Consider the following 270,969-nt stretch of genomic DNA (forward strand, 5'->3'; position numbering starts at 1 on the left):
AATAAATAAATAAATAAATAAATAAATAAATACCACAAGGTCTCCAACACATTATTCTTAAACCACGTGTTGGTACTTTTGATGTCAATTTGGCTAAGCTAAAGCCCGCAGGTATTAGATTAGACCCTAATCAAGATGTGCTACTGTGGGGGCGAGGGAGGGCAGGTTGCAGATGTCATTAAAGTCATTAATGAGTTGACTATAAATAAGGGAGATTATACTGGATAGTCTGGGTGGGCCTGACTCAATCAGCTGGAAGCTCATAAGAGCCTGGCTGAGACTTCCCAGAGAGACAGAGACAGAGACAGAGACAGAGACAGAGACAGAGACAGAGAAGAAAGTCCACCTGTGGACAACAGCTTCGGCTGTGCCCAGCGAGCTCTCCTCTGCCTGTGATCCTCTCTTCCTGATTGCCTGCCCTACAAATGTCGGACTTGCTTAGCCAGCTCCCACAATAGTATAAGCCAATTCCTTGTAATGAATCTTTTAATATATAAATTGGTTCTGTGTCTCTGGTAGAACCATAGCTGACACAACTCACATGGCTTAAATTGAAGAATGTATTAAGGAAATTCAGAGTGCTGGAAGATTCCATCCAAATTTCTCCCAACAGTCAGTCAACAGATACTTTCTGAATGTCTACTGGTGGTAGGCATAAGGCAGTATGCTCTGGAGATGCAACCAAGAACAGAACTGATAGGACTTCTTCTCTAATCTGGGCTTCAGGGTCTGCTCCTCAGTGAGGTGGGTGAATGAGAGAGGCCATGGCTGTAATAGTTTGTGAGGCTTTCTCACATACACCCAGCTCCGTGTGGCAACTTTGGACTACTCAAATCTGGACCAGAAGCTAGCTTAAATAATGGTTTGTTGTGGGTACTAGGGTGGCATGCTTGGAGCTATACAAAAGTATAGGAGGAGGAGGAACAATGAGGAGAACCAGACAACAGTCTTTGCCTTGAGGGCCCTCAGTCTATCACCACGAAAGGTAAAATGCTCATTTATCGCATTGCCAAACACCCTGAGTCATCCACCCGCACAGTGCATTTTCCCTGTGCTTGCTGTTTCTATATATGGCAAAGGGGTGACACTTCCTGATAATGGGTCAGAGCTGCAGAATGTTGGCAAAAGCAAATTCAACCAGGCTAGGAGAAAGGAGTCTTCTCTCTAGATTCATCAGCAGAACCACTGTTCCTGGGCCAGACTGAGAAGCCCAATAAAAGACCTCATTCCTTCTCCAACATCTCCTACCCCTGCCTCAAGGCTTAAGGCTTATTCCATGATGGCAATAACCCAGTGCAGTGCAATCCAACAAACGTTTAATGAGTACTTTCCATGCTACAAGTTCACCTTCTACAGCCTGGTGTCCTGAAATGGTTTTTCTAATCACCATTGGCCTGCAAATAAATTGCTATATTTAGTGGTACCTTTCATGGGTATCCTGTTGACACGGTTTTTTATCTTTTGGATTATTTTCTACTTGATATTCATACCTTCCTCTGGGCTTGGTGAGAACTCTTTCCTGGTTTTACCTCTGCTTCTTCTTAGCCCTCTTTGGAAGAATTTTCTTCTCATCCCAGTCCTCATGATTGTAAAGCAGGTGTGTTCAAGGGCTCTGTATGACTCACCCTATTTTCTGAAGCTATTCTGTCTCAAGAGATGAGCCATACACTGAGATTCTACAATGACATCTCAGGCTTGGACCTCTCTCCTGAGCCCATGTATTCTGTTGATGTGGATGCCTCGGTGTACCACAGCACCATTCTCCAAACTTGCCCTTGCTTCTAATCTGTTGCTGACCATGAAAGCCCTACTTGATGCCATGAACTGTGTCTGCCCAAAAGCCCACGGCAGGAACTCAAGAGGCATTCCAGATTCCCTCTTGCTTACCTTGCACATCCAATTGTATCTGTATCTGAATTTACCAGCTCACTGCAGAATGTCTCCAGTCTCTGCTCCTCCTCCCCTTCCTTAGTCTAGGCCTTACACACAGGGGCAAATGGTCTTCTGATGGTACCTCTGTCTCCATATCTCTGCTTTCTACCATTGTTCTTTCTAAAATGCAAATCCTCTTGTGACACCTTCCTATTTTATGTGTCAGTGGTTTCTTGAAAGCTTTCCTTGACTGTCCCCTTCCCTCCCACACCCACTCTGGGGGGTTCTCCTCTTCTTTGTTCCCACTGCATCCTCTTCTTAACCCCTGTCATGGCACTTAGCACACGTAGCATTTTCTTCTTTGATGAAATATTCCAAACAGAGAGACATGTGCAAAAAAGAATGTAAAAAAAACCCACATCCCCGCCATCCAAGTTGAACAAATCTTGGATGTATTGATTTCAGTGCTTCCTTTTAAAAGAAATTAGCCACGACAAAAATAGCTGAGATCCCTTTGTGACCCACCCTTTGTGGAAGCCACTGCCCATCAAGTTTGGGATTGGTTTTATTGCTTAGCTCTGCACTTGACTATTATCTCCCCAAGAACAGCTTCTCTGTCTTGTTCAACCAGAGGGAAGTAAATAAAAGGACTGAGTGAAAGATTTATTGAACAACTCTATGAATGGATGGATCCACATCTACAACTCCTGGGGACCATTCTTTGTCAAATCTTTGAAAATTTGCCCAATTAACGTGCAATGATTTTAAAAAGTTATCCCTGTTCTCCAGAAGTGTTACTCTTAACCAGGGCTTCTCGACATTGCACACTGAAATCCACAGGAGAGATATCAGAGTACTCATATCCACATCCCGCCCCCAGCAATCCTGATTAATGGGTGAGGTGCCTCCTAGGCATGGATTGTTAAAAGCTTCCAGGTGCTTGTAATGCACAGATGAGGCTGAGAACCGATCCCACCTCCTTCCTGGCATCATTATCACCAGCCTCATCATTACCACCAGCCTCAGCAATTGCTCACACTAACTGTATGATGTTTACGTGCATTATCTTATTTATTCCTTACCACAATCTAAATATTTATATTATCCCCATTTTACAGATGAAGAAAGTGACACTTGGAGGGGTCAAGTCACTTGCCCAAAGTCAGATAGCCCTGGGGCCCTGCTGTTCTCACCAAACCACCAATTTCTGCTACAACCATCGTCCCACCCCTTAATTTGGCTATGGCTCTTACAAAGCCCAGTATTAATAGAATTTCAAATACCCCTAAAGAAAGTCACTGAAGCCTGACACTACCAGTGCTCTCTAAGACCCTGAGCTTTAACTGCGAACCCTGTTTCTTTCTTGAGTCACTTGCTGAAGCTTGCCATAAACTCCTTGCCTGAGCAGCCGCTGGAGACTCAAAAAGGTGGAGTCCTTCCTGCGTTCGCCCGCCACACCCTCTTTGACTACAGGAATTAGTCCTCTCAATTACATTCTTTAGCACTCTGTTCCTCTCTTCCTTATCATACTCGACTGCCTTTTCCATTGTTCCCTGTCCCTTGCTCTCCTTTTCCTGGATCGACATGGTACCATCCCACCAAAAATATGGAAGACTTACAACTCAGATCACACTACTGCCTCTTTATTCTCCCTCTGCTTTTTTTAAGCAAGTGCAGGAGGAAGATATACATCAACATTTACCGCGTATACTGATTTCTTTATGAGCATAATGCACATGCTTAACAATAGTGTTCCGGCAACGGGATTTTATTGTGGGAGAAAACAAATTGCATCATCTTAGAATCATAGAACGTTACAGTTTAAAGGGATCTGGGCGATCACCTAGTCCAGAGGTACTGCAATAACAGAAGTACTACGAATTGAAATCTACAGCCCTGCCTCAGTGGTTAGGCAGTGGATAGTGAGGAAACTAGTGTCCAATTTGGGGAAAATAGTACTTCATGTTGTGCAAGTCTATTGCCTGCAATAATGTAGGAGATCACAAGACTGGAAATCTAAAGCTCCATGGAAGAGGCTGCTATAGACTCAGTGTGGCAAAGTGTCAGAAGAACGAGATGAGCTCAATGATGCCTGGGTGGCTCAGTCGGGGTTAAGCATCTGCCTTGGGCTCAGGTCATGACCAGAGTCCTGGGATCGAGTCCCGAACTGGTCTCCTTTCTCCCTCTGCCTGCCACTCCCCCTGCTTGTGCTCTCTCTCTCTCTGAAAAATAAATAAATAAAATCTTAAAAAAAAAAGAAAAGAAAGAGATGAGCTCAAGAAAGAACTGACTGTTTTACAAGAAGAAAAGAAAAGAGATACATTGCAGAAATTTGAGACCTGATAAATTTAGTCAAGGGACCACTTTATGATTCCTAATGATACTAAGAAAGCATTCGACCCAAAGCAATACAGGGAAAAGAACCAGACTAATGTTGTGGTGCTCAAGAAAATCTTTCTGTTGGACAAAAAGACTCAGGGTAAAGTCCTACAAAAGGAATGACTGTACCACCAAAGTGGACAGCATCGTGAGGCTGAGACACGGAGCGCAGTGGAGGCAAGAAAGCAAGGAAATTAAGATTAAATTGTTTCTCTGAAACAACTTAACAACAACAGCAACAACGAAATGATGGGTATCATTGCTGGCTCATGGAATTGACTGGAAGCAGAAAGAAAAGAAAATTGCTGTTGGTTTGAAAGAGACTATTTGAGACTTAATATTTTGCAAGCAAGAAATGGGCTGAGAAAAGCACACACCTCTCTGGAGAGCATGTTCCCCAACACTCATTTCGTATTTGACCAAGGAAAACAATGAAAAAGGAAGAAATTTCCAGAGATAGAACCAAAGGTCATGTTGAACTCTGGACCCTGTTACTGACCAGAGACTGCTATGTATCTCACAGTCTTCTCTTCTCCAAAAGGGAGTATGTTTTGTGGTCGTCCGTCCCTGTGGCACTCTTGTGTGTTGGGTGTGGGAGAAGGCAGATAACGTCACTTTAGTTCAGGGGTCTCTGGACCACGATGAGCTTCATCCTGCTCTGATGGAGATGCCACATCTAGCACTTCCCCTGAGATCCTGGATGAAGAGCTGGATGCAATGACTACATGGGACTTTATTTTTTTATATAAAGATTTTTGTTTATTTATTTGAGAGAGGGAGTGTGAGAGAGAGAGCACAAGCAGGGGGCAGAGGGAGAAGGAAAAGCAGACTCCCCACTGAGCAGGGCTCCATCCCAGGACCTTGAGATCATAACCTGAGCCGAAGGCAGACACTTAACCGACTGAGCCACCCACGCACCATACATGGGTCTTTAGACAAGCCCCCTCGGAGACAGGTTTGTAGTTTTATGCGTGTTCAAGGGTGGACTGTTGCAGAGACATTTTCCACTCACCAAGTAGGCATTTATGCCTCCAAATGGCAAGCCCTCTTGTGATTACTCAGTCTTGTGGACAGTTCTGGCTATTTTTTAGATAGGCAAGGCAAGGCAAAGACCTTTCCTGACCACCCACTCACTCTCTGCCATCGTGCTCCAGTTATTTTCTCACTCCTTCCCTCAACAGCAACAGTATTTATTGAGCTTCTGCCATGTACCAAACATTTACAGGCACTCGAGAGATGGTGCCCGAGAGACATAAGGTCTCTCATCCTATGGAGGTGACATTCTAGTTGAAGATAACCAAGGGAACAAGAAGGACAAGAAGATCATTTCAGAATGGATAACCGCTACTGAGAAAATACTCGGAGCCTGGTGGTAGAGAGTGAGTGGGCGGTCAGGAAAGATCTCTAGCAGGAGGTGGTGGTGAAGCCAATAACAGGAAGCAACCATGCAGAGATCTGGAGGTGGGGCTTCCAGACAGAGTGAACAGTAGCTGCAAAACTCTGAGGTGGATGAGTTCTTATTGGGTGGACTTGAGTTTTCAGTTCGACAGGAGTCTGGTTTGGCTGGAATGTCATGAATGGAGAACAGAGAGAATGAAGTCAAGAGATAGATAGGGGATCATCCAGGGCCTTTTAGGCCACCACAAGGTGGCTGGATTTTATTTGAAGGGCAATAGGAACCTATGCGATGATTTGAAAGAGAAAAGGTAGAAGATTTGATGGAGACTGACTGCAGGGACCTATAGCAGCAGCCTCAGCGAGAGAGGATGTGGCCTCAAAGGAGGTGGTCGATAATGGGTACATATTAAAGAAACAACCCTTGCAGATGGTTGGCATGGTACAAATGAGAATAAGAGAGAAAGGAACAAAGAACAATGTCTAAGTTTTCAGCTTGAGTTACTGAAAATGAATAGTAGTGGTGCCATTTCCAGAGATGGGAAGGCTTGGAGAAGCCTGGACTGGGGGCCTCAGGGAGGGTGTAATGTTAAGAATTATCCGTTAGAGATGCCATTAGCCATTCACATGACTACAGGAGGGAAGCAGGTGGAGTTTCAGGGCAAGGTTTGGCCTGGAGATATAAATTTGGGGCCCATCAGTTTATAAATGTTATTTAAAGCCATGGAACAGGATGAGATCACTTAGGGAGAGAGTGTAAATACAGAAGAGGTCCCAAGACTGGGGTCTGGGATCCAACATCTATCTAGAGGTCAAGGGGAGGAGGAGCCATTCTTCCAGAATACGGAGACCTTTTTCACTCTAAAGGGCTGTTTGCTTTTTAAAAGATGTCCTAAGACATATAGATTTTCCCACATATCTTAGTCGTAAATGTTACATCAGAGTCTCCTGTGAGTGTTAAGTCACCCATGTCGCTGCGGGGAGGCAGCTGTGGTGGAGTGGAGAATGCGTGCTGCCGGGGGTCAGAAAACCCTGGGAGCTTTCAACCACTTTGCTACTCACTAGTGATGTGATGAGAGTAAGTCACACGTTCTCTGGGCCCCAATTTCCTCTGCCATAACTCGAGAGTAATAATGGCTCCTCGTTGGGTAGCGTCAGAATTAAAGAAGGTAATGGAGGTGAACGTGTTTTACACACTCCATGGCTGTCCTGTCCCTTACAGGGGCCACTAGCCACACGTGGCCGTTTAAATCTAAATTAAATCAAACTAAATATGCAGGTCTTTGAAGACATAAGGAGTAAATACCATGTGGGATCCAGGATTGGATCCCAGAACAGAAAAAAAAGCAGTAGTAGAAAGGCTGGTGAAATCTGAATAAAGCCTGTAGGTTAGTTCACAGTATTGTACCAAGGTTGATTTCTTCACTGTGACAAATGCAATGGGGTTATGTAAGCTGTCAACTTCCCAGGGAAGCTGGGAGGAAGATATAGGAGAACTCTCTGTGCTTGCACCATAAAAAGTGAAAGATAATTCAGTTTCTCAGTCACACAGGCCACACTAGTCAAGCGCCCATTAGTCCCATCAGCAGTGCCAATAGGGATTATTTCCATCATGGCAGAAAGTTGTATTGCCAACAGCATTAAACAAATACATGATTTTACTGGGCAAGGCACTAACCACAGCACCATGCCTTCAGATGATTTCTGTGGGAGAAATTCAAGGATTTGGTGAAAGGATTGAAGGCATATCTAGAAATGAAAGACCTGTCTGCTCTCCCACACTCAAATTACCTGTGTTTTTTAGACTAGCTTCTTTCTCTCCTCCAAGAGATGACAGGGTTCAACCAAATGATCTCTAAAGTGCCTTTTACATCGAACATTCTATGGATCCTAGACAAAGAATACGAGGAGGAAATGGCTCATTATCTCAGTAGCCCATGGAGAAGGTGCTCTTGTGGCAAAATTGAAGTATGTGGGATGGAAGGGAGCAGAATTTCCCTGCCACCCTGGATCTGCCCGGGTGCCTCGTTTTAATGAGGGGACAATGGAGGAGAATAAATAGGAGGTAATTCTTTTTTGATGTTAGAAACATCCTACTTTACTCTTTTTTTTTTTTTCCTCATCACTCTCTGTTTTAAAAAATGAAATAACTCAGGTCCAACTGCATAGGGATTTAGAAAACACTACTGACCAGGGAAGTTAGTGACTATTGATTTCTCTCCTCTTCATACCCCAGTGAGCGGTCAGTAATAATAATCTGCTGTTCTAACGAAGCACTTTTCATCCAAAGACATTTAAGATGAAGCATGACTATTAACCCATTTACTTCACCATGTTCTTTGATAGTAAGATATGGTATTTTCCTATCTGCTATTTATAGAGATGTCACGGTTGAGAGGAAGATAATTTGGTGCCTAAGTAGAATGTACATGCATTCAAAGTTCCTTTCATATTGGATCATCTAGGAATACTGACCAAAATTAATTTTCAGTTTTTTGTCAGATTAACAGATTAAATTCTGACCACTATTTATTTACTTATTTTCCTTGTTCTTCATAAAGGGTACATCAGTTAGGATTCTTGGCTAAAAGCAAAAAAGATTTTTATTTTCTGGCAAATTTAAGCCAAAGGGATTCTTACACCACACATCTCCTGGGAGACTGGCCTTGGGATTCCTTAATTTCCCCAAAGGCAATTGGAACGCCTATAGAAAAGAGCAGCCAGAAAGGAAGGAATGCCCACCACGAAGTTCAACCCATCTATATGTTTTATGCACATTTCGTTACTTTTATAAGCTAAGGTAAGTATAATCTGAATGCATAAGTGTGGAACTTTGATTATTTAAATTACCAGCATACACACTCCACCTGTGTTTGTGTGTGTTCATCAGAAAAGGTACGTGCGGTCATTGATATTCATCATTATCTTGAGTGAAGCAGCAAATAAAGATTCAAGTAAAGGCCCTTAATCTCCAAACACTTTACTTTCAATGGGACAAAACAGAAATACAAACAAAGGAATAGAGATCAGTATGATGTATCATTTGCTTAATAAGTACGGGTTTGATGTGTTAGTACGTCCCGTAACAGAAACTATTGTTCAAACCACAAACTATTAGGTTGAAGAAATGTTAAAGAGGCACTTTCTATCAATAACTTGATAACTAACGATCACTAACCATGGAATATATGTTATTGCTAGCAGGAAGATCATGAGAACTCTGCTGTTCTTCTTGAACGCACTCTTGCACCCTCTATGTCTCTGGAATCCAACTTCTCACCTGTAATTTCATAGCTGATCCTTATAAGCTGGATCTTAAACTTTAAAAGTTTAAAAGAATTCCTTCTGTCCTTATCCTAGCTTTGAAGAGGGTGATATTATTTCTCCTTGTTACAGTATTTGAGTTTACTTTAACAGCATGTTAGGGCAATATCGTTACTTACTCCATATACACCATTGTTAAACAATCGTCTCCGTCACCCCTTAGAAATTTTTAGTTGCATTTGTTAAAAACCAAACTGTCATGAAACTGCATGTTATTTTATCTATCTTTAGATTAACAGTGTCTTCCTAAGAGAAATGCAAACATTTATCACATTTCAGAGGAATGACAGAAAGCAGCCAATGAGACTCCAGAATCGTCACTGAGCATTAAGATGTGTTTCTGAGGGAAGGGTTGCGCAGTTTGTCTTCCACATCCTTTTCTACAGGTGTATCATCCAGAACAGACCCAGGGAGCCATCGATGGTATGAACTCCCTCCCCCAGGAGAAACAAAACCACCCGTGACATTGCTAGTCGAGTTCCATGTTCTGATAACGTAGAGACTGTATCAGGGACATACTAAGCCGAAACAGCCACCTCTCCTGCATTCCAGCATCTTCTACGTCCTTTTAAGAAGTGTGCTTTGGGAAATTACTTGGCATTTTTGACATCGAAGTTTCCTCTGGAGGGCTAACACTGAAAATCTATCAGATAACACCTTGGCAAGGATTGCTGATGGCTCACCCATGTGGGCTCCGCTCCAGGAACCTGGTGAAGTCTGAGAGAGCAGCTCTGAGAAGGGGTGACCGCCATGGAGAACCTGATCCCAGGTCAAGTGAACCTGGCAGCCCTAGGTTGAGTGTCACAGTCAAGAGATAACAGAGACACTGTTGGCAGTCAGGCATAAAGGGTGAGGTGAGAACAGTCAAAAGAGAAAAGTAGGTGGCCAAGAAAGTCAGGGTTAAGACAGAATCAGGTGTAACACTGCTCAAAACTCCTGGTTGCTGGGTACTTTTTACATAGGCTAACTGAGATTCCTCAGGGCTTACAGGAGTAGAGCCTTCCCCCTCCAGGCCCAAGAGAACTTACCCAGGGAAGGCAGAAGGAGAGCACCCATGAGAAAGCAGTAAGATTTAAAAAACATACATACATTTGAGGGCGCCTGGGTAGCTCAGCCGGTTAAGCGTCTGCCTTCAGCTCGGGTCATGATCCCGTGGTCCTGGGATTGAGCCCCACATCGGGCTCCCCGCTCGGCGGGAAGCCTGCTTCTCCCTCTCCCACTCCCCCTGCTTGTATTCCCTCTCTCGCTGTCTCTCTCTGTCAAAATAAATAAATAGTCTTTTAAAAAAACACCAATATGTTCAAAGATTTAAATTTAAGGGGTGCCTGGGTGGCTCAGTCGGTTAAGCGTCTGGCTCAGGTCATGATCTCAGGATCCTGTGATAGAGATCCACATCGAGCTCCCTACTCAGCAGGGAGTCTGCCTCTCCCTCTCCTTCTGCCTCTGCCTCTCCCCCTGCTTGTGCGTGCTCTCTCTTTTTTTTCTTTCTCCCTCTCTCAAATAAATAAATAAATAAAATCTTTTTTAAAAAATTAAAATTTAAGTTTTCTGTGATTTTAACATGGCAGATGAAGGAAAAAAAACCTCATCTGCCATCTGCCTCTTCTTGGCATCAGCTTCTGCCTCTTGAGGTTTTGTAATGAAAGGCTCTGGGTTTGGTTGATCTGGACAAGCCCACCGGTCAAGTTCATTGCTAGCATTAACAATAATAAATGAAACCATCAATTTTGCTACAGAAGCACAAGGGCACTCAGTGCCTGCTATGTGAGGAATATTATCCCTCTGTGAAATAGCTTGGGAAAATAAAAAATGTTATTTTATGTCATACTCATTTAATGTGTACTCGTTTATTTGACTTCAAAATTATTTAAGAGATAAAGGGGCTCATCCTTAATTTTCCTCCAGCATGATGGGGCATTATTAAATAAATCTGAAACAGACAATAAGGATGGAAGACAAGGAGGCAGAATGAAAAGTGAAAAGAGGGAAGTATCGTGGTACACTAAAAACATTTAAAAATTGGTTCCTTAGTACTATCTTAGATGTGCTGATGGTTGATGGGGTCATAATTTTTTTCTCAAACAAAATAAAACAAAAAAAAGCTGAATGTGGATTTATGGAAGCATGGCGAAAAGGAGACAAGATAATACATACTCTCCTTTTGGGGGGAGTCGCTCTCTGCCCCCTGGAGTCCTTTATGCAAATTGAAGATATAAAGAGCATGAAAACCATAGCCCCAACCACCACCAGAGTGGTGTGGGTTTTCTGTAACTTGGGACTTCATTTTGGTTAGAATTTAATATTTTCTTAATCTGGACCGCCTTTTATCTGACATCCTGGAACATTTCCCTGTACCTTCTTTATTATTTCCTTCCCCACTAATGATGTTTCTGGAACTGAAGTCTGCTCTTGAAATGGGTTCTCTTCATTAAGAGAGGGAGCGCTGGGTTTGATTTATATGCAAAACCCTTGGGATGACTTTTGTGCTTAGATGTCAAAGAAATTCTCCATCTCCTTCTAAACCATTAATTTTATCATTATGGAAATAGCTTCCATAATTGATAAAACATTGTCAACTGAGTTTGACAGACTATTAAAACACTTCTGAAGATTTGTAATCTCAAGCTCCTGTCTCTTGGGGCTTGCTTAAAACACGCACACCCATATTTATATTCTCTCTTAAATGTCAATGGAAAAAATCTTCAAGATAAGGTCATTGTAATGCACACAGACAGTGATCAAGAATAATTTCCCTTCTGTCCTGGCCAAGTCATGTTATTATTAATAAAACAGGGTAAGCCATTCATCTTTTCCCACTAGCTGAGAAAGTTAAAGCTCTATCATAAATAGGAAGAGGACCACCCTGTAAAAGGGTGTTGTGAAGTCTGGAGCAACTACTTTTTTAAAAAAAAAATTTTATTTTTTTAAAGATCTTATTTATTTATTTGAGAGACAGAGACAGAGAGAGGGTGTGTGCACAAGCAGGGGTGGGGGAGGGGCAGAGGGAGAGGAAGAAGCAGACTTCTCACTGAGCAGGGAACAGGGAGCCGGCCCGCCGTGGGGCTCATTCCTAGGAGCCCGAGATCACGACCTGAGCTGAAGGCAGACGTTTTTTTCTTTTTTCTTTTTTTTTTTTTTTAAGGGGTCCCTGGAGCATCTACTTCTTTAATTAAACTTTTTTATTCAGAGAGAATTGTAGATTGACATCGGTTTTAAGAACTATTAGAGATCCCATATGCCCTGTACCCAGTTGTCCCCAAGGATAACATCCTGCAAAAGCTATAGGACAATATCTCAACCAGATTATTGACATGGATATTATTCAGATTTCCTGTTTTACTTGCACTCATTTGTGTGCGTATGTGTGTGTGTGAGTTGCATGCAATGTTACCATATGTGCATACTTGTGTATGCACCACCACAGTCTAGAACAGAACAGTTCCAACACTGCAAGCACCCTTCATGTCACTCTTTCATACTCACACCCACCCACCTGCCTTTCCCCTTCCCAATAGGGTGTCTTACTTTTCTCAGAGCCTTTTTGAACTTTTATGCACAATAAAGAGAAACCAAGTTAGTGAAGATCATTTGCCTTCAGTGAAAGCATCTGAGCCTTCAGAAAAAGGTGTCCCCTTGTGATGGGTGCAGCCAGAGCTTGATTTCTAAACATGGGTTTCGCTCCTCACTCACCTACCTGGATAGGCACCTTTGTGCGGGGGCACCTCTCACAAATATACGCTGTGGCTCTGTGTTCAAGGCAACAACAGCTAAAAGAGGCATTCTGTGTTAGTAAGCTTCATTTTTTTTTTTTTTGCAAAATTCCATTTCTAATATTCCATTGAAATGCTGAATTTTCAGATAAATCAAGAAGTCGCTTCCAATCTCCCAATCTCAAGGGTTTCTTGGAAAGTTAAGAGTGAGAGCATCCAATGTGCATGATCAGCTTCTAATTGGGACTAGGATAGTATCACTCTCTGGAATTTTATATTTAGATGAATATGGACCATAAGAATGTCCAAAATTCTTTTTTAAAAAAATATGGAAAGTCAGCTTTAGTTTCTATCCTTTGCTACAAGCTGATTTTACACACACACACACACACACACACACTCCCAGGCTGACACTTCCCATCTGCTACTATAGGCATTTTTGCCAATCTGATATAAAATGCCAGAAAGTAAGTCCTCAAATCCAGCTCAATGGCTCCATAAAATATGGTCTTCTTGTCACCCCTAGTGCTTAAATCATTTGTTGTCAAACTGGGTGGTTTTCAGAGTTGACATTTACTGCTGTTTGCTGCAAAAGAGATTGTAGCCTCGAAGAGAGGTCCAGAAGTGTCATTAAGCACTGCCAACTATGAGAACAAAGGCCCTGGTTAATTTTTTGTGATTTTGTTGCTGCCCTCTGGTTCTTAAGACGGCTGGTTTTTAAATGATGGATTTCCAACAAGAGACACTCATGAGGTGTTTACCCAGTGGTCCCAATGGCCTCGTGCTTACACAGACACTCAAACCCATACAAAGAAATAATAAAAGATCCTCTATCTTCCCTCTCCCTACCCCCCACCTCTCACTCTGTTTCACTTAATTTTTTTCCCAAAGTCTCTAGGTTAGACCCAACATGGGCAGGCCATCTACATATGTGGAATTCATATCAGTAGTGGGAATGAATTTAAAGAAGCTTAATTTAACAAAGATGTATCCAGTGATTTACATGTTTATGGCACTATGATAATTGATAATTGCTTTGGTAGGCACCAGAATCAGTCTCTTCCCTCAAAAGGGAGGAAACTAATATTTATCCAGCATTCCCCCCGAGCCAAGCATTTTGCATTTGCCATTTCATGCTGTTCTCATGGAGACTCTGTGATACTATGGTGCTATGATTTTCTGCATCAGGAAATAGGAGCCCTGTCAGGTTCAGGAGTTTGCCCACGGTCGCACAGCTATTAAGAAGCAAAGCTGAGGGGCGCCTGGGTGGCTCAGTTGGTTAAGCGACTGCCTTCGGCTCAGGTCATGATCCTGGAGTCCCAGGATCGAGTCCCGCATCAGGCTACCTGCTCAGCAGGGAGTCTGCTTCTCCCTTTCCCGCTCCCCCCTCTTGTGCTCTCTCTCTCTCACTCTCTCTCTCAAATAAATAAATAAAATCTTTAAAAAAAAAAAAAAAAGGAAGCAAAGCTGAGATTCAAACCAGGGATACCTGACTCTGAAGTCCATGCTCTTTCCACACGGTCTCCTTTAAGTCCCAAAGAAGGGAATCATAGAAGTATGGAAATATGGAAACGCAAGTGTACATGAAACTGTAGTACAGAGTAAATTATACTAAATTGTGTAAGAAATGTTGAATCAAAGAGTTCCAAAGAAATTCAATATATGTGTGATATGGTCAACACTGATGATTGGCTTTCAATGAAGTGCTCATTGTCTCAGCTGTTGGGAGTACTGATGACAATACAACCTTCAGCTCTCAGAGATTATCCCATCTACAGACAGTCACCCTGTCCAAAGTCATGCCCCTCCCCGAGAAGCCCACATCCTCTCACTGATTAATACGGAAGTAAAAACTTGGCCATCTTGGTTCAACTTGGGATAGCTCTTAAGGACAATTCTGGCTCCAGAGCTCCCCATGTGTTGCTTGACCTGTCGCTGAGCCTTCACGGTGACTCCTGCTGCATCCCTTCCCTTCCAAAGGTGTTAACCCCAAAGACACTCCTTAACAAACATCCTGCCTGCTTAGCTCGGCTCAGAGATTGCTTCCCAGAGAATCCAATCCCTAACAGTTGGGTAGACCAGACAGTTCTTTGCAGGAAACTTGGTGTAGGAAATAGGTCTTCGGTGACAAGTATGATTTCCACAGGACTACCATGTAGAGATTATTGAAAAGGCAATTGTGAGTCTGCTGTGGAAGGTCCCGAGGACTAGATAAGGAGCCTGCACCCAGCTGAGAAAGAGAGAGCCAGGAAGGCTTTGAGCAGAGGCAGGCTGTAACTTAGAAAAATGGCGTGGTCATTTACAAGGACAAATGTTGCAGATGGAGGCAGAAAATGGTGTAGATCATTTCCATGAGCAGAACGTTAGATTTCTGGCAGAAAACTTGGGTTTGAATCCTGGCTCTGTCACTTATTACCTGATAGACTTGTAGAAGTTTCTTAATCCCTCCAAACACAATTTCTTCCTCGGCCAACTAAGATAATATTTGGAGTGGGGAATGGCTGGGAGTTTGCGAAGCACACTCGTACGCATGCAAAAACCAGCCTCTAAATCCCTAAACAGGGGCGCCTGAGTGGCTCAGTCGTTAAGCGTCTGTTTTCAGCTCAGGTCATGATTCCAGGGTCCTGGGATCGAGCCCCGCATCGGGCCCCCTGCTCGGCGGGAAGCCTGCTTCTCCCTCTCCCACTCCCCTTGCTTGCGTTCCCTCTCTTGCTGTGTCTTTCTCTGTCAAATAAATATACAAAATCTTAAAAAAAAAAAAATCCCTAAACAAATCCAAGCTTTAACTGTGAAGATACAGAAGGCTGGCCTAGAGCAGAACCTAGGAAACTACAGCTCTCCACTTTACTCAGGCGGAACGGTTTTGTAAATAAACTGTTACCGGCACACAGCCGGGTCCAGTCATTTAGCTATTGTCTATGGCTGTTTTCAAGCTACAACGGCAGAGATGCGTGGTTGCAACAGAGACCATCTGACCCTGCAAAACCTAAAATATCTACTATCTGGCCCTTTATATACAAAGTTTGCCACCCCTCACCCTGAGTGTCAGAAGTAAAAAAGAAGTGACTGATGTGAAGGACAGGACGGGGTCAAATCTATAAGACCCAGTAACTGCTTGGTCTTAGGAAAAGCAAGCAAAAGGAAGGACCCAGAACCTGGGGGTTTCTAGCCCAGGGCCCAGTGAGAACAGCACTATTATTACACTGAGGACCCCAGGAAGAACTGTTACACCTGATGGCTGGCTGACCGCTGGGCATGCTGAGTTTCAGGTGCTGGCAAAAATGTGCGGCCAGAGAACAGAAAATATGAATCTGGTATTTGGCAAGGGCTTAGAGATGAAATTTTGGCTTTTGGAACAGCATGCATGGACGTGAAAAAATGAGGGAAAATTGGTCATTCTGTAGGCAGTATAATTTTGACTTTAAGCTTCTACTTTTAAATGGGTTAAGCGCCGTCTTGTATTTGAGGAGTTACCCAGAAGACCTAATGCTTAGAACTGGAGAGTTAAAGTAAGGCTTTGCTGACCATTATTCTATTAAGCAGAAAAATGAGAAAAGGGCAGTAAATTTTTACTGTTGCTAGAAAAGAAATATTTCAGAAGCAGGCAAAGACTCCCCTGCATGGCAGACAGTCGACCACGTTCCTGGCCACTCAACGACACTTGAAAACCAGTTTTCTGTCCCAAGCGATGTGTGTCCTGTGAGATAGTAAATGCTTTTCTGCAAATAAAAGGATTTCACGGTTAAACAACTTTGGAGAAAACCAGATTAAAGGAATTTAAAGCTTTCTTTATTCTAAAACTTCTCGGGGTCTTTCATATGTTAATAAGCACCAGGAATCCCCGAGAGGGAAGCACAGTAAGTAACTAAGAAAATTTGTACTTAAAGTAGAAACTTGCCCAGGAGTACAGAGCTATTAAGAAGCAGAGCCAGGAATCAGAGTCAGAAACTGCTTCAGAGCTGGTGGCAATCATGCCTTCCTAATGATGATGGTGATAAGGGATGATGGTGGTGATGGTGGTGGTGAGAAGCATCATTACCGCCAAGTGGTCCCTTTGGTACTTGATAACCCTTGGAAAGCTATGTAATCCTTAGACCAGTGTATCAGCCAGATGGTGACAATACAACACTGCATCAACCCCTCAAATCTCAGTGGCATACAACCATAAACATTTGTTCTATCACGCGCATCTGTAGGTTGGCTGGGGCAACTCTGCTGATCTCATCTGGGTTTGGCTCCAGCCTGCGGGTTCCAACCGGGTCTGCTCTCATCTGTCTGGGATGAGCAGGCTGCCATGGACATAGGCCTCTGGTGGTAGAGACAGAATAGCTCCGTTTGCATCTCCAGATCACATGCCTGCCTGCACCCGAATCAAGGCACGGAGATTTCCCCTCCATCTCTAGTGGGAAGAACTGCAAAGTCACATGCCTGCCTGCACACGAATCAAGGCACAGAGATTTCCCCTCCATCTCTAGTGGGAAGAACTGCAAAGTCACATGGCAAAAGCTGTGGCTATGGAGAAGAGTGAAGAAATGGAACCAATTATTCAATCTCCCATGACCCAGGTATCAAATTCAGCTTGGGAACATATAATAAAAAATTTAGTCTGTTTAAATAATTCACAGAACCCTGGCACCATGAATTCAAGTTCAGGCAATGCACTATGTGAGCATAAACTGTTATTAATCTTATCCTTACTTATTCAGAATCTGCCTAAGCCTGGGCTAAGTAAGGTATACACTCTTGGAATCGCGCTAAGGGTTTACTAAATACACTACAAAATGGTCTAGAAGTCCTTTCGTATTCCCTTTGCCAGGCATCAGAACTGTTCACCTGGCCCCTCTGCTAATGCTTCTCGGGGCCTGCCGTCCAACGTCCTCTCCCAGGCCAGTGGGCTTGAGCCTCAATCCGAGGCTAGGGTCTTGGGAGAACTGCATCTGGCTGGCTTGCGTATTTATGAGTGTCCCTGAGCCTATGAGGACTAGCTAGGCCAAGAGTCCAAAGGGTGGTTGGAGAGAAGAGTGGACAGGAGAAAACTGGCAAAAGGAAGGGAAGAAAGAGGGTGGTCCAAAGGTGGAGCTTCGGAGAAAATGCAGGGAAGGAGAGTGAGCTTTTTGTGAGGGTCTGTGGCCTAATTCTCAAAAAGGGAGGGAACGGGCGCCTGGGTGGCTCCGTCAGTTGAGCACCCGGCTCTTGATTTTGGCTCAGGTCATGATCTCGGGGTGCTGGGATCGAGCCCCGCATCTGGCTCCATGTTCAGCAGGGAGTCTGCTTGTCCCTCTCCCTCTGCACCTCCCCCACCTACCCCAAATAAATAAACAAAATCTTAAAAAAGAAAAAAAAGGGAGGGAAGCTGAAGACCATGTCTCTGAAAGCTGTAAGCTTCTTTGTTGAAGATGATGATGCTTCTGCTGATATTGAAATATGTGACACATGAACGAGAATCTACATGACATATATAAACTTGGAAACCAGTCATAAAACCCCACCCCTGACCTCACCATGCAACTGAAAAACCAGCAACTACTGTTTGTTCCACTATCAGAAAGTTGTGTTCGTCATTCTCTTGCTTTTAAAGGAGATTGTTACGTGCTGTGTGTGCGTTCTCCAACAAACAGGATACGTTACTGAGGTTTTCTCCTTTTTGAGTTTTATAAAAACAGTGTCACGTTGCATGTAATCTCCTGGCATCTTGTCACTACCATGTTCCTGAAATTCTTTTGTGCTTTGGAGTCACTATGGTTCATTCATTTTCACTGCTCCATGATCAACTTTATCAGAAATATATCACAGCCTGTTTATTCATTCTCTTGTTCATAAACATGTTAGGCTGTTCTATTTTTGCTATTATCAACGATTCCATTCCCAGTGAATTCATATGTGTCTCCAGGTACACATTCCATTCCCAGTGAATTCGTATTTGTCTCCCAGGTACACGTGTCCAAAAGTTTCTCTGGGATATGTAATTCAGAGTGGAATTTCTGGTTTATAAGTTTTTCAATTTTTTTTCAATTTAATTCCAAAAAGCTCGTATCCGTTTATAAGCCACTAGCAGGGTATGGGAATTCTTGCTGAACCACATTGTCACCAACACTCACTGTCAGACTTCTACAGTTTTGTCAATTTAGCAGATAGAAAACAAATCACATTTTGTTTTAATTTGTGTTTCCCCGATTAATGTTGAAGTTGAACACTTCTTCACAATTCAATTTACCATGCATGTGTCCCCTTCAGCAAAATGCTTCTTTATTTATTTGCTTATTTTCTTATTTCTGTTAGTTTCTTATTGATTTATTACAGTTCATTAAAAATACTGAATGCTCATCTCTTGCCAATCACTTGAAGTGCAAATACCTTGTCCAACTGTGTGGCTTGTCTTTTTACTTCGTCTATGGTTTTTTTCAATAAACAAAAATTCTCAGCTTTGGAGTAGTCAAATGTATTGAACTTTTCATTGCATCTTCTTTAAAGGATCCATCCCTGCCCAATTTTGTAAAGATATTTTCTTCATTTGTCTCCTAAGAGGCTTCAAGTTTTGCTTTGAACACTTAAATTTTTAACCTACAAGGGATATTTTTTTGGCCTATAGTATGAGGTTAGGATCCCCCCATCCACCTCCTTAGTCATCTGCAAGACCACCTCTTCCAAGAGGCAAGGTTGCCTCGTGGATGTGGGACACTGATGGGCCCTCTGCTCTGTTCCCTTGATCAATATATCTTTCCCTGCACCAAAATTGCATCATTTCTATTACTCTGACTTTAGAAGTCTTGATAACTGGTAGGGTCTCTCTGGTAGGGCTTTCTAGTAAGTAGGTTACAACTAGAATTTTAGAGAGAGAATGAGTTTCAAACATTCTAAGTAAGAAAATAGGAGAAAAGATGTTAAGGATTTAGGCCATTATTTATTTAAAAATACTATCTGTTTTCTAGCTTCAGCTCCTTAAGGCTAGGATTACTATTATTGGAAATGCCTGGTAGTTATTCTAGATGGCATATACATTCCTTTTTCAGGTAAGTGAACTATTGTTTTAAACACAAATAATTCAGATTCCCAAGTGATTCCAATAAAGTTGGTGAAATTTAACTCTACTTTTCTGTTTTTGCTTCAAGGCATCAGCTGAGATACGTTGCAAAAACAATCGACCCTTTCTGCCCCTTTAGAAAATAAAGTCACATTAAAATGTTACTTTTGTGTTTATTCTGAAGTAGCTCTAATGTCAACATGTCTTTGCATTTCTTCAGTGTTTTTTTATACAGGGTTTCATGTTTATAAAGCTAAGACAAGGTGATTGGATGAACTTGAAGTTTTCTGGGTGGGGGCAGGGGTCTTAGGCACTCTGCTATAAATATAAACTCTCTGCTCTCTATGGACCACACATTTTATAACTCACTCTGTAAAAACAGCACAAATCTTTTGAGCAGTTTCCATCCAGTGAATGTTGAATAAATTCTTTTCAATGGTGACATTGACTCCTTAGACTGTTTATTTGGGCTTCTTTGCTGGAGATACAGTTATACAAATTGAACAATCTTTTAAATGTTGTATCCAGGATGTATTGTAAGTCATGTTTATGAATGGAGTTTTATATTCTCTATGAAGGTGCAGAAAGAGAGAGAAGGTAGTACACACAGGACTCGCAGGTCAGTCTAGTACGTGATAGAGCGCAGAAAAGGTAGCCTTGACCTTATTAAATGTGTGCTTACTTAAAGGTATATTTTAAAGAAATCTGAAAATTGGTTTACAAAGAAATACTAAATGTGCAAAAAATTGGCAATATACCCTTAAACATCACCTGCCAGAGAGAACACACTCATGGTTCATGAGCAGGAATCAGTTGGAAAACGGATAGAAATAAGAAAAAGGAAATACAGGCAGCATATATATTCAGGGAGAGAAATTATGTAAATAAAAAGAATAAAGTTGTAACCAATAATCAAAATCCTCTATTTTAACAAATGTAAGCGCTCTAAATGATAGGGAAATGATTTTTCAGTAATTTAGGCTTGAGCAAGAAAACAGTGTGTCTGGATGCCTGGGTGGCTCAGTCGGTTAAGCATCTGCCTTCGGCTCAGGTCATGATGATCCCCGGGTCCTGGGATCCAGCCCCACATCAGGCTCCCTGCTCAAAGGGGAGCCTGCTTCTCCCTCTCCCTCAACCTCTCCCCCTGCTTGTGCTCTTTCTGTCTCTCTCTCTCTTTCAAATGAATAAATAGAATGTTTTTTAAAAAAAGATCTATTATAGGGCGCCTGGGTGGCTCAGTTGGTTAAGCGACTGCTTTCGGCTCAGGTCATGATCCTGGAGTCCCTGGATCGAGTCCCGCATCGGGCTCCCTGCTCTGCAGGGAGTCTGCTTCTCCCTCTGACCCTCCCCCCCCTCATGTGCTCTCTCTCTCTCATTCTCTCTGTCTCAAATAAATAAATAAAATCTTTAAAAAAAAAAAAAAAGATCTATTATAGCTAAAAATTCCAGTATGAGGGACCACTAGCTGAAGTCCTCTAGAGAACAACAACAACAACACAATGTATAAAAAGTGAAAGGACTGAGTTTTCCAGGAAAGAGAGAAGATTGTAAAGTTGGAATTTACTAGGAAACTGAGGTGCTTCTGGAGACCACTGCAGCCTGCTCTTCCCCTGGGGAGGTCGGTGCAGATCCCATGCATCTCCTGTTGTTCCTGATGGACTAAGAAGCAAATTTTCCATGGGAATCCTTAGCTCCCTGTGAGTATCAATGGTCACATGGCAAGTGTACCATTGGAAAATATAAAACCCCCAAAGAAGTCAGAGTTTGGAGCAAAGATGCTTCTCTGTTGCCTCTGGCTCTTTTCCCTACTTGTATGAGGGAAGTGCCTGCCTAAGAAACAAAACTCTGCCTGAGTGTAATACAAGTTCACCAACAGCCTTGCCAGAAGCTGGAAGGGCCTTGAGATGAGGTGTGATTCTTGTGTCATTGGGCCCCCGCACGGACTTCCTTTGGGTGTGTCACACATCTGCAGAGAGAGGCCCACAGGAAAGTTTTATGACCTCTGAGGGAGGAATATGAACTAACCCATCTATACAGTTTGTGTAACTTGTTTTTTGTTTTCCCCCATATATCCCCTTTCCTTCCTTCCTCCTTCCTTTCTTCCTTCCTTCTTTTCTCCTTTCCTACCTTTTCTTCCTTGTTCTTACCCTTTCATTCTCTCATCCTTAACCTGGTGGGAGTGTGTGTGTGTGCTTGGCTGACCTAAATCCTTTTAGCCTTTCAAACCAGGCCTCACCTTGGCTCATGGCACATATAGAATAAACATGATTTTTCCTTTGGACAGTTTTCCTGTTCTGACACTTCAGTATTTGAACAGCCCTCTGGAGCCTATTCTCCATTCTCTATGCTAATGTGGTTCTCATTATCTTCTGGCCAGGTGTCTTCCTATTTTTATTCCCCTGATGGGGCAGTTTTCTTCCCACTTTGTGTATCCAGAGAATGGAGAAGGATATGTTCAGTGTCACCCAGCTGGTTATTTCATTAAATTCTCAGGGCTTGCTTCATATTAGCTGAAGAAAAATATTAACCTTCTGTGGCTGGAATGCAAGCTAGTATAGATTACAGCATATTGGTTGCAGAAATGAAGTGTTCAATGGAAAGAGATTCTAATTGGGAGTCATAAAGCATGATGAGAAACACTTTAGCTGTGTCATTAGTATTGTAATTTATTCATTGATGCCTGGTTTGTTACTGATGCATTCATAGGTCCATATCTGTCCTCCACTCTGAGAATCTGATGTGAAAAACTTCAAATTGTCTTCAGAAAAGCATGGATAACATCAATTTGAAATGGATGGTGTATTAGTTAGGGTAATAAAGGCTAAGCTGCCATAACAACAACAAAAAAAAACCCCACCACTGCCTTGGGAAAAGGAAAGAGAGAAAATAGAAAGCAAATGATTTTGTTTCACAAAAGTGAGATGGAAATTGCTCACCTCACTGCAGCTTACATTCCACTGGCAAAAAAAAAAAAAAAAAAAAAAAACAGCAACAACCCAGAGAGTTATTCCTAACTGCAAAGGATGCTGGAAAATTTCGTTTCCATCTGGGAAGTCATGTTTCCAAGAAGAAAAAGAGGATGAACTTAAAGAGACAAAGAGTGGTCCGTGTCAGGTTCTCTAAATACCAAATTTGAAATCAATTCCCATTATCATTAGCTCTTTAAGGCATGATAGTATAATGGTTAAAGGCTCTAGCTCTGGAAACAGAAAGCCATGAATTCTAATTTGGGCTCTACCACTTACTAGTTGTGTGGCCATAAGCAGGTTACTTAACTTCCTTAAAACCTCAGTTTCCTCAACTGTAAAGTGGGAAAACATAATAAAACTTGTGTTATCAAGTAAAAATTTGAAAAGAATTAAGGAAAGCTTGTGTTAAAGATCATATGAAATCTACAGGTGCTCACATGGTAAGTGTTCAATACATGTTTCCTTGACTTAGTTTCTTGAAAGGAGGAATTGACCTCTTATTAATAATAAGACTTCTTCCAGGCCAATGAGATGTCATCCAAAAAAGAACTCCTTTGTTTCAGCAAAAATGATTTAGTAAGAGTCTACTTCATAGAAGGCACTGAGACAGTTGCTATTAATTTATCAGATAGTTTTGCACCTCGAATGACATGGATGTAGTGATGTCTTTTCTCACTGAATTTGGAGGGATAAATGAGATGTGTTTTCTAAGAGCTTAACTCCCTTTCTAGCATATAGTAAGCACTCAACACTTTATTATATATTATATAAATGTTCTATATATAACATACATATTTAAGGTAAATGCTAAATGTTGTTACAAGTATGCTATGGGAATGCAAAGAAAAAACAATTCTGACCTGGAGGAATGACAAGGTTTTGAGGAGGTGATAATACTTCAGCCGGGTTCTTAAAAATGAGTAGGATTTCAAAAAAAAAATTTTATTTATTTTTCTGAGAAACAGAGGGAGACAGAACACGGCAGGGGGAAGGACAGAGGGAGAAGCAGACTCTCTACTGATCAAGGAATCCGATGTGGGGCTTCATCCCAGGACGCTGGGATCATGACCTGAACTGAAGGTAGATGCTTAACCGACGGAGCCACCCAGGTGCCCTGGATTTTAAAAATTTGAAAAGATTTTAAAAGCTTGTTTTTATCACAGAAAACAATGTAAGTTAAAGTATGAAGCTAGCTATTGTGTGGTGTGTACAAAGACAGAATGTCTAGATCAGAGATTCATGAAATGAGAATGGGGAGAAGTTGTGGAAGAGAGTGTAATGTGAGATCAGATCATGAATGCCACACTTTCAAATTAGAACTTCATACATGAAGCAGTGGGGAGGTTTCTGAGGAGAAGATTTTCATACTCTGAGCTGTCTATTAGAATGACCACCTCTGGTAGCAGCATACATTGTAGATTAGAAGGGAGATAGATGGGTGAAATGAGAACCTGGGAATCTAGATACGTGACTTGCAACAGTCCAGGAAAAGAAGGATAAGGTTTGAATCTGGGCATTATCATTGAGAGTGGAAAGGGAAAAATAGAAAAGAGTCACTGACAGAGGTAAAATCAATAGGTCTTTAAGGCATTCTTACTAAGATAAGGGACAAAGCAAGGATGACCACTGTCTTCTATTCAACATTGTCCTAGAGTCATTAGCCAATGCAATCAGACAAGAGAAATCAATTTGAGGTATAAGAATGGGTAAAAAAGAAGTAAAATGAAGTATAATGATCTCTGTTTGGACATAATATGATAATAATAATAATATGATAATACTAGTAAATCCCCAGAGAATCAGTGGTGAAACAAACTCAAACAATAAAACAATTCAGGAAGGTAGCAGGTTATAAAATTAGCATTAAGTATCAATAGTTTTCATATACACAAACAATGAAAAGTTAGAAGATATAATGGTAGAAAAAACTTCATTTACACTAGCATCAAAAATTAAATAAAAAATAAATTTAATAGTCAAGGTGTAAAACCTATACAGGGAAAATTCTAATAAACTGAAAGACTAAAAAGTAGATTTGAACAAATGGAGAGACATCTTCTGTTCTTGGACAAGATAGCTCAACATTATAAAGATGTGGGGCCCCTGGGTGGCTCAGTCATTAAGCGTCTGCCATTGGCTCAGGTCATGATCTCAGGATCCTGGGATCGAGCCCCGCATCAGGCTCCCTGCTCCACGGGAGGCCTGCTTCTCCCTCTCCCACTCCCCCTGCTTGTATTCCCTCTCTTGCTGTGTCTCTCTCTGTCAAATAAATAAAATCTTTAAAAAAAAAAAGTATAAAGATGTGAATTATCCCTAAGTTAATTTATACATGTAAATGCAATCCCCAGAAAATACCAACAAGCTCTTTTATGGAGTTAAGTTGATACCAATGTTTATATGGAAGAACAAACATGAAGAAATAGCCAGGAAATACTGAAAAAGAGTATTTATGAAGGGGGACTAGCAGATACTAAAACATACTATAAAGTCTCTATAATTAAAACAGTATGGTACTGGCACAGGGCCAGTAGGATAGAGTAGAAAATCCAGAAATAAACTCAAATACATATACAAATTTAGTATATGATAAGGGTGTCATCTGAAACTACCAGAGTAAAGAGCTTTAAAATAAATGATATTGGGCGCTGGGTGGCTCAGTTGTTAAGCGTCTGCCTTTGGCTCAGGTCATGATCCCAGGGTCCTGAGATCGAGCCCCACATCGGGCTCCCTGCTTCACGGGAAACCTGCTTCTCCCTCTCCCACTCCCCCTGCTTGTGTTCCCTCTCCCGCTGTGTCTCTCTCTGTCAAATAAATAAATAAAATCTTTTAAAAAAATAAAAAATAAATAAAATAAAATAAAATAAATGATATTGGACAACTGAATATCTATTTAGAAAAAGATAAAATAAATCCAATATCTCACACTACACAGAAGAATAAACTTCATATAATCTGGGGACATAAAATTAAAAAAATAATAAAGCCATAAAGTACTAGTTTATATGCATGAATTCTTCTGTAGCCTTAACACAGGAAAGTCTTCCTGACAATGGCTCAAACCCCAGAGCTAATCTGAGAAGAGATGGAAAATAAATTTGACTAATAAAAACCAAAAGGTTTTGTATGACAAAAACAAACAAAATACCACTTTAAAAAAACCAAAAGCCTGGGGTGCCTGGGTGGCTCAGTCATTAAGCATCTTCCTTCGGCTCAGGTCATGATCCCAGCATCCTGGGATCGAGCCCCGCATCAGGCTCCTTGCTCAGCAGAAGCCTGCTTCTCCCTCTCCCACTCCACCTGCTTGTGTCTCTCTCTGTCAAATAAATAAATAAAATCTTAAAAAAAAATAAATAAATTTTTAAAAAAAGCCAAAAGCCACCTGACAAACTGGGAGAAAATGTTTGCAACATATACCACAGACAAAGGGCTAATATCCCTAATATATGAAGTAATGTGTAAATTTGTAAATAAAGGTATTGATATCTCACAGTGCATTACAGATGGAATTCATTAATTTTCTTAATACTTTTAAGGTGGGTGGCCATATTATACATGATACTTTCATATGGGAAAAAAGAGGCATCAATACTAGAAGACCAGCCTAAGCCACACAGGAGACTAAAATACCTTTTTTTTTAAAAGATTTTATTTATTCATTTGAGACCCAGAGATACAGAGAGAGAGAGAGAGAGAGAGCATGAGCAGGAGGAGAGACAGAGGGAGAGGGAAGAAGCAAGCTCCCCGCTGAGCCAGGAGCCCAATGTGGGGCTCAATCCCAGGACCCTGGGATCATGACCTGAACTGAAGGCAGACGTTTAACCATCGGAGCCACCAGGCGTCCTGACTAAAGTACTTTCTATCAGCAGCCTCCATCCTTCCCAATGACGCCTCTCCATGTGCACATCCTCCTCACTGGCCACGCGCTCAAACCCCGTATCTTTGTTTCATCTTCCTTACAACAGGAGCAACCTCCCTCTTCTTTCACAACTCCTAGCCACTCCCACCATGCCCCAGAAATCACAGTTCAAATCCCACCCTCTCTAGACAACTCCACAATCACAACCTGTTTATCCACCATGGCATGTTCCTTAAAAGGTTGGTTGCAAATGGATTTATTTATCTTGTGAGAATTTTCATGTATGTCGACACTCATAGCATTTCTTCCCAACTATACTCCTTCCTCCCTGTGGCAGTTTCTAGGAGAAGAAAACTGGAACTAGAAAAACATAAATCTTAGCTGAGTAGGTGGTGGCCTTAAAAGCCACACTTGATCGAACAACCAGTCATTTATTTCTGCTCTTAAACTATGGCGTGTCTGATCATGGCTGAGTGTTACACTGGGATCTAAGTTTTTTGAGGACAGCAGCTTGCCTTCAGGCTGTGGGGGATAGGGATTATAGTTTTGCCAGGGTAGGCTTTTCAGCCCACTAAGTTAATTTCCTGCTGAGCTCCAGTGCAGAGCTTCTGGACATGTGGGGTTTAATCCCAGGCCAGTTCTGAGGATTTAGCTCCAGGGTCAGCTCCTGCCACAAGCTCTTCATTGACCGCTCCTAGGATCCCAAGACAGAGGGAGGTAAAGAGTTCCCTTTCTCTCCTCAGAGCCTCGCCTTACCAGCTTCCTCAGGGATGCCTCCTTAAAAAAAAAAGCTGAGAGGTGCTGTCTCTAGCTCCTCCTTTGAATCTTACATTTTGACATCACTTTGCTCATTGACCAGAGCATTGATTCACACTCCTCATGGAAGAAAACAGCAAAGAAGGAAGACATTGAGTTAGGGCAGCTCTGGACTCTGTCAGAGAGTGGAGTTTTGGGTGTCAACGGTGTTAAATAGTTACAAATTCTGTTTTGTTCAACCCCAAACCCCAAATTTCCTTTTTGGTGTGCATGTGCCATTTTATTAAGTTATTAAGTGATTTAGAAAGTAATTAAGTTATTTAAGAGATTTAAGAATTCATTCCCACTGTAAAATATTCAAGCAAATAGAAATATATATATATATATATGGAGGAAAACAAAATTCATCATTTTTCTGCTATGCTTCCCTCCATCCTGGCCACATTTTCACTTCCTCCCCCAAGCAAAGCAACTATTCCCAACATTTTGGTGTATACCCTTGCAATTCTCTCTCTCAAAATACATTTTGATCAATTTCTCTTTCTTCTTCATTTTACATTAGTGGAATCATACTATACACTAACACACTGTGACTCTTTCTTCACTTAATATTTTGAAAATCTTTCATAGTTCTGCTTAATTTTTTTCTTTTCTTTTTTTCTAAAGAATACTGAGCACTTTAGGGAAGTCCCCAGGGCTCAGACCCACTTCTCTACCCCCAAAGTCTACTCCATTCTTCATTCTTATGAGTGACTGTGTACTATTCTGCAGACTGAATGTACCATGACCACTTTCCGATTTTGCATTTAAGAGTGTTCTCAACTGTTATAGCTGAATGGTGTCCCCTCAAAATTCACATGTTGAAGTTCTAACCCTCAATACCTCAGAATGTGACTCTATTTGGAGAGAGAGATTTTAAAGAGGTCATTAGGGTAAATAAGGTCATTGGAGAGAGTCCTAAACTGGTATGACCAATGTCCTTAAAAGAAGAGATGAGGACACAGAAGAAAGACCATGTAATGATGCACAGAGAAGATCGCCATCTATGAGAAGAGAGGCCCCAGGAAAAGCAAACCCTGCTAACACCTTGATCTTAAACTTCTAGCTTCCAGACCTGTGAAGAAATAAATCACCAAGTCTATGTACTTCGTTATGGCAGAACTAACAAGCTTTTTAAATAGTACACCAACTTTTTGTAGCTACACAGACCACTCTGGGGAAAAGCCTTGTACGTGCACATTTGTGCACATGTGTGAGTGTTTCTTTAGGCTGGATTACTAGAAGAATCTCCAGGTAAAGCATATGATGAATTTTTAATTTTGACAAACACTGTCAAAATGCCTTTCCAGAAGTCTTCATCAGTATTGTTTTCTCCATATTTGCCAATCCTTGACCTATAACTCCAATTTTTACCAATGACGAATAAATTTCGATATTCCATTTAGTCGATTATTAATGAGGCTGTGAATTCTTAAGTTTATTGGCCACTTATAGTACATCTGGTGTGAATTAACTATTTGTTTCCTATGTCCTTATTCTGATAGCTTCTTGACCATTTCTTATTGATTAGTGGGCATGCTTTATAAATTTTTAATATTGATCCTTTATCTATTACATATTATAGAACTATTCTATAATTTTTTTTACAACCTGGAAGGTAGACAATAGCACTGCAAATAGTGAAAGCCAGACCTCAAATATTCTTCAAATGATGAAGTAGAAAACATTTCTTTATATTCTTCCTGCCTCGATCTTCACCATGCCCCCTGTTTACCCTTTGTCTTTTGGCTTCTCTAAAAGGCCCATTGAAAATCCTACATTTAAGATATATGACTACCTTGTCACACAAAATTGGAAAAGCCCAAAGAAAAACCTATGCTCTTCAGCCCTCCAATGGTCATGACTGAGTACCTAGTGAGAATGCTCAAAGTTCCCACTCACTGGGAACCTCTCGGTCCTGTGCTGTTCAGAGCGCCAGCAAGCTAAAGATGGGTAAGACGCAAAGGGCTCACAGTCCAATGTTTGAATCAATCTACTAATGCAAGTTGGTTATATTTTCCCACAGATTCTGCTCAATTTGTTGGCAGTGCTTGGGTAAGCCCAGATAGCACTTAATTGCAAATAATTCTAGAGCTTCTTGGCAGTGCAGAACTACTTGAAATGAGAGAAAAGCAAGTATACTACATGATGAATAATATTGGGACCCAGAGGGCATTGAGAAGATGGAAAAAAGGAGTGGGTTAATTTTGAACCATTTTCAATTTCCATACCAGTCATTACCCACACTAGTGGATTTATTATGTTCTTTTTCTTCCCCTAATAAGAGCTTTATAAAATTCAGCATATCATCAAGCAACCTAATAATTACTGTATTTAGGGGCAAATGTTAGATCCTAGACATAGACCATTTATTATGTTCCATTCCCTAAAGTTTGACTGAATGGTCATTTTTCTGCTTCCTCATTAATAATTATAATAAGTAAACTGCAAGAGAGAAGAGGAAAGAACTCAGCAAATCAAAATATAGAAAACTGGAAAGGTCAGAGCAATAAAGCATTCTGCCATTACTCATACACTGTGTGAGATATTAGAGTTATGATTCTTAATTTTCATGACCAAAATTCTAAAGGGAACAAAAATGGCACCAAATGAATCCATTCAATTAATGGGGAAGTCCAGATGGAAAAAGAGCAAAATAAATAATTCCCTGAATCTGCCTTTTATCAGCTCAAGTCCAAAATTGTAGGCCTCCCTGGAGCCTAAGAATCACAAAACAAAAGCTTAATGTGACCAGTAATTTAAGTGTTTGCTAACCTTTCGTCCTTCAAGCTCTGTGGGACAACCAGAAAAACATTACGTGATGAAGTTGCTCTGGTTGAATGTGCGCTGGGTAATGGCATCAATCTTCAGATATTCCTGATTCAGGATTTGAGACACAGAAACAACTCCACCCCGAAGATTTTTTTTTTTTTTTTTTTTAAGGAAGCTCTTTTGTTTCTTTGGATCACACTCAAGGATTTTCTTGCTAATTTCCCAAAAGCACATGGGTCGTTTACCAAGCTTACCTCTCGCTTTATCATGTTATAGATACCTAAACCGTAACGCAATGCCATTATACGGGAAGGGAATAGTTGTGAGCTACCAAATAATTTTGTGGTTACCCGTTGTTTGGCTTTCGATCTGAAATGCCTTCTGCACAAACAAAAAGGTCTGCTCTGGAAGATTTTGCATTTTATTTATTTATTTATTGCCTTTCTGGGTTCTTCTCTAAACATGGAACCAATAGCTTCGTTCCTATGATGGTTTTCTTTCCCTCCTCTGAAAATCTGGGCACTCCAAGTGGGTGTTTAAAGACACCTTCTAAAAGTATTCCCTAAGGCTAAAGCAGCAAGAACTCACTCTCTGTTTTTGAAAAGTTAGAGCAGTTGGAAACTTTTGAACAAGCACTTAGTGCCAATGCTGCCCTTTATCTCCTCTTTACAGTACATGGGGTTTACATTTTGTGAGCCAGATTCAATCCCAGTGGACCTCTGCTGGAGAACACAGGAAGAAATCTCCCTGCACGTCTGCCGGGAGCATTTGCCGGCCAGAATGCATAAACCATTGAGAATATCTCCCATGAAGTCCCTGAGAGGAAGATAATCTATTCCCCTCCAGGCATCTGGCTGGGGTAGGAGAAACTGGGGAGCCCCACCTCTGGTGATAATAATGGGAGTTACATTTGAAAATCTCTCAAAAGCCCGATCCTGGAATACAGTTTTCTCCTCACAGGTTTTGCGTTTCTCAGAAAGCAGCACGAGGAGAGATGGAGAACCAGAATGTAAATCACGACCTTTAAGAAAACATGTAAATCCAAAGAATGGATAAATATATTCTATTTGCATAGCCTCTCAGAAGACGAGCATTCGCTAGATCAAGACAAACTCGCGTGCCCCAATTTCATAAAGCCTTCTCGAGTTGGCCAAATGAAATCAGCCTCTCCAAGTGACCCTCAACTTTAACACTTCAAAGTGAAGCACAGAGTTACTTTTATTATTACCACAGTATTTGACCACAATCCAGAGAAAGTCAATGAAAACCAGGACCAGAGAGAGTTAATGCTTTCATAGAAACAAAATGTTGTCTGTGGGTTCTGAGTGCCAGCACATGATTAAGGGAAAGATAGGAATAAGGCCTTCTTAAGAGCTGACATTAAAAATTGAAATCCATTCTGTAAAAGACAGGCCTTGTGTATTTTTTAAAGCCCAAAGCCATAGCAGCTGAAGGGTAATAAAAATCACATATAAGAACATTATGGTGGTTAGATTGTTCCCAAGAACCCTTAATTCAAGATTTGGTATATATCTACATAGATTTGGAATATATCTACGTAAAAATTCCACCCAAAGCTAGTAGAACTTTTCCAGTTTCAGAGTGAGGAGAACCAACAATCTGATAGAAAAATAGGCGAGTAATCCGAAAGCACTCGGTTCGCTGGAAATGAAATATAAGTGGGATGCAAATATTTGAAAAGATGCTTGAGCACACTCATAACTAAAGAAAAGCAATTTAGAAAAAATGAATGTTTTCATCTATGAGATTTGTGATAACGAATGAGTTTGGTGACATCAAAGTTAACGAAGTAGGGAAATGGCATACTTCTTTTCTGTGGATGGAAGGTGACATGGCTGTATTTGGAGATATTGTGAGTATAAATAGACCCAATTAGTTTGGCAATATTTATCAGAATTTTAAGATGCATATACCCTCTGCTCCAGCAATTCTACCTCTAGGGGCTTACAAACAGATCTGCTTGCACTCACGTACAAAGACAAGGATGTTCACAGCAGCAAGTTTTTAATAACAGAAAACAACCTACAGAAAACAACCTACATGCTTAGGACTGGCTACATTAAATACGGTGCATCCATTTGCTAGATATAATGAAGCAGATCAACGAAACAAGTACTGACTTGGAAAGATCTTCAACGTATAGCATTGTTTTTTGTTTTCAAATGTGAAAGTACTTGTGTATTTATGTGTAAAAAGAAAGAAAGATGAACATATGTGCCCATGTTTATACACTTGCATGTCATAGAAAATCCTGGGAGGATATATAAGAAATCATTAATAATGGTTGCCCCAAGGAATGAGATTGTAATGTGTGCTTGATTGTATGCCTTTTTGTAAAGTTTGAAATGTTTTATCAAATCATATCTTATCTATCTATATATATGCAAGGAAATATAGATATGCAAGGAATATAGATATTCCTCTGCAAGGAAAAGTGCAGAGATGGTCAGGTGGGTGTGAAGGTGGGATTGTGATCATTAGCATGGTGCTCTTGCTTGAGAGGCTAGAAACAATAAGAGACCCCTGATGGACAGCTCAGACATGGAGGGGTCCTCAAGCGGCCACCAGAGGACAAGCTCAATCATACATACACTATACTCCTGCAAAGTCTTTCATGGGAGAAACTGTCTTAAGCCTCATTTTTTTTTTCTTTTAAACTATAGTCACCATGCTGTATGTCACACCCCCAGAACTTATTTATCTTATAACTGTAAGTTTGCACATTTGGCCACCTTCACCCATTCTGCCCTCTGCCCAACCCCCATCGCTGGCAGACACCAATCTGTTCTGTCTCTCTGAGTCCAGGTTTTTTTTTTAAGATTCCCCATACAAGTGAAATCATACAGTATTTGTCTTTCTTTGTCTGACCTCACTTTTAATTGATGCCCTGGGCCTACAGAAATGATTTCCATGTTTAAGACTGTGTTTAAAGTAGTGGGTATATTGATTCAAAGTAAATGTTTTACCAGATTTTGTTTCTCAGTGAAAGTATTCAACAGATTTTTTTTTTTTTACCAAAGAAATTCTTGTTTTTCAGACAGTATTTCCATGAGCATCAATAAACATTTCAAATGTTTGCTGCCTTTAAATAATTAACTTAATCAAGTTCTAAGAATGCCTACTATGTGTTTAACTTGGAAGTATTTGGCATGAATATTTAATGGAGGGGAACAGACAACCAATAGACAGTGGTGTTACAGGTTTTCATTTTTAAGCAAGCATTGGATGAAATACTGGACTATCATTTTCCATTGAAAATCTGTTGTCAGTGTTATATCAAGAAATAACCCATTCATCCAAATGTCAATCACTGGCCAACTTGGCCATCTATCTTGCATATTCTGCATTTTGAAATATTAAAAATGAAATAAAAGAGCTGAAGAACAGAATAATCACAAACCCATGAAAGAGGAAAGGTACATTTCATATTTGTTCATTAAATTGACAGAGAAAGGAATGAGAAGTGACCACGAAGAGATGCAATATGGGACCATTAAGAGGCTCTTTGGATCCTTGATTTCATGAAAAGGTTTCCCAGGGGGCAACTGAGATGCAGGACAGGAAGTTCATCTGGCTGCAGGTCTGCGGCTCCACTGAAGGTCAGGGTTGAGTCTATGTCTCTCTCCTTTTTCATTACTCAAGCCCGAGCTTCCTTTAGGATGGATGAGGATGTTTCTTCCATTTGGATATAAGTAGGGTGGCCCTCTGACCAGGTTTGCCAGAGCAGGCCCTGGTTTGCTCCTGTAATTTTTAATGTCATACTATCCCCTTTCATGCCCCAAAGTGTCCTCATGTGGATGATAAAGTATATGGTTTCCCTAATATAAGTGGATTAAAGTGGAGAGTGAGGAGACAGGGCCCCTTGGATTATGACTGCTATGCTGAAAACATTTTTAAATCACCTCCTTTAAATAATAAGTCATTGGTGGGATATTAAAAAAAATTATTGACAAAAATCAACTGGATTTCTCTGCAGATACCACTCTATATAGCTCAGAAAAGGGCGATGCATTCTTCTTTGTTATTTACCCAAAATATTTTGTCTGCAGCATGGAAAACACATTGTAGGTATTTATATCTTACCATTTACTCTGTGTAGTAGGTGAACTTCTAAATAAACCCCGCCTCTTGGTATGTATGCTCTTAGATAATCCCCTCCCCTTGACTGCCCTCATAAAATCGCCTCTCCTTGGCTGGACCAAGTGACTTGCTTTTAACCAATAGAATGTGGGAAAGGTGATCGTGGTCACTTTGTGACTAGGTTACAGAAGAGCGTGACTTCCATTCTGCTAGCAGACTTACTATCTTCCTGGTTTGGGTGAAGCAAATTGCACATCAAAGAGGCCCAAGTAGGGGCACCTGGTGGCTCACTTCGTTAAACATCTGCCTTCAGCTCAGGTCAAGATGCTGGAGTACTGGGATCGAGCCCTGCGTCCCACGTCGGACTCCCTGCTAAGCGGGAAGTCTGCTTCTCCCTCTCCCTCTGCCCCTCTCCTTGCTTCTTCTTCTCTCTCTCTCTCTCAAATAAATAAAATCTTTAAAAGTGGGGGGTGCGGGTGCCTGGGTGGCTCAGTCGGTTGAGCGACTGCCTTCGGCTCAGGTCATGATCCTGGAGTCCCGGGATCGAGTCCCGCATCAGGCTCCCTGCTCGGCAGGGAGTCTGCTTCTCCCTCTGACCCTCCTCCCTCTCATGCTCTCTGTTTCTCATTCTCTCTGTCTCAAATAAATAAATAAAATCTTTAAAAAAAATAAAAAAATAAAAATAAATAAAAATAAATAAATAAAAGGGGGGGGTGCAAGGGCAAGGAACTAGGAGATCCTCCAGCCACAACTAACAAGAAACCACAGTCCAAAGTCCAACAACCTTAAGATCTGAATTCTACCAACAACTACATAAATGAGCCTGGAAAGGGGACTCTTCCCCAGGTGAGCTTTCAGATGAGGCTCCAGCCCTGGCTGACACCTTGGCTACAGCCTTGTGAGGAGGCCCTGAAGCAGAGGACCCAGCTAAGCTGTGATGAATCCTGATGCACAGAAACTGTGAGATATTAAGTTATGTAGGCTGCCAAATTTGGGGGGCAAATTGTGACCTACGTAGATCACTATTAGATTCAGTGTGACGCTGGGAAAAACCCCTGACCTCCTCTACACCTCAGTTTTCTTCTCTGCCTGGTGCATAGGAGGGCTGACTAAATGCCTGTGGCCTGAATGAATGGGACACTGAGGTTGGACTAGATAATCCCTAAGATTCCTCTGACTGCAAACAATCCATCAGATTTTGCTGAGAAAGCAACAACTCTTACTGACAGATTTTAAATGCTGCCTGTGCTACTTTTCCTTTGATGCTACATTTTTTTTGGTTATTTTTAAATTGCCTTAAAATTTAATTTGCTTTTAAAAGAGCCTCAAAACAGAGGCCTCTTGTTTGAAAACTCTCCTCACCAACTTTTCTTGTTTTAAAAATATTCTGACCCATGGGTGTCTGTGCAGGCTGGCTGAGGCTCACTGCGTACCCCAATGCTGCCTTTGATGTAAATGCTTATGTGCCCTGCAACTTTCAAGTAGATCCGTGTGGATTTTATGATCGCTGTCTCACCTGGCTCCAGAGTAACACCTGCCTCTCATTTAAGATTCAAGGCGACTGTAGCCTGGCCAGAGGGTTGGACACATTTCATTTCACCTCCCTCTTGAATTCACCGGTGGAACTTTTTTTTTTTTTAAATCTTACAGGTCATTACCAAGACTCTCTGGTACTAAACTACCACCGGTCTGTGCTAACCCTGCTTTCCTGAGGATTAAACTTTGCTTCATTGTGGATAAAAATGGTGTTTTACAGGCTGGAAACAATGTCTTTGATGCTAAAACCGTTCCCATGGGGGACTCTGAAAAACGTTTTGGAGGCAACCTCTCAAAATCTTTACCAAAACTTCTTTTGACATTTAAAACAATCATTTCATTTTATAGGTAGTCACTTAAATGGTGAGAGAAATAGGCTGCCGACCCAGTGCCATCTCATGAATGTATCCATGTGCACATTCCATGCGCACAGCTCGGAAGAGTCAGAGAGAGAAACACCCAGCCTGCAGCCGTCATACTGTACTCCTGCAAAGTCTTTCATAGGAGAAACTCTCTTAAGCCTCACCAAGGGCCCCGGTTCAGCAGAGGGGAGATCAAAGATTCAGACGTGGGGTTTATTTTCTTTTGTTTGTATCTTGGATACTCTGGCTTTATGTGATGAGCCCCTGACCCATCAGATTATTTTTATAGTGGCATTCTACAAAAGGCACTGATTTTGGTTTAAATAAGCAAAGAAAGACATGACTTAGAGATCTCTCCCTCCTTGGATAGAATAGTCGGGGAAACTGAAATTTATTCACGTGACAGAAGATAAGTCCTAACTTCATGTTTTCTAGAGTCATTGATATCTCCTTATTATCTTTTATCTTTTCAGAGAGTTTAAAGGATTTCTCTTACCTCCACTGCGGGATCTTTCTTGTCCTCAAAGCGTGGGTTAATATGTCAGCCACGCACTGTTTCCACAGAAGCCTTGTGAGGGGGCAACTTTGACACTCTTAGAAGTAAGCATACCCAGTGTGGACGCATTAACACTACTATCCTACCCAATGGAAAGAGGTAGGATATTGGGGATATTTTGGTCATGAACAAGCACTTCACTGTCACAATGCCGGTGGTTTCTGGGCAAAAGTCAACTAAGAGAAGCTGTTAGGACGGACAAGTGATTAACACCAAGAACTATGATTTCTGTGAGCTGATTTGTTTGGTGATCATTGTTAGTGTAATTTTAAAAAAAAGAAAAGAAAAGGAATGACCCTGTATGGCATTTCACAGAAGCATGGGGTTTCAAACTGTAAGAAATCAGAGAGTGTAATTCAGGCACCTCATTGTTTGGGTTACAGAAGCCAAGACGATCAACAGTTGAGTGACTGATGCAAGAACTTGTATCTAGTGGAAGATGCATGACTCTGGTTCATAGAGGAGGCTAGTCCAAGGGTGAGTGAATGGTACTGAATCATGTATAAGGAGTTAACGAGCATCCCAGGTTGAAAGACTGCTGAAACATGAAACCTCTAAGTTTACAGTAATAACTATTTAAAAATATATTTGTGGAGAAGCTAGAAAGATGTAGTCTATACGATGTTGGAGGGGGTTCTGGTACCTTGAGCTGTTAGCAGTGGCGGAAATCTCTCTCAGTGCTCTCCTACATCTATCCCACTTAACACATAATAGGAAATCTTCACAGCATCAAAACTAAAACGAAGACTCAAATTATCACCATAACCAGGGAAGACTTTCCACTAACTTACAGAGATCGTGGAGCTGGACTGAAAATAGGAGACCACGGAAGTCCAGAGCTTGTCAGGAATGCAGAACCAACCTGTCAAACCAAAAGAAGGTAGAAATAGGCTCTCCTGCTTCCCATGTGGTCTAATTCTTGGCTCGGAGACTAGGAGATGAGCCAAAACACTAGAAAACGAAAATCACAATAGCAAAAATAAAACTAACAGGGAAATGGCCAAGAGTGAAAATGATGCTTTAGGACAACAAATCACTGAGGTGGAGAAATCTCTTAAAGTATCAGGAGGAAGCACAAAATGAGGAAGCCAAGGAGAGGTGATTGTTCTGGAGGCAAACACAAGACCAACTTACAAAGTGCAGGAAACTCCAGGAAAAGCTGCAATTCAATTGAGACCAAAGATATGACTGAAAAGAAGCTAATACTTGTACACTTACCAATTTTAATAGTTACACTTATTTAGGTTTTAGGTGTATTTAAGCAAATATAAAACAATGAGAAAGAAAGGAAACATGAAATAATCAAAACAGAAAAGAGAAAACAAGGCCAAACGTATCAACTATAACAATAATGACAAATGGTTTCATAAAATCTTTTTCAGAAGACATTATTTTCAAGGTGGGGTTAGGAAATCCAAGTCCAGTTACATGCTGCTAACTCTTGATCTCAGGGTTGTGAGTTTGAGTCCCACATTGGGTATAGAGATGACTTAACAAAATCTTTAAAAAAAAAAAAAAAAGAGACGGGTTTATGTTTATCTTGTGGGTAGTGTCTTGTCAGGGAAGGGGTTTGAGGGAACCTCTGGAATGCTGGTGGTGTTCCATTTCTTGACTTGGGAAAGGTTACACTGGGGTATTCACTGTGGAAAATTCATCAAATTATGCATTCCCATTTTTGTATGTATGTTATACTTCCATATATTTTTTTATTTTAAAAGCAAATTATAGGCATTTTAAAGCAAATATACACTAAAAACAAATAAAACTAAAATGCCATTTTATATTGACAGATTGATCCACCATAAAGGTAATCAGCTGCAAATCTCTATGCCTCAAATCAACGAGTGTTGAATTATATTAAACAAAATATCGGAAAGATAAAACATTTGCCAAAAAAATTTGTCAGGGGATACATTGAGCCTCTACCATGTAGGTGCCCAGTTAGAAACATGTACGTAATAATTGATGATGGTAGGGACAGAATCTACAACTTGAACTTCCTCCTGCTGAAGCTCATTGCACCACTATCACCTCCTTGCTCAGAAAACCTGTAACCTAAAATAGCTCTGTTCCTCATGAGGACTAACCAACTACGTAATGGCAGGTCCAGTACATGGACCTTTTCTAGAGGAGTGTCAATTCATCCTCACCATACAGTACATTTGAGAGGGGAGGCAATGTGGCAGAGATGAGGTTGCATCAGATGGGCCAAAGTGGGATGAGGAGTTTCCTGGGCCGCTGAGGGTACTGATTCCTCCCCAAGACCATCAGTGACCTCGGTCTGTGTGCGCCCACATCATACGTAAAGTGTGTTGCTCTTAGACCTTGATCATCCATCCACTCATGACCAAAAATAACTGAGGGAACACTGGTCCTAAAGAGAGTCTCCGGCTTTTGAATTGGCCCATCCATTACCTAGTGTATGAAACTTGATGGACTCACCACCACTTTCCTGCCATCCATATAGGAAAACTGTGCAGAGGCAAAGAATGTCAGTGCCTACAATTTTATGGGCGTTTGGCCTAATTTCCTTGTGCTGTCTGGGAAAGGAAATCTGGAGGTTTCCACCTATACCAACTCACAACTTTGTTTATTTTCCTTTCAAGTCTGCTTCTGAGGCCAAGACGGTGGGGAGATGAATAGTCCATTTATTGCCCTGGGTTAGGACATCACGGTCTGTCATTGCGCAATGTTTTTTTGACGTGTGAACTTGGATGCTAAAGGAACGCTTGAAGTGGCAGCTGGGGTGGGAGGGAGGGAGGGTGGAGATGACAGACAGCCAGTGGGAATGAGCAGACTCATTTCAAGGTTTCAAGACTGATTTAGAAGACGAGGTGGTCATAGTAGGCTCTAACCTGGTTATCAGCGGGCCACGGCAGTAAGGAAATAAACAGTTCTAGAATAAAATATGTGGAAGATAGCACCAGGATGTATTAAATAAAGTTGACATAATTTAATCAGTTAGGGTTCACCGGTGATCTCCACAGCCAAAGGAGAATTTGTAAATACGTCAGAGAGTCAGAGAAGATGCTAACCAACGACGTCAAGTGGAGTGGAACCATTGTCGTAAAGGATGAATAATGACACCCACCTACCCAGCTGCCATTCTAAGAACACACACACACACACACACACACAGACATGCCAATGCCTTTAGGGGGAAGAGCACCCTTTATTCTTAATCACTTATACATGACTATGAAGGAGTCTTATGGAACCGTTTCACGGAGCACAGTCTGACCAGGAGGCGATGGAGAAAAAGCATAAGGCCCCCCAAGAGAAGGTGGGGCTGTGGGTGGGATTTGGCAGACGAAGATTGGAGACCACTAAAAATGGGCAGTGAAAACTTCTGGGGGAATGAAGACTGATTAACAGTCGCTGTCTTGTCTGGAGCCCAGGATAAAGGAATGTTCTAGCACTTGTATCCTATTTTCCTCTGCAGTGGATGACTAACATCAAGAAGCCAGCCAAGCAGGGACAATTTTTTTCTTGTCAATAGTCCAGAAGCTGTTTTTTCTCCTTAAGTACTGATTAATTCGTGTCTTACGGGCCTGTGACTCCTGGAATTTATCATGTTTCTTTTTTGTTTCAATCGCTAGCAAACTCCAAACTAAATTGAGGATTCACCCTTCCCAAAAGCTTTACAGATCTTCATTTTCATTCATGTGCTTTGGGGACTTGTTTCAAATCTGGTTCTATTTTATGTCCTTACCCCTTTCTCTTTTTTCCTTATCTGTCACACCTATTTTTATTTTGTTATTTTGTATTCTATGTAGATTTCAAACAAACAAACAAACAAACAAACAAACAAACACCTTAAATATTTTGACACAAAGTCCTGGTATAAATAAATGACACCACAGCGACTTTTAATGTGGTCTATAAAACCTTATTTGCCTTGTTGTGTCAGCTTTGTAAAGAAGAACATTTTTAAATAAGATCAACAAATACAGATACAGTGAAATTGGACCTTAAAAGAAGGATTCCAGATTTCTTGTCCTAACTGCTGGTTCACATTCCACCGTAGGTAATGAAAATATTTTAGATCTATGGCCAAGTAAATTCCATTTCATCTTAAGGAGCAAGTAGCATATCAGGGAATTAGCACAAACCCCACCAAAACTAATACATAAAGCTATACATTTTAAATTTCTAAATAGTAAAATAAATTACAACATCTCCCTAACATGTTTATCACATTTTCAGGGCATGTTATATTTCAGAGGGACATAGGTTTTGTTTTTTTTAATCTGTTTATTGTATTTAAGATTGTCTTATGATAAAAGAAATACAAGTTTGTGTTAATGAATGAATGATAAAATAAAGAGCAAGTTTTCATTCTCCTGCCCTCCTTATATTAACCCCCAGAGGTCGCAATTATTAACAATTTGATGTCTTTCCTTTTGCAATTTCCCATGTTCACACACACACACACACACAAATGCATAGACACATGCGTATAAATGTGATGTATACTGCAAAAAGCAGCTTTTAATGTTAAATGGATAAAGTGAACACACCACAGTTTGTTTACCCGTTTGGTGATTTACTTAGTGTTTTCAATGCTTGCTCCCACTTGACTTAACAGCTAAAATAGGAAAACAGACAGTGGCCACGTCAGCCCATTGTTAACACCCAGCACTTTGTAGGCTGTAACTCCACGTTCCATATTGAATCCTAACACATTGGTGGATCTGAATGTACTTGCTGACTATCTCTTTCATCTACAGCAGGAACTTAATGAGAATAAAGATTGGTTGTACTTCACTGATCACATACCAGGGGCTTCCGTCTCCCTGGACAGAACTCTGCACTCACCAACAGGCATCCTGGTGCTTGTTTTGGGTTACTGCCTGAAATTTCAGGGTTAAGTTCAGAAATTCCCATAATGGCCACCAGAGGGCATCAAGCATCCAGAGCATCAACATGGCTGAATCCAGGCAACTGGAAGACTACTGATCGCAGCCAAATGCTTAGCTTCTAGCTTGGAGATCTGTTTCTGCTTCCATTGGCTAGGCTTTTTTTTTTCTTCTTTTTAAATTCCATTAAAATTTTCTAAAGGGCCATGATTGAACCCCGTCCCAAATTACTGAATTTCACAGTGCAGTTTATGTGCTTTACACAATGCTGCGAAATAAATGTTCAGTGAGTTATTGTTATTGTCATTCATATCCCACTGAAAAAAACAGCCAATCCTTGCTGTGATATTCTCCCTAACAAATATATCCTTGCTCAGGTTTTTCCATTTACTATCAGTCCAATGTAGGGTATCACACCATTTCCAAAAGTGCTTCAGCCTAAATTGCATAATTCAAGTATAAATGAGTGCATCTTGCTAAGTGCATTTAAAAATTTTTTATTCTTATTTTTTTTTGTTAAATATGTATTACCTTATAGACCCCCCTCCCCCCAAAAAAAGTATTTTGTGAAATATACACATTGTACATAATTGTTAATCAGAGAATTGGGGGATATGTCCTGGAAAAGGTATATTTCCATAGTTACCACCATCACAAAGGTAGAATTGTGACTGATATTAGGCTTGCTATCACTCAGAAATATTATTCAAGCATGTTCATGCCAAGAACAAACGGATAACTTTCTCTACAAAGTAGTTCACAAAAGCAGCTAAAGGAGTTTGCACTGAATTTCCTTAAATTCACATTAATTCCATTAATTTTACAGGTAAATATACAAAACGTATTTTTATTTAAACAGGAAATAGACTTTCTGATATTTATTTACCAATATTCATAATTAAAAATTCAAAGACAAGAGTAATGAAGGGCATTATGCCATTTGGCCACACGGTGGCGCTACTTCACTGATTTGAGAAATTCTTTAGCAACCTGCTAGAGACAACCCAGTTGAAAACAAGACTATGAATATATGAATTGCCTTCCCTGTATTATTTCAATTTGAATGAGAGAATCCAGTAGAGTTTAGCATTCAGAATTAGTCTCCATAACCTATCTATACAATAAAGCAACACCAAAATACATGAGGAAGTCACTGCTGAAATATGGGATGCTTGTGAAATTATGCATAAAGTTCCATAATATTAACTAATACTATGGACTTTTTTTTTAAGATTTTATTTATTTATTTGACAGAGAGAGGCACAGCGAGAGGGAACACAAGCAGGGGGAGTGGGAGAGGGAGAAGCAGGCTTCCCGCAGAGCAGGGAGCCCAATGTGGGGCTCGATCCCAGGACCCTGGGATCATGACCTGAGCCGAAGGCAGACGCTTAACGACTGAGCCACGCAGGCACCCTAATGCTACGGACTTTAATAGTAATATTTTATAGCTCTCCCTGAATGTACAGGGCATTTGCACTTTCATTATTACATTTGCTTTCCAGATGATCCGGTGAAGCAGGTTAGGTAGCTCCGATCCCCCATTTCACAACTAAGGAAGCTGAGATGCTAAGAAGTTAAGTGGCTGTTCCTAGCAGCCACGGACTGCAGAACCTTCTGCAGCACTGAAGAGTTTTGGGGGGTCCTGATGCCTTACTGATGCCTATGAGAGAGCATAAACCCCACAGACCCTCCACCTAAGCCACTTGGGCACTCTAACTCTAGAGCGCTCCCCACAACTACCCAGGAGAATATGGCTGGACCCTAAGGGTTCCATTTGTCCCCCCTTGGCCAGCACCTCCAAGGTGCTGATCACAAAGAGACCACAGCTTCCACAGTCACAGAAGCCCCAAGGAGCCTGTCTTCCATCCCGGAAATATGAAATGATTTATCATCTGTACCCTCCCTTCAGCCATTCAAGCTAAAATCTGCATCCTGTAGCTAGTCTCTCATGATAGGGGACTGCGGAAAACAAAATACCAACCCCTTATTTCTTATTCATAGAGAAGGCAATGTATAATATGATTATATACGTGATGGATTAGACCCGACAGACAGTACAAAAGGCCAGCTGGAGAACATTAACTAGGGAATGGATTTTTCACTGATAGTCAATGTCTCCTCTAGTCAACAGTGAAGGGAGGTAGGGGTGAGGCAAATTCAGAGAGACACACAAATAACTTTCAAGATCAAACTCTAAAATAAATTCCTCCGTCAGGCAAAGAAAGGCTCACTGTGTGTTTGCTCCACGCTAGGCCCTGGGCCGTGCGCTTTATATACTTCATCTTCTTTGATTACCCTTGTTTTACAGACATGAAAAAAGAGGTTCCAAGAAGTGAAATTCACACCCAAAGTGCTATTCTCGACCACGAGCCGCCTCCCAGCATGCTGCCAGGACACCAGCTGTTCGGGACCAGCCACGGGCTGCTTTCAGCTGCTGACCACTCTGAGCAATGGAGGGCTCCTGAGACTAGATGTGGACTTCAAAGAAGTGAACAAAGCCTAAAGCTTCTTCAGTCCAGGCCCCTGCGAGGTCCAGGAGTCACCGAGTCCCTCCTGAGAGGGGAACGGAGCAAGTCAGGTTACAATCAGAAAGCATTTCCAATTAAGCTTTTCGGTGCATCGCCTAAAGAGATCTTCAGGAGCAATGACCTAAACCTCTAAGTGTCCAGTTATTTGTTGTGATTTGTTTTCTCATTCTCAGTAAATATTCACTTTCATGCCTGATTTTGTCTTTATAATCGTATGCTTTTTTTAAGATTTTATTTATTTATTTGAGAGAGAGAGAATGAGAGACAGAGAGCACGAGAGGGAAGAGGGCAGAGGAGGAAGCAGACCCCCTGCCGAGCAGGGAGCCCGATGCGGGACTCGATCCCGGGACTCCCGGATCATGACCTGAGCCGAAGGCAGTCGCTTAACCAACTGAGCCACCCAGGCGCCCAACTTTTTTTTTTTTTTTTAAAGAGAGTTTCCCCTATTGAATTGCTTCAGGCTTCACAGAGGCAGGACCTGCCCCTACCCGCGCCTTTGTTGTCAAACCTTTTGCCTCTCATCTCCTGCAAGGTTGAAACAATTTCTCCTAAGTCTTCAGGCTGTCAGTCCTTGGCATAGTGCCTGAAACAAAGTTGTCCTGGAAAAGGAGAGAGAAGGAAAGATAAAAGGAACGGAGGAGGGAAGGCAGGAGTTGCGGCGGCGGGGGGAGGAGCAAACGGACAGAACTCTATGTAGAGTTAGTAACTGGCTTAATCCATGGAAGAAGAGTCAGTAGTGATAGGAGCCCGTCTTTAAAAGAAGCGACCTTCTAAAGACACTGGGTCTCTTCTCTTACCAGACTTCCAGCACACGTAGAGAGGCTTCAATACGATATCCAATAATAAGCCAAAGGGTCACATTCCACTGGCACCGTGCGGCTGGAGACAGGATTTAGACTTTGCTCATATGGTATTTTTGACATTTTGCTAACATGAATCATCTGATTATACGAACCACCTATGATCAATCGTATTATTTTGCTTCATCCCTGCTCCTCAGGTTGGAGGGTTTAATATTCCTTAACACTTCAACGGCTTGTTATGGAAGTTTGCAGTCCCTACCTGTCACCTCTGTCAGAGAGTAGCTCCCTCCTCTCATCTTGGGGACCACGTCGAGGGAGCTGTAAGCACAGAAGAGATCCTTGGATCTAATGGTAGGTAATTCGAAGGCCAGGCCAACTTCGCTGGCCCAGACTACTGACTCCACCATCTGTACTGATGATATCCACAAATCCCATCTTGATCATATTGACAAGTTAATACCTACCTAAATAGATATTTTTTCTTTTAGGTAGTATCTATCACCAGAGTGTTGGGGCTCAGGCTCCTGTGAACTTGGGGTCTCAGGGTCAAATCAAGTAAAGTGACAAGAAGCAAAGAAGGTTAAATAGGCTTCAGAAATATAAACAAATACATAGGAGGTTTCCATCTTGTCCATTTCTTTTTATAAAATCTGCATGCACATTTTATTGTTTTAAAACACAAGCTGTTGCTTAAGCCATTCACACTGAGAGGCGAGAAAAGAGAAATTTTGTAAAATGTGGGCAGAGTAAAGGGAGTAGTGGGGTTTCTTCATCTGGTGAATGCTCATATAAAGCAGAAATAAACAAGTGCATATTTATTCTATTAAGCCTATAAATCTTTAGGAAACCCAGCTGCTGCCCATTGCAAGGCTTCTGCAAATTTCCCATTCACAGGATCTGACCTTCCAGGCTTTTTGCTATTTGTTGTGCTTTGGTGATATGGCCTAAAATCAGAACTACTTCAATAGCTCTAGTTTAGAATGAAACGTTTTGGTTATTTGTTTGACCTAATTGCCAAAAAATATTTCTAGCTCCCAGGGCCTTCAGTAAAATTTTACTCTCTGGGAACAGAAAACATCCCTTGCAAAAAGAGTAAATATCAGTCGTGAATTCACCGTCCAAGCTTGGGTGGGTTGATGTTTGAGTGCTGCGTTTTGAGACAATTAAACATATCATTGTGAAGCCCACATGTAGATTTACTTTCTAAAAATGTCCTTCTTGAAGACCAGGTTTACAATCTGTGGAGTAGCTTCCTTTGTCTCCATTCTCTTGGGTTTCCACCTTTTTAAAAAGCTTTATAAGATTACTAATTGCACGGTGTCACCTATTGACAGAAGAAGGCCATTAGAGCCAGCAGTCTCTAGTTCTCTGAGATTTCACTGGGCTTACTAAAGCTCTTAAGATGACAAATACATGCATTTGCAGGGCTACGCCTGTCACATCGGGTTAACTAAATGGTCTGGAGCTGGGTGGGGAGAAGCGACAGGCACTTGCAAAGAAGCACTCTCCACTTGGGAGGAAGGACGTTCTGGGGGAAGTTTTTGAGATCCAACTCGGAAACAGCAACAACAAATCATCCATATTTTTTTCAGCTGAATCGTTTCTAGTTTTCATGTGGCAGCTCTCTTCTGGGCATTCATAAAACGCTTCTTGTCGGATGTTTCTAGTGACAGGATGCTCTATTTAAAATGGAAACAGCTTTGAATTCTCTCCGCAAAGAAGAGGCCCAGTCTGCTGGCAGGAAGGAGCAAGGGGTCACTGGGCGCTGGAATGTGCAGGAGTGGAGCTGCAGGAAGACGGGGCGCGGCTCGGTGGCCAGGCCGGAGGGTCACAATTCCGCTAAAGCCCGAAGCCTCGCTGGTTCTACGAGCCCCGCCCACCTCCCCTGCGGGTCCCCCGCTTGGCTTGCGTCTTAAAAAGCCATTTTATTAGCGCCTTTCCTCCGCGTGCTACGAAAGAAAGTGACCGCTGGGGGGCAGTATGGTGCAAGGCAAGACCTTGTTCAGGCGTTGGGTAGAAGCGGATAAATAAAGTAAAATAGAGGTATTCTCGAGAAGTGTGCTGAGTATGCTTTCCAAGCCCTTTTCGTCACAGCCATACACTCCCCACCCCCCCCGGCTAAAAACAACTGAATGATAAAATACTGTGCTTGTGAATCCACCATTTTTCCCCTCTATTTTAAGGCAAACTGGAAGAAAAATTCAGGTTGAGGAAGCCTGGTCCAGAGTGACTGCAGGTTGTAGATGATTTCCACCAAACAAGGATGTAAGCTAGCCCTGCAGCACTTCAAACCAGACACTCTTCTTGTCGCTATGCAGCCCCTATGTGCAAACCTGTCAGTCTGATTGAACTATGTTAAAGCAGCTACCATCCCTCTTTCGACACCTGCCAGCGCCGGGAGACCCATTTACTGCAAGGCATTGGCCTCAGGACGCCTGAACTTAGGACATCCTCCTTGTCCGCGGCAAAGGTGTCACCAGCTGCCCCTCACCAGACTCCTGGGTCCTCTCCTGACAGAGATGTGGATTCCCTAGCCCCGCCCTTGCAAGTGGCCAGGCAGGGGTCTGGAGCACCAGCTCTGTCTCTAGGCACTCGGGTCTGGGACATCCCTTCCACCACTTACCAGCTGGGTGACCTTAAACCAGTTACTGAGCCTGGGGATGATAATGGCCCTACCTCCTCAGGGTGCTGGGAGAAGCAAATGAGCTAATGTACCTAAAGCCTGGGAGGTCCATAATTGTATTAGGCATTTCCCCTTCTCTCTCTCACACTGTGTGATTCACTCTGTATTTCTTCTCTAAAAGGACTTCACTCAAGGACATGTGCCACATCTGTCATTTTCTCATGCTGTTTAATTTTTTTTTTAATATTTGTTTTGCATGAGTCATTATTCCATTCCTCATCTTATTATTAGCACTTTCGACTACTTTGCCTAGAGACAGTGCAAGGTAGTGATTGCAAAATCTAGACCCAGACTGCCTGAGACTGAACCTCTGTCTGTCCCTTTCTAGACTGCTAAAATTGAAAAAGTTATTCAGCTTCCCTGCACCTCAGTTTTCCCATCTCTAAAATGAGCATGATAACAGTACTCATTTTATAAAGATCAAGTTAATTACTATTGCTAAAGCACCTGGAGCAATGCCTGGCACTGAGTAAGTACTACATGAGATTTAAGTAAATGAAAACAACAGTGATGAGGTTAATACTATTTCCCCAACACCTAAAAACAGGACCCAAATGCACCAGAATAACAAATGAGGGAATGGCTGAGGCTCAACATAGAGCCCAAGCACTCCAAGGTCATCTGTTCTCTGTGGGTAAGCTTGACGGGAGAGCTTCTTTTGCATCTATGAACCAGAGAGCAAGAACTGCGTATATGGTCCAACTCTCTGATTTTACCGGAAGATAACTTGCACACCAAGACAGTCAGTGCTGCAAGGTACAGAGGACCGGGAGCCTGGGCTAGACCCACAGCTCGCTGCCTTTCCCTTCCATTTAGTGAGTTCCATCAGTAACTGCCGTATTGATCTGACATTGTTATTGACCTTCTCCACAACTGGCAATCCAGCTTCTGCACATCCTGAAACAGCATTATGTTTCTTATCCTATGGCCCCCTGAGAATGTTTCACGTCTCAAGAGGCACTAAATTCAAAGTACCTAGAAGACATTAGCTGGGCTTTTTCCTTCTACCAGTGGGTTTTACCTTAAATAGAATACCATTAATATTACCAAAAGAAAAATTAAAAGGAAGCAAAATCAAATCGTGAACACAGAACAACGAGGACGTTACAGAATTTTTCTTGAAAAACCAGCTGTCCTTCAAGCGTCACTCCGATAACACCTCGTAGTTCCCAGATGCATTTTGTACATTGTATTATAACTGTTGGTTTATTTCTCTGTATCTCCATTCTCTGAAATCTTAAGGGTAGGGACAGTCATCATCAGCTCTGTGCTCTGCACCAGGCACAGTGCAAATCTCATAAATATGTGTTGCTGCCTGGGAGAGTGATGCTGACTCGGGCCCCCGGAGGCAGCGTGTCCCAGAGCGTGGCAGGTGGACACCTGCTGTGCCTCAGCAGTTTTTAGGTGGAGAGATGATTTTAGATAGGGCAAGGGCAAGGTATTAAACAAAACATTGATTCATATAATGAGAAAGTTATTCTCCTGTTTCAATTATCCTTCCATCTTTCTGATTCTTCAGAGAGAGGGGTCTCCATGTGGTGCTAATATGTCTTCAACTCCTGTATCTCTCTCTGCCTCCCTGTCTCTTTGTCTCCACCCACTGCCCCCCCCCCAACATCTCTTGGACAAGAAAATAAATCTAAGAATCAGAAAGGTTAGCAGACAAAAATATCTACCTAGAATTTAACACATTGTTCTCATTATATCTATTTATGACCCTCTCTCATTCACAGCAAGTGATAACACCAGCATTCCATTCTGGTGGACCATCCTTGTGGTCGGGCCTGTCCTGCTCAGCAAATATCTTCTGGCCCTCTCCACGGCCACACCCCTTTGCAGTTAGGTGGGCCGTGGGTTTGCTCTTCACCAGCAAACTGAGTAGAAAGAGATGATGCCACTCCCTGGGCTGAAACACTCTTGAGCCCATGTGCAGTCCCTCCTGCCTCTCTCTCCTGCCTCAGTGAGCCTGGATGCCACAGATGGGGAGGAGAGCCTTTCCCTCCACAGTACTAGGTGCAGTAGCTGGGTCTGTAAAGTAAACTGACAACAGGCAGATTAACAGAAGAAAAGGTATGCAAATGTATTAATTTTAAATACCTTGTGTTTGGGGCATTGCAAGAAAAAACATGAATGCCCCCCAATTCACTGAGATTTGAGAGCTTATATACCATCTTAATGGGGGGTGGGGGAAGGGCAATTCAAGGGAGAGTAAATGATTTTTATGAAAGATGAATGGGCCCTTAGAAGAACAGATGGGAGGTGTGACCATTTGTGACCCAGTTTGTCTGGGTGTGGTGTTTTCGCATCCAGTTTCCTCCTCTGTGATTAGAATTAATCCTCCCTGGAAGGATGGGTTAGGGCAGTTGAGTCCTTTTGGAACCTCTCTATTTAGGCAAATAAGGGGAATTCAGAATAAGCCTCTCTTCTCCCTGCCTTTGCTATTTTTCAAGTGCCTTCGACTCAGAATAATCAACATGCCAAAGCGGCACATTGTGGGGTAGGCCGTCCTGAAATTTCTCCACCACACCTGGAGATCGTGGCATTATAAAGCGGAGGGAGCCTGGATGAAGGGCCCTTGTCTAAGAATTTTCTCCAAGGACAGCTGCCCTGGAAGGTCATCGGACTCACATGGGATTTCACATAAATAAAGAACCAACCTTTGCTGTGTTAAGCCGTTGAGATATCAAAGCCCGTCCTATCCTGACTACTACAAGGATTAAAAATTTTTTTTTAATTATAAAAGGAGTGCATTTAAAGAAAATACTGATGACATGATGGTCCAGGATTTTTTTTTTTTTTTTAAAGATTTTATTTATTTATTTGACAGAGAGACACAGTGAGAGAGGGAACACAAGCGGGAGAGTGGGAGAGGGAGAAGCAGGCTTCCCGTGGAGCAGGGAGCTCGACGAGCAGGGCTCGATCCCAGGACCCTGGGATCATGACGTGAGCCGAAGGCAGACGCTTAACAACTGAGCCACCCAGGCGCCCCGATGGTCCAGGATTTAACAGACATTGTGAAAGCGGCACCCAAATGCCTCTTAGTGTTGTGGCATCTTGAAGTTGATCCTCCAGAAGAGTTGCAAGCCTTGGTGCTGTCCTCACTAGGTCCCTGAGAGAGCAGGACCAGGCCGGAGTCAAGTGCAGCCTAGGGCTACAAAACGTAACTGAGGGAAGGAGTGTCAGGCCTCAAGTCCGTGCCTCTTGTCTCCTAGGAACTGGGTTGGATGAACCAACTCTAACCAGTGGACGTAGTATCATTAGGATCATCAGGGGCCGGGAGAAAAGACTTAACATTAGTCTGACAACATGAGTGTGATGTACTCTTCCTTCCTTTTCTTGTAGGAAGCTTGGCTTCCCTAAGCCCTGCTGCTTCACTGGGTTGCAGGTGTGATTCAATGCCATGTCCTTCAAGGCCAAGTTTTCCTTTCCAGTCCCCGTGCTCTGATTTGGACTCAAGTCCAAATTATTTGTTCATTCTCATTATACCAGACATGGAAATGGAGGCACACGTATGTTCATGTTGGGGATGATTTAATACCTTGATCAAATATTATACTGTCTCAAAGTGGGAAACAAGACCCATGGGGTTGATTGCTTCCAAGTAAATTCTCTTCCCTGAAGAAGGGTCTGGGTGGGATGGATCTTAAGACTTAGATATGTCTGGGGGCACCTGAGTGACTCAGTCTGTTAAGAATTTGCCTTCGACTCAGGTCATGGTCCTGGGGTCCTGGGATGGAGCCCTGCATTGGGGTCCCTACTCAGTGGGGAGCCTGCTCCTCCCTCTGCCCCTCCCCCCCTCATGTTCTCTCCCCCGCTTCCCTCTTTGTCAAATAAATAAATAAAATCTTAAAAAAAAAAAGACTTAAATATGTCTAGGGCCCAGTGACAAAGGAGGAAAAATGCAAAACAAGTCTAACTCCAACACTAGTTTAGCTGTTCGCCTTTGAGCAAGTTGCTTTACCTCTCTGCGCCTGTGTTTTCCACGCCCAAAATGGAAGTATTAACAGTTAACCTCTACTCGATAACTAATGCTGTTGTGAAAGCAGATGGTAGGTATGGCAGTGCCGTCCAAATGGCATCAATATCAGCTAATGTGTCTTGAGTTCTCACTACATAGTAGATGCTATACTGAGCCCTCGACCCACTGAGTGACTCAACCTTCAGAGCAGGCAAATGCAGCAACCATTATGTTATCATTCCCTTTCACAGGTGCAAAAACCAAGATTTAGCTGGAAAGAGTGAGTAACCTCCTAGAAGTGACTAAGTCACTCCATTACTAAGTAATGGGACCAGAACTCAAAGTCCAGTGTGCGTGGCCACGGAGCCCTCGGCCATGGCACTTCCTTGCCCCCAGAAAGAACTCTGTGCTAGGGAATGCAAAGTGTAGGTTGCTCTTGACTGCTTGATATGATTCTTGGGACTGTCACACAACCCCGGGTTTTTAATCTCTGTCCAGCCACACAGGGTTAATCGGAATAACTGGAATAGGGTAGGAGTGGACAGGCGGCAGCAAGCGCCACCAGAGTGCACCAGCCTGCTTAGCAACGAGAGAAAACAAGCTGTGCTCTAGAAAGAAGGGAAAGGAGCTTCAGGGGCGGGTGGGAGGAAGGAGGGAAGGAGGGGGAGGAACTGCGTCCTGCCAAATCTGGGAGGGTGTAAGTGGTGACAGGCACCATGGGTGCTGGCACTTGGAAGGAGCAAGAGGATCTTCTGGGGAGGACGTACCCACAGTCAAGTGCTTTCTGCTGAGGCAAGAAAGGCTCTGCCAGGCAGTTCACATCCTCCTGTCTCTTTAGTTCTGTCTCCCCAGCCCTATGGATGCTGGAGGTGATGGTGGGATTTTGAAAGTTTTAAACTTGAATATTAATTCACTTAGCTAATCCGAATACCTTCTCCCTCTTGTTACCTCGTCACTATGCTTACGAAATGTCAGGGCCGGGGCACCTGGGTGACTCAGTTGGTTATGTGTCTGCCTTTGGCTCAGGTTATGATCCCGGGGTCCTGGGATCAAGCCCCACGTCCGGCTCCCTGCTCAGTGGGGAGCTTGCTTCTCCCTCTCCCTCTGCCTGCCACTCTGCCTACTTGTGATCTCTCTCTCTCTGTCAAATAAACAAAATCTTAAAAAAAAAAAATGTCAGGGCCAATTAGGAATACAGAAAATAAAAATACCTGGTCATCTAAGTGCAACCTTAACCGTGGTATAGAGACTGCTCATAGGTGGTGAGTGAAGGTTCCAGCCTTCAAAGGGCCTGGACGGTGCAAGCATGGCCTGTGGATGGGCCACAGAGAGCATGCAGCTCTCCAAAGCCAGTGTCTATTGAGACCCTAAGAGGAGAAAATTCTAGATGATTTAGAAAGTTCTTTTTTTTTTTTAAGATTTTATTTATTTATTTGAAAGAGAGAGAGCGAGAACATGAGCTGGGGAGGGGGGTGGGAGAGGGAGAAGCAGACTCCCCGCTGAGCAGGGACCCCCCCCTCCCCCGACGACACAGGGCTCAATCCCAGGACCCTGGTATCATGACCTGAGCTGAAGGCAGACGCTTAACCGACTGAGCCACCAGGGCTCCCCTAGATGATTAAGGAAGTTCTAATAAAGCTGCGCTCATCCAGGACAAAAAGTATGAGACATATCACATTTCCATCTAAAATCTGTAAGAAGGTAAAATGGGTGCACGTATCCTTCTTTAGCGGGGGTTATTTCTGTTCTGTTATACAATTAGCGAGTACAGAGAAGCTACACCCCCCTCAAATACCTCCATGAAAAAAATTTTTTTTTAAGATTTTATTTATTTATTTGAGAGAGAGAGACACAGTGAGAGAGGGAACACGAGCAGGGGGAGTGGGAGAGGGAGAAGCAGGCTTCCTGCGGAGCAGGGAGCCCGATGTGGGGCTCGATCCCAGGACCCTGGGATCATGACCTGAGCCGAAGGCAGACGCTTAACCGGCTGAGCCACCCAGGCGCCCCAGCCTCCATGAAAATTTTATTACATTTCTAAGGAATCATTGTTAATTTGTTAGGGGTCATTGCGTTAAAAAAGGAGGTATTATGAAGTAGGATAAAATGATATGCTGTCTGGAATATGCCTTAAAATAATTCAACAAAGAATAAAAAAGAAAAAGGAGATGTTGTGAATCATTGATAATTGTTAATCCAAGTGATCAATCTGTGAGGCTTGTACTATTCCTACTATTGTACTGGTCTGGCTATTTTCATATGTGTTTGAAATTTTTCATGAAAAAGAAAATGTATTCATGGAACAGACACCAAAAAACTTGCAAATGTGCTTAGGATGTATTCCTTTGGTTTAAGTAACTTTAAAACATCTGCAAATTCCAACAAAATCTTCATGCCCAAAATCTCTCTGTGCTTTTAACACTTTGTGAAAATTAATCAGAGGACACTGTGATTAAGGTAGGGAATTAGGACAATGACAAATTAAGGAAAGGGTTGTTTTTGGAAGAATAGGCACCAGGAAGCTGAGGTACGTGGAAGTGCAGAAACTATGCTGTGGGTTTGGGGAAAGTTGGTGAGAATGTCTTCTCAAAGGCATACTCTGATGGGAATGACAAATAAAGTATCACAGATGGAAGACCAAGATATCTGGGCACTAGCCTGGTCCTTGCCACTAGCTGGCTGTGTGTTTTTGGACATGGCGTTTGCATATTCATTCATCAAACATCTAAAGCACCGGGGTGGGGGAAAAAGACACAAATGGCACTGTCTGGCCCTGGAGTTGCTTAGCGTTTCTTGGGGAGGATGCTAACTAAAGAAGCTCCATGCAGCATGGTTCGGCAATGAGTGTGCACCGCGGGAAGGCATAATGGAGTTGTTGGGGCTCTAGTGGGATGCTGAGGGGGAAAGAAAAGCTGAGCACAGGTAGAAAGGGGAGATGTGTCTTGCAGAAGGGAAGAATGGCACACGCAAATGTGTGGAGGTGTGCTGCAGATCTTCACAGATCTAACGCTGCTGGAGCATGGGGTGGGGGGAGAGGGGGCGGGGGGCGGCGGTGGGGGGGTGGGGATAGGCTGTTCAGTTCCACTTGACAATTCACTCAACAAATAACTACCTAGCCCCTACCATGTACTGGGCAATGTGCAAGGGATCCGGGAACGGCAGTGAACAAGGTGGAGAGAGTCCCCACCTTGGCAGAAGTCACACTGGTGCAGGCGAAGGAAAAGACAGTAAAGAAGACAAATGAAGACAGTATGAGAACAAGAGGTATAGAGAAGAACTGGAGGCTGGAGGTTGGGAGAAGCCGAGGGAGGCTGGCTGGGGAAGGGGAGGGAGAAGACCCCCCTCCCCCGTTCTGATTTCCACAGACAAAAGGGCTCTGGGCGGATGTTGGAGTTGACCACCTACTAAGTATGCTCGATGCTTGATCACAGGTCTCACCACTGGGTGACATAGCTGTCACCAAGACAAGAAAGACAGGCACATGCCCAGGGCTGCCGTAGCCACCCCTTTGGCCCATGAAGGGCTGCTCCTTCTGCTTGTGGCTGCATCTCTTCCCATGTGTCCCAGCAGCATGGCCCGACTCCATGGAGAAGGACAGACCTCACACCACCTGCTGGAAATCCTTCCCATTTTAAAAGAAACACCTTACCCTAAAAGGCACATTGCAACACAAATTTCGAAGTGGAAGGGTGCCGTTGTGTCCTTTAATTAGCCCAAGAGCCATGTTCTGTTTCCTGGTGCAGGTTGGGCGTGCGACCATTTGTATCCGTTCTGCTCCATCAGGCTAATTTGTTTTCAGATATAAATTAAAGTTGCTGTTCCGAACCCACTGCGCTCTCTTTTCACATTCTGTGTTTAATGAGTTAGCAGGTTTTGGAGATGCAGAGGATACCTCTTTGATTTAATACTCAAGCTAAAAAAGAAAAACTGCCCACTGGAGCACAAAAATAATTAAGCAGTACAATCTAGAGTGGTACATGCGAAAGCCACATGCCTGGGGCAGGTCAAGTGTCTGCTTCTTGATGTGGCGCTTGCCATGACACTTTCGGCATCAAAAAACACTTGGCTACTAGGAACGTCCAGCAAGAATGCCACTGCTCCAGGCCATATCTAGCAGCACTAAAATATCAGGAATCATCCAGAGGTGTCTATAGCCATCTGGGTTGCTTAATGCAGGAGAACGAGCCCCCTCCATTGCTGTAATTGCCCAGGATGGCAGAAAGGCCCCTTTCCCTGACACATCTTTCCACTTCTCCGCCTGGGTGCCACCACCAGTTCCTTTGTCAAGACAATGGCTCTTGACTAGGGATCAGCTGGCCTGGCTACATAATTTGCGGGACCCCATGCAAAAGGAAAACGTGGAGCCCCTGGTCCAAAAAATAGGGAAAAAAGTGCCGTTGTGGAACTAAACCATAGTTTTTTCCTTCTGTTCCAGTCTCTACCTCAACTAGTTACGGTATTTTTTATTTGCTATTTAATGCCATGCCAAGTAAAGAAAACAAAATTTTAAATTGTTAGTATGAATTTTGCAATGCCAATTTTAAAGGCAAATAGAAGTGCATTTAGCTCATCCATGAAATCACCAAAATTACACAATTTGCATTTCATAGCACATACATGCATATGTATTTTGTTCTTACCAGAACGGTTTAAATCCTGCAGAAATAAACTCAGCTTGCTTCTTCTTCTTCTTTTTTTTTACTGGTTTAAGAAAAAGACCCAAATCAATACACCTTTAAAATATCACAAATAAGTCTGAAAAATCATCCAGCATCTTGTTATTTCTGTAGCCGGACAACTTAGATCTTATTCATCAGCCTGCCGAACTGTTCCTTTTTCAGAAACATAGATGCCATCCCCAAATTTTCTGATACCCTTGTTTTTTAACTGTTGTGGCTTGCTGAATCAAAGCATCTGAGTTGGATACAAGTTCAATGCCATTTCCTTCAAGAATTAACTCACCTTTCTGGTCTTGAGATACTGAACAAGTCATACCTGGCCTCATCCAAATGCTGTGGTTGTATTTTTCACCCAAGAAATTTCAGATTTCAGCAAGAGAACCATTCTCCTGAATAACAACGTTGATAACGGAACTTGACAATTCACTTCCGTTGTAACGGAAGCCCAGTGTAACACCCTTGACTACAATTAGTGCAAACAATAGCCAGTTCTTTTCTAGTTCCCACCATTTGTCAACTCGAAGCCTCTTTTTTTTTTTTTTTTTTTTTCCAAGGAGACTGAGTTCTACATTGATGGGATTGACGTCCCCCTGCAGGGTTTCTCTGGGGCCCTTCACAATAACAGTGGGTCCCTTCAGAGTGATGTCAACATTTTCTGGAATGTCGGCAGTCTGATTGCTGAGGATGGTGTTCCTTCTCGCAATAGATGCGGCAAAGAGCTAAACTCAACTTGCTTCTTGATCACACACCTTCTGCCACCAACACTGTCTGCCTTCAACTTACTGAGGAATAAGGAAAGAAAAAGGAACTATGGGCTGGCCTATCTTTCCCTTTCCTTCCACATCATCATCTCCAGGACAAGTGATTCCTAACACAGTTAATAGTAATTTGTCAGTGTTTGTTTCATCATTTTGACAAATGGACCACGGTTGTGTAAGATCTTCACATGAGGGGGAAAAGGGTGAGAGGAGGTAGATGGGCTCTCTCTGCATTATCTTTGCAACTTAGTTGCATATCTAAAATTATCCCCAAATAAAAAGCTTATTAAAAAGAGAAAAGGGGCGCCTGGGTAGCTCAGTTGTTTGGGTATCTATCTGCCTTTGGCTTGGGTCATGATCCCGGGGTCCTAGGATCGAGTCCCGCCTTGGGTTCCCTGCTCAGCAGGGAGTCTGCTTCTCCCTCTCCCTCTGCCCCTCCCCACCGCTTGTCCTCTCTCTCTCAAATACCTAAAACCTTAAAAAAAAAAAAAAAAAGAAAAGAGAAAGTGGTTTTTTTGCATACATCTTGCCAAGAATTGCTAAGATAAAAAGAAATTAAGGCACTCCAGTAGTATTTACCTAACTTGCCAGGTCAGATTCACCTGGGGTGAATCCCTGTACCCGTTTCTAGGAGATTCTGGTTTATTAGATCTGCAGCAGAATTGGACCCAGGACCAGAGTTTTAATAAGCACTCACCCTGAGGAGTTTATCAGACAAGTTTGGGGAAATATTGCTTTGGAGTGCAATGGAATTAGGCTAGCTTTAAGAGTAAGGTAAATTCAAGGCCACATTCCAGCTATGTGACCTTTTTTTATGTACCAGATTTTTTCACTTAACAACTTTTCTACTTGTCCGTTGTGTGGCCTTTGAGGCACTCACCTAACTTCCTAGAAAATTCAGAGTGCTGTAGTCACACTATAGAACCACTGTGACATTTAAATGAGGTAACTGTAAAAAGCCCAGCACAGAGCTTGGCCTGCCTAGGTTTATGTTACAGTTGGCCCAAACACCTTATATTCTGATGTTTTCTCTCCAGAGGAGAACATAAGAGGTTAATAAACTGTGACCATAGTTCTTAAACTAGTTACACCAAGACCCATGACCCTTTTGCAGAATATTATTAATACCTAGGGAATAGGAAATATGATCTCCTCTTTAAGTTTCCCCTTATTTAGATATTGTGCTTGCTCATTCATTTTCTAATAGATAATGGAGAGATATTTGCCCTTCATTGTGCCAAATGAAGAGAGTCCGACTGGACGCTTCCCCAGGCTTCTGCCTGAGGGAAGGTCGCTTGATTGCCTGAACAGAGGCCCCAGGCACAGTTGTGGCATGTGAGCAAAACCCTTCTGTGTGCCCCCTCCTTCCAACCCAGCCACCCCAGTGCAGGCCCCAGAACAGCTGGGACATTGGATGAAATCCTTCCTTTGGCAGAGGACAGGAAGCAGTGTGGGTAAAATATGAACATTGTTTAGCATTGTATTTCATGGTTAATAAAGGGACAGTAAACTTTGGCTGCTTTTTGTCTCTTGATGTCCTGAAACTTCCGTCTCTTTGGGATGGAAAGAATCACCCTTAATTTTGACAAGTCCTAAGATAGGGAGCCACAAATTGCCAGTTTCTTTGTCTCTGATAAAAGTAGTACATTAACATCTTTGTAATGTGTGGGTATATTAGAAAAAAATGTTCAAGGCACCGAGAAGATGAACGTGTAGCAGGCATTGGCCAAGAAGCTAATTAGATTAAAAGGGAATGAAAGGTTGAGGCTTAAGATGCAGGATTAGGTACAAGGTCTTACAGAGAGGACGCAGCCAGGAGTTGGGAGCTGGCCAGAGAGGAAATGGAGGGTCACCCTTTATAAAAGGAGTGGACGTCTCTGGTCTGCTTCTCTCAACGTCTCTGATTCATGGCAAAACGTAGCCTGTCCCCTCGCCTTCCTCCTGTCTGTACCCATGGCTGAAAATGGCAGCCCCAGACCCCAGGGCTCCACCTTCTTGAAGCTCCAGCAAAACCAAACAACTGTCTGATGCTTCAGCTCCTAGAGCAAGATTCTGTTGCGTCCAGCTTGGGTCAGGAGTCAGCCAGCCTCACGGAGTCATGGACAGTAAGCGTGACCCACATTTACAGTCCTTCAGCTGGTGGGGGGAGGGAAGGGAGGAGCAATTCTCCAAGAAAGGGGCTTGGTCTCACAGAGACCCCAAAAGATATTTACTACAGGTGGAAAATGACATGCTGCAAATTCAGAGATTTTTTTTTTAGCCCCTTGGTTATCTATCTATCTATCTATCTATCTATCTATCTATCTATCTATCTTCTTCTATCTATCTCGTCTGTTCAGCAATTCGTCAGTGCTGCATTACGCACTTGGATGTTGGAATCCGGATGAGAAAGGAAATAAAGTGAAGGAAGATAGCAATTTTAGCTTGAAAATTATCTGCAGAATAGTCTACAGATATATCCAGACTGCCATCAATGTTCTTTCTCTCTCCATGTGCTTGACGTTCACATGGGAGAAGAACTACCCAAATCCGACTTGTGGCATGGAGGAGGGCAAAGGCACCTCCCCGCCGCCACCCCCAAGAGTGGCCTTCCAGAGCCCAGCTTTCCGACAAACCACAGACAGGAGACGCTATAAACTGTGCACAGAGGAAGAAAGGCAGGGTGGAAAGGTTAGAAATGAAAAAGGATCTGATAGCAGGAAAGCTGGTTCAAATTAAGGAGACAATGCAAGCCTTGACATTCTTGATGGATGTCAGTGGTTAAGTGCTAGCTGGACCTTCTGCGATTACAACCTCCATTCAAACCCCAGGCCTGGACGGCAACCTGAAACCCAAGGCCATGGGTGGCAGCGAGCATCTGTGGGCCCAGCGTGGATTAGTGCCGTGGCCTTGGGGGACCCTTCCAGGCGGCTGCTTCCTCCCCGTGTACCAGTTACCCCATGCCAGGTGTGTGCTCTGGGGGCAGCGACAATACCAAGTAATTAAGATAAAATGTTCTTGGCTGTGTCTACGGCACATTCTTTTATGACAAGAACAAACGGTTAGTTGATGAACTAATTTTTGGTGGGGAAAACTGCAGCATCTATTATTAAATGAATGCTTGGGATTTTTGTTTGTTTGTTTTTCAATAGCCCCATTATAATTTCAGTTCAGATACTCCAAAGCTCATGTTCCCTAATTTATTATCGCTTGCTGAGGTCCTCTGGGATACAGTAATTGAATTTTACTGGCGTCATTACCATACCCACAAACAAGCGAGTGTTCTGAACTCAATCAGTCGAAGCCTGTTCGCGGGCCCACAGGAGACGTGCCCAGAGCGGATGTCGATCCCAGCCCAGAAAGGCCGCCGTGGGTCCCCGGCCGGGGAGACCGGCTAGTGCTCGGTGCAAACCAGGCTTCCTGCGGTCAGCTCTGCGGGGGCAGGAGGAGCACGGGGGCACTTGAAGGAGAGGAAAGAAAAATATGAGGCTCTAAGGACATTGCCGCCCAAATCACCAGACTGTAATCCTACTGCAGTCAAAACTAGACGGGCTTCTGAGAGGTGGGCTCTACATACTTGGTTGAGAACCAGGAAATTCCGCAGGGAGATGTTAAAATTCCATCTTTAAAAAAACAAACAAGCAAACAAACAAAAAAACCCCCAGATAGCCTACATCCTCTCCTTCTTACATCCCAAACAGGAAAATAAAATCATAATATTAGACGCCCACAGAGATCATCTGAATCTAGTCTCCTCATTTTACTCCAAGCTGAAAGGGGTAAAATGAATTCTTACCTCACTGTGATAGTTAACATCTTTTTAAAAATTCACATTCTTCAAAGATTTACCCTTAAAGACTTAGGGAAACAGTGAGGCAGACTGAAAGGAATACAGCGTGCGTAAAAATGGGCTCAGGCTCATGACTCCCGGGAGCCCCTGGGCAAGTCAATGAACTCTGAGCCTTGATTGCTGCATCTGGAAAATGGGAATAGCCATAGGCTTCTGGGAGGACTGAAGATAATATATGCCAGTATCTAACAAAGCACTTGGCACCCGACCTTAGCTGAATATCATTCTACCTTGGCATTTGTCCAAGAAACAGATAATGTATTTTGACCTATTTTGTACAATGAGGAAGCTAATTGGCTGAAAGGATGGGTTGCTTCTGTAGGAGCTGCACCTCCTCAAATAGTTCCCACCGTATTTGAGAACACAGGGAAGGGAAAAGGCCCCTCTAGTAAGCACACCCATATTTCTGAAGGCATTTAGGCCAAGGACTTTGGGTAATTTTTCTGGGCAACTAAAATTCTCATACCACTGGGAGTTTGCAAAAGCTTTGGGGACTTAGGTCCTCTTTGACCCAGAGATCATATTTCAACTCAGATACTGTCAGTGTCCTCAAAGGGATGACTGTCTTACTAAATGATGAAGGAATCCTACCCCTTCACCCCGCAGGCTCTGCTTTCCCGTGTCTTGATTCTTTGTGAGGAAAAAATTAACTGTTCCCCTGGTTCTTCTCTTGGCTTCATGTCCCTGTCCTGTTTCCTTTAATTAATAGGAAGATACCCCCAGGGTGCCTGGGTGGTGCAGTCTGTTAAGAGTCGGACTCTTGGTTTGGGCTCAGGGTCGTGATCTCAGGATTCTGAGATCGAGCCCCATATCAGGCTCCGCGCTCAGTGGGGAGTCGGCTTAAGACTCCTTCTCCTTCTGGCCCTCCCCTCTGTGCTCTCTCTCTCTCTCAAATAAATAAATAAATCTTTAAAAAAAAAAAAAGATACCCTCCAACTGAATAATTCTGTTATGGGCTGAATAGTGTGTCCTCCCACTCTACAAATTCAGATGTTGAAGCCCTAGCTCCTAATATGACATTATTTGGAAATAGGGTCATTGCAGATATAATTATTGTCAGGCCCCTACTCCAGTGTGACTGGTGTCCTTATAAAAGGGGGAAATTTGGACGCAGACACACTGGGAGAACGTTGCATGAAGATGAAGGCAGAGGTTGGGCCGATGCGTCTGTAAACTAAGGAATGCCAAAGATCTCCAGAAAACCACCAGAACCTAGGAGAGATGCATGGAGCTGACAGAATCAACCCTGACACCTTGACCTTGGACTTCTCGGCTCCAGAACTGTGAGACACTAAATTTCTGTTGTTTGAGCCAATTTGCGGTACGTTGTGGCAACAGCCCAAGCAAACAATAACAACAACCACTTCTTTCTGGAAACAAACCCTCTCTCATCTTATTAACCTTGTCCCAGGACTGCTGTGGACTGAGCACTTGGCCCCCTCCCTCTTGCACCCCCCTCCCCACAACAGCTTCCATGGGGCTCAGCTGCATTATCACCTAAGCAGGCTTGGTGCTCTCTGTGCACTCAGGTCCCAAAGTTTGCCTCTGAACTCCAGTCCAGAAAGCAGTTAGCACCATGCTGGAGGGGGGGCGTGGAGATAGCACCAGCATCATCCAAGGTCACATCCCTCACCTCTGGCCTCATCCTCATCAGATGGCAATCATAGTCTGAGAGATGACAACACAGATTGTCTTTGTTTTTCAGCCTTATTCAGCTCCCTTATAAGGAGAAACTATGCCCCTTGAAGTCTTGCAGATCCGAGTGGCTATTACGAATCCAAGCTCGCAGATGAGAGACTGATGTCATCTTTCCTTTTCCGTATAAACAGAAAAAAGTGGAAAGTGGAAAGAAAATGTAAAAAATGAAACATTCTTGCTCTCTCTCTGTCTCTCTCTCACGCACACACAAACACCACCTATAAACACAAATTCTTTTCCCCTGGATTGTGCCTCCTTTTACGGATGTGTATTCGCAAGAATAGATATATTGGTTTCTGTCCCCTGAGGTAATGATGATAAATATGCCAAGGTCAGTAACTTCATCAGCCATTGAGACCGCTCACCCTGGCAATGGCAGATAATCATTTACCTGGTGGGACTAGTCGCCTTTACTTCAATTCATGCTTCATGGTGTCACTGAAATGTTTCTTATCTCACAAAAACACTTGTCTTATTGTGTCTTTCTGGTACAGAAAGAAATTCATAAATTATTGTTGGGCCTTGGATTTTTCAAAAAGTCTTGGTCATGATTCTGTAGGGCAAGAAGTTACTAAAGAATGGAGACAAGGTAGAAAATAAAGTCACCAGCATATATATAATAATATTCTGTTCCATGTCCTGGAAAGTAAAAATTCAGCTTTTGGTAGACCCAAAAGATATTGTAACTCCTTTTCTAATAGGACTAAGGCTTAATTTAAAAAAGAATTCTACTAGCATTTATTGAGAACCTACTATGGGAAATGCACCATGCTAGATGATAAGACTACCATCATAAGTAATACATAATCTCAGATTTATTCTCAGCAACATGAAATCTATAAATAGTACACAAGGGGAAAAAGAGGTTAAGTTTCCCAAATGTTCACTTTTTGAGAACTGTATTCCTATAATAAAGATAGAAAAAGTGGAGTCCTATCATACTGCCATCTTATATCAGTTTCCCACTGTTGCTATATAAATGTATATTTGGGTAGAATTGTGGCCATTAAATGACTTGCCCCAATACACAGTGTGTATCGCTTATGTGAACAGTGTCTAGCATGTGTGCCTCAGGGGGAAAAGATTGAACAGCTGCCTTGCAGAACTCATCAATAAGCAGGTAGCCAGGGATTCAGCTCTAAGCTAGCCAGGCCCTGTGGAAACACAAAAAGAAATACAAGATGAGGTTCGTGTCCTAAGGGAGCTTGCAAACCAGTGGAAAGAACTGACCCCATGGTGCACAACGGTGACCCATCAGTGTCAAGACAGAGTGAAGTATTTGTGTCTATGAGATGCACTGCCTGCCTCTCATTAAATATTTAAGGACGAATGGATATCGTCCTTAATGTATTACACAGATTGAGAAAAATAGGCCAGGAATAAAGGCCAAACTGCTTAGAGATGGTTTTTAACGCATTACATGGTGGGGGGGGGATATTCTCAAGAACAATCCCTTGATGTTTTATCAGTTGTCATGTGTACACACAAGACAGCAGAGGGTCGGGATCGGCAGATAGCAAGGGCTCCAGAGCTGGCCAGTCTGGCTTCCAATCTAGACTCAAACACCTCCCTGCTCAGGATTCTTGGTCAAAGTACATAACTTCTCTGTAGCTCAGTTTCCTCATCTCTAATGGGAGATAGTAACAGTACCTACCTCGGAGGGTTATTCTGAGGACTGAATGAATTAGTGTGAGGGATGCTCTTAAAATAGGGCCTGACACAAAATACGTGCTTGTAAGAGTCTGTGAAATTAAGTAAATTAAATACTTTATGTCCCCAGTCAAGACTTGAGTCTTCCATGCTCACTCTATGTAACGTCCACTTTAAGTGTTTACATAAATGAGATAATACATATATAAAGCCAAGATAAAAGTCTCAAATACAGCATCTCCCTTCTGTAGGTTGGTCCATGGTGTCAGTTAATAATACCTGCGATGTGGGCAATATGAAAATTCAGTATTCTTATTTTCTCTGTGACAGTGTGCTAGAATTTGTCTATCTAAAATTTTGAGATCTGGTGATTATTATATAGTGTCGGGTTTGCACAACCCTTGCCAGGAGAGAGGCATTATTCCACAAAACACAAATCCTACTCTAGATCATTCCTTGGACTTCTCTTCTGCCAATTTGGTTTCAGATTGAGCATTTGTTTACAGTTTAATGTGTACAATAGAAAGTCATTGCCTTTTATAAGATAAGGTTCTTTCCTAAGCAAATGCACTACAAAGATGTCTAATTGAGAATTCATGATCCCATGATCGGTGATGTTCTCAGGCTGATGTGAAGAGCCCCAAACACAGGCTTTAAAAAGTACACAGTTCTGTGCTCTCCTCCCTTGAACTCTTCCAGACATTATCTAAGTGTAATCCAATTCACAGAGCTATTTGTTACAAAAGGAGCCTCACATTAGTTTTATTTGAAAGGGGTCCCTATTTTTTACACCAGAGAAAAGAGTTAAGTAAAAAGAAAACCTATCACTAGGCGCTAATTTGCATATATATTAACACAAACTCTTACACAAATTTAACTTAAGAACATCTGTCTATGTGTGCAAAATCTCCAAAAAGTCTGTTGAATCAAGAAAACTTCTTACTTATTATGCATAATAAATGGTTGTGAAAACAAATGATTTTAAAAACTAAGGTTAAACATACTATTTGACAGATAGATGTGCATGTGACTTACAAAACTTACAAGGCAAAAAAGCACATAACAGTAACTACCTATTGTTTAAAGATAAAGCAATCAATAAAACTAGACTCAGAGATGACCAAGATGTTGAACCTATTAGAAAGGGACTTTAATTCAATTTAGATTAATATATTAAAAGATGTAGTGGGAAGCTACAGAACAGGCATGAACAGATGCAGAATTTCAACATAGAATTACACATGTTTTTAAAAAGAAGCAAAAGAAATGCTAGGAAAAAGAAAAACATATCAGAGATGAAGAATTCCTTAAAGAGCTAATTAGCAGATGGAACCAGTTGGAAAAAGATCCATAAATATAAAGATAGGTCAATAGAAGTCATCCAAGCTGAATTACGAAGATTTTAAAAGTGTCAAAGAAAAAGAACTATAGAATATCCAAGAGCTGTGTAGGATGATATCAAATGATCTAACATACACATAATTAGATTTTCATTGTATCTCAATAACCCTTACTTAAAAAAAAAAAAAAGAAGAAAATCAAACCAAAGGAAATGGAAAGAGAGAGAAAGAGACAGAGCATAATAACATGACAACTAAATGCAATGCATGATCCTACATTGAACCAGGGGGGTAACAGCTTTTGAAAGGGTATTATTGGGACAGTTGCTATATTTTAAATATGGATTATGGATTAGAGAATAGCATTTTATGGGTGTTAAGTTTTTTTCTTGATAATTGTGCTATGGTTATTTAAGAGAATGTCTTTGTTCTTAGGAAACACAACTGAATATTTAGGGTAAAGAAACATGATGGCTGCAGTTTACTCTCAGATAGTTGAGCGAGAGAATAATGAAGAAAATGGTGCAAAATATTAACAATTAGTAGAGCCGGTTAAAGGGTATACAGAAATTTCCTGAAATAGTCTTGCAATCTTTTTTTAAGTTGAAAATTATGTTATATATATATATTTTTAAAGATTTTTATTTATTTATTTGACAGAGAGAGAGATAGCGAGAGCAGGAACACAAGCAGGGGGAGTGGGAGAGGGAGAAGCAGGCTTCCTGGCGAGTAAGGAGCCCGATGTGGGACTCGATCCCAGGACCCTGGGATCATGACCTGAGCTGAAGGCAGACGCTTAAAGACTGAGCCACCCAGGCGCCCGAAAATTATGTTATATTTTAAAAATTTTTTAGTTATTCCACTTTGGGTTTCTTTCTTTCTTTCTTTCTTTTTTTCCTATCATGACAAATGTACTCTTTAACCCCCATCCCCTATTTCACCCATCCCCCACCCACCCCCTGGTAACCATCAGTGTGTTCTCTATAGTTAAGAATCTGTTTCTTGGTTTGTCTCTCTCTTTCTCTTTCTTTTTTTCTTTGCTCATTTGCCTTGTTCCTTAAATTCCACATATGAGTGAAATCATATGGTATTTCTCTTTCTCTAACTTATTTCACTTAGCATTATAATCATTAGCTCCAGCCATGTTGTTGTAAATGGCAAGGTGTCATTCCTTTTTTTTTATTTTTAAGATTTTACTTATTCATTTGAGACACAGAGATACAGAGAGAGGAGAGAAAGCATGAGCAGGGAGAGAGGCAGAGGGAGAGGGAGAAGCAGGCTCCTCGCTGAGCCAGGAGCCCGATGTGGGGCTCAATCCCAGGATCCTGGGATCATGACCTGAGCGGAAGGCAGATGCTTAACCATCTGAGCCACCCAGGTGCCCCAAGATGTCATTCCTTTTTATGGCTGAGTAATATTCCATTGCACATATATAACATTTTTATCCATTCATCTGTTGATGGATATTTGGGCTCTTTCTGTAGTTTGGCTATTGTTGATAAACATAGGGGTGCATGTATCCCTTGGAATTAGTGTTTTTGTATTTTTTTTTTTTTTTTTGGTAAATACCCAGTAGTGCGATTACTGGATGGGAGGGTAGTTCTCTATTTTTAACTTTCTGAGGAACCTCCATACCGTTTTCCAGAGTGGCTGCCCCAGTTTGCATTCCCACCAACAGTCCAAGAGTGTTCCCCTTTCTCCACATCCTTGCTAACACATTAATTAGTTTTGCTTTGAGTATGTCTGATGATGAGTGATGTTGAGCATCTTCTCATGTGTCTGTTGGCTTTACATAAAATTATAAGTTTTGTTTAAAGAACCAAATAAGAAAGAGAGAATGAGCGATACCGACAAGATATAAGGAAGAACAGCCTAAGTAGAATTAAGCACAAGGCAAAAACAAACAGAAAGCTGTGTGTGCATGGGTTCAGCAATCAAAATAAAATAAATGGCAATCAAAATAAAAATAGGAAAAGTATATGACCCCATGAGGTGTGTGAGGGCAGTAAGAGTACATAAATAAGAACTTCCAAGAAGCAAACTATATTCTCAGAGCAAGCCATGTTTTTCTTTGGCACACAGAAGACTGCCATAGAGTCGAAGAGTATCAGAGAGATTTTCACAGTAAAGGGGAGGGAGAGGCTGACACCTCCTGAAAAATCAGTCCAGAGCTGATGGGGGTCGGGGGTTATACTTGGCCCAGGGTTATACTCAGGCTAGGGATATACTTCGCCATTTCTTCTTTGTGGAGCCCTTCCTGAGAAACCAGGAGTAGTGAGTGGGCACTCCCAAAGAAGAAATAGAAACTGCGCAAATGTAACAAGGGAGCAAAAAACACTGAATAGCTAGAAAATATCAAACTAAAACTGTTAAAAACAAAAAACTCTCTCCCCCACCTTCCCCTTTCATGCACAGGCAGAGCCAACTGCATCAACCATACAGTTGGAATGTTAGGTGTGCTTACCAACTTAAAAGATTGGGCAAGGGCGAAAGTGGGTAATTTATGGCTTTGAGAAAACGGGTGGAGTCACAGGAGGAGGATCTGGGCACGTAAAAAGCACAGTTGATCTTCATTATTTGCAGATTATGTATTTGTGAACTCTCCTACTCACCAATATTTATCTGCAAGCCCAGAATCAATAACCTGCAGTAAGTTCACGGCCATTCGTGGACCCTTGCAGGGCCGTGGAAAATCTGAGTTGCCCATGCATGCCACCAGCTGAGGCTGAAGGAGGCAGTGTGTCACCTTGTTGCAGCTCTCCTCCTGTAAACAAGTGTCCCTTTCATTGTTTAGTGACACATTTCTCACACTTCCTTGCTTTTTGTTGATTTGCTGTTTAAAAGCGCCGTCTAGAGTTCCTCAGTGAAGGATGGCAACGATGCGTCTTAGAAAGTAGGTGTGTGAGGTCAACTCCATTCAGGCAGGAGTTACAGGGCTGTTGGCCCTGAGTACCACGTTAATGAATCAACAGTATCTATTAATTAAGGTGTCTTGAAACAGAAACACTCATCAAATAAAGGTTATGTATTGATAAGTTGATGGAGAAGTGGCCAGATGCTTGCAGGCACCCAAACCAGAATTTCCTCTCAGAGCAATGGTTCAGTGTTTGTTCACTCAGTGTTTGCTGTGGCTTTTATGCAACATAACTTGTGTGAATAAGGAGAATTGACTGTTAGAAGGGAATACATCCAACTCACACTGGTAGTTGGTTTTGAAGACAGAGTAGGGGGTAGGAGCTAAACTTACGAAGCTTTGGTTGGTTGGAGAAAAATGTTATGGATTTAGAGTCAAGAGATGCTGTTGCTTGAAAGGTTGGGGCATGACAATATATTTCTGTCTGGCACCTGATGCCATTTCACAGCCAAATTATAAAGCCACGTTTCTGTGTCAATAAGGAATCACACCACCTGTAGCTTAAAATCTCTCAAACAGATGTAATGATATATTTAGTTATTGTGTCCCAAGATAAAGCAACCAGATGAAGCTACATTTCCCCCTAATTATTTCAGTGATTAATGTAAATATTCCGTCTCCCACGTAAAATGAAAAGAATATTATTTGCCACATGATTGAGAAGGATGAAGTGACCTGAAATCCCTAGGAGGAAAAAAAACATTTACTCATGCAAAGTATCTCTTGAAGTAAACTAAGTCAAAGGACACTTGGGGATGCTATCACTAAGTTAACGGGAAGCAACGTCATTTACACATCCTTAGTTTCAATCCAAAAGATGAAGGAGGTTATGCCAAGAGTTTAATAAACGTAGAAAAGTTTACTCAAATACTAGTATGTTCACCTTTTCTATTTTGAAAAATGAGAGAGAAAAAATAAAATAATGAGAAGGTATTTCAAGAGCTATCCTTCCACATTAAATTACACAAGAGCCTCAATTAACCAGAACAAAGGCAGGGGTCACTGAATCTCATTACCTGGATTTTCTAATTGGTTAGGGCTTAAGCAGAAGTGCCTTGTCCATGGTATTTCTAAAATGTCTCTTACAATTTGTTGCTCTGTGCACAAAATACTGCTACTAATAATACATCTACTATTTATTGAACATCTGCCTTGTAGCTGGTCCTGTCAAATGCTTTTTTCCTCATCTATTCCTCACAATGGCACTCTGCAGTCAGGACTCAGGATTCCCATTTTAACTGATGCAGAAACTGAGGCACAAAGAGATCAGGTTAATAGAATGAATGCAATCCCAGACGACTAAAACGCTTTCATCACTTCCTTAAAATCATACTGAACTTTAATGATGCTGTTTCTCTGAGATGGTGAAGGTGTAACACTGGGTAGAAATCTGTTTTAATCCTGGGTCATGGTCTCAATTTTTAATACATTTCTGGCACGAGAATGCTTCATTGTCACTTATTTCCAAGGCTTAGAAGCAGATTGCAGAGGGGTTAAGCACGAATACCAGGTAATCCAGTGTCTGTTTTAACGGTTTCTTAATAGAGGATAGCTGCCCACATTGGTGAACTTCTGGTGAAAACCAGGTCTTTGCAAATTAGTGAAGGTGTTCTGATCACGTGCCAGTTATTACCCAGTAATAATCTTAACAGGTTGAGCTGAGGGTCTGACCACATTCCAGACTGCTTCAATGCTGCTTTATTTTATGTTATTTTTAAGATTTTTAAAATTTACTTATTTGAGAGAGTGAGCGAGCAAGAGAGAGCACACGAGCAGACGCAGAGGGAGAGGGAGAGGGAGAAGCAGACTTCCCCAACTGAGCAGGGAGTCCGACGCGGGCTCGATCCCAGGACCCCAGAATCATGACCTGAGCCGAAGGCAGATGCTTAACCAACTGAGCCACCCAGGCGTCCCTCAGTGGCGCTTTAAATGAACCATCCTACCTCATACAAAGTTTATTCTTTCTTACTTTAGGAATCTTATCTTTTCATATACTTTGGTAATGGCAAAAATGACCTCCAGTTCAAGATACCTCCTGATTATTGACCATGGGAGTCAAAAGTCCTGATTCCTTGCTGATGCTGGCTGAGACCCAATCATCTCGCTGTCACTGGTATTTTAACAGCATTTTCTTATCATGGCTCACCATCTGCTTTTAGAGTCATCTCGTTGTTTCTTTGGGCATAAACTCTCCTAACTATTTCTGAAAAATAAAGTCTACACTCTCTGGTAGAAATGGCAATTAAAAACCACTGCAAGAGGACAGGCAGACAGACTCGAAGCTCATGTTTCATTGTCGTCAATGGAAACTGCTGTAGAAACCACAGCATATCATTACGAGAGTGTATAGGCTATTTGGAAACTCCAACAATAAAACATCTCCATTAGTAAGTGGGTTTATTGACATAACTGAACATAACAATGTATAACATTCATTCATTTCCCACCGAAAGACTTTCCAGTCGAACTCTTTTTACATAGATTTTCCTGTTTTTCCGTGAAGTATTTTCAGTGATGTTCTGCAGTTGAAAGGGTAGGTGCTGGGAAGCATCAGAGGTCTTTTTCAGACTTTTAGTGGAGCTCAAGATCACACTGCTGTGCAAAAGGACCAGCTAAAAGATGCCATTGCTCTACGAATGAACAAAACTAGGAGCACGAGAGGGGCAAGTAAATAGCCCAAAGGTTTCAAATAAGAGCAGGTAACGACCCCCTCTCCCATGTACTCATATGCTTGGGATCTGACACGGGCTCTGGCAGCAAACTAAGAATGACAGCCTATTTCCTGTGCTTTATTAAGTTTTGGCCCCATAGATAAGACTACCAGAGAAGCAGCTGTACTTTAAGTGGTCTGGACATTTACTCATCTGAACATAAACACAGATCCGTTTGTTTAGAGCCCTGGGTCTCTGCTCAGCTGTTGGGACAAGGGCAGGCTTGGCTCAATGGAGGCCAAACATAAAAGGGAGTACACTGGGGTTGAAGGACCCCCCCAGACTATGATAGATTCCCTGAGTCGTCAGGACCCTCAGGGCTTAACGCCCTAAACAGGAGATTCACTGTTGGCCTTAGCACCATTGTAATAGCTTCTGTGGCACCCCACTGCCAATAACTCCACAACCACGGCGAGCATCACTGTGCAGCCCTGCCCTGTGACTGCTTTTCTAGACCACACACAAAATCATTAATGTAAACCAAAGCACTACATTTAGTGATAAACGTGTACTTCATAAATATCAGGGAACGAAAGTGTCCCAAACAGCTGAAAACAACGGAGCAAATAAAGGAGCCTAATCCTAAATTTAAAACAAAAACATTTAAAAGAAATACTGCAATTATTAACTAAAAGATAAGATTTAATAACATGGTAAAACACGGGGTAGTGGAGAGATTAACTTGCAAAATAAATCATTATTTCACAGTGAGGTTTAAGTACTCCTAACAATCTTCTGGTTTTAGTAGAAACAGACAACCACTGATGTACCCTTTTTCACATTTTTTTCCAATAATTTCTTCCCCCCTCTTTCCTATAGAGTAAGACATTAAGGTGATTGAAGGTTACGCTGTCAATTGACTATCACCTTTTGCTTCCCTCCTATTAGGGAACTGCCTTTATCACTTAACGGTGCAACTCAAGAGAAGCGGGGCACAGCCTGCTGTGTGTGACTGATAAAAACATGAGAAGTACCACATCATATTTATTCCAATCTGGACACAGTGTCAGAGATGCGGTTAAGTGAACTGGGAGGCTGCAGTTCCCTATGTGGTCATCGGTTATGCACACCTTACATTCTTTTACCAAGTCTGGCACTGACATTTCCTTTTCCATATATAGGTTTAGAAAAAATAAAATTAAAAAGCCACAGGAGCAACCCTGACAGAGAAGTCTTGCATGCAGCCTTCTCCTGAGAAAGCAGGTAATCTTAGTTAACCCCAAGGTCAGCCAATGTTCTTGCGGTGTTAATGTTAAAAAGAAAATACTAGTTGAACGGCTCAGCTCAACTAAAACAGTCCTTGAGTTTACTGTCAGTTTGTTAAATGTCCGAGCTCTTCACATTGTTGAAAAAAAATAGCGTCTCTAATTATTTAAACATTAAATTATCCTGAATGTTCTATTAACCAACATGAAAGAGTTCCTTGGCAGGTGTGTTGAACTTTACCACCTGTTTACAGCATCTCCCTTCTTGGCAGAGACCACCAGCCCAGCGCAGTCCAGGTGCCAAGCCTCCTTTGTAATACTAATAAGTTCCTTTTCCCTTAAATAGGACAAAACTCCTCTGTTTCACACTGAACAAACAAAAAGCATTCTGGCCATTCCGGGGACAAAAGCGCCCTTTTCTGCCCCAAAGGGGGCCAGGCTCTTGCGTTGCAACACCACCAAAGCCATATCCATAGCTGTGCCAAGGTCTCCATGTAAGAGAAGGCTTCGCACCTCTGGACTCTACCGTCCGTTTGTCCCCTACTCTTGGCCTTGACCACCAAGTACCACCCATTCACATCATGAGTGGGTACTGGGAATTGGGGGGGCGAGGGCGCCGAACTGGCTTCCCCTTTGGCCTCTCTGGCAAGTGCACAAAAGGGGGAAAGGAGAAGCTCTGGTAAAGTTAGATCTTCCCCTGAGGTGGGCTGAGGGGCTCCACGGAAAGTGGCCGGCTCCTCAAGGCCAATGAGATGGTCTCCACACCCCTGGAGTCCCTGGACCTAGTCAGCGAATCGCTGCAGAAGATGGTCGTCCCGCCTCAAGCTGCCACCTGTACCACCGCCCCCGCTGTCCATGAAGCGGTCGCAGGGGAACTCGATGAGGTCCGCCTCGCTGAGAGCACACACAGTGGTGCGCGGCCGGTGTGACTGGAAGCCAGAGAAGTCCGCAGACACGCCGGTGCCCATGGAGCGCAGGGGACGTCGGGTGGAGTACATGTGTCGAACATGCACAGGGGCCCCAGCCTTCCGCCTAGCCCGCAGCTTCCTCCGCAGCCAGCGGGACGCCCAGGCGGCCAGCGCCAGGAACACCAGCAGCGCGTTGACGGCCAGCAAGACCAAGGTCAGCAGCTGGTAATCGACGCCGCTCCGGCTCCCAGGCTCCGGGAGGGTGACCAGCCCGGCGCAGTGGTCACGGGGGGCCACCGGGCAGACCCGGCCCCCGAGGACGCCCTCCACGCACACCAGGTAGGGGGTGTCTCCGCGCAGCTCGCGCAGCGTGGCCGAGTCGCTGCGCTCCGGCAGGTAGACGAAGCGGTGGAACTTGGGCTGCTGGCCAAAGCGGTCGAAGAGCAGGCGGAAGCGCGCGCCGCCCAGCGCTGGGGGGCTTCGGTACTGGCGCACCGCCCAGCGCACCGAGGCGCTGTCGGCGCCCACCGCCTCCACCGTCAGGTTGCACAGGATGAACTTGTTGAAGTCGCAAGGGTCGGACACCAGCGGCGGCAGGACGACCCCGCCGTCGGACTGGGCGGCGCTTTCGTGCTGCTGCGCGGCCAGGCGCTGCTTCGCCGCCGCGCGCTGCCAGGGGTCGCCAGCGGGCGGTGGCGCAGAGGCGGGCGCGGCCGTCGGGGTGGGCTCTGCGTGGGCGGCGTCTGCCGGAGTCGGAGGTCCCCGCTCGGGCTTCTGGAGCAGGTCCAGGGGGTGTGGCGCCGGACCCTCGGCAGCAGCGGCGGAGGGGTCCGGCTGCTGGAGGCCCGGGCCCCGTCGGCTCAGCCTCAGAGCGCTGCGGTTGCCCAGGAGCTCCCTGGCGGCCGCATCCCAAGCCACCCCGGGCAGAAATCGCTCGCGCTGCTGTGGCTGTGGCTGTGACTGCGGCTGCGGTGGCAGCTCCTCCGAGAGGCCGCCTGCAGGGGGCGCCACCTCCTCCCCGCCGGCTGTGGGTAAGGGCCTCCGCTGACCTTCGGCGGTCGGGGAACCTGAGGCCGAGGGGTCTGCACAAGCCCCGTTCTGCAGCTGCTGGTCATCCAGGTAATCCAGGTACTTGCCCCGCAGGGCCGGAGGGTGGCGACACTGCACGAAGACCGTGAGAAGACGGCCTTGCGAGTGCCAGTCGCCCATCCAGCGCTTCAGGCCCCGCAGACGGCAGTCGCAGGTCCAGCCATTGCCGTCTAGGTCCAGCCGGTAGAGGGCCGGGCTGGCGGCGAAGATGTCCCCGGAGAGGGCGCTGAGCGCGTTGTCGCGCAGGCTGAGCTCGCGCAGCCGGCCCAGGTGGCCAAAGACAGTGGGGTGCAGAGCGGACAGCGCGTTCCCGCTAAGGTCCAGCGCCTCCAGGCTGTGCAGGGGCTCCAGCAGCGCCACGGGCAGCTGGCTCAGCCGATTCTCCTCCAGGCGCAGCTCGCGCAGGGCCTCCAACCCCCAAAAGGCCTCCGGCGCGAGGTGCGTGAGCTGGTTGCCCCTGAGTGAGAGGAGGCCGAGACGCGGCAGGTGCTGGAAGACGCGCGGCCCGAGGTGCTGGAGGCTGTTGGCCGAGAGGATGAGGGTGGAGAGGGAGCGCAGCGGGGCGAAGGTGGCTGCATGGCGTAGGGAGGGCTGCAGCTCGTTGGCAGAGAGGTTAAGGAAGCGCAATTTGCCCAACTGGGCAAAGGCGTTCTTGCCCAGAAAGCGGATCCGGTTGGACTCCAGATGTAGGTAGAGCAAGTTGCCCAAGGGGGCGAAGACCGCGTCCGGCAGCGCCCCCAGGGCGTTCCCGTCCAGCCGCAGCTTGACCAGACTCTCCAGGCCCTCGAAGGAGCCGCGGCTCAGGCGGCCGATCTCGTTCCCGTTGGCGTAGAGGATGCGCAGCTTGCGCAGCGGGGCCAGCGTGCCCGGGACGAGCTCCTGCAGGAGGTTGTTCCCCAGGTAGAGCTCCTCTAGCCGGGAGAGTTTCTCAAAGGTCTTGGGGTGCAGAGAGCGGATCTGGTTGTACTGCAGGTCCAGCCGTCTGAGCTGCCCCAGACGGTGGAAGTCGAAGGCCGTGATGTTGGTTATGAAGTTGCCGCCGAGGCTGTAGGTGAGCACGTCCTGGGGGCTCGGTAGCGAGCTGGTCTTGGGCACGGCGCGGAGCCCCCTGTTGGTGCACAGGAGGTGCTGGGGGTGCTGGCAGTCGCAGCGCTCGGGGCACACGGGCTGGGCCCGCGGCGGGAGCGCGAGGCAGCCGCACACCACGAGCAGGAAGCGCACGGCGCGGGCAGCCTCCATCGCCGCCCGCCCTGGCCCTGCGTGCTGCGGCCGGATCGTCCTCTTGGCCCGCCTGCGCCGTGTCTCCTCTGCATTCCCCTTGGCCCGGCCAGACTCGCTCAATGGCCTCTTTCGGACTCCGCAGCGCGGTCCAGCCCCTCCTCCGCCCTTTGTCCGGTGGCTGGCCCGGGTCTCTGCAGGCGGGCTTCGCCCCGCCAAGTCAGGCGGCTCAGGGCGCCCCGGGAGCTCCGGGTGCTACTTGTTGCATTTCTGCACCAAACTGTTTCTCCGGGTGTGCGTCGGGGGGCGGAGGGAGGGAGCCAGACCTGAGCTTTTTGTTTGCAGCTTGAGTCCGGAGAGCTGGATTCCCTGGCACGGATTCTCCCCGCCGAGCGGATTCCCCGGCTGCAGGCGGGAGCCCTTCCAAGAGCTCCTCGGGGCGCGGCTTGGCTGCTGCGCCCCGGCGGCTCGGCCCCCGCAGCCCGCGCCTCCTGGCTCTCGGTCCCGGACCAGGAGCGCGGCCTCGGTGGAACAGCCGGGGGAGGAGCCGGGGGTGCGCAGGCTGCGTCCGGAAGGGACCCAAGTCTGCGAGTGGCGGGCAAACCAGGCGGAAATTCGTTCTTCCCACACTCTGCCCCCCGGGGATGCAGGCGGAGAAAGAGGAGACGGCGGAGGGAGGACAGACCCCGACAGGGGGAGGAGGAAACGCTAAGTGGCTCCGCGTCTGGTCAGCCCGAGCCCGGGACGCCGAGTGAGAAAAGTAGGGATTAAAAACAGCTGTACCGGTCGGCCCTCGACGCAGGGCTGGGGGCGGGGGTGGATTACCGGGCTAGCAAACGGAATTTGCAGACAGAGACCTTTTTATTTTAGATGAGTACCCCAGTCATTTCGGCGCATTGGGAGCGCGGCTCCTCTTCTTCGTTTTCAAGTCACTTGCTCTTCCAAGTGTCACCCCGCGAGCAGTGCACGCAGCACGGAGGGCGCAAACATCCTGTAAGTTTAGGGCAGCCCGAGGTTGTCTCCAAAGAGCTGTCGGTGGACTACCGTCAGAAGAGGCCAGATCACCCCGAGTGTTGCGTGTTTGGGTTTTTTGACCGGGCTGTACCGGTGGCCGGGGAGAGGCATCGTCCCACGTAGGGATCTGAACTGGGTACTCGCTTGGCCCTGCTGTAGGTAAGAGCCTGGAGAATCCCAGAACTGGTTCTACCACCGCGAAGAAGGTGTCTCTGTCAGATTTTGGTGATTTAGTCCCATTAATCCTCCTCCAGTCTTACAGCCCTTGGGGTAGGCTCTGCACGTGTGCACAGATACAAAATCACCTCCACAGACCCTCTGGTAACTGCTACCTGCGGGCCTCACCGGCTCGATGCCTGGGCTTGCAGGGATCTTCAAAGTCTTGAGGCCCAGAAGTTCTCCGGCCTGGCTTAGTAGGGGAGTCTCACCACTTACCAGTATAGAATGGAGCATTTGTCCCTGGCGCCTTGGAGGGCAGCCCCCCGCTGAGAATGAGGATGGGCAAGGGGTAACTATTTTTTATCATTTGTTTATGCAAACAGTCTTGCTAAAAATAAAGGCCCCTTCCCTCCCCACCCAAAATGTTCAGAAAATGTAATTTTAAGGATCTGCTCTGTGAAAAATTAAAGGAGACATATCCTCACCTCAAGAGGCTGACTATCTAGTGAGGAGGGCAAGTCTTGGAAATGTTAAGTCATCATCTAAGGCAGTAGCTGCTGAGATACAAGGTGAGTTTTAGTAATTCCAGTGTTTGGCAGTGATTGAGTGCCTCATTTAGCGATTTATGTAGGCGGGTGATAGAGACGAGTTCTGAATTTCAGGAAAGATGAGATCCTTGGCTGCATGGTCAAGGAAGACTTATGGGAGAGCAGGTACTGGGGGCTCCAGGGCGATGTGCAGTGAAGAGCTCACCGCCAGTCGAGAGCTCACGGTCAGTCAGCAGTGAAATGCCTATTCTGGGCACAGCGAACAGACCCAAGTTTGCTTGTGATGTGCTTTGAGTTTTCAAATAAAGAAAGTGTGGGAAACCAAGTATCTGCCTTAACAAGATAAAAGGTAGTTTGGTTTTTAGTTCTCGTGGTGAGAAACTTCTGAAACCTTTTTAGTTCTTGACTGCAGTCCTCCTTATGAAGGTACGGCTGCCCCAGAGGGTGAAACCCAGGCTTGCGCGGTGTGGCACAAGCTGGCCTGATCCAGGCCCCAGAGCCTGTTAGGAGGACTTTCAGCTTTTTTGGAGAAAAGAAGGCTAAGAAGCTACTGGCTTTCAAATTGAACCACTGGCTGGATCTACCTGGGATGGAGCTGTGGCAGCATCAGCTTTGAGCCTATGGTGTGAGGACACACAAACGGCCATCAGAGCAGAGCTGAGAGAGGTGTAACATGGAAGAAAGAGGGAGAAGCAGAGATGGGACCCCACCCCTGAGTCTGCAGACAACTTGCAGAGTGCGGACCGCAGGCAACATTCCGTCCGAGGACCTCGGAGAGTTTGTGCTAATCACTCACTGCACTGAGTGTCTTTGCTTTATAGGTGCCCCGAAGGAAGATGTACAAAATCATTAGGCCCCTGCAGATGTTCGGTATTTTTCAATGTTTTGACTGTCGTTGGTATTATTGCCCGGTGTTGAACGTTTCTACCAGTAGCGCTGGCTTGCAGGTAGAAATAACATCATATGTGGTTTATGTCCAAAGACGATGGCTTTTCCATAACATTCCATTTTCTTGAAGTAATCCATCTGCCACATATAGTTAGCCTTGCTTAAAGTAGATACAGTGTGCCATACTTCAAATAAGTATAAACAGCTTTGGATAGGTGTTGCTACCACCCTCAATCCAGTTTCAGTGAGATTAAGACTCTGGGATCCGCAGCTGAAGTGCTAACACGTATGTGTGTGTGCATGCAGATAAATTCTTTCTGAAATAGTGTGATTACGGTGTTTTTAACAAATGCTTACCTTTTTAAAGGCATGTAGCTTGAGGTCCACTTTACAAATGAATGACATTTAAATCCTTCAGAGTACATTAATGTGTATTCTTATGTGCCCCCAATGATCTCTGTTTCTGTAATGCTACACATTCAGGTGTTTTATTTTTAGACCATCTCTCTCTTTCAGGAGCTAAAACAGTATTTTGCTTGAATTCAGCGGTACTTAGAGCCCGCAGCAGTGAAGACCTGTAATAGCAACTCCAAAGCTGCATTTGCTTTGAATGCTGGTGGTCTGGTAGGTAGTATTTATGAGAATCTAGCAAGTGACAAATCCCAGGATGAGCGGTGGGAATGCAGTGGCTGATAGGATTCAGTGCCAGACCCCAGGGTGCAACAGCTCGGTGGGGAGACTGATGGGCAAGGAGTGAGCAATGGCATCACTAGGTGATAAGTGCCGAGGGGTGGAGCTGTGGGAGCCCTGAGGAGGGCAGCTGGCCTGGACTGAGAGCTTGAGGAAGGTTTCCAGAGGAGGGAAGTGCTGGAAGTCTGCAGACAGGGGCAAGAGGGTCCTTTAGGAACCCCCCGATCTTCTGTCTTTGTTGATGAGATCTTTTGACATTTGTATTTTTCAACAGTATCACACAACCTTGCTCATATGATGACTTCCGAATAAATATTCCCTTACTCCCCTTTAAGGATTTCTGCAGGCAGGTGACATAATGGTATTTGCACTGCAACGTCAAAAGGTATCTCTGTTAAAGTAGGTGCTATACAAAGAAAATGTTATCTATCTAGTTCTTGCCCTCTAGAACCTTGGTGTGACAATGGTTTGTGTGGAATATGTGTTGATAGAACATCCAAACCAAGGTATTCACTTAGGTAAGATATGCATAGGCCTTGTGTAGACACTAGATATATAGCATCACTCTTGGACCACGGCTACCTGGACTTGAGAGGGCTTTGTTCCAGTCTTCCTCTGGTTGTGTCCCTCTCCAGAAGAGCAGGATTTCAGGCTTCCAAAGGGATGTGCCCACCCATAGCCCACAGCCCCGCTCTGGCTCAGGGCTCCTACGACCCTGGAGTTTCTTATTCAATTGCCTAAATCTGTGAAGACTTTCATCTGCCTGTCCTCTTGGGGGCTGGTTTTGCCACAGTTGATATATGCCTAGGGCCAAGGGAAGGCCACAAGGCAGCTGTGCAAAAAGAATCTGGAGGTGTGAGCTGAGATTTCCTGTGGTATGCCTGGGAGGCCACTAGGAGACTCCTCGTAATGCAGGAGCCGGAGCTGAGGGAAGGCGCCAGGGACCAGAGATCTCTCACACTCTGACCCTGGGCTCCTCAAATATTAGAGACAGGCCTGTCCGTGGGTAGCATTTTAGGAGGAAAAAGTACATATACTTGGATTTAGGAAGAAAAAGGAGAAACATTACAGGAGTGTGAAGGAAAGCATTTTTTAAAATGTGAATTCTACATTATAACATAGCCTATACTCAATTTTCTATAAATAGCAGTAATTTTTAGTAAAAGCATGGACATTGTTGTCTCCATTTAAATGCCTGTCTCTTTTTTTTGTTGTTAAGATTTTATTTATTTATTTGAGAGAGAATGAGAGACAGAGAGCACGAGAGGGAGGAGGGTCAGAGGGAGAAGCAGACTCCCCGCCGAGCAGGGAGCCCGATGCGGAACTCGATCCCAGGACTCCAGGATCATGACCTGAGCCGAAGGCAGTCGCTTAAACAACTGAGCCACCCAGGCGCCCTAAATGCCTGTCTCTTAACGATGTTATGTCTTTGTTTATGGATGGATCCAGGCTTAATCATGTTCCAGGAGATTCAAGTATTGATTAAGCTTAAATGTACAACTTGGATAATCACACATGGAAATCCAGAAGGGAATGCTGTTTGTGAGAGAAGCAGGAGCTTTGTTGTTTCACTTTTGGAAAGCTTGCCCTTTAAATCTCAAGCGCACCGGGGGATAGTTGCAGAGGTCAGAAGCAGAGGCAAGTTTGGTCTGGTTCCATGACACATATATATGGTGTAAGGTGCTTGGGTGTTCTTGCCCAGGCCTGGAATCTTCTTGGGCTTGCCAGTGCTTTCTTCCCAAGAAACCTGTGGTTCCCTTGAACTTGAACTGCAGAGGCAAGAAAGATTCCAGGCCGTGTCTTCAGTAGCTCCTGGACCTGGTGTGAGTTGGCTGCTCTGGGGCAAAAAGGGTTAGGGGGAGGAGAGCTCAAGCTCCCTGCTGTGGGGAGAGGTGGATCTGCCAAGTCCTGCTGGAGCAGCCTCCTGGAGCTTACTCAGGGCAGCCTGCAGAGAAGGCCCAGCTGTTTCCTCACCCCGGGTGAGCCAACCCAAGATACGCAGTGTGGCCCCTGACACAGATGAAGTAGGAAGCCAAGAGTCCCCGTTGGTCCTTTGGCGTGTTATCAAACCCAGCCCCCAAAACTCTCTTTCTCTGTCTGACTAAGCCTCATCTTACTCCCAGTCTGAGAGTCAAGTTTCTTTGCCTTGGGGATTAGGAACGTGAATAAGAGGACCAGTGGGTTACAGCATATCGGCAGATTCTCCATGTCCCCCCCATAAGCAAATAGGAATGCTGGCAAGGTTTCGGCCTGACTAAATCAGAATCTCTGGGGGCAGAGCCCTGGCATCTGCATTTATAAGCCCATCGGATGATTTTTATATAGACCTAAGTTTGAGAAAACTGATCGACAGTATTTCCAAAACACCTGCTTATGATTGGCTGGGTGTATTGTGCTGATATCAGTAACTGTGCCTGGCACTTATGTGGTGCTGGCTGAGTGCCAGGCGGTGGTGTGAGCCCCCTGCATAAAGTAACTCATTTCTTTCCGCAACTACCTTGTGAGATAGGAACTATTGTCAACCCGTTTTACAGAGGAGGAAACTGAGGAGCTTACTAAAAATACAGGATCCTAGGCCCACCTCCATAGACTGATTCAGAACCTGAATTGAAACTGATTCAGAATAGGGCCTAGGGATCTTTATTTAGCACATTCCCAGGGTGTTTTTGTTTTTGTTTTTGTTTTTGTTTTTGTTTTTGTTTTAGGTATTATCACTGAAGGAGAATTCTGGAGGGCTTATTCAGACCTTTCTGTGTCTCCTCTGCTAGGGGCCCAGGGACAGAAAGACGAGTGAGACCTCTTTCTGTTCCTTCTGAGAGCTCAGCGTGGCTAGGGAGTTAAATGTATATAGCTGATAATCCAGGAAGATGGTGCCATTACAGATAAATATGATGGGCACCATTTGCTGGAGTAGCAATTATGTTTTGAGAGGAAAAGAATAACTGAAACCTTTGTAGAAAATATTCAGCCCACATAATACTGTATGTGTTGAAGGCCATTGACAAGTGACTGCTTCTAACACACTGGATTTTAGGTTCAAGGAACATCCTTATCCGTCCTTACAAAGATGCCTGAGTATTTGAAACTGACATGTAAAAGCAGATTGCTTTTACAATCGCTACAAGAACTCCAGTGAAATGTAGGTGCTTCTGGCAAGTTCAAAAAAAAAAGGAAAGGCGGTTGTTGGCTTGAGTGTAGTAACTTAAGAAATAAGGCAAATCCGCATACTGTTAATGGTTGCAGGATAGCGTTTGTTTTTGTGTAAACTGAAAGTTTATAGTGGTCATACAATGATGTCCTCCCTTAGATAGAAGTCAGTCAGTAGCCTCAGGAAATGCTTTAGGTATAAAAGTGTCTCTTATTCCTAAATATTTGTCATCTCGAGGAACCAGGCCTAGAATTGTATTTTATGGCACAACTTTCCAATATTCTTTTATTTGGGTTTCTTCACACTACAGTAAAAACATTTATTTAGCGATTTATATCCCCACCCAGCTGGAAAGACAACAGCCCTATTTTATTTCACATTTGTGGTACTCAACAGCTGTTGTTGACTTGTCCCAGAGTGTTCACCAAAAAATCTAGAAGAAAAAATTCTTAAATGTTAATAGTTGTTGTCTTTACATGGTGAGAAAATGAATAATTGCTTACATTTTGTTTTTTGGTATTTCCTAAATGATGTACAGTCTTTATGTGTTGCTTTGAAATGAATTAAAAATACCTTTAAAACACAATTTTAAAGAACACATTGAATATCTGGTTTTAAACTCAACATGAGTCTCATGAGGCATGAGGCGAAGACTATTCGTATCCCGGTTGGGAGGAGAGGGTGCTAAGAACTAGAGAAGTTAGCTAACTTCTGGAACGATCCAGCGCTGTAATAATAGAGTGCAGACCACAATCTAAACATTGGCTTCTGCCCTCAGGTTTTTATGGTTGGACCTTGCTAGGCTCCGTGTTGATACACGCCTATAGGTACACCTAATGAAGCCAGTTGAGGGTGATATTCAAAAACTTTGCAGTCGGTTCAGTGAGAGCACTGGCCAGCCAGGACAGACGGATGCCATGCACAACCAGCCCAGAGTGCTGGTGCCCACCAGCTGAAAGTGGACGCGCCTGTACTTGATTCAAGTTTTTGAATGGTGCTTTCGACATCCCTCTTTTTTTTCTTCATAACTCCATTATTACAAACAATCTGCTTAAGGCTTAGGCGCAGTAAAAGCAGTAACCATGAGAAACAACACACAAAGCCTTCCTGGGTCCAGGTTCTTCCAAACTGCAAACTTGCCCGGGGCCTGTTTCTCTGGGCTCCAGTCTTAACAACAGAACATTGGCGAGAGGGCAAAGTCATCAGCCTTTCACAAAACACGAGTTTTGTTTTCAGTTTATAATTCAGAAATTGTCTCGCCCTCTCTTTGGTGGGCCGACAGATATATATTTGAGGGGAATTTAATTCATAAAAACCTTCTCACAACTTGATCTGAATTGTTATAATTAAGAGCTTAAAAATATTTGTAGGGGGGCACTTCTTTTGGAGAGTATCGACTTTAAGGATTAGTAACCCGTCCTATCTATTATCAATGATTTATTACCAAAGCCTATTATCAGTGATTTATTATCAAAGCACACATGTCAAGCCCCTGCTCCCCATCTACCCCAGAGCTGCAGTGTCTCCTTAGTCTAATATCACTGTCTAAGGCCAAAATAAGGGAGGCGATTTCATACCCACACCACTGAAAACCGTAGCTGTATCCTGGCAAGGAGCAGTCTGTCAATCTCAGCAATGAAATAATCTTGGACAGTCAAATAATTGACTATATACAGTGTAAATACCCTCAAAGTGTTTGCAGATTTCATCAAAAGGCCAAATGCTCTTTACATAAGACCAGGAACATGGCAGGAAAGGAAATTAGAGGAAGGGAGCACCCATCCCCTTTTCAGAGTCTCTGTAATTTTCTATATAGATTTGCACTTTGATTATGCTTAGTAGCACCATATGCTGGAGTGGGACGCAAGATCAAAGGTTCCAGCCACAGCACTGGAGCCTTGCTGTAAGCAGGATCAAATATTTCTGTTAGTAGAAAGCTAATGGATGCGTAGGACACTCCTCTAGCTCCCCATGCTTCCCTATTTAATTTCCAAAGTATAATTAATAACACTGCCAGTGTGAATGTGTTGAGCATCTTTTTCATTGTCTGCTTTAATACGCTGCAGGTTGAAAAAGAAAATGATTGTTATCACTTCAAGGTATTTAGAACTAAAGAATTTTCAAAAGCTTCATGTCAATTGTCAAGTTTTATAGTATGTCTGACCTTAAAAATTTGGGGAGTGAGGGGTTGCTGAACACTGCTTTTCTTCGATTGGTAAGAGAACAGATATTTTTCTCATTCTACTTTATGATCAAAATTTTCTACAATGAACATTTGTTTTTGTGGTTAAAAATCTTTGCTGAGAGTGTACATGATACCATATTCAGTCTTGCTTTCCCCATTGCCCTGACATGTCCCTCTTCCTTCCTTTGTTACAAATGGTTTTTCTTATAAACCTTTAAAAAAATCAATCTTGGTAATTGAAATAATTTTGGATCGTCAAACAATGTACTGTATACAATGTAAAAACCCCCAAAACATTTGCAGATGTCATCAAAAAGCAAAACATTTGTCCTAAACTCCCCATGTGATGTGTTTGGTGTGAGCAGAAGACAGAGTCCACTTGCTAGGTCTTTGACCTTGAGCCATGTCAGTCTCTTGGATCAGTGGTTCATTTTCTCATCTATAAAAGGGACAAATCATATTTGCCCAATGCACAAGTTTTGGGAAATGGATGGGAAGGTTCTTGGTGACTACCAGTGTTGTGAAAACAGGATTCTTGCTAACATTTCAACTTCATGCATATCTTGTCTGTGAGAATCTGTGGCCTTCCAGGGCAGGACCATGCCTTATGCACAGCTTTTTGGTGTCCTCTGCAAAATCAACAGGGTCTTTTCTTAAATTGTGAGTCTCTAATAAATATTAAGTCAAGCCAAAAAAGTAAAGAGGAGAAGGGCACATTCCAGGGAACTGTTCTTCTACCCTTCCTTGTAGGTTCTGTTTCTATCTTTTCATGGTTTCCTTGCTGTACTCCCGGCTGCCTGGGCCCAGAGCACCCAGTCTTCAGTGCACACGTTCTCCCCAGTAGCTGTCTGGGCAGGCCTAGATTCTGGGCCAGCTCTGCCATCAGTTAGCTTACACAGTGAATCACTTGACCACTCTGGGCATCATGCTTTGTGGAGTGTGGTCATAATACATCAGCATTTGCCCAGAGGGTTGTTATCATCAGTAGTAGCCCCCGTGAAGGTAAAAGATTATCGGGGGGGAGAAAAAGGAGGAGTTCTGTGGTCAGCGTGGGCCATATGCCATTTCTCAGTCTTGGAGAGTCACAGCATAAGATAGCATGTTCAAGGCTTTAAGAAATCCTGCAGAAAACAAAGGGATGGTGGGGGTGGGGGGTGTGTGTGCAGGTAGGACTGTTAACCTAGTCTGAGACACACTGGATTAAAATGATCACTAAAATCTCTTCCAGCTTTAAACATTAAGGAATCTGTTGCATTTCTTCCATGGAACATTATTCAACATCACTAGAATTTGTTAATGATAAAGTTCTTGAAATATGATGTTCTGTGTTGTGCTTGACTGATCTCAACAACTCATGGTATCTCATTGGTTTAATATTAATCCACAGTGGGCAGGGTAGTATATACTGAAGTTGTCTCCAATCTCTCTCAGTCCCAGAAAACTTGTTTGCTTTGCCCCCACTTTGTCAAACTAGCAAATTATTAGACTTTTCTTTCCATCACAATACAAGTGTTAGAAACCCATAGTTGTAAGCACCGTTTGGCATGTTGAAAGTTCGGGGCAAAATAGCTGTTGATGCTTCAAAAATATTATTTAGCCTCTCTGCTAATGCCACTGTTTCCTGGGAACCTAGCCATTTGGCGAAAATTCTAGTAGTGAGACCCCCAGGCTAATTACTCTGGTATCCTTGGGCGTAAGAACCTGGTTGATAATCAGTGCATGACTCATGTGATCCCCTGAAGTGGTGGAACATAAGTACCAGCTTAACTAAAATTCCCGAAGTGGTTTCCCATCGGAACAGGTGGCCACAAAACCCCTGCCAGAATCATAACCATTACTGACTAGCGTCTACAGGGTGCGTGCGTATCATGTGCCAGGCACAGTTCTAAGCCCTGTCCAAGTATTAAATCATTTACTCCTCCAACAACCCCACGAGGAAAGTCTCCCCTTTCAGAGGGTGCAATGGAGGCAAAGGAAGGTTGAAGGGCTGCACAAGTCACACAGCTAGTTAGTGACAGAGCTGGGACCTGAACTCCAATTTTGTGAAAGTTGTTATTCATACTTCTCACCTGTATCTTTGACCACGGTGTCCTTGTCATCCCTAGAGTCATTTTTTTTTTTTTTTGGATACATAACATTTTCCAGAATATAGCATCTGCCTTTTCATACACATTATTTGAACTATAGCATTTTTAAATATGATTCTGTCAGTGGAAATTTTCCAAGCCACCAATACCTATTAGGGCATACGTTTTCTGCATTCCTGCTGTAGGTGTTTATTCATGATCTTCATAATATTACCACTTACAATATTGCTTCCTGCCTCATCACTATACTTATTTTTAAATGAAGAATAGCCTTTTGTTATTACAGAAGCAATATATGAGCATTGTAGAAATCCAGAAAATACAGATGAGCAACAATAAGAAAATAAACAGCACGTTCCCACTGTGGAGGGTTGCATAGTGGCCCCTCCAAATGTCCTAATCTGCAGAACTTGCAAACATGTTAAGTTACAGGGCAAGGGGAAATTAAGGTTGCAGATGGAATTAAGATTGCTAATCAGGTGACCTTGAGAGAGGAGCTCTGGGTTATTCTGGTGGCCCAATATACCTAGGTCCTAATAAATGGAAGAAGGAGGCAGAAGAGAAGTTCAGAGTGATGTAAGATGAGAAGGGCACAACCTGCTAATGAGGGAGGAAGCTGGAGGAAGTGGCCATGAGCCAAGCAACGCCATCAGCCTCTAGAAGCTAAAAAAAGGGAAATAGATTCTTCCCCAGAACCTCTAAAAAGGAGCACAGACCTGCCAACACCTTGATTTTAGCTCAGTGACACCCATTTGGGCTTCTGACTTAAAGAACTCTGAGATAATACATTTTTATTGTTTTAATCCACAATGTTTTTGGTAATTTGTGTGGCAATAGAAAACTAATATACCCACCAACCAGAGACTATTAAGTGTTAATTTTTTATTACATATATTTCCTTATTTTCATACACATATATGTATTTTTTTACTAGAACAAGATTATAATGTTGTAAACAGTTTGTTTTCCTTTCATAATCTTTCTCTTTCCCTGTCCATAAATTTCCATAGCATCTAATACCTTGATCATATTGAAAATACCTGAATTGTCGCACAACTATTTCCCCAAAGCTAGTTTGTCCAAATCACGTTTTAGATCTGGAGACTGCAGGTGTTTTAAATCTAAAACAGTCCTTTTCTTCATCTGTTAATTTTCCTGCTCAATGTTTGTCTGATCACTTCCTCATGCTGTCACTTAGCCTGCTCGTCTGTCCCCTGTATTTCCTATAAATCAGAAGGTATATCTAAAAGCCTGATCAATTTATGTTGATAAACTTTGTCTAGAATACATTTGGGGTGCCATTGTATGTTTCAGATGGCATTTCTTCAGGAGGCACGTGCCATGTGGTTTTACCATCATTGAAACTCAGACTGTCCTCTGGGTCGTGTGATGGCCACCTGAGCTGGCTGCTAGACAGTGATGTGATTCCCACTGTGACCAGAAAGTATTCAGTATGGAGTTCCTTTAACACCACACAGATGTGTGGTTTCCCCTCAGCCATTCACTGTGTGGCCAGTTCCATTTGACAGCCCTTGCCTGAATTAACATGCGTTAGAAATCGCAAAACGATGATTTTTCTAATGTTATCGTTTCCCCTATGTTTATCAGCTGCCACTCCTTAGTGAAGAAGAGCTTTCCCTAATCAGCTAGATCCATTTGGTTACTCTGAAAAGCATTTTGGACTGGGGCAGCAGGAGAAGTGCTTCTTCCTTGGTCAATTCTCAAAGGGAGGACTTTGTTAATAACAACCTCAGTGATGACCACTGGTTTCTGCCTCTTTTCAAGTAGCATTACGATCCCCAGATTTTCCCAGAATCAGTTTGTTTCTTTCTACAATTTTTCTGTGTGATCATGTTGCCAAATTGATATATGTTTGGGTTTGCTTTTCAATTCTAGGGTTTTTCAGTTGTAAATTTTTTTTAAGAGTTTAACAAAATAGAGTAAATTTATTTCAGCTGAATACCTTAGTTGTAATTTTTTAATGGTAATGCATTTATATAATTCAAAATCAAAATTATATGGGAAAATATTCAGAGGGAAGTCTTATTTCTCCCCCTGTTCCCTCTACCTAGTTTTTCTGTCCTTCTACACATGACCATATTTTATTAGTTCCTTATTTATATGTCCATTCTAGGAGGGTTTTGTTTTTTTTTTTTGCACATACGAATATGTGTATGTGTGTAGATATATAGCCTTATTTTAACCCCTCTTTGTACACATACCCCCCTTGCTTCTTAAATTTTTTTCCCACTTGTATATTCTGGAGATCTCTTTGTATCAGTATCTACAATCCTTTCTCATTCTTTTTCTAAACTTCTTAGAACTCCATTGTGTTGGTGTACTGTAGCTTATTTCAACTAGTTCCCCCTTACTGGATCCTTGCATTCCTTCTAACCTTTTATTATTGCAAACAATACTGCAGGGAATAAAGTTGTACATTTATCTCTTGTACTTGAGCAGATATAAATGTAGGTAGATTCTTAGAATCGGCGTTGCTTTTTCAAAAGGTCATTACATCTATAATTCTCTTTATATTTCTAGATTTTCCTCCAAGGACTCAATACTCTTAACTACTTTGCTAAATTGTTTTTCAAAAGTCTTGGTCTTATCACACAGAGGAGTGAATTTTAAAAAATGAAGACTTAAAAAATACTGACAACACTAAGGTGAGAATATGGAGCAACTAGAACTCTTGTATATCCCTGATGGGAGCATAAAATGATACATTCATTTTGGAGAACTGTTTGGCAATTTATTTATAAAGTTAAACATACATTTATCCCATAGCTCAGAAAGATCACCTCTATGTATTTACCCAAGGGAAATGAAAATATGTTTTTTTTTTTTCAAAAAGACACTAGGAAGAATATTCACAGTAGCTTTATTTCTAATAGCCCTAAACTGGAAACAACCAAAATGTCCAGCAACAGTTAGATAGATAGAGAAACTGTTATATATCTATGCCATGGAATATCACTCAGCCATAAAAAGAGATTACATCTATTGATACATGTAATAAAGTGGATAAATCCCAAAATAATTATGCTGAGGAAAAGAAGCCAGACACAAAAATGTACATATTGTGGCTTCCATTCACATGAAGTTCTAAAACAGACCATGCTAACTTATGGTGATAGGAATTGGAATGGTGGTTGCCTCTGTGAATGGGGGGAATTGGACAGGATTGCAGGGAACTTCCAGGGGTGATGGCAGTGTTCTATATTTTGATTGAGGTAGTGATTACACTGAGTGTATACAGTGATCACAATCATGAGTGAATGCTTCTTAGTGCAGCCTTTTTATTGTATAATGTAAATATACATTACACAATTTATAAAAATTTGGTCCTCAGCAGAACTTTCTAGGAAGTGACGGCCTTCTTCCCTCATCATCCCCATCGTGGCTGTACTCTTGTTCTGAATCTCTCAATATTCTATCTTTCTGGCCCAGGCTTACACTTGAGTATCTACGACTTTTATAGGCTGAAGTCATAGCTCCCCAGTAGGTTATAAGCCTCCTACAACAGAGTTATGATTATGCTACTTTAATATTCTTTACAACAATGGTTGTCAACCTAGGTTGCATAATATTAGACTCTCCCTGTGTCTTAGCTCGGGCCATCATAACAAAATGCCATAGAGTGGGTGGCTTAAACAACAGAGATTTATTTTCTCACAATTCTGGAGGCTGGAAGTCTGAGATCAGGGTGCCAGCACATTTGGGTTCCTCTTCCTCACTTGTACCTGGCCACCTGTGTCACATCCGGTGGAGAGACAAAGAGCAAGCTCTCCGGTATCTCTTCTTCTTCTTCTTCTCTTTTAAAGATTTTATTTATTTATTTGAGAGAGCGAGAGCAAGGGAGAGAGAAAGCGCAAGTGGGCGTGGGTGCGGAGGGAGAGGGCGAAGCAGGCTCCCTGCTGAGCACGGAGCCTGACTCGGAGCTCAATCCCAGGACCCTGGGATCACGACTGGAGTCAAAGGCAGACGCTTAGCCGACTGAGCCACCCAGGTGCCCCTCTGGTGTCCCTTATAAGAATACCAGTCCTGGGCGCCTGGGTGGCTCAGTTGGTTAAGCGACTGCCTTCGGCTCAGGTCATGATCCTGGAGTCCCGGGATCGAGTCCCACATCGGGCTCCCTACTCAGCAGGGAGTCTGCTTCTCCCTCTGACCCTCCTCCCTCTCATGCTCTCTGTCTCTCATTCTCTCTCTCGCAAATAAATAAAATCTTTAAAAAAAAAATTTTTTTTTAATTTAAGAATACCAGTCCCATCATGAGAGCTCCACCTTAATGACATTATTTAAATCTAATTACCTTCCGAAGGCCTTATCTCCAGAAGGCCTTATCTCCAGATACCATCAATGTTGGGAATGAGGGTTTCAGCATATGAATTTGGGGAAACACATTCAGTGCATAGCACTTGGGAAACATTAAAAAAAAAAAAAAAAAAAGCAGGGCTTGAATTTCATCTCCAGAGGTTCTGATACAGAATTGGGACCTGGACATCTGTGTTTCTTTAAGGTTCCCTTGTAATGTGCAACCAGGATTGGTGACCATTGCTCTGTGCCTTCCTGTTCAAGATGAGGTCTATGGACCAGCAGCATCAACATCACCTGAGACCTTATTAAAAATGCAGAATCTCTGGTCCCATCCCAGGCCCATGAATCTGCCTCTGCATGGCAACAATATCCCCTGTTGATGGGTATGCACTATAAAGTTTGAAAAATACTGGTCTATAGCACCTTGCGTAGACTTGCATACAGGTATGAGAATGCTCCATCAATCAATTACTGTTTGAATTCAAGATGAACAGTTTGTCAGTGAACCAAGTTTCACCTTTTTTCATCTTGGAAGCCTGTCAAGGTGTGGATCTTGCCTGCAAAAAATTGCATCGCAGTGTGAAGATTTTATATATGGCCTATATATCATTGTCTGTTAGCAAACAAAAAAGCAGCAAATAGACCCAACATTAAAAACAAAATCTTAGTGTTTTTGAAAATATATAACCATTCCAGTGATTCCATCACAATGAATGATTACTTCCTTAGCTTCAGGTGAGCTTTAAATTGATAATGAAATAGAGTGTGTACTTGTGTTCCAACTGCAGAGGAGAGAGAAGCGGCACTTAGCACAGAGCATGAATACTGTGTAACTAATAAATAATTCAGTAAACCGGGGAAAGAAAAAACACACAAGCTTAAATAAATAGCAGAGAATCCCTAATGCTTAAGGTTGAGAAATGAGAGGATTATTATATACGATGCTATTATGTAGCACAGAGAGCTAGTTTTCAAAAGATTTGATTACGGTAAGTATGCTTACTACTAAAAAGTAGAAAGGAATGCGGTCTTACTTGGTATTTCAGAAGGCAGTTCAAGGTCTCGTCATCCATCAAGAGCTTCGATGTGGTCTTCCATTTGAATGTGGCTCATGAAAGGACTAAACAACAGATTCCACGCTGACAGACACTAAAAATGATGAATTTCCACTTGCCCAGTTCAGAAGTACCTAATGGGTATCCTTCTTTATTTATTTATTTTTTAAAAAAGATTTTATTTATTTATTTGAGAGAGAGGATGAGATAGAGAGAGCATGAGAGGGGGGAGGGTCAGAGGGAGAAGCAGACTCCCTGCTGAGCAGGGAGCCCGATGCGGGACTCGATCCTGGGACTCTAGGATCATGACCTGAGCCGAAGGCAGTCGCTTAACCAACTGAGCCACCCAGGCCGCCCTCCTTCTTTATTTTTAAGAACTATTAATTCGAGTACCTTTATGTGTAAAATACCCTCTTAACTCAGGATAGGTGCATTGTAAGACTGCAATCTCAGGAATAATTTCTGCTTCTGGAGATGGGTCTTCCCTTCATTTTCATTTCCACCCCACCTGATAATTTCTTAATCGTTAAATGATATGATTAAATGGTTTGCTAAATTGCATCAAGATGGCCTTTTGGTTTAATTCATAGCCCCCTCATATTCTGTGCAGTGAATTGAAAAAGAACAGATGCTAATCTATTCTAAGTACACATACTGGCATACACACCTACAAACATATGGAGAAGGGAGCCTCAGTGCTTTGTATTTAAATCCCATTTCCCACTTGCTTAGTGACATTCATCTCATTAGAGATCTGATTCAACCCAGCAAGTTTTTATTGGATGCCTATTGTGTGCCCGGCAGAAGTACACTTTGAAACTAAAAATCTTTTACCTTGGGTATAGATAATGAAAATTTATGTTCCAGTGTTGCAAAGTATTGAATAAAGACATTGCTGGTTCAGTAAAAATCAATTTAGAAGGGCTTTTTTCCCCACTACTTGCCAAAACAGCCTAGAAGAGAAAAGCTTTTCTCCTATAAATGTTGTATAAGAAAATGTCCTTTACATTAATAAAATAATGCACAGCCAGAATTGTTAAATTTGCTTTTTTCCTCTCTAGCAAAGATATTTTTCTCTTTGTGTTAATCTTCAGTGAAAAATAGTAAGTACACTTCCTAAAAATAATGGAAGCTTTAGAAAAGGGATATCCAATGGAAAGTAAATCCTTCTCTCAGAAATGTTCGATGTACATTCACATGTTTTCTATGTAACTCCGCGTATCGCCTTATTCCCTGCTTTTTTTCACAGGTGGGAGCATACCATGTACTCTTCTATACCTTGGTATCTTTCAGTTATGTCATTTTGGAGACTTTCTGGAACAGAACGTGGAGATCAACCTCATTTCCAGTGCTGCATGGTATTTCAGGTATGGATTTAACCATCCACTATCAATATACATTTAAGGTTTTCCTGGCTTTTGATATTATACACAGTGTTCTGATAAATAACAGGTAGATACGTCTTTGCACATAGATGCTAGCATGTCTACAGAACCGAATCTTGGAAATAAAAATGCTGTGTCCAAGAATACGTGCATCTGTAATTTTGAAATATAATGCCAAATTTCCCTTTGAAAACCTTGAACCAGTATGCAGCTTCCCTGCAGTGTTTGAGAGGGCCTCTTTGCCTGGATGGGTTCCCATACATTACTTTAGCAATTCTTCCTTTCCCTCTTACATCATCAGTGTCTCCTCTCTACTGGATCATTCCAACCGGAATCTGAGCATGCTGTCGTTTCTTGCATCTTAAAAGACAAAAAAACTACTTATTGACTCCACTTGACCTCTCCCTCACTACCCCATTTGTCTGTCCCTTTTGCAGCAAAACTGCTGCAAAAATGACGTCTACAGTTCCTGTCTCTTCATACTTCTCTTCCTTGTCGTCTTGAACCTTCTCCGGTTAGGACTTTTAGCCCCACCACTTTCCAGAACTGCTCTCGGCAAGTCACCAATGACCACTGCTGCATCCAGTGGTGAATTCTTGGTCTTCATCTTGCTCTTGTCTGCAGCCTGTGGTAGAGCTAATCCATCCATTCTTCTTGGACCATTGTCTTCTTTTGGCTTCGGTGGTACCATATTCTCTTCCAACCATATAAGCTGTTCCTTCTCACTCTCCTTGCTGGTTTCTTTCCATCTCCATGACATCTTGATGTTGGGGTGCCCCAGGTCCCAGTCTTTGGATCTCACCACTGTCTGGGCCCCTTCCTTTGGTGATCTTATCTAACCACACGGCATTAGATACTGTGTCTTTCTTAAAGACCTCAAATTGTCCCTGGCCTGGATCTCTCTTCTAAACATAGGCCTTGTGTATTAAACTGTCTACTTGACATCTCTCCTTGAATATCAGAGATCTTTCAAATCAAACATGTCTAAAATTGGGCCTTTTCCCTAAAACCTATTCCTCCCACACTATCCCATTTTAGGCAATAGTCACTCCATCCTTCCAGTTACTCACACAAGAACCTTGGAATCATTCTTGACCTCACTCTTTTGTTCACACGTCACATCCCATCCATTAGGAAGGCTTGCTGGCTCCACCCTCAGAAGATACCCAAATTCTCACCCTTCTCATCACTTCCACCTCCAGCATCCTGGTCCAGGAAGCTGTCATTTCTCACCTAGATTATTTCAGTAGCTTCCTGCTTGCACTCATGCGCCCTGCAGCCCATCCTCCGTAGCACAATCCAGCAGCTGGAGTCATCCTGTTAACACCTATCAGATCACTTCACCCTCCGCTCAAAACCCTGCAGTGGCTCACTCACAGTTTAAAGGCCAAATGTGGATCTCCTCCCACCCCCGAGCACATTCCTCTCTGAGCTCTCCTGTTCTTCTCTTTCCCCTCTCACTTCACTCCAGCCCCACTTGCCTTTTTGCTGTTCTGGTGCCAGTGCAGGCATAGGCTAGTGCATCCAAGGAAGAGAACAGAGTCTAGAAATGCACTTATCTATATATTGGAATGCTCTATTTAAAATACTTGTTTTATTGTTTACTAAAAAGAGAAGAAATGATACACTTTCCAATGAATGGTTTGGGGGACTTTCAGGAATGAAACTCAGGCAGATCTAAAGCCTGAACCTCCTCTAGGATATTCCCATGAACTTGTCTTTCAAGGCAATTCACTCAGTCTCCTGGTGAACACTCCATGAGTGTGTAGGCACATTCGCAGAGTCTCTGGGACAATCAGGGATGAAGGAGGGCCAGGGAGGTATAAAAACCCATGAATGTGCTTCTAGGCTCTGGTGGAATCCTCATTGCTCATGATGGTGCCATCCACAGCTGCCTGTCTCTGTGGTCCTTTGGGGAACTGAGAGGGCTTGGCTGTGTCTGGGAGCATGCTCTTTTATCTCCTGCCTTCTCTATGGAGATATAACCACCTCTGTGCATTTCCACATCCTTTGGCATTGTAGCCTGTACATTGAACAAGCAGGTCTTAGAGGGTCCAATAACAAACTTGTATTTCCCAGTGTCTTTTATAAGCCACTCCATGGATATTTCTTTACCATCATCTGGATGGAAACTCAGGCAGACTCCTGAGTTCTCTAGTCACTCTTAAAGTCATATAAATGGATCTCCAGTCATAAAACATATTCTTATTTTAGTAATTAAATTCCATGTAATAATAAAAATCTTGCTTTGCAGATAAGCCTCCTTCTCTGTACCTTAAGCAAGCGAGAAGTCTTCAGTAGGGATGGGGTTGGGATCAGTTTCTTCTCTCTTTGCCCGTGCAGTGCTTCTACCCTATGACCCCACCATGCTAACCATGGTCTCTGGTCCCTCCAGGATGGAATTTGGGGAGACAGATGGTAGCCATGGGAAAGGTCTTTCTTGATTGATATTATTGCGGTCAAGCTTCTCCAGACTTGGGAGATGTTTTGAGCTCTCATTCTGGTTCAGGGGTTCTTCAGAGACCCATCAATGGGAAAAGATGTCTTCATTAAAGTAGACTTCTTGATTTCAGTGGATGACAGGCTTCCGTAGGGGCAGAGCCAAATGGCAGCCCTGACCTAGAAGCAAGGTAGGTGATGTTATTGTCATGGGCCTAGGGGGCCTGAAGCAGCAAGCAGAGTATTTTAGCACCCAGGGATCTTTAATGTTGGCTACTCGTTCTCAGTGACCCTAGAACCAAAACAGATAGGCAGTCTACTAAGAATTACTTTATTTATGTAATTGGAAAATCTCTAGGTCTAGGGAACAGAAACCTGAGTTGTTGGCTGGAGGGTCTAGACCGTCACACACGTCCCAGACCTGAATCAGTGCAAAGACATAGGGATCCTCAGAGCGCTGGTTCTCAAACTGTGGCCAAGGAATAGCAGTAGCAGCAGCCTCACGTGGGCATTTGTGATCAACACAGGTTTTCCAGCCCTGCCAGCCCTATTGACACACATACTCTGGACGCAGGTCCAGGAGTCTGTGTTTGGGCAAGACCTTCAGGTGGCCCTGATGCATGCTCAGGTTTGTGAAGTGTGGCCACGGAAGAAGAAGGGGCCAAGAAGCCTCCAAGAAGGGGCTGGACAACACTGCTATGAGCTTTTAGCGTAAATCTTCCTTTAAGTCTTTCCCCAAAGACTTGCAGCCATTTGCTGGGGTGATTGTAGACTGGGGAACGGGGAATAGCCGGAACTTGAGGGGGTTTCTGGACATTGGTTCTGAGGCAGTGCTAACCTCCAGAGGCCCCAAATGCCTCTGGACCACTGGGGATGGATGTCACTTGTGGTCATCTGGGGATAAATGAAATTTTGGCCTGTGCTTGCCTCGCAGGGTTCCAGTGGGGCCCTTGATCCACATATGGTTATTTTCCTACTCCTGAATACATCTGTATTAGGTCTCCTACAACTCAAGGAACTCCCCATATTGATTCCCTAACCTGAGTAGTGGGCCTTAGGATAGCAGGCATGGCCTCACAGAAGCTTCCTGGAATTTGCCCTTCCTAAATGAGGGTAAACTGAGAGCAATACTCTATCCTTGGGGCGGGGGGGGGGGGGCGGATTGCAGAGAGCAGTATTCCCACCTAACACTTGAACAATGCAGCGGTCGTTCTGCCATACCCTCATTTAACTCATCTGGGTGGCACGTGCAGAAGTGAGATGCTTGTTGGGGAATGGCTGTGGGTTCTTGGAAAATTATTCGGGTACTGGACCAGATGTCGTCTCTTTACTGGATGACACAACAGTGCTCCTGGCACTTTGTATGCAGCTGTTGATCTGGCAGATGCTTTTTTTTTTTTTTCCCCCTCATTACCAAATTAGCAAAGATTACCAGCAGGGGTTTGCTTTCAATTAGCAGGATCAGGAAAACACCCTTAGTGTCCTACCTCAGGCCCATGTTGGCTCTTCTGCTTTCTGACAAGCTCTGATCTGCTGGGGCCTTGAGCATCCTGAGATTCCCCCAGAACAGCATGCTGATGTGTTATTGACATGGTGAGCAGGACGGAGCTGGTACCCTAGATACCTTAGTAAGACATATGTATGCCAGAGGGTGGGAGATAAACCCCAAGAAAAATCAAAGGCTTTCTCCCCAGTGGAGTTTCCAGGGGTCCAGTAGTCTGGGAAATTTGACATTTCCTCTCCAAAGTGAAAGGCAAATGGCTATACTTTGCACCACCTGCCACTGAGAAAGAGCTACAATGTTTTGCACCACCCCTTTTGATTTTTGAGAGAACATGTATACTTTTTGAGTATATTATCCATGGCAATGTTTTGTGTAACACACAAGGCTGCCAGTTTTGGGTTGGAACCAGGGCGAAAGAAGGCTCACTAGTGGGGTTTCTCAACTTCAGCACTCTTGACATTTTGGGGACAGATACTTCTTAGATGTGGGAGGCTATCCTGAGACTTACAGAATGTTTAGCAGGGTCTCTGGCCTCTACCCACTAGATTCCAGCATTATGCTACCCCAGTTGTGGCAACCAAAAATGTCTACAGATTGCCGAATATCCTCATGTTCCCACTTGAGAACCCCTGGCCTATAGCCTGGCTAGTTAAGCTTGAGGTGACTTCAGCGCATGGAGAGTTGGCCAGAGGTGGAGATTTACACAATTCATGGGTGACTAATGGTTTGATTGGCATGTTGGTGACAAGGGAGTCTGAGGAAGAGGTTTGCAGATGGACCTCTCCATATGGGCACTGTCCTATGTGAATGCTACCATGGGGCATCCACTGATGAGGCTCTCAGTAATCAACTGGACAAGATGGTCCATTCTGTGGATGTCAGTCAGCCCTCTTCCCAGCCACCTGAGGCGTGTTCAATAGGCCGATGGAGAGCATGGCTCTTGTGGCAGGGATGGAATCCACGTGGGCTCAACAATATGGACTTATCCTCTCCCAGGTGGATCTGGCTACTGTCACTACTGAATGCCTGATCTGCTGACAGCAGAGACCAATATTGAACTCTGGTATGGCATCATTCCCCAGGGGCACCAGTGAGCCACCTGGTAGCAAGTTTATTACATTGAACTCTTTCCATTATGGAAGGCATGATCTTGTCCTTACTGGAATGGACACTGTTTCTAAATATGCTGTGCATCTTCTGCCTGTAGTGCTTTATCAGTCCCACCATCTGTGGACTTTCAGAATACTATATTCAATGACACGATGTCCTACATAACATTGCTTCTGACCGAAGAACTGATTTTACAGCAAAAGAAGTGTAGAATTGGGCTCATGCCCCTGGGACTTACTGGTTTCCCATCCACTCCATCACCCCAACGCAGTTACCACTATCAAGCATAGGAATAGATTGTTGAAGTTTCAAAAATGGCAACATTGGGAGACCCCTCTCTGCAATTTGGGTGACCGTGTTGCAGAATGTGGATGAGGCTTTGAATCAGCAACAAAAAAGTGGTGTTGTGTCTCTTATGGTCAGGATATATGGATCTGGGAATCGAGGGGAGAAAAATGGGAGTGGCTCCCCTCACTGTCACGTGCGGAATGTCACTCAGAATAATCGCCTGCCTTCTTCTCAGCATTGATGAGCTGGTTTATAGGTCTTGATTCCAAGGAGGAAGTTCTTCTTCTAGGGACATACAATTATTCTGCTGAACAGGAAGTTGATGGTGCCATCTGCTCGCTTGAAGTTTCTGACGCCGCTGAACTGACAGGCAAAGAAGAGGGGTACTGTTCTGGCTGGGGCCATCGGTCAGAGTCACCAAGAGGAATTGGGTTGCTGTGACACAGTGGTGGCAGGAAAGACTATGTCTGGAGCCCAGGAAATTCTCCGGGGTTCTTCTTAGCCCTTCAGTGTGCTAAAAGTTATTGGAATAATGTTGCCACCCAGCAGACGACGAAAAACTCAGGCCTTTCAGAAATGAAGGTTGAAGTCACCCTGCTAGGAAAAGAACCTCAAAAGCTGAGGTTTTGGGTCAAGGCAAAGGGAACATGGAATGGACATTGGAAAAAGCTCATTGTCAATGATGACTCAACTATTATCCCTATCAATCAACTAGTTTTGTTACCAGTTACCAAAACAAGAGCTGTGGTGGCTATGCATATTTTCTTCTTTGCTTGTTACGTATAACGTCGAGGGTTGGTGGTGGTTAACTTTACAGTTTGGCCTTTAGGTTACAGAATATATCCAGGGCGCAATGGTGATGAAAACAGAAGAGGAACTGACATCATGCAGAGGTGAATACAGTGGCCGAGGCTGCCTCTGCACATGGTCCTACACTCTGTGTTCCCCTCTTTTGGGGAGAGAGTGAGCCTACATTCATCTGTATGAGGAATACAGTTGCATTCTGTTAGGTGGAAGCACGATGTAGTCGTTGAATGGATACAGTGAAACGTGTGGATCTGAGTAGTAAAAGGGCAAGTGTACCAGATGGTGTCTCTTGGCAGGTGGGTCCAAGTTCATCCTTCTAGATATGTGCCATCCCCTTTCCCAGACTCACTCATCTGGCCGATTTCAAGTTAGGTTCTTCCAGTGGGAGGCACTGGGTGGGAGGAAGAAATTAGCCATTTCCCCTGCCACAGGCAGCTGCAGGAACAGGCAGCTGGGCTTGAGTGCTGGTGCTATGGGCTCCAGCAGCCTCGGGGTGGTTTCAGCAACATCAGCGGTGAGTGTTCACTCATTGGATCCAGCCAAGGGACAGTGGCAGCTTCTGTCTTTGGGCAAGAGCCCCCCTCTTTCTTTGCTCCTTCGCCCTCCCGGCAGTTTTTTCACCAATTTCCTACATCGCATCCTTCTCTGCTTGAAATATGGAGAGTGGCTCCTTCCCCTGTTCGGACACTGAGTGACATAGAGAATTTTCCATACCAGCACAAAGCAAGCTTTGTCATTCTCTAGTTTAAAACAAAAAACGGAAGGGTTCATATTTATGTAAGAAGACCCAGATAATGGATATTTGTGTTGCTCTCAATCTCCTCTTTTAATCAGTATGAGCATTAAGAACATTGCCATTTTTGGAAAATACTGTCAAGGCATGTATCTGGCAACGTTCTTGTCTTTTCCCATTTGGAATTATACCCGCCGAAGCTCTTGGGCAGGCTTTTAAATGGCTGACATGGGATTAAACTAGCCTCTGGAATCCAGCAGCTGGCTACTTACTGCTTAATAAGTATGCTAAATACTGGCCACGTGTCTTAGCCTTATCTTTTCCAAATGAATGGTGAGCACCTCGAGGCTTGCTATCATGGCACCTTTTGAATATGCAAACACGGTGTGTGTTGCGGAGCTGGCTAGCAGTGCCTCTCCCCTTTATGATTAATGCCATCTGAACATGTTGGCTGCTTGGCAGCCTGGGAAGAGCCCTACATTCCTTCATGGGAATGGGCTCAGGTTTTCTCTTGAGGAAGGAGCTGATGACGTGGCCAGCCCCGCCATAGGTTAGTGGCTCAGCTCGAGGTCCTGTTAATTTTATTACTGGTCTTCTCCCAAATCCCTTTCATGGAGGTAGTGCTTCTTAGAAACCATCTTTCCTTAATGATGAAACATTTCAAATGATTTGTGGGCAGTGCGCCTCTTCAGCCGGGGCAGCCTGGCCCCTTCGTTCAGCTCGGGGCTGGAGGGCTGCCCAGACCCACACAAAGGCCTCAGCCCCACGAGGCCGCCTCGGGCTGTCGCACCTCAGCCACCTGATACTCTGCTTCCGCTAGCCTGAAGAATGAAGGCCTCTTCAGCCCTGTGCTAACACCACCCCACAGCTCTGGTTCCTGACTTTATCTTTTTTAATTCATTGAACGGCACTTTTGCTATCTTCTCATCTTTTAGGGGTTCAGATCGTTCTGACATTCTACTTCCAGCCCTTAGATTTGTTCAAATTCTCTACAACGGGTAAGGTTGGGTCCTCTTTACTGTCGCCGCGCCAAGTCCCATTCAGCCTATTCTAGGAGGATTTCTCTTTCGCTGCTCTGTGCTTTCACAGCAACTTAGAGTGTGATGGGGGTCCTCAAGCGCTCCAGCATCTCGGCCAATAGGGAGGCAGGGCTTTATTCCTAAAATGAATATCCAGTTTTGTTCCACGAGGGCTCCACTTTTATAATCTTCAGCATAATCCCTTTAAAGCACGACTCCCTGGCAAATCCAAGCTGCTATGGTAGGAAAATTCTCATTAAGGGCAAAACCAAAGCTGCTTTGGGTGGTAATGCTCTTAGACTGTCAACCTCATTGTCGGCCAAATTAATAAAATACATTTCTGCTAAGCCAGCTAATGCCGGTGAGGAATCAGTAGCCAAATCCGTTTAACTCTCAGAGGCTTAAATGCTGTTAAATCACAGCCCCACATTTGTGGGGCTGAGTCCTAGAAGATGTGCATGGATTTATATTTCCAAATAGTTGAAAAAATGAGAACGCGTGAAAAGGAGAATTTTTGACTTTTTATATTTCAGGAAGAGTCATGACGGGTAATGTCAATTACCTGTAACATTCCATCACAAATAGACATGGCAATTAAGTCAGTCATTTCCAGTCCAGTTAACGAAATAGTTGGTGTTGAACAAAGCAGCAGTTACCCAAGGTAAGTGCTACATTGATGAGCTCATGTTCCAGACAACTACATTCACAGGTGAAGTCCACCACTGGATCGTACACAGATTTCACGGAGATTGGTTTTAAAAGTATCAAGACAGGAAGAACATGGAAATTCCACCCCCAAATGCTCAATGGCACATAGGAGATCTCTTCACGCGGATGCTTTTCTCTTCCCTGGAATTCCACAGGCAGGATGGAAAGTGGAAGGCACTCTTAGAAGCTGCACATCTGATATCACAAATTAGTTTTGCCTCTTGCTGGTACATATTCCCCATGCTTAGGTTCAAAGAATACCCAGAAAACTCGTTAAGTCTCCATCTGAATTTCAGTCAAAGGATTCAGTTCTACCTCTTTGGTCCCAGCCAGTTTCACTGTTGGGAGTACTAACAAGCTTTCTCTTTAGCTGTCAACACATTTGGAATAGACTTTTCTCGGTGGGAAAAGATTGTATACAGCAGTCTGGACTTTAGCATATAATTTCATTATAAATAAGACAGACTTCTAAAAACTGACTTAAGAACCTCTGCACAGCTTCATCTGGGATTTGGCCAACAGTTGTTGGAGTTCTATTAAATCAGCTTTTTTCCTAACTGTGAAAAGCAGAGGTTGAAATTTTATTATTTTCTCAAATCCTCAACCACTCAAATAGTTAGGGATGATTAAGCTCAAATAGTTAGGGATGATTAAGAACAAAACAATGTGGGGTATTTTCAGAATTATACATTGACTTTGTTTACCCAAAGGTGAAGAGAATTGATAACATTTTATCTCAGCATATCTAATTTGAAGTATATCCCCTTCTAGAGTCCAGAATCCTCTTTTTGGGCCTGATGTAGGGGAACAGTCTGTTATTGCTGGCGGGGCTTAGCTAGTACCTGACAAAGGAGTGGTGCTAGACACGAAGTAGGATTTTTATTTGTAGTGGAAGAAAGGGTTGACTTTCTAAATACCGAGGGGTGGTTTGCAAATTCAAAGTAAGCTAGATAAACATCTATTTTAAGAGTCTTATTGCTTCCTAAGAGTGAAAGTAGGTCTGAATTTTAAATCTTTTTTAAAAAAGATTTTATTTATTTATTTGTCAGAGATAGAGAGCTAGAGAGCACAAGCAGGGGAAGAGAGGCAGAGGCAGAGGGAGAAGCAGACTCCCCGCTGAGCAAGGAGCTCGATGCGGGGCTCGATCCCAGGACCCTGGGATCATGTCCTGAGCTAAAGGCAGACGCTTAACCTACTGAGCCACCCAGGCGTCCCTGAATTTTAATTCTTAACTCCAAGATAGGTAAACACTCCTGTTTCATACAAAACACCACAAAATTTAAAAGGTGGGCAGACTTCCCATTAGAAAATACCTCACTTATTCAACAATGAATATTAATGAACACTTATGAATTGTCGGGTACTCTACGAGGAGCTGTGAGTACAGGGTCAAACCCAATAGAATAAAACCCCTGTCTTTATAGAGCTCATGTAGCTTCTCATAAGGGCTTCTGGAATGAATTGAAACATTAACAAAGTGTTGATATGAACAAACTAATGTTCTTCACTAAACGGGTGAAACGGCAAATGTGATAAAAACTATAAATAAAAAAGTACTGCACAAAGGACGTCAGCAACCTTCTTTTCCTTCAGTGGAGCACCAAGATCCTTGACTCTCTTCACTGTTGTGTTGATTGTAATGAACAGAACTTTTCAATTCATTTGTCCTACAGAAAGCGTTGTTTTCTGGAAAACATCTTGCCAAACAAAAAAACAAACAAACAAACCCATCTTTCCTGGGGAGATTCAGACACGGAGCTGTAAAAGATCCTGGCAGGATGAGTGCTGAAGGAAGGGGATGTCAGCAACTGGAAAATGGCTTGGTTGCCAGAGGCTACATATGATGACATTAGGAGCCACAAGATGGAATTAGACTGAGGACACGTGCGGGTCTGGTTAAGCTCAAAACATCTAACAACACACCAGGAACTGATTACAGGACAGCCATCGTGGCAGCTGAATGCAACTTTTACTGTCTCTGGATGGAAGTCTGGTTTTGAAATCCAAAGTCTGGGGAAAGTGTGGAGAAATCATGACTACACTCCTCGGTGCTTTGCTCTGCTCCATCCACCCCACTCCTCAGTTCTGGTATGCAGCCCTGTCACAGAGTGCCTTCCCATTGGGAAGAGCTCCAACCTAGAACATCCCCATGGCTACAGGGGAAGAGGAAAGCAGAAGAGAAGCAGCAGGGGGAGAAGGAAGAAGAAAGGAAATACGTCTCTGCTTTGCAAGTGATCTGAAGGTTTGGATTGTGCTGGTAATTCTCAGCTGCTTCTGTCCTTAGACACGTCCCCCTCCCCGTCTGGGCACCTGGGCTCCCTTCTCCGTCTGGCACTAATCATCTCTACCAAACAGGGTTTGAATGGATGGATGGATAAAGAAGATGTGATACACACACACGCGCACACACACACACACTAGAATACTAGTCAGCCATCAGAAAGAAATGAAATCTTGACATTTGCAATGACATGATTGGAACTAGAGCGTATTATGCTAAGTGAAATAAGTCAGTCAGAGAAAGACAGATACCATGATTTCACTCATAGGTGGAATTTAAGAAACAAAACAGATGAACATAGGGGAAGGGAAGGAAAAATAAAATAAGATAAAAACAGAGAGGGAGGCAAACCATAGAGACTCTTAACTATAGGAAGCAAACTGAGTGTTGCTGGAGGGGGGTGGGTGAAGAGAAGGGGTAACTGGGTGAGGGGCATTAAGGAGGGCACTTGATCTAATGAGCACTGGGTGTTATATGTTAACTGATGAATCAGTAATTCTACTCCTGAAACTAATAATACACTATATGTTAACTAAATTGAATTTAAGTAGAAAATTTAAAAAAAGGAGTCAGTTGCTTTATGACCACTTTGTCCAAGTGGTGGTGGGTTGTGTTTTTTTCCTAAAAGTTCCCATTAATTTTGTCCTGCCTTAGGTTTGTTTTCCTTTCAGTGATGCGAGGCAAATAAATTCATTCGTTGCTCACGGGCAAAAGCAGCTTTAACAACGAGACAAAATCATCATTAGGCTGTGACGATGGTGGTTCACCGGTAAAATCTGCATTACTCCAGAAACACTCAGTGGGCCTTCCCTCTTGGTCATGAACACGCCCATCTGCTTCTCTGGGCCCTCAGAGCACACCTCAGCCCAGGCCGAGGGCTCTTCCAAAAGCACATGCAAGGATAGAAGGCCACGTCGGAGAAGCGCTAAGGCTTGCTGCCTGATTTCTACTAAGTCCCCTCTGAGTTTGTTTGTTTTGACCCAGGCACATGTTTATTTTCGTAACTGAAGAGCTTATAATCCTGGACATGGAAAAGAAATACATTTTCTGTTTTCTAACTTATGGTTGTAGCTCGTAGGTGGTTTGACTACCTTGGTTCGAGCTACGTGTCATTATGCTACAAAATGGCCTGGCTCCTTTAAGAAGCCACACGTTGTAGACCCAGAATCAAGCTGAGTCATTCACCCTGAGAGAGAATTAGGAACAGCTGGGCAGCTACTGGAGGTAAAAGCAGAGACCGAAAAGGAACACACTGCCTCTCTAGGAAATGTTCCAGGGCCTCAAGCCCAATGTGGACGGGAAAGTTGCACAGGCACGTCCTGCTCATGAAGACGAGCCCCGTGCACCGTGGAGCAAGGACACCCCCTGTGTTACAGAGCGGACTCAGGCATCCTGCAGCCAGGCGCCAGCAGGGGTCACGTGAGTCAGCAAGCTGTCACTCCCTCCGAGTCTGCAGAGTTTGGGGGTCTGCGCATCCCCCTCCTCATAAAATTCAGTGGCTGATGAACACCTCCTGGGGCCCTTGAAAAAGTCAGTTGCTACCGGTCAGAATGGCTAAAATGAACAACTCAGGAAATGGCAGATGTTGGCGAGGATGTGGAGAAAGGGGTGGGAATGCAAGCTGGTGCAGCCACCCCGGAAAACAGTAGGGAGGTTCCTCAAAAAGTGGAAAATAGAGCTACCTTATGACCCAGCAATTGCACTACTAGGGATTTACCCCAAAGGATACAAACATAGTGAGTCAAAGGGGCACCTACCCCAATGTTTATAGCAGCAATGTCCACAATAGCCAAACTATAGAAAGAGCCCAGATGTCCACTGACAGATGAATGGATAAAGAAGATGTGATACACACACACACACACACACACACTAGAATACTACTCAGCCATCAGAAAGAAATGAAATCTTTTTTTTTTTTTAAAGATTTTATTTATTTATTTGAGAGAGAGAGAATGAGAGACAGAGAGCAGGAGAGGGAGAAGCAGACTCCCCGCCGAGCAGGGAGCCCGATGCGGGACTCGATCCCGGGACTCCAGGATCATGACCTGAGCCGAAGGCAGTCGCCCAACCAACTGAGCCACCCAGGCACCCCAAGAAATGAAATCTTGACATTTGCAATGACATGGTTGGAACTAGAGTGTATTATGCTAAGTGAAATAAGTCAGTCAGAGAAAGACAGATACCATGATTTCACTCATAGGTGGAATTTAAGAAACAAAACAGATGAACATAGGGGAAGGGAAGGAAAAATAAGATAAAAACAGAGAGGGAGGCAAACCATAGAGACTCTTAACTATAGGAAGCAAACTGAGTGTTGCTGGAGGGGGTGGGTGAAGAGAAGGGGTAACTGGGTGAGGGGCATTAAGGAGGGCACTTGATCTAATGAGCACTGGGTGTTATATGTTAACTGATGAATCAGTAATTCTCTCCTGAAACTAATAATACACTATATGTTAACTAAATTGAATTTAAGTAGAAAATTTAAAAAAAGGAGTCAGTTGCTTTATGGCCACTTTGTCCAAGTGACTGGAACCAGTTAGAGATGCACACTTCATCTCAGTGAGTTAAAGGATGACATTAAAAATTGTAAACTGATTACATGAAGAAAATAAGACATAGTATTGTCTCAAATGTGAAAAAGAGAGAATCTACAAATAATCAAAGACTAGGAGGACTAGTATTAAAGTCTAAAAGTGGTTATATCTGGGCTCTGGGCTTATGGGTCATTTTTATGTCCTATCTATTTATTCATATCTTTTATGTTATCCTTTACTTCTCAGTGTGGCACAAATTTCCACGCTCCATCCATCCTTTATTCAGTAAATACTCCCTGAGCACATATTGTGTGTTTGGCACCTTGTAGGGGAAGAAAGCTGAGCAAGTGCCAAGTCTTTACCTTGTTCTACCACCTCCCATGGGTCTGACATCACCAGCCCTTCCTCCTGGATCAGATGGCTGAGGTTTTATTCCCTTCCCAGGGCGAGGGCCCCTTGCAGGTCCTATAGTGTTGGTTGTGCACTCTCTCAAATACAAGCAAGACTCCTTCCTGCCCTTCCTTCAGACCCTGCTCAGATGTCAGCATGTCAGGAAGGCCTTTTCTTTTCTTTTTTTTAACTTTTTTTTTTTAAGATTTTATTTATTTGAGAGAAGGTGAACGAGAGAGAGAGAGAGCACGCGCAGGGGGAGGGAGAGGAAGAAGCAGGCTCCCCACTGAGCAGGGAGCCCGATGCGGGGCTCAACCCCAGGACCCTGAGATCATGACCTGAGCCGAAGGCAGACACTTAACTGACTGAGCTACCCCGGCACCCCAGGAAGGCCTTTTCTGACCACCTGATATAATCATGCCCTTACCTGCTTTGATTTTCTTTATGACACTTGTCAATATGTATCTTTACAATATGTATATAGTTGAACACTGACTCCCACCAAAATGTGTTGTCTTTGAGGAGGGGTCTTCAGTCTTGTTCATTGCTACATCTCTACTGTCTAGACCATGCCTGGCACGTTGTGGGCAGTCAGTAAATTTGTTCTCTTCCTTAACGGAAAAGTTGTGATACGTGTTTTACATATATCAAGAATGAGTATCAATATAAAAATTCAGGTGTTAAGAAATACGGTGTCGGGCGCCTGGGTGGCTCAGTCGTTAAGCGTCTGCCTTCGGCTCAGGTCATGATCCCAGGGTCCTGGGATTGAGTCCCACATCGGGCTCCCTGCTCCGCGGGAAGCCTGCTCTCCCTCTCCCACTCCCGCTGCTTGTGTTCCTGCTCTCACTATCTCTGTCTCTGTCAAATATATAAATAAATAAAATCTTTAAAAAAAAAAAAAAAAGAAAAAGAAATACGGTGTCTCTATTTTTTACAATATTTTTGAAATTCTGACTCCAACACTGCTGGGCCAGTAGAAAATATCATTTTAATTATTGTTCTGCTTCCGTCCCGACCCATTCTCAGGGGGCGGGGCTCTCAAGATTCCAGGAGTCTAAGGCAGTGACAAGAGCCTCTGCTAATTAACCCACCATGTTCTGTCTGCATGGTGCCTTCGTGCCTGATGGCCATCTACTGTTTCTGCACAGGGCTGAGAACATCAGTGCCTGTGGCCTCCGCTCCAGATGCTTCATCGAAAAGCTCTTTCTCTCTGGGGTCATGCTCCAACATGGCCCCGGCCAGAAAGCAGAACCCACAGAAATTGCTCCTCCCCACAACTGGAGGGATTTCCTTTTCATCTATTGTTTCCCCACCTGTTTTTCCAAGTCCCTAAAGCTTTTCTCAAAGTCTACCCTCTCCTTGGGCCTCCGGCTCTTAGAAAACAAAAGCCAGAATCCTTCTGCTTCTCATCTTGGCACTTACCTCCCTGAAGCAAAGGACATGGAGTCTGCTACCTGCTCAAGTGGGAAATGGAAAGGGAGAACTTCAAACGGCTTTGACACAAGTCAGAAGTGAACGTTACAGGATTGGGACACATAATTCAGAGAAGAAAGGGATTCCGCTGAGGCAGGGGTGGGAAGAGAGAAACCGAGGCAAACTGAAGACTTAAGGTATCTTGCCCTTGTGAGTGAGCCTGGGAGGCTGGGCAGTATTTCCTGTCATGGAGGGTGATGGATAGAAAGAGAGGCCCAAGCAAGGAGATATATTAGAGCTGGTGTAGAGCTGAAGGCAAATAATCTCGTCTGACCGGATGTGTTTGAGCCGTGGGAAAAGGAGTGCTTGCTGAGAGTGAGGGGAACAGTCCCTGGGTCACACTAGAGCTTGAACGTTGACACAGTTGGGAACAGCACTGGGGAACATAAAAAGAGTCCGTTCCTGAGGAACAAAAGAACAGATCCATGCAACTGCAAGTTTTCTCTCCGTAAATACAGAATCCTTGTTGTTGTTGTTGTTGTTTTTAAGTTTGTTTGTTTGTTTTTTAATTTATTTGAGAGAGAGAGAGAGAGAGCATGAGCAAGGGAGAGGGGCAGAGGGAGAGGGAGAAGCAGACTCCCTGCTGAGCTGGGAGCCCAATGTGGGGTTCGATCCCAGGACATTGGGATTAGGGCCTGAGCCGAAGGTAGACACTTAACCAACCGACTGAACCCCCCAGGTGCCCCAATACAGAATCCTTTTATGGTGGCTTTCTGAAATCTCTCCAGGCAGACGTGAGAAGAAATAGCCTTTAAACCATATATCTGGTTTGAGGCATATATTAATTATATCATTCTCTGTGTTTTCTGCTAGACATTCTCTCTTCCTTACATGTTGTTATAGCATTCGTTAGAGCCTTCTTTTTTGGGAATCTGTTAAGATGCCAGAGTCCCTCAGCATTGTAAACCTGGAAAAGTAGCAGCTCTTCATGGCCAGCATTCCCGACTCCCGTGCTGTCTTTCCTGGCACTGAACTTCTGTTCCCAGAGAAGCTCATCTTCACCTGCTCTAGTGCTGGCTTGTTTTCTTTCCTGGGCGGCTTTGGGCGGAGTGGGGGAGACAGTTCATCACGAAGACCACTGGCACTTGGGGCTTCAAGGTCACTGTTGGGTCTACGACTGGAGCAGGTGAGAAAGGGGGAGCCGAAAACCCACCTCACTCCAGGGTGGGTGCCATGCGCCGCCCTCCCCCCTCCGGTGGTGCAGGAACCCGTCTTCCTTTATCCCCTTTTATTCTTTCCAAGGTTTTCCACACCTCCCATGTCTCTTTAGATCTGATGTTGTTTTTACTTGATGGTACCTCTGTTGGGGATTTAGGGATTTGTATGAAGTGGGAAGTAAGAAAGAACAACAGAAACCTCTCTACCTTCTTAGCCTTACTGATACTGTCTTCGATAAAAGGACTGCTACTGTCCTCATGATCCCATGAGAACTGTTGGTACTGGTATTTTTAAACCATCTGATTTCAGTATTCATACCTGGGCATATCCTAATAACATGGGATTATTGAATTCTTGTTCTCATCTTTGTAATGTTTCCAAGTTAAATATGTGACTATCAACTCTTTCCTCCAGCCCAAAGGAAAAGAAGTCCACTGAAAAGCTGGGAATCACAGAACATTTGGAATTGGGGGTTCAGAATTGCATGCTCCCTGGGCTGGAGCATCTTTCTCTTCTCTCTGACCATCCAGCAAAGGAAGAGGATGATCTAGAAGCAATGCTACGTGGAGCTTGGTTTACTTATGAGGCCAAAAGAGAATTGCATTTCTCATTATGTAAGAAACTAGAGCTTAAAGACCTGTTCAGGTTGTAGCCTAACAAATGTGAAGATTTGTCAGGGGCACAAGGGGTATAGAGGGGGCTGTGTCTAATTAGAGATCCCCTTTCCTCTGTCCCTCATAACCTGGGAAAGTACATGCTGGTGAAATTTCATCCTGAACAAACTACCTCAGATCTCTCTCCACTATTCCCTCCACCCTGTCCAAGATAATCTCCATTTTCTAGTGCAACATCACTCCAAGCCTTTTTTTTTTTTTATAGAATCCGCATATTTTTTCACTTTTGTTTATTTTTGCCCCAAAGCCTTTGGCCTTTCCCTTCAGTGAGTCATAGTATGGGACCATTTCAAAACGATCTGACAGGATGTTTCTCTTCCCAAGGGAGATGGGAAATGGGTAAATGACAGCCTATACCAAGATGTTACCATGTTGCGTGTGGGGATTTTAATAAATTAATGGCATCTCACTTGCCACCAAAGCCACCTGATGGATGGACTTACAGGGAGACAGCCTTCTAGATCTTTCCCTGATTCCACAGAGATAAGATGGGAAAACTAAAGCATGGTTGTTAGGGGTTTATTCATATCAGTTGATTATGGGAATCAGTCCTTTTACTTCCTCTGTTACAGAAGTTTAGGATAGGCATTTGAGAACTCAGATTTTGTAACAAAATAATTGAACTATCGGAGGTGGGAGGTTACAGATAAGAGGAGAGAAGGCAGAAGCAGGGCGTACTTGGACCCTCACCATCCCCCTGCACTTAACGCTTATTCTTCAGGCCTTTGCCTCTGGAAAGCCTCCACCCTTCTGCCACTCAGTGTGGAAAACTCCTTCTCCCCAGACGTAGCCACTCCCTCTTCTCTGCTCTCAAAGGGCTTTGTACTTTCCTCTGTTAGAGTACTTGGCATTCTGGGATTATGGTCATGTGTGCAGTGGTCACCCATTTTGCCTCCATTTTGAGGGGCAGGGAAGTGGGCCAAATTTGTCTCGGTATCCTCACCACCCAGAACAGGTCCTGTCATATAGAAGGTCTAATAGGGCACATCCTAATATAAGGTGGTGAGTGTGTAGGGGCCGGGGATTCAGGGGCATTTCTGTTCCTAATGCTGACATGGGTATCAGTGTTTTCCTAGTCTCTTCAGACAACACCCCTCCTCCCCTGTCCTTGGTTCTCTCAGCCTCCTATTTCCCTTTCCCCCTTTGATTCACATAAGAAAATATAAAGTATCAGTAAAAGTTACTAGATGTGTGTGTAAGTTTTGATTACAAATATTCATTGGGATATTAGGACAATTACCAGCATGTATTCTCACTGCATGTCAAAATGTGGAGGCTGGCTTTAATCTTTCTACTGAGCTTTGACTTCTGCATATGGTGGACATTTTTTTGGCTCTTGGCTGCCCAGCCCCCAGACCCCCATTCTTCCAGTAACAATACCCTGGGTTTTTTTTGGGGGGGGTGTAATTATCTCCCCCCATTGGGTGCAGCCTTGGTGGTACTGAGTTCAAGGTACTGAGTAGGACTGGGGAGAGGAGGCTCTAACTTAATTTTTGCAATGAACAATTTGAAAATTAAAGATTTAAGAAAAAGAAAATATTTGCCCCAAAGATCTGGCTAGACACAGTGAATTTTCCTGGTAAACCCATTTGAACAGCAACCACAGGCCTGGTCTGTCCTCCTTGATTGCACAGGGCCCAGGGGAGTGCAGACAGCGCCACGTCACGCTCCCGAAGTTGCCAAAAATCCCTTGAAAATGATTGAACAGATGTTTTTTCTTGGGGTTGAGCGGATATACGACACAACGGCCTGCTTTCAATTCCAGGCTTGTTGTCTTAGGGGCCACAAAATCAATCCCTTTCAGGTTTGTTTTCTGAATGTTTTTTAAATCTTCAGAATTCTCATCACAAGAACCCTTACAGTATGCAAGAACACGACACACATCTGTGCGGGTCGCTGTGTTTCGTCCCGGGCTGCACACTTCCTGGGTGATGGTGGCATGGAACGGGCCTCCCCCAGTTGTCCTTGAAGCTGAGCTCAGCGAGAAGTGGTTTCTGAGCTTTAGAACCAGCAGTTCCAATGGCACGAAGACAGACACGGCCCCTGTATCATCCGCAGTAAGAGTGGGGGTCTTGTCATTCACCAGTAGAAAGGAAGAGGACGTTGGACTTCCTAAAATAAATTGGGGCTCAAGTCAAGCAGTTTGTCACAGGATCTGTCCTTGGGTGTCTGGCCTTCTATCTATCCTGTTTTTGGTGGCATGGGAAAAGACGATTGAAGAACTGCACATAAATAAATAATTAAATGACAGCTCTCAGTACTTTTCAAAGAGTCATACTTTAAGTTTACGTTAGTTCCTCTTGGGTGCAGCAGATAATGCATCAAAATATTTCCAGGAATTTTGTTTACACAACTTTCAGAATAAATTGCATTTTTATTATTATTTTTGAAAGATTTTATTTACTTGACAGAGTCAGAGAGAGAGTGAGGAAGCAGAAGCAGGGGGAGCAGCAGAGGGAGAGGGAGAAGCTCCCCGCTGAGCAGGGAGCCCGACTATGCGGGGCTCGATTCCAGGACCCTGAGATCATGACCTGAGCTGAAGGCAGATGCTTAAAGACTGAGCCACCCAGGTGCCCCTAAAGCACATTTTTAATGAGGATACACACTTCCTGACCCCAAGTGGGTCACTGACACTTATCTGTCATATCATCAGTTGAGAAAGAAGTTGGGGATCAGGAGGCAGTATGTCTCTTGAGTGGAGAGAGGATGGAGTTGAAGGAGAGACACCCGGCTTTGCATCTGGACTGGCCTGCCAGTGGCTGTGGAGACTCAGCCAATCTTGCTGTATCGATGAGTTGCACGACCTCATCTGTGGAATGGGAAAACCATTTCCCTGGTGATGTCTTGGTGAACCTCTGGTGCATTTTAGGGGCTTAGAAAGGATAGCTGTTATTATTACCTCTGATTTCACAGAATTAGGTATAGACAGCTCAAACAGACCCCTGTTTTGTCATGTGGGAACAACTCAGGGGTCAAGGCTGGGCGTTGCAGACCTACCACATGGGCCTCCCAATAGACAAGCCCATTGCAACAGAAGTGCTTTTCTGCGTCCTGACAGTTGCAACCCAAAGGTCAAATGATCTCACTCCCTGCTCCCGGCGGAGCATTCAGCACGCCTCCCTTGCCCTGCAGCCCTGCTTTCTCTACACAGTGCGGCTGGGGAAGGCAGTGGCTGACTTTGTTCCTAATTCCGGGTCCTGCAGAATTCTGGCTTTCTCTGGTCACAGCCAGCATGCGGCCAGTCTCCCTCTTTTACCTCCTCCAACCCCTCCTTTTCACGAATTTCTGGCACCTTCATCACTCCACTGTCAGGCTGCCCAGGAAACCTGAACACTCCTTCTGGGATTTCGCTGAGCAGATTTAGTCCATCGGGACCTATTTCAGGACTCTGCCTCTATGGCAAAATGACCCAAGGGGCAGTTCTTTCCCTGAGATTCTGGGGCCACTTATATATATATACACACACATATGTACTGTATGTTATATATATATTTATATGTATTTATATTTATATATATAATGTGTGCATATATATGTAACATAAGCATAAAACTTAAAACATAAATATAAAACAAAAAACATAAAAATCCTAAGTCTTCCTCACACCCACCAATAACACCCAGTCCTTCCTCCCCTACTGCTATTAGTTTCTTATTTATCTTTCCAGAGGCACTTACCCTTTACAAAATTTCTGTGCTTCTCTCCCTCCCTTCCTCCTTCTTTTATTTATTTAATTTCCCTTCCTTCCTTTCTTATAAATGAAAGCGTGCTGTATTGTTCTATGCCGTACTTTTTAAAAAAGATTTATTTATTTTTATTTTTAAAAAAGATTTATTTATTTTTAGAGTGTGAGTTGGGCGGGGGAGGGTGGAAGGAGAGGGAGAGAGAGTCTTTAGCAGACTCCCTGCTGGGCCTGAGATCAGGACAAGAGATCACCATCTGAGCTGAAATGAAGAGTTGGTGACTTAACCGAGTGCCCCCCCACCCCCCCACCCCCGGCACCTCGCATGCCTTGCTTTTTTAAATTTTTTTTTTATGTTATGTTAATCACCATACATCATTAGTTTTTGATGTAGTGTTTCATGATTGTTTGCGTATAACACCCAGTGCTCCATGCAGTACATGCCCTCCTTAATACCCATCACCAGGCCAACCCATCCTCCCACTCCCCTCCCCTCTAGAACCCTCAGTTTGTTTCTCAGAGTCCACAGTCTCTCATGGTTCGTCTACCCCTCCGATGTCCCCCCCTTCATTTTTCCCTTCCTGCTATCTTCTTCTTCTTCTTTTTTTTAACCTATAATGTATTATTTGTTTCAGAGGTACAGGTCTGTGATAGACATTGGGGAGGGTATGTGCTATGGTGAGCGCTGTGAATTGTGTTAAGACTTTTGAATCACATGCCTTGCGTTTTTAACTTAACCAAATCGGTACATACTGTAAGGCCACTGTCAAATGTGGACTTTTCCTGTCCTCTCAAACAGTGCTCTTCCAATCTTTATGTATCACGCCGTCATTTAAAAACTGCTGGAGGCATATCAAAAAAATATAATTATTCATTCATTTATAGAGTATAATCACACCACTACTGTGCTAATAACATTTACATTATAAAAGTCATCAAAATAGAAATTTTAAAATGATAAAGATGAAATTTTACATACTAAATTTTTAAAAACTGTATTTGATTTTTAGTAATACAAAGTATTTTTGCTCCCTAAAATATTACTGTTGATATTTTTAACAGGATCAATGTGTTGCATATGCTTTGTCATATTTGAAAAATCTTGGGTCACCCTTTTGTGATATAGCAATTCAAGTTCTGGTTATATGTTCACTTCACTTCGACGCTTGGCTTCAAAGTCCATCAGAGCTGAAGCAGACACTTTACAGATGGAGATACATAGATCCAAATGGAAGAAAGGCCTCATTCGATGAGCTTTATTAACTCCCCACACTCATTTTTCAATCCTATCTTTTGCACAAAGACATTTGTTGAAATTTTCCTTGATTTAAGGTTTTTGTTCTTCGTCATGTGCAACAAAGTAAATGGAAACATTTCTAAACACCTGTTTTCAAAATGTTCTTGCCATAGGTTGAGTTTCTTTTGAAGAGAAATGACTTTTTCACTGTTAGAGTGCTACTTCAACCTTGAAAGGACAGATTGTGGGTTTACTCTTTGTGTATGTATGTATGTATTTTTGTGTGTATTTACTTTTAAAAACAGTATGTGCTAGATGCCATACTAAAAATATCCACTTGCCATGACGGAAAATGACAGCTCCTCTGCAAACACTTGTCCTTTTGTCAAAGAAAGAATGCACGACTCGTTCCCAGGTTCTGCAGCTCCTTTAAATACACTGCCATGAGATGACCAGCGAGGTACCTGAGGCTGATCTGCCATTCCCCATTGCAAGGCAAAGCGCTATAAAGATCCTACAATTTGAAGGCTTTGTTTTTATGAAATTAATCCCATCTGATGGTATCCTATAAGCATGGAAGTTGCAACTGGCAATAGGCAAGACCCAGAACCAGGAGAAGGTCCCTCCCCTCTCCTCTCTGCATCTCCCTCTCTGTGTGTACGTTGCTCATGGTGATGGCAGCCATGTGAGACATCAGACTGTCTCATGTTCGGATCAAGAGGTGGCATCTTAACGGATTGTCTTGAGTGTCCCATGGAAGGTGTGTGTACCCCACATGAAGATTCTCTACACAAGGACTCTTCTCCAAGTGAATTCAAAAACTTGTTTTCCTTTAGTCTCTGAAATACTCTTCCCTCCCTTTTAAAGTAAAATACCAGCCAGATTTAGTCTCCACAGGACTATACCCTCAGGGGAGTTGGCTAGGGTTGCTCTGGGAAGACTTGGCAGGTTGTCCCTGGGACTGTCCTATGCCTGGGGCAGCAAGATGATAAACATGACGGCATCTACAACTTCTGTTTATTGGGCTATTATTTTGTGTGGGTCCCTACTCTGTTTCATAAATACAGTCGGTTCTCTTTGTTCATTCTAATTCTCTTCTTTTTTTTTTTTTAAAGATTTTATTTATTTATTTGAGAGAGAGAGAATGAGAGAGAGTGAGTACATGAGAGGGGGGAGGGTCAGAGGGAGAAGCAGACTCCCTGCTGAGCAGGGAGCCCGATGCGGGACTCGATCCTGGGACTCCGGGATCATGACCTGAGCTGAAGGCAGTCGCTTAACCAACTGAGCCACCCAGGCGCCCCCATTCTAGTTCTCTTCTATAACATCTCCCCAAATACTGAATTGGTGAATTCTGAACCATTGCTCCTAGGGGAAATATAGGATGTGGTTCCTACTAGCCTCTGGTCACAACATTTTTGTCAACCGGTTAGTACATAACTTTGTTTTATGTGTGTTTCTGTTTAAGGATTTTATTTATTTTAAAGAGAGAGGGAGCATGAGTGGGGGAGGGGCAGAGGGAGAGGGAGAGAGAGAATCCCAAGCAGACTCCTTGCCGAGCGCAGAGCCCAACGCAGGGCTTGATCCACAACCCTGAGATCATGACCTGAGCGAAAACCAAGAGTCAGATGCTTAACTGACTGAGCCACCCAAGCACCCCATGTGTGTTTCTGTTTAAAGAAACCTTATAAAATATATGTTGTTGCTTTATTAATATTGAATTCATGGCCAACAGCACTATAACTTGTGCTTGAATGAAGACTATCTAACAAATGTACTTTCTCCATAAGGCACACCACAGCCCTCTTGCACTGAGGAACTCCAGACAGTAGTTCAGCACTGTTCAGGAGCCCTTTTAAATAAAAAAAGTACCAATAAAAAGCACAAAAATGCAGAAAAATGTGGCACTAAATAGACTACAAAAAGAACACCTGTTTGACCGTGGCTGAGAATGTGCACATTGGGCAACTCACATTTTTTCATCACTCTGCCCATGTTCGCAAAGGACCACACAAGTGAGCAAGTATTGATTTTGGGGTTACAAATAAATTTTAGTGAATAGGTGATACAAATATGGAATCTAATGAAGATGGACTATAATATCTCATGGTACCCTTGTGAAATAGATACTAGTACAATAATACGTGAACTGAAAGAACCTCAGGAGTCTCTGTCTTCTTTGAGACTTTGGGAAGCTAGGACAGTGAAGTGACTTACCCCAAAATGTCCAGGGCACACACATGGCACTAAACTCCTGCTCTCCCAGCCACAGGTGGTGCCCTTTCCACTGCATATTTTTGGGACCAAATGCAACAGTTTAAATGGCAGGTGGGGCTATATGCAAAACTCTTCACACATTCCCCCTAGCTTATTCTCTGTGATAATTAAAATCTGTTTTTGATCAGAATGTTTGATTTTATGTCTGGTAGTATAGGGGCACAGTGAGAGATATCTATTTAAAAAAAAAAAAAAACCACAAAGGGAGATCACAAACCTGAATGAAATCAGGCACAAAATGAGAAATTAAAAGAACCCAAAATATTTGCAGCAAGAACAGGCTTTGACTTTTCAAATTTAGTTCTCCAGTGAGCCAATTCATAAATGGGTAAAATGAGGGAGAAATGATGTTGAAAAAGCCAAACATGCTGGGGAATTTCAGAGGTGAGAGCACATGTTGCATAAACAGGAGAGATGTGCCAAAACGGGGGTATTTTAGTTGGAAAATTACTAATGTATGCATATTTATAAATATATGTATTTTGATGCCAGATTGTCTCAAATTTTCAACAATTATACAAAATCAGTTTCTTCCTTATTTGGCTTAAAGAAGTACAGAATTTAAAATGGCTCATAACTAATGCAGCCTGCAGGCTGTTTGATAAACGTGTACACTTGAAATGAGCCAACACACTGCAAAACCAAAAAGCAAAAAACAAAGAAAGACAAGACAAAGATTCAGTGTGTTCTTTGAGTAAGAACCTCTGCGTATCACCAATTGGTACATTATTACTTTTATATATAAGATTTCTATTTCAAAGAATTCCAAGCTACCTTTCTTGCTAAGATTCTCCACATTCCAAAGTCTTGCCCACCACTATTATGACTGCACCCATTCCTCTGTAGTGATAATTAGATGCTCTTACCCAATGTACTTACCAAACACTTTCATATGCATACTATGAGACAGACTCTTCTGTTATTTACAGAACAGGATGCTCTTACAACTTTATCCACTTACTGCACTTACTCTTAGAAGGAATTAAAAATTCCCATTCAGGGCCTCAACCTTCCATATATCCCCTTGTATCTGAAACAGCGTCTCAGAATCCATTCTTCCCATCCGTTAAGTTAGAAGAGGTCATTCTTACTCATGAGTAGCATTTTCTTAAAGTTAATTTTGTAATGAACCCTCTCCCCCAAAACAGAACCTTCCTTGTTTCAAGGATAAATTTTTATTGATGGGAAACATTTTAAAGATATAAAAAGATAATTTTCTTATTTATAGGACAGTTTCCATTTTGGAAATTTTCTTCTCAAAGATTAAAACCCCTCGATGTTCTTTCTTTTAGGAAAGCAGCTTATCCGTCAATAAGGATCCCATCCTCTCTCAAAAATGAATCGATTAATCATGTCAAAAGATCTCAGAGGCTGGTCATAGGGTAAAATGTGTCCTCCACCTCGAACAATTACCTTAGAGAAGAAAAAGATAAGTTTAGAGAAATGGATGTTCTACATGAATGGAAAGTTTTAGTTCAGATTGAAGTATTCTTAAAGCTTCCATGAAATACAGAACATATTCTATATCAATCCATGCCTTTGGATATGCTGATTGTCTAAGTTTTGATAGCTTTAATTATAGGTACTTTAAGGTAGGAAAGGTTTACACTTGTGTGGTTGTTTAATTTAACAAAAAGATGTGTTTATCTTTCACATTTATGGAAACTTGAAAATTGTCTTTTTCCTTTTGGGAGTGAGCTGTCTGCTAGTCCGTGCTGTGTTATTCGTCCCTGGTGAAGCCCCTAAGGTGTGAAGACCTATCCTGGGGCCCTCTCTGCCACCCCAGCTGGGTGAAGGAATCCACCCACCTCCCCCTTCAGTCTGCTGAGCCACGTGGCCTTCATACTGAGCTCTACCTGCCATATTAGTCTTGGCCATTAATACAGGGGATATTTTGATTCTCCAAAAAATTAAAACGACAAACATGAGAAATCCTTGACACCTGAAATTTTTAAAAGGCCATTTTTTTGAGTAGCACAGAATTAGAACTTTCTTTTTTCCTAACATTTTATTCTGGAAAAAAATTCAAACATAGAGCAAATCTGAAAGAATTTCATAGACTTACCGCTTAGATTCTCTCATTAACACCCACTTTACTCATTTTCTCACACTATCCAACTATTAATCCATCCTATCTTTTTGATACATTTCGAAGTCAAATATGGTTATCAGTCGACTTCCCCCAGATTTTATGTCAAATTAACACACAATGAAATGTAGTTCTGTTAAAGTGCAGACTCGCTGAGGTTTGTATAGTAGCGGATACCTGGGTCACCTAACAAGATACATACAGCATTCTGAAACACCTAGAGTTAAGGTGAGTTCAGACCCTTGTGCTTGGTGCCATACTGATAAAAAAGAAAAAAAATAAAAGCAAGGGCAGGGTCGGGGGGACTCATCTCTGTATTCGGAAAGCCTCTGCTTTCAGCAGACGTCCCAAGTAGAGGGCAAGGGGAGGCCTTCGTGATTCAACACCGAAAGGGAAAGAACCGACACAGTGTTGGCAGGCCCCCTGCAGGAGAGAGCGGTGTGGTCTGCCACGTCCTATGGCATATGTGGAAAATGGGCAGGAGTTAGTAGTAGATGAAGGGAGCGAACACAGGCAGGAAAGGGATCACATTCAGTAAGTTCTAGCTGCTAAATCACAATCAGCAAGTAAAGGCCCCTTTGACAAGGCCCTTCATAGCTTGTTTTACCTGCCTCAATCAGAAAGGAATTGAGACAGAAGAAAACTACACATATATTTACATAGTGCATTTAATATATTAATAATCTACCCCCAACACCCAGCGTCTTATGACCTTGCTATGCAGTAAGTGGGATCATGAGGATTAGATGAATTTTGCTTTGCAGCTCACAGCTACACAAGTTGTGCACTGCACAACTAACTGCAGAGAGCACTAGCAACCTCGGTGACTGAGTGATATGGAGTTATTAGGAGGCTTGTCCAAGTCACCCAATTATAACCGAGAGAATGAGCTGGCACCTGGCTTTCGATGCACACACCAGTGTTTTTATTCAAATCCTAGTATTTGTATAATAATTCTTTACATTTGAACCAAACTTTATAGCTTAGTCATAGGACATTTCACCTGGCTCTCAGCAGCCCTCTGAGGCAAGTAAGGGAAGTAGACCACCATTACAGATGTGAAATTGGACTTAACCCTCCCACGCAATTGGAAACACCTGCTGGATGGCACACCCATCAATGGCCATTTGTGCCTTAGAGAAATGGATGTTCTACATGAATGGAAAGTTTTAGTTCAGATTGAACTAAATGACAGAGGAGCCCGTCTGCTATTTGCGTACAAGCTTGTGTCTGGAAACCCAATGTGTCTCACTTTGTCACGGACTGGAAGTCAACCTATGTGTGACATGAGCCCCTGCATGTGACTCTATAAAAACTTTTGTTGCCCCCACAGTCCCAGGCTAGAATTCTCTTCCTGTAGGTTCTCATCCAAATCTCCAGCTCTGGCAGGAATCTGATGAGTGATTCTATGCAACTTCAGCTCAGCTAAGGACACTTAAGGAAGTCATGTTCATGACAAAACTCAGCTGCTGCCTCCACTGGAAATGAACCTGGCAGCAATGGTCCAGAGCAGCAGTAAGCTGAATCCAAGAGCTAATGGTCATCCTGTCTCCTGGGCCAGAGCTGCAGCTAATGGGGGGTAACATAGTGCTTTATGGCCTGGGCCTGGACTCAGGAGGGCAGGAGCATGACTCGAGGCACAGCAAGCTGTGTGACCCTGGGCAAATAACTTACCTGCTCTGAGCCTCAGTTTCCTTCACTGTACAACAGAGAAAAAAGTATTACCTCTTGGGATAGTTGGGAATTACGGGAGCAATCAATTAGTGGAATGATGTACACGGAACACTTAGCATAGCACCTGGATGGTACTCAATAAATATTAACCATTGTCATTATTCTTTCAACAGTTATCTCTACTCAAAACCCAGGATCAAAATGCTTGTATCAAACTACCCTAAAACACTGTGTTCCTATGTTAGCATTAAGAAATCTTGGGGGGCACCTGGGTGGCTCAGTTGGTCTGCCTTGGCTCAGGTCATGATTCCAGCACCCTGAGATCAAGCCCCGTGTCGGGGTCCCTGCTCAGTGGGAACCTGCTTCTCCTTCTCCCTCTGCCTGCTCCTCTGCCTTGTTGTGCTCACTCTCTGTCAAATAAATAAATGAAATCTTAAAAAAAAAAAAAAAGAAATCTTGGTTTCAGGGAGCTGTTTAAAACAGAGGTTCTCAGACTAGAATGTGCATCATAACACCTGAGCTCCTTAGAACAGACTGCTGGGCCGCACCCCTAGACTTTCCAGCACTGAAGGTCCAGGGCAGGGCCTGATAATTTGCATTTCTAACAATTCTAAGGTGATGCTGATGCTGTTGGTCCAAAGACTACTCTTTGAAAACCGTTGTTTGTAAGAACCTTTTCCATTCTGTGACAAACCAGGTAATTCTCTATTTGTATCAAGGGAGAATACAAACAGAAATTTGTTTAACACCTACTCATGGCCTCACGTTAGTGTATTTCTCCTGATCATCTACTTTCCTGGTATTTACACACACACACACACACACATACACATTCTATGACCGTGATAAGTGGTGAACAAGAGGTGATAAGGTTGGGTATTACAATTCTTCTCAGTAACCTGCCTGACCCCCAGTCCATTTCTGAGCTGCCATATGTAATGACCAAATGTCATCATGAACGGTGTCATTAAGATTGGAAAGAAAAGCTCATTTGGGAACAAAGTCTTTTTCACACACCACAAAATTCTAAAGTATGTTCCCTAGCATACTGACAGCATTTTACCGATGTTAACCTCAAATAAATTTATGAGTGCCGGAAAAAAAACAAAAAACCAATCTGTTGTTTATCGCCAAGCTGCTCACCACTCACAAATCAAGGTCACAAACCACTCCATGGTTTTTAGAGGTGTGTAACAAAATGTGACAGGGCTGTGATTTCGTATTTAAATGTGACAAGATTCATCCAAGGCTCCCTGGATAGAAATGGTCTCATCATCAGAAACTGTATATGTTGGGTGTTTCCACATGAGAGCTCAAACCTCTAAACTCATGTATTCCAGATGTTCTGGGGGGTCAACAGATGTGTCATGAATTTTAAAAGGGTTATGCAAACACTTTAAAGCTTCATTCCACTTTATTTTTTTAGAAAAAGATACAATCCTCCCTGGAACCGGAAACATGGACCTGGCAGCAAAGGTCTCCCAGTTGTGCTGTTAGAGGTGGTAAGATAGACAGGGAAATTCACACTGGGAGTGTGGGTGCAGCTCTGTGGGGGAGACTTGGTGGGGGTCTTGCAGGAGCAGATGTCTGGACTTTCTCTGTCACTTAGCATAATCTCCTCCAGTTCTATCCATGTTGATGCAAATGTTGGGTATTGATCCTTTCTGATGGTTGAGTAATATTCCACTGTATATATGGACCACATCTTCTTTATCCATTCGTTTGTTGAAGGGCATCTTGGCTCCTTCCACAGTTTGGCTATTGTGGACATTGCTGCTATGAACACTGGGGTGCATGTGGCCCTTCTTTTCACTACATTTGTATCTTTGGGGTAAATACCCAGTAGTGCAGTTGCTGGGCCATAGGCTACCTCTATTTTTAACTTTTTGAGGAACAGTAATCAGACAACAAAAAGAAATAAAAGATATTCAAATTGGCAAAGAAGAAGTCAAACTCTCTCTCTTTGCAGATGACATGATACTTTATGTGGAAAACCCAAAAGACTCCACCCCCAAATTACTAGAACTCATACAGCAATTCAGTAATGTGGCAGGATACAAAATCAGTGCACAGAAATCAGTTGCTTTCCTGTACACTAACAATGTAACTGTAGAAAGATAAATTAGGGAATTGATTCCATTTACAATAGCACCAAAAACCATAAGATACCTCGGAATAAACCTAACCAAAGAGGTAAAGGATCTATACTCCAGAAACTACAGAACACTTATGAAAGAAATTGAAGAAGACACAAAAAGATAGAAAAACATTCCATGCTCATGGATCGGAAGAATAAACATTGTTAAAATGTCTATGCTACCAGAGCAATCTATACTTTCAATGCCATCCCGATCAAAATACCAACGGCATTTTTCAAAGTGCTGGAACAAACAATCCTAAAATTTGTATGGAACCAGAAAAGACCCTGAATCGCCAAGGAAATGTTGAAAAAGAAAAACAAAGCTGAGGGCATCACGTTGCCTGATTTCCAGCTATATTACAAAGCTGTGATCGCCAAGACAGCATGGTACTGGCACAAAAACAGACACATAGATCAATGGAACAGAATAGAGAGCCCAGATATGGACCTTCAACAATATGGTCAACTAATCTTCAACAAAGCAGGAAAAAATATGCAATGGAAAAAAGACAGCCTCTTCAATAAATGGTGCTGGGAAAATTGGACACCTATATACAGAAGAATGAAACTCAACCATTCTCTTACACCATACACAAAGATAAACTCAAAATGAATGAAAGACCTCAATGTGAGACAGGAATCCATCAAAATCCTAGAGGAGAACATAGGCAGTAACCTCTTTGACATTGGCCACAGCAACTTCTTTCAAGACACATCTCCAAAGGCAAGAGAAACAAAAGCAAAAATGAACTTTTGGGACTCCATTTCAGGCTTCTGACACAGGCAGTTTTGCAAGAGGTGGTGCTATTAACTGAGAAAGAAGAAAAGAGGCAGGTTTGGGAGGTGGGCAATATGGGATAAGTTTATAGTTCTTGTTATTCACTACAGGATGATGCAGACACAGGGAAAGAATCTTACTTATTATGGTTTCTGATTTACACTAAAGTTATTTTATTATTTTTTATCTTATTTCATATTTACAAAATCTTTTTGCTTTCAGACACTAACCATGAGTAGAAATGGAATAAATATGCACTCAAATAAAGAATATACGAAAAAAACAAAAGGCAGTTGGGAATGAGAATAAAAAAATAAGCCAAAGCTTGTTAGCAGCCACCTCCTAAAAAAGAATGGGGCAACCCACTTAAAAAAATTCAACAACACCTCCATCTCCCCCGCCAAAAACCAAACTAGAGAACAAGGTTGAGAGCTTCTCCCAAAACACTCAGGGAAAACTTGCGAGTTACCAGTATACACTTCTAGTGTAGCAAAGCATTACTGAACAGGAGGGGGAAAGGTGCTCTAGCTGACCAAAATGTAGCCATCATAGTGGGACACATCCCTAGAGTTACCAATACATAGCTTTGGTGCTGACAGTTCCCTAAGGGCTTTCTAGATATACCATCTTAATCAGTTGCAATAATATCATAATTTAGGATTTCCACCTTTGACTTTGAAGCAAGAGCATGTGTCAAACCAACCCCACCCCACAAGAACACTAAAAGCTGAATTTAAAAAAGAATGCTGTTTGAAAGTATCAGAAAGCAACCAGGACTTGAGAGGCCGAAACTATGGAGAAAAGAGAATCACAGAGAAGTGAACCAAACATTTTGTGCTGCTTTTCTCTTTGAGAAATTCACCAAAGCTTCTCTTGGCAAGAAGCCAAGCAAAAATCGACAGATTAAAGGATGAACAGGTAAGCGGAGCTTAGGGTGCTTGGGAGACCAAAAAATAAAAACAAAAGAAAACCCAAAAGAAACCAAAGATAAAATTTGGAATCGCAGGCTTGTCAAGGAGGCATGGCTCTGGTAAATACCACAGGCTTTCTCTTAGACCCACAAGAGACAAGGTCTTAGAAGTAGTGAAAACCAGAAGCAGGTTGGCCCTCCCCAAACCTGAAATCCAGAACCAAATCACCATGTCAGCCCCTGACTGAAGCCAGTTGATCTGCCCCTATGTTAACTGCCTTTCAGAAAAAAATCAAAGCCTTTTTGGAGGAAGATAACATCATTTTTCATACATTTTTGTCCAGCATTCAATAAGATGTAGTAGGCATGCCAAAAGATAAGATCAAATGACTACAAACCAAGGGAAAAAGCAGAGGGCAGAAAGAGACCACAGGGATCCAGATATTGGAGTTATCAGGTATAGATTTTAAAATAACTATGAACTAATTATTCAAGAAGTTATGGAAAACACAGAAAAGAGAAAAAAAGCCATGGGATGACAAACTATTTAACTATGTTTAACTGGAGTCCTAGAATAAGAAGAGAAGGCAGGCACAGTGCAAAAGACATAGTAAAATACAGAGATTGTGAGTAAGAAACTCCCCCAAATCAATTGAAGTCATCAAGCTACAGCTTTGAGACACTCTATGGACCTAAACTGGAAAAACCCAGAGAAAACTAACCACATCTGGGCACATAATGGTATACTGCTAACACCAAAGACAGAAAGAAGATCTTAAAAGTTGTCAGAAAAAGAAACTGCACTTTCAATAATTTCAAAGCAGCAAGAAAGCTGACTAGTTAACAGAAACAATGGAAGCTAGAAGACAGTGGAATTGTATCTTTTGCATTTTTTTTTTTTTAAGATTTTACTTATTCATTTATTAGTGAGAGAGAGAGCGTGCGCAGAGGGAGGGGTAGAGGGAGAGAATCTCAAGCAGACTCCATGCTGAATGTGGAGCCCAACGTGGGGCTTGATCTCATAGCCCAGAGATCATGACCTGAGCTGAAACCAAGAGTTGGATGCTCAAATGACTAAGTCACCCAGGTGCCTCTGCATCCTTCGAATTCTAAAAGAAAGTAGCTGTCATCTAGGATTCCCACATAAATGACTCCATAAAGATATTTTCAAGGGAACAAAAAAGAGAAAGAGAGAGACAAACCAAGAAGCAGACTCTTAACTATAGAGAACAAACTGGTGATTACCTGAGGGGAGGTGGGGGGTGGGTGGGTGACATAGGTGATGAGGATTAAAGAGCATACTTATCATGATGAGCACTGAGTAGTGTACAGAATTGTTGAATCACTATATTGTACACCTGAAACTAATATAACACTGTATGTTAACTATACTAGAATTAAAATTAATAAAGAATAAAATTAAACAATAGATAATAAAACAATGTATCATCAACAAGCTCATAGTGGCTTTAAGAAAAGATATTATGTCTCCAAAAGAAACGATGAAATAGAAGGATGAGAATAAATGGCACAGACATTTCTGTGCAACGTGAAAAACAGACTTCTGACAATCAGGGAACTTTTAAGTTAGAAGAAATCTGGTGTTCAATATACCCTGTCTTTTTAGAGAGGTACAAAATGAATGCCTGAGAGGTGAAGACCCTTCAATCAAATCTCAGCCTCATCTCACCAAATCAGCTAGAGGTTTCAATGTGCTATGAATGTCTCTGATTAAAAAAAAGAAAAAAGTCATGGAAATTTTCTCTAAATTAACTCCAAGAATCTCTATGTTAATTTCAGCAAGGTTGGTATGAATGACTGTCTCTTCCCTCGATCATTATCACCAGTGGAAACCTAAAAGCACAGTAGTGGGAAGTGATTCGGCATGGTGGTCAAAAGCATGAACTCAGGATTCAGCAGGTCTGGTTTTGAGTCCAGCTCTGTGACTTTGGCACAGGGACTTAACTGCTTCTATTTTCTCATCAAGGTAAGAATTAGGGTGACCAGTTGTCCCAGTTTGCCTTGGGCTGAGGGATTCCTGGGAACATAGGATTTTCAGTGCTAATGCTAAAAAAGTGCCAGGTGATCTAGAATGGTTTGTCACTCTAAGAATATTTAACTTTCTGTATGGATTCAAAGAGATAAGGCATATTAACCATTACATGGCACTCAATTCACAAATACATAATAAGCTTGCACCACGTGCTGTTATAGACATATACTAAGCACTCAAGCAATAGTCATCATTCTATTCTCTCATTTTTTATTGTCAAAGGAATATTTTTTCCCTTTAAGAGTGGAGAAAGATCAGAAGCTACAATACCAATAAATATGAGATAGTACTACACTTTTTCAGAGGGAAGAATATATATTGTTAGGGAGGGAGACTATTTCTCTTCCAGGCTTTTTTTATTTCCATGCTATGAATTCTTCCTTCTCATGGGAAAGGTCCCAATTAAAGTAAGAAAGCAGATTGAATATGAGTTCAAACTTCTGTCAATCTGCTTGACTTAACTGTCTAATTTTATCCCTTAAACCTGCCAACACCATGATCCATCCCACTCTTTCCCTCCATCCCCTTTACCACTCGCAATGCCAAACACCCTTGTCTCTCCATACAGAAATGTCAGGCAAGCAAGACCTTACTTGTCTTAGCAGAATGGCAAAAAGCTGTTCTGTCTTTTTCACCCTTTTAAGAACCCACTTTGCAACCCAGGATTTGAAGCAGTTGAAAAGTAATCAAAACTTTACTTCCTCCCAGCTTTATATTTGAAATCCACAAGAGGATAAAAAGCAAAATCCAGTTCATTAATTACTCTTACTCAGTATCTAGCTTTATGATTTATGTCTGTAGTTTTCACTGGGAGGAGAGGGCAGGGGTTACAGCAGCAAATGCTCTCTGCTGGGAGTGTTGCGAGGACCTAGAGCCCGACCCATTGTCCTGTGGGGAACAGAGAAACAAGAGCCAGACAACCTGCTCAAGTTTTACCTCCTGCAAACAGCAGTGGGGGATGGCTCCAGCCAGGACAGCCGATTGTGTACATTGCTGCCCAACTTCACACTCGGTGGTGTCATGTTGGTAGCTTGAAATCAGCCACGGCAGGAATATTTACACCATGGAACTTGGCAAACACTATAGATCAGCCCGTTTACCTTCCCACCCCTGGTTCTCTGACATTTTGGCTCTCCTGGGGAAAGACGAAACATTAGAGCATTCTTTCTCTCTCCCAAAATAAATCAAAGAAACATCTATTCAGATCAGTAAATTGTAAGGTCCAAAACTTCTCTGAAATCTTGGCTCAGGAAATCAGATGGGCCAGGTTTCAAATATCTGCAGAAAGATGAGAAGGTCCTGCTGCCTGCTTCCATTCCTGCATACCCCCACAGAATTCTAGTATAATTGGCAGTAATAGTTTCAAGACCACACCACTGCATTCATGGATGTTTCTGTTTGTTTCAGAGCCCCTGTGACATTCCAAAGCTGGTCTGTGTGGGACACCTATTAATCAGAGAGGGTATCTAGATTGAACTGTGTTCCAGACCCACAGCGTAAGGGGACCCCAGACTTGAAAATGTCCCCAGGTTCCTGGAATTGAGGACACAGGACATGCCAACGGGCACAACATTTTTATGATGCCATTGGTTGAAATAAAACAAGGCACACAGTTTTCACTACCAAGCCAAAGACTGTCCGGGGCAAAAATAGTACCCGTGGTCTAGTTGACAATGGGGCAGTATCTTGACAACTTTATTTTGTTTCTTCACACTGCCCCTTTCTCTGCTTCACTCTACCCTCCACCTTGTTTATTTTGGTGCTCTGTTTAACATTTCCACAAGCAATTTTGTGAATCTAGTTACACTGCAAATTAAAACAACAAAATGCTACTGTTTAAAAAGCAACCCCCAATTCCCTCTTTGTTCCTCAAATATCATTAATTTTTAAAACCTATTCTCCATGTGTGGATAATACTTTAAATGTTAGTCTTAGTATTTATTCACTTCCCATAATGAAATGGTTCTCTGTTAAATTTCAATAGATTATTAAAAACCACAGCTAAGAGAAAATTATGCATCATTGCCTAGCTGTTATACCTCAGTAAATAGATTTGCTATCCAATTTATATTTTAAATAATACAATAAATTAGCTCCCTGAGTATTAACTAAGTGCATATTTGGGTAGCTTAATTTAGAAGCATTCTTTTTATGCTAATCAGCCGTCTCTAATGAAATAGAACCATATGAACTAAGAGGACTCTTGGCAAATAATCAGAGTAAAATTGGGAGTTGCCATTGTTTATTATTTCCTTTGTTTTCAGGAAGCAAGCTGTGTGGTTTTTTTTTTTAAAGGAGAAAAAAAAAACCCCAAATGCCAAAAATTCAATTTTTTTAAAGGAGGGGACATTCTGGTCAGCCCCTGAGATAATGAAACTTCTACAACTCCTCCCATAAATTTATTTCCCAGAATATTTCTCCTTTCTTCTCCTGTGTAACACAGAAAGGAAATCATCTTCAGCTGACATGAACAATGCATCCTTTCGTTTGAAGGGAATTCTTTGAACAATTCATTATTTTAGCAGGCCTAGTCTGTTTCCTAGAAGACACTTTGGTATGTATGATTGGTGAGCAACCACAGCACTCCTTGAGAACTGCAGTCTGTTTTGTTAAATAAATAAATAAAATTTATTTATTTATTTATTTCAGAGAGGCGGGGGAGGAGCAGAAGGAAAGGGACAAGCAGACTCCCTGCTGAGCAGGAAGCCTGAGGTGGGGCTTGATCCCTAAGATCAGGACCTGAGCTGAAACCAAGAGTCGGCCACTTAACCCACTGAGCCACCCAGGTGCTGGTTTTAAAACACACACACACACACGATGGGTGTGGGTATGAGGTAGGGGCCAATTTGATTTTCACTCACCAGATATTCACTGCGTGCTGGGAACTGTGCTAAGGGGTTTGCTACAGAGATAAATGATATGTTGTTCCTGTCTTCAAGGAGCTCAGTGTCAAGCAGGGGAAGAAAGCAATTAAAGAGTTAAACGAAAGAGAAACCCCAGTGTGGTACATGCACTAAGAGATGCACATAGAGATGCAGAGAAGGAGGTATTCTGGGAGAAGAAGGGCTTCCTAGAGGTTTGTTTGTTTGTTTATAAGTAAACTCTACACCCAACATGGGGCTTGAACTCAGGACCTCGAGATCAACAATGGCATACTCTACTGACTCAGCCAGCCAGGTACCCCCTTAGAGGTCATCTTAATCCCTGAAAGGTAAATAGGGGTTTTCTGGACAGCTAGAGCACAAAGGACCTTGTAAGGAAAGGAGGAATCCCATGGGCCATTATTGGCTGACAAAACAGCAAGGCGGGTTTGGGGAATTATAAGGTGTTTTGTTTTGATTTTTAGGATTCTAATGGAGAAGGAGCTAGGGTGAGAATTCAGATTGGGTAAGAAAGCAGAAGCCAGACCTAACCTCTTTACTACTCTATGGAGAGAGTTCAGACTTTATTCTGCAGGTAGCGGGGAGTCAGTTAGAGTGTTTGAACAAGGGAACACATGATCAGACTTGTGTTTTGGCAAAAGCACGGAGAGAAGAGTAGATTGGAGAGTAAGGGGACTTGTTAAGACCAGCTATTGTCAAAGGAAAAAGTTTAAACCACAACAACTTAAAACACAGAGTGTTCTTGAATAGCATCCTCTAATATCTGTGCCTTTTCTTAAAACATCATGAAAGCAAAAACAGTTCCATTTTAGAATGTATAAAGTAGGGGAGCCTCTTTTTAAAAATGTCCTCAAAATGCTGTATGTTTTTTCTTATTGCTTTATATAAAATCAGTGCTTTTCACTTTAAGTAGTTCTTTGTGGTTTCTGTGTCAAGCACTAGGAAATGAATAAAATCAGGCCACTGAGAAGGATTTATAAAGCAGATGTGAGAAACGCTAGCTAAGGAACTGGGTGAGTAATATTTACCAATTACTATTCTTCTTAATTTTTTGGTAAGACACACAGCAAAGCAACTGGCTAAATAACTTCACTTCCTTGCTGTTTTGGTGGGAAAGTGATGGAAGTTGAGCGTACTTGTGTTGTGTTGGGGAAAGATTCAGATTCTCCTCCTGATGGTCTAGGGCTTGCCTACAATCCAAGGCATAAATTGAAATCTATTTTAGTAGTTACTTCTTTATACTGAGCCGCTGTTGGTGAGTTGAAGTGAAAAGGTGCTGAAGGACTGAATTTCTTATTTTTTTAAGTTGGGTATATATTTTTAAAGATTTAAAAAATTGATTTATTTTGAGAGAGAAAGAGAGACAGAGAGAGCACGAGCAGGGGGAAGGGACAGAAGGAGAGGGAGAAGCAGACTCCCCACTGAGCAGGGATCCCAACGTGGGGCTTGATCCCAGGAGCCTGGGATCATGACCTGAGCCAAAGGCAGACACTTAACCAACTGAGCCACCCAGGTGCCCCGAAGCTGGATATCTTGGTAGCCAACCTCAGCACAGGACATCCGGAAAGACAAATGCATCTACTTAGCCAAAGCAGTGCTAAGACTTGGACATGACATGTCCACTCCAACTTTTTCACTGTGTGTGGAGGCTACAGTCTTTCCATTTGATGCTAGCCAGAGAAGATAGGAAGGACGGCAAGAGAGAAAGAAGACAAATCATGAATGGCAGACATGGGAAAGGACATTAAGCCCCCCTTCAATTTCACAAGCCCACGGGGAAGATGACTAGGGACAAGTCCTAGAGTTGGTGAGGGAGTGAAATAATCAGTTCTCTTCTGCATTACTGGCAAGATTCTAATCACTTTGGAAAACAGTTTGGCATTATCTGATGAAGTTGAAGATGCTCAAACCCTGTGAATGCATCAGTCCCACTTCTAGGCATTATTCTTGGACAAACTCTTGCACACAGGCACAAGGAGGGCAAGAATGTTCACAAAAGCAATATTTGCGGTAGCAAAACACTGCCAACAACCCACATGTCCAGCAGCAGTGGAATGGATGAGTGATATAATCATGCAGTGGGATACTATGTGGCAGTGAAAAAGGAAACAAAGCACAATTGAACCTATCAGCATGGCTGAAATCTCAACACTGCTGAATAGCAAAAGCATGTAATTACAAAATACATACAGAATAATTCCTTTTATATAAAATTAAACATGAAAAGTAAAATATTATTTATCGAGATGTATATCTGTAAAACTATTAATTAAAAAAAAAAAAAAGGACTTTAAAGGATGATAGAAACAAAATCCAGTTCAGTGGTTCACCTCCAGGGGCAATGAGAGAAAGGGGTGGGATCTGGGAGGGCAAGTTCTTGGTAATGCTGCATTTCTTAAACTGGCTGATAAGTACAAAGGTGCTCATTTATCATTATTTGTTTTATCTCACACAAGTATTATACATACCTTTTGACTATTATTCATTTTTTAATTTAAAAAAAGAAAAGCCACCCACTGATGCTGCCAAACTCACAAAAATGAATCTTTGAAAAAATTTAACATGTTCTCTGTCATGCTCTTTTCCTCTAAGGTAGAGCTGATGAGATGGGCCATGTGTCTAAAACAGTAAGTTGGGAGGATATAGAGAAGCAATTAAACGGAAACAAAAGCAAAAATGGGAAGTCCCCCTCTGGCAAGCAGCTCTAAGAAGACAGGGCTAGTGCCAGAATCTAAACCTTGGGACTCTGGTTGCTGCATAAGAAAATAAATATTAGGAACAAAAATAAACATCCACATCTCCATGCTGGACACCAGAAGAGCAGAAAGTTCACCAACTAACTGGGCTTTTTGTTTTGCTAGATAGTTTTTTACCCTCTAAATCTAAAATCCTATATTCCTCTTCTTCCCTGTTTCCATATGTTAGAGGCTCAGTACAAATGGAAAACAAAACAAAAACAAAAAGTTTGGACGCTTCATTTATTGTCAACAGGGATGTTTCAGATTACTGTTCAACTAGAATGGACTGGATGCTTTAGAAGCATCTCATTACTCAATGTAGCCACTTTTATTTACTATTATTAGACTGTCATGTAGCAAAATGTGGAACATGGTCCCCCGCCCCTCTGTTTCTTCTACCTCTCACCAAGACAGTTTCTTTGTTATGATGTTATAACTGGATACAACTGCTATACTTCCAGGTCTTTCTGATAAATACTATTCAGTTGAGCCCTTAAAACATAGTATCTATTAAGGACCCTATTAGACAGGAGGAGAGCTTCTTGCTCTATGCAAACAGATGAAAAGCTAGGACAGGCAGCAGGAATAAATATTTATTCCATGCTTACTAGGAGCCAGGTAGAGTGTCAAGTGATATATGTCTACCCATAATCTCGATGAATCCTAGTAGCTAATCCCTTCATGAGAGAAATAGGTATTAATGTTATCCCTACTTCACTGATGAAGAACCTCTTGGAGACGTTAAGTAACTTCCCCAAGGTCACACAGCTAGTAAGTGGTAGAGGAGGGTCTGGCACAATATCCAGTCTTTTAACCTCCACACTATGTGGCTTGGGTATGGCGATAGAAGGAGTAAGAATTGCCAAGGTAATAGACTAGAGATAAAATTCAAGTCTACTTGAGAGCTAAACTCATAACTTTTCAATCTGGGGTCCCCAAAGGTGGTCTGTGGTTTGGGTTGGGGAGGATCTAGAAATTAGTTTCAACAATTCAAATAGTCTAATGCATGGGTTCTTGGTCTTTTTTGTGCCATGGACCCCTATGGCGTCAACTGTGGCCTGTGGATACATCTCAGAAAAATGTTTTAATTACATTTTATATATATTTACATATATATTATAGATTATAAATGAACCCATTATATTGAAATTAACAAAGTAGTAAAAAATAAATTGGTGATATAACAATATATGTACTTCTCTATGGACACATTCAATAAGAGCAACCAGTGGGTATGATAACTACTAGAATTTTATTTTTTTAAAGATTTTATTTATTTATTTGACAGAGAGAGAGAGACAGACAGTGAGAGAGGGAACACAAGCAGGGGGAGTGGAGGAGGGAGAAGCAGACTTCCCGCTGAGCAGGGAGCCCGATGCGGGACTCGATCCCAGGACCCTGGGGTCATGACCTGAGCCGAAGGCAGACGCTTAACGACTAAGCCACCCAGGCGCCCCACTACTAGAATTTTAAAGTAGCAGTGATGATGATGTTGTTTCAAGGTATTTGCAACAGCATTTGTATTTTTTTTTTTTAAAGATTTTATTTATTTATTTGAGAGAGAGAGAATGAGAGAGAGCACATGAGAGGGGAGAGGGTCAGAGGGAGAAGCAGGCTCCCTGCCGAGCAGGGAGCCCGATGCGGGACTCGATCCCGGGACTCCAGGATCATGACCTGAGCTGAAGGCAGTCGCTTAACCAACTGAGCCACCCAGGCGCCCCAGCATTTGTATTTTATATGAAAGTATTTCTGCTTTCTCTTGGTGATAGAGTCAAAGGTACTGCTAAGGCCACTGTGGTTTGTTGTCTACATTCGTAATGGGAAGAAATGCTAAATTTCATAATTCATAATGGAAGGAAAAGCTATTTAAGTTTGAGGTTAGTGAAAATAAAATGCATTTTTTCCCCTTCTAAGTTCACTGACCCCTTGAATACTAGCCACAGACCCTTGCCCTAGGTTAAGAGCCCTTCTTAAAGAACCTAACAATCACCTAATGAAAATACTAAGGTTATTCCTGATAAAGCTTCAGTCGAAATCACTGCATATTTATTTTTGCCTTGACATTACATTAGCTGTATCAATCCACCCTACTATTTTATCAATTAATCGATATCCAGAAACAAATTCAAGATGCCTTGTGGACACCATCTTCGCTGAGAATGGATCTGGAAGATGTTTACAGCAAACCCTCCTTGATCTAGTTGTATCATTTCTGGAAAGTAGCATAAGACACACTACTATCTAAAGACTTTGCGCAGGAGGACCACATTATTTCAGGACAGCACAGAAGTCGGCTGGGAAAAGGAAGCTAATCTTTTGAATAAATAACAAGAGTTTTTCTATGAGTCTAAATTACCAGTGGTCTATCAGTGTTTCGAGAGAACAAAGACCACTTGTAAATCTACAACCGCACAGCAGGAACTGAGGTCTAAACTTTAGCTTAAGGTTCTGGCTGAGGATTTCAGAGAATTCAGAGCCCTACTAGCAGATACTATTGACTAGAGGGCAGTTTTCTAAAAGTGATGTTTCAAATCAATGGCTGGTTTGTTAAGAGTGAAACTACGTTCTCAAGTGTCTGGTTAAAATAGGTCAGGATTTAGAGCAGTCTTTAGGGATCAGAATGGAAGTTTATCCAAACATAAGCCACATGGGGCTCCTACAAGACAAAGCTATTTTGGCATCAATAGAGGGACAAAAGACATCACAATTTAGGGCTCCCCCAAACAGGATGCATATTAGAATTCCCTAACAAGCTTATATACTAATGCTCAGGTCCTACCCCAGACAAACAGTCAGACTATTTGGAGATAGGGCCTGGGAATCTGTATCTGTAAGGGTTGACACACTGTTTTAGGAAAATGTAGCAGATTAACAATGGTCCCAAATTCTTTGTCATTCTTCTTATTAAGAGGAAACTGACCTTCTTCTGTGATTGGCTTTGACCAAGAGAATGCAATGGAAATAATATTCTGGGACTTTTGAACCCGGGACTTAAAAGGTCTGACATCTTTTGCTTCTCAATTTGGGATACTATCTGCCACGCTGTGAAGCCCAGGCCAAGACACTTCATGGTTAGCGGCCATATGGAGCGAGCACTGGAGAAGGAAGGCCACCTTGGATGTCCCAGCTTTTGCCATATTTCCCGCTGAATGTAGCTGCACGGATGGCCTTAGTGTAGCTCATGTGAGTCAGAAGAGCCACCGAGCTGAGCCCATTCCACCCACATAATGATGAGAAATAATAAATTGTTGTGTCAAGCCACTGAGTTTTGGAGTGATCTATTATTCTGTTACTAAATAATTGAAAAGGGGAAATATTTACTGACAATTCTTTATTCTTTTTCCTGAAAACTCTGGCTGTTCCTAACTTGGAATCTTGATACGAATTGGAAAGCAAGGCTGGATCCATCTTTCTAACGCAGACAGAAGACATAATTATACTGAGAGCTTAGGGGAAAGCTTACATTATGCCAGCAAAGAAAGAGCAATATCTCATGTGGTGTTAGGCAAACCACCAGCCCCTGATGTCATCCCCCCACCACACCAACCCTGAGAGCTCACAACTACATTATCTGGGTGGCCTTTATGGTAGAAAGAGATGTACCTTCAGATTCCCCTTCAAGGATGGACCTGCCGTCCAGCCTCCAGCTGTCAGCAGCTCCAGGGGCTGCCTCAGCTGCAGAGAGCAACCCTTCCCAAGATGATGCCCCTCCTGGGGCAGCCTGCGTTTGATGACTGAGTGAGGTGGGCGTTTAAAGTCCTGGACATTTTGGCCCAATGTGGGACGCTGATGGAAAAAGACTTTCTCCAGAGCTCTCTGCCAGGTTGGCCAAGCTTTCTCAGGCCTGCATCACAGTTTGATTCCCTCTTCTGTCAATTCTGCTTCCTCCTCCCTCCTTTAACAGGTGTTGATCCCTAATAAACATCTTGCCCCCAAACTTGGCTTGAATGCATGCTTCTGGAGAACTCAGTCTGTGACTACCATGGAGTTCTCTGATGCAAGTTATCATGATGATGATGATGATGATGATGATGATTTGACCACTATGTTCTGGTTTTCTGCTCACAGTCTGATTCCCAAGCATCTTCCCCAGATCTAGGTCATGGAGACAAAGAACCTATGAATCAGGACATCACTCTTTATAGAAAGCAACAGAGCTGGGAGAGAGGTGAAGACTCTGTGTAACAATCTCTGTAACAAAGCCAAAACATTTTTCCAGGGAATTAGTTGCATTTGGTAATCATCATCTCAAATCTGCTTAAGTTACTTTCCTGCATTAAATATTGTTTTAACTTCATCTCATCGCTTCTCAACTAGCTGAATGCAAAAATCCCATTTGTTGCTCTTTGCTTACTCTGACTTTGCCAATGCAACCAAGAACTTGATGAAGACCTTTCTGGAACTGTTAGTTCCTTCAGAAATAGTTCAGAATGCTCCCTAAGCTGTTTAAAATTCTAAAAAAAAAAAAAGTCAGCAGGAAATCCAAGAGAGGCAGGTGGCCAGCTCTTTGTCATTCCCTCTGTGGATTATCCGTGGAAACGTTCAAATCTCAGCCTGACCTTCCTTTGTACTCCAAGGACTGTAGTTATTCCTTTCTCCATTTTATAGTTGTGTGCAGTCAGAGAAACAAAACAAAGGGAATGTTAGTTTCAGGAAAGCACAGTTAGGAAGCTGGGGTTGTTACTGCTTTCTGTCTGCACACCACGCTTTCCCTGTCCTCCTCCCTCTTGTAAGCACTCTGCTTTCCTTTAGGAAACAGACTTTTCTGTGTGGACTGGATGTGCTGCCAAATATACTGGCCCCCCCCACCGCTCCACCCCCACCTCTGTCACCACCACCACATGCACCCCACAGGCAGACATACAGCTCAGTCTGGCCAACTAGAGTGCTCCATCCCTTTTCACCCCACTATCCTCACATGTACTGAGAGGCACAGTGGCGCAGGGGAAAGATCGAGATTTGGGTTGTCAGATCTCAGATACGACTACTATCTGAAACCTGAAGCAAGTAGCTCAGGTGAAACTTCTCTTTCCCCATTTATAAATTAGTAAGTATAGGGGCGCCTGGGTGGCTCAGTCGGTTAAGCGGCTGCCTTCAGCTCAGGTCGTGATCCTGGAGTGCCGGGATCGAGCCCCGCATCGGGCTCCCTGCTCAGCGGGGAGCCTGCTTCTCCCTCTCCCTCTGCCTGCCTCTCTGCCTACTTGTTCTCTCTCTCTGTCAAATAAATAAATAAAATCTTAAAAAATAAATAAATAAATAAATAAATTAGTAAGTATAATCACATAATTGACAGGGGAGCTATTAGTATTCCATAACATTGTGGATAAAAAGTGCGTGGCAGGCCTGAGGGCTGACACATGCTGAAGAACTGGTACAGCCATCGTTAGCATGGGCCATCCCGACACCCTCCTCGCTCAGGGTCTAAAGAACCAGGCGCAGCCCACAGCCAGTGAGTGGCAAAACTGAAATTCACACCAGGTGTGTCTAGCTCCAGAGTCTACACTCCTTTCCTGACACCAGACTGCCTTCCGTTGGTCAGGACTCTGCAAAACAGTCAAGTTTTGAGGGTGGTGGGCTCCTTGCCTTTGGTTTCTGCGTACATAACCCCTAGCGGAAGGTCTGATTCCTGTTGGAAACTCAGGGAGAAGCCTTTGAGGAGAGTGTGGCAGACCACCAGCCTGATGTCAGGGGCAAGGTGTAATCATGGCTCAGGGCTTGTGCTTTAGGAGGCTGGAGGTGCTTCCTGCAGCTGCTCAAGGAGAGTACTGAATGACACCTGCATGCCAGGCTCTCCCTGTGGATACTCAGCTTTCAAGTTCGTGTGGCTTCACAGTAAACACCATTTCTCAAACAGCAATTGGTCCTCACAGCTTGGGCATTCCAAAGCTTATTCTCCCAACCTCTGTTCCAGGAGCTCAGAGTCAAGCATCATGAAGGTGGACTCAGACAGTACGTAGAGAACCTTCTTCCAATAAAGCTCCTACCAGGACTCCCTACTTCCCAGGATTCCCTTCCCTGACCTCTGTCCATCGTGAATTCATCTTATTGCTGCCATTTTAAACTTCCGAAGACCAGCTTTGAAAATGTGCATAAACACCCTCCATGGTGACAAACACTGTATGCCTTCATTTATACAAGATACTTAGAGCAGTCAAGTTCATAGAGATAGAAAGTAGAACGAGTAGAACGGTGGTTACTAAGGACTGGAGTGGGGGAACACTGCTAGTGTTCAATGGCCATAGGTTCAGTTTAGGAGATGAAAAGAGCTATGGAGATGGACGGCAGTGATGGTGCCCCAATATTAGGAATGTATTTAAAGCCACTGAATGACACACTTCAGAATGGTTAAGATTGGGGTGCCTGGCTGGCTCAGTTGGTAGAACATTCTACTCTTGATCTCAGGGTTGTGAGTTCAAGCCCCACGTTGGACATGGAGCCTACTTTATTATTTTTTTTTAAAGATTTATTTATTTATGTATTTGACAGAGAGAGAGAGAGGCAGCGAGAGAGGGAACACAAGCAGGGGGAGTGGGGGAGGGAGAAGCAGGCCTTCTGCCGAGCAGGGAACCCCGATGCGGGGCTCGATCCCAGGACCCTGGGATCACGACCCGAGCCGAAGGCAGACGCTTAACGACTGAGCCACCCAGGCACCCCTGGAGCCTACTTTAAAAAATTAATTAATTAAATTTAGAAAATGGTTAAGATGATAACTTTTATGTTATATGTATTTCACAGAAAAACATTGGGGAAAAAAACCGTTCAATGGCCTGCCTCCCACTGCTTAAACAATGGAGCACTCACCCTTTGCCTACCATTGAGGGCCATGACCCTTCCCAGTCTCTCTCCTGGCTTTTATTCTCTGGGCTCCAGACTGGAAACCAGCAGGCTGTGCGTTCTGCTGGTGCTCTGCTCTTCAGGCTCCTGCTGTGAGGCTCTGCTCACCACATTTCCTCTGTCCATTTTAGCTAATTTCAGCATCTGTTCTTTTATTAATATCAGAAGTTCCCAGATAAAGCCATAACTTCTTAACTTTGGATGAACCTGGCCTCACCGCCTACTAAGCTCTAGTACCTTTTAAAAACCCCGATACTCTGTCTGTCTATAGGAAGTGGGTGCACCCCTGTGACTTCACAGCTAACATTAGATGTGAAATACATGATCTCTCAGGCCTGCCTGAATGGTGGCAGAGATGTATGCAGACTCCAGTTATTACTGTACTAGCATGTGCCTCATTCCAGAGGTGTGCACCCTTGTGAAACAGAAAACCACTGGGCCAGAAGCCAGGAATCTGGAATCTACTCGCAGCTCAGTCCTGAAATGGGTAAGAGACTTTGGGACAGTCACTTAACCTCTGGGCTCCATTTTTCCCACCTGGAAAATGAGATCTAAAATTTGTTCCAGCTGTAAAATACTATCTAGCTGAGATAATCCATCCTGTAATTATTAAATAACCTGAATTGATATTGATAATGAACACATAAAATAAAAATAACAATGACTCAAACTGCAATCAGGAAAAATTGGAAATTCTGCAAAACTCGTGTTAGCAGGAACTACGCCCAATAAGATTTGATAAGAATGAAAAACGGACTAATGACTCAAACTTTTCTTTCAATACGTGGAAAATAATTACTCTCAATAAAATATTTTCAGTGAAATAAAGATGGGAAAGTTTGAAATGGCTTCAATGCTTTCTTCAGAAAGTTTAGCTTCACGAAGTCTATTTTAGAAAGATGTCCTTAAAGAAATTCATCAGTGTGATTCCGATTAAAATTTTATATTTCTAACTGTGGAGTCCAAACCTCCTTGGAGTCGAAATAACAATTCAGTAGTGTAAAAAGAAAATATCCTGTATTTCAAAAGCAGTGGCAGAATCAAAACAGATCGTGAACAGTAACTGCAACTTCAAGAGAAGGGCAGAGAAAGACCCCAAAAGGAACAGCAGGGTGACCCTGACAGTGTTGGCCCTGCTTATCACCAGCCAGAGAGGTGGAGCATGAGACCTTTGATCTGCATCATAATGTATTAAGCCAATACACCCACCCACACACACCCCCCCCAACACACAGGTCACTCTTCTATTCTATATTGCTTGCTAACTGAGCCCTTCTGGGCATTAATGAAAAAGAGATATTTCAGACCTTTCTTAGATATCTTACAGATAACTCAGTCCCAACCCTGCATTTTACAGATGAGCAAACTGAGTAAAGGCCACTGCCCCAGATGACGTAATAAGGCAGTGTCTAATTCTTAGAATGGTATAGATACCAAAGGCACGTGGCCTTCTAGGCCAGAACCAGCCAGAGGCAACAACACGCAGCCCTCCTTCTCTGCCCGATCTCACAGGCTGGCTGGAGCTGGCTTTGGTTTTCCCAAGGCATCGCCTGACAGGGAACATATAGACAGAATGGCTCCCTCTCTCTACCCTGTTGCTCCCCAGGGAGGAGCAGGGAGGGGGCAGGCCTGTTGTCCTTCTTTTAAATGGACACTTGAGGTAACCATCCAGAGACAGGTCTACTTTGGTTTCGATTTTTAAATTAAGAGCTGTGGAGTTTGGCAGAGAGTGAGCTTTCTTTTTTGGCAGACACATTCACATGCTTCTGTTCTGTGTGTCTAATGCTGAAAAGCAAGTCCATGGCTAAGGCCCGCTTTTTTCATTATCAGACGCTTGACATTTGCACAGGATCCTCAATCCGAGGCTCACAGAGAATGCCTTTGTTAGCACTGGGGCTCTTTTCCCTCCTTAATTCCCGCCCCCTCCATCTCCACACGCCACCCTCAACCCTATGCTGAGGCATAAGGGGGCAGGAGCTCTGCCAACATTTTAAAATCACCTACATAAAATGCAGATCCCTTGCCGTGTGGTAAAACACTCCCTATCACAAACACATGTGGGCCTTGCTTCTTTTGTTACCGTTTTTTGGCAGCCGGAGGAGGGCCATTTCATCTCTCAATGTGTTTTGCACTCACAAGAAGAGTCGGCGGGCTCAGTGTGGTATTTGTCGCAAGTTTCGGAGTGGCGGCCCATCCCTTTCCCCACCTCCGTAGCACGTGCTGTCCTGCCACCACAGGCTGGCTTCCCGAGCTAGAGGTGCTATGCACCGAGCCCAGCAGGACACAGGTGCGGGGCCAGGCACTGGAGCGGTTCACAAGGCTGGTCTGGAGGACATAAAGTAACAGGTGGCAGAAACAGCCATCAAGCATCTGCGCCTGATGGGACTGTCAGCATAAAGCCGTGCATCAGACGGGGGACAAGTGACCTGTCCATCGCTCCCTGACAGCTCAACATTCATGTTAATAGCCTTCTATTAACCTTATATTAGCCTTAATAGCCTAAATATTACTATTTAAACGTCCCTTAAGGGTGGATTTTCAATCATTTTCCCTGATTTTGACTATTTATAATTTTCCTTTTATTATATAATTTTTATATGTGTATCAGGGGAATAATAACAAACATTTACTATGATAAGGTACTGCTCTCTGCTAATTAACTTGTTGAATTCCCTCAATAATCCTATAAGGATATCAAAGACTGCTGTTCTTTAATTTTTTTTTAAAGATTTCATTATTTGAGGGGGGCTGGACAGAGATAGCGAAAGAGAGCACAAGAAGGGAGGAGAGGGAGAAGCAGGCTCTCCACTGAGCAGGGAGCCCGACACGGGGCTCGATCCCAGGCCGCTGGGATCATGACCTGAGCCGAAGACAGAGGCTTGACTGACTGAGCCACCCAGGCACCCCTAGACTGTTGTTCTTAAACAACGGACATTTATTTCTTACAGTTCTGGAGCTGAGACAAAGTGCTGGCCAATTTGGTTTCTGGTAGGAGCTCTATTCTGGCTTGTTGATGCCTGTTTTTTTGCTGTGTTTTCCCACAGCAGAGAGAGGGAGAGCAGGTCAGCTCTCTGGTGTCTCTTCTAAGGACACTAACCCCTGCCCTTATGACCTCATTTAATTTCAACTACTTCCTTATAGGTCCTATCTCCAAATATAGTCACATCGTAGGTGAGGTCTTCAACATATGAATTAGGAGAGACACAGTTTAGTCCATAGCAGGTAGGTATTATGATCCCTATGTTTTAGAGCACTGTGCTCTAATAGATTGCTGGAGGTAACTTCAGAACCTCACGGATATTGCTAAGTATCTCCTTTATATTGCACCTAAGGAAAGCTTAGCAAGTATCTTTCAAACACATGAAAAAATTACCTAAAGGAGTTTTTTCCTGCATGTTTCCCTTCTATTCAGCTAACATTCCCTATCTTACTGGCAATTAAGTATCAGAAATAATATGACAGACATTGGCAAACGCACTAGGGGAACAAAACGCATAAATTTTGAATCCCCATCCTATCACTGGATGATACAGGATTGTTCACCTTTTCAGAGTCTGTTTCCTCGTATGTAAAATTTGCACAGATGTTCTGATGATATCCATGAGGTACTGATCACAACGTCCAGCACATTTGCTCAAGAAGCAAAGCTATTTTTTCATTACTGAACGTAAATATTGGTAGGTGAGCCTGCCCTTATAACTCCTGTCTTTTATTGGCATACCTTCTGTTCGTTCCTCTCTTTTGTTATTTTGCACACAAAAAAATTATAGTGTCTTTTAACAGATCTATTTAAAAAGTTGATATAGATCAGAACTATTGAAACACGTATTTGTTAGAAATTAATAACTAGCTATGGTGAGCACCGTGAATTGTGTGAGACTGTTGAATCACAGACCTGTACCTCTGAAACAAATAATACATTATATGTTAAAAAAAAAAAAAAAGAAGAAGAAGAAGAAGATAGCAAGAAGGGAAAAATGAATGGGGGGACATCGGAGGGGGAGATGAACCATGAGAGACTATGGACTCTGAGAAACAAACTGAGGGTTCTAGAGTGGAGGGGGGTGGGGGGATGGGTTAGCCTGGTGATGGGTATTAAATAGGGCACATACTGAATGGAGCACTGGGTGTTATACGCAAACAATGAATCATGGAACATTACATCAAAAACTAATGATGTAATGTATGGTGATTAACATAACATAATAAAAAAAAGTGGATAAGTAAAAAAAAGATTAAAAAAAAGAAATTAATAACTAGCAATAGCAACAACAACAAAAGAAAACAACCTGAAATGGTCAACAGGAGGAGAATTGTTAAAAAAATTAATTACGTCCAATCAATGGAATATTACTTAAAGATAAATGAAGAATCTATACTGTAACTTTGAAAATATCATGTGAAAAGAACAGAGCAACAAGTACCACTTCCTGTCTTGGCAAAGAAACTTGTTGCTCTCAATCCTCCTGCTAAAAAACAAACAAACAACAAAACTAGAAAAGCTGGACAAAATACAGAACACACCCATTTGAAAGTCATGGTGACCTATCAAGGCAGCCAGGACGTGAGGAGTGTATTAGTTTCCTATTGTTGCTGTAACAAATTACCACTTATTCAATGCCTTTATAACAACATATGTTTCTTATCTTATAATTCTGGAGGTTAGAAGTCTGAAATGGTCTTACTGGACTAAAATCAAGGTGTTGGCTGAGTTTCTTCTGGAGGTTCTAGAGGGTAATCTGTTGCTTTGCCTTTTTTAGTTTCTAGAGGCTGCCTGCACTCCTTGGCTCATGGTCGCTTTTGCTATTTTCAAGGTCAGCAGTGTAGCATCCTCAAATCTCTGATTCTGACTCATCAGTCTCCCACATCCACTTATTATTATTATTTTTTTTTTAAGTAAGCTCTACCCCCAACGTGGGGCTCAAACTCATGACACCAAGATCGAGAGTTGCATGCTCTACTGACTAAGCCAGCCAGGCGCCCCCTCCCTCATTCACTTATAAAGACCTTTGTAATGATACTGAATAATCCAGAATAATTTCCCCATCTCTGTGTCAGAGGATTGGCAACCTTATTTCCATATGTAGCCTTAATTCCTTCTTCCATATGACATAACATACTCACAGATTCCAGAGATTAGGAGAGGGGCCTCTTTGGGGAACCATTATTCTGCTTACCACAAGGAGCTATGTTTACAAAGTAAAGGAGGGGGCAAAAAGCTGAGTCTGACTTTCTGTGGTCCTTTCCCCATCAAAGCAATAGTTGATTCAGCGGCCAGCTGGCTACAAAACCTTTATTAAAATGATAGTTAAGAGCCCAGAAACCTGAACAGAGCTGTGGGGGGACAAAAATTGGTGTTCATGGCCTGCCTAAGAGTACTGACCCTGGTTAACACTACAGATGTCAATGTAGGACCATGGAAATAGACAGGCTAAAATACAGATTTAAATACAATCATTTCCAGACGTGATAGAAGTGCTTGACCCCTATTCTAACTGCTTGACAGAAGCAAAGTAAAATCTCTTTGAACGAAAGCATCATCAGCAAATAACTCAAACTATCTCTGTAAGTTTACCTTCATAATGTCTGACATTCCATTGAAAACTTGTAGACATATCAAAGGATCAAGTTACCATAAAAAAACACAACAGAATCAGGCTGATGGGTGAGGCAAATCTAAGAGTTATCAGTGATGTCAAATAAATCAGGCATCAAAATAAATGTGATGAATGTGTTTGAGAAAACAGGCGACAAGATGAGGAATAGATAATAATCTGAGAGTTGAGATTTATAAAAAAAGATTGAAACTGAAATTCCAGAACTATAAAAAAATAATTACTGCAATTAAAAAATAAATGGGCTAAACAACATATACGGAATAGTAGTAGGGAAGAACAGAAAATTAGAAGAGAAAATAGAAAATATCAAAACTGAAGAATGGAAAGTAGAAAGAACAGAAATAAAGCTATACAGGATGAAATGAAAAAGTCTAACATTTGCATAATTAGGTCCTAGACCGAGAGGAAAGAGAGAACAGAGCATAAGCAGTATTTGAAAGGATAATGATTGAGAATCTTCCAAAAATGACAAAAGACATCAAGTCTTAGTTTCAAAAAGCTTAAGAAACCCAAGCATAATATGCATATGTATTTAAAATCACAGCTACGTACACACAGTCAAATCTTTTGAAAACCCAAAACTGAGAAAATCTTAAAAGTAGTCAGGTGGAGGGGGGCGCCTGGGTGGCTCAATCATTCAGCGTCTGCCTTGGGCTCAGGTCATGATCCCAGGGTCCTGGGGTTGGGCTCCCTGCTCCGCGGGAAGCCTCCTTCTCCCTCTCCCACTCCCCCTGCTTGTGTTCCTTCTCTCACTGTGTCTCTCTCTGTCAAATAAATAAATAAAATCTTAAAAAAAAAAAAAGTAGTCAGGTGGGGGAAGAAATCACCTCCAAAGCAACAGCAGTAAAACGGACAGCTGGCCTCTGATCAGAAGTGATGCAAGTCAGGGGACAACAGAATAGTATCTTTTATGTGCTGAAAGACAGTAACTGCCTAGCTAAACTTCAGTTCCATGAAAAAGGTACTTCTCAACTAAAGGCAACACAAAGACATTTTCAGACAAACAAAAACAAACTGTTGCCAACACAACTTTACTAAAATAAATAATGGATTTTTTTTAAGCAAAAAATAATAATAATTCCAGTCAGAAGCATGGAAATGGGAAAGCGGCTGAAGGGGTACGAATGGGTCAATTTGTGGGTAAGTCACAGTGACATGGGTAAGTCATGGCTGTGTAACATGATGCAGGTAACGTTTTGTGGTGTTTGAACTGTGTGCAGAATTTTTTGTTTTGTTTTTAATGATAACACAAAACCAGGAGAGTTGGTAAGGAAGATCTAAGGTTCTTGCATTTATTTGGAAAGTGGTAAAATTCTAATTTATATTAGGATTAAGTAAGTCCAGAATTTATATTTTACCCTTAAGTATAATCATTAAACAAGATTAGATGATGTATAGCATAACAAGCTTCTAGAGGGGAAAAAACCCAAAAATGATATAAAACATTTGAGTAATATAAAAGGATGCAATAAAGAAAAGAGAAATACAAATAAGTAAGATGAGTAGGAAACAAACAGTAAAGCAGTAGATTTAAACATAACATATCAGTAATTACACTAAATGTAAATGGACTATTCCATTTAAAAAAATATTGTCAGGCTCTATTAAAGAAATATAAAACCCAATTATATGCTACTTAAAAGAGATACATCTTAAATATAAGGATACAGAAAGATTGAAAACAAAGAGCTGAAAAAGATGTCTCATGTAAACATTAATCAAAAGGAAGTTGGCATTGTTATACTACTATCAACAAAACAGACTTTAGGGCAAGAAACATTACTAGACTTAAAAAGGGACACTTTATAAGAATAATGTTGATTTAATTTACCAGGAAAGTATAACAATTCTATGGCTGTATGCACTTAATGACAAAATAAATAAAGTAAAAATGTATGTAAAAGGAGAATAGGAAAATCATATTAATTATATATATAATATTCATATTATATTATATTGTAGCACATATTACATATAGTATCATTTATATATTAGAATACTGTACAGTGATGAAAATGAAGTAACAACTGCTACATTCAAGAGAGTAAATAAATCTCATGAACATAAAGTCAAGCAAAAATGTCCCGAAGAGTACATACAAAATGTGTCCATTTATAAAAATTCAAAACTAGCAAAGGTAACCTTGGATATTAGAACTCAGGATAGTGGTTACCTTGGGAAGAAGGGGGAATAGTGACTACGGTGGGGACATTAGTTCTATTCTATTTCTTTATTTAGGTGATGGTTACATGGGTATCTTTGCTCTGTGAAAATTCATTTACTTGTAATTTGTGATTTGTGAATTTTTCTATATTATATTATAACTCAACAAATAAGTTTATTTTTAGAAAGGAATGAAGCAGAATCAATCTTATATAACTGTTAAAATTATGTAAAATTTATGTAACATTGTGCACATAGGAATTAATTAAAATTAATTAATCCGACAATTTCAGATGTCAAAATGTTGACTTTTTCTTTTCTCTTAAAAAAAAATATTTAAATTACTATATATATATATAACTTGTGTTATTTAAAAACAGAAAATAAATACCAAAAATGAAGTCCAGAATATCTTCTGCAAATGGAGAGCCTCCACTTGTCCAGGGATTCCAATCTTTTGGAATCAATCTCAGAGTTAATCAATTATTGTGATTTCTCAAGTCAATACCCAACCCAAGACTGCCCATGCTCCAGTATACAGAAGACCCAGGGCAGACACTGCGCTCACCGTCTCCTCTCCAGATCTCTCTGCAGGTCAACAGACACCCCTCTCTCCGTCCTTCCCCAGCCTCATTTTCAGACCTCACATGCGTCCTGCCAGAACTGTTTCTGCTCTGACTCATTTACTTTGCTGTGGCACTGTTTTTTAATTCTTTGGTATAATTTATCTCAATTTAGAAACTATAATGTTTTAAGTTTTCCAACATAGAGTTTCCTTTTCCTTGAGCCCAGAACTATGTCTCTCAGCTGTTTCCTTTGTTCAAGGTTATTAATGTTGCACAATATTTAAATTTCGTATATGTTATTAAATGGTTAGAATGATGGGTGGGGGTGGGGGGGACGGAAGGGTACCTTCACACATTAGACTACCCATAATTTCTGCTTGATCTATCATTTCTTCTAACATAAGTGAGTAATGCAGATCACAACTCAGTGACCCTTATGAAATTTGTTGTGAACTCTCATTTACTTTTCCAAAGCAAAGTACTTTCAAGGTAGTATGCCTCTGAGATTAATTTTTATTTGGAGCATGGATTTGCCTAATGAAAAGCTCGAGCATTGGAAAGCTGTAATTCCAAATACTCAAAACTACAGAACTAAGGTCCCAATGTTGCCTCCAATAAAAAAATTGCAGGAAAAAAAAAATTCAGGTCCAGAAGACTTAAATTTCTCCTCTTGACTAACTAAGCAAAAGCATTCTCAATTTCTCCAAGAACTTTCTGGAGGTAAACAGTGTAATCATGTAATCACCAACAAAGCCTTCCTGACCCTTGAGGAGCTGAGACCTGCAGATTGGAAGCACAGTGGACAGGCTTGGCCAGGAGCAACGTCTGACCCCTGAAGTGGAGGTCACACTAGAGGCATCAGATGGACAGATTTTGTCCTGGGGCTTCATGTGTGAGCCCCAAATGTGAGCACAGATTTGCCAGGAGAGATTACACTGAATCTAACTCATGTCATTTGTTCAAGCTCCCCTTTGTCCCCAAATAGACTAACCTTCTCATTAATGATTTGCCTTTTTGGGCTGAGTATTACCTTTTTGAGTGTCACCTTATCTCCTGAACAATATCTAAACTTTTGACTTGTTTCACATGAAGCACTATGTACTTTAATGAACTCAGACACTCTGCTCTGTGGAAAGTAGGGCCACAGAAGACACACTTTGACCCGGCGTAGGCCAGTCATGACTTACTGGTGTTCAGCCTTTCGTTTCAATCCCACCATCCCCTTCCCCACAACCTACAGGTCCCGAAGTGTCTCCATACCTGATAGAAGTCATCCACCTGCCGCACATAACCAGCCACTTCGTTATCGGATTTAAAGACCTTCCAAACTTTTCTTTCTGCCTGCTTGTATTTCTGGGACCCCTTCCACTTCATGGCCATCAGAGAGCGCTCAGTCAGGGAAGCTGCCACAATGATGTCCAGTTGGCCATTGTAGATCAGAACCTGAAACAAAACTGAGCTGTGGGCAAATGCGGGATTCAGCAGGTAAAGTCGGGTAATCTATCTAGGTATAGATAGTGTGTGCACGAGAGAAAAGGTAATGGGAAGTTTTCTGATACTGTGCTCAAGGGAGGCCAGCCCAGCAGGTAAGTGGGGTCATTTTCTTCTAGTTGGCCACACACACCAACAACCTGAAATCAACACAAGCCTTGGCTCAGCCATTGCAATTCTTCCAGAAGTTCGAACCTTCATAGGAATCTGCATAAAGGCTTCTCTCAGTTACAAAAGCATTTGTGTTGTATTATCCAGTGATAACTCTTCGATGTACAGCTATGTTCAAGAAGAGGACTGTGGTTACATTTTACTGGAACGAGGAACACTACACCATTGGATTTGTGTGAAGACTGCATTTCATTAACTCAGCTTTCAGGCTGGTGAGCTGAGCATTCTCTCAGGAGCTGCTAATCCATACTGCTCTCCCCTCCAACACTGATTTTTACAGTGGCATCTATAATTTTATGAGGCAGATGGATAGAAGCAGGTGCCTCAGATTTGTTTCTTGTTGGAGGCAACTCTGTTTGCCATGCCACTTACAAGGACTCCTTTTCTTAGATGTGATAGCCACTTGTCAACAATGAGGAATGTCTCTTCTTCCTAGAGTACAATTTTTATTTTTTTTGCTAAGATGGTGGATATTAGAGGAGAAACAACTCCGAAGCAACTCCTGTCTTTTCTCCAAAAACAATAAAACAATATTCAACTGGCTTGGGAAAGAATTCAGATAATACCCAGTGCTGATGAAGTGTAAAACAGTGCTACTCTTCAGGAAAGCAATGATCCATTTTTAACAAAAAGATTTGAAAATGCTGAGACTCTCTGTCCCAATAACCCCAGTTTGTGGAATGAATTCTATGAAAATAAGCCCCCCAAATATATATATATATAAATATATATACATATAATCATATTCATTGGGTGTTATAATGAAAAACTGAAACACAGTCTAAAAGTTCCATAATTAGTGAAGGGGTTAAATAAACTGTGGTACAGAAATTCTATGGGATAGTGCAAAACCATTTAAAATGTTCCACTGAACCACGTAGCAATGTGGAAAATACTTCTCACATACTGTTAAGTATGAAAGCTGAAAGTCAAATATATATCACAATCATGAATGCAGAAAGTAGGCATACATGTTTACATATATGGAATACAACTTTAAAAAACATGAAAACAGTTGGTTAACTTAGGTGGTACAAATCTGAATAATATTCTCCTTTGTTTTCCACTCTTTTTAGGTTATTTTTATGCAACTAACACGATATTAATTCTCGTAAGGCATCGTCACTCAACCCCCAACAAAGAGGTTTTCCTCAACTCCATGCTACCTTTGATCTACTTGGAAGTTCTGGTTTCGCTCAAGTGAAGACCTTTGGTTGAATCCTCAAATTGGATATAAAATGTTTCACTACATATGTTTCCATCTCTGCCTTCCTGGTGTAGGCTTCTTAAAAGGCTTGCACATAATTAAACAAGCCCAGGACTTTTACACACTCCAAATCCTCAAGCAGTAGTGGGCCAGGATTCAGCCTAAGATGAAAGAGCCCTGGGCCTCTGCGACCGGAGCCTGGGATCTTTTATGTTACCCCATCACCATCACCACCTCCGCTCTCCTAAGCAGAAACCCAAAGGGAAAACTCCTGATCGATTTAAAGCCTCTTTAAAAAACTCAATTCAACTCTAGCAATAAAAATTTGCATTGTTTATACAAAGAAATTGCCTCAAAGACCTTGGGTACTTATGGCCCATGCAAAACTCCTACAGCTGTTTTGCCAACAGTATGGAAACAATTACCCATGATCTGTACCAGTGAACAAGGCTTAAATCGTCCACCAATTGAGGAAGGCCTGATTAACAAAGATAATCATCTATAAAGTAATTCTTCTTATAGAATTCCATGAAAAGATGCTGATTAACTAGCAAATATGCAAGTACATCTGGTTGTTTTCCACTCTGTGGCCACTAAATGAAGCTCACATCTTTCTGAGTGTCTCTTGTAGCTACCTTACTATCATCAGTATATTTTGAAATTGATTTGAATTTTTTATCTTTCAGGGATGCAAATCCACAGGGTACGGCAAAAACAGCCTTATTTGTACAGTAGTAGAGTACATGTTCGTTGGACTGAATTGAAATGAAGTCCATCCCTGAGCTGTGCCCCTTGTTATTCAAGACTCATCACAAACAAGAGCACTAACTCTCTGGAACGAGGCAGTGAAGGGCTGAACTGCATAATTTTGTGCATGTGATGTGTAGAAGGCCTACTTCTGGCTGCAAATGGAAATCTTCTTAAAGCAAGGAACACATTTTTAACTTCTAAAGGGCACGTAAGTCAGATGCAAAAAAAAAGAAAGAAAGAAAGAAAAGAAATCAGATTAATGATCAAGCGAGGTGATTTCAAAGCTGGCATTTAAGGCTGCCAGCATTAAATATAAGAATTCCAGAGCTTTTATTTTTATCTAAATGTCACATTTACTCTCATCAGCCCTGACAGGAATATCTCAGTTGCCTTTAGGGCTGGGTGAGTGGGAAGAGAGATCCCAGGATCCAGTGACAGTGAGCCGAGGAGTCAGGAGGGTGGAGCTTAGGGGTGGGTGGTCCCGAATCCAGGTCCTGGTAGTCAGAGAGGTTCCAGGACAAAGCCTAAGCCCTGAGGAGCTGGCCAGTTACGAAGGATCTGCATATATTTCCTCCACTTCTTCCTGGTGGGGTGACCAGCTGCCCCAGTCAGCCTGGCCTGAGGAGTTTCCCAGGAGGCAGGGCTTTCAGGCTAACCCTGGGACAGTCTGGGGCAAACCTCTCCCTGAGGCTTGCTGGTATTTTAGGCAACAAGATCTAAAGACAGAGAGGAGGAGACAGAAATGAATGCAGCTTTCAGCTACCCTTGTCTTCTCAGTAAGGATTTAACAAAACAAGGCAGAAGGGAAAGACTGGTTGGATGGAGGTGGTTTGTAGTGACAACACCAGGCAGCCCCCCGAAACCCCCAGTTTCCTCACTTTCCTTCCTGGACAGCTGTGAAGCCTCAATTAAACAGCAAAGGCACTCCCTTTAGGGATTTTTTTTTTCCTTTTACTACTTGGAGGTCTGACCGGTTAGCTTGGTGAAATTGATGGTTTTGTGAAGACATGGAAAAATAACATTAAAAAATCAATGAAGACCATGATTCCACTGTTTGTACTCTATAACATTTTCAAAAAAATGCTTCAAACTTGGGAAAAGAATACATCAAAATACTAACAGTTAAGGTAGCTAAAATATGGATGATTTGTTTTGACTTGACTGTTTTCTAGGGGTTTTTTGGGGAGAGGTAAATGTAATTAGGATATTTTTATAATGAGAAAATAGTAAAATAATAACACTAAGAGGTTGGGAACCTTGGTTGGCAAAAGGTGGGTCTTTACTGAGGAATAATTTGTATTAACTCAAATATTACCAGCTGTCGATTTTCATGACAACTAGGTAAAAATAGCCTAACTAGTTTGTTTGTAGATGATCTTAAAAGCCCATTCCAGAATTCAAGCATTTATTAGAAATGGTAGGAGGTGACTGGATTACAAGCATTGTTTGTTTGTTTGGTCAAAAGGCAGAGGTGAGAAAAGCATTTTTGTTATTTACCTTCCCAAGTGCTTTCTTGTACATATGGCTTTATTCTCGGACTGCTTCACGAGGTCAGGACGAGAGGAATTACAACGTCTGCCTCTACTTAACGGTTAAGGAAATTGGGACTCAGCGAGGTGCCAGAATGTTTCTGAGATCCCAGACTTCCAAACTCCTACCTAGAACTCCTTAAGAAAAAGAGCTAAATTCCTTCAAACCAACAGACATTTCCTGACGCCCCACAGCTAAATGTTTAGTGCTACCAAAAGCCTCCGGGAACGGAGGGTTGGTTGAGTAGGAGACACAGTTCACATCTCTGGTTCAGAAACAACCTCGGTCTGTTCGTCCAACTCTGGTGACATCTCTCAGTCATTTCTCACTGTGGCTCTCTGGACAAGGATGTGTACAAGACCGTTATTCAGCTGGTGACAGATGCCTCACTTCTGTGGTAGGGAGTGCCCCTGATGAAGCAGCTGTAGTATATACAGCATTGGCTCCCCGAGGACCGGGCTCTCCTAGCGCTTGTTCTGCCTGCAGCCTTGCGCAGGGCCTGGCCTCCCGTGAATGGTATTGACACTTACTGGGTAAAATCAGTTGCACTTTCTAAAAGTTTTCTGTAATGCTATATGTTGATCGTCGATTGCTTTGGCCTGCCTAGGTCCACTCTCCCTTCCCCTGATAACAGGACTCCCACACCCTCAATGGATCCAGCCTTAGTGGAGGCTGTCAATCGCAATATCCTGCCTCCTCCGTGCACGGGATGAGCATCTGTCCTAAGCTAGGGCACTCAAATGCTCTTTTCATAAAATCTGAACTGTGGGCAGAGGGACATAGGGTTCCCTGATGAGTCTGCCCATTAGCTTTCCTACCTGGATCCCCAGAATTTTCCTTGGTCCCAATCTTTCCTCACTCTGGGTCTTCAATTTTTCTGTGAATTCTGTGACCTATCACGTCTTCTGATCAATTCCTTTTATGCTTTGAGTAAGCCCAGTTGTTTCTGTTGCTGAAAGCATGAAATCCAAACTCCTATACCAGTGAATGGACCCGTTGTCACCCAGGACCCAGCATGCAGTAACTGGGAACCCCTGGACATGTGGCTTAGCCTCCACGGGCTGCGTTCCCTTTTCTGGACATGAAGATGGGAAGACCTACATCTCATTGTAGTGAGAGTAAATGAGATACTGTGCACAGAGTTGCTAGCATGGTGCCTGAAGCAAATTAGGAGTTTGGTGCGTGTTAGATCCTCCTCCTTCTCAAGTAGGTTGATGACTGGAAAATGACTTGGAAGACTCAATAAAGCCCTTCTTCTAAAATAAGCCTTCAGAATATGCAGATGGTACTTTCGTGTCAAATACTCAGTTGCCAATCTCACTCTTCCAGAAAAGGCCTATAGTAGGGGGAAATCCAGCCAGGATAAACCTGAACTCCATCTATTCAAACACCTGAAATAACATGCCTTTCACTACTAATTTTACACACGTTGGGCACGGTATCTCAGCAATCTTTTCTTGGTAGTCAGAGCCATAAGTTTATAAATTACTCCTGTGATGGAACTTTTAGTTTTGAAGCCTGGGATTCAAGATTGCAAGGAATTTCCCCATACTTAACTGACAGAAAAGTAGGGTAAAGAGTATCGCTTTTAAAAGGACATTTTCTGAATCACAGCAGAATGCTCTCATTCTTCCTCTGCTGGAAGAACTGTACTAAGCATTGTACATCCATGATTTCACAACACCCCCAAAAGGCTGGTGTTATTTATCCCATTTTAGGGGCAAGGAGACAAAGGTAGAGGGAAATGAGGCAACTGGTGGTAGAGAGTCAAACTCCGATCTGCTTGAGTCCAAAGTGTGTGCTTCTAACCCCTCTTCTGCATGGCCTCACTGTCTAAATCACTGCCCCCCAAAGGAACACGAAGAACAGGTACTTTATTCCATACTTGCAATTCCACAGGCAAGAAGCATGGAATGAAGGATGGATGTTTATAGCGGACAGCACAGTCTGTGGCCACGTTTGAATCCTAACTCTGCCACTTACTAGCAAGATGATCTTAAGTTACTCAATCTGTCTAGAGCTCCATTTCCTCATCTGTAAAATGGGTGGAAGAGAAGCGTCTATGACAGAGGGTCCCGGGGGGGATGACATAACATAATCACGTAAAGCTCTCTGCATTCTGGGCACATAGTAAATGCTCAGTGAATGCTACTAGCTATTATTATTATCAACACATCTGAAGAGCTCAACATAGCTATTCAAATAGCTCCACAATTTCCAAGCAAGATGTTACCTGTGAATTACAATTGTGATTTAGGTCATAGTAAGAGTTATAATTCCAGTACAACTGCACTAGCTCATTGGTTTGACAAAACAAACAGCAGAGGCTCATAAGAATAGTCTGATGCGTGCAGACGGAAGGCCTGAGCTCCAGCCCCCCAGCCCCAGCTCAGCGTCCCGAGGCCGGGGCTTACTGAGTGACCTTGGGTATGTCATTGACTCGCTCTGAGCCTTACTTAATCTCCTCCGTGAAGTGGACTATTTATATTCTGGGATTGTAGGGAGGGCAGGATGGGAGGTGAGATGCAAAAGTATCCTGTAACCTGAAGAGCAGGATTTTATCAATATCGTGGTTACTTTTGATCAAGAAAAATCTGAAAAGTCCATTTCTGTAGTGGAATGCAGAGGTTTTAAATTGGCTCCTCAAGGCCTGAGTTCAGCTTGCAGATAGATGCTCACGTGGTCTACATGGTGTTGCTGCTGCTTTTCCAATTAGATGCTGGCACTGAACTACTGGGAGATCTGACCAAGCCTTGCCTGGATTTCCACTCACCCACAGTGAGCTAACCCCAGGCAGTGTCTGTCCCCCTCAGGCCAGCCCCACCCCTTCCTCGGTGTCCCCCTGACAGAGATGCAAGGGCACCTGTCATCGACTCAGTGCTTATGCTATTGTTTGTCTTAGAAGAGGAAAATATTTCTCTGTATCTGTCTTTGTCATCGGTAAAAAAGAAAGATCAACAGTTCTCAATCCAACTCTATTCATTTATTTCCTTTCCTTCCTGGATCCACAGGCAGCTGAATTTCACTTCCATTGAAAAATGGAAGGGAAGTGGCCTTTTGTCTGAGTTGGAGGAAAGAGTACATGCTCACTTATATATGGAGTGTGTTTTGTTTGTTGGCTTGTTTAATCTGTTCCTGGGAAATCTCTACTTATTCAATAGCAAATATTCATGGAGAGCCTGAGGACTAGACACCCAGGGAACAGATATGAAAAGGTGTGACCCCTATCCTCCTAACACTCCAGACTTTTTTTTAACTTTCCAAAATTCTTCTAATAATTAGAAGAGGAGAGGAACATTTACTCTTTCATCTCTAAGTTCTCCTAAAAGAGGGGTCAACGAAAAAGTCAGTTCCACTTAAATCTTTCTAAAATCTAGTCATTTTAACATTTTAAACCAGAAACTTTTCAGGTTCTAGATATATATACATCAGTTTTTTTTCATGGATTTAACTCTCTCAGCAAGAAAACCTCTCCCTAGGAAAGACCTGATGAACAGAATCAGATGATAATTAACCTTATTTTACACAATGCACACCTCTGAAGGGTAAATATTTTCCAGGCAGATATAAAGCAACCAACCATTACCCAAGACAGCCACAGACCAGTTTACCTGCAGACTCACCTGAAAATACCCCGCCCCTCCCCAAAGTCAGATTCTGACTTCAAGTAATTTAGGGGGTCGCACATGATACTCAAAGGGGAAAAAAGACATCTGTGCTTTTCATGGTGGCTGTACAACTGAATACTTGAAAGAAAGGATTTAGGGCAGAAAGGTGTATGAGTCTAATTTCAATATATTTTCACTGTCACCAGTAGAAAAGCATAAGACTGAAAATAAATCATGTGAGGGCCACTTACTGATCTAAACCTTAGGTTTTTGTTTTTTTTTAAACTAAACCTTAGCTTTTTTTTTTTTTTTTAAAAACCCAAACTGAAACACACGTGTTACCAACAGAACACAAAGCTTTTCTCTCAGCTTCCCCCACTACTCCTCTACTTATTAGGAAAATTACTGAAATGCTGCCAAAGAGGGCTCTGGTCTCTCAGTACGACAGGAAAGCAAACTGCTTTTGCGAGGAGTCTGGATTTTTGTTGTTGCATTTTTTAGATGAGAGATTTATGCTTATATTTGGCCCATTTACAATCCATCATAATACTTTGCAGACAAAGTTATGCTCTTTTCCCAATGATCTAGTGACCTTAATCTCTAACATTTTGTGGTTTCCTGTTTGGGGAAATGATTGAACAGCAGCCTACACTATTCCAGGCTGCACAGTGGTCCCAGTTGGCCGCTATCTGTCTTAGTTTTGAATGTTCTCCTGTGCACTAATCAAAAGAAAATTTTTTTCTTTTAAAAAAGAAGCTTTCCCTACAGATGCTAAATCAATGAAACTCCCACAAAGCAGCCCTCCACACTTCCTCTTCTGGCTGCCTTACTTATCATTCTTCTATTACAAACCCCAATGTAGCCGGGAGTTCTTTCTGCCTGAGGCAATTAGCATGACCCACCGGTGCCTTTCTCCTGAACAGAAGAGAATTAACTTCACTAATATCCACTTCAACCTAGGGCAATTCCCGAGGGTTTCCCAAAAGCTCGACTGCAAAAGAGAAACTGAATTTCAGCTGTGGAGGATAATGTTCCAGAAGGTTGGCGACTGCAGGCAGAGCTATTATCCTTTCACGGACAATGCCTCAGTCCCAGTTGCCCATTGTTTGCACTTTTGGCCCTGCTTCTTCCTGGTGAGTCTGCAGGGAGACAGGGCTGTAATGCAGGAAGCCGGAGTCCTCAGGGCCTGCCTAGAGAAGGCTGGTGGGAAAATAACACAACCACTGAATGAAACAGTAGTCACTTCTGCAACCAAGCTGTTCTTCAAAAGGGACATATTCTGCTTTCAAGTTTAAGGAGAAGGGAAGACAAAGAAAGAGGGAAAATGAACTTAGAATAAACACCCCCATGTGCCTGCCATTCCCCCACCAGCTGGTTATGCCAAGATGAGTAAAGAAAAACGAAAGTGGAGAAACAAGTTGGAGTGAGCATCCAGCGATTATACAAATAATGTCTTTTGGCCAAAGAAAATTATTCCTGCTTACTTGCAACTTAACTCTAAATAATTCAGTTGCTTTTAGAGGGGAACAAGAAGCAAAGCCAACTTGAAAAGGATCCAGTAAGCCATCACTGCAACCCAAGGCTCTTTGAAAGAAAATTTAACTACTAGAAATTTAACTAGAATAGCACACTTAAAATTACTTCTAATAATGACCCAGAATAATATATTTCCTCCAGTTGGAATAGAAAAGTCATAGGGGCCCACTCGAGGGGAGTTTTTGCTTGGCTTCTTGTTTCAGGGCCTGCCCTCAGAGCCCTTTTCTGATTCCCTAACCTCTTAAGAGTCTCCTCTGACCCTCCTCACAATAACTGGATTTAAGGAACTGAAATTGCCCCAGGAGCAGGCCTGCCATTTCCCAGGCGAACTGTCCTCCCTGGTTCTCAGAATGCCAGCTTTAAGGTCACACCAAGGGTCATCTCCAAAGACTGTCTCATGCTTGCCAATGTTGTTACTCTACTGAAAGGGAGGCCAGGGAGCCAATTCTTTCCTTTCCCACATTATTAAATGAACTTCATTAGTGAGTATACATTTGCACTCAACCCATCCAACAAGAAACAGCCCCATGGAAGAAATAAAAAATACTGTAATTTATAATCATTAAGTCTACAGGTATTGACCTGTACTAATCAATATAGTAGCCACCAGCCACATGGGCCTAGTGAGCACTTGGAACATGGCTAGTCCAAACTGAGATGTGCTATCAGTCTAAGATTCACACTGGATTTTGATGACTTCCTACAAAGAAAAGAATGTAAAATATCTCAATAATTTCTTAATATTGATGGCATGTAGATATAATATTTTGGGTATACTGGGTTAACGAAAATGTTATTAAAATTAATTTCACCTGTTTATATATTTTTAATGTTCCTTCTGGAAAATTTTAAACCACATATGTGGCTTGTATTATATTTCTCTTGGACATCAGTCACGTATACCTTGGGTTTGGTAGATCCTGCTAAGAAAATCTGTCCCTTTGTCAACAGTTGCCAAATGATAGACACAACTTCCAAGGACAGCCACTCCGAAAGGAGCAATCTGCAGTTCACTGAGCCAGACTCAGGAAACTGGAAAACAGTCCATGTGCAGGAGTGGGAGTTGTCCCTACAGTCTCAGTTATTCTGGTAATAGATAGGAGCTGTAGAAAACCCTTTGCCATCAAGTATCCTTCCAGCTGCCCACTCCTCGACATCCCTGTCACTCAAGTTCAAAAATAAAGAGCTTTGCTATAGATCTGAGTGGGTCCACCAAGGATTCTGAGAGGGGAAAAAAAGGGAAGTAGAGGCCCTGACACTGTGCAGTGTTACTGGGGCTTGCCCTCCCTTCTGCGCGGGAAGGGCAAGGAAATGACCTCCCTGCTGAAGCTATCTCAAGGATCAACAGAGAGCGGGTGGTCTGCCATAGGAGAAATGCCCAACAACCTCAACAGGCATCAATTTAGAAGTGCTCAGAAGGGGTGCCTGGGTGGCTCAGTGGCTCAGGTCATGATCCCAGGGTCCTGGGATCGAGCCCCACATCGGGCTCCCTGCTCAGCGGGAAGCCTGCTTCTCCCTCTCCCACTCCCCCTGCTTGTGTTCCCTCTCTCACTGTGTCTCTCTCTGTCAAATAAATAAATAAAATCTTAAAAAAAAAAAAAAAAAGAAAGTGCTCAGAAGGTCCCAAAGGAACACAAACAGTGGAAAGGGAGGCCCTCCACTACCCTGTGAGTAGAGCACTCAGCAAGGTACAGTCCACTCTGGATTCTGGCTGGCCTTTGACACAGGTCAACCCGTCAGCTTTCTCTTCTCCCTTGACAAACTTCCCTTCCAGCCTGAGAAAGTTCTAGTTCTCTGCAAATGAGGATTACTTTGCCTTTTATATTAGAAGACTAAGAGTAATTAGGGACTCATCCAAGGAACCAGAAAAGCCACTTCTAAAAGTCTAATTCGCCTGTTTTCTTCAGTCCCCAGGTGAGCAGCAAAGTTAGTGAAAAGTTTCCAACCAGGCTGATGTCCTCATGAGAGAAGACATGTACCTGGTCATACAGCTCCCTTGTCCTTACCAAATTAAAAAAATAAATAAATAAAGTCTCACTGATGCTCTGTGCTCTTTATGTTTTCACCTACACAGAGAAACCTGGTATCAGTTACATGCAAGATTCTCTTCCCCATACTCTCAATAGTGATATTCCATCAAAGCCACTCCAGGAGCTTGCAATTAGTTTGGGGTTTTTTTTGGTTTGTTTTTTTTCTCCCAAAAACATAACTCCCCCTTGTTTGGTAAGTAAAGCACTTTTTGCCTATTTTTTCCAGAGAATAAGCTCAAAAGGATTGTGCAAATCACTGTAATAAATATGAGGACTCTGAAGAGGATGAAGAAACAGACATGAATATTCAGAGTGAACGGAGCCCAGGGAGACAAAGGAGAGTCAAGACACAAGAGGTCAGGGGTGCCTGCCCTGCTCTTCTTTCAAAAAGCCTGGTTGAAGTTTCCAGTTTTCATCCAGTCACATGTTACTCAGCACAGGAACCCTGTAGACTGGTATCCAGTGACAAGACATGGGAGTTGCTCATAATAATCAAGTTGACGGCACAGATTGACCCATGGCAGGGGTGTGACTGGGCAACTTCCACAGAGCAGGGCAGGCCAATCCAGTGACGCCACGGCTCTGGAAGAGCCCCAGGGGCTGTAACTGTGGTTTCCTCAGGCAGCGGCAAGCGTGTGAACATTGCCTCCCCTTTTGGACTGATAGACCAGGTCAACTGCCACTGAATTAAGTCATACTCAGATGGAAGAAGAAGAAACTCTAGTGGAAAAAGCACTAAACCTGGAGTCAGATTCTGTGGCCAACGGGCTCAAATGATGATGGCGAAGGTTAGAAAAACCAAAACACTGGCTTTGGGCATTCTGGCTCCATCCTAGCTAAATATGTGACTCTATATTTGATCTCTATACATAGAGATCAAATAGGCGCCCAGTGCCAATCCATCTATTAAAATTTGTAGACCTTTTTTCTTGTAATTTTCTTTTTTTAAAATTAAAAAAAATTAAGACTTTACTATTTTCCTCCCACTCCCCAGAGGATGGTGGTGGGCACACCCTGGTTTCCCACAGTCCAGTGTTTCATAACATTTGTGTCAGTGTTTGGCACCTTCTCCTATCATACTATGGCGTGAGGATGAAAGATGGAGAAACTACTGCAGTGCGGTGATGGTTATTGCACAAGAGACACTCCCCACTGGATCTGGAAAGGACTACTCTCTCCACTCTTTCCCTATTTATCTTTTCAACGTAAACTCAACTGATATAATTGCCTGTATTGATAGCAGTTGGCATTCATAGCAACTGGATTTAAATATGCATTTCTCAGCATATTGATTTTGAGATCCATGGAGTCTACCTGGCAAATGGTATGGCCATTTATTATCTTTCTCCTCATACCACCCTCACCCTGCCATATTTGGGTGACTCTGGATTAAATTCTACATTTCCTGTTGCCATAAATCACAAACGTACCTTCTAATGTTTTGAGCACCACACGACAACAAAATAAAGCCCTTGCAAAACGATGACGGTGCTCCCCAAGCAAAGCAACTGAAAACAAACCAATTCACACAGAATATATTTTCAAACAGCTTAAAGAAATGAGTAAGAGAAAATAAAAATATGTGTTGGTTCTCATTCAAACCTTTCATCCCAACGCAAATTTAAAGGACAAACAAGAAAAGGTGTCAGAAGCATGGCAGGTTTGGGTGAAATCAAAGTCTGTTTCATAATTTATGGGTATTCTCTTTCCCCTTTCTTCATCGAAATGCTTAAAAATTAAAGAAGCCCAGTTGAAGTCAGTTCATAAAAAAAATGAATGCCACTCTTGTTTGTGCTTGGATTATAACTGAAACAGGTAAAATGAATTCATAAGGAAGTCTGCAATAGAAATTCGTTTTCAGATCTATGCTACTTTTATTTACCTATAAAGTGGCGGTTGCTTTTCTATAGACTATGATTGCATAAAACAAATGTCCCAGGATTAGCTTCCCTCTCTTTAGTTAGGCTTCACTGGGAGCTACTTTCTCCTCCCACAAGTTTTTCATAGAATGGCCCTGACATCCCTTCATTGTCTTCAAAGGGCTTGTAAGGGAGGGAGTATCCAGTGATCACGTCAGCTTAGAGTCAACAAAGCCAGACTCTTCCCATCGTGCTTTGATGGAAGCTTAGAGTCCACCTAAAAAGTTGAAGAATCAGACCTATTTAAGCATTCCAAGTTTTCTTGTATGCTAGAAATTGTCATTTGTCAAATCTCGTTTCCTGGCCATGATTGCCATTTTACCATCAGAAGATGTCATTAAGGAAAATGCCACAAGCAATTAGAATGACCACGAAAATGAGTTAGATTTACTAGAAATATTTACCTTTCAAACTTCTAAGTCACATTCATTAATCAGGAACTGCCCATTTCTAAAGGAAGATCTTCTGATAGCCTGGGATAAGTAAAGAGAACTCTTAACGACCTGGGTGTTAAGATTTTGCTCTGGTGGTAAAGCTGAGAAACATTAAGATCCTGAATTTTGAAGATGCAATTAGCTGAAATTTAATGAGCTGCAGAATGAGAAATGACAGGGAAAGGTAACTTTATATTTACAATTTCCTGACAAGATGAACTTTTAAACACCACAAACTAAGCCCTACCCTAGGACAATTCAACCTTTAAAAGTATAAGCACGTGGAGGTAGGATCTGGCATCTGGAGATGGTACCTCCTGAATTTGCAGTGGCCTTCCAAACAACTTAGCAACAGAAGCAACTTCAAATCCAAGGACAAGGCTTTGCGTTTGATCCAAATGGCCTTTAGGTATATATAGAACTGTAGCTCCTGTTGGTTGAAATAATGGTTTCACACAGGAAATACACACACACACACACACACTCACATTCTCTCTCTCATGTACACTTATATAGCTCATATATTTTTGGGAAGGCAAGAACTATAACGATAGAGAAAGGGAGGTTAAAAACATATTCAAAAAATTTTTTTAACAAGAATCATCACAAGAACAGTGTAACTTCTTTATCAGAAAGGACTAAAGGACCAGGGCATGGAGCATTACAAAGAACAGGCTATTCAAAGCCAATAGCTCTTATGGAGCAAGGGGTGCATTTCCTAGATTTTAGAGAGACCCTTTCCACTCCCTACATTTTATTATTTTAAAAGTCAAGATACATCTTATAATCAATGTATGAGAGTGTATTTGTTTTTGTTTTTAAAAAATGCTGCTTAAAGAGAAAGGAACATAATACACGTAATCAATGGTAATCAGACTGGTGAATTACCTGCAGTTACTAAAATCAAATCTGAGTTTATTGTAAAGACAGCTGTGGTATAAATGAACAAACCTCCTGTCTTTTTTCTGTCATTCTGTCCTTTTTCTCCCTCCTTTCCTTCCACATTTATTCACACTACTGTGTGGTAGGCGTTATACCAGGCAACTAAATCAGAACCTTTGGTGGAGTGGGCGATGATTAGGTTTGGGTTTTTTTTTTTTTTTTTTTTAGGCTCCCCAGGTGCTTCTAAAGCCAAAGGAGCAATGTATACTATAGCCAGAGTGGAAGTGCAGTTTCAGAATGGTAGGAGAAGGGCAAATTAAAGGAAGTAAAATGTATTAGGCAACATCTATTCTCTATCAAGCCTTTTGACATTATTTTATTTTTCCCATGACAATTAATTCTTTTTTTAAATAAGATTTTATTTATTTATTTATTTGACAGAGAGAGAGAGAGTGCACATCAGCGGGGGGAGAGGCAGAGGGAGAGTGAGAAGCAGGCTCCCCGCTCAGCAGGGAGCCAGATATGGGGCTTGATCCCAGGACCCTGGGATCATGACCTGAGCCGAAGGCAGATGCTTAACCAACTGAGCCACCCTCGCACCCCCACCCCCACCGTGACAATTCTTTCATCATTAAAGTTTATTGAATGCCTACTACGTGTCAGACACTGTGCTAGGTGCCCTGCATAGAGTGGTGAATAAGAAGGTAACATGGCTGCCATTATTATGCTTATTATCTATGAGACAAATAGGATTTTACAGATTAGGGAGTGAGAGGGAAAATTTAAATCCTAGGCAGCTTGACACCTGACACTGAACACACCTTAACACGAAATATCAGGGAACTGGAATAGAATATGATTTGTAAGGTAAATTTATTGCCCACTAATGGGCATATAAGGTGAGGTAGAAAAAGATTATTTTAATTACCTACTATTTTGGATTATGTAATCAATGTCTCCCCGTGAGGAAAATTGATGGAATTCTCTGTGAGAGTAGATAAGTGTCTTTGTCTCCCTTATAATCCCTTGCAAATCTCTGTCATATGCTGAGGGCGTTTAAAGGCATGGCCATACTAAGCAGTCCACATGCTCAAAACATGGTCAGTTAAATCTCTGCAAAGCACAGTGTGCTTCCTTCAAAATTATGGATACTATATATACATGTATACTATATATATATATATATTATATATACTATATATATGTCAAAGAATATATTATATTGTGTCTGTAGGTTAGGAAGCATAATATAAGCAGACATTCACAAATGCACCAGCCACCCTAAGAACCAGTGTGTTACCAGTATCAGTAAATCTACCCAGAGTACTTCCCTGTCCCATCCCTCTGTCTACCCCACAGAGAGAACCACTATCCTGAGGTTTAGGTTTAGAATTTCCCTACTTTTGAAAAAAAGTTTTACTTCTTATGCATGTATCTCAAAATAATATATTACTTATTTTTGCTTGTTTTCACATTTTATTCTCTATGTGTTCTTCTGCTCACGGCAGCGTTATTCGTAATGGTCAGAAAGTGGGAATAACTGATGAATGGATGAATAAAATGGGGCATATCAATACAATGAAATATTATTTGAAAATAAAAAGGAATGAGTACTGATATGTAGCTACATGGATGAACCTGAAAACACTGTGCTCAGTGAAAGAAGCCAGTTACAAGAGGCCACATATTGTAGGCTTCCATTTATATACAATGTCCCAAATAGGCAAATCCATAGAAACAGTAGAGTAGTTACCTGTCAGGGGCTGGAGAAGGGGAGAATGTGGGAGTTACTGCTAAAGGATAAGGGATTTTTTGGGAGGACAAAATGTTCTGAAATTAAATAGTGGTAATGGTTGCAAACACTTGTGAATATCCTAAAAACCACAGACTTGAACATTATAAATGGGTAAATTCTTCGGTATGTGAACTGTATCCTCAATAAAGCTGTTAAGGAAATAGTATGAAGAATTCCTACCCTTTATGTAGACTTCAAATTATTAACATCTAACATAACCAGAAATCATTAAAACCAGAAAAATAACATTGATATGAACCATTTTCTATTCTATAGATTTTATTCAAAATTTTCCATTTGTCACCTAATAATCTTTTTCTGGTTCTAGGTCACATATTGTATATATTCAAGTTTCAAGTCTCCTTAGTCCCTCAGGTTTGTATTTTGTTTTTTCTTTTCTTCTTTTTTTCTCTTCTTTTTTCCTCCTCCTCTCCCCTCCTTCTCCTCCTTTCTTTCTCTCCCTTTCTTTGTTTCCCCTTCCTTCCTTCCTTCCTTCCCTCCCTCCCTCCCTCCTACCTTCCTTCCTCCTTCTTCTTCTTCCTTGGTCTTTCATGACCTTTTGACAAGTACTAGCAATTATTTTGTGAAATGTTCCCCAATTTGAGTTTGTCTGATGTTTCCTCATATCAAATTCCTGTTAGATGTTTTTCTAAAGATTATCACATTAATGTTACTATGTCTTCTTAGTATAATACATCAGAGGCATATAATGTTGATTTGTCCCATTAATGGTAATGTTAACTTAGATCATATATGCCAGGTTAACTTAGGTTCCTATATGCCAGGTTTTTCTATTGTAAAGTTACTAATTTTCTTTTCATCATAAATATGTTGAAGGGGAATACTTTGGGACTATGTTGATACCGTTTCTCATCATAGTTGCACTCACTAAATTTAGCATCCATTGGTGATTCTTGCCTGAAACAACTATTACCGTACTATTTGTCAAATCATGATTCCATTATTCTTTATACATTTAGTAACTGGAATTTCCCCCATTCATTTTTTTAATTTATTTGTTGATATCATAATGCACTCAGATTTTAAAGCAATGTGTATTCTGTTTTATGAAACAGAATATGCTTATTTTAGGCTTTTGGTAGATTTTTATCAAGTCAAGAAAGTCTCATACTGTGTGTTAGGCTGAATAATACCCCCTCCCCAAAGATATCCAGTCCTAATCCCTGGAACCTGTGAATGTCACCTTGTATAGCAAATAAAAAATGACGGAAGGAAGGAACAAATGAACAAAGGTACAAAGGAAGGAGGAAGACAGACTTTGCAAATGTGATTAAGTTAAGCATCTTGAGATAGGGAGATTACCTGGATTATCTAGGAGGTCTCTAAATGTAATCTCATGTAACCTTATAAGAGGGAGGCAGAAGAATATTTGACCATAAACCAAAAGAAGTCCATGTGACCACAGAGGCAGAGATTGGAATGATGTAGCCACAAGCCAAGGAATGCCAACAGCCACCAAAAGCTGGAAGTGGCAAGGAATCGATCATCCCATAGAGCTTCCAGAGGGAGTGGAGCCCTACTGACACCTTGATTTCAGCTCAGTGAAAGTGACATTAGATTTCTATCCTCCAGAATTGTAAAAAAATAAATTTCTGTATTTCATGCCGTCAAGTCTGTGGTAATGGTATTATAGCAGCTTTAAGAAACTAATACAGACACTATTCCTAGTTTGCTAAAAATTTTATCATAAATACGTTATAATTTTATTAAAAATCCACTTTTTTTGCATCTATTTAGATGAAAAAAATTTTTTAAATCTTTTAACATTCACTATATATGTAGTTTTCATCCTTTTTTGAACATAACTTTTTTGATACACAAGTTATATGGATTTACATTTTTATTTATATTTTTTGGGTATTTGTACATATATTGTTATTACTGATTTCTAAATTCATGGTATATGGTCAGAGAGTACCGACTGTATGACGCAAATTCTTTAAAATACTTGAGACATGCTAATCATTATGTTTAGAGGTTTATATATATTCACTAAATCAAGCTGGCTAATTATATTGTCCAAATCTTCTTTGTCTTACTATGTCTCCTTTTGGTTAATTTCTCCTAATCTGTGAATTTTATTGGCAGCAATGTCTAATCTGTTCTTTATCCCAAGCACTAGGTTTTAAATACAACAACTGTATTTTTCATTTTTAACAGTTCTTACTGCTTCTCCTTCAGGTTGGCCTAGCCATATTTGATGGTTCTTTGTTTACTGCTTATTTTTAAACTCCTTTTCTATGTGTTTAAATATTTCATACCTAGTTATTTATATTCTATCCCTTATATTTCCGATACCTGCTGTGCCTTGGATATCCACATCTTTTGTAGTTGTTTCTGCTTATCCTCAGCAATGGGAGCCTATTTACCTGCAGAGTGGGTGATTGTTGATAATGAGCTTACTTTTGTGTTGAACTTAGCTAATAAAAATCTGGAAACCCCAAATACCTCCAGATGTTGTGTATTTGCTTCTGTTGGTTGCCAGAGTTCACTACCAACACGGGACCATTTAGCCCCTCCATGTGTCCCAGGCTTGGAACCAGGCTCTCAGCTCAGCAACTTTACTTTACTTGGGCCCATGGTCCAGTCACTAATTGCAGAGCTGAGGACATTGATCTTTAGGGCCACCCTGTGTTACCGCTCCTGTTCCACAGGATTCAGTTCCCTATCTTTGTTTTCCTTTGTTTCTGCCTTCTTTTTTTCACTTTGAGATCTTCTTTTGCTGAAAGCATGGCAACTATATTTGTTGCAATTTCATCTGAACTTAGCTGTGTTTCAATGAAGGGGTCTTTCAGTGTCTACTCTATCATTGTGCTGGAAGTAGAAATTGAGTCTACCTTTTATCAGCTATACTGGTATCTATCTCTTTCACTAGGCAGACAATCAAGTCTTTTTTGCTTTTTAATTCATGAGCTTTACTTTTTAGAGCAGCTTAGGCACACAGCAAAGTTGAGCAGAAACTGAGACCGTTCCATTCTCTCTCCTATCCCCACATATGCACAAACTCCCCCACCATCACCTTCCCCCACCATAGTGGTACGTTTGTTACAAAACAGGAACCTACGCTAATACATTGTTATCACTCAACGTCCCTAGTTTACATCAGGGTTCACTCGTGGTGGGTATATAGTCAATGAATTTTGACAAATGCATAATGACATGGATCTACCATTATAATATCATACAGAATAGTTTCACCGCCCTAAAGATCTTCTATGCCCTACCTATTCACCTCACCCTCCTCCCTAACCCCTGGCAACAAGTGAACCTTTGACTGTCTCCGTAGCTTTCCCTTTTCCAGAATCTCATATGGTGGGAAACCTACAGTGTGTAGCTTTTTCATATGGACTTCTTTCATTTAAGTTTCCTCCATGTCTTTTCATTGCTTGACAGCTCATTCTTTTTAGTGCTGAATAATATTGTCTATTGTCTATACTACCCAGTTTATCCACTCACCTACTAAAGGACATCTTCTTGCTTCCAAGAAGTTTTGGCAATTATGAATAAAGATGCTGTAAACACCTGCATGAAGTATCTTGTGTAGACATGGTTTTTCAATCCACTTGGGTAAATACCAAGGAGTATGATTACTGGATTATATGGTAAAAGTTGTTTAGTTTTATAAAAAAAAAAAAAAAAAAATACAAGCAAACAACAGACTCCCAAACTGTCTTCCAAAGTGGCTATAGTATTGTGCATTCCCACCAGCAATGAATGAGAGTTCCTGTTGCTCTGCATCCTCCCTAGCACTTGGTGTTGTCAGTGTTCTGGATTTTGGCCATTCTCATAGGTGCGTAGTGGCATCTCATTGTTTACATTTGCAACTCTCTAATGACACATCACGTTGAACATCTCTGCATAGGCTTACATGCCATCTGTATATCTTCTTGAGTGAGGTTAAGGTCTTAAGACTTGGGTGTGTTAAGGTCTTTGACCATTTTTTAATGGGTTGTTCATTTTCCTATTGTAAAAACTTACAGTTCAGGTTTTTCTACCTTGGCATTGGTTACTATGGAGGTTTCTACTCAGATAAGTTGTGGTTCTCTGTATTCGCCTCTTTCCAACTTATGGAGAAGTAGTTTGCCCTCTGACCTCACTTCTCTCACAGATCTAAGAAGAGTTGTTGACTTTTCAGTTTGGTTAACTTTTTACTTATTCTTCAGATCAAGTGGTAAATTCTAAGCTCCTTACATGCTGAACTGGAAACCAAAAGTCTGTTAAGTCTTTCTTATTTTTGTGTTTTTCAGGGTTTCTTATATAACTTTTTTATGTATCATGTGCTTAAGGACCATTGCTAAAATTTGTTGAACATCATTGGTAATAGCCTATATTTTCAAGCACTTTCTAACCACTAGTCATTATTCTAAGTGTTTTTACATATGTAATCCATTTAAATCTCACAAGAACTCACCTATAAGTACTATTATTATTCCCATTTTACAGATAAGAAAGCTGAAGAACAGAGAGGTTATAAGTATCTTCCCCCAAAGGAACAAAGCCAGTGAATGGTGAACCAGAATTCAAACTCAAAATATTTAAGAACCCATGCTCATAACCATCATGCTTTATGACCCAGCTAACTCTAAAAATCCTGATAGTATTGTAATCTGACTTAATCATGAGAATTCCAATAGTCCAACGGATTATTTCTTCTCCTACTTATTTTGGAAACTGCTAATATATTTCATTTTACTGCCCAAACATCTGAAGTTAATGGAAGAAAATGACTTTGAGTACGCATTCCCTATAAGTCATTACAAGAAAAGGATTATGTTTCTACGCAGCTCACACAGAAACTGATGTGCCACAGGCATTCTCTTAGTTCCCAGAAACTGATGAAGGTCTTCCTCAGCCCATCAGAGATACTCCACATTGCCTAAAATGAATCTAGTACTGGAAAAAGATGTCCATGTTCCTATGAATAGAAACATGTATGCTATTTTCTATGACAAATTAGCACTGAGGATTGCATAAATATAATTTTGAGGGTACTAATGTTTTAAGACAACCTAGGTTGTTCTGATTCTACTGCATATACTTTGAGGTTCACCATCATTAACAGACAACAAGCCAAAGATAATCATCGCCCCGTAGGCAATACCAGCTGTAGCAATGAATATGTAGTCTGTTTCAGCAGCAGTCACTTTTGGTCTGCGCTCAGACTGACTGCATACTTTGTTCTCTTTCTTTATGGAAACATGGTTTATCTGTACCACCAATCTATCCTCTTTTTTCTGACAATTGATTAAGAGTTTAAAGTTTAAAGAATATTCTGATTTCACTGGAATTCATTTTGGTAGGTTTAAGATACATAGGGAACAGGGACAGAGATGTTTACGTATCGAAACACTGGATCATTTTTAATCAATATAGTCTTCATCAATCAAGGGGATACTCTATGGCAATTAGTCAGCATCAGGAGAGTTTTTATCATCAGGTGAGCTGTGTGTTCCTCCCTATCCTCCCTTGGCTGAGAAAAGAATCATATTGTAGTGAAATTTAGACAGTGGGAAAATGTATCTCCCAAGAGCACAAAAAATGTACGTAGAACTTCCTTATCTGCTCTCCACTCAAAAAAAAAAACTACTTTGTATTCTTTAATGTTATAGCCCACTGTTTATGTCTTGAAAACACAAGTGCTCGGCTCTTTCTGGCCTAATGAATTTGTAGATAATATCTAATGAATCATGGACAAATTTATTAGCTATATCTTTGATGTAGCACTAATTTATAGAATGGATTTTTCATTCATTCATTCATTCATTCATTTGTAATTGACATCTGCTCCAGGCTGGTGTTGGAATGGACAGCCTGCAATGACATTCCAGGATGCTAAATGTGGCCACAGTGGTAGAGACAACATGGTCTGAGAGCTCAGAGACGAGGACAACCAACTAAGTGCTTTAAAAATGTGTGCAGAGGGGTGCCTTGGTGGCTCAGCTGGTTAGGCGTCTACCTTTGACTCAGGTCATGATCTCAGGGTCCTGGAATCGAGTCCTGTGTTGGGCTCCCTGCTCAGCGGGGAGTCTGCTTCTCCCTATACCCTTCCCCCATGCTCATGAACTCTCTCTCTCTCTGAAATAAATAAAATCTCTCTAAAAAAAAAAAAAAAAGGTGTGCAGAGAAGGCTCCAAGTAGGCAAGCACTCAGGACCCCGACGGAACCAAACACAAGGACGGTTGAAATTCTGACCTCATCTAGCTAGACTCTTTCTTTCTTAGAAAGTATTTCATCAAATTCTGCAAATTTATAATGGGTTTGTAGACTGCATGCCACTGACCGTAGATGTTTTTTCAATAAGGGTTGTATGTCGAGGGACACAAACTGTGTACTAGAGACAGCACCAAAACATGGGCCTTCGAGGTCTGGCATAGTTCAGAACACAATCTAGTAAGGTACCTTGGGCGACAGACTCCCCGCATAGTACTGAGGGCTGTACACAGAACAATCCCCAAGGGAAAGTATTCCTAACATAGACCTTGTAGACATGTGTATTCCTCATGGCAGAAAATGGTAGTAAAGAGGTTGGTTCGAATTAAAGTAATATATTAGGAGAATTTTTTGACCAAGGGAACTAAAGAATCCTGAGGGGAGGCTGTCTTTTTTTCTAATTCATACAAAGGTGTGTTGACTATTGGCTGCCCTGGTTTTTGTTCATCTCTAACATTACTCTTGCGTCTGCCAGGAACTAGAGAGGAGGTGGCTCATCTCAGGTGGTGGTCCCCTCTATCATGAACACACTTAGCCTGTGGAGGTGCCCCACAGACCTGGCCTAGGACAGAGGGTAACAGCTCAGGAAGATCAGCGGAGGAGGTGAGAATAGTAGTAGCAGGAAAGAAATTCATAGGATGACTTTTCCCCACATCACTTGCTCTTGGTATCCTTCCCTCATGGTGAGAATTCTAGGGTCCATGCCCTGTCTGCCTGCATTTTCAGGGCTTCATGCTTTCACTTTCTTTGGGTACCTCCAGCCGCAAATCAGGCAGAACATCTCAGATAAACAAAGTGCTTGAATTTATACTCCTCAAAACATGGACCTTTTCTCATTCATTGTTTCAAGCTGACAGCCTAGCACTGTTTCAGGCTTAAAGCAGATACTGAAAAAATTGTGATAGAGCAATGGAAATGAATACAATTATGAGGTAAAATGTACTTTTTGGAATAATCAGTTGATTTCATTTATCCCTGACTTCATTGGGATTAATATTATAAAGCAAGCAATAAGGCAAAATTGGCTTCCACAAGGCCAGTCATGTTGGCTCTGCTGTACTTCCTTTCTCAAGAAATAATGAGACGTGGCATATGCCAAAGAGAATTTCATTTTAAGAAACTACCAAGGGATAGTTATTTAATTAGGAGGCAAAAATAAAACTTAATTCAAAGAAATCAAACAGTCTGAGGGTTGTTATTTGTATTTGTAAAATATCCTAAAAGTAAAGACAAAACGGCAGAAGTTGAATTACAAACAAGAGAAAGTCACTTCCACTCTGGGTAATCTAAAAAGTTCCTGAAATAGACAGTAACTGAAGTAACTCTCTTACCTTGTAATTGTTCATGAGTTCAGCTAACCAGAGCTTAACGGACTTTACTGTATCTTCTCGCATGTACTTTTCAACTTCGGATCCATCACTAAAGGTCCGGTTTCCCACATGGATGGCTTGCCTCACTTGTGGGAGGGACAAAAATTTCCCGTAGTAATTTTGGTCCTCAGGTTCCTGGCAGAAGGGAACATCAGAAAAATATTAGGGAACATGACTGGGTGGCAGGAACAGCATGCTGGGAAAGCTGCAAATTTCTCCTGACATAAACCATAATGAACAAGATGAGACATGACTATTAACTGGTCTCCACACTGAAATTTTTAATTTGGGGGTTCTGAGGGAGTTTAAATTTTACTAACAACAAAACTGGATGATCTGATATTTTCAGAGCCAGTGCCCCATTTGCATTTAAATGCTCAATTTTCCTTTCTTGGTAAGTCATCTTCTGCAATCTCTGACTCCCCTCAAGGACCCCATTTGAGGCAAAGACAGGGAAAACAGAAGAGGTGAGATTATCAAAAGCAATTTGCTCCTTGTCTGAGGCTCTATGGGATGAAAGTCAAATGGACCACTGGAGCCAGGGTGGTGGTCTGGTGGGTTAAAAGCTGAGGCTTTCTTTTTCATGTTCTGCTGTTTATTAAAACCACACGAATAAAATAATCAGCTAACCATAACTGAAGGGGGGAAATATGCCAAGTGTAAAAACAGATGACTTTATGAAGGACATGAGACAAAAGAAAAGTTGTCCATGAGCCTTATTAAGAAAAAAATACTGCAGGGGCACCTGGGTGGCTCAGTTGTTAAGCGTCTACCTTCGGCTCAGGTCATGATCCCAGGGTCCGGGGATCGAGCCCCGCATCGGGCTCCCTGCTCCGCGGGAAGCCTGCTTCTCCCTCTCCCACTCCCCCTGCTTGTGTTCCCTCTCTCGCTGTGTCTCTCTCTGTCAAATAAATAAATAAAATCTTTAAAAAAAAAATACTGCATAAAAGTCTGTGATATTCATCATACTAAAAGAAAAAAGGTATAAATGCTTTTTTTAAAATTACAAAAGGATAAAAAAGAGTTTGAGATCAACAATTTCGTGCACCCTCAATTTTTGCTCATCTTTTGAATACATCCTTTTGTAAAGGAAAAAGAAATGTGATTACAATTCTGTTTCTCTCTTGCCTACCATATGGTTTTCTCTTGGTAGAATCTAAATCCAAAACCACAGGGTTGGCAGATTCTAATGAAATTAGCTTTATATTTTATTTACAAAATAGTTAATAAGGCAATTTTAAAAACAAGATGTATTGTCATATACACTAGATAAAGATGAGACAAATCCAAATACCCACCTTGGCTCCTTTTGTTTGATTTAATTCTGCACAGAAGACATCAACTTTGGCCTACTTTTATGGAAGAAAACTACTTGAATATTTTGAGAAATATTCCAAAGGGCTTGAAGTGAGGGCCATACTAAGTGCACAAACCATCTTAAGTTAAAAGTAAGACAAAGCAAATATTTTCCTAAAGGCTTTGGCAGTTTTGATTATCCAAGCTGTTTTAAGTATAGAACAAATAATGTGGACATTTTCAAGCAACTCACTACAGCCTTGGCATTCTGGAACCTAATACCCAGAACTGCAATCCTGGCCTCTGTCCTTGACAAAAGAACGTCTGTGTAACAAGCTCTACTGGGGGGGGGTGGGGGGGGCGGTAAATTGTGTTAATCAGAGATTATTTTGAGTTATCTGGAATATCAGACACTCTTGATGGTCAGATTATAACATATACAACATCAGTGAGGGGGAAATCCTATAGATTAGTAGACCAAATAATGCAATACAGTGAGGACATATTTATCTAGTATAAAGTCACCTACAGTATTTCTCAAATGGGAAGAAGTTTGGTTTTGCCAAAAGTTTTAAGCAAACACTATCATCTTTTTAAAAATGTTGTCATTACCTTGCACTGTAATATGCTGTAGTAACTAGGACATCCTGTGATATTCTGGAAGTAAGAAGGGTTGTTTGTTAAGTCACCGTCTAGTAGTTTATCCAGTACCTAGGTCAGGAGAGAGAGAGCAAGGAGGAAAACTTCAGGGTTGGTAAAAACACACAGGCACTTGTCATTGCATTGATTCAATAGTTTTCTCATTCCTGCATCGTTTCATTCAGTGACCATTTATTGCACCTCTTCTCTGTGCTAGACACTGTCCCAGGCATTGGGGACACAGCAGCATGAACAAGAGAGCGAAAGTCCTCCCTCCCGGAGCTTATATCCTCGAGGGGGACAAGAAGCAAGCACTCATAGGAAAAACATGCAGTGTGGTAAGTGTTAAGGAGGAAACTAAAGAGGAGAAGGAGAGTAGGAAGTGTCACGGCATGTGTGTGTGTGTGTGAGTGCAAGGTGCACTGCAGGGAGGGGGAAACAGGTCTCACTAGAAATGATGACAAGCGTGATGCCCTTGAGATAGAATGACAGTGAGGCACTCTCAGGGATGGGAAGGAGAAAGCTGGAGGGTGGTAGGTAACTGTAAGGAGTGGTAGGTGGGACCATGTGAGAATGTGAGAGGCAGAGCTCAGTGCTTCTGGAGGGACAGAACATGATCTGAGGACAGCAATGAGGAGCAAGGAGGACACCCACTCTACCCATGAACCAAGTGGTACAAAATAGCTGAGACAGAACTCAGCCCCTGCTTGAGAGGGGAAGTGACAGAAGCAGGGGAGAAGCAGCTTTGGGGCAGAGCAAGAAGATGAAGGGAATACTTACAAAAGAGATTGAGAACATTGGGACGTTTTGGGATGAGGATATTGAGTTTGTAAGGGGCTCTTGTAAAAAGGATGAATTCGACACATTTTCAAAACCAATGATCAGGTATGATTTTAGGTTTTCTTACACGGTAAGAATTCAGGACAGTAGTATCCTAGTTTTACAGGTGAGGAAACTGAGGCACACAGAGGTTAAGTCACTTACCAAGGATGCCTCACTAATAATGTCAGAGGAGAGACTCAAGCCCAGGCCATGCCTCTCCAGCCTACATGCTCCACCCCCCACACGCTAGCTCTCCAAGGGGTAGACTGCCGTCTCTCTTAGTCTTCAACTCTCTCTGGCCACGCTTTTGGGTTTAATATACAATTCCATTATTTTATTAGATCAGTTTTCTTCACCAAACATGAAGCAACTTAATTTATCCCAGTGACTATTGCCACAGGGCTAGAGACCAAGTATGAAAAGGATCGTCATTGTGGAAGGGGGTGGGGGGAGCAGTAAGTATGCTCTAGAAATGCTACAGTCACTCAGCACCACTGGCTGCACACTGTGCACTGCACTGGGGATGCCCGGCTGAGGGGTAGAGAAGCAGCCAGAGTTCTGGTTGCCACGCTGGATAACCACACTTGGGCTGTGTTTGGAGAAACAGCCATCTTTATTCTCGCACAATGGTGGCATCCACTTGTCAAACCCTGAATCCACAGGACTCTGTCAACTCAGAGAAGGTGTCTTTTTCTAACTTGTCCACCCAGAGGCAACACCGTAGGCTAGTGGCAGTCCTGAATATAGGTGGCATTTTTTTTATCCTTACAAATTATCTTCAACAGGGGCGCCTGGGTGGCTCAGTCGTTAAGCGCCTCAGGTCCTGGGATCGAGTCCCACATGGGGCTCCCTGCTCACCGGGGAGCCTGCTTCTCCCTCTCCCACTCCCCCTGCTTGTGTTCCCTCTCTCGCTGTGTCTCTCTCTGTCAAATAAATAAATAAAATCTTTAAAAAAAAAAAAAAGAAATTATTTTCAACACCAATGGGAATATAAATTCTACCCTTAAGAATGGATCTAATTTCAGAAAGAGTCAAAAATCATTTGTTGTCAGACAAGTGAGGTGGGTGGTCAATACCTGTGAGATCCAGGTTTTGGTCAAAATTTGTTTCACAGAAAGAACTCTGTGATCCAGAACGTTGTCATGGTAAGGGGGACAATACAGAGCCAGAGATGGGCCACTGTGCATCTTGCAGAATGTCTGAATGCTCCAGGATTTTTACAGACTGCATGAAAGTTACCACTGGAGAATACCAGGGTGGGAATCATGAGGCGAGGTGGGGGGGGGGGGGTGATTCCAGTCCTAGGCCTGCCACAGTCTATTATGTAGTTTTTGGCCACTGAATGCAGTCCCTCCTGGCCTCAGCCTCCTCATCAGTGAAGTGTGCATGTGTGCATGTGTGTAGGGGCAGAAGACAGTCTATAAAATTCCCTCCAGCTCCAAGTTACTGCTTTTTTATTAACTAAATCATATTAAGGGATCAGAGCATCCAACAGGCTTTATTATTTAGGCTTGTGATTTTGACAATGTGCTCTCTTGGGTCTCAGGATTTCTCCAAGCCTTCTATTACATACACTGACACGCATTTTACCTCTACTGGCTACTTTCCTAAGTATCAGCTTATCTATTTCCCTTAAAATAAAACAAAGATTATTAAGTGAATTCATCACTCAAGATATTGGATCAATGGTCACAGAGACATTGCATACCTTCCTAGGTTTGTTGTTGTTTTGGTCTTGTTTTGTTTTGGGTTTTTGTGCCTTTTGCTTTGTTTTCTGACGAATCTAGTTTGGGAGAGCTCTAACCTCATGGACCATCTTCTCATTACCTCTGAATACACAAAATGACCTGAACTTTTCAACAGTTTCGTTAATCCTGCAGGTACTCAGGCTGCTGCAGCACATGCAGCAAGGACATCTTTCTGCTTTCCTTACCCCTTACGGTCCATCAGATGCTTTTCCTCTTGACATCACTTAATCCCTGTATGCTTCTTCAAAAACACATCAAATCTCTCACTTGCCAATTGGTCTCACGTGACGTAACATTTGATATTAATTTTAAATTCTAGAGGTTCAATCCTTTTACCCTTTCTGCCTACTAAACAGATAGCCAAAAACCAGGCCTGAAAATAGTGTCATTGCACATGGAAGAGGGATCTTACATGTCCCCATAAGATCCCTCTTCCTTTGCATTTATAATTGCACAGACATTCTGAATCCGCACTCTGCAGCCACACCAGCTGTCCTGGCACAGGCAAACCGGAGGCTGTTGGCATCTTGAGGGATGGTTTCAGCTGCACATCTTGCTGCTGTCAGAACTGACGGTAAGGGCATTGACTGCTTTGGGGATTTCAGGCAGCGTGAGGCACCCTGCTTATTAAATGGAGCTTAACCTTGTTACCCCTTTCTCCCTGAGTTTGTATGTCTCCTGCTTTGATCTGAACCAGCTGACCTGCAGTGCCTAGAAGACTATTAATATCAGGCCTCAGCCTTAACAACAATAATGCTGTTAGGTAAACTAATACAGGATGTGTTCCCAAGAACAAAGACTGAAGTCCTCCAAACGCAATCTGTGCCTCATTTACTAATATGTGAAACATGATGGCTCTATGGTAAAGATGGCAAACAAACAAACAAACAAAACAACCTAAAAAAGACAAGTGATACACGATCTTTGTCGGCACTGGAAAAACCAAACCAAACCAAACCAAAACCTCAAACTCCTGTATGTGAATATTTAGTATAATCTCAGATTTTAAATAACTCCCCCCATCTCAACAAAAAGGGCAAGGGATAGAACTGTAGCATTTGATTCTCAAATTCAATTTTAGGGGAGCATTGTGACAATATTTACAAATACCAACAGCTCTTTGTGAAAGCTTCAAATCACTAGGCTTTATCATCTTTGTTCCTGACACGCAGAAACACGGGACATTCGTCACACACTGAGGCCACGTCTCCAGCTGGAAGGCCATTGTGTGGATATCACCCTTCTGAAGGGTTTTGAGCATATGCTGAAGCATATGTATCCACTTTCTGGGTCGCCTTTCTTCTGATTTCCTTGTGACGGGGCATGCCTTTAGGGCCTACACGGCATTTGAAGAAATCAAAACAGTTAATGGAAGACATAGCTAGATAAACACTCCAAGGTGCCTGCAGGTTTAAAGTACGGCCAAAGTAAATTCGGAACGACCTGGACGGTTCTTCCCCTCACTCTGAGCCCGCACTCATCTGCCCCATCAGCGTACCAGCTACACCTCCTCTAACAACAGCAGAATGTCTGAGTACCGCGACGCTTCTAGGAGCGGCTCAGATGGTGCTCATTGCTGCAGGCAATGCAGGTGCCGAACTCACTTCAGAGGCTTGACGCCACCTCTTCTCCCGGATGTATTTCACACAGTCCTCACACTGCTTCTGGAAGTACTTTCTCTGCTTCTCATCCAGCAAGCCAACTTGGTACAGGAATGCGGCGTAGCCCCCGATGATCTGAGGAGAAAAGAGGAACACAAACGACACAGGGAAAGAAAGAGAGAAGTCAGGGAAGCCCGCCTGCTTGGTGAAATAACCCTCTGTCATTTGTCAATCCCGTGCGGGAATTAGCCACGCAAGACAGTTACACGCGCGCGGGGACCTGACAGAACACACAAACACATACACAACACACACAAACCCCAAACATACACACACCACACACACGCACAAAATACACAGAAACATCACACACACACTCGTGCGCATGCCCCACGTTCCCACTCACAACCAACCTAGGCTGACATAGTAAGTTGACACCTTAAAGCATTTGGTAAAAATGAGAAGGTTTTAACATAATAAAATAAAATTAAAAAAATAAAAAATAAGAAAATGAGAAGGCTTTAAATCATTAGAAAGTCAACCAGACAACATTATTTCCCTCCATCCAAGTTAGGTCTCTAAGGTCCGAGCCTCCGTTGGATTAAAGGGGATTTAATCTCCTTAAAGGGCAGAATGGAAAGGAAAAAGGAGACACCTACTGATTCAGGATCAAAATATGCATCTCCAAGAGCAATTCCTTTAAGGTTGATCTTCGTTGTCATCATGGGGCCGAAGGTGTGGATATAGTGTGCAAGGGCTGGTATGTACTTCCCTGCGTACGACTGAGAAGGGTAGATGTGAAAATGAACCATCGCAAACTGGTGCTATAACCATCATGTGTTTAAGCTAATTAAAATAACAATAAAACAGCAGTATTTCCACATGAGACCTACCACATATTTTACCTTACGCTGTAAATTCCACAATAGCACAGAGCTCTGTCTCTCACTTCTCTCACATGCAAGTCACCGGTGAGGTGCACAAAAGAATGACAAGGGGACATGGACTAGGTGAACAGTCTAATTTCCTTCCAAAAGAAAATAACGTGGGCCAGCCGACACAATTCTCAATTCTGCCACCCATAGGGCTTGTCTTTCCGGAAAGCTCCATTAAAAACTTTATTAAAAAAGAAAAAAAATCTCAAGGCCAAAATTAAGATTTCAAAATCTATATGATGCTGCAGTTTGAAATCTACATGTATTAAAGCAAGAGGAGATAGAAAGTATATTTACTGGCTACTGAAATTGTCACTTGACAATTATGTCTGTTTCCAACCTTTCCGAGTACATGGTTTTTTTTCAATTTAAAAATATTATGTGGACACAAACATTATAACTCTATTTTTAGACTATGCTGAAAAAAGCTACTATTCAGGAATATTTTAAAAATAGCTTCTTTGTATTGGGGCGCCTGGGTGGTGTAGTCCGTTGAGCCTCTGACTCAGTTTCAGCTCAGGTCATGATCTCAGGGTCATGGGATTGAGCTCCACATTGGGTTCTGCGCTCCGTGCAGAGTCTGCTTGGGACTTTCCCTCTGCCTCTCCCCCCCGCCCCTGCTCCCACACTCTCTCTCTCAAATAAATAAATAAATAAAATCTTTAAAAAAATAGTTTTGTATTTTTTACATTAAAAAGCTGCCTTTTGACATCTCCACTTATATGTCTAATATTAAACTTCATATGTTCAAAATGAAGCTTGAATCCCCAAGCCTTCCTTACAGCCTATTAGTGATAACTCTGTTCTCATTGCTTAGGCCAAAAATCATGGTGTCATTTCTTTTTCTTTTCTTTTCAAGCAAGCTCCACGCCCAGTGCAGAGCCCATCGCAGAGCTTGAACTCACAACCCTGAGATGGAGACCTGTGCTGAGATCAAGAGTCAGACGCTTAACCCACTGAGCCACCCAGGCACCGCAGTGCCATTCCTTATCTCTCTTTCTCTCACGCCCCACAAAAGTCCATCAGTGAACCTTGTCAACTCTACCTATTCTGTCAAAATAGGTCCAGAATCCAGGGTCTTTGCACACACCCCCTTCATCACCTTGCTCCAAGTTCCATCATCTCTTGCCTGGATTATTGCTGTAGCCTAACTGGCCCCCCTGCTTTTGTCCTTCCCCTCATCCAGTCTATTTTCAAGACAGTGGTCTACTAAAATATGAATCTGATCTTGCCACTCCTCTGCTCAAACCCTCTGACGACTCCCCAAGTCCCTCAGAGAAAAAGCAGAGTGCTTTTTCAGATACATAAGTATTGCATGATCTGGTTACTTCATTAACACTGTGCCCTACTACCTTCTCGCTCATTCCTCTCCAGCCCCTCTTGGACCAGTCATGATTGTGATCCGTACTGTTCCTTCCACAAGGGCCTTTGTATTAGCTTCTCCCTCGACCTGGAATGCTCTTCCCCCAGATGTCCATATGGTTAACTCCCTTACTTGCTTCAGTGAGACCTTCTAGGGATGCTTTCCTTGGCCACCCCATCTAAAATTTTAAAACCCTCCCCCCCTTTTTTTTACATTTTATATTTCCTCTCTCTCTTTTTTCATCGAATCCTTATCACTTCCCTATAAACTTTTACTTATTTATCTTGTGTAGTTATTCTCCCACCCACACTAGAATAGAAGATCCATGAACAGGGTTATCTGTCTGTTTTGTAGTTTAGTATAGCCCCTATGCCTGATGCTGTTTATTTGTTGGTGCTCAAAACACAGTTGCTGAATGAGTGAGTCTTGAATTAACCTACAAGCATTTGAAAAACACTAATGCATATATGTTCAAAATAGACTAAAGGCATGGAATAGGTACATATGAGTCCGCAGACCCTTTGTAATATTTCCAAGGCTCTGCAGGGGTCTGTAGTTCAAAGGCTGGGAGACCCCAAGAGCTCTCATTTATTCCATACCCTAATCATATGCTGCAGATGTCATTACTCCCATATCAATATGAAGGCATTGAGGCTCAGAGAAGTTAAGTGGTAGAGTTAGAATCTAACCTGCTCTGACTTACTCCCAAACCTATACTCTTTCCAAGGTATGATAAAATAATGTAATTTGCATAATTTATACAAGATCTCCTCACTGATGCAGCCCTCTTGTACAACAGTAATTATTTAGGCTAAGTATTGTGCAAAACAGTGTATCCATTCATAACCATGAGCACATTTTAGCTTCCTTGAGGTGATATAAAGATGTGTTTACATGCCTGAAATGTGGTTTGTTGCATAACAGTGCTACACTCTCCTGTTAGGAGCAATAAGTGAACATTTATCAGATATAATTTCAGTAAGATGAACCAAAAAACCCAAATTTCCTTGAGTAATCATTTTACTGCTAAAGATGTATCATACAGTCTTCATTCAGTGATAGTTTATTAGGCAACTCTTCTGTCAAAGGCACCATGGCAGACATTTGAGAAGACACAAAAATGAATAAAGCATAGAACCTGCGCTTGTTAAGTTAATCATTTCTTCTAAAAAAATATTACAAAAACTTGACCATTATGTGATGGGGTGAAGTTTGCCATTTCGTGGATTATTATTCTCACATTGTGTACCTTGCCCAGCACACAGTAGGAACATAAAACATACTTGATAAATAAATGACTAATCTGACATTACTGCTAAACATTTTTTCTCTATTGGATGTTATCATTCAAGTTGTCTTGTTATAAGACCTGGCAAGAAAGCATCTCTTTAACTCTTTCTGAGATGGAAGGGCGTATATTTTAAGTTGCTCTGATGATGGTGATGACAAATTCAGGCCAAAACAGCCACATTTTTAGGGCACCCTCCGCTTTGCGGCCACCATGCGTATCTGGGATAGATCCAGGCAGGAAACTAAGAAGGAACACCTACTCAATTTCTGAGCATCGACTACAAACAGGCTACCTCCCCCACTTTAAACTGAACTAATTTAAAGTTAATGTTATCTTCCCATATTTTAAAATGATGAAAACAAGGGTCTGTGCATTCCAATCATGTGCCTGGCTGGAATTCCATCAAGGCTCAGCTGCCTCCACATCTCCCATTTCTCATATCAAACCATGCTTCAGTCAATGGTCCTGGAGACTATGAGTCTGTGGTCTCCCAAGCTGGGGCTCAGCTCAGCCTTGGGTTCATCTACTACATGCTTGCTAAGCTGACCATTTAAAGAAAACAAGACGGTGAGATAGGTAGTTCTATAACCGTGTCCAAAACAGTTTCCTCCATGTTCAGTCCACATCTGCTAGCCTAACAGTGATGTTTATCTCATTTTTGCTTTCTAATGACTATCACACACTTCCTCGCCCTGTGTCAGTGTGACAAATCCTTCACTGCTGTTTCCATTAATCATTCCATTGGTTGAGTGGCTCAGGCTGTCACACAGTAGACAATTATAGGATTATTTTATGGAAAACAGACACTGAAACAGTATAATGAAATTTCAATTATTTTCGCTCTCCTTGTTGAGACATTTTTTTTCTGCATGATCAGACTAGTTTATTCTTCCTGAATCATTTATTTCTCAATTTAATGATTCTCTGACCACCACGAGCACTTTAAAAGACAACCAGACAATAAATCTAATGTTCTATTTGCCCAGTTTTCTCTTTTCTGGATATATTTTAAGTAGAATAGAAACCTCTGGGCGCCTGGGTGGCTCAGTTGGTTGAGCGACTGCCTTCGGCTCAGGTCATGATCCTGGAGTCCTGGGATCGAGTCCCGCATCGGGCTCCCTGCTCAGCAGGGAGTCTGCTTCTCCCTCTCCCGCTCCCCCCTCTTGTGCTCTCTCTTTCTCTCACTCTCTCTCTCAAATAAAAAAAAAAAAAGAAACCTCTATTTTAGGGGGGAGAATTGAGGTGTGGCTGTCCGATGGATAAGAAATGAACTACATGGCCCCTTAGGACTTACAACTGTAATCCTATAATTTTATGAACTCTTGCTTCTTTTGTTCTGAGTTCTGTCCGTAACGACGACGAGAGCAACAACCACCACAACTCTCGGCCCTGTGGTCTCTCTGATCTCTAGCTGGGGCTCATCAATGTGGGCAGCAGCTGGGCAACGAAGCTCCTGACATCTGTGAATTAACACCAACCTTCTACCATCGGATCAGACCCTGGCCTCATAAAAGCTCGGAATAGCATCAAAGCGATTATAAAAGGAAAGAGGAAAAGCATGGCCAGAAACAATCTGAACACATTATTATTTTAGAATTCAGCAGTGACCCTCAAATGAGGAACTCAGCCAGACAAACGTGTTTATCTAACACAACAATTCAAACTAGGTTAGTGATCGACACGTCAGAATTTTCGTCTGCCCTTGTTACTCCTTTCTAGTCTTTATTTATTTATTTATTTATTTTTTAAAGATTTTATTTATTTATTTGAGAGAGAGAATAAGAGAGAGAGAGCATGAGAGGAGGGAGGGTCAGAGGGAGAAGCAGACTCCCTGCCGAGCAGGGAGCCTGATGCGGGACTCGATCCCAGGACTCCAGGATCACGACCTGAGCCGAAGGCAGTCGCTTAACCAACTGAGCCACCCAGGCGCCCTCCTTTCTAGTCTTTAAAGAAGCTTCCAGCCACAATTTCCAGCACCGTTGTTGCATGGCTCATTTTCCCCACAGTGACCCTATTTTGAGCTCACCTCTGACGAGAAGGCCCAGAGATATTAGGGTGTATTTGTATATGCTTGCATTTGCTGGGGCTTACAGAAGCAGTAAACCTCCAGTTTTCCTCTTACATCACACAGACCTCAGAATTCGGTTCTCAGTCTTTTATTTCCCCCATGAAAGGAAAAGGTCTCCACATCACAGCTGAACAGTGGTTTACAAATCTCTGTCTGCAATCTTTCCGAGTTCTTAAATGATGTTTGGAACAGCCTAATGGAAATCACGTTAGGAGCATATTGTACTTGTAAAAATGGTCTAGAGAGAATGTAATGCTTGTTAATTATCCAGATGTGTAAAAGCACAATGAAATTGGACTTAAAGAAACTTGTAATTGTGTATTCCATCTGAAGCTCTCCCTTCTTACATGTTTCCGCAACGACTTACTGTACCCCTGCCACCCGGTTACTTTTAAAGGAGGAAAAAAGCTTTTATATCTAAAATCAAGTTTCAATCAGCTCCCCTAGAAGAAAAAAAAAATCGTGTCAGAGGATACGACTCTAATGGAAACAATGTCTTCTTGCAGAAATTTCACATATGTTAACTGTTACTATTGTTTAAACTACTCTACATTTCTCCACTACATTTCTTACTAAAGTTTAGTTAAAAAAAAAATAGATGCAGCTATATTCATTCTCTGCCTTGCTTCTAGTTATACACTGTATGGTAAAACATGCAGAACCTCTCTGGATGATACTGAGCAATGGCCTCTGAAATGAGACACACCTGAACCTGGACACAGAGTGTCACTATCCACAGGCCCTAGTTCCCAAGCTCTGCCCAGGATGGGAAGAGGTAGAGTGATCAACCTCAGGAATGGGCATGTTGAGGACGCTCAGGGGTTATTCTGTGCCCTTTGCTCTGCTGTGCCCCTCCCCCAACCCCCAGCCACTCCAGTTGGAATGAAAGTCTCATTGAAAAATTCACTTCAGAGCTGGAAGGGGCTCCTTCAGGTCCCCAGAAGGAAACAAGGTGGGCTGCCCTTCTGGAGAGAGCCCTGTCCTCTAAGCACTTCCCAACTACACAATGTTGGTGGAGCCACCCCCATTTATGGGGGCAATCAGAGAGAATAAGGGGATATGCTTTGAAGAGAGTTTTAGAGCCACATTGAAAAACCACAAAAACTGGTGAAAAGCCTAAGTGTAATGGAATAATAGATGACACAGTAGTCAAGAGAACAGGACTCAGTGAGAGCAACCTTGACTTCATCTAGCCTCGGGGTGGACTCTTCCTTCCCTCAGCACCATTATTTTCTCTGAGCGATGGAGGTGTGTCCTTAAAATGGCCAGCTCAGAGAATTAATGAACAGGGAAAGCTGGAACTTCAGCATTGTGGTAATCTCTACAACTTCCTAGACATTTCTAGACTGTGTGTCATCCAATTTCTAGTCCACACTGCTGCAATTAAAAAAAAAAAAGGCTTCTAACAAGAGGATGACTTTATCTAAACATCTATTTTTCTTGAAAAGGAGCTTAAAAGAAATGCATAATCTCTAGGAAAAGACATAAGAAAAACATTTTGATCTGTATCTATTAGTCACATATTTAGGCAAGGTACACGCTGGCTTCCAAATGATATATTCTTATTTTGTATTGAAAAGACGCTTTAAAAAAAAAAATCCAGTACAGCCAGTATGGAAAACAGTATGGAGGAGCCTCAAAAATTTAAAAATAGAACTACCATATGATCCAGCAGTTCTACTTCTGAAAATATATCCAAAGGAAATGAAAACACTAACTTGAAAAGATAGCTGCCCCCGCCCCACCCATTTTCATAGCATTGTTATTTACAACAGCCAAGACATGGAAACAACCTAAGTGTCCATCGATGGATGCATGAGTAAAGAACTTGTGGTATATACATACAATGGAATATTATCCAGCCATAAAAACCAAGGAAATCCTACCATTTGTGACAACATGGATAAACCTTGAAGACATTACGCTAAGTGAAATAAGTCAGAGAAAGACAAATAGTGTATAATCTTACTTATATGTGGAATCTAAAAAACACACACAAAAAGCAAACAAAAAGAGATCAGACTTGTGGTTACCAGAAGCAGAGGCTGGGGGGAGAGGCAATTGGGGGAAGGTGGTCAAAAGGTACAAACTTCCAGTTCTAAGTCACAAATTCATTTTCAAGTCTAAAAGGAAATATTGGCAGGTCAGATGAACATAACTGAAAATAGACATTTGTCATGTCAAGAGTTAAAGCGGCTTGAATGTCATCTAATAACTGCATTCCATGGACTTCAAGCCTTTATGTCACTTGAAACTTCCATTTACTCTATAAAACTTTATGATCAAAGCTTAGTCTTTATGATTAAAACTTAGTCTTCGCCAGAAAGACAGCAACATCCAAAAGGACAGGGAACTTCTGTTTGTATAAGGTTGATAACTCTCAGAGATTCTGCATGAAATATGGAAGGGATGTCAACTCCCTTCCACAACAGTGCACCTGCTTTCTGGGAAGAGGCAGGTTTTGGAGACGGAGATTTCAAGGAGAGAGCACCCAGGCTCCAGATAGCACCTACATAAGCAGGGTTCCAATCCTTAGCCAGTTTCTTGTTTGTAGGCTTTGGGCTCTGGAATCTGGCTGCTTCAGTCTCAGTCCTGGCCGAGTGACCTTGGTAAGGCTGACCTAAGCTCTCCATACTAACAGTGCAAGCTTCAAATAGCCATGACATGCATGAAACAATGCTTAGCACCATGCCTGCCATATAGTCCACTTCCAATATGCTCAAATAAGAGCTATAAATAGAAAAAGTGAACTATAGACTCTTTTTTTTTTTTTTTTTAAGATTTTATTTATTTGTCAGAGAGAGAGAGAGCACAAGCAGGGGGAGTGGGAGAGGGAGAAGCAGGCTGCCTGCTGAGCAAGGAGCCCGATGTGGGACTCAATCCCAGGACCCTGGGATCATGACCCGAGCTGAAGGCAGACGCTTAACCGACTGAGCCACCCAGGCGTCCCTGAACTATAGACTCTTGAAGGCCCCCTTCTGGCTACCAAATTCAAGCCAGGGCTGAAAGGATAATGGTGTAGGCCTGCAGAGGTGTTCTCTAACTCCTGCTTGCACATCAGTGCTGGAAATGCCCCTATTACAACTATCTTTCTATGGCTTGGGCTCTGTCCTCTACTCAAATACAAGCATGTTGGGAGTAAGTTTAATGTAGCAGATCCTTTCTAATGGACAGTGTGCTGATAAGTCAAAAAGGGGGAGAGAAAGAGAACAATCATGATGGGGATGGAACAAGCCTGAAGAAACAGGACCTGAGCACCAGACAGCCAAGGAAAGAAAGGAAGGCTGAGGGTCGGGGAGGAAATAAGGGAGTAGAAAGGATGGTCCCTAGGGCCTGGGACATAGTGCAGAGAGAGAAGGGAAATGAAAAGACGCTGGAGAGAAATATCACCAATATTTTTACCTAGCAACAACCTTGCACAAAGCTGCTCTAGAACATTCAATAAAATAAGCACTGTGCTTAGTATTGTATGAAACAAATTACACAAACATGGCTTTCACCTATCGGGAGCCTGCAACCCGAACCCACTGGACCATGATGATTTCAATAAAGATTGTCAGACTCCGTGATCCCAGCAGGATTTCACTCATGCAGATGAAGATGATAGATGAAGTATCCTATTAAGCTCACTAATTTTTAAACAGCTTCAAAGTTTCGCCTTTATTGGGCCCTCAAATTAACCATGGTTGCAAAATTGCTGCTGAGGAGAGTAGGCTCCTTCTTGCTGATCAAGAAGAGATGCCCAGTGTTAACCACACGTTCTGCCATTTTGGACGCGCTCCCCATTCGTGGCCACAGCCACCGATAGGCGTGGAATCTTTCTTGGGAGTGGACACAAAGCCACGTGCTCAGAGAACAATGGGCAGTTCCCCTTCCTCCCACTATCTCCCTGCCTCCCAGTGAGGGCTGTTTCACTTTAACTTCTAGCTGGGCCCACGTACACTTGAGAGGATTCTAAAGTGTGTCTGTCCCTCAAGAACAAGAGCAATCTCACTAATAGTTATTGGCTCGGAAAGGATAACACTTATAAAGAAAGTTAATTATGTGAATTAAATGCAGCTTGTTTCTCTTTTTGAAGTACATTTTTTTCATGCCTTGAGGAGGGTGATTTACAGACACATTTGTCTCTCTTTAGAGAAAATTAATTCCAGTTGGTGCTCTGGGCAGAAATGGAGAGAAGGGAAAGAGATAGGCGGTTCTTCCCTCGGCCTTGCACTGCCTGCGAATCCCACAGTATGCCTGGTTGTGGGCTCGCCGTGGTCCACGCGGCAGTGGCCAGGAGCCTGGGTCAGTCCCCACACATTTTGCTACTATCCAGAACTTTAAATATCAACTTCTAAGCTCCGTCACCATTCTTTAGACAAAGCAAACTATTTCTTTTAAAGATGATTTCAGGGACGCCTGGGTGGCTCAGTTGGTTAAGCGTTTGCCTTCTGCTCAGGTCAGGTCCCAGAGTCCTGGGATCAAGCCCCGGGGTGGGCTCCCTGTTCAGAGAGAGCCTGCCCCTCCCCCCTGCTCCTGCTCTCTATCTCACATTCTTCCTCTCTCGAACAAATAAATAAAATCTTTAAAAATAAATAAAAAAATAAAGACAATTTCAAAATAATAGGAGAGAAAATGCCACATCCCCAAAACAAGCGAGCAGAACTTTTTAAATAGCTCAGCCCCTGTCTACATGCATTAGGCCATATGCTTTGCAGCCGTAATATATTAATCCAGCTTTTCCCCACGAATGGTAATAATAGTCATCATGGGTTGGGTACTCACCACAGCCATCACTCCATTAAATATTTGAGGAGGATTATCTAATTAAATGCTCAAAACAATCCTATGTAGTAGGTATTGTTATTACTTCCAGACTCCCTCGCACCAAAGTCAGGGTGCTCCAGACCCTTCCAGCATCATGCTAACCCTCACTCATAGTACACAAATGGGAAGGATATTTAGGTCCAGTACATTTTCATTGAAAAGCAGAAAACCATTTCCAAGTTTACCATTTATTTTTCAAGGACGACTCTACTATTTAATGGCACACTCCTTAAGAGTGTGCGGAAATTAAGAGTTCTGAAGAGAAAGGATTTCCCTTTCTGGAAAAATCTATCATAACCTTTTTTTTTGTGGAGAGAAGGAGGGTGGGTATTACGTTAAAATTGCAATTGTATACAGATGCTTTACAAACATATCTAGGTAACTATGCTTGAACATCTAGGAAAGTAAAATATCCCTGGAAGTGATCTAACCTAAAATCCAAGCCCTCTGACTGTAAGATGACAAGCAGAGTCCAAGAGAGGTTAAGGAACTTGCCTGGAATCATCCAGAGAGGCAAAGCCAGCAATGACTCTCAGGTCTCCTGATTATTAACCCAGAACTCCTTCCACGTTTCCTTTCTGCCTCCTGGCCTTAAAACAAAAGATTGGAAGGAACAAACTGGACTGGAAAAATATAGCATTCATTCTAATAAAACGAACCATCAAGGCATTATTATTTAGTGCTCTTCCTTCTAGAAAGAGATGTGGCCCCAGATTTAATGTACCCCGTGTAGTTCGTATGAAGATGATGCTGCCTGGCAACTGCATCTCTAAACCAGGTCCTGCCCTCCCTCGTTCACATCTTCCTCCATCACTTGGAAGGCATAGGTTTCCTTAAAAGTATTCATCCTGGCAGCAAAGAATGTAAAAAGAAAATTGTCCTTTCCCACACACATTTGGAAATTACAGGCATGAAACTGCCAGGCAGACATGAAATAGACAAATTCTTCATCCAGAATTTGGCAGCTTTGCTGAAAGTCCAACATCATGGTTAACAACATCGCCATGTTATTTGCAAGGCAGGAATTACACAGTAAGCAGATCACTCTTCTGTTGGAGGTGGAGACTGGGCATTTTCCAGGGTTGTTTCCAGAATGACAGGAGTGTCACTTCCTGCCCCTTTGCCTAACCTGCCTCAGGGAGTGATTGGTAGAGATCCTACATAATCCTGACCAAATAATTGGCTTAAAAAAGACGTTAAGTATGATATGCCAGTCAGAATATCCTTCCAAACAGAAAGAGAAGAAAGCAGGTGGAAGAGAAGGAAATTCCTAGTTCCATTAACTTGCCATTTCCTTGAAAATACTTAGACTATTTTTCACCGTGACTCCCTTACAGTAAACATTTGTGGGTTGAGCTTGCCCAGCATCCTTCCAGCCCTTCCTCTGGTATAATCACCAGGATCTTCCCTCATCTTCACTCATCTCCCTCTCTCAGGTCTTGTGATTCAGAAGGTGAGGGTCCCCCTATGATCCTACCCCTCCCAGAGCACTGGGGTGGGCCTCTGGCACCATTATTGCCAACCTGTTTGTCCATCCCATTGACCCCAGTTATTAGTTCTAGAACAGGCATGGGATCCAAATGGATCACACGAGATTCGGGAGTATGGGTGGAATATATTGGGAAAGAAAAGTTGAGCTGATAGGCTATACTTAGAGCTCTGGAGTGGGGTGGAGGGGCAAGGGCACTGGTGAAAAAAACCGTAGCTTAGAATGAAACCAGTGACGTGCAAAGCCAAGCAAATAGATCAAGAAAGAATAAGAGACAAGTTCCTGGTGACAGCGTTTGAGCACCCAGACCCAGCCATGAATCAGCTGATCTCCTATTTTACTCAAGCCATTTTGAATAGGGTTATAAGCAAAACAGCCTTGACTAACACATGTCTCCTCATAATTCAAAATCCAGCTTAACTGTAACCCCTCTTCTGTTTGGCCTTTCCTGAGGATCCCACATTGAGAGGTAGCTATGTGCACTCTCCTTGTGCTATTTGTCATTATACCTACTTCTCTAATTGTACTTTTCATTTGGTATTGTATTTATTGCCAGGCTTACAGATTTAGGGTAGAGTTAGTGTCTTATTAATCACTGAATTTCTAATACTTGTCCAATGCCTCAGACATAGTAGTCACTCAAACATGTGTGTTGAATTGAATTTGATTCTAACTACTCTTTCAGTGAACACTGCACCCGTCAACGAGTTCCCATTACACTTAGAATAAAGTCCAAACTCTACCATGGACCTACATGATCTTCCTGCCTCTCCCATCTCAGATCTTTCTACAGTGGCTCCGTGCTTTTCCATGAGTCTGTCCCCAACTCAGTCTTTGCATTTGCTATTCCTCCTTCCAAGAAAGCTCTTCTCCAAGGTAACTGTAGCTAGAGCTTTACTACCTCACTCATTCTGCTCCATGTGCTCTACCCGACTGTCTCCAGAGAGCCTCGGACAATCTTATCCACAGTAGCACCTCCACCACTCTGCAACCCTCTCACCCGCTTTATCTTTGTTCATGACCCTTATCAATGCCTGATGTAGAGTACATTTTAATTTCTTCACTTATCACTGTCTTCACCTCTACAATGTATGAAGGCAGGAAATTGTTTTGTTTGGTTCACGATTGTATACCTAGCACCTAGCGGTTCTTCTGCTATACATTCTTAAAATAACCTTACATTTAAATGTATGAAAAAAAAGCAGATCCTAAAACTGAAGCCAATCTATGCAAGTGAACCCAACTGTGTGTTAAATTATAACATAATCACCCTAGGAAAAAAATAGAGTTAAGTCTTATAACTTTCAAACATGGTACTTTTAAACCTATGGTGAAATGCAGTCTAAGGATAAAAGTAATTATAGCAAAAAATATTGAAAGTAACTTGGAGATTTCCTTGTTGGTAGTGGTTCTGATGTAGTAATCGAAAATCATTGTGCACATAGTGTAGGATTCAGCCAAGAGGGAAATATACTGATGCTGTTGGGAAACACGGTCCACAATGTGGGTGAAGGGGTATACAGAATGGGGAATGGAAAAAAGAAACTTGTGATGTTGCATTAGAATTATGGGCATCAGTATGAAGTCATTCTGTTCCCCAGTTCTGCCTCCAGAGAAAGTCAAAAAGAAATGGCATCCCAGTACCAATGAGCACACTTAGTGCTCAGATCTTGGTTTTTAAAACCATCCCCCATTAAAAGGAGCCAGGGTCCCTTGAAGAAATGACTGATTCCAGGGCTAGGGCAGGGAAAGTAGAAGACAATCCTAGAGCATAGATTTGTGCCAAAAAGCAAGGAAATGCTCAAAGACTAATTGGGCCCTGTCAAAAAAGACACAAGAGCCAGTCTGAAGGGGCTCCCTCTGACCAAGTAGGGGAAATATGAACATCAAAAATAATAATAATGGCAAAAATTTTTAACACATCAAGCAGAAATAACAAACCAAGAGTCCACAGTGATATTTTAAAAAGTAAATAATAGAGAAGAAGAGGAGGGAAAGATCTCTATAGAAGAATACCAGATGATATCTATAGGATGATAGATCCCCCAAAATCACCATTGTATAAGCCCCAGTGGAATAACTGATTCAGAGAGGAATCATCAATGAATGCTAAAACTAGTGGGTGACAGATCTGGGGGGAACAGATTTTCACATGGTCTCACATTATTTATTAATTTCTTTTTTTTTTTTTTAAAGATTTTATTTATTTATTTGACAGAGAGAGACACAGCGAGAGAGGGAACACAAGCAGGGGGAGTGGGAGAGGGAGAAGCAGGCTCCCCGCAGAGCAGGGAGCCCGATGCGGGACTTGATCCCAGGACCCTGGGATCATGACCTGAGCTGAAGGCAGTCGCTTAACCAACTGAGCCACCCAGGCGCCCTATTTATTAATTTCAAAAGGAAAAGGGTACCTTTCCAATGGTGAGATCTGGCAGATACCACTTGGACCAAGTGATCAAGTTTAGTATTGCCAATAATGAGACAAACAGGTATCATGTGCTTCATGATGTGATACCACAGAAATACACACATCATCTATGTAATGTTCCTGCCAAAATGTTTTCACTGAATGTAAGCAATGAGGAAAGAATCAGACAAATTCAGAAAATGGGATATTCTACAGGGCACCTGGCCTAGACTCTTTAAAATCATCATCATGAATGACAACTACAACAAAAAAGGCAGGGGATGGGGTTTCCTGGGTGGCTCAGTTGGTTAAGTGTCTGCCTTCAGCTCAGGTCATGATCCAAGGGTCCTGGGATCGAGCCACGTGTCAGGCTCCCTGCTCAGTGGGGAGTTTGCTCTCCCTCTCCCTCCACCCCACCCCCTGCTCGGGCTCTCTCTCTCTCAAATAAATAAATAAAATTTTTTAAAAAACGGCAGGGGGCTGAGACCTAACAATCCACTGTGATATACAAAACTTTAGGGAGCCCTGGATTTATAATAAAAAGTGTTATGGAAAACATTTTGGGAGTAAATAGAAAATTTTGAATATGGGCTGAATTAATATTAATATATGTTTGTGTGTGTGTGTGTTTACACACTGAATGCAGGAATCACAATGTCATGACATATTTCAGTCCTGATGATATTGGAAGACACAAGAAAACATGACTTCAACTTACCTCCCCAGTGGCATAAAAGTCATTTTCTTTATATTCAGGAAACAACAGGAAAAACTGAACTAATGCACTGAAAAAAAGAACAATAATAAAAAATATCACATGGCATCAGAAGAGTTTAATGCTATGCTACCAAATCTAACCCTTTGACAATAGGTTTCACATTTTTTTTTTTTAAGATTTTATTTATTTATTTGACAGAGAGAGATACAGCAAGAGAGGGAACACAAGCAGGGGGAGTGGGAGAGGCAGACGCAGGTTTCCTGCCGAGCAGGGAGCCCGATGTGGGGCTCGATCCCAGGACCCCGGGATCATGACCTGAGCCAAAGGCAGACGCTTAACGACTGAGCCACCCAGGCGCCCCTAGGTTTCACATTTGAAGTAAGATGCTATTAGGCTGTGAGCTCTGGTAGGCATTATATTCAAAGCGTCATGTACGTGACATTCCACACTGTAGATGGTTAGGAAATAATTGTGGGCTTACTTTACCCATAAAGGTGAGTCAACACCCTGGGCAGGTTTCCAAATCTCTGCATTACCAACCTGGACCATCTAGCTATTGAGGGGACCCTTGAGCAAAGTGATATGGGCTTTCATCTATTATTATAGCAATTCTTGGAGGAGGTTCCACAAACCTTATGACCCCATTAACCCGGGTTTGTGGTGAAGTAATGAGAACCTTATTGGCTTACCATCCTCTTCCTATGGGGGAACCCTGAACATTTCTAATGGGGTTCCCCAAATTTCAGCATTGTAATAACCCAAGAACAACAACAACAAAAAACAACCCTGTAAAATGGCCATGGTCTACAAGAAAACCACCAAATGGCCAGATTTGGAAGTAACTGTCCTGTGGCATCTAGGCTCCAAAAAAATCACACTTACTGGAACGCCAATAGCCACTTCAATGAGTTATACTGAAATAGATTTAAACGGACTCAAATTATTTCGTAACAAGCAAGAAAAGGGTAGATTACTGAATGATTCTCTACTTGACCAAAATCTTTCAAAAAGGAAACAAAACTTGTGAAACTCAGAAGCTCTAAGAGTGTGTTGACCCAGATTGCATTGTCTGAGAAGCTAGGCAGCGCTTTTGTTCCAGCTTCCTGCTGAGGGACTAAAAGCCATGAACTATCCAGCGAAGATGAAAGGCAAGGAGACCCTGCAAAACCAGGAGGAGGAGAAAGTTCAAGGGTTACAGGGAGGCAAAACTGGGTCATTACAATCCCCAAGATCCTGGCTGTACTTAATTTTCAAAGGCTCCATAAAAATCCACCATTAAAGACCACTGTAGAGCTGTGGTGTATTTCTGTATTTATTATTTATAGTAACTAAAGTCTTTGTAGCAACTGAATCTGGGAAGCTGCACTATATAGCTTCCATGTTTGTGCTGGCAATAAGCTGGCTTTAGCGTGGAGATAAAAATAGAAGTTTATTTTCCACCCTTCCCTCGCCACCCTTCAGGCTAAAAACTACTTCTCTGTCTCTCTTCCTGCTAGTTGGAATGGCAATAGACAATTTAATATAGTAAATCTCACTTAAGCCTTATGCTTTAGCTTAAAGCTTACTTCCTTGGAGAATCTGTTAAAGTTGTCAGGGTTGCCAGCCTTAGCAAATAAAAATACAAGACATCCAATTAAACTTGAATTTCAGATAAACAACAAATAATGTTTTCATGTAACTATGACCCAAATATTGCATGGGACATACTTAGAGTAAAAACATTATTCATTATTTATCTGAAATTAACATTTAACTGGGCGTTCTGTATTTCATCAGGCAATCTTAGTTCAGGGAGCTAACCTCTCAGGTTGCTTCTAGCTCGAAAATGCCAGGATTTTCTAGCTCACGTTTCCAAGGCAAGGCTCCCACCTTGAGGAAGTTATAGTTTTAATTTCACAAGAAGATCAGAACAAACATTAGGCTAATCGTAGCAAGCCCTTGGTAGACCTTTCTTAAATGGGAGTGAAGAATGAAAAAAGTAAATTTAGTAAGTTGGATTTACATATGCCATTTGCTTGTTTAACTGTGTTTTACTCCACTGTGTGTAATTCGTATTCCACGGTGAGGGTTTGCTTAAAAATATAATCTAGAATCAAGCCTACATAAAAGTTTCAAATTTTGGAAGCAGAATTGCTAAAATCTATAATACATAATGTACGTGTGTGTGCATGAGTGTGTGTGTGTGCGTGCACGCCATGCATTTATTCAGGCACAAGAGATAGATGTCCCAGGAAGCAAGCCTCTGCCAGATGGTTCTTTTGGGCAACTTGCTAGCATTGTGCCAAGGGCCTTGTCTAGTAAGTTGAATTTAGTCAAAGGCCACCTGGTGGCAGAAAGTTACATTAAAGGACAACAGGAAGAAACCGCGCTTGCAAGGGACAATGACTAGGAAGAAAGTCTTCCTCAGATAAATTTTGTAAAAAGGGAAGTTGGTGGGTTCGGGGCACAGAAGGTAGATGGAAATGATAATGCACTAGAGAGTTTGGTGGAGTCAGAGTCATAATAAATATGAGACACTCAAAAGAATCGAGGTTAAGATAATCTAAACAAAAGTTCCATACCAACAAAAGCTAAACAAGGGGCAGCTTGAGTCACTAACAGTTCAACTGAAATAAGCGCAGTGACAAGAAGCTTGTCGTTTTATTCTGTGGCGGCCTATAGGCAGCCATCCTCCCATTCATCCCACACCTAGGACGGCTGGGCCCCGATCGGCTCTGCCCGGGCCAATCACGCAGTGTTCTCATTTAATATATGAAATCTGTGTCATAGTCATTGTTATGGGCTTTGTTTAGCAATTGATATTACTTCCTATACAAACCAGCAGATGGAACGGAACGACACTATCATTTCCATCTGCTGCTAAGAAGCTAACTTCAGGCACGCCACTCGATGGTAAGTACCAGAATGAGGACCCTGGGGCTGGCTGACTATTCTGTCACCTGCACCAGGAAAAGTGTCTGGCACAGAGCAGGCAATTGATAAACAGTGACAGAAGGAGAATGGCACCAGACAGTATACTCCAAATCAGTTAATAAATTCATTATTCTTTAGTACAATTAGTTTTTTTAACCTAAACCAGAGGGGCATAGTGGCTTAATAGCATGTTCCAAATACCAAAAATTCGAATATTTAAACATGTTGTTAGTGTAAAAAAAAAAAAAGCTTTACTTCCAAACACAAAGAAAAGCAGCCTGAGTGTGAATGTCAAATGCCTCTTTAGTAGGAGTCTACTCCTTACAGCCATGGACTATTAATAGTCAAAAGGAATGGGATTTTCAGAAAAAAAAAAAAAAAGAAAGAAAGATGTTTTTCAAAGGGAGAAAAAGAAGGTCCACTCTTTAAACCTGTAGTAACCCGTTTATAGGTTTCAAAGAGACCTTCTTATTCCAAACACCCATCTGGAGAGCTGGAAAGAAGAATGTAGTCACAGAGGGAAACAAATAGTGTAAACTATAAAAGAAACAGCTGAAATCAGTTTTCTGCACTACCCTTGATTAGCTATTTTCTAGTTCTAAGAGCCTGAAGCAAAAAGAACTGAAACAGCTATAAACAATGGATGCTTTGAAATAGGTTCTCTTTACATGTCATGCAAAAGGAGATGTACCACATGTCAGCAGTAAATAACCACACGGAGGGTCAACGGGAAGTTGGGACCATCTTTGGGAGAGGGGAAGGAGAGACAGAAAAGGAATGGCAGGGTTGCATGCTCTGGCTTAGTGGGGATTGATGCATTTCTTGGAACCTCCGCCCTCTGGGTGTTTGCTAGTTAAACAACTGAGCTTGTTTAGATTTAAACCAAAAGGGGGTCAGAGGGGGTGGGGAGGAATGCGGGGGAAGTAGGTTTCCTATCTGTAAAATGAGAGCACACAGTCACTGCTCATGGTGCTTGAGAAAACTTGTTAAGGATAGCCACCACAACTCTGTCTCTATAAGGTAACAGGAAGTGCCTGAGCTAGGGGCAGAGGAGGGGGAACCCCTGTAGAAATCTGGCTAATCTGCTCCCAGGACCCACGGTACCTGGTAACAAAAGTGTTGGGTCCTAGCCCTCCCCCCAGAAATTGAATGGAAGTGTTAAAATAAGGGGACATATGACAAATGAAAGTGTAGAAAACAGCCACCATATTGTTTTCTGGGTCAGGAAGGGAGAGAGAAATATCTGGAAGAAAGGCCAGGTTCCTCTTTCCTCTGTCCCCCAGCCATCTGCCTTGGGGAGAAAGAAAAACAAAACGGAAAACTTTTGTCAGAGATCAAAAAACTCTGACTTCTATCAAATTTACTTTCACTTTAGGGATTGGTTGGGTTTGCTCACCAAGCCGAATGAGTGTTCGGTGCAACTGGGGAATAGGGGCACTGGTTAACTCTTTCTAGCCACGAGGATTTTTTTAGTAAATGATTATAATGCATAAAGTAGGTGCCCTAGTGATCGGAAAGAATTCAGGACTTGATCTCTAGTAATAATTTACAGACTGGAAAAATGTGACCAAATAAGAACAGTCACTTACTTCAAAAAAAAAAGTACTAAAAATGGCTGTAACAAATGTAAGAAAAAGAAGAAATTATATGTACACTGTTTGACCAGGCTTACAACTTTACATTTTCCTTCCATTTTTTTCTTCTTTTTAGCACAAGAATAATTTTGTAAGATGAAGGAAAAAAGTAAGAGACTAGCTAGCAAGCTGAGCTTTCAGCTTGGGAGTCATGAAGGAGAAGCAAGCGAGGGGAAAACTGCATTTGAAGGCCTGAGAGAGAAAGAAAAGAAACAAGCAAGCATCTAGGAAGATGCTGTTTCCAGGCAAATGCAAAGTTAAAATGCAATGTTGAAAAGCAAGCAGAAATCCTCTGAGGCATCTGGCTGAAAGGTTTGAAAATAATCTTTGGTTGAATAATTCTGCTGTTTCTATTGTTTCTTAAAGGCTATTTTTACAAAATTATAATCATGCCTTAGGATTCCAGCTTTTCTTGTCATTTTCTTTGCTGGCCATTTTCACAATTATCAGTGATAAGGTAACGAAGTGGAAAATAGACCGTTTGTGCATGCGCATGCGTGTGGATGTGAACTCCTCATGTGGAAGTATTCTTAAAATGTCTTTAAGAATTAGACCACGAGGACCAATCAGTAATACTTACACTATTGGATGAATTTCCCTATTGAAATAGAAAAATGTTTGGTCTGAAGAAGGCCAAGAGGGAGGCAGGACCTTTTACCTGTATAAATTCTGTGCCACATCATCCTCATTGACTGCATATCCCCGGGGGTCGTCAGTAAAACTGAAGCCTGTGCCCACCTGAGGGTGAAATAAATAAGCAGGTGTTTAAACAGAGAAGCACAAGCCTCGAAGCCCTCCAGAAGATACCACACTGGAAGGAAATCAACCTTATTCCAAAGGCTAAGCCTCTGATCTTGGATTTTTGCCTCTACCCCATGTGCATTTAGTCAACCTCATAGGAGGATGCTGCATTTCACCTTTTTCCTCTCCTCTCCTCCAAACCCAAATAAAATATCAGCACCGGGCACCTGGGTGGCTCAGTCAGTTGAGCGTCCAACTCTTTGTTTCCGCTCAGGTTGTGATATCTGTTGTGAGATCAAGCCCCGTTGTCAGGCTCCGCGCTCAGTGCAGAGTCTGCTTGGGATGCTCTCTCTCCCTCTTCCCCTCCACCCCCGCCTCTTGCTCTCTCTAAAAAAGAAAAAAAAAATTAGCATAAAGGTCAGTGGCTGAGCTGTCCTGATTCCACTGTGGTTGATTTGATTTGATGTTGATTTAAGGGGGAGGAATTCGCCTTTCCTGGCCCCCAACATAGTATCAAAAGACCCAAAGTTGTCTCCTTTCTGAAACCTGGAGAGTGCATTGCTCTGTCCTGACAAGAAGGAACTCTCTAGGCTGCAGATAAAAGATGGTGTATGTGTGTGTTTTGATTTTCATTTGCGAGAAATATGGCCACTAAGCCCCTTCATATTCAGTAAGTAGGTTTTAAAATAAAGATTAGTTTTAAACTAATATTTCCTTATACCTAGAAGTTCCTAGACAACTAAGCTGTAAAAATAAGAAGCTATCACTGATTTTGCGTCAATAATTTGTATAAGGGGTGCACCTCAACCACAACTAAGTATTTTGACTTTGTTTTTGTTTTCCCCAAACACACAAGGGAACAGGACATTTCATTCAACTTAGGCAATATAAATATGCAGTCATAGACTAGGAAAGAGGATGGTTGACAAAACTTGGTATGAAGGGGGGGAAAATGGGTATGTTGTTCTCCTTTTACTCCCTATTTACCTGTTTTCTCTTTGAACCATCTGGGAAGTGAAAGAAATCAGAGAAATTAGCTAGGAGGTAAAGATACTCCTGCAGCAGAAGCTGACCCTAAAGTTAGTCTCCTACTTTGCTGTTTACTGGACTCAATTTCACAAGAACTTCCCAAGGAGAATTCTACTTTTTATTCCAAGATGAGGCTCACTGTGATAAATGAGGGAGACCAGTTTTGACTTTTTAAACCTAGAACTCTGTTAGAAAAATTAGGAATTCTAATACTATATAATAATCCATGATATGGGGAAGCCATATAATCAGTGGAAAGAAACTAATCCCTTATCCTGGATGGTATAATGCACTGAACAGGACATTTCATAAGATTTAAAATGAGAGAAGGAGAGAAGGTAGCAAGCAAAATTCCGAAACTCAGATTTAAGGATACATGTTAGAAAAACTAAATCCCAAATGCTTTTTAATAGATTAAATTCTATTTTATTTTATTTTTTAAAGATTTTATTTATTTGAGAGAGAGAATGAGATAGAGAGAGCATGAGAGGGGGGAGGGTCAGAGAGAGAGGCAGACTCCCTGATGAGCAGGGAGCCCGACGTGGGACTCGATCCCGGGACTCCAGGATCATGACCTGAGCTGAAGGCAGTTGCTTAACCAACTGAGCCACCCAGGCGCCCTAAATTCTATTTTAAAAAGCAAAAAAAAAAACCACCCTAAATTTCTATTTCCTGCCCCCCATCTCTTAAATATATTTTATAAAAAGAAAAAAGACAAGAGAGGCCCACATTGACATTTCATAAGGTCATCAGATACTCACTGGATTATCAATGTAAAGCATGGAAAGTGTGGTGGTCCAAGCAAAGTCTCTGGGACGCACTAGCAAAACAGAGAAGAGGTTTGAGACTGGGTCTTTAACAAAACATCCCACCTAGGGCCCAACTTTGTTCAGGAGCCCAACAAGCCCACCTGTCCCCATCCTATCAATGAACTCCCGGTGTCCCTCTGACATTGCCTCATACTCTCGCAGTGGGGAACAGACACCAATACCTTTTTCTTCTCCTCTCCTCTCCTTTACTTTCCCTGGACCCCGAGGGTTTCTACATCCTTTTCTAGGATGAAGTTTGGAAACAAGACCCCATGTAACTGGAAAAACTCATCAACTACCTATAGGGTAAACCCATCTGTCTGATCCAATCAACCCTTCTTAATGTCTGATCCTTATGAATCTTCTTCCTCCTAGCCAATGCCAAGGAGAACAACTCCAGCAGAAATGGCAGACATGCTTTTTTACCTAAGTCACGAATGGTTCAGCCTCCAAATTCTGGCCCAGGGAAAGTAAACGATCTCCCCCACCCCCCGAAAATGAGATGGAGGTAAACTGGGGTGACAGCCAGATGTGACTCCTCTGCTCCTTCCTCTGCCCCCGCCCCCACCCACAGCATCTTGTCTCCAGGATATCTGATCATTTATGTTGACTGAACCATACAGTGTTCAGTTTGTGTGAATAATTAGGAATATAATTCCATCTGTTAGTCTCATGCAAAAGAGCTCGCCCAAAGAGTAATAGATACCAACTGTTTTCATAAGCCCAGATTGCTTGAGTCAGCAGCAGACTACAAGAAAATAGCTTAGAAACTTTCACCCAAATTTCAAGGGAGAAAGAAGCCCAGCCAGGACACTCACCCTGGTGCCTCCTCCTTCTTGGACAGACATCACCAGAGAGCGACGTTTTTATCATCTAAAACTATTATGTTATTCCTTGTGGTTCCACGTACACTTTAAATTTTTTCTGGAGCAGATATAAGGTTCAGGTGAAAACCTCTCCATAGGAAAATAGAGTCTAAGCAATACTTACGGGTCATGTTACTTGTGACAAAATAAGGTCCGTGTTCCACAAAGAGTCCAAACATGGATGAACCTCCGGGCCCTCCCTGCAGCCAGAGGGCCACTGGAGCAACCGTGGGGTCTACCTAAGGGGGACAAAGAAGCCAGGGACCACACAGAGTACTAAGCAAAAGAATACACTCGAGCAAACTTATCCAGATCCCGCGTCGTTCACTGCCTTGACTACATCTCCCAAAGCCTTCCCAGACCCCAGTGACTGCTCTCCATTACAAATGAAGTGCTGGTAATCTCTTGCCTTGAATTAGTATCTGCCCCATAATGCCAGTATCTATCTTGCTCGGTTCAGTCTTATTGAGCCAATAGCCAGGAAGCCCACTGAATATAGAAGGTCTGCCTCTATATGCCCCTAGAAACCCAGTATATTGCCTAGGGCATGGTTATATTGTTTTAGCAGTTTCAACTTGCATTTGACCAACATACTCCCACGGAGGCACAACCAAGAGTCGCTCTTCCTCAGTGACAGTTGGCCTGCTTCACTGGGAGCCCAAACGGCCTTTCCGATTTGATTCACCAAGAGGGTGTTCACAAGGACAGCAACCACTTCCTTCAACACGCGGGAACTGAGAAGAAGCGCGGAGGCCCGGAGCGGTTCAGCCAATACAAACAACAGCAACAAAAACCCCAAGCAAGGTCCAACTTGATTAAGGAGGCAGAGAAGAGGAAGTAAGAAAAGGTCACTGGCAGGACTGGGGTGACGAAAATAAGCTTCTGGCAGCAAGGTCAATACCATCAACCTCCATGAGAGAGGGGTCTTTACTTCCTTCTTCTTTCTTTACATATCTATTGAGCACCTCCTGGGGGTCAGGCACTGTGCTGGAAGTAGCTACATAGCAGGGCAGTGAGTTAAAAAAAAAACAAAAACAAAAACCACTTCCAGCTTACATTTTCATGGGAAATACAGACCATAAGTAAGTAAAGAAAAAACCCGATGATTAAAGCGTGTGGAAAGGAAATAAAGGTGATGTTAAGAGAGTGGGTGAGGGGGCGCCTGGGTGGCTCAGTCAGTTAAGCGTCTGCCTTCGGCTCAGGTCATGATCTCAGGATCCTGGGATCAAGCCCTGCGTCAGGCTCCTTGCTCAGCAGGGAGTATGCTTCTCCCTCTCCCTCTGCCTGCCGCTCGCCCTCTGCTCATGCTCTCTCTCTCTCTCTCTCTCTGACAAATAAATAAAATCTTAAACAAACAAACAAAAAAAGAGTGGGTGAGGGCAGAAAAGAATAATGCTTCCTTTAAACACAAGTGATCATGGAAGAACTCAGTGAGATCCTGAGCTGAATGAGACCTGAGTTCTAGAACCATCCAGCCATGAGAGGAGCCAGGGAACACCACAGACAGAGGGAAATGGGAGGGGAAAATCCCCCCAACACAAAAGAGCTGGATGGGAGTGTGGTGAACGACAGTCCACCTGGCCTTAAGGGAATCCTCCGGAGCTATCTGGAAGGAGCTCAAAGTGGCTTCAGGGAGGCTCACAGTTGGATGTGACAGTGAGCGCTCTCTGGGTGTCGTGGCTCATTTGATGTTCAGTCAACCGGGCTCCGCAAGCAAAGATCTCACTGCTTCAGCTCAGAATGAAATCCTGCAACCCCTCGCTTAGCCCAGTCACACAGACACCAACCAGTGTTTCATTCGACGGTCTGAGTGGCCTGCTGTGTCCCCATGGGTGATGTGGGAAGGCTGTGGGCAGAGGCAGACTGACTCAAGGGGAGGCGATCTGGGACACCACCACCAAGAACTTGGAAGAAGAGCTGAGCACAGGGTTCTAGCCAGGAGGACAGATGGGCAGAAGTCACCAGAAGTCTGACATAGTCCTTTAGCAGCTTCAGAAAGGGGACAACGGGGCCTTGCAGAAAGAGGGGTGGTGGTAAGAACAGCTGTAAGCTAGACAAGAGCCTCTCTATGAGGGGGCCAGTATCAAGGAATTAAATGAGATAAAATTTGTAAAGCCCTTGGAACAATGCCTAACGTCTGATAAAGGCACAAGAAGTGTAAACAATGATTACAATTAAAGAAACAGGTAGAAAAGGTAGGAGGCCAGAGCCAGACTGGGAACTCAGATCAGCAGGGCTCTAACTCAGCCTGCTATAATGGATAAGTGTGTGAGTTCTTGCCCCAAACTGGATTCAAATCTGGGCTTTACTATCCACTAGCTGTATGGCTTGAAGCAAGTTGCCTGAGTTCTCTGAACCTCAGTTTCCTCATCTGTAAAATCAATAATAGTATTATGAAAAAAATAATAGTAGTACCTATGCCGTGTGGTTGATGGGAGGACTCAAATTAATCTTCAAAGTTTAGTGAGTAGCATAGAGTACGTGTTCTGCACACATTAGCTATTGCTGTAATAAAGAAACATTCAGAATTTATAGTTTTAATGTAAACGATCTATAAATGAGAGAATAGGAAAAGTGGGTCCTTGCTCCTTTGGCTGATATCTTCCCTGGTCAGTTTTTCACTAGTTAGCCCCTTGCCACAAGGGTTGCAAAAGTCCATAAAAAATTCAAGAGACTTGTCTTATAAGTTGAAGCAGGAAATACTAAAATCAAAGGCAGCCTTCTAAGGCTGCTGTGGGGATGTAGGGTGAGCCCTGGATCGGTAGCCACACAGATTCTGGTCCTACTTGGCCACAAAACAGCTGTGTGATCCTGGCCCTCCAATCCTTCCAGCCCAGTTTCCTTATCCATCAAATGGCAACAAGGCCCACCTCACAGACATGAGAAAAAGTATCATGAAATGATATTGCAGACTCTGCTGGGCCGATTAATAGAACCAGCTCCGCCCTAACCTGCCTGGCCCCAACTGTGGGTGCCCTGTTTGAATCAGTGATTTTTAGCTCCCCTCAGACCCTCCAGCTCGCTCTTCAATACCACTCACCAGGACCACTTCCCACTTGTGAGCATATTAGAGGTAGAGAAGCAATGGATCTCAGTGGGAGCAGTTCCAGCCTCCCTGGCAATGTGAGGGGTACTGTGCGTCCACTCATTCCAGTGGACGCCCAGCCCCCACTTCCTTCCTAATGTGCACAGGAGCTTCTAGAAGCCACGGTGTGCTACATGTGAGCCAATGATTCTCAACCTTGGCCACCCATTAAAATAGCTTTTTAAACAATTGCTGCCTAGGCCCAAATCCCAGCGATTCCAACCCAACTGGTCTGGGGTGAGGTAGGCATGGATGTTTTCAAAAGTCCCCAGGTGGTTCTGATGTGGAGGCAGGGCTGAGAAATTTGTGAGGGTGAAGGAAGTTTGTCCTCTTGGGTGCCTGGGCCCTCTGGTCTCTGCCCTATCCTCCTCTAGCTTTTCATGTCCCTTCCTGTGACCTGGCACAATGATGGGACCTCTGGGCTCTCAGAAAAATAGCCTGACCCTGAGAGGCCACACTACAAAGTGAAGTCAAACAGATCGGTGCCAAACATCTTTATTATGGAACTTTGAAGTATAGGACACTGCATTCTTGGAATGCTTCAATAATAAGAGATCAGCATACACACCTCCAACCTCAGTTGACCTTGCTCCTCAAATGTACTTTCCTGAAGGAGGTGAATGAGCTCAACAACCCTTAAGGAAGCCCATTTTTTCAAGAAAACGCCATGCACACATCTTTCTACTTTGATACACCAACTAACCTATGAACTAACACTCTCCTTATCAGGAATAAAATGCAAAAGTCAGATGCTAGAAAACAAAGGTTTACATATTCAGTGTTAAAATCCCAAGAGTTAGTTACACCACAGCACGCAGACTTTTGTAATATGATATGACATCCTGATGTCATACATATAATAATAATTACATCAATAATAATGGCATAAAGCTATTATGTGATAATTTGCAGGATGATCTATTTAGCTCTCAATTGTGAGAATGCAGCCCTCTCTCACTCTCCACCCCAACTTAGGAAAGAATAAAAGTAAATGAAGACGTTCTGAACAAAACCACATTGCAAAACTTAAGCTCAAATAAAGTAAGAAACAATTGCTCTAATTCATTTACAGATTTACAAAGCCCAGGGCTTTTAAAGTATTTATTATTTTGAAGTTATAATTCAAGAGTGTATGGAACAAGAGAAAAAGGGCATTTATTTTTGTCAAAAGTTTTAGAAATTTTCCTTAACATTTATTGTTATAAAGAAAACACTTACTCTTAACTAATAGTTTTTTAAAGAAGGTATTAAAAAAAATCCCCCTTACCCCACCATCATGGTCCCTAGAAATGATCATGGAGATGGTTTAATCTTCCAAATTTTTCTCTAACCCCCCAACACATACATATATAAATATTTTGTAGATGTCATATAAGCCATGTGTGTAAATACCTTTTTGTTTTCTGAAAATAGGACGAGGCTACATGTAATATTCTATATTTGCTATGGTCACTTAATATATCACAAAAATCTTTCCATAACAGTACATATGATGATTTAACTAAACAGTATGGCATTCTGAATTTACCACAATGTATTAATGCACTTAACATACAACACTGACAGGCACTGTTCTAAGCCTGGGGATGCAGACCAGCTTTCACTCATGGACAGGTAGGATACTTAATGGTTAAGAGCATGGATTTTGGCACCAGACTGCCAAAGTTTGAATTCCAACTACCTTATTTTACAGCTGTGTGCCCTTGAGCAAGTTGCTTAACTTCTCTGTGTCTCAGTGTCCTCTGCTTAAGAATAATAATGCCTATCTTATATAGCTGTGGTACAGATTCAAAGGGTTAATATATGCACAGCACTTAGAATAGTGCCTGGCACATCTATTTAAATGTTAGCTCTGATTATTTCTCTGGTGAGGTGGGAAGATGAGTAATAAATAAGTAATTAAATAAGTGGGTGATGTAAGAGAGCAATGGAAAGCCATTAGATTGAATACTTAAGGCATCTGGTGAGGGGCTAACATTTGAGCTAGGACCTGAAAGATGAGTAATCCCCTACTGATAAGCATTTATACATTTAATTAAAAAGAAAACAAAAATCTGTTAATGACCTATAGGTCCGAGTAGTGTAGTAGGAACTGGGGACAAAGAAGGGACAAAGAAATCTTAAATATAAGAGAAAGGACATGAGGAGTCATAAATATTTAAGTGAGAAGTATCTCTACCACCAGGAGGGTGTGTGCATACAGGTACCACAAACCTGCCCCTTCTGTTGGTGAGCAAGAAACCAGGGCTTTGCCTCAGAAGCCCTTGAAATTCTTCTGGTGACCCCTGGTGGCCAATTCATGAACTTGGCCACTCCTTCCTCAGGGTTTGTTCCAGAATAAAAAGCCCAAAAGGAAGCAGGTTATTTACTTAGTTTTTCAGAATGCCTATAGACAGAAGGTTCACAATGTCTCACGTTAGAGCGTTCCAATATTTATTCATAATGATGGTGAACAAATCTACCCTCTGTCTTAATAGATTGTCATATTCCAAGTAAGTGAAACTCACTCATTTGGTTTGACATTCTGTACATAAAAGGATTCTTAGAAACACCCAGTTTCTTCTTTTCTCCTTGCTTCTACGTGATCACAGAGGAAGCTATGTGAACAGTAATGAAACCAAACCTTCCTGCCCTACCGTTCCCCACGTGGACATGCCCTCCATGGACGGTGTCCCCTCGTGCCGAGTCCTCCTTTTCACCCTGCTCCTCATCAAATCATACCCACCTTTCTCGTTCTGTCCTCCCAAGCCCTCTGTATTTCCTGGTAGAGATAACCTTCTACTCAGGCTTTACACGTATCACTGAAGCAGTGAGTTCATATATTGGCGGATGGGAGTGGCACTAAAGACTTGCCAATTTTGGTACTCTGCAGTAACTTGATTGCATTTTATACAAAGGACATATTGGAATGACCCCAGGGAATCTTAGGTATCTCAGCAAGTATTAGGGCAACATTGTCTGCCAATGCCCAGGGCCGGGTACGTATTCTAGCCATCCCCTCCCTCCCACTCACCCCATCAGGAACACCATACTTTGTAAGAGAAAACAGCAACTAAACCACTAACAGACCCAAATCAATGGTACTGCTTAAGATGAGAAGTGCAATTAGTAAATTAATTAAAGCTCCCTTCACACTTCTATATGCAGAGGCTGATCATTTGCTTGGCTTAAGTAATGCGTTCTGTACTAATTGAAGTCATTAGTACCCCAAGTAAATGTCTTGAAATTCCCCCAAGTAGGTTTGAATGGACTCCCATTTTGCCACACAGATCCCAGTTCAGCTGATACTTCAGCTGCTACACTGTGGTTTAATCAAGGCAGGGTTTTGTTATTTAAAGCAACTGGTTTTGTGACTAGAATTGTTAACCAGCTAACGAGTAACATTTTAGTTCTACATACACACTCCCAATACATATAAACAACTTGCTTAAGACATCATGTGTTTTTCGGAGTTTTACTTACCGTGGTTGGTGTTGACTTCTTGCTAAACTTCCTTTACTGTGATTGTTGTCACTACACCATCACACGGAAAACTACAAACATTTTTTTCTGTTTTGAGGTCTCCTTACATCACTACCAAGCTTGCACTGACTCTCCTTGACTTCGAGTCATCTCAATTAAACTGAGCCAACTTACACTCCACCAGAATCTTCTCTACCTTTCTCCTTCCTAACCTTTATACTTGGCTCTCATTCCTTCATGAGGTAGTTATGGCTTCTCTGTTGGTGCCTCCCGCCAGAAAGGTGGAATTTAGAATGAAGCAGGGTGGGGGGTGGGTATTAGAGAAAGGCCTGACTTCCCCATTCTTGATGCAAACAAAGAAATGGCTGAAGAAGTTAGTCACTTTCCTCTCCATGTGAAATGAGGCACATAAAGGTTTCTGCAGTTCGAATATTTCTATGGATGGAATGATCTGTAATTTATCATTTTTAGCTACTTTCTTCTTGTTTCGTTTCAGCTAACTTCTATTCTTCCAGATCTCTGATGCCATAAGTACAATAATAGCAAAGAGAAGATAAACAGTGAAAGTCTGGGGACAAATGTCTATGACCTCCAAATCTTTGCTGTATGACTAATGGATCTACAGCCTTCTGTGGTAGACATATTTTAAGAGATCTGTTCAGTCCTCAACCCCTTCTCTAAGGACTCTGCATTTACCAACAGAAGAGACCCATTAGCCATGTTTATATCACAAGAAACTGCACTCTCAGCTTTAGCTGATTGGACCAAGAAAGAACACCTGACCCAAAGTGGGCCAGTCGTATCTGCCCCTAGCAGAAGCGCTATTTGATCTCTGTTGATTGCAAAGTTCGAGGACAGGTAAAGGTAGAAACTGTAAGGTAGCCATCTTCTGCCAGATACCTGGAGAAACAAAGCATGCTGATCTCTGCCAAGAGAGAAGAATGAAGCAGAGATGAGTGATCCTGTGGTCTTGGACAGAATAAGGCTGAGACTTAAGACTGGCTGCCCTGGATCCTGATGCCTTTCCAGTTGACCCCCCTTTCCGCCCTTGGTGTCTCTGGGCAGGAAAGAAGGATTTATTTATTTATTTATTTTAAAGATTTTATTTATTTGACAGAGAGAGACACATCAAGAGAGGGAACACAAGCAGGGGGAGTGGGAGAGGGAGAAGCAGGCTCTCCGCTGAACAGGGAGCCCGATGCAGGGCTCGATCCCAGGACCCTGGGATCATGACCTGAGCCGAAGGCAGACACTTAACAACTGAGCCATTCAGGTGCCCCAGGAAAGAAGGATTTAGAATGGGTTATCTAGGGGTGCCTGGGTGGCTCAGTTGGTTAAGCGTCTGACTCTTGATTTCAGCTCAGGTCATGATCTCAGGGTCATGAGATCAAGCCCCACGTTGGGCTCCACGCTGGGTGTGGAGCATGCTTGAGATTCTCTCTCCCTCTCCTCTGCCCCCACCCCCCACCACACACACGCTCTCTCTCTCTAAAAAACAAAAATAAAAATAAATAAAAAATAAAAATAAAAATAAATAAAGAATGGGTTGGCTATATTAGTTAGGGTCCAATCAAAAGACAGAAACCACATAGTTAATTTTAATTTTTAAATTTTCCCATTTTTAAATTACTGTTATTTTTTTATATGAAAACATTGACCTTTAATTCTGTTACAAGTTCCAGTGAGTGCTCTGGGTCCCCATCCACCATGGGTATCACATCCACTCACTGCTGGGCCAAAGTGGGGATGTCATGCTAGAGTGGTCTGCCCCCCCATGAACCACATCCTCAATGTTGGCCAAATACCAGCATATCGGATAGGCTTCCTGTGTCCACCACGGAACAGGGAAATTTTAAAGAGATATTCATTATAACAAGGGATAGCCATAAATATGTAAGGGAAACCCTAAAGAATACCCTGTGCTGAGGGAAAGTGCCCACAGGTAGACAAACATACTGTGGGGATGGGGCTCTTCCCAAGGCTTATACCCCAAGGTATAATGCTTACATCTTAAGGCTGTGGTCTAGACCTCACTGGAGAAGGGCTGATTGTACCCACTGGGTGGCTGAGACGTTCACTGGGTTGCCTGGCTCACTACCGGCCAACAATCCATGGACAAGTCGGAAAGGCCTCCAGGGAAAAGTGGTCTGTGGCTGGCGGGAGACTCTACTTATTTGAAGGTGGCACACAGCCTGGAGTGCGCGGTGTCCACACTGGGAGGGCTGTGGGAAACTAGCCTTGGGTGCACGGGGTCAAGGCAGGTGGGAGGGCTGCAGAGAGGTGGCTTAGGGAACCGGCTCACTGGAAAGTATGGGATGTCCTGGGATGGATGGTGCCCATGTTGAGGGAGCTGCAGCCAGGTGGTCACTGGGACAGAGCCAAGACTGTAAGCTTGCTGAGGGTCTTCGTGGTCTGGGAGCCCAGCAAGAACAGGGCACTACTGGATGTCCCCCACACACGCACTGCTGACAGACTGGACAAGGGAACAGGAAGAGAAGCCGATGTCCTCCTGCAATGTCCCTCCAGCACCCTCTACTGACAAAGCTTAATATCATGCTTGCTACACAGGAAAAAATGTCTACAGCTCTGGTACCTTGGAGCAAGTAAAAGGATAGAATTGGAGCTAGTTCTAGTGGTCATAAGATATCACAGTCACAGCCCAAAAGTACGTGAGAAGAGGCTGTAGTAGTTATCTAATGCTGTATAACATGTATCCAAAACTTAGTGGCTTAAGACAACAGTAATCAATTATTCTCCCGTGCTTTCTGTGGGCCAGGAATTCGGGGATGTCTGGCTGGACAGTTCTGGCTCAGGGTGTCTCAGGAAATTCCAGTTAAGATATCAGCCGGGACTACAGTCCTCTGACTTGGGCTGGATGAACATCATCCAACGTTGGTGCTGACTGGTGGGTGAGGACTCACTTTCTCTCCACATAGGTTTACCCACACGGTTGCTTTAGTGTCCTCCCAATGGCATCTGGCTTCCCTCAGGAGTGAGTGATCCAAGAGACCAAGGCAGAAGTGGCACTGCCCTTGACAGTGGCCTTGGAAGTCACCCACCATCACTTCTTCTCTAGTGCATTGCTCACAAAGGCCAGCCTTGATTCAATACGGCAGGGGACTACAAAGGAGCACGGCTATTAAGAAACAAAAGTCACTCCTGGAGTCTGGCTACCTCACCCTATCCCAACCTTGCTGACTCCTCAATATGATATTGATCTTCCTCAGTCACCAGATACTCAGATTCCAGGAATCCTAGCCACTCTCCTTGGCCCAAGGAGCATGATGGGGCCCTTAGTAGAGGGGCACAGGCCTAAGTCTAAATGTCTCTGGTTTGGATTCCATAATATTTGAGGCAAACAATCCAACAAATCATCTCTATTCCCATATCCCTAAGACAAAGTCAAATACGGGATATCTTTTTCCAGTGGGAAGAATTCTAATTGCAAAAAATAATAATCTGTGTGCCTTTTTATCTTCTTAAATATGGAAAACCCCAGTTTCACTTTGTAATTTCTTTCCCCAGTAGCAATTAATCCATACTCTTCGCTGGCTTTCAGCAACTTCCGATTTGGAATTGCCTCCTGTTTTCTGTCTTCTTTAATCTCCCACATTGCGACTGGTTTAGTTCTGCACAGTATTTGTATTAATAACAGGAAAACTAATAATGATAAACATGATGATAATGAAATAATAGCAATAGAAACTCCACTTACTACGTGTCAGGCGCCCGTCTAAGGCTTTCCCGCATTCTCTCATTTGTCTCAAAACTGCTCTCAAGGAGGTATCCTGATCCTCACCTTTGGCACACACAAGCCAAGGTTTTATGCAAGCTAGACTAACTCAAGAGCTATCATGTTAATGACTGTAGTCTAGCACCTTCTATGGCCAGTTTTCTCAGGATCAACATACAATGATCAGGAGCAAAGATTTCTCCATCATTTAGTTTTAAATTCAAGTTCTGCCAATTTCTAGTTGGGCAATTTGGGGCTAATTATTTAATCTCTGTAATCCTCTTCATCTATTAAACAAGGATAATAATTCCTTCTTCATGTGGTTATTGTAAGGATTGAATAAGAAAATGCACAGTGCTTAGCACATAGTCAATGTTCAATTAACAATACTCATTAAAATTGTGACATTTTTATTGGCTTCATTATACTTTTTCTCCCATGAAATAAAATGCCTATTATTTCTCTTGCACATTGCATCCCCACTGCACACCAGTTTCCAGCTCTAGAATCCATTATGCACTGCTTTGTATACAGTAACAGGGGAGTCTCACAGAAATAACAGGAAGACAAAACTAATTTGAGAAACAGCATCCCCCAAAATACTCAGAGGGTATTACAAGTGTGCATCCTTCCTGGATCTCTCTTATTTTCTCTATCTTCAATTTTTGTAAAGGGCCATTTCTCTCCTGATGATAATATCAGCTGCTTCCCTGTGACAGGCAATGAACTAATCTTTCTGCCAAATGAAAGGAACTCTTCCCTATCTGGGTAATCACCGCTTTTCCTTCTCACATGCTTTCTCTTCTTCACCCAAACTGGCCTGTTTCATAATTTACAGCCTGACTGGCTTGGCAGGAATTGTTGCTCTGGGGTCTCAGATGCCAGCTCTGTGTGTGGGTTCCCCAGGTAAGAAAGGCTCAGAACCATCTATCCTGGCTGCCACATGGTGACACTTGTCAGGGGTACCATCTTCTCATCCTGCCTGTTTCTCCCCTGAAGCTGAGCCTGTCATTTCCAATAGAACATGCTGTGCTCGAGCTTCTTCTTTCCTGTTGTGGCGGCCTCGAGTTCGTCTTCTGGGATCATCTTAGAATGTGTTTCGGGCTATAGTCCTGGGCCCCAAAGAGCATAATCTGGCCAGGGGATGCAGACATAGGTCTTCATTTAATTAAGGGGGGGACCCCAACAGCCCAGTCACTGTTTAATGCCACGAAAGTTCAGATGTCAGTCTGGCAACCAGGAGAGGGTACAGAATCTAAGCCCATTTCCCTGACTGGCTTTCCAGTCTTGCTACAGCACCTATGTTCTAGAGGAAACTGTACCCCTGCTCAGAGGCAACTGAAGAAAAGAAAGGACTGAGTCTTTGTTTTGTTTTCATTTGACCACTTCCCTTACCATTAATTCCTGTTTTCACAAATCTGGGTTATTACTATTGGAGATTCAACATGCAGAAGTCAATGGGGAACTTCCTGGTATCAGAAATGGTCACCGAAGCAGAAGAGAAAGTAGGAAGTGGGATTTCTCGGGGCTAAGGGAGACAGAGAGCTCAGGGGAGATGGAGCCCCAGCAGGCCTTAGAGGAACACTGAGCAGGATGAGGAAAACTGACCCCACAGACTACACTCCCCGCTTCAGGCCTACATTCCAGCCCTCGCCCAGGTGGGAGCATGAGACAATACACCACCCCCATTTGCACCAGTTTAGCTGCCAGAGGTGTTTCTTTCTGGATAAAGGGGTGTGGATCACTTTGGGTCCAGAAGCACTAAAAACAGGATGGTGGCCTATAGGCTGGAACCATGGCTTCTCAGGTGTGGCTCACTTGGTAATTCTATCACTTGCTGGCCTCTCCCAATTTACAAGTCAGTTTCTGGGGAAATTTGGAGATAATTCTTAAATACAATAAACTGTGAGAATCACTGAGAGAGAACATACTAAGAATCGCAAATTTAGACACAAGTATCCATTTGGCACAGAATAAAGCCCCCCACAAGGTGTCCACATCCAAATCCTCAGATTCCGTGAATAGGTTAAGTCACATGGTAACTGGACATTGAGGAAGCTGATGGAATTTGGGTTATTAGTCAACCGACCTTACATTACGGAGATTACCCTGGGTTATCCAGTGGGCCCAATGTAGTCACAAGGGTCCTTAAATGTAAAAGAGGGTAGCAGAAGACAAGAGTCAGAGAAGGATGTGACCGCGCAGTCGGCCAGAGTGACGCAATGTGAGAAGGATTCAGTCCGCCTACTGATGCAGACTGCGAAGACGGGGGAAGGAGCCATGAGGCAACGAATGTGAGCAGCCTCTAGAAAATGCAAAAGGCAAGGAAACAGATCCTCCCTGAGAGCCTCCAGAAGGACCGCAGATCAGAGTAGGTGACAGCCTGAAGACTACTATGAGCCCAACCAAAAAGCATCTGGAATTCCTCACCAGTTTTTACATGCTTCCTCCCATCCACAACTACGCGGTCAACTACGGCAGAGGCCATGGTTGAGAAAGCAAAAACGAGGAAGTCAAGAAAATACGACCCAGTCATGCCAACAAAAGCAACTTAATTTGAAAACTACCCTAGAGTAAACAATTTTATATATGCAACACTGCTATATGCAAATCACATGCAAATATAACTACTACCCTCACTAGGGATAGCTTTTTCTTTGTTTTCTCTGGTTTCTAAACCAAATCCAATTTGGAAAATAAAAACAGAAAATTATCCTGTGGTGGGATAAAATTTATTTATGCATCTCAGCATCTCTACCAATATCCACACGCCCCACCCCACCCCAAACAGTACCCATTAGCCTAAAGTGATTTGTTCATGCTGAAGAATTGTGTGACATCACCATGCACTAAGTAAGACTGATAAAGTACAAGAACATACCCAGCTGTGTGTGTACATAGACCTGAGAAGGTGAGTGATCTGTCTTCTAGGATGCCATACTAGGTCAGCAGTCCTCTACCTGTCCCCGCAAAGGCTCCCAAAATATGTTCAATTCTCTCCCTTCTGTGTCCCCAAAGTACTACTCAGTGGGTACTGGATGCATGAAGGGGTGAGTACAAAAATAAGAACTAGTACTGCAAAGTCCATGGATTGAGCAGCCATGGAAATCCACCATCAATTAACCTTAGACATGCATTACCTGTGCATTTTGGGAATCTCCCCATTCCTTATCATCCATTGGCTCCTTAACGCCTATCCTCACCCAAGGTATTTTTAGAACAAAACAACAACAGAATGATTTAAGAAGACTGTGGCAGGAAGAAGGTGGAAATGTGAATGTTCTGCACAAGGCTGCAAGGAATTTAAAAGTTGGACCTTCCCTGCAAACATTTGTTTCCTGAACATAAACAGGAACACCACACAGAGTCACTGGCATTTATTTTTAGAAAAAAAATCTAAAAGATGCAAAAAAAATTTTTTTTTAAAGTACGTTGTTTGTAGGCTAACATGTCTGCCCTGGGGCAGCATCCTCAGCCCCTGAGGATTAGTGTCCTGTGAGGGCCCTCTCGTAGGCCTACCTGAGCCGGGAAGAACCAGAAGAAAAGGTTGCTGTTGTAGGTCTCATTCACGGTGAGGTAGCCAGCATAACTCTCCACATTCGATCCTGGGAAAGGAGGGACCATACTCTTTCTTTTTCCTAGTGGAAGAAAAAATTTTCCCAAGGATTAGAGAAATAATACAGTGTCAGTCATCTTCATCTCGGCCCGTCTTCTCCCCGCCAGGGGCCAGGGCTGGGATGGAGTGATCAGAAAGGCTACCAGGGGACTGACACAAAGGTACTTACTATAGCAAATTCCAGCCTGCCCTGGTCCATTCCACATATTCGACATTCACAACTTAGCCAAGGACAAGTGACATTTTTAACCTTTTTTTTTTTCGTCCCCAAATACAGTTTATGAGCTATAATAAGATTTTTTTTTTTTTTTAATCACCTATCCTCAGCTCCGTCTAAAAAGTAAACCATGGTATTCACATTTGGGCCACTGGGAAGGCCAGGGCAGAAGTCACCCAACATGAAGCAGCTGCAAGAGAAACAACATAGCTAAGCAGCTCTCAGCCTCCGGAAGGCCTATATTCTCCACACTCTTGTTATCATGAAAGCAAAAGGCCTGCCACTTCCATTAAGGGAAATGGGCTGACGCATGTGGGCAGTGGGGAAGGCTGGGGAGGGCAGGGTGGGGCAGCCAGTGAGACTAGGGGTGACCTCATGGCTACTCAGAGGAAGCCAAATAGGACAACAGGATAGCTGTAGAGGGCAGAGGTTGTGGCTTTTTTATGGCACCAAAGGGAGAGGGACAGGGAGGGGGAAAGAGGGACTGCTCAGATAGCTTGAGGACACCCTGAAGTAAAAAATACCAAGAGGAGCAAACACTTTATTTTTTTAAGATTTTATTTATTTGTCTGAGAGAGAGAGTGTGAGTGAGGGGAAGAGCAGAGGGAGAGGGACAAGCAGACTCTGTGATGAGCCCAGAGCCCCACAGATGCAGGGCTCAATCTCAGGACCCTGAGATCAGGACCTGAGCAGAAACCAAGAGTCTGACACTCAACTCACTGAGCCACTCAGGTGCCCCTAGAGGAGCTAAGGCAACAGTACTGAGGGCTTTACATTATGTAGTAGGTGTAATTATTGTCTCCACTTTACAGATGAACTGAAGCTCAGAGAGGTAAGTAACTTGCCCAAGTAACTTGCCCACACAGCTAGTAAAGGAAAGCTGGGATGCAAACCCAGCGGTCAGGCTGCAGAGTCTGCTCCTTCTTCCACCCTGCTATGCTGCTTCTCGACCAGAGAGTTAGTCAGAAAGTATGGGTGGCAGGGAGTGGAAGGAGGAGCAGTGATTAGGAACAGAATGGAGAAGAACCAACAAATAGATGGCAGGGTGTAGGGGGAACTGAAAGAGGAGTCTGGGTGAGGAAAGTTTCCTTAGTGGTGACAAAGCAAGTGTCCTCAGTAAAATCTAATGATTCAAGAAAAGCTATTTATATCTGACACATATTAAGTTGGAGACTGGTTAGTAGAGAGGCATAGGTCAGGAAGCTTCGTCCTTCACCCATGCCACCAACTAAAGATGTCTTTAGTGGGGTGCTGGAGCTCATAGGCTCTGGAGTGCTGACTGTTAGCATCCCTTCCCAACTTGGCATTCAGCAACATCACTGCTAGCATGCAATGAACCATGGTAAGAATGTTTATATTCAGGGGTCGGTGCTGCAAATCAGGGCCCTGCCCCCCAGAGTTGCTTGTGAAACTTAACAGCACACCATGGCATTGGGGCTGCAAGTTCCTCTTTTAAAAAACAAAGCTACCTCCTCGAAGGGAAACTCTCACCTACACAGTACTGTTTCCTTTCCTTCGTGTTTTGTGGATCTTCGTGTTGCTACTGACCGGCCCTGTGGTCCTTTGGGCATCACTTCACCTGTCTGTGCTTCAGTTTCTCATCTTGGAAGGTGGACGACCTCATGGGTCAATGAGAATAAGAGTCCATACATGCACAACCGTTAGAAAAGAAGCTGGCTCATAGGGAGCACAGCTATTGTTACCTGTGAAATGCACCTGCTCATTAGGAACAAGGAGAACCTGGGAGCAGAGGAGATGGTGGGACAAAGGCAGGGTTTCAATGGCAGTTTCCAGAGGGTCCTGCTAAGCTAGCAGAACAGGAAGAACATGGGTTTCTGAATCAGGCAGACCTTGGTTTGCAATTCTGACCAGGCTCCCTGACAAGTTGCTTTATCTCTGAGTCTCTCTTTCCTCTTGTGCAAAATGTGGACATTGATTTCCCCCCCACACCTCCACCCTGGGCTTTCTGCGAGGATCAAATGAAGAAAGCTGCACGTAAAATGAGGGCGCCGGGGCGCCTGGGTGGCTCAGTTGGTTAAGCGACTGCCTTCAGCTCAGGTCATGATCCTGGAGTCCTGGGATCGAGTCCCACATCAGGCTCCCTGCTCAGCAGGGAGTCTGCTTCTCCCTCTGACCCTCTTCCCTCTCGTGCTCTCTGCCTCTCATTCTCTTTCTCAAATAAATAAATAAAATCTTTAAAAAAAAAGAAAGAGGGCGCCGGCAAGGGAAGAGAAGATTATCACCAGCCCATGGGCAACCCCACCTGCAGTCTGGAAGACTTTGCTTTTTTCTGGCTTAGTCCAGTTCCCCTAGGGAAGATTGCATAACTCAATCCAGCTTCTCTAGCTCTTCCCATGCTCTTCCCAAAGAGACCTAGCCTTCTTGCCAGAAAAAGGCAAAGAAAAAAGAAAGGGAGAGGAGCATTTTAAGAAAAGGAAAAGAGAAGTGTTTGGGGAACGTGGTATGTGTCAGCCCTCCTCCCAGCCTACTCCCTTCCCCCCTGCAGCCTTGCTTTCCTCCACCCTTCTTTGCTTCTGCTCTCAATTAGACCAAAGAAGGATTATCCTCCGGGGCTGGGCAATCTTTCAAAAGTTTTTTTTCTTCTTTTTCTTTCTTTCTTTTTCTTTCTTTCTTTCGCCATTTAAAAATTGAGATATAATGGATATGTAACATTACATTAGTTTCAGATATACAACCTAACCATTCGATATTTGTATATATTGTGAAGTGGTCACCACAATGTCTAGTGAACACCCATCACCATACCTAGTTCCAATTTTTTTTCTTATAATGAGAACTTTTAAGATCTATTCTCTTAGCAACTTTCAAATATGCAATACAGTATTGTTAACTATAGTCACTCTGCTGTACGTTATCATATCCCCAGGACTTAATTTCTTTTCTAACTGGAATTTTGTACCTAAAACACTTTTGACATATTTTCCTCCAAACTATTAATCTTCTCCAAATCAGAGAACCCCCCAAAAGAGGAGAGAGAACTGAAGATGGAGGGGTTGGGAATAAGTGAGATGTGAATCACAGAGAGTTAAGTGAGCAAGAGAGGATTTGAGAAAGAAGATAGAGAAAAATGAGAAAGGTTGAAGTAGAATGAGAAAAAGGAAATATATAATAGAAAGGAGCTGAAGGGAATGGAAGACGGGAGAGAGATGATTGAATCAATCTATCTCTCTGAGGCCAGCCCAGCACGAGGTCCACTGGCCTGCTCTGAAATGACTCAGATGCTCCCCCAGCCCTCCTTTACTGAGGGTTCCAAAGATATTTGTCTGCTACCTTTTACTTACTCAGGTACATTTCCTGCTTTCCTTCTAGATCAGGGGCTACTGGAAAGCTAGGAAATTGTCTTATTTATCTTTGTACCCATGGGGATGCTGATTTAAGAACTTAAAGACATTCAACACACACCTTTTAATGAAATGTTAGCGAATGGATGAATGAATTAATAAACTAAAACCCATCACATTGACAATGTACTAGGATTAGCATATTTCTACAAAAACCTCCTAGGGAAAGCAGGCCTTACTGAGATCTTAAGAATTTAGAATTTTTCCCTGGCTCACAAAAGTGTTTCACCCCATTTCAATTTTTAAATTTCCTTTAATGAAATCACAGTAAAATAATTAAAAGTTCTTTCAACTAAAATGATATTTCATATTTTCAGATATTTGGTTCATCCTTCCAGAACCCACTAATGGAATGTGGAAAATAAACTCCCAAGATGTAGGAGTTTCTTACTTCCTGGAACCATGACTCACAATACAAATGTTCAAAACAGTTAAAAAAAGGAAAAGGTTTTCTTTGAAGTGATTTCACTTCCTCCATATTATTTACTGCGGTCACCAGTGTTTGTGATATTAACACTTTGAAAAAGATTGGAGTGTGACCAAAGAAGGACTCGAACCAGCTAATCAGGATGCACATCACATTCACAAAGACTCCAGTACAAGACAAGACACTGCCAGACCATAAGTAATAATAAAGACCTAATATCAAAATATTCTTTAAAGTTTGTGAAAAGGCAGTGCCTGTAAATATTTTTAAATTTGCCTCCTTTATTCATTTTGTTTTAAGAATTTATTCTAGCTGCAGAGAAAGTAAACATACAATTACAATTACACAAAACTAAACCAGCTAATTGGGAGATTAAAAAATAAAAAATTCCCTTGTCTTTTCGTGAATTACTATTTATCTCAAGAATGTTCCACTGTGATACTAAGACTCACGTTCCTAAGGTTTTGACAGACTCAATAAACAAAAGGAACTTAGGAGAATGAACTGACCATCTGTCCAGAGTTTCCTGAACTTTCAGTAAAGCGGATGAATAAAATTATCCTTAATTATGTTATCAGGGCTGCATTTGAATACCCAGATGTACCAGATTTTGGATCAGCCACTTAAAATTCCATTCAAAAATTTTGACTGTGTAATAGAACTTTAGAAAATGACTTTACATCAGATTTACTATTTTGGATGTTGTCGCTCATCAGATGGTGATCCATCAGACTTGGCACAGAAGGACCAAGGATGAAAACTACCTCCCCCAGAAACTTTCTCGGCTACTCCTGATGACCACAGTGGTGAAATGCTTGTAGGCAACAAATACAGGAATGGGAGGGATGTGGACAGTTTCTCGGATAGGCTTCTCTATATTCTTTTCACTTGGTTCTTCCAGATGTATGATACAGACATACCACCATGGTCATTTTCACCAAATGCCTCTGTTGAAACTGCTTTCCTCAGTATACACATGTCCTTCTTTATCTGCCCAAATCTCACCTAGAGCCTTCCAGTCTGAATCTAGTCACACAGCGCCGTGGCTCATACCTCAGGTTCTAGAGTCAGCAGAGATAGGTTTTAATTCCACCTCTGTCACTTATTACCTGTAAATGGCCCTGACCAAGATACTTAATTTTTCTGGGCCTCAGTTTTCTCATCTGTAAAATGGGAACAATATGTATGCCTTCTTCACTAGGGTTGCTCTAAGGATTAAATAAGCTAAGGTGTGGGTAACACCCATGTCTGGCACATATTTGGGCTTAAAACTTAAATTGTACAAATATTTGTTGAGTACCTATTACATATAGAAATTATGCTAGGGGGGCGCCTGGATGGCCCCAGTCGGTTAAGCATCTGCCTTCATTCAGGTCATGATCCCAGGGTCCTGGGATCGAGCCCCAAGTTGGGCTCAAGCTCCAAATTGGGCTCCCTGCTCAGTGGGGAGCCTGTTTCTCCCTCTCCCTCTGCCTGCCGCTCCCCCTGCTTGTGCTCTTTCTCTTTCTGTCAAATGGATGGATAAAATCTTTTTAAAAAAAAGAAACTATGCTTGGTCCTGGGCATATAATTATTAAGTATTAACCATTTGCTATTTTGACTACTACACTATTATTGTTTTCTGGACCAACCAATAGGATAGCTTTCTTCTCAAAATTTCCAGCATGCCTACCTCAAATGTAATATTTTAATGTTTTAGTACTCACTGCCTTATTCCTTAATTATTTCACGTGTGTGCATCTGGTCACATCAGAAGGGCACAAGAGTCTTGGGGCGCCTGGGTGGCTCAGTCGGTTAAGTGTCTGCCTTGGGTTCAGGTCATGATCCTGGGGTCCTGGGATCAAGTCCCACATCTGGGTCCCTGCTTAGCTCTCTCTCCCTCTGCCCCTCCCCACCCCTCGTGTGCTCTCTCTCTCTCTCAAATAAATAAATAAAATCTTAAAAAAAAAGAAGAGCATAAGAGTCTTAAACAAAGGGAAATAAATTATAGCAGACATATCACAGAGAAGAAGTCAGAAAATTTGAGTCCTATGGGGTGCCTGGGTGGCTCAGTTGATGGACGTCTGCCTTCAGCTCGGGTCGTGGTCCCGGGGTCCTGGGATTGAGCCCCGCATTGGGCTTCTTGCTTGGTGGGAGGCCTGCTTCTCCCTCTCCCACTCCCCCTGCTTGTGTTCCCTGTCCCACTGTGTCTCTCTCTGTCAAATAAATAAATACTTTAAAAAAAAAGAAAAGAAAATTTGAGTCCTAAACGCATCTCTGGTACTCTTATCTGCATTTCCTTGGGCAAGTCATGTAAGATACTGGAGTCTCAAATTCCTCATCTATGGATTGGTAGGGTTGGTTGTGAGTATTGAACTCCTTTTCATCTCTAAACTAAATGATTTGCTTTGATTTATTGTTAATGAACAAAATCTACGTCATCAGTACCCACTTATTAAAGAAGCCAAAATGAATGCATGTGATTCATTTTGGTGGATTTGGATGATATGCTGCCTCTTCATATTTGTCTAGTGATATGAGCCTGTACCATTTTCCACATTAAGTAAAAATGAATCTTTTTTAGAAAAGGACTGACTACATTCTCTAACTACATCATCAAATGTACACTAATGTACACTGACTACATTATCAAAGTTTTTCACCTTTTCTTAGAAAAGAGATAGTGAGACATGGAGTCAATATGTAGGTCAGAAAAAGACATGTGACCAGGACTCAAATGCACCCTTAAGATATAAGAATGTGTTGGTTTTAAAGAAAACAAAACAAAAAACAAAATGATGATATCCTATTAGCTATGGGAATATTTCAATTGAAGAGAAGTTGCTTTATTTTAAAACTTCTTTATGGAGTCCATACACTTATTTTTGATCTTTAAAATGATTATTTCCCTAAAATATCCAGTATCACTTCCACACATTCTCATGCTATCAACCAACTTACCAGCCTCACAGCCATTAACTCGGTTTTCCCACCTGTGATTAGAGATAAACTGCAGTCCTTCAAAGCAAGCGTCCCCATCTATGTGCCAGCCACCATGTCCATCATCTACTTAAAGAAAGCACTCCTGGGGCACCTGGGTGATTCAGTCGGTTAAGTGTCTGACTCTTGATTTCAGCTCAGGTCACGCATGATCTCAGGGTCATGGAATTGAGCCCCATGTTGGGCTCTGCACTCAGCACAGTCTGCTTGTCCCTCTCCCTCTGCTTCTCCCTCTGCACCTCCACCTGCTCACTCTCTCTCTCAGATAAATAAATAAATAAATAAATAAAATCTTAAAAAAAGGAAAAACAAGTACTCCTGAAATAGTTGTCCCACCCCAATCAACTCCCCCCTCTGCTGGATCATTTCTATCAGCAAACACACGGTCTCTTACCCTCTTAAAGACCCTTCCTGATGCCACAGCACCACCCCGTTTCTCTAATTCCTTTTACAAACAGCACCTCAGAGTAGCTGCCTAGATACTATTTTATAGTTCAGGAGCCTACTGATGTCCGGAAGGATTAAGTAACTTATCTACACAGTGATTTACATAAACATAAAGAAGCATTAAGAGCAGAGACATGTAAATTTTAGTCTCTGATGATACTAAATAATACCTTTTTCCTATTAATAATAATAGAAAATCCCACAATGTCTAAATAAAAAGCCCCACTTGCAGACACTAATATTTAGGGAGCAATTTACAGGTTACCAAGAGTCTTCATGTGCATTTTCTCATCTGATTCTTAACATCTCTGCAACTTGACTAAGTGATTATATCCCCATCTTGTTAATAAAGAAACTGAGGCCTAGGTTTGGGTAGGTTTGGGTAACTTGCCAGGCAAAAGGGCCCAACACTGTGCCTGTGGTCATAGACTAAGGAGTGAGGCTGTCTGGGTGTGAATCCTGCATCTACCAGCTGGTGTCCATGTGACTCTGACAAGTAACTGAATCTTTTTCTCCTTTAGTGTTCTTGTGTGTCAAGTAGGTACATCTCCCTGGGTTGTGGAGATGCTTACATAAGTTTATGTAGAATCCTTGGAACCAGTAACTGACATGTATGAAGTTCTAAGGTTAGTATTCTCTTTATTAAGTGCCCTGTTGTGGACAGGCACTATGCTAGTTTTATAAATAGAAGTGCGGGGGCTCCACCTCTAGATAATCTGTCCCTGGCAAGCTCTCATTTTAGCTCAAAACTCTGATAACACAGGACATCAAACCATTAATATTTGAAATAAAACAACTGAGTAAAAATACCAGAATGTATTTTGAATCCTGTTAAGATAACTGCTTTAAAAAAAAAACAACCTGTTGAAAATATACCAGTGGTTTTCTGATTTTATGAAACTTACCTTCTTCGAATTTCCCAGCTTCAATGTAGGGAGTAAGAAATAATGGCTCTCCTACGTCTCCCTTATGTGGTACAGAAACCCGAGCTTTTTTGTATAAGGAGTGAAAGAGCCCATCACCACCAGGGCTGAACATGAATACAGCCACCAAAACAGTCGCCTTCCACATGGTACCAACCATTCTCTCCAGTCCTAGAATGAAAACAACTAATGAATCTGAAGAATAAATATTTACCCAGCCTTTTTACATACAAGACATTCATTTATTTCATTGAAAAAATAGGTATACTGTAAAAAAAAAAAAAAAGTATATTGTATGTCAAAGCCCTTTGCTAATAAGCACCTTGGATACCACCTGAATAAAACAGACCCAATCCCTGCTGACCCCGAAGTGATGAGTCTAAGGGAGAAGGAGGCGCTACTGAAGGATTTATAATCTAACTAGAAAAACAATTTATATTTCTAAAACTGTGGTCTGAAAAGTAAATTCAATGCAGGATTAGATAAAACCTCAAGACAACAGGACTCTGTAACTGATCACCAGATAAGTGGTAGAGACATTTATCTACCAGGAGGGGAGAGGAATGAGAACACATCTCAGCCTGAGAGAACCCAGGAAGGCCTTACCAAGGTCATGGATGTGAGTAAAAGGTAGGTGGAGCCCAGATGGGCAGGAGAAAGGGGAAAGGCATCACTGATGGGTAGAATAGCTTGAGCAAAAGTGAAACTTGTCCATGGCACTTCGCAGAGAAATTTAAAATAAACAAAATGGATTTCCACTTACCTCTTCTGTCTCTTACAAATCATAAATTTTGCATCCAAGAACAAAAAAGAAAGAAGGAAGAAAAGGAAGGTCCTACAACTATCTATAGGTCCCTGCCCCTATAGCTAGCTGATAAATAAACTCAAGAGCTACGCCGCAAACTTTATGAACACAGCTTTTTAAGGGCCTTCGAATCTGATGTTTGCTTAGAGTATTCATCTCAGCTGATAATAATAATGGCTTAAAATTATGATGATTTCCCTAAACTTGTATATAAACATATAATTTGTATTTACAATGGGCTTTCCCATGTGTTTTCAGCTGATTTGAATATCTTAATAACCCGACCAGGAAATCAAAGATAATTATCACCAATTTTAGATAAGGAAAATTTGACTCAAAGGAATGTCTCATCCAAGGACATGCGGAACCCAGTCAAGGCCAAGACCAGGTTAAGGTGAGCCAGGGGCACAGGCAGGGCTGGCTGGCAACTTTTTCTAAAATTTTGATGTTTTGTTCATCATGGATTTTTTTTGGCATTAATTTTGATTTTTTTCCCAAACATTGCATTAAAATACTATGTATCATGATTATTGAGTTTTTCGGCACTCTCTTAAATTTTACCCTGGGCAAGGGCCTCACTTGACTCACCTTAATCCTTAATGCTAAGTATTATGATCCGACATCAGTGTTATTATTACTCTGCACTACTACTACTTAAGCATGATCTAAATTCTTAGCTCTAAAGTCTAAGTAAAGTACTTGACATGAATAAATACTTTACTCAGGTTTCTGGATGTAAAAAGAAATATACAATTATGCAAATATAATGCCTGCTTTGGACTGTTTAAAACAGTACTTTAAAATACCATGCCATTAAAACATCTTAAAACCACAAAATGTGTAAAAATCTATTACCACGTGCTTATCATAACCCAAGCTGGCATAACATGAAAATACTGGTTGTAACAAATTTTAGACACATTTCCCCAATAAGATAAACATTTATAATTTGATCAAATATACAATGCTTGTCAAGTCTTTCATGGTTAATAGAATTCCCCATACTTCATGTAAACAAGCCCAACCAAATACAATCCGTAGCTAAAAAATGGCTTTGCCTATTAGTGACTATAATAAGGAACAAAATGAATTTAAAACCTGAAATTAGTCCCAAGAAGCCCAAGAGTAGTGACCACTATGGAGCTGATAAAACATTTTTTTTTAATTATATGAACTTGTTACACTCATGTTTTAATAACATAACTACTTTCAAGGAATCCTTAAAATCAAGAATCTTACTCTCTAACTGGTTCAGGAAAAAAAAAATCTGTGGAATTAAAAAAATACTGGAAGAAGCTCTTCCAGTAAGAGGTTTTGTTTTTTCCTGGTGGCAGAAAGAAACTAATCAGGCCATCTAATTTCTCCATCTTCCTGCTGCAAACCTCCAGCTGCCTATAATGGAAGTTATTAATATTTAAATAACCAGGGTAGTAACAACACTTCCCTTGTAAGCAGATGCTGACTTAAAGATGTTAAAGAAGGAAAGAGGTAAAACTCGTCTTGTTTTAACTGACATAAATCTAATACATAAAAGTAAGAGTTGGGTCAATTTAGTAGATCTCATTAACATTTAATCAAATAACTATTAGAGTCATGGTTTCTTATGCCGGTGAATTAAAGCAACAACATACTTCATTTCATAATTCTCATTTAACCATCAGAATTCCTGAACTGTGCTTGGCTGTCATCTCTCCTCATGAAAATGAAAGCTATTACCATGAATGGAGAAGTGTTTTTTTTTTTTCTTAAATTCTTCTCAAATGTTTTTGCTTATCCTAAATTAGCCTGAATCTTGCAATGTATTGAACATTTATTGAGTACTTTCTAAACAAAAAATCCTGTACTAGAAGCTATTGCCCATAGAAGGTGAAAAAAAATTAACCAATTTATCATGTCTACTTGAAATAATATGAAAACATTGATACTATTTCCAATTCAAATATATCATATTGAAGGATTCAGGCAAACTGTTCCTCCTAATGTTTAGAAACATAAAATCTAAGTAAATACAAAGCAATACTGGCAGAATTAAACAAGCTAAAGGTCAAAACTATATGATTTACTAAAATTGTCTTACTAAACCTTAAATATTACAGTTGGAAACCATACGTCCAAAGTACAATGTTTTTCTACAAACACAGCTATTTATTATAGTGTTCCTTAGAATAATAAAAACTGTCAACAATGTAAACAATTTAAGATATGTAAATTGTTGTACACCAAAAAGATGGAATTAGACACAGCAATTAAAATAACAAGAATATTTTGGAAAATATACTAAAATATTAGGTAAAGAAGAGCAGGCTATTATATTGGATACATGGTAGTTTCTCCTTAATTAACACTTCTTTAAAATTTCTAAGGTTTCTATAATAATTACTCTTATAATTAGAAAAAAAATAGTTTTTGGTTTTGCTTTTGTTAAGATAAAGTGAAGCAACTGATAGACATGGCAAAAAAAAATGCTTGTTCCTTATTCCTTGTTACTACCTGGTTATGACCTCTTGCGTTTCCTAGGAATAAGGGTTCTGTTTGTTCTTTTAGAATACATTCTTCTTTCTCTAACATTCTATGAGGATTTGTCTTGGTTTCCTAGAGCCATAGAACCTCAAGACTCAAAGTACACTTTCTCTTTGGCAAATTAGAAGCCGCTGGGTAATGTGAGATGCTGTTATAATAATAATTACTATTCCTATATTGGATTTAATTCTACCTGGAATCGAGTCCATAACAAATGTGTACATAATTGGTATCGGCAAATACTTGTTGAACTGATGTGTCTAAATAATGAGTCATATTTTAGACAGATATGAGATATTAGATTTTCATGTGGCCTCTCATCTTGGAGACTAAAACTGGAGCCAGAGAAGTATGTAAGTGACATAAGTTTACACCACTGGTGAGTAGTAGGCCCAAGACTCAAAGCCAGGATTTATTTATGGCTCCACACTGAATCTGCTTTCCACACTTTTATTCTTGATTACAATTATATTCAGATATTCTGTTATTGTCTCAATAGATAATTAACAGCCTGTATGTAACAGTCCTAAACCCCTTTCACAGATCATTAGAGCATGCAATAAAAAATGACAAATGAATAAGCAGAAATATTAATAAGTCAATCTTCTTAGAGAAATTTGGTTTTTAGAAACAGTTCTGCCAACTCATTCATTCATTGGCACTTCAGTGAGACAGTGACTTCTCTGGGTCCCAGCTGATGTGTTAAAACCAGTGGTTATCTTTCCAGGAGCTTTGAGAGCTTGTTTTTCAACAAAGCCATTGTTAAAAATTAACCATTTAATAAGTTTTCTTTAAAAACATAAGTAATAAATACTCAAAACTCATCACTTTATAACTATTTACTACATTTTACCATGACTCCAGGGTTATGGTTTTTGTATGTGGTGGACAGATTCCATAATGGTCAGCTACTGTGCATTTCTTTCCAACTTTGCATTCAGGGAACATCTTGTTGGTACCTTTAAATCAGCCCTGGTGGGAGTATTTACACCACAGAAATCAGCGAAGACTCCCACCCCCAGAGAGCTGGTTTTTAAACATTTACCCGCACACAGTGGTCTCATGTTCCTAATTTGAAAAATGAGCTGGAAACTTCTTTCCATCAACTCACACTCCAATTCCAACTGAAATGATCAGCAGAACAGACAAAAGGGCAAAATCCTGCCAAGTTGTCCTAGTGTTTGAAAGCAACCATTAACACGGTCAGATTTGCAAGCCTTCTACAAAAGAAACCTGAAAAGGCCACTGGAAACTGTGCCGTCTACCAATGAAAAAAGAATCAAAAACACAAACTCCAGAATGAGGACAAAGAAACAAAGAGCAGACGTGTCAAGCTGCCCTGTGTTCTCTCCTTCCCATTTGCGTATTTGATATGATAGATTATTATTCCAATCAAAGGATAGGAATTGTTCACGTAAGAAATGCTGCCCCTGCAGTAAAATAGCTATTTGGATCCCCCTCCATATTTAACTGGCCTTAGTAGCTCCCAACATAAAAAAAACATTCCCCCAAACAAACAAACAAACAGGCCAATGAGTAACAGACATTTCCATGGAATCTGCAATGAAAGAAAGGTACAAGAAAGTGGTTCCTCTACTTTAAAAAGATGTAAGCACATCTCGAGATTATTCAAGCATATCCAAAGCACCCGAATCCTATCATAAAGAGCTATTGCGCAACCCTCCATAAATACCAACTCTAGCTCTTTTGCTAAAAGATTTCTAGGCAAACAAGTGGTTTATTTGGATAAACAAACCTTTAAGTAAACAAGCCTTTATTCTGAGGGATCCACTACTCGTTTTCCTCAAGACATCATTTTAATTTCTCCAATTGGCGTCTGACGCACTCATGTCCCAGAAAAGACATAGTACGAGACACACAAGGTGAGAGGTGATGGGCACCCTTCTGCTGAGGGGGCACTGAGAACGTGCCCATCTCCTTTTCCCAGGCCACCCCTATGGCATCAGACAGGGGCATCTAATCTTGCTAATGACTTAATCATTCCCACCTCTGCCATCATATTTTTGGACCCATAGGAAAGGGAGATAAACTTGAGTTATGTGGCAGGTAGAGGATGAAAAGAATCAGGAAGAGGAGGAGTAATATCTGACACAGTAAGAGGAAGCTTTACCTCAAAGTCTCACTCCAACCAGAAGGAAAATCTGAATGGGGGTGGGAAGTAAAAAATAGACATGTCCCAAAATGTTAATAACAGTTTTGAAACAGAAAGACATCCTTATGAGGCTTCATCATAATAATACCAATAATAGCTATCAATCACTGAACATACTCTATATACAAGGAAAGGTGCTAACTGCTTTATATTTTTATTTCTGACCTTCCTGGGGCAGATACTATTATGATCCCACTTTAGGGATGAGAAACTGATCCTCTGAGAATTTAAGTTATGGGCCCAAGTTCACACCACTAATAAGTGGTACAGCAAGGAGTTAAGGCCAATCCTAATCAGTCTACAAAGGCTATTCTATAGTCGCAATACCAGCATCTCCCAAAATGTGGGCCAGAGTCCCTCTTCCGTATTCAGGTAAATTTGGAAATATGATATATTATATCCCTGCAGAATTTAGTTATTATGTTGCTAAGAAGTTCTGCTGTAAATCAGTCTGTTAAAACTTTAGCCCAGTATTTCCTAAACCAACAATTTTTTTTAAAAATTTTATTTATTTGAGAAAGAGAGGGTGAGCGAAAGAGAGAGAGAGAGAGAGAATGAGCCAGGGGCCCGGGGGGGGGGGGGGGGGAGGAGCAGCAGGGAGCAAGGAGCCCTATGTTGGGCTTGATCCCAGGGCCCTAGGATCATGACCTGAGCCGAAGGCAGACACTTAACTGACTGAGCCACCCAGACGCCACCCCCCGCCCCGGACTAATAATTTTTGATCAGGAAAGGCTTCTTATTTTTGTGTAATATCCAAAAATTTTATGTAATGCACTCTGTGGCCTTTATTTATTCAATAAAACAGGGTGGAGGAATGTGTATATCCTGGGCCCTTCCTGCTGGGCTAACACTTCATTTACAGTCTGGAAACATCTCTAGGTAGAGCCCACCTTGAGGAAACAATGCAAAGGCCCTGAGGTGCAAATAAGTTTTGTTTGTTGTTGGTCGACAGGAACACAGTGAATGAGGAAGGAAGTGGCAGGCACATGATGAGTTCAGAGGGTGGTCAGGGCCAAAATATGTGGAGTTTTAGCTGTATTCATTTTCATTAGCATTAGGAAATAATACGGTCTAATCAGAATTGTGAAATGGCAAATGATCACTCCGGATGCCATCTAGCAAGTGGACTATGGGAGTTAAGGATGGAACTAGGATGCCAATTAGGAGGCTGATGTAATATTCCAGGAGAAATGGCAGAGGCTGGAGCCAGGGAGTAGTGGTGGAGTGGTGAGAAGTGTGAGCTACATTTTGTAGGCAAGCCCACTGGTATTTATTAATAGACTAGCTATAATGGCTGAGGGAAGGAAAAGAAGCAAGAATGACTCCTAAGTTTCTTTTGCCCAGAGCAACTTCATGGATTGTTATGCATTGAATTGTGTGCCCTCAAAAGAAATGTTGAAGTGCTAACCCCCAGTACCTCAGAATGTGACCTTATTTGGAAATAGCGTCCTTGCAGATGTCATCAGTTAAATTAGAATGAGGTCAGAGCAGATGAGGATGAAACTTTAATGCAATGTAACTGGTGTTTAGCAAAGAAACACAGAGAGGGGAGTGCCATGCAAAGCCAGAGAAGAGGGCCATGTGACAGTGGGGGCAGAGACTGGAGTGGTGCATCTAACAGCCATGAATCGCCAAGGCTTACAGCAAACACCAGAAACAAGAAGAGTCAAGGAAGGACCCTCTGCTTCCTCTCCGCATCTGCAGGTTTCAGAGGGAACATGGTCCTGCCAACACACTGATTTTGGACCTCTATTTGAGATAATAAATTCTGATGTTTTAAGCAACCCCCCACCCCGTTTGTGGTCCTTTTTATAGTAGCCCCAGGAAACTAATACATGGATAGTGGGACCAATATCCAACTGGAGGTTGGGAAAACTCTGGAAGGAGTCAGGATGGAGGATGGAGTGGGTAAGATTTGAACCATCAACAATCAAATGGGAAAGAGAAGTTAAATTGATTTCTTACTGAGATATGTCTGGCACTATTCTTTTTTTTTTTTTTAAAGATTTTATTTATCCATTTGTCAGAGAGAGAGATAGAACACGAGCAGGGGGAGAAGCAGGCAGAGGGAGAAGCAGGCTCCCCGCCGAGCAAGGAACCCGATGTGGGACTCGATCCCAGGACCCCGGGATCACGACCTGAGCCGAAGGCAGCCGCTTAACCGACTGAGCCACCCAGGCGTCCCTGTCTGGCACTATTCTAAGCCAGGATTTCCCACAGGATCTTTTGTGAAATATTAGCTCAGTAAGATATTAATAGACTTTAAAAGGACAAAAGTTTGGGAAAATTTGGGTTAAAGGAACTTAAACAGGCTTCCTGGTTCCAGAACATCTCATTGCATATCATTTGTTACTGGGCAATATGTGTTTATTTGACTGTGACACTATTCTTAGAAAGGCCCTGAATCCAGAGGTTTACCTAAGACATATCCAGATGAGGACACTAAATCCCAGGCTGAACAATTTCTCAAGTCCTGGGTTAATTTTCTCAAGCCGCCACTTAGCTATTATTAAATAGTAAAGCTGGAATTTGAAGTCAGATCTGTATGATTCCAAAGTCCATGTATTTTGTATAAATCACGGTATAAACGACATAGCATGAGAAAATCTGCCAGCACGTAACTTTTGACAAAAGCAGAATTCTGGGTAAACTGGATTATCCTGGCACTTGCAAAACTTATAGGTGCTAAAATTGCAAGTGATTTAAGGACATGTTTATCTGCGAAACAATGAAAATCACATGCCCAGATGAAAATCCATTCATAATAGATTTCTAGTGTACGTCCTTCAGTTTTGAAAACGATCTTTTAGGGGTGGTTGAAGCCCTCGGTCCTTTAGGACTCATGGCAAAAGCACTATGTTCCAGTGAGAAATTCTTTATTTTTCTGATGTAAATTGGTCCTATTCTTTTTAGAATCAGCCTCCTTTTGGCTATCTACTTTGATTAAATTTCTCAAATAAAAAATTAAGATACACAGTGTGGCAAATACAAGGGTAAGACTGGGCACAATGGATGAGAATATTTTATGTGAGGATGGTTCTGGGAAATTCTATTACTCCCTGAGGTGACGAGAAACTCCTCCCTGACTCCCAAACAGAGATTATTATTATAGAGAATACCCGCCATGTAATACTCCCTTAGATGAGGCTAGTACTTTGCTCGTCTCTTATCCACACATTGTTTCATTCGGTCTTCAGAGTAGTTAGGGGCTCTTCAACAGGGGCCCATGTTGATGGAGCGGAGCCTGGGCAGACTCCAAGTTCACTGGACCACCCACTCACTTCAATAAACAAATAGAGTTGACCCTTTAACAATACGAAGGTCAGGAATGTGACTCCCTGCACAGCTGAAAATCCAGATATAATTTTTGACTCCCCCCACATTTAATGACTAATAACCTACTGTTGACTAGAAACCTTACCAATAACATCAACAGTCAAGTAACACACATTTTGTATGTTACATGAATTATACACTGTATTCTTACAATAAAGGAAGCTGGAGAAAAGAAAATATTATTAAGAAAATCATAAGGAAAAGAAAATACATTTACAGTACTGTACTGTATTTATAAAAAAAAAAATCTGCATACAAGTGGACCCACGCTGCTCAAATTACATTATCTTCAGCTCCTACTATGTGCTAGACTCCAGTGTAGGCACAGAGAACCAAAGAGACAAAGTGTCTGCCTTCATGAAGCTTACCCTACAGTGGGAAAGAGCCCGATGAGAACTATCAAGAAAAGCAGGGTAAAGGGGTCGAGAGTGGTGGGTCAAGGAGTGGTGTTATTTTACATCAGGATGGTCAGGGAGGGTCCCTCTGAGGAAGGGACATGTGAGCAGCTCTGAAGGATATGAGAGACTTCCATGTGAATCCAGGAAGAAGAGAGTTCCAGGCTGGAGAACAGGGATCGCAAAGGCCCTATCCCAGGAGGCAATGAGGACGGAACTAGCATGGCTGGAGTCCAGCGAGTGAGGGGGGATGTGGTACCAAGTGGGGCCAGGTATCAGATCATTCTGGGTGTTGAAAGCCATCATATGTTTCGGGGGCTCCCTTCTCCCCAGCCCTGATGTTTCCATCCACTGTGAGGCCGGCCTCTGGCCACCCTGTTGCTCACTCCCAGGACGCTGGGGCAAGAGGTGGAAAGGTTTATCTGATGGATAAATGTGGGTAAACTGGGCATGCTGGGCTCTGTACAGGGAGCAATGCTCTCCTCTCTCCACCCAGTGTGGGCCTGTAAATGGCTGGGCAAATCTGCTCAATGCTGGGTTTCAGTCATAGGAAATTCATTTGCCCAGAACTAAGAGTTTCAGCCCAACCCAGTTTGTCTCAGGAATACAGACACCATTTCACTCTCCACCTGCCTTGCTCTTTGTCTTCTCAATTTCTCCAGAACTCAGGTGAGGGAAAGGAGTTTGCTATTCAGGGGGGCTTCCTCAGAGACCCCAGTAGAATAGAACTTGGGGTTTATTCTGAGTGTAACAGCCTGGAATTTGTTTTCCCACTGCACCCCACTGTCTATTATCCTTCAAACATTTCATCATATATTTAATTAGGAAAGCCATCCTTAACAGTATCAGCTTCACACACATACTCAGAATCTGAAGTCCCATATAGTCTGACTTGCCCACACCAGCCCTGGAAAGTTGTAAGAATTGATCACAAGAAATGATCTTTAAAAATCAAACTGTCCCAGGGGCACCTGTGTGGCTCAGTGAGTTAAGCGTCTGTCTCCGGCTCAGGTCATGATCCCAGGGTCCTGGGATGGAGCCCCGTGTCAGGCTCCCCGCTCAGTGGAGAGTCTGCTTCTCCTTCTACCCCTCCCCACCACTCGTGTTCTCTCTCAAATAAATAAAGAAAATCTTAAAAAAAAAATCAAACCATCCCAAATACCTTTACACAGGTAATCAAAGGGCAACAAAGTCACGGACTACTTAGCAAGAACAAATAAATACAGAACTGAACCCCCTCGTTAAGTATTTTAAAATCAAGTGTGCACAGTATCCAAGTGGAAACCATAGAAAAAACCCACAGACTTGTTGATCTGGTTCTTCTGCCATGGAATGGAAACACTGTCTACAATTACCTCTGTAGTTTCTGAAAGCAAAGCAAAGCAAAATAAAACAAAGAAAACAAAATAATTTTCACTCTCTTCCTTGCTGCATTCTCACATCTGTCCATACCATCTTGCCCCAATCATATGATCTCCAGGTTCCCAAATTCAAAGGTCTTTGTCTTAATTGCCCTCTCTGACCAGATGACATTACCGCTTTGGTAAATTTACCAATGCCTTGCTTTCTGTAATCTGTGCTTTCATGGATCTTCTAGAATGTTTTCTTTCATGGTTCCCTCTTCCTCTGCCTTCCCCTTAAATATTGGGTTTCCCAGGAGTCTATCCTTGGTCCACAGCTTATCTCTCTCCACACATTCTCTCCAGGGTGGTCCCATCACTCGAAGTAGACCTTCTACTGACACCACTCACATAACTGCTCTTCCCTGAAGCTGCAGGCTCATCTACCCAGCTGCCTGCTGAACATCTTCACCTGATGCCCCATGGGTATATTAAACTCAGCTGGTCAACACGCAACCTAATCCTTCTGCTAAAACACAGTGAATTGAACACATTTGTTTATTTCTGTTCCCTCATGAAACCGCTCTAATGTGAAAGCAAAGACATCTTTCAAAGGTGTAAATCCCATGGCCAAAGAAGACAGCAAATACAGTAGATCAAAAAATTTTGTTGTTACTGTTAGATGGAAAGTAAACAAGTAGTTTGCAGAGAATGAAAGAGAATATCAATGAGAAACAAGTCATTCACATCATTAAACCACAGAAAGCAAATGGTAAGTACCAGACACTGCAGAAGGCAAGGGACAGCATGGCACTGAAACCAGAGGGACAGATAAAAGTCTGTAACAGAGGGTAGAGCCTCAGACCCCTCCAGACCTTAGCAGAGGAAGAGACTCCTTCTGCAGAAAATTTATTCTTTGAAAAATTAAGCCACAGAAACTCTAGACTTGAGAATACGAAATACAGGAAAAGTTGGGGAAGAGGCATCCAATTTAAAACTAAGAGAAAGTCTACATACTGATTGCCTCTGGCCCCTCCAACACTTGGCTCTAAGAAAGCTGACAGCCAGAACTATCTGCCTCTATCTCTCACCCTATGCAGGAGAATGAAGGATTCTTCTCTGGAATACCTGAATCCACCAAGAGAAGAGTCCTATACATACTTACTCATCCTCCAACAAAGTATCTTGGACCCCACCAATCAACACCAGGGAGTCAGTGAACCGCGGGCAAATCCCTTCAAGACAATGGAGTTTCCAACCAGCAACTTGGTTTCTCTCGGTATAAAACTAGAGTCAAAGAAGCACTGGACATTGGAAGAAAGCCTTTAATTTGGAAGAAAAAGCAAAAGAAATTACTTGAAGGGGAAAAAAATCAGAAGAAACAAAAACAAGGAGTGTAATAACTTTTCAAAAACAAAAAGTATATATATCTTTAAGGAGATAAGAGAAGATATTGCGTTCATTTAACAACAGAATACTGCCTTAAAGGGGAATGAAGGACAAGGACATGTTCCTGAAAACTAAAAATAAGGTGGTAGCAATTTTAAGATTTTGATAAAAGAGTGCAACAGTGGGATGCCTGGGTGGCTCAGTCGTTAAGCGTCTGCCTTCGGCTCAGGTCATGATCCCAGGGTCTGGGATCAAGTCCCACATCGGGCTCCTTGCTCAGTGAGGAGCCTGCTTCTCCCTCTCCCTCTGCTGCTCTCCCTGCTTGTGCTCTCTCTCTCTCTAACAAATAAATAAATAAAAATCTTTAAAAAAAAAAAAAAAGAGTGCAACAGTAAAGACACATAAATCTCCTAGAAAATATAACTAAAAGAGAAAGGGCTTAAAAAATAGGAAGGAAAAAGATTAAGATAATTAAGAGATTGGTTCTGGAAGACCAACATCCAACTAATGGGAGTTCTAGAGAAAGAAGGAAGATACAATTCAAGGGAGGAAATTGTCAAAGCAATAATACAAAAACATTTAGCAAAGGTATAGACCTAACTCTCAGATTTAAAGGGACCGCCAAGTTCCTGGATCAAGGAATGAAATGACACAGAACAGATTCCAGAAATAAAGAGACTGTCATTAACTTTCCAGAGAGAGAAAGAGAGAGAAATAGAGATCACGAAAGAGAATCAAGAACCAAGATGACATTAAACTTTTCAATAGCAGCAACTGCAGCTAAGAGATGCTGGGAAAACATGCCTCCAAAATACTAAGAGGAAAATAACCTTCAAGTTAGAATTACGTGCTCAGCCAAACTATCAAACAAGTGTGAGGATAAAATCTTCAGGTAGATACAAGGCTTCAAACAAATTGATTTGTATACTACACGACTCAGGAAGCTACTGGTAGATGTGTTCCACCAAAACAAGGAAGAAAACCAAGAAAGGGAAAGACGGAAATTTCACTAATAGGGGAACTAATGCAGAAGAGAAAACCCAAGACAGCTCTGCCTAAAGAGTCACCAGTACGGGTCGGAGCAGTAAGTCAGAGCAATCCACAGGCAAGATCCTTAAGAAAATAAAAATATGAATACCACATGAGTTTTTGTAAAAAATCATATCCATAAGGATAGTACAGTTCTGTCTGCAGCTTTGGACAGAAGTCCCGATAGTGTCACAGAAAACTAAGCAATCCAAAAAGAGGTAGTTATTCACTCGATGAAGAATATAAAACTGTACAAGAAAGGTAACACAATTAGAGTATACTACTTGGCTCAGCAGTGAGTAATACTTGCATAAAAAGTAAACATCAGATATGCATTTAGCAACAACCAGATATTCTACAGCCATTTGAACAGGATTGGGGACAGGCAAGTTGGGACATTAGGTAAGAGTGCTAAATTCCCACCTTGGTTAATAGGAAGTCCATAGAAAATATCTCAAATTGAGAAAAAAATGCAACTCTTAAACCAGTAAGTCAAGAAACAGACTAGGCAGATTACTTAGAAATTTGGAGTTAAATACTAGAAGAAACAGATAAAAGAGTCAGAGGAAACCTTACAGATAAGTGGGGAGTGATGGGGAAGGACTAAAATTTTTTATGATGAGAAGTGTAATAGGACTTGGATTTTTCACCTGCACACGTGAATTATGTTGACAAAATTCAAAAGTAATTAAGAAAAAACCCAAACACCCAACTTAGTATCTCTTCCCTAAACATGTCCCTACTTCTCTATTTTCTGTCTTCATTAGAAATATTCTCAAAGTGCTAATGCCTTATATTTTAACCATATCTCTGTTAAGCTGAGAGTCTGAACAAAGGGTGGGAATTTTAAAAAAAGAAAACCACAGGCCCAAAATGACATCACTTAGGCCAAGTCCCCAAACCAGGACTTAATGCATAATCTAATTGTAGTTTCAACCTTCCCCAGAAATATAGTCTTAACTAGTCAGTAAGGAATTTTCTGATGGGTACCAGTGAGTCTACCATAGTGGCCCTCTCCACCCACCATGAGAAGATGAGGTCATCTGCATGATAAGACCCCTTGCTTTTCCCCCTAAGATGAACAATAATTTTCTTTTGCTAATAACTTTCTTGCCCCACCCTCCTATAAAAACCTTCCTTTTTTCCCTTTTTTATAGCGCCTCAAAGCTTCCCCTCTACTTGCTAGATGGAACGCTGACCAATTCAGAAATCACTTGATAAAGCCAGTTAAATCTTTAAAAAATAAAAAATAAATAAAAAAAGGAAAGGAGAGGAGAGGAAAGGAAAGGAAAGGAGAAATACTCTCACAGCACTGAAGCTAAAACCCTGGATTTTTTCTTGATTTCTCTCTCCTTGCTGCCTTCCCACAGCCAATCAATCACCAACTGAATCTCTTAGTTGTCTTTCAAATTTGCCCTCTCCTCCTTAGCACTACTCCCATGTCCTAATCCAGGTCCTTATCATGACTTGCCTGGACCATTGCAAATCTCCAAGCTGATTCATGACCCTGACCTTAACTCCTAGTTAGATGAATTTCCCCCCACTCTTCATTTGCTGTTGCCTTTCCTATTTTCTTGGGCCAGGGGTTTTACACCTTTTCAAACTCTGTTACATGGCAATAGATAACCAATACACAGGCAAGATATCAGCATAAAGCAGGAAGTGGATAAATAGCAGGATGGAAGGGAGAAGTCAATAGAGGGCAGATGGCAGGGAGGCTGAAAGCTGTTCAGAAACTTTATCCTCTAGTGACTAGAAACTACTGAGGGCTCTCTGTATTTTGTAAAGACTATTATGGCCATAGTGTGAGGATGGATTTAAATGAAAAAAGGCCCAGACACCAGTTAATAGGCTTTCCAGTAATGCAGAATTAAGACGAGGGAGCCTAAACCAGGTAAAGGCAGTAGTAAAGGTGTGGACAAGGCAGACTTAAAAATAATGAGAAGGTAAAATTAGCAGGACCTTGTGAGTGATGAGATATTATATGTTGAAACAGGACAGAATCTAGGATGATTCCCAGATCTGACTTAGATGGCTGGGCAGATGGTGGTATCATTAACTAAGATCTCCCACTGATGTAGGAAAAGATGTTAGGGTTTGAAGCCGATGGTCAAGAAAGAATTCTTGAGACGTCTTTGGTGCAAAATGGTGGTTTTATTAAAGCATGGGGACAGGACCCGTGGGCAGAAAGAGCAGCACTAGGGTCATGAGAAATGGCCCATTATATACTTTCAAGTTGGAAGGGGGTTAGGGATAGTGTAAGTCTCTAAGGTATTTTGGAAGCAAGGTTTCCAGGACCTTGAGGGACTAGCTATTGTTGGGATAAGGTCATTTATGACTGTCTAATAAAACCTGAGTCATGAGACCCTTCGGATGTGTATGGGTGGGTCATATGCTTGGGGGATGATTGTCAACATGTATCTTGGGGGGGTGCGGCTAGAGATAAAGGAAGTTTCCAGAGGAATTTTTATAAGTTAAAGTAGGCTTATAGGATCCTGGGGGCTGGACTAAGTTTGCCTTTTGCCCTTAGTAAAGTATTAACATCGAGGCAGTTGAGTCCCTAGAGGAATGTCACTCTGCCTGTTTCAAGGACTTGTCAATAGGCTACAGATAGTAAAGAAATTGAATAATTTTTCTTCTGCCTTTGTTTCCCACATCACCACTACTCAATTTTGCCATGAATTTAACTAGCATTAGTGCTTAACAGGTGTGTGTGTGTGTGTGTGTGTGTGTGTCCATGCACTGAGTATGTGAAGGGAGGAGTGGAGAATCTAAGAAATTGAAAATCAACCCTTCTGGTAATCACATAGCAATGTTCCCAACAGAACAGGGACAACGTTTCTACATGCCCAAGGCCACACCGCAGCTGCAAAATGACTGACAATCCTTTCTTCTGGGCAGTTACTGCTTTCTTAGCAATGTCTCCCCAGTCCCACTTTGTTCCTCCCACCTCTTGAACCAAGACTGCTGCAAGTCAGTTGCTAAACTGCCTTGAACACCCCCCACCCCCACTTCCCTGATCCCTCCTTTGCCTCACTCAGCACAAGGCCAAACCTTTCAGAAGCTTTGTCCTATGTCCCCAGTCCCTTGGGTATCTGTCCTCCTGTGCTGCAGTTAAGCGAATAAAACTAATTTTGCATCACTACAAGTAAAGAGAAGTTAGAGAGACCAGAGCTGAGGGCTCTATGTATTATTATATATATTATTCTGTGACAAGAAAGCAAGACCCTGCCACAATTTCTGAATGTACAACATTGATTATGAAAATTTTCAGATTTTCAGAAAGGGTGAAACAATTTTATAGTATATACCGCTACTGAAATTCTATTATCATTCAACTGGTATTGATTTAATGCCTACTATCTGCCTGGAGCTATGCCTACCTGTAAAGACATAAAAAGCAGAGTGAAGTTAGGGAACAAGGGAGGGTTTGATTTGGCGGGAGCACAGAGTTTGTGAGGGGGTCATGTGACTTTGGTCTGTGCAATTATGTTGGAGTCACATGGAGGACACTGCATTTCATGGCACGAAGTTTATACTTCATCCTGGTTGCAATCAGGAGCCATTGACGGCACGTAAGGAGGGGAGTGTCTTGTGCTTTAGAAAGCTCATTTCCCCCATCAGTATTAGGCTGGAGTGGAGAGGACATGACATCTGAGAGCTGAGTTAGGAGACTCTGCAAATGTCCTGGGACAAATAAAGGTTAAACTGTGAACAGAACAGATTGCAGAGAGAGAAAAAGGAGAATCGATCTCTTGGGGGCTGGGTTACCTACTCCCCCAAAGAACCATATAGTTACACAAAGATATGTCCAGTGATCTTTCTGAAAGTAATGGAATATGGAGTCCCAAAAGAGAAAGGAGGAAGGGCTAGCCTGGGATGCCTACATAAATATTTTGACCTGTAAATAACCCTAACAATTTAAAATGAACCACTAATTAGAATCAGAATATGGAGAAAAGGTTAAGAGATAAGTCCCAAGGATATTGGAAAGATAAGATGCGAAGAATTTGCTCTTTCAGGCCAATAGATCAAAGGACCTAGAGTTATCCCCTCCCCTCCCCAGCGTACTTCCCAGGTTCTAGTTTAAAGCAATAAAAGAAAAAACATGTGGTTTCATGTACAAGGCTATTCCTACAATATCTCTGAGGGAGAGAAATCTCAATACTCTGGTTTCAGTTCAGTTATGCTTAGTAGTTGTGTTTTATGATTAAAGTACCTGATCATTGTCCTGTGAACTGAGTCCATTATTGCTTAAATCTTTGAACTTGCAAATATATAGCATAAAAGTTTAAACTCTGTTCCTATTTTTGGCCAAGGAACAGTTCTAGCATTCTGCCCAGCTTATCCTCTCCCAAATCTATGTAGATATGAATGAGTCATTCTTCCAAAGGTACCTTTCAAATTATGAGAAACTTACCTACTTTAGTTCTTTTAAATGTTCTTAGTTCAGCCCACGAAAACCCCACATTATTAAACCCCTGGGAATGCTAAACTGAAATAATTGCATTTGCTCTTTAAAATGAACTGTACTTCTTATTAAGAATGGGTCATTACCTATTTACCTTGGGAATTTCAGTGCTAATAAATGGATATCTGATGTTATCTGAGGCAGTAATTAAGCTCTTCTCTCACTATCTTACTTCGGTGCATACCAGCATTGTATTCAACACTCAATCTTTCCTCTGACACATCATATGCCTTCTAAAACAAAAACAAAGTCATCAACAAAATACTGTCATGCTGTTTGCTTCTTGTTTTTATTTTCTCAAGGGGTATGAACTGGTAAGTCCTTCGGACTTGCTTAACACTCCTCTAAGTTACTTAAACTACCTGTCAGTCAAAACCCACTTACTTCTCAGGCTATAAAATCAGTCTCAGAGAACCCCACTATAAGTAAACTGGTTTATAAACTAGACTCATATATCTTGCGAGACCAATTATGCCCTTCCAAAAAAACCCAACTCCTAAAAAAAAAGAATGAAACAGTTTCTTGCTAAGAACACTTGCATTACATTATAAAGGGTTTCCCCTGGACTTAGAGGGGCCTGGAGTACAAATCTAGAAAGCCCAGTCGGCCAAAGGGTGTTGACAACTGTACAGACTTTCACACGCCAACAAAGCCAGTGTGATCTACGTCCAAAAGTGTAAAAATTTCTATTTTGAACAACTTTCTTAAAAGCTGTTTTCCAAATTAGCAAAATACATTCTGGTTGGATTTTTTTTCTTCCTTACATCTCCGTTTTTACTCATGTCACACCAAAGATTGTAAAAAGTTAATTGTACATTTAAGGGGAGGAGAAAAGGTAAGTGTCTTTAAAATGGGAGACTGGGGCTTAGTAAACCGAAAAAATGTGCTCGAAGTCACCAACTAGTAAAATGCATTGCTGGGATTTGAATCCATAAAGATACCAAAGCCCATTCTTTTCCCATGAGACCAAGGTGACCTAAAAGGTATTGGATGCTTCCATTTGTCCCTAGGGGTCCCACTGGCTCCTAGTAACTTCCCTGCAAGGGCTGAATCCACTTGGCAGGGAGGGGCTTCCAGCTGTGCTGTGCCCCCCCCCGCCCCCCGTTTTCTCCTAGTCCTATATTCCGGGCCTTTCTTCTGTGCTTTCTTTCCCTCTATGAGGCCAAATCTCCTTTTGTGGGGCGCTCAAATCGAAGGCATTTCTCGCTTCCACTCTTCCACAGCACCCACAAAATCAAAATATCCCAAAGAGACGTGTTGAGGGAGGCAGGGAATGTGTCCCCACCTTGCACCAAGAGTAACGGGGGACCCCACAAACCCGGTGCGACTGCCTCGGATTGTGCCAGGAGCCTTCGGGAATGTTCCCTGGGCCGGGCGCACCCAGAGCCTAGTGCCAAGCATCCCCAGTTCCCCCAACGTGGAAACTCCGAGCCGGCCAACACGGTGCTACCTCTCTCCTTGTGCGCACGGCTCCTGAGACACCCGCCCGGCGCTCCCCGCGTCCCGGGACCCGGGCGAGGGAGGACCCGGCGCGCAGCGTCGCACTCACCCGAGCCCGTCGGTCCGCGCAGCGGTGGCCCAGGAGGCGAGAAGCGCTGCAGCCCTGCCCCTCGCCCTGCCCGTCACGTTTACCCTGCAGGACGCCGGGGGCTGAGCGCTCCTCTCGGCGGCCCACGTGACCTAGACCTTTGGCGCCAAAGGTAGGTCCTCACCTCCCCTCCCCGTGACCTGGCCGCACCCGGGAAAGCCCTCCATCGGGGGAGAAGCCGGCACCCCCCGGAGTGGAATCCTGAAAAGTAACGGAGAAAGGTAGGCTGCGGTGCAGCTCTGCTTTGTTTGTTCCTTTGTGTGTTTTGATTTTCCCTCCCACTTTTTTAAAGCTGCTATCAGAATTTAAAGATTTTTTTTCTTTTTATTTATTTATTTGAGAGAGAGCATGAGATAGAGCATGAGAGGGGGGAGGGTCAGAGGGAGAAGCAGACTCCCTAATGAGCAGAGAGCCCGATGCGGGACTCGATCCCGGGACTCCAGGATCATGACCTGAGCCGAAGGCAGTCGCTCAACCGACTGAGCCACTCAGGCGTCCCAGAATTTAAACATTGTATTTAAAAATCATTCCCCACACGGGTGCTTGCAATCCTGGTGCTTGCAAGCCCTGTCTTTGCCTCTGGAACCCGAGGGGTATTTTACTGCCACTGTTTAGGAAGCCCACTTGCATTCGCCCAAAGTCCACATTCCCGTCGCACTAATCCTGAGAACTCACCAAGGGCCCATACTGTGTCAGGTGCTTTCTCTGCAGGAGTGCCTGGGAATCTTACCGCAATCTGATAGGTTCTGTACTAAGATTATCCCCATTCTGCAGGCCGGAAAACTGAGACTTAGAAAGGTTAAGTGTCCCGTTCAGGGTCACATCTCTTGTAAGTGACCTCAGTAGGTATTTTTAACCTCCCTCAGGTCCTGGGCACTGAGCCAGACACTGAGGGGAAGACAGGTCTAAAAAGGTAGGGAGATTACAAGAGCAAGGTAAGACAAAATACAGGAATGTCATCATTCCCACATCGGAATGTCCCCAAATGCCCTGTGGTTCAGAGATGGTTATTTAGAAGCACCCCAGGCAGGCCACCTGGCGTGGCATTCTGGCTCTGCTACTTAGCTACTAGCTCTGAGCCATTACTTTTCACAAAGACGATCAAACCAACCACCCTGCTCCTTTGTGAGGTGACTTGGCCGCTCTTCCCATCAAGTCTGTTTTCCGGTGTCCTGTTGGATCAGGGCTGGCTTTGTGACAGGTTTTGGCCATTAGTATGTGGGCAAAGGCTGGTTGCTTCCCAGAAATCAAAGGGCCTCGCAGCTTCTGCTTTGAGGCAGCTGCCTCGTGACCACCGTGCCAGAAGCCAGTGTGTGTGGCTCCTGAAGAGTGAGAGGTCACATGCAGGAGGACTGAAGCGTTCCAGAGACAGCAGTACCCTCTGAGAGACCAGTAAGAGAAGCCAGAGGGTTCCAGCTCAACCTCTCCACTAGCCGAGTGCATGAGTGAGCCCCGGCAAAAACCAGCAGCAGGATGGCCCAGCAGGTCCGCTGAGCAGGAAAAAAACCTAATTTATTGTTATTTTATTAAGCCATTTATGTTTTGGGTGGTTTGTTATGCAACTAAGGCTAACTATAGCACTAATTTTGTAAGCTGGAACAAATTATTTAATGTCACCGAGTCTCCGTTTTCTGGAGAAGCAATCTGGGGATCCTGGACACTCAAGAACAAGGTTTGGGGAGGTATGGATTTGCAGCAGGAGGTACACAATGGACTTAGTCCCATGGATGCCTCACTCTGTGTGGAGGAGTACAGCAGTGGAGGGCCAAAGGGGGCCTTCTAAACTGTGGGCCTTAGCACAAGGACAGCTACTAGCCAAGGAATACCTTTACCCAGCATGGAGCCACTTAAATGAAAACCAAACTGAAGTTTACAGTAAATAGAAAATGAATCACACTTGAGCATAGGTCTTCAAAAACAGGGTGTCACCAAAGTTTTACTGCAGTTTTAATAACTTCAGAAGTATTAATGCTGCAACTTACAAAACATCACTTGAAAGCTTAATTACATTTATTTTACACTTACTCAGTTTTGTGAATTTTGAGTAACACATTTTTCAGTTTTAATTTTTGTTTCATTTCCCCTGAGTGAAAAATGGCATATATTGATTAAAAGAAAAAAAAATTACATCTATTAAAATAATTAAAACTTAGAGTCAAAAGAAGTAAACTTTCAAATGATAGTTTTGTAAGTTTGTGGCATTTATACTTCTGAAGTTATTAAAGCTTAACATTACGCTAACATATTTTGAGTCACCCCATACTTGAGTTTGTGGTGTATCAGGTTTTGTACTAGGTACTGAAGCTTAGATTTTTTAAAAAGGAAGAAAGAAGAAAGAAGTGGTCTTCTATGGAAACTTGAGTCTAGTTGGAGAGAGGAGCCACTTAAGTTGATAATACAATACAATATGATACAATATGATAAAGGCTGTCACTGGGACCTATAAAAAGTACTGTCCTTACAGAGAACAGGGACCAAGTGACTCTGGCTAAGGAGCCAGGTGACATGAGGTGACATGAAGCTGGGCATTATAAATGAATAGACATTGCAGGGAAAGGGTATAACACAGGCAAAGAATATAACCACGTGTGAATTGATGCTGTGTTCTGGGAATGATTGACTATTTGGGGCTACTGGATGCACTCAGGATGGGTTAGCAGTTGGCTAAAACAGATATACAGAAATCAGAGTGGGAGAAGCTTGAATGTCGAGCTACAAAGACTGATGTTATTCCCAGTTAGTAGATTGGGAAAACAACTTTTTTAATGAAATAGGATAGAATAGAATAGAACAGGTATTTTAGTTTCCTAGGACTACTGTAGCAAGATACTAATAACTGGGTGGTTAGAAACAATAGCAATTTATTGTTTCATGGTTCTGGAGGCTGGAAGTCTGAATTAAGGTGTCTGTAGGGCCATGCTTCCTCTGAAACCTGTAAGGGAAGGATTCTTCCCTCTTCCAGCTTCTAGTAGCCCAGGTCCTTTGTGAGTTACGGCAACATAATTCCCATCTCTACCTGTGTCCTCAAGGATGTCCCCATGTTTCTTCACATTATCTTCCTTCGACATGTGTCTGTCTCTGTGTCCCAATTTCCCCCTTTTACGAGAATACAAGTCATATTGGATTAGGACCCACCCTAATGACCTCATTTTAACTTCATTACCTCAGTGAAGACCCTCTTTCCAAATAAGGCCACATTCTGAGGTACCAGGAATACCAGGAGTGGGGGGTGAGGACTTCAATGTATCTTTTTTGGGGGACACAGATCAATCCATGACAATATAGGAGATGAAATGTTAGAGTAAGTCATGCTTTGTGACACTTTCTGTTTCAGCATACGTGTGTGTGTGTGTGTGTGTGTGTGTGTGTGGTAGGTCATTGTATCAGTTTCCTATTGGTAGCATAACAAATTACCACAGAATTAAAGGCTAAAAGGAACACATTTATTCTCTTATGGTTCTAAAGTCAGGAGTCTAAAATCAAGGTGTCGGCAGGACTGCATTTCTTCCCCAGGCTTTTGGGAAGAATCTGATTCCGTCTTTTTCATCTTCTAAAAGCTGCCCACATTCTTGTCTCCTGGCTGCTTCCTTACATCACTCCAACCTCTTGCTTCTGTCTTCATATCTGTTACTACTCATGCTGATCCTCTAGCTCTCTCTTAGAAGGATTGTTGTAACCACATTTGTCCCACCAGATAATCCAGGATAATCTTGTCATCTTAAAGTCCTTAATTTAGTCACATCTGCGAAGTTCCTTTTGCCACGCAAGGTAACGTATTCATAGGTTCTGGAGGGTAGGATGTGGACATCTTTGGGGGGCAGGCATTAGTCAGCCTACAACAGTCATAATGCAAACCATATTTATTACTATGAGATATGGTCAAAATAGCTTGAAAGCCACTACACTGGAAGCCTGAATTTTTTGATTAAGATATATTGCTTATTTTCTTAGTATGAACATAATACATGATCATTAGAGAAATATGAGGCTATACAAAAAGGTCAGATAAAATTTTTGATGTGATTCCTCAAAGATAACCACATGATGTATTTTTGTCTACTCTTTTATCTGTACAAATATATGTTATACACAAAAGATGGAATCATATTATATGGAGTTATTTATCCTGCTTTTAGAAGTTAGCATTATACCCTGATTATTTTCACATGTTGTCAATTCAAAAACATAATATTTGTGGCTATAATGTTCAATCCTATGAATCCACCATAATTTATTCAACCATTTCCAACATCCGGTCATTTGAGTTGCTTCCAATTTTTCCTTATAATTAATTCACTAAGAAATATTCTCATATAAATTATTATGTGCATCTAATTATTTCCTTAGCAGAAAAATCTGGAAAACAGAATTACTGAGTCAGAGGGTCTTCGGAAGGTTATCCAAGTTCAAAGAAGAGAACTCTATTGGAAAAGTAAAGTACATGGGGCAGGGGTGTGGATGGAGGTGACAGCCACGGGAGGAGCCGAGTTGGAAGAGTGTAGTACGAAGTACAAATAATCTCTGCAAAAGATGATGAACTCTTGGGCCAAACTGTGTGTGGTAGTCCCTGTATGAGTTTCCTAGAACTGCCATAATAAGTCGTCACAAACTGGGTGGCTTAAGACAGCACACATGTATTCTCTCACAGGTCTGGAGAAGTCTGAAATCAAGCTGTTGGCAGGGCTGCTCTCCTTCCAGGGGTTCTGCGGGAGAATTTTTGCCTCTTCCAGTTCCTGGGAATCCTCGATGTTCCTTGCCTTAGAGCTGCATTTCTCCATTGTCTGTCTCCATCTTTACGTGGCTTTTTTTCTCAGTGTTTTTGTATGTTCTCTCCTTTACTTTTCTTTTTTTTTTCTAAGATTTACTTATTTATTTGAGGGGGGAGAGGGGCAGAAGGAGAGGGAGAAAGAGTCTTAGGGTTCGATCTCATGACCCTGAGATCATGACCTGAGCCAAAACAAAGAGTCCAATGCTTAACTGACTGAGCCCCCCAGGGGCCCCTGTCCTCTCCTTTTCTTATAAAGATGCCAGTCATTGGATTTAGAGCCCATCCTAATCCAGTATGACCTCATCTTAACTAGTTACACCTGCAAAGACCCTCTTTCCAAATAAGGTCACAGTCTGAGGTTCTGGGTGGGCATGAATTTTGAAGGGGACATCACTCAACCCACTAGAATCCCTGTGGAAAGAAGGATACAACTGTGAGAGATATTTAGATGCACTGAGAGGATATGGGGACAGCTAAACATGGGATGGGCAAAAATGATGAGTCTATATATTTTCATTAAATAATACCCTGTTTTTCTTAACATCCATGCTTCAGTGGACTTTGGCATCTGAAGGGGCACATCTGGTGAACCTATGCACAAATTCTGTTCGGAAGCCACCCTGCAACAGAGGAGATCATCTGTGCTTCCAGCCAGACTGTGCAGGTACAATTGTCAACAGCATGGGAGAGATATTTTAATATGTATCTTTCCTTAGAGACAAATATATCCCTTCTCTTCACTGCTCACTAGCTTATCTTCGCATAGTTGGCTAAATGTTTGTAATACTTTGAATAATTTCACATTTCTCCTCAAATGACCATAATTGTAATCAGCTTAAGAGTTGAAGAATCGAAATATAAAACTTGCAGAGGAGAATCAAACTGCTGAAAACAACATTTTTAGCCTCTTTTTTGTATTGAGTACTCAATAGTGGGCAAAAGAAAGGCCTTGCAAAGAAATTGGTTAAACTTTCTTCTCTGATTGGCTTTTCTGAAAACAAAATTTTAAAGTTGTCAGGTTGGTCAGATGAATGGATAAAGAAGATGTGGTATATATATACCATGGAATATTCCTCAGCCATCAAAAAATGAAATCTTGCCATTTGCAACTACATGGATGGAACTAGAGGGTATTATGCTAAGCAAAATAAGTCAATCAGAGAAAGACAATTATCATATGATTTCACTCATATGTTGAATTTAAGAAACAAAACAGAGGATCATAGGCGAAGGGAAGGAAAGATAAAATAAGACGAAATCAGAGAGGGAGACAAACCACAGGAGACTCTTAATCATAGGAAACAAACTGAGGGTTGCTGGAGGGGAGGTGGTGGGGGGGATGGGGTAATTGGGTGATGGACATTAAGGAGGGCACTTGACGTAATGAGCACTGGGTGTTATATGCAACTGATGAATCACTAAATTCTACTCCTGAAACTAATAATACACTATATGTAAACTAAATTGAATTTAAATAAAAATTAAAAAAAAAAAGTCAGTTGCCTTATGACCACTTTGCCTAAGGATGATGTAATGACCACTGGGTGTAATATAAGACTGATGAATCACTGATCTCTACCTCTGCAACTAATACATTATATGTTAATTAATTGAATTTAAATATATATATTAAAAAACAAACAAACAAGCAAAAAGTTGTCAGGTTGTGGTGCCTGGCTGACTCAGTCAGTAGAGCATGTGACTCTTGATCTCGGGGTTGTGAAATCAAGCCCCATGTTGGGTGTAGAGATTACTTAAAAATAAAATCTTAAAAAAAAATAAAATAAAATGTCTTCACTTTGAACTTAAAATAATTAAAAAAAAAAAAAAGAAAAAAATTGTCAGGTTGATCAGTCCAGGTGATTTCAGGGTTCTCCCAAGCCCTTGTGTTCTCTGCACCCACATATTCTGGGGAGACTCTCGGTTTGTTAAGCCCTAAATGGTTTAGAACATGAGTCGGACCCGGGTTCAAATCTAGAACCTGCCATCTGGTGACCTCAAGCAAGTGACTTCGTCTCGGTTTTCTCATCCATACATGGCAAAAATAGTATTAGCTCCCTTACAGTATTATTAAGAGGGTGAAATGAGATAGGGTACATAAGTACTTGTCAAACAGAATGGGCTCAATAAATGGTACCTGTAACAATAATAATGATGATCACGCCGGCTATGACTATCATTTTTTTCAACTGTCTCACCCAAGATACTGAATTGTATTCTCTCCCCCGCTGTTTTTCAGTGTATCTGGACAACACAGAAAAGCGTGCCCCTCCCTGACCTATGGCCAGAGCTTTGCAGTGTGCCTTATATTCCAATTAAGAAGACACAGAGAGGAGCCTGTTTACACGTCTCCAGCAGGTAAATACAATTCCAATTGTCTAGCATCAGAGCTTTGATTTCACATTTGTAGCTGTTGCCACCAAGATAAATGTGGACCTATAATGAAAACAAGGGGAATTGATTAATCTTGTAGACAACCACACCTTTCTTGGAAGTGTCTGTGTCTCTCCCCTGCACTTGTCAAGGCTTCTGCCATTGTTCCTTTTAAGTGTTGTTACCTCTCTTTGACGGGCACCTCACGGCTTTGAAAACATAGCTCAGGGGCACACCAGAAAGAGGAATGTCACAGCCTGCACAGTGTATTAACTTGTTCAATAAACCATAAACCACATTGCTTAAGAAAAGAAGCTAGATATGTCACATTCACAAACTCGCAGAAAAGTCACTGTGCTATTATTAAAAAGAAGAGGAGAAGAGATGCAGCTGATATGACCCCACAGCTGTTCTGCACCTTGGCCATGGCCTTGAGAAGTAGACCCAGAGGGTGGTGATCCTGCTGTAGGACACAGATGCACACCCTGAAAACTTAGGGAAGCGCTTCAGTCTCCTTACGCTTAGTAAGGAAGGGCCACCTCCTAAGACTAGCCACAGGCTACAGACTCAGGGAATTTACATGGTAATTATTTATAATAAGTGCTTCTGCTCCCAGCATGATTATCCTCCCCTGGGTTGCTTGCCTCCTTGTGTCTGGTTTATGTAGGGAAACAATGTCCAAATTAATCTAAGTCTTTTGTAAGTGAATCAATCTATTCTCTGATGATCCAGAACCCTTTGACAGCAGGTGTTAAGCCTTTCTAACAAAAGACATATTTTCCGTTTCCCTTTGGCTATGCTGAAAGCCAGGCACACAAGACTTTGGTGGATTAAGGATGAATTATGGGATTAATATAGACTTGGCTGCTAAGGACAGTAGAGCTAGCCCTGTGTAAAGCCGTGAGAAATAATCACACTGAACCTTTGCAGGGCTTCATGGTTTGCCTAGCACTTTTTTCCCCTATATATCATATCTTTAATTTGCACAGCAGTCCTGAAGAATATGTGTTGATATTATGATGAACCTGCCCGAGTGCTCAGTACAATATCTGATTAAGGGCACAGTAAGGCTTTAGGAGTAGACTGGTAGGGATTTGAATTCCGGCTCAACCACTCATTAGCTGTGTGACCTTAACCATGTTAATTAACCTCTCTAAGCCTTATCCTTCTCATATATGGAAAGAGGACAGTCCTACAGGGCTGATCTGAGGATTTAATGAAATTACATGTAGAGCTGTTAGCACAATGCCTGGCCCATAACAAGCAGGCCATTCATTGGTTGAAGGCAAAAACTTCGCAAATGATAAACAGAGATCAAAGGAACTAAGTAGAGGAAATGGCATGTGGCATCTCTTCTTTTTCTTTTATTCAGTTTTATTTTATTTTCCTCTAATGCAAAGAGTGGTTAGTCCAGGTGCTCTACTTACTAATAAAATATTGTGCCTATGATTCAAAGCAGAGTTGACCTAGAAAAGTGACTTTTCTGGTTATATCTATCTATAGCCTCTTGAGTCTGTCAAGAACTTCAAGAACTAAGTAATCTCACCAAATAAAGGAATACAGATAAAATAGGCGAAGGATTGGGCGCCTGGGTGGCTCAGTTGGTTAAGCGACTGCCTTCGGCTCAGGTCACGATCCTGGAGTCCCGGGATCGAGTCCCGCATCAGGCTCCCTGCTCAGCAGGGAGTCTGCTTCTCCCTCTGACCTTCCTCCTTCTCATGCTCTCTGTCTCTCATTCTCTCTCTCTCAAATAAATAAATAAAATCTTTAAAAAAAAAAATAGGTGAAGGATAGTCCTTGGTAGGAATACTTAAGCAATCACCTAAAACCATATGTTGTCTTTTACCGTGGTGGCTCAGGCTAAACTGCTCAGAACCTCCTGCTTGGCTGACTTCTATGGATTTAAAGGACTCTCCCTTGACCTGGAGATGGCTACGTCATAGTAGCACACGGCAGCTGCAGAGACAGGAGGCCCTGGAGGACCAGCTCCCATCTCTCTTCCTTTTCTAGTCTCTGTCCCTGGCTACCGCCTTTCTCTCGACCTTGGCTTCTTTATCTGAAAATGGAGACTGTGACAACTCTACTCCTCCATCCACCCTAACCACCCTCCTCGCCCCAGAAGCTGGTGACGCCTAGGCAAGAGGAGGGGTGTCAATGCACAAGGCAGACTACGTGGTGCATGTTGTTTGTGACACAGCAGTCACCAATGTGATGTAAATTGCCTCTGCTTCATTTTTTTCCCCTCCAGCCTACCCAGAGATCTCTCAGTAAAAAGAGTAGAAAAGGAATGATTCCTTCCCTTTCTTAGAAGAACTCAACACTGAATTCTTCAAGTCTGGGCTTCTTTGCACCAGGATGGTTGGAAGAATTATAACTGCACCTTTCCTCTCTCTGAGCACCCAGTTGTTCATTTCTCTTGGGAAATTTTTGATAAAAAAATGAGCAGACAAAACAAAATACAGACCATCTTCATTGTTTGTGGATTCTGTATTTGCAAATTTGCTTCCGTGGTTTGGATAACAGGGCCCTCAGAATTCCTCGCCCACATGTCTACAAGCCTGCTTCCAGAGCCTGCATAGATCCTTTCTGCACCTGGGGGTGGGGGTGGGGGTGGCCAAGAGGCATACTTACGGAGCGTGGATGTGCAGCTAGGCTGTGCTGGAGCAGGACAGGCTAAAAGGCTATCTAGCTCAATGTGACCGTGTTCCAGCATAGAACTTCAAGGAGTCTCAAAATTCTAAATTCAAATCTGGTTTTCCAGGTTGTTATAATGACATATTTTTCAAGGTAAGAGGGTAGAATGTATTTCATGTAATAGTTTATTACCTTGGTTTATAACTTTTAAATATTTAGACACATGGCAGGTGGGCCTCCATTTATACTCTTATCCCAGGCCTCCCAAGAGAAAAGCAGGCTTAGAAAGAGATAAACTTTTGTTGATTTAAGCTCCTAATGTTTAGGGCCTGTTTGTTACTGCATCAGAACCTAGCTTATTCTGACTTTTATACCTGGGGAGGAGGTGGTGGGTTTTTCAGTTTCAGAAGCTCTAAAGCCATATGTTCTGGTGTAGGAATGTTAACATGGACACGAGGAGGGACGCAATCCAACAAACAGTCTGGGGAGACTGAGAGCATTCCTGTGGTCGGTGGTACACACTGAGTGAGGTATGTCTATGTAATCTGCCTGGGGCAGTATGCCAACGGACAAGTGAGGAGCATCGGTCAGCTGCACTGAGTAAGTGAAGGAAAATAAGGGCAAGGGAAATTGTGAATCTTGAGGCTCAGGCCCCTTCCCATTTATATGTGAGGAATCAGCTCCTAGCATGGATGTCAGATCTAAATGAGAAAGGGGATCTTTTCTTTCCCTCCTCCCTACCCTCTGAACTGATCGATTTTGGACTTCTTGCCAAACTCAGCAAATATGAGCTCAAATTGGATTCTTTTTCAAAAGTATAAAAAGGCATGACATTTCTCATGCTCCAAGTATCACAAAATAGTACACACCTGACCAATATATAAAGTGCTATTGTTATTATCTAAACTTGGTTTATACCATTTCAGAGAAAACAAATACATTTTAATAGCCTAAGAGAAAAAGCAGTTATTGAAAAAGTGAATCTCTTTCCAAAGCTAGAAGGAAAAACAAGGACAAGAGAAGAGAAAGGAATAAGAAAGATGTTGAGCCTTCACTATTGGCCAAAAGTCATGTTGAGTATATCACACATGTGATCTCGTTTAGACCTCCCCATAACCCTAAATAGTTGTCATTGCATTCTTACTTCTAGAACGGAAGTAACTGAAAAACAGATGTTCAAAATTTGTCCACAGTCAAAGAGCTACTAAGTTTCAGAATCTAGATTCAAACACGCCTATCTCATACCAAAACCTTCATTCTTTTCAGAAGCTTCAAATAAAAAATTGGATGGTTGACATTACCACTGTGCTTCTCTGTTTCCAAATCCTGTCCCTTTGGCAAGGTCAGCAATGGGCAGTACTCCCTCATCTGGGACCAGGAAGGTAGGCTGGCTGGAGGGGACCAGTTGACAAATCTCGTCTTCATGGTGGCTTTCTTATAAAGTGCAGGGCAACTGAAGAGGACAGTTCCTAAGTATCCTCTGTGTCCAGACAATATTAGGGCGTCCCGGCAAGGTCTGGGCACTGGGTGATGAGCCCTGAACTAAGGGGCCTAGAGGAGGCCACGTGCTCCTACAGAACACACCAAGCACTTACCCGTTGGCTGTTTGTTAGAAGAGTTATTTTTACACTCAATCTTGTTTTTCTCCTCTTAAATCTAAAGAGGCCCAAGGGATAGAATAGCAAAGCATGATGAGATGGAGAAAAGTTTAAATAATGCGTGTAAGGTTATTCCTAGACCTCAGAGGGGGGCAATTTGAAAATCACGTATTTACCTTGAGTTTTTCTGACTTCAAGATCTTTTCTATCTTCCCTTCCCCCACTGGACTCGTCTATGTTTTCCTCAGTTTGTAAATCCTCATGCGGCACGTCACCTTGCAGATCTGTGGCAAAGTAATCACATCTCAGTGTTAGGTTCCATGTTCTAAAAATATCAAAACAAATCTCAATGATTAAATGCCATGAATTAAGCTTGTTACTTACTTCTCTAAAATTGATATGAAGGATACATTTTAATTAGAAAATTATAAATCTAAGCTGCTGTACCAAGCCACCTCCAAAATCTGTATGAAGTTTTAACTCCGAAAAAAAAGCTAAATCCTATCTAAAGGCAGCGATCTTGTTAAATAACCAGCTGCATCTCATTTCATTTGGGTTGAAATTTTACCCTGAGCCATGTGAGGGTAAGATATCTCTTATAAAGGTCATCTCTGAGAAAACCTTTGAATTTTTTCTCTTTAGATGTCTAGAAACTCTAATTAAATATGCATTTGTTGGTGTGATTTTTGACCAGGGAGCTTTTCATTAGTATGGAAGTGACTATTACTCTCCGACATAGCTTACACAGAGCATTACACTAAATTTTCAGATCTTTCTGTTCTGTGTAGCTAAAGATGAAGTCCAAGAAGTCATCATTCTTTATCAAAACTGACAATCGTTTTATGCATCTGGGGATTTGTCCAGAGAACCCTGTTATACGTTTTCAACATTAAAAGCCCCATAAGTTGATTTTTAACACAAGAAAGGATGTCCAGCAAACATCAAAACAAAAGCTACCCTTCAAGCTTAATTTTCTTGTTCACACATTTGGCCACCATATCCCCCTTGATGTCAGCAGGACATAATCTCACCTATGGAAAGGAAGACAGCACCCTAACTGTGCTGACAAATTGTAGGGAAGTGAAAGGCTTAATGATTGCTGAGTTTTATCTCTTTATTTCCAGAAGAAGAATAATGAAGAGCTTTCTTTGCTCCCACTTAACATCCTAATCGCCCATATCTTCAGTTTTTACACTGCGGCTACCCACACTTCCGCAGGGGAAAAAAAAAGAATGAGATGCCTCCCCTTCCCCACCCTGCCACACCCATTGGAACCTGTCGCTATCGCATCCTTAATCAATCCCCCAAATTGCTGTGGGACTCTACAGTCCTCCCCCATTCAGTGCCCAGCCCCTGCTGGTGTAGGGAGCTACACAGCTTGTGGTAAACTGCTATCCATTATTCCTCTATATTTAGAACTTCTCTAGAGAAATGGCATTATCTCAGTCACAAAGCTGAAAGCTACTTAAAGTTAGTTTTTCACAGTTGTTTATCCACAGTGTGCTTGCTTCATGCACTGTTCATTCACCTTGCTTAAAAAACAATTCAGATCGATGCCCAGCTACAGAAACCCAAATTACTGAAATATCACCTCGTAGAAAATTGACTATGATTTGCATTTTGCTAATGTTGGCACAGGTCAGGATGTTATTTCTCTCTCTCTTCTCAATAATGTTTCATTGAAGGTAAATTCTACCCCCTTTCACCAGTGAAAAGCCGCTCAATGACCTGAATAAGATCCGGTGATAGAAAACATATTTTCAGTGATACTGAAGTCATTTTTCTGCCAGAACAAATTAGTCAGTAGCTATCGAGTATGTCACAGAGGTTTTCAAGAGGCACTTAGGAAGATGCTAAAAAAAAAAAATTCTTCTATGTAGATTATTAAAAATGTCACAGTGCTAATGTAAAAACGCCGTGGTAACCTTTCTGTTGCACTCTTCTCTGTGAAAATACCATTTCTTGCTTGTAATTCTGCTCCTAAAAGAGAAAATGCCATTTGAAAATGGCTGCAAAGAGAATGAGAAGGGAAATTTTATAATTTAAGCTGGAAAAGGCAAGATGGAGGGGTAATCAAATCACAGAGGCAAAGACACAACTGAGCTATTTCTCCGGACTTCCCATCCCCACCTAGAACTGAATAAAAAAAGGGGACTTGGGCTGGATTTATAGGGAGCTTTCCTGAGAAGGAAGTGTGTTAAAGACAGAATTAGGTCCTGAGGGCGCCTGGGTGGCTCAGTTGGTTAAGCGACTGCCTTCGGCTCAGGTCATGATCCCAGGGTCCTGGGATCGAGTCCCACATCGGGCTCCCGGCTCAGCAGGAAGCCTGCTTCTCCCTCTCCCACTCCCCCTGCTTGTGTTCCTGCTCTCGCTGTCTCTGTCTCTGTCAAATAAATAAATAAAATCTTTAAAAAAAAAAAAAGAATTAGGTCCTGAATGAATGGATGTGTAAATGAATGGGTGAATGGAAGGCTATGATCAAGGATTATCTTCCTTCAGTGCTCTTTGGTGTTTGAGGGGAAAGCAGTTTACAGCACACATTTAACATCTTGGGACCTCAGTGCCATTATAAAAGAGAGCAGACAACTGCTACTTTTCTGGCCTGTTGAGACAACTAAATGAGATAATGTGAAGAAAGCGTCTAAAGTGATGTCTCGTCCATAATCATAGAAAACTAGGGTTATGTGTCAGGCTATGATGCATGTGTGTGGGGAGGGGGTAGCTCAATCCTGAAAATTCAGGCAGAAAGGCGGACTTTCTTTTACTGTGTAGCCTGGTCTTTATGTGACAGCAGTCCTATCAAAGTTTGCCAGAGAGGAAATAGGAACTCCCCAGCATCCCCTACATGGTCTGTCCATTTTCTCATTCACAGAGTTGATTGGGTGCTTGGATGGACAATTTAGGCATGTCTCCCAACTCTGCTATAATTTGATATTAGATATGACCATAGAGTTAACAGTTTAATATCGAAGTATTCTCTGGAATTTTGCCGGTTCCTTCTGGTTTCTACTCAATCTTAAAAGAGATTAGTAGTAGTACTTGTGATTTCACCATTTTAAATATTTACAGATGCTTAACTCTTAGTGAGATACTTTGACATTCTAACAGATTTAAACTCTAAGTATAAAACATTCCTTTGGGGGCTTTTATTTTGCTCTGATAGTAAAAAAAACTTTCAAAGAATGTGACTTAAATCTGATTTCCAAATGAGATATCCTCCAGCAATCGAAAGATCCTGTGGGTTTATTATCCCACTGGAAAGTACGCCTTACCCTCGGCTATGTGCTATAAGTGAAAATTAAAACCTAGCCGTCTATATGAAAGCCCACTAAGTCATTTGGTGGCTCTTCAGTATTTGTGAGCTTTGTTCTCCTGCAGGGCTACAGGGCACAAGGAGCCCTCCCAAAGCTGGCTGAGAAGGGCCTCCTGCAGCATCCTGTAAGTGGCTCTCTTTATCCAGGAATCACAGAGTTGTGATCTGCAGTAGACCTTGGGCATCATTCTCTTCAGTTTTCTCAATCCGCAGAATAGCAAACTGAGCACAAAAGAGCTTAAATGATCTTTCTAAGATCCACAGCTGGTTAAAGAGTCAGAGTTACCCCCCGTATCCCTGCAACATTCTGAAACTGCAGAGCCCACCTGGTCTTGAAGGGGGAGGAATTATTCCAGACAGGTGTGCTTTGGATGATGGAATTAGAAAACTGTGCCGGTTGATGGTTGCTTCGGATGGAATAAAAACCTATTTTTGTTAAAGTAGACTATTTAAAATATGTTTTACATTGTAACATATAACATACTATCATTGATCCTGGGTTCCACAGGGATGTGATGTACATTTAATCTGTATTTTTTATAAAAAACAAAACAAAACAAAAAAATGACCAATGATCGCTGTCTTGAGACGAACAGTTTGGAGAACAAAGGATTCAAAATTATTAATTCAACTCTTTTGAAAATGCAATTCGGGCCACAATAAATGTGTCCTTCAAAGAAGCAGGAAGTGGAATCTGCATGGCTTGATGAAACTATTTAGAGTCAAAGGGTCTTAGAGCCAGTCTATCAATCTCTCAATCAATAGAGCAAATCTATCAGCCAATCCAGCCTTTTATAGAAAAGAAAACTTAGGCCTACTGAGTTTACCAAAGTCACACAAATCAGTAAGTGGCACAAATGGAATGTATAGACTGTTCTCCTTTCTTATTTAATTGAAAAAGTCTCACTTAGAGCAGGGTAGAATCATGACTTCATAAACATTTTCTAAATTTTTATAGAATTTATAACTTAAATCTTAAATATAGCACATTGGTTCAGCTTACTTGTCAAGGACTGATCATTCCCGTGGCATTGTCCCGATTACAGTTCTTGCAAATAAACATTAACTAGAAAAGACATATTAATGTGACAATAACCAGCAGCAGTAAAATTAAGGAGATTCATCCTTAATTACTTAAATACAAGTGCTACATTTTGGTGTCAGATGTGAAATGGCAGTGGGATATGAAATTCATATCAATGGGAACATTGGAAATAGGCATACAGAGGTCCCCAACTTTGTTTCCAAGAGAAGTAATGGCTGACTTCCTTGCAATATAGAGATATCTCAGGGAAGGGTTGGGAGACTGATGTTTCTAGAGAACTAGAGACAGGGAAGGTACCAATAATAAAGTTCCTCTGTAGAATGAAAAAATGGGGTGTCTAATATTAGGCAAAATCTTCCCACAGTTTCTCAAGGCTCTCCGTCACCCCCTTCAATATTTTGCTCAGTTCTTACCTTCTCAGTGAGATGTCCCTGACCACCCTATTTACCTATCCCACAGCACCCAACCTAGGACTACTGATTCCTTTGACCTTGCTCTGTTTATTTCCCCTAGTACTTAATCACTTGTTCATTTATATGTACTCACTCATTATTATGCTAGAATGTAAGCTCGTGACCACAGGAAATTTTTGTTGTTTTTGTTCACTAGTGGAATAGAGGTATCTAGAACAGGGCCTGACATATAATAGGTTCTCAAAAATATTTGTGGAAGGAGTTAATGAATTGTCCCCAAATGGCATTCTTTGGGTTGTCAAAGGTACACACCTTTTTCTTCTTCTGATTGGTGGTTACCTTCTTCTTACTGGACATGCCCTGTCTATCAGCACACCGTAAGGATAGACAACCAGGCTTCATTATTATCTACTTTACTGAAAGATGAGCATTGTTTCTCTTTGGCTTTCTTAATATCAGTGTGGTATCTCAGCCCTCATAAATACTTCCACATGTGTAAATCCTACTCAGTTTGCCACCTTCTATATTCAGTTATTTTAAAATGTGTACTGAGCACTCACAATGTGCAAAGTTGGTGCCAGACATTCAGTGGTGACGGGCAGACTTGAGGGGTACATTGCAGGAATTTAGACTAGTGTTGCATAAAGCTTCCCTAATTTCCTGATGTTCCCCCTGTTGATTCTTTTGTACTTCTCTGTGGCAGACAAGGTTATTTTAACATGCTTATTTTAGTCATTCTTCCTATTTGCTATCTCAATTTAGTTTGGGCAACAGTGTGCCCAGGTGTTGAGTCATGTTTGGCCTCAGTCAGTCATGGCAACCACTTTCATTTTTGCCAGAGATTGTTTTACAAGTGGGTATATAACCCAGTCTTGGTCAGTGAAATGGAATGAGAATTCCACTGGGAAAGATTTCTCTCTCATCTTTTTTTTTTTTATCTTATTAATTTATTTTTTTGAAAGAGAGAGAGGGGAGAGAAGCAGAGGGAGAGGGACAAGCAGACTCCCACGGAGTGCAGAGCCCAATGTGGGGCCTGATCTCACAACCCTGAGATCATGACCTGAGCCGAAATCAAGATTCAGATGCTTAACTGACTGAGCCACCCAGGTGCCCCAAGATTTTTCTCTTTATAGACTAATTGTCATTAAAATGTTCATTAGAAGATCAATGAGAAATTGTGATATACATCCAGTAATGTGGTCTTCAATGATGTATAAATACATTTTTATAGACAGCATGACTCAGGTACCTCTGGTGAAGTGATACTTGAAGTTTTTTGTTGTAAGACAGACTTAACATCAATATTTTAAAAAAACACATCTTGCAGATGTGTTTGGGTGGTTGTATGGGCTTTGTAGAGTTGTGGTAACCCTAGATCAAGGCGGAACACAAGTAGACATTTGAGATTCTCCAGGCTGGTAAAATCAGCATGAGTGATTCAGAATTCTGAGTAGTCTTTGGAATTTCCTGCTGTCAAGGAAAATCCCAGGGCTGCCTGAGCTGGAGGTGTGAGTGGTGCTCTGGTTGCGCTATAACTATTTAAGCAAATTAAATATTAGAGCTAGAAGAAGCTACAAGGGGGCATTTGATCCTGTTCATGGTGTATGGAATATCTCTCATGGTTGTTTTATTTTGCCTTTTCCTTCTTACTTAAGGAGACTAATCATCTTTTGACGTTTTGTTCACCACTTTTTAGTCTTTCATAAATTGCCCGTTATAGCTTTTATCTATTTTTCAATTGGTTTCTTTGTCTTTCATTTATCATTTTGTAGGAGTTCTTCAAATATTTTGGATTCTCATCTTTTGTCAGTTTCATTTCAAATTTCTTTCCCTAATTTATATTTTTTCTTATAATCCGATGGCTCTTAAAAACCCTTTTTATTTTAGAAAAATTCAAACATACACAAAAATAGAGAGACCAGTATAATGGACCACCATGCAGCCATAACCCACTTCCCACAATTATTGACTAACAGCCAATCTTGTTTCACCTGTAATCCCCACTCGTTGCCCTTACCTGTGGATGATTTTGAGGAAAATGCCGGACATCATGTAATTTCCTCTGCATGTCTCTGAAGATAAGAACTCTTTGTTATTTGGAGACTCAGCTTTGTGTTCCAATCTATTTGATAAAAATCAAAGTCCTGGTGATTGTTAGAACATCATGAGGAAAATTAACTCTAATTGTGACTTGATTTTCACAGATAATTCTATTGGCTATAGGAAGAAATTTATCTCATAGGGAATAAAATGTGGGCTTTTTCCTGTTCAACTCATTTCAGTTTTCTTTCTTATGTACCTATTCTAGGTAGTGTATGCATTGTAGGTTCAGCACTGTTGTGTTTTAAAGGTACTTAACTCAAAATACATGGTTGTAGTATGGATAAAGGCACTACGCTGGTGTTACAATTACAGAAGAATCTGGAAAGAACATCCCATCATTCAATCCCTTCAAATGTATCATCTTATCAAATTACCTCTTGTAAATTATTCATGTACAGTGTACTGCGTCTCTCAGAGTTTAAATATTTGATTTGCATACCTCTCTAAAATGGTGTTTTTAATTGTTATTTTAAGCAACACTTCATTAGCGATTTCTCTTTTTATAAAAATGTCTAAATACAATGATTTTCTGTTAATTAAAAAAATAAATGTAACTGCTTTATTGTTATATTATCTTCCACTCAAAAAGAAGGAAAAGAAGATTAAGTAGCTGACGGTATATGGAAGAGCAACTGAAAAAGACCAACACAGGATCACTGGCTTTTTCTGCCCTTTCTCCTTTGGTTTCATATCTTTGGAAGGCTGTGATTGTTTGCAACTCTGTCTCTTTTCCTCAGGGCCTGCTTGACACACTGGATCCCGAAAATCTCCTCCCTTCCCTCTGATTCTGCTTGCACAATCGCTGTGCCTAGAGCTCTCCTTGGCCTTATTTCAGGGTTGTCTGGCAGGACTAAGAATTGTGTCCCTTTGATCCTTGTGTTTGACCTTCTTGATTAATCTGGCACTCCCAGACTTCCAGCTGAGCCCATTCTCTGGAGCTGTACTGCTGCAAGGAATCTTATGGAATAGAAGGGCTTCTCAGAGCTCTCAAACCTTGGCCACGTGGTGCTTTCTTGGCCACTTTCTGTTCAGCAATTGACCGCTGCTGATCTAATAAAACTCTTCTTTTGTTTTCATACCCGGCATATTTCTTTCCAATCTTCATTACCAAAGCAACTCTAGGGAACATAGAATCTTCAAACAAGATTTTAATATGCCTTCTCTGTAAGTCAGGGTTCTTCAGAGAAACAAAACCAATAGGATCTATGTGTAGATTTGTTGAGAGGAATTGGCTTATGCAATTATGGAGGCTGAGAAGTCCCATGATCTGCTGTCTGCAGGTTTTGGAGATCCAGGAAAGCCAGTGGTATAATACATTCTGAGTCCAAAGGCCTGAAAGCCAGGGGAGCTGATGATGTAAATCCCGGTCCAAGGGCAGAAGAAGATAAGATGAGATTCATTAGTTCAGCAATGAGGCAGGTAAAAGGGGGCAGATTTCTTTTTCTTCCCCCTTTTGGTTCTGTTCAGGCCCTCAGTGGATTGGATGATGCCCAATCACACTGGGGAGGGCAGTCTTCTTTACAGAACCCACCAGTTTATTTTTATTTTTTAAAGATTTTATTTATTTGTTTGCAAGAGAGAACGTGAGGGGGGAGGGGCAGAGGGAGAAGGAGAAGCAGGCTCCCTGCTGATCAGGGAGCCTGATGAAGGACTCAATCCCAGGACCCTGAGATCATGACCTGAACTGAAGGCAGACATTTAACTGAATGAGCCACCCAGGTGCCCCCAGAATCCACCAGCTTAAATGCTAGTCTCATCGGAAGCACCCTCACAGAAACACCCGGGAACAATGTTTAATCTGGGCACCCCAGAGCCCACTCAAATTGACACAGGAAATTAATCATCAGACCACCCTTCACACCGATGTTCCTTTTATCTGTATCCCTGATAAAACATTTGTTCTATTTGATCCCAGAGACTTGTCTTTCCTTTAATTAATTTTGGATATTGTGAATATTAGTCCCCCTCCACCATGCATTGTTCATATTTTCTCCAGTTATTCATCCAATGGCTCATTTAAGCAACTTGTACCTATCCCCACTTTGTAATGGCTTTTGCATATTTAGTGACTATTTTGAAGAAAGACCATCATTCATGACAAATATGTGTCTTCTAGCACCTTTGTTCGCAGGCTCCATGGAATGCTTCTGAGTGACTTTCTATAATATCTAACCTCAGGCAAAACCAACTTACACTGCTCTGGGACTCAGCTGGTCCATTTCTCTAATGGATACAAGCCCACATTTCTCTTTTCGAAAATGATTGTTTATGAGGTTTGTCAATCAAGATGAAGGGTGCTGAACATAATGAATTGTCGGTTTGGTTCCCAATTCTGACTCTTGATTGCATAGCCCTGCTACCACTTACATATGCACTGCTTCTTCACTGAAATAACGGACTGACACCACCTTACAGGCTCCCCACTACATTCTTTCTGCCACACTCCTGGAAACTAAAAAGCCCTTAGGAGCACCCAGGGGATCTGACAGATCTGTGAGAAGAACAACCTGTTAATTGAGCTTGGTTATTCTATGGGGAGATCATCCAACATAATACATGCATAATGGAATAGCACACAGCATTAGCCAGCTCCGAGCCCTCAGGCTGAGCTTGCCAGAAGAAAGAGCACCATGTCATGAATAAGCAAAGAGGGTGGGGAATCCCAGAGGGAGTGGAATTTGCCCAGAATCATCCTCAATTCAGCCCCGAGGTTTTTATCAAGGGTCTTCTGTATACAGAATATAAGGTCAAAGACTTTTAATATTTCTTTCACTTGTGGGCAGGGAAGACAAGCTCTAAGACCTTATGGGATCCATTTAATCAAACTTCACAAACTAAATATTTACCAAGAGACAAACAGTTCAGAGCACAAAATTTGTTGCAACCAAATTCAGGCATGAGACATAATTAAGAAAAGGACCAGTGTGTCTCCAAATAACACTATTTCATTTTTCCATATAAACACATGCCAGAAAGGACTAGGCCAATAGCAAGTTCAAATGCCAACATTGCTGTTTTAAAGATGGCCATCCTCCGATTTGGAAAATATAAATATGGTCCCTTCTCTCACATGGTGCTTTTCTCCAGTGTATATAGTATGACAAATAGTGTGACAGGAAAACAAATAGGATCTGTAAACAGTGTAGAATAACAACCTGGTGTCCGTCCTTGTCCAGTCAGAATTATAAGGTTGTTGGGTTTTTTTTTTTTTTAAGTGCAGATATATGATCAGGACCCACTCTTCTGAATGAGTGGAATGATAATTTTCTGAAGTATAATTTAAGGGGTACCTATAAAAGGACACCCAGTCTAAAATGTTCTCTCCGTATTTATATCACAGTACCTGAAATTCACCACACACTCTTAGGAGCTAGGGTATCTCTCAAGTTTCAGTCCCTAATAGTTTTAATGAGAAAGGTAATCCATGAATGCATTAATCAACATTATCATGCTGTGTAAGGCTTTCCATGGAGACATGCTTCCTTTCAGTGTCCTCAGAGTTTGAGACTGGAGACAGGAGAGAGGATTCACCTAGAGCATGAGGTTTTCCTTGGGAAGGACAAAAGATAAAACTGGTATTTGAGGTCTAATATGTTCCAGGCATTGTGCCTGAGGCCATCGTTATCGGTGCAACAAGTTTCCCTCGCAATCCGGGGACGCTGGTATTTTCTCAGCCAAGCCTCTTGTGGTGGCAGGGAAAGAAACAACCAAACTCAAACGAAAGGTTGTCTTTGTTTTCATTTTTTAAGGTAGATAACTAAAAAGTCTAGAGGTTATTTGTTTCAGATCTACCTGGATCTGGGTGCTTGAACTGTGGCCTTAGAGTCTCTTTGCTCTTTTCTTTTTCTTCTGAGGTATCCTTATTCTCAAGCAGGTTCTCTCCTACACAGAGGGTCTTCCGGTTTACAGGTCCAGTCTTTTGGTTTGTCATCTCAAATGGAGAAACATACTCTTTCTCTCAATATCCTTCTCACTCCCAAATGGGACTTATAAGGGACTTGATGGGCCCTGCTTAGCACCGTATTCACCTCTGTGGTGGGGCTTCCTGGACCAGCACAAGAACCCAGAAAGCACCAGAATACCTGGGTGGAGTCAGTACTGAGTGAAGCATACGGTGGGCAATAAGAGACATGAAAACAGAAAGACCGTGTTAGTTTTCTAGTACCGTTGTAACAAATTACCCTAATGTCGTTAAGCAACACAGACCTATTATTTCATACTTCTGTGGAAAAGTCTGATATGATTCTCACCAGACTGAAATCAAGTTGTCTACAGAGATGCATTCTTTCTCAAGGATCCAGGGAAGAATCTGTTTCCTTGCTCACACAGGTGAGCCAAATTCAGTTCCTCATTTCCTTGCTGGCTGCTGGTCCTGGTCACTCCCAGCTTCTAGAGCCTCTGCGTTTTCTTTCTCATGTCCTCTTTCATCTTCAGAGTGCACAAAGGTGGGTCAAGTCCCTATTTTGTTTTGAATCTCTCCTGCTTCTTCTTCCAGTGGATTTCTCTCACCACAGTTGGGGAAGGTTCTTTGTTTTTTAAGTATTTATTTGATTAGATTGGACTTACCCAGATAACCTAGGATAATCTTCCCACCTCAAGATCTATAACTTTAATCACATCCACAAAGTCCCTTTTGCCACATAAACTAACATATTCACGGGTTTTAGGGGTGAGGATGAGGACATCTTTGGGAGGCCATTATCTACTGCCAGAGAGTGGTAGGAAAATGCCAAAAATAAACTATCAAATCCATCATTTTTAAAGAAGGAAGTAGTTGTAACTGAAGCTTTCAAGCATGCCTTCACCTATAGTTCCTACAAATGGAACTTAGCTGATTTAGCGGGAAGCCCCCACTTCCTGTATCCTTGATGGTAAAGAAGGATCAGTTCTATCTGAAAAGGTTATCCTCCTCAACTGAGTACTTGATGTGCACGGGGGGAACCCTTGGAATGATGAGGGAGGAAGGAGACAACCACCTAGCCAGCCACAGCAGCCCAATCGGTTCTAGAGTCAGCTGGATCATGTTAACATACCTGGATAACATTGCCACCTAAATGGAACTCAGAAGTACATAGGGTTTTTGGGGGGAGAGGGGATTCCTGCCATGATTCTGTCCTTCAATGAAGCATCTTAATGTAAATCATTAAAACTTCGCATCATCTTCTCTCCAGGATGCAGCCTCACTGCAGTCTTAGTAGCCTAGGTGCTGTAGGCACTTGGCTGGTTTCTCTTATTTGATTGGTTACACCTAGTTGATCAACTTTCTGGCTCAGCAATCCTCTGACCTCTAAACTCAGACTCACCTTTGGTTATGATAAGATCAGTGTCTAAAGTTTACATTAGTATACTATAACAACAGTCTATCAATCTATACGTCTATCATCATATAACCATCCATTCATCATTTGTCAACAAAATTTCTTTAAAAATAACTAAGCTTTTGGATTCAGCAAGACCCTCGAAATCAATTTTATTTCTCTTGCAGTTGGAAAATGAATTTTAAATTATTCATGTTAACACCCTCCAGAAAAATTGAACTTTTAGAGTATTTAAGCGTATTTAAGAAAAGCTTACTAAAGTCAATCTTTTACATTAATGGATTCCATTTTTAAAATATTAATTTCACATTAACCATTGCTTTTTTACTTCTGCAGCCATCTCATCAACAATCTCAAGAATCATTAATGTTAATAAGTAAAAAAGTAAGATATTAAAATTTTAACATTATAAAACATTTTTTTCAACTTTTGTTCCTGGCTGTATGACTCACTAGCTGTCTGGAAGAGCCTTTCTGTTACAAATCACCTAAAAAATCTTGGATAAGATAGCTTTTTAAAGAAAAAAAAACATCCTTTTAAGTACATGCTTGAGCTTACAGAAAAATAAGGGAAGTCATCCCAGGTCAGCAAAATAAGACAGCAGGAACCTCAAGAGGCAGCGAACCTTGCAGCTGACATTCCCCTGAAAGCATCTTCCAGGAGCTAGTAGCTTTGAGCTCCTGCACTGTCTTCAATGGCCATGTAACTTCTCCCCTAAATCAGACTGTTCGCGAGGTGAGAGGTGGTGCTGCTCTTAATAACACTAGGAATCCCGTTTCTTGCTTAGGGTACAGAAAGCTGCAGGAGAATGTCACTCCCATCTTAATAAGAAAATGCTGAACACTGTACAAAATCCTAACTTTCCTGAACTCATCAGAGAGCTGAGACTACAAGGCAACCAGGAAACTCAATTTCAAAGGGTAAAAAGCCCCCCCTTCCCTACCCCCGAGGAGAGTCAGGATGCGTGAATTGTTTTGCGTTTGACAGTGCATAGGAAGAAGAGGCAGTTGCCATAGAGTGGGGGAGAAGATATTTTTTAAAAAATGAATTGCTAAAGGCTGAGTATGTAACAGTGTATCAGTTTAGAATAACCGGGGCCCCAGACACCCAGACACAAGGGAAGTTTAACTCACTCCCAGGCTCCCCTGGGTGCTCTTGAGAAAGATCGGGATTGGCCAAAAGGCTGGAGAAGACCCCTTTTGGTAGCACAGGATGCCGGAAGAGGTTGCTTTTGGGGAAGAAGGAGCAAGCCTTCTGGTCTTCAGTGCTGCTGAGGAGGGAAGAAGCAAATCCCCGCACACCCTTTTCCCCATATCAGCCATCTGCCCTTTGGGAGAAGCAATGAAATTCTTTTGGGTCTGAGTGCTGTATAGGAAGCGAAGGTCTGCTAGGACTGGGGGAGAAGCAGGAACCTCTCTGGACAAGGGACCCCATCCGTGTAGTCCAGCGCTCGACCTGTCGGGGCACAGAGCAGGGTGGAGTATGGGGAAGAGTGGATTTAGAAGGGGCAGAAAGAAAATGCTCAGCACCATGATTAAAGAGTGTGGGAGAAAATCAAAAAGTATGTTAAAGGAACATGAGACTATGAAAAACAGCCCAAAAGATGAAAAATAATGAAATGAAATCCTAAAAATGAAAAATTAAAGAATTGAAGTTATATATTCAACTGGGTTGATAAACAGCAGATTAGATAAATTGATATTTAGTTGATGGATAACCAGCAGAAGAGAAAATTAATGAAGGGGAAGATAAATCACCCACCAGAGAGCACAGGGAAACAAATAAATGAAAAATATGAAAGGCAGGTTAAGAAGCCTTGAATGGGAAAGTTTAACATATGTCTGAATCACTGAGGTTTTTGAATAGGTAATATTCAAAGAGTTGACAGCTATTTTCCAGAAATGAAAAAAGACATGGCTCCTCAGATTCATGAGGCCAATGAATCCTGAACAGGATAATGTCACACCTAGACACACTGTAGGAAAACTTCAAAACCACCAAACAGAGAGGGAAAGAAAAAACTTTTAAAAGCAACAAAACAGGGGCGGAGCAAGATGGCGGAGGAGTAGGAGACCTGGATTTCGTCTCCTCTCAGGAATTCAGCTGGATAGGGATCAAACCGTTCTGAACACCTACAAACCCAACAGGAGATCGAAGAAAAGAAGAGCAACAACTCTCTGAACAGAAAAGTGACCACTTTCTGGAAGGTAGGACGTGCGGAGAAGTGAATCCGAGGCGATATTCGGGAGGATAGACGGCGGGGGAGGGGCCTCCGTCGGCCGCTTCTGGCAAGTGACAGAACCACGGAGCACAAAATCGGAACTTTTAAAAGTCTGCTCCGCCGAGGGACGTCACTCTGGTGGCTAAGCGGGGGGTGGAACCCTCCGGGACAGTGTGGTCTCGGGACCCTCGGGGTCACAGAAAGACAGGGGGTGCCTGAGTGCGGCAGAGCTCCCAGGGATCGGAGCCGGGAAGCCGGCTGCAGAGGCGGAGCCCAGGCGCGGGCTCTCAGCTCGGGGTGGCCCTAAACCGTGATCTGGGGCACAGTCGGGCCCCTGCTCCTCCAGCAGGGACCCAACAAGCGGCAGATCCGGGGAGACTCACCTTCCTCCCCCGGAGGAGCCGCAAGGGAGTGCACCGCAGGGATCTGCTGGGTTTGGAGACTCCACCGGGGTCGGGTGCCAGAGAGAGAAACGCGCGGTCACAGGCCGGGTGAGCACGGAGTGCGGCTGGAGACCGGGGAGACATGAGGGACTGGCGGCTTTTCTCTGGGGGCTCACTGAGGAGCGGGGCCCCGAGTTCTCGGCTCCTCCAGGGCAGAGATTGGGAGGCCGCCATTTTCACTCTCGTCTCCAAAGCTGTACGGAAAGCTCGCAGGGAACAAAAGCCCCGGAGAGCAAACCCGAGCAGATTACTTAGCCGGGAGGGGGCAAGGGCGGGGCAATTCCGCCTCCGGCAGAGACATTTGGAAACCACGGCAACAGGCCCCTCCCCAGAAGATCAGCGAGAACAGTCGGCCAAGACCAAGTTTACCGATCAATGAGAACGGCAGAACTCCAGCGCTAGGGGACTACTGCACACAGAATTCATGGCTTTTTTACCATGATTCTTTAGTCTTTTAAAGTTAATTTTTTTTAACTGTCTTTTTTGTCTTTTTATTTCTTTTTGAATTTTTCTTTTTCCCTTTTTCAACCAACATCTTATCAATCCCTTTTTTTAAAAAAAACATTTTTATTTTTCATTTTTAGAGTCATATTCTATCCCTTCATAGTAGTTACCCATATTTTTGGCTTATATATATAAGTTGTCCTCTCTTTAAAATTTTGAGATAGTTTCTTCTAACAGATTAAAATATACCCTAAATCTCTAGTATATGGTGTTTTCTATTCCCCTGCCTGATCACATCCTCTCCCTTTTTTTTTCTTTTTCTTTTTTCTTTTTTTAAATCCTCTTCTTTCTTTTTTCAAACAACTTCTTATCAATTCCTTTTATAAAATTTTTTATAATTTCCATTTTTACAGTCATAGTCCATCCCTTCATCATATCAACCCTTATTTTTGTACATATATAAGTTTTTCTTTCTTTAAAATTTTGGGAGGCACTTTCTTCTAAAAGACCAAAATACACCCCAAATCTAGTGTGTGGCACTGATCTATATACCATATAGATCATATTTGATCACATTCTGGTTTTTCTTTTGTTGTTGTTGTTTTGTTTTGTTTGTTTTTGTTTATATCTTTATCTTTTTCTTTTTTTTCTTTTTCTTTTTTCTCTCTTTCCCTTTTTTATCCCACTGCTTCAGGTCTTTTCTGATTTGTTTAGAGTATATTTTCTGGGGACGTGGTTACTCTGCTAGCATTTTGTTCTCTCATTAATCTATTCTCCTCTGCACAAAATGACGAGACGGAAAAAATCACCTCAACAAAAAGAACAAGAGGTAGTACCAACTGCCAGGGACCTACTCAATACAGACATTAGTACGATATCAGATCTAGAGTTCAGAATCATCACTTTAAAGATACTAGCTGGGCTTGAAAAAAATATGGAAGTTATTAGAGAAACCCTTTCTGGAGAAGTAAAAGAACTAAAATCTAACCAAGTCGAAATCAAAAAGGCTATTAATGAGGTGCAATCAAATATGGGGGCGCTAACTGCTAGGATAAATGAGGCAGAAGAGAGAATCTAATATAGAAGATGAAATGATGGAAAATAAAGAAGCTGAGAAAAAGAGAGATAAACAACTACTGGATCACGAGGGCAGAATT

The 270,969-nt window shown here is 42.3% G+C and overlaps 2 protein-coding genes and 1 pseudogene across 5 annotated transcripts; all 3 read right to left on the reverse strand.

The window, feature by feature from the left end:
- Positions 1–56,282: 56,282 nt before the first annotated feature.
- LOC118021300 lies at positions 56,283–62,871 on the reverse strand (annotated as a pseudogene).
- A 7,853-nt stretch (positions 62,872–70,724) lies between these two features.
- Positions 70,725–76,235, reverse strand: TRIL (TLR4 interactor with leucine rich repeats). Its single transcript, XM_035020813.1, has one exon. The coding sequence runs from the start codon at positions 75,494–75,496 to the stop codon at positions 73,043–73,045; it is 2,454 nt and encodes an 817-aa protein (XP_034876704.1). The 5' UTR covers positions 75,497–76,235; the 3' UTR covers positions 70,725–73,042.
- A 42,189-nt stretch (positions 76,236–118,424) lies between these two features.
- Positions 118,425–243,165, reverse strand: CPVL (carboxypeptidase vitellogenic like). 4 transcript variants are annotated; one of them, XM_035020814.1, is made up of 13 exons: positions 243,101–243,165; positions 224,076–224,264; positions 215,642–215,760; positions 201,967–202,081; positions 200,929–200,987; positions 199,056–199,135; positions 193,851–193,917; positions 179,430–179,594; positions 178,774–178,905; positions 174,573–174,671; positions 172,626–172,799; positions 148,971–149,153; positions 118,574–118,678 (listed from the first exon to the last, which is right to left on the reverse strand). In XM_035020814.1, exons 2-13 carry the CDS (start codon positions 224,251–224,253, stop codon positions 118,574–118,576), a joined length of 1,476 nt encoding a protein of 491 aa, XP_034876705.1. In that variant the 5' UTR covers positions 224,254–224,264; positions 243,101–243,165. The 4 variants fall into 4 exon arrangements, with proteins under 4 accessions (XP_034876706.1, XP_034876705.1, XP_034876707.1 ...); XM_035020815.1 differs by lacking the exon at positions 243,101–243,165 and having other exon boundaries at positions 118,425–118,678; positions 224,076–224,253; XM_035020816.1 differs by lacking the exon at positions 243,101–243,165 and having other exon boundaries at positions 179,430–179,552; positions 224,076–224,253.
- Between the last annotated feature and the right edge of the window lie 27,804 nt (positions 243,166–270,969).

The sequence above is a fragment of the Mirounga leonina genome, unplaced genomic scaffold, assembly GCF_011800145.1.
Source record: "Mirounga leonina isolate KUSES-001 unplaced genomic scaffold, KU_Mleo_1.0 Mir_174, whole genome shotgun sequence".
In the NCBI taxonomy this organism is placed as follows: domain Eukaryota; kingdom Metazoa; phylum Chordata; class Mammalia; order Carnivora; family Phocidae; genus Mirounga; species Mirounga leonina.

Coding starts and splice junctions, on each gene's coding strand:
- TRIL (XM_035020813.1), bottom strand. CDS start 75,496: ATGGAGGCTGCCCGCGCCGTGCGCTTCCTGCTCGTGGTGTGCGGCTGC.
- CPVL (XM_035020815.1), bottom strand. CDS start 224,253: ATGGTTGGTACCATGTGGAAGGCGACTGTTTTGGTGGCTGTATTCATG. Junction 200,988..201,966: donor TGTCACAAGTAACATGACCC/GTAAGTATTGCT, acceptor CTGTTTTGCTAG/TGCGTCCCAGAGACTTTGCT. Junction 172,800..174,572: donor ACAGCATATTACAGTGCAAG/GTAATGACAACA, acceptor CCCTTCTGCCAG/GAACCTGAGGACCAAAATTA.